Here is a 244,673-nt window from a genome sequence, read left to right as displayed (position 1 = left end):
AACGACCGAGTCTGACGCACGTGTGCACGTGTCTGCACACAGGCAAAATCGTCCTTGTCCTGCGAGCCCCGCACATCACCGACTCCAGCTCGCACAAATCTGGCCTCAGAAGGGGGCGTCCCTCTCATATTCTATCTCTACTTGCGTCGCTCCTTGCAACCTGAGCAGCTCAATTTCCTCCTGCCCCCTCTGCGTTGACCCTTGCCGAACCAAACTTGACCTGCTTCCTCTCCGAGAGAGCCTCCCTTCCCTCGCTCCTGTCCCCCCCTTCGCCCCAAGCCCGCACTCTCGGAATGACTTGAGCAACGAGCCGCACTGGGCCCCTCCTCCCTGGAGTCTTCCCCCTCTCGTTGCCTTCTCTCCGTGTTCCAAACTTTACCTTCCACGCTTCGCCACTTTCGCGGCCTCGCCTCTCTCTCTCCGTGCCTGGCGTAGAACGGCGGAGTAGGCGTCGCGCCCGCAAGGGCTCCACGCCGGGCTTCAGGCTGTCTGGCGGGGACACGAGAAACCTGGTTGATGCGCTCAGGGAGGATTTTCCAATCTCCCTCGCGCTCTAGCTCTCTTCACCTGTCTTCTGCGGAAGGGCATCCGAGCCCTCCGCTTCTCTTTTCGAGTCTGCCGCGGCCTCAGCGCCCTTGGCTTCGGTTCCTTTCGCCACAACGCCCCGTCGCGTCTTGTCGTCTCCTTTCCCGCGGCCTTCGGATCCCTTGTGGACTCGCGACCCATCCTTCGGTCCCGCCGCCGAGTCCGCTTTCTCTCTCTTCTCAGGAGAGGACGACGCCTCAGTCGCGGGCTGCTCACGCGGCGAAGGCGACTCCGCGGCAGCGTCTGGCTCGGTCTCCTCTGTCTCCTTCGGCGCGACCGCGCCGGCCTCCTCGCCCCCAGGGACAAGCAACGAGCCGAGGTGCCCCAGCGACGTACTTCCCGACGACGAAAACGCTTGCGAGGAGGTCGAGTAAAACGCCGCGAGGCGGTGCTGCCGCGTCTCAGGCTTCAAATCCACCAGAATCGCCGTCATGTTGTCGCACCCGTACTCGAAAACTGCCGGGTTCGGGGACAACAAACTGTCGAGAAGCTCCTGGAGAATCTGAGACAAATCCGCCGTATCCTGAAAAAAGTCGAAGCCGCAACGGGCGTCACAAAACTCGCAAAAGCGTCGTTGAGGTTTAGGGTAGAACGGTCGCTGGTTGGCATCCCGCACCATATGAAACACGCCAATAAAGATACATATATTGCGCATGACACCTACCGAGGGCAACTGTCGTCTCGTTCACAACACACGTAATTCAGAATGGGTCTCTGTTTTGATACTGCACCTACAGATAACTGCGGAAAACACGCGTGCATAGAGGCTGGCGCATCAGGAGCACGTGTTCACATGTTGCTGGCTGAACGTTGTCCTGCATAAATCCGAGACGAGTTGAAGTGTCGTACCTCAATGCGTTTCCGAATAAAATCAACGACCTCCTGAGACGACAGCAGCTCCCAGATGCCGTCGCAACCGATAATCTGAAAAAAAAGCGGAAAACAAAAGTTCGGCGACGCGATGGGAACCTCCCTGCATGCTGTTGAAAAAAGCTGTAGACAATGCGGTGCATATTTTCCTTCATACATCCATGCAAACCCACCAGGTGAGTGCACCGAAACAGCGAACCACATGGAGAGAGCACAAAGGAACACAAAGCAGCGTGCATATATTTGAGAAAACGTATTTTCGCGCACTCACGAGGGTGCACTCTCATGTGCCCTCATATATATATACATGCATGTACAAATACTTGTATTCTGTATATGAGATCTGTACGGGGTTTTTCCGCCTCGCCGTTTTGCTGCACATACGATAAATTCGTCTTTTTCCGGGTCGCGGTGGAGACTGACGATGTCGGGGACTGCCGAGACGATTTGTTTTTCCGCAGGAAGGGTGCTGTCCTGCTTATACACGAGGTCACCCAGCGCACGGCTGAGGTTGAGATTCCCGTTGACGCGTCCCATCTCCAAGTAGCCTCCTGCTGCGTAGATCCGAATCTGCAGGGACCAGCAGGCAGCAAGAATTGACAAGAAAAAATCAGAAGAGAAAGGCAAAACAGGCGAGGCGTGCGACGACAAAACTCCGAAGGTAAAGGAGAAAAGCCCGAGTGCGGCGACACTAAAATACCCACACAGACAGCGAGGAGAAACGCTGAGGGAAACGAAGTGGAGTAGCTATCAAGACCCACGGTCAAAAGAGAAGTCACCCGGTCGAGGAAGGCGATTTGATCGAAGCCAGCGGAGGCCCAAGCAAATCGGAATACATCGGAGTGGAACGCAGACGCGGCGGAAGCAGGCGCGAGTACGAATGAGAAAGGAAGGCGCAGAGAAGGGAAGAGTACAAACATCGCGAGCCACACCAAGAACGGGGAAAGTCTAACCTTACCCTTTCCTCAGGAAGCTGCGGTTTGTGGTCGCGCGACAACTCCACGGCCTCGTCGCCGCGACACATGACGCATCGCGAATCGCCGACGTTGCCTACAATGATCCACGACGGCTGCAGAAAGCAGAAAAAGACCCACACAACTGCTTCGTCCGCCCTGTTTTGCACCCAACCCTGTATATGTGCATGCGCGCATATATGACAGTCTCCACGGAAACGGAATCGACAACGCACGGCCGGTTCGCTGAATGACCCTGACGCGCACGTGTGTGAGTCACGTATTTCTGTGGATGCGTGACGCGCAGTCCGAGGCAGTCAGGCACCCGCGAGGCGACTGTGGCGGGCATCCAGCAGTACCAGCCAAACGAACGCACGTGTATGTATAAGAACTCATATGTGTCAACCGTTGCATCACGCCACAGGACTAGTCTCGCTACGTTTTTTCACGTACTGCGTCTGGGCACGCAGCCTTCCCCTTCTGCTCGTGACTTTCCCCCTTACCGTGACGAGGACGGTGATGGCGGTGCAGCCAGCGAGGCTGGCGAGGGACTTGAGCGCATTTGGCTGGCTGCCGCCTCCGACGGCCCGCGAGAAGAGTCTGCCCAGGTTCAGCGAGTTCCGGACCCCATCGACAAACCCCGACAGCGACGCGCGCAGACTCTTGCCTCTGCCCACGAGCAGCGACGGCACGTGGTGGCCGTGCGCATTGCCCCCGGCGGCGCCCTCCGCCTGTTGGCCCCACCCCCCGCCCGCAGTCGACGCGGCTCTTTCCGCCGGAGTGCCTTCTCGCGCCGCGACGAGACAGGCTGGAGGAAACAACGGGAGCTGCGGCAGGCCCCTCGAGTCCGCCTCAGCGAAGGCGGCACCCCCCCCGCGGCCTTCCTCGCCGTCGCTCGCGGCTGCGTCGCCTCGCGCCGCCTCTTTGCTCACGTAGGCGGGGGCGAGGCCAGACAGCCCGATTGCGCCCCCCGCGCCCTTGTCCGCTGCCCCTGTTCGCGGCGACACGCAGCCCGCGAGACGCGACGCCGTCGCCCCGGCCGGGTGGCGCCCCGGACTTTGGGCGTAGCCGGAGGAGACCGCGTGGTCGGAAGGAGACGGCGGCCGGCTTCGCGGTTTCGGCACGAAGCACTCGTCCGCGGACGATTCGGACGCAGGGGCACTGGGGCCGCGGCCTGTTCCATGAGGTGGTTGCGGAGGAATTTCACGTGAGGCGTCGCGGGGGATCGCCACACTGCCGGATTTTGGCCCCGCGACTTTCGCCTCCGGAGAGCCCTCCGCGAGCGAGGAGGGCAGGGCCGACGCGACCCCGTACCCGCGCTTGAGGCTGTGGCGTGAAGCCAACGAGACGTTGACAGGCGCGTCGTCCACACACTCTGCATCCGAGCTCGAGCCTGGCACCGAGCCGCCAGGCGCCGCCCGTCCGCGGGTCGCCGCCTCTGCCCCCCCGGCCTTCTCAACGTCCTTCTCGCCTGCAGTCTCTTCGCCCTCCTCGGAGATTCCCGCAAGAGCTCCTGCTGGAGCCTCCTCGTCGATCCGCCCCACCGGGCTGGGTTCCCCCAGAGGCCGCGCCGTCGCCCCGCCTGCGGGAGCCGCTTGTTTGCCCTCAAGGGAAGGGACGGCGGGCGCGCCAGACAGCGCCTTCGCATCGCCCCCCGTATGGAGGAAAGGAGACGTACAGGCCGCGAAAACCCTCCCTGTGCCCGTGCCGGCGCCGGAATGCCTAACGGAGCGACGCGAACACGCCGTGCCGGACGCGGGCCCTGACTGGGGGGCTCCTAAGACAACTGCATTCTGCTCCAGGCGCTGCATGTGCCCCGGGGGGTGGTGCGTCAAGAAACTCAGCTCGTCCTGCGAGGACTCCAGACGAAGTTCCTCGTCGACCTCAAGGTACGCGCCGCGCAGCGCAGCGCCGTACTGGCTCTGCCGAAAACCTTCCTGAGCCAGAAGAGCTTGTGGCAGGTGTTCCGCGGCGTACCTACAACAGCAAAAGTAAACACGCAACGCAGAGACAAACTCCCAAACTACACCGGCCACAAAGATGCAGTTCAAAAAAGCGTGGAGGGCAGGCGGGGCAGCTGAATATCTCGCACGCGAGAAAGTAAAGCTTTTTGTGTTACAATGTACTACTAGTCGACGGGCGGCAAAGTGCATGCGCTCATCGACAAATTACGAACGAGGACGCGCCCGCGCAGGAGGGGTGCGGAACGAAGAAACGGAAATGGGAGCACAGTAAAAAGATACCGACGCCGTGACTGATGGAGAACAGAGATGCCACACACACGGAAGAAAGAAACACGAAGCCTCCAGTTACCCTTATGGTTTTGACCTACCTCGCAACATGGGCGCCACCATGGCCATCAAAAACCGCAAAGAGAGCGAGCTTAACGTCCCCTGTTTCGACATCTTCAGGCGTAATTTCCTCTTCCTCTTCTTCCAGCGCCAGTAAGCCAGCTCCTGCGCCTCCTTTCTCTTCGTCCGGCGCGCCCGATGAAGAGCATCGCCGCCTCCTAAACGCCCGACGCGCCGCAGCGGTCGGCCGGAAGCTGCCTCCACTTTTGTTTCCTTTTTCTTCCTCATCTCCAGAGGCCTTCCTCCCCTTTTCTTCGTCCGCCTCTTTATCGAACTCGCCCTCCAAGAGCGACAGGTTGGCCTCGCCGCCGCATCGGGGCGCACCACAGGGCCCCGGAGACATGCCGGGGGCAAGAGCGCCCGGGCCGGCGGGTGACCCTGAACCTGTCCCCGAGCGTCGCTGAGTGCGGGGCGGGCGCTTCACCAGCGTCAGCTCCCCCCACTGGAAATAGACCTCCTCATCGGGCCCGGCGGCGAGCACGCCGGAACCCATGGCCATAGGGGGCACTCCCACAGAGGCGCCGGCCCCACTGCACTCCGCAGTCGAGCAGGCGACGCCCGGAGAACGCACGGTCGAGGGCGTGGCTTGAGGAGATGCGGCGTCCGCAGAGCCCGCCGGATCATCTGCGGGAGGCAGTCCGAGGCTTTTATCGCCCCCGGGCGCGGCCGACGCGACAGCACCTGCAGGAGGCACCTGCAGAGTCGCCCCTGCGGCCGAGGGAGACGAAGTAGGCAGGAGCGGAGCGGAAGAAGAACTCGGGGAAGCAGACGTGGAGTGCGAGAACGTTTTGGCGTAAAGCACGAGGTGAGAATCCTCCATGCTCACGCGCCATCCTTGCATGCTGCACGTACTCCATCGCAGATTCAGAGCTGTGCAAGCGCCGCTCGTCGTAACTTTTGACGAGTCAGGCGCTGACAAATAGGCTCCCATGTTGTGAAGGCATGCAATGGACGTACACCGGGGTGCGCCTGGAGTTCTCCAGAGACTAGAGATGCAGGTAGCGCACAGGAGCGAGAAAAATGAAAAACGAGTAGCAGAGGGGAGGTCACACGAGAGGAGAGGTCGAACGAGTCAGGAGGAGAGGGAAAGAAATGAAGAAGGAAGAAGGAGTGAGGGAGAGGACAAAATCCTCACTCGCTCTCCGTCATTCCAGCACCTCCCTCCGTCCTTCCGTCTCGCCGCTCCGGCGTCCTGCTCCCTGCCCCTCTTCGGCAAAGAGACCCTCCCGTTGCACACGAGAAAATACTGGGTGGCTGCCTAAATAAACGCCCAAGCCGCATACAGCATGGATCCCCACATGCAAATGTGTGGACGTATTACCAGAGGAAATATGCTTACAGGTACACACAAATGTATGGAAGGGTATCATCAGACGCAGCTAGAAGCAGTACACATGTTGCATGAGAGGGAACGTAAAGGGACAAATACACACATAAGCATTCACGATTCTTGGCATGCGCCGAGAAGGCGTGAAAAAGCGGAAAAAGTGAGACGAGTTCATAACAGGGCCTGGACGTGCCGTCGGAGCTGGCCGACCTTCCCAGTGGCCACCATCGAATGACGAAAAGTGGACGACCATCCGAAAGCACCCAGTAGGCGAGAAAAACGGAGGACAGACCGAAAGAAAGTAAGGGTAGAGAAGTGAGAGTAAAACCGGGAAAAGCACGGGAGGAGGCGGCGAATGGCGCGGGCTTCGCACGGGAGGGAGGCAAACGGATGTGTCGCTAAAGACGACGGCGAGGGAGGTCGATAGAGCAGCGGGAAATGGGCAAACACGGAAAAAGCCGACGGAAGAGCGGATGTGACATCAGAAAAAAAGGAGAGAAACGGACGAAATGTCCGCAAAAAAAAAGTGGATGGTCCGGACGCCAGACAAGGACAGGACCAAGCTGTGTTGCTAATTCTTTCTTCCAGTTTGCCGTCGGTTCGGATGGAAAGGTGAAGGCCCTCACGCGACACTTGATCGAAGAAAAGTGCTGGTTTACAAAAAAGCAAACGCGATTAACCATGCTACACGAGAAGTGCAGAGGGCCGCTTGCATGTTTCCTTCTTGGTGACCCTGTTTTTCGAAGGCAAAGTCAGTGACTGGGGCCGAGAGGAAAAAACGTAGATCAAGCTGTGCCTCGTATACTGAATCAAGAAGGGAAACGAACGGACACCATAGAAGACGGAAATACAGCTACGTAGCTGTAGTTTTTATCAGTAACGCAGAGGAAAGGGAGCAGCCACGCACGAGCGAGTGCGGTGTATCTACACCGCCACGACTGGAACGCGACGATCGCCTCCCCGTTTTCATGGTCTCTCGCAGGTCTCTGCGGTCCACAAGAGCAACACCATGTACTCGAGCAAGGATCATTCTTTTTTTGCTGTACAGTCATATTCCGAAACGCAGGTTCTTTCCTCACGTACTTACAGGAGTGAAAAAGCGACTAGCTTGAGGTATTCATAGGCAGGTAGTATCGAGTGATTGAACAGTCGCATGTCTAACTGCCGTCTGCACAAAGCGTTACAACGAACTTCGTGTAAAGTTGCATGTGTTTCCTTAATTCTCATACTTCTTCGTGGTGCGTTCATACCTCTGGTTGATCTCTTTTTGAGGCCGGTGTCGTTCTGGGGAAGGGAGAGGACAGTTCAAGAAGAGAAGGGAGCTCTCATGTCTCGATCGCGCTTATTGACAGGGTGCCCGTGCGCGGCGACGGACGCACATGCACCCGATATTGAAAAGCAAGATGCGGAGAGAGGATTCCATGAGCGTGAACATTGGATGTCACCATGGTGTAGTTGACTGCAGTACACCACCACCCCACTGGACTGCTATGCGGAAAAAGAAAGACAGCACGCACCCGCCTACGGCGGCCGCAGATTCACTGGAATAGAAAAAATCCGGCCATGGATCGATTCGCCCATGCTGTTGCGCTCATGTACGCAGAGCCTCCCTGTTTCCACTGTCACGTGAAAGGAACAACAGGGATGCAAAGAACTGTAGAGAAGCACCGTGTGCGCTTCTGCCTCTAACAGTCCATGTTCGAGCTTAGGGCGCCCACGCATTTCAGTAATAAAAAGGCAACGCGTGAAAAGGGAGGCAAGAATGCTGCTACGTCACGCGTAGCCCACCCTCACTCTCCTGTCATAACAGCTTCGTTTACCGTGCGAAGACTTGTCAGTCATTGCTCGGACTGCTAGAATATAAGTTTTATACGGGAGGGAATAACGAAGCATTCACGACGGTAGCCTGCGTGTATGTTTTGTTGGCTGAGCCCCCCGTCCACGTGTTGTGTCCCTCGGCAGACGAATGCACGAAAAGGTCGGCATCCGCCGTGAACTCGGCCCCCGATAACCAAATTGTAGATTGTTATATACTGGTATGCTACACACTGAATTTACGCGCGCGCCTCCACCAACCGGTATGCGTAGGCGCAGACACTGGTCACGGTACATGTCTGATGTGTTGCCCCAGGTTCGCTTGGATGGGAGACTGTATTTTCATCATTAAAATTTCTGCTAGTCACGCCATAAACCAGGTGAGATGCCTCGGGATGACAACGCACTCAGGATTAATGTCTGGCATCTGACGCTGGGCTTAACAGCCAGACCACGGCGAGCCACCGTCATTGGCATTTCTTTTTATTGTCTCATGGCGGTAGTGGGAGCCACTCAATCTTTCGGTTTCCACGTTCTACGACCAGGCGGCAACCTTGCAATACTCACAAAATATGGCACTCCTGTATTTCGCATTCTTGTTGACTCGTGTCGCCTGTTCAAAACGCTTGCAGAACCGCGCTGCGAACAAGAAAAAGCGGAGGCAGCACTCTCGTTGAACTACCGCTTGTGACCAAAACATATATAGCGGTAACCTAACACTGGTAGAGCGGAGTAACTCATGAGAGAGCACCCGCGACTAGTAGGCAACTTCTCATCCATGCATAGAACACGGGAACAATCCACGCCTGCGGGCTGCAGTACGCCCGCTTATGCCCACATCGCACCACTGAAAACAACCGTTATCTTAACAAACACTGCAAACAGAGACAACGACCTTGACAGACCCATCGGCAGTCCAGCGGACGCACTGGAAGGTCCAGTGCCCTCAATGACTACATCGACGCTGCATATGGTATTATCGGTTGCACGAGCCGTCTTGCTTTTGACCTCCGTGTTCTCGTCGGCCTTCTGGCAACCAAGAATTCTTTTCGCACTGTTCTCGGGGAATTTGGCTTCCGGTATCATGAGCTTGAATTAATTCGCTGAGTCCTCTTTCTGCCACCGCTTACCCTCGTAAGCGGGGAGAATACTGCGATAGTCACTGGAGCACTTAAGGCTTGCGTTTGTGTTTGGTTCTCCGCTGGGACAATAGGACGTTCCTTACAAAGTGGGCAGGACCTGTCCCTCTTTGCCACAGACCAGTGTAAACTGTTCGGCGACAGGTGGAGCGTGTTGCTCTCGGTGCCATAGGCACAAGCAACAATTTGCTTGGCTCTTAATGCGTGTCTTGCCTTTATGGTGACGGCGACTTGACTCGCTGTTTGACTTCCACCTGTGTTCAAGTTGCCAACAACGAGCCCCTTCTCTGTGTACGGGAAGTTCTGCTGTGAAAGACTAATAATTTCGGAATGAATATTTCCGTCTTGTTTACCCTGTTCTCACACTATGCCCGTAGTCTTCCACGACTACAACGTATTTAGTGATATCGATGGGTTATGTGTCCCCGCCTGTAGCCTTGCATTTGGTCAGGTCACCAGTTTTCTCAGAACAGACCTTTGCGTCCACCAACATGTCGGGAGCGTATTTCAGTTTTGATTTGCATAGCAGCTCGAACCGGTGCTTCTCAGCCGACGTGATAGCGGGGAGAGGTTCACTGTCATTTTTGACGTCGTCGGCACACTCGCATACGGGCCCGCTCGTACCCTCCGTACAACTAGACTTTTTCGTAGGTTCGATGACACCTACGTGGGGATGAGGCCCCGGGGAACACAGAGTCACCGTGCCTGCGGGTAACAACGCAAGTGGTGCTTTCATGAACGCAAGTGGCGCGTTCATTAGAGATCACGAGCGTAGCCAGCGCCACTGGCCTCTTCGCGCTTGGGTCGCAGCGGACGCCGCGGTGCAGCGTGGATGCGGAAAAGTGTTCTCGCCTTGTGCGTTACTAAAACGTTTTGAGACAAATGATAGAAGAAGCGGAAGTCGCAACCGTCCCCGCCTAAAAAGCGATCACTCCGCTGGCTACAATTAACGCGGAAACAGTGACACTCAGAGACGGAATTGCAGAGAAACTCGACGATTTGGTCCCCGCGATCGTCACATCGACGCTGCAGACGGTACCATCGGCGGCACGTGATGCGCCCCTATTTCCCTTCTCCTTGCTATCAACTGCCCGGCAGGCAACCATAATCTTGCCGCCGTGGTCACGCGGAATCTTGAGTGTAAACGAATTTGGCTTGGGCTCATCCCCTTGGCCCCACCATCCCTCTCAGTACACGGTAACAACACTGCTGTAGTTGCCCGGGCAGGCTTCTGTAGTGTGATTGCTGCCTTCGCTGGTACAGTATGTTTTCTGATACAGTGTTGGGAGGACTTCTCCGTCTTCTCCGCAGACGAGGGTGAAGCTGTTTTGTGAGGTCAGCTCGGTCGTTTCGTGTGACGGATCGCTGGTCTTACTGTAGGACCGTGTGACGGTTTGTCCGCTCGTCACTGTGGCTCTTGCTTCAATTGTTACAAACACTGTGCAGTGTGTTTTGGTAGGGTCTTGTCCATGCAGCCCACAACAAACTGCCTATCGATGTAACGAATGTTGTCTTTTGGGATAACCAGCGATCGTGGGTTGCTACTCTCCCGTGCATCAATTGCGGTCCGTGTGAGCTGGGACTCGCCGGGGAAAGAAGCGGCCGCACGTCAACAGGCGTCGTCACTTCTGCTGTCCGATAGGCCGCTCGTGGTTGAAGGGTACGCCTTAGACCCCCGCAAACCATCGGGTGCACATGTGAGTTTTTCAGGCTTGCCAAACATCTCAAGGGCCGTTTCTTGTCTGAAATAACTGGGAGAGCTCCTTCGGTGGAGGGGATTTTTCTGTGCACGTGCACCTCGATCCACCCTTTAATCGGTCACATTTGGATGTGGTTTCCGGAGGGGACCCTGTAGCTGTGCGGAAAGGTGCCCAGAGAGAAAGCAGCATACCGCTCACAAAGAGCGTCACGATAAGCGGCCTCATCGATGGGACAAGGTGAGCATTAAAGCTGTTGGTTGCAAACGGTCACTAATACCGAGAGAGCTTTGCCAAGGGGCACCAGGAACGACGCGCAAGAAGTTGGCCACACATTCTAGCGGGATGGCGTCGAATATGCTAGGTCAGCCCCTATCTTCAGCAATCCTTCTATGTTACTCCAACAGCAGTTACACGCTCAACGACTAAAAAGACAACGACGGCGTAGCGATTTCGAAAGAGGGGCCGCTATGCACAATTGCCACAGGGGGTGAGAATCTGACCCGCGACGACTATCGTCTGCGCTAAGCGTCGCGGGTTAAGTCTCAAGACTTGGTGTGCGGCAAGCAGCATTATCCGTTTTTTGTACACAACTAAATGAAAGACAAGCCTTACATGTACGGAGCTGCTTGAGAGTCGCCAATATTTGTTGAACCTCCGTTCGTCGCATGATTCCCGTGTAGCCTTCCAGCCACCATGCATGCTGGCATCACGTCGGCATGGCATGCGCCGTCCTGCCTAGACCGCACGAGGTCCAGAAGCGACGCGGGTCAGTGTGAGCCTGGCGCGGTGCGAGTCTGTCTTCACACACGCCCCGTGAGGGTGCTCGGGGCGGAGCTTGCGCAGAAGACCCAGTTAGAGCAGCTCTCTGCACACTAATTTCTTGGGATAGATTGTGTAAACCCTGTTAGCCGCATCCGAACAGAGGACATCTGCTGCCCTCGATGGGAGCAACGCCTGACTCATTGCCGAGCATTTGCCGATACTGATTAGAGGAAATTCTGCACTCAACATATCGACCTGCTGAGCCTACAACTGGTCGTTCCGTAATGCGCCGGCATTTTCAGAGCACCCGGCTCCCTAGACTCGCAGTGCCCTGTCTCGCTCTTGACTTGCTTCGAGCTCATGAAGAAGTTTGTTTCATCCGTTTCTGTAAACGGTGTCGTTAAGACCTGCTGTCCCCCTCGTTTCCGCTTGGCAAAACCACTCCTCACTCAGATTTGCAAACAGTGCTAATACAGTTCGTTCCCAGGGTGTCACAGTGGCGACAGCGCCATACATTTGCTCAAAAGCAGAGGTGTTCATGTTTAATGCGAGAGTATCCCTGTGACAGAGACGCGCGTGACAAACCACAGAGCGATGGGCGTGGCGGGGAGCGACTACCCTCGGTGGTTTCCGTATTATGTACTCTGGTGAGACAGCGGACAATGACTAAGCTGTTTCATGCTCTCACGATCCGAAGCAGGTGTCAATGTTCATCTCAGATCTTTGTTCAGCGTCCGAGTACGTACGCCTGGGTCGCGACACACAAAAACCTACAGCCCACAGGGGCTCCATCGAGAGCCAGCACGTTCGCTGTCCGCGCAACCGAGTGTGGCTTGTCTCCTACTGCATGAAGACTGCAAAAGCAAATTCCCGTCTAGACAATGTAAGACTTCGAGGAAATAGCGTTCGCTGCTCCTGCAACCAGGACGATGACGGCAAGGATCCCTGGTGATACCGTCGCAGATGAACTGGGCGCCCCAGAGCCCTCGATGGTCACCTCGACACTACAAACACTGGAGGTGGGACCGGGTGTCGGTTCTTTCTTCTCGGCCACCTTGTCCATTTTCTGGCATCCCACCATAATCTTCGCCTCGTTTTCCGGGAACTTATCGGACGGGATGGTAAGAACGAACGAGTTCTGGCTGTCCGTCTTCCACCAGCCCTCCGTATATGCGGGAAGAACAGATGTATAGCTTTCGCTGCATTCCGTTTTGGCATCTGCATTCTTGTCCAGAATAGGACAGAATGCTGTGCTGTAGTTCGTCGGCAGGACCTCGCCTTTGTCCCCGCACATTATGGTGAAGCTGTTTTGAGATGGGCTGAGTCTGATCTCGTGATGCTTGGCATTGCTGCCCGTTCCGTATGCACACTTGACTGTCCTGTCCTCTGTCACTGTAGCCCGTGCACTGATTGCCACATTCACGGTGCATTTGCTTTGCTCGCTTGCAACGCACCCGACAACGAACCCTTCATCGACGTATGGAAAGTTAATTTTCGGGATTGTCAAAACCTTTTGCGTGCATTGCTCATTAATCTTGCTCAAGTCCTCCCACTTAATGTTGCTAGCGTCTCCGGATAGCAGCGAACCGACAGGAATGCATTTGGTTGCATGGTCACCCTTGCACTCAGCAACGTCTGGAGTCCCCGATGGGCACACCATATTGTCTTTGAGATCCAGAGGCGCACACGTCGAGCCATCGTTGCAGACCAGCTGGAACTCGTTCTTCTCTTCTTAGATGGTCACATCCAGCTTCTGAGGAGAGCCCCCTTGCTTGCACGTGCACGTAGCCTTCTTGCCGTCTAATTCGCACGCCGGTTGAACAGGAGGTTCGGCAAGCGCTCCTGTTGTGGACAGCCCCCCAGATCCATAAAGCGCCAGAAACGATGCTGTTAGCAGCACTAAAAACTGGAATTTCATTGATTTTCGTGGAAGACTCCGCGCACGAGACTGTAACGCACCCTTGTGGCCGCCGTGACAGTCCGCGTACGACAGAGAAAGAAGATCCTGCATTGTGTGAAGCCGACGGAAGACGGAAACAAAGCTGGGGCTGTAATTCGACCAGATTTATCTCATTTGGAATGTTCGAAGTAAGCCAGGTGCGTGCTGCAATATCGACTCCCGCGGATATCCTTGCGGCTGGAGGGTGCAATCTTTCCACAGAGACACGGGACGCAGGCAAACGAAAGAGACACGCAGTATGAACACTGTGTCTACAAAGCGATGCTACTAATCCTCAACCACCATGCAGAAAAAACCCGAAGCTGGGAAGAGCCTGAAGCAGAATAAACCACCACAGCCGAGAGTTTGTCTGAATGCTCTGTCCCAACGGAGGTGTTCTTGCTTCGGCCACAAGCCACAGCGCTCCCGGTGACCAGACAGTGACTCCGGGCAAATGCGCGTCCGCGTGCAGATGTCTGCCAGGGCTGCTCGGCCTGTCGGGACCCTCTCACCGAGGGCGAGGGCTGCGACTGGACGAGGTCGGAAATCGCTGTGCTGACGGGAGAGTGACCTGAAAGAGCACTCCTTGCGGCGGTGTCTCGTATTTCCCGATAGGTGTCTAGAATAGCAGTATCATGGAGAGCAGATCGCTTTTCGATCTTCTGGTAACACCACTGGCTATTAAATCGCTCAGAAAGCGAAACTGTGAGGTATAAGACTTCTCGAGGGGCGCAGCTGTTGTGCGTGGCTACGAACCCCCACCCAGCCAGCACAGTGTGAAGCACCGACGACCAAGTCCCCGTTTGTGTGATGAGAGAGAAGTTTGTCGATAGGGCTGGGCAGAATCCACGTCGGAAGCCGGTCATTACACTACTGGCGCCAAGCACTGACAATAACAAATAGCACTGACAATGCTGAGATGTGCCGGTGTCCTGTACGTCTCTCCGGGCCAGACTGCATCCACGCCACAGCGTGTCCTCATGCCAACTTCCTGTTGAATCCGAAAACACCTGCCAACAGGGGCTTTCTAAGGCTGCTCCTGCCGCCTGTTCCACTGGTTCATTTCGAAAGTGTGCGCGGCTGCCGCGGGAGCAAAATACTCAATAGCAATTGAGGTTACTCACGCTAGCGATGAGCGTGAGAGCAGTAAAGCGCAACGAGCCCGGTTTCCCTTGTTTCCAGCTGCTGCTCGCCGGCACCGTTCGCCTGCGTAGCACACTGAGGAACAGGAATAAGATTTGCTATCTTCCACATGTGTTACGCTCGGCGTCGTATGGCTTCAAACTAGATATTCTCCCCTTTTTCTGTGACAAGCTAAACTCTCAAGGCCGTCATCAGCTACTGCTTTCACCACCGCGGCGACTTGCCAAGCACAGTGCAACTGCTCCGTTAGCACTTTCGTGGTTTCCAGGACTATTGTTCCGGTTCTTCTTCGCTTAGGTTTCGCCGCCATCCTCTCTCTCAAGCTATATTTCCCTATAATAGAGGCCTACGGCAGAGATTCCTGCCCACGTCTTCGGTGAGACACTGTTCCGCAACTGCCGTCCGAATGCCGATTCTCCCTGCCATGGCATAACAACACAGAGTCACCTGCATGCCCGTTCTACTCGTGACTTACGAAAAAATTCGTCTCCTTCCTGTTGTTGCCGCAGAGGACATAGCTGTCATATGTGCAATGGGACGTGGGGCCTCCGTTTCGCCCAAACAAACACGCCACACGTTGCGCACGAGCACACAGAGGCAATGACCGCAGCGAAGCTGCGAATGCTTGCCACAACATCTTTAAAACACACAGACTAAGCTAGGCATGTTACCGCGTTGGTGTCCAACTTGCGCTTAGCACAGGATGCCCGAGACCAGTGGCAGCATCTTAGAACTTGGTCGTCTTCTGTTTCATTGACTGTTATGAATCCACGGTCATGTGCGCGAGAGGGGCATCAAATAGAAATTTCCACGCTTGACGCATACGCACAAAATATGCACTTGTGCCTCATGGTTTCACACGATAAACCTAGGCAGCAACCACCCAGCCAGATGCACCCAGGGCCAACAGCGCAGAGAAACCCGTAGATAGTAGCGAAGAGGAACTGGCCGGTCCTGTTCCCTCAATTGTCACATCGACGCTGCACACACTCGCCCCAGCTGGAACAGGCGTGCCGCTCTTCTCCAGTGGTTTTTTCTCGGACTTCCGGCAGCCAACCATAATCTTGCCGTCGTTCTCGGGAAACTGGTCACGCGGAATCGTGAGTGTAAACGAATTTGGCTTGGGCTCATCCCCCTTGCTCCACCAACCCTCCTGGTATGTTGGAACAACAGTGCTGTAGTTTCCCGAACAAATGCCAGCAGCGTCCGCGCTGGCGTCGCCGGTACAGTACGTTTTCTGGTACAGTGTTGGGAGGACTTCTCCGTCCTCTCCACAGACGAGGGTGAAGCTGTTTTGTGAGGAAGTCAGCTTGATCGTTTGGTGTGATGGATTGCTGGTCTTACCGTAGGAGCATGTGACGGTTTGTCCGTTTGTTACTGTCGATCTGGCGTTGATGGTGACATCCACAATGCATTTTGTCTTCGTTTTGTCATTGTCCAGGCATCCAACAACGAAGTGCCTGTCACTAAACGGAAATGTGCCTTCTGGTATTGTCAGCATTCTTGGCTTTTCATCAGCAGATGCGTTACTCTCGGTCCATGAGACTTTAGTAGAGCTGGGGAACAGAAGCGATCCAACCTCAATACACTGTCTGGGGTCCTTGCAATCCGTCAACGTCGTCGTGTTTTCAGGACACACCTTGCCATCCTTCAAGCCATCAGGAGCGCATGTGAGCTTGTCGGGCTTACAGAGAATCTCGAGCGCAGGTTTCTGTTCTGAGATAACTGCGGAGAGTTTCGCCGCGACATCTCCCTGTTCCGTGCAGGTGCAGCTCATTCCACTGGCGATGCTATGACATGCATTGGCAGCTTGTCCCGTGTCCCCGGACGCTGTGTGGACAGGCACCCAGAGACACAGCACAACACCGCTCGTGAAGAGCGCCACGATAGGTAGCCTCATTGGAGAGAAAAGAATGCAATTTGAAGGCGTTCAAGTCCTTAGTCATGCAGCCTATGGCATGGGATTCTCGAACGATAGCAAATGGTGTGACATGACACCGGGAAACAAGTGCACAAAAGATGAAATTGATGCTATTTGAGACCTCAGTGACGCATAACTTTTGACAGCTGTGGCTCAGGCCGGAAGCGGGATTCCCAACTGTCCTATTGGAAAGCGGGAAAATAATGCAAAGACTCGTGAACTGGTGGCTGGCGGCCAGTCTCCTAGCAGTTCGTTCGAATAAGCTTAAAATAACGGTAATACAAGTGAGATAAGTTGATGAGATGCCTTCGAGGTAGAATTCCCCGGGCACAATTGGAACGAGGGACGCGTGCACAGATCGCTGCAGAGGTGAGGATCTTCCACCGAGTTTGTAGGGGGAATCACAATCTGCGCCGGCAGTTCCACCGATACATTGAACTCCCAAAAAGCAGAGAGATATTTTGCATCACCTACCAACGCGTTTTGCCTGCCTTGTCCGTCGTGATGCTCCCCTTGTCACTTCGCCTTCCCGTCGAGACAGCCGAACCATCCAGCCCCGGGGGCCGGCGTTGGTTGCGCGTAACAATTCACGACTTGCCCAGTCCGAGCAAGGGCTTGAATCAACACGACAACGAGGGTCCACCCTGGTCAGCTGCGAGGTGGCCTTCGCCTTGTATCTCGTGACATCGCCAGCGCGCGAATGCCAGGGAGACCTGATACGCGCTTCCCTGCCGTGTGTCAATGCGTGAGAGCCCCCCGGTATGTGCTGCCAAAGGCTTTTGGCATCCGTACGCGAGTTGAAGCTGCGTCCTCCTCCTCTCCTTCATATCATCTTCTATCGCTGTATTCGACGCTTCTCTCCGGGTACACACGACTTTCACTGCTCTGCAGGCAGCTGACTTCCTGGTTTCTGTTCCCTTCCAGTCTCAGCATTGCTTGCGCACCCGGTAGTCTTCGCACATTTTCCTGCTTTCGACAACACACGGAGGCCGTAGCGTTACACCGACACTGCGACAGATATACATAGCTTGGACAACAGTACATTGGGAGAAAAGTGTCACGAAATCGTGAGATTCGAGTGTGTTGGGTCTTGTCCCCGGTGGTGTAGCGAGAAACTACCTCTACTGAACCATACACGCTAGAAGAAGTTCATTGGCATACAGCCCTTTCTGTGGCAAGTCTGAACTCGTGCATGAAGTTTCACACGTCTGCTGGAGGCGCTAAACCGTGCGCCGTCGCTTCCACAGTAGCGCTGATTGTTTCCACCCCTACAGACTCAGCGAGAAGGAATTGTCACACCTCGTGGAAGCGTAGCGCCGACAGGTGACGCACGCATAGCAGTCCGCCTGGTCCTTCAATTTGCTTCCACCGTTAATGCAACCAACCACAGTAAATGCTTCCAGCCAGGACAGAAAGAATTCATATGCTCGGCTTCCCGGAACAGAGGCCATGACGCGTACCTTCGAACTGTCAGACGTTATGCGGTTATTGTGAAGATATCTCCGCATACTGTCTGAGTACAGTCCATGAGAAACCTACCACTGAACTGACTGCCGGGTGCTGCCTCCGGAGCTTGCTAGCCTTCCTAGAACCGGAGAATGAAACACCCTTTCATGTGATCGGATTTCGCAGCGGCCCCCGGTATTCCTCCGAGAGAACCGCCATACTACAGTGCCGCAGCACGATCTGCGCTCGGCCGCGTACGCCGCAGTTGACAGAAGACAATTCAAAAGAGCTCAGCCGTCCGCGATGGAGACGGGCCGGCGTATTCACGCATAGAACGCCTAAGCGGCAAGTCATCTTTCGGCCGGAGGCAGTGACGTGCAAAACTCGTCTACAACATGCTGGCCATCGATGTAGACATATTCGCAACTGCCGCACACAGAAAGGAGACGCCAGTCAGGCGTGGAGCCAACGACGCAGCGGAGCTGGACGATCCAATGCCCTCAACGGTCACCTCAACCTTTCTAATGCTGGAGGTGGCACCGGATGTTGATCCTTCCTTCTCGTCGGCTTTGGTGTCCCTTTTCTTGCATCCAACCATGACCTGTGCCTCCTTTTCTGGAAACTTGTCGGTCGGAATCGTAAGAACAAACGACTTCCGGTCGTCCGACTTAACCAATCCTCATTATATGCGGGAAGAACAGAGGTATAGTTTTCGCCGCATTCCGGTTTGACGTCCGTCTCCTTGGCGGTGATAGGACAGAACGCTTTCTTGTAGTCAGTTGGCATGACCTCGCGTTTGTCTCCGCACACCAGAGTGAAGGCGTTCTGCGAAGGGCTGAGTATGATCTGATGGTGCCACGTATTACTGCCAGATCCGTAGCCACACTTGACTGCCCTGTCCTCTGTAACCGTGGCTCGTGCTTTGATTGCCACGTTGACGATGCATTTGGCAGTACTGTTGTACATGCATCCGACGACGAACCACTCATCAGTGTTTGGAAAATTGTCCCTCGGAATCGTAAGTATTCTCGGAGTGCACTTCGATTTTCGCGCCCCCACTTCTTGCCGCGTAAAGCTTTCTGTGTTTCCAGAGATAGCAGGCATCCGCGCATCATATCCCCCCGGTCCTGATGGACGCGGGGCGGCAGATAGATCCGTTGCACGAACCGGCCGAAACGGATGTGCTGGCTGGAAAAATGGCATGTATAGCTCGACGTCCGGCGGCGCCTGGATGGTTTCCCAGTCGACGTCCGCTGTAGCAGGCATCGTGGATTGCGGGACCGTCCTTGACATGAGACAATCCCACGTATTCCATCTCTGACCGTGCATGAGCTGCGCAAGCAGATCCGTGCGAGGTACCTCACCATGAGCCACGTCTCGGGGTCAATGTCCCCTTTCACCTCTGCTGCGCCCGCAGTGTGAAGCACCGTGGAGCGTGCCCTGTGCAAGCAACTTTTGCTTTCTTATACACCTTAGCTGATTCATGCGTGGGGTATTAGTCTGTTGAAGACTGACACCCCAGCGCTCGAGGCCCTTGTGGCCGCCGGTGTTCTTCTCACATCTCCGGCAATCGCTGCATTTATTCGAAATACGCTCCCATCTCACGCTGACCGTCTGTTTAGTTTCACGCCATTTTTTCGCTTTACTTTGTTCTGGGCGTTGCCGCTCAAAGGCTTGCCCCCAATTAAGTGGGCATGGGCCAACCCTATCATGAAAGACCCTCAGGAGAGTGTCCAATTCGACGGCTCGTAGATGGACGCATCACTGCGTATCGCCAAGTCAATAATCTGATCCATTGTTCACGTTGTTTGGTGTCACTGCCGTCGCCTCATGTCTCTGGTCGAGTCGGTGAGGAAGCGCCTTACGTGACAACAAGAAATGGACGTTTTTGGCCAATGCATATATCATGGCGTGGTTGTATTCCCCTTGGCCTTCGCATCAGCACACTGCAATCCGCTTACATTAGTCTTGAGACGGGTGCTCCTTGGCATTTTTCTGTCGCGTTGTCGCTGTTATTTGATAGTTGCTCCTGCCGCATCTGCTCATGAGAGCCTCACCGCCATTGCTACATGGTGTCGATCTCCAGCTTTTTAGGTCGCTTCTCAACCGATTCCCATCCCTTTCTTCCCCGTCCACAGAGTGAAATGGAAATACCCTGTGCTAGTGCTCCGAGTGACGTTGAAGGCATTGCATCTGCCTCACACTGAGGAAATGCCTTGAGTCTATTCTTTCCACCGTAAATCATGTCTCGCTCTTTTGTTTTCGTCGCTTATGCTTGGGTGCATGGAGTGCTATGCAACGAATGTCCAAACTAAATCCTCTCAGAAATCATTTCTTTCACGATGCAGCCTCCCTCTGTCTGGGAAGCATATACTGCCGCTGTTGCATTCATCCTCGCTGCTCGATACAGACCGATCAGTCTAGAACAACTGTGCATAGAGGCGCAGCGACGTCAGACAAAGAGTAGAACAACGCTGGCGTTGCCGGTGTCGCAACCGGTGACGCACAGAGTTGCTTCGAACGCTGTAGTACGATGCTAAGGATGCCTCATTGTTGGATACCACCTCACTAGGATAATATCCCAGACATACGAGACGGCAAAAGCGTCGTTCGTGGCGAATGCGGCATATGGCTGTGAGGCATGTTTCCAGATGGTTGTACGTCAACATACCCTGCGTGTACTCAAAGGCGCAGTTAGCTACGGATATGGGCCTGTTCTTTCTGAGAGGTGAAAGCCGCTCGTACCCACACAATCTACAACTATCTGCACCCGAGTTAGAAACGACCCTGCCCACTAATATGAGGCTTGTGATGCGGGCGACGACTCACAGAGCGCCGGCAAATGCACTCCCCGCAATCAGAGAGGACATCGCAGCTACGCCCGTCTGGAATGACCCTCCAGAGCTTGCCATGCCAGTCCGTTCTATCGTGACGTCGACGTAGCAAACTGTGGCGTCTGAATCAGGTTCGTAGCCGGCTGTTGCGTATTTCGGATTACCGCTTTTTTTAAGCCCACAATAGTCTTGGCCTCGTTCTCTGGGAAGCTGTCCTGCGGAATCGAGGGAACAAAGGGATTCGGTTGTCCCCCTCTCTTCCATAAACCCTCTTTATATGCAAGGAGGACTGACGAGTATCTCTCAGCGCACGTTTTCGCGGCATCTGCGGTCTTTGGGCAATAGGGCAGTACGCTTTTGTGCATAGAGTTGACAGCACTTGGCCTTTATCCCCGCACACCAGGGTGAAGCTGTTTTGCCAGAGGCTGATTTTGATGTCCTGATGATTGATTGGCACTGCTGCCGGATCTGTAGGCACACGTAATTGTTCTGTCCTCTTTCACAGTGGCTCGCGCTTTGATTGCCACATGACGGTGCACTTGGCAGTATTCTCTGAAACGCAACCAACAACGTAGCTCTCATTGATGTATGGAAGAATGCCCTTCGGGACAGTCAAGGACGTCGGCTTGCCCTGTTCAGCAACCGCGGTACCTTGGATCCACTTCACACCTTCCTCACCGGGGAGGAGCGTGCGGACGTCGATGGATTTTGAGCCGCCATTATTATCTTTGCATTTGCACAAGTCGGCACCCGCAGGACATACCTTGCTATCTGTTAACCCATCGGGTGCGCAATTGAGGCCGTTTCACAGGCAAGACAAAACTGTTGTTCATCGATAGAAATCTCTGCCGTGAGGGACTACTCCTTGTGCTTGCTGTCTTTTTCGCAAGTGCGCGTGGTGCTGGTGCCCTCGGCACTCGCCACACATTTCGACTCCGCTGGAGTGGCAAGCTCGGCAACCGCTCATATTGTGAGGACATAACATGAGTCGAGAGACGAGACGGATGTGATGCAATAAAGCATCAACACTACTGCGACTATGAAACGCTTGGACTGGGATTTCCAAATCGCTGCATGCTGGTGCCGGTGAACACAGTCCGGTGTGAGCAGTGTGTCCCCTGAAGCAACGCCAAGCTGCGAACCTCGCAGGTAGGGGATGATGTCTAAGTGGAAGGGGAGGAGTGTGGACGTACAGGCGTTCCCGCTGCGCAGAGGCGAATTGTTTGGGAAAAATATAAAGCGGTCTCTTACAAGGAATATCTGCTGGTGGACTGGCCGGAGGTAATTTTTTTCCATCCTTTTCTAGAAAAAAGCAATCGCCTAAGTTTTAAAAATTATTAGTTTTGTAAGAAAATATTTATTGATAACATTTGCCTGAATTTGTGAAAAAAATTGAAAATGGTTCATGTCGTTTAATATAAGTTTGACCATAATATAAAGTAGATCTTAATATTTCAAAAGAAATAAAACAATTACGATATTTTTCAAGTAAATTACTTTTTTAAAATGAATTTCAAGAACTTCTTTAGTAGAAAGTTCTTTAACATGAATTTTTTCAAATAAAACATTTGGAATCGTCCCATCCTGTACAGAACCGCCCGTCACACGGTGCGCTTCAATTCCTGCGGCGAGGAAATGGGGACACGCCCGTTGGGCCAACGTTGTCCTGTCATACGTTTACCCTCGCGAATGTCTCATCTGTCCAATATTTCGACTCTTGCAGTTCAGACGCTGCTTTCTCAGCTTCCCAGCAGGCGACGAAACAGGTTCGCCCGAAAGCCGCATTACCATTCTCGTAGCATAGGGGTTTGCGCTGCGGAAATGTCGAACGCCGATTTTTTACAGGAATGAATTACTGGATAGCAAGCACTTGAGCGCATGCAGACGTGTCCCCACCTTACGATGCTTCATGTGGCCTCCTTCTAGGGACTGGGTCATATAGCTGTCGTTTTTAAACCTTCGCGGCCGAAAACCAGGAAAGTCGGTCGTGTTCCAGTGTTGCTAACCTCTGCGTATCCATTCCCGGACAGATAGTCAGGAGACGAACTCGTTGTGAACGCGTGCAACCGGTATTCCTGCTCCTGCCCGTGAATGACGGTAACAACTGGCTCAGCTTCCCTTGTAGCTGCACCACTGTTGTACACTCGCTAGTTCTGTGACCCCTCGCCTCCGAGGCCTTCTAGCATGTGAATGCGAGGCCATCCCACGCAGCAACACAGCGCTGAGCTCAACAGGCAGTGAAGTCGTTGAGGAAACGTGCAGCCGAGATACCAATCTCACAGAGTCATGTCCCTGGCTGTGGAAGGCGTCAGCAACTGATTCAGCACTCGTTATTGCTGCAAGCGTGTGTGGAACGCGTGGCGTGGTCGCTTTGACACCGTCCGTCATAGGTCTATACTGTGTCGCCGCATGTGAACGCGAGGCCATCCTACACAACAACGGCACATGCTCCCAGCAGCACTGAGAGGGCGCCTGCCACACCCGCGGAAAACGATGCGGATGAACTCGGCGGCCCAGTCCCCTCAATCGTCACATCAACGTTACAAACAGTCGTTTGCAGCTCTTCACCTTGGTCAGCTCCCTTCTGACCTTTGCGGCCAGTGTACTTGCACCCCACCAAGAGTCTCGTTGGGTTCTCAGGGAAATGGCCTTCGGGAACAGTGAGGACAAATGTCTCCGGGGTCTCTCCTGTTGACCACCAGTTGTCCTCGTACAGCGGAAGAACGCTTTTGTAGTCACCGGTACACTCGGCAGCCACGTCGCCCTGCTTTTCCTTCGGAGCGCAGTACTTCTGCTTGAAATTCGCTGGCTGGATTCCGCCCTTCTCCCCGCACACAAGCGTGAAGCTATTGAGACCAGGTTTCAGGGTGACAGCCTGGTGCTTTCCGTTGCTTGCTTCACCGTAGGAACAAGCGACGGTTTGTTCGTTTGTGGCAGATGCCCTCGCCGCCACAGTCACATCCACCGTACACACTGTCTGAGACGAGTTCTTCAGGCATCCGACGACAAATTTACCGTCGACATAAGGAAAGAGCGTTTTCGGGACATTTAACACTCTAGGCTCATTGGCTGTTTTTTTCTGCTTCTTCGTCCAGGACACTTGCTTAGTCGTGTCTGACAGCAGCGTGTTCAGATCAATGCATTTTTGGCCGTCTCCATCCCTGCAGTCGTTCAAGTCCTTGTTGTCAGCAGCACACACCTTCGACGATGTGAGAGCGTCGGGGGCGTAGCTCTGCTCATTTTTGCAGTCCAGATGTAGTTGGTTTGACGTCTCGGAGATAACCGCCTTCCGGGTGGCTGCATTCTCCTCCTGCGCACACGAGCAAAGTGTCTCGCCTTCTTTTTCCTCACATGATGCTACCGCATTCGGTTTTACGAGCGCGTGAGTTGAGCGGTGCAGAGACTGCATAAAGCAGGCCTCCTGTGCTGGCAAGCAAACCTGGCTTCTGCTGGTGATGCTGCTGAGCGCTGTAAGACTGCCCCCCTGCTGACGTGAAGCCGAGGCTGCACGGCTGGCAACGCCGTCGTCTCCCAAGTGACGCCCTACCATGCGTGTCTTGCGGGAGACACACTACAGGACTCTTTTTGCCAGGAGTACCTATATTGTTTGTGTCTGTTCCCCCTTTGTATCTACACGGGAATCTGGTAACTGTGCGAAGTGCCGCTTCTCCGCGTTGTTGCTACCGGTGTTGTGTTCAGGCGTGCATCCTGATAATTGGTAATGCGTGTCTCTTAGGGCGTGCGTCCCCATGGCAAGCCCCGGCGATAAGGGGGCCGAAGGGTCACCAGCCCAATTCCCACGAGTTCAGCCTCATCCCGCGTTTAGTCACTCAGGTAGTGTGACAGAAGTACCAGTCTGCTTTAATAGCCGCAGACTACTTTTTCTGTGACCTCACACATTGCTACACTAGGCTCTACGGAAGTACAAGGTCCCCCTGAGCACGAGAGTGCCGCGACCCGCGCTCGCTGGCCATTAGCTCTAACGACCAATTCATGTGCACAGGTGGCTCTGGTGAAAAGCTGCCATTCTCCGCGCCATGTGAACAGCGATATAAACCCCCCGGCATGACAAGCGGCATCCAGGTCTCGGTTCTGTGAAAGCCTAGGGAAGGCTAGTAATTGCACTGAGACGCTGATGCCACCGAGGTAGTGTCACAAAATGAATCATCACCGACCGAGCGTCTTATCGACGACATACAAACGCTGCAATCAGAAGCGCAAGGCGATCTTGACTTGACGAGGAAAGAAATTTGGAGCGCCACCATGAACTCCAATGACATGAGAAGAGGAACTCATGTGCGACCCTCGCGCACCCACGCTATCGAGCACGCGACCGCCTGCAGGATCATTCGGATCCACACGGCACGGCCACGTTGGAATGAAAGAGGCTCAAGTGACCAGGACCCACATGGCCAAACTGCCAGCAATACCCACAACGAAAACGGCGGACACTCCAGCCTCACCTTCGTAAAGAGACGTAGACGCGGTAGACTCTACCGTGCCCTCGACTGTCACATTAACGGTGCAAACACTCGGCTTTGGCACTTCATGCCTCGTTGTTTTCCCCTTCGCTGCGGGCGTTTTCTGGCAGCCAACCGTGAATTTTGCTTCGTTCTGAGGAAACTTCTCTTCTGGCACCGTCAGCGTAAATGACTTGCTCTGCTCGTGGCCCCAGGAGGATTCTATTTGCTTGTCTTTTGTCCGTGGCATAGGTTGGACTTGTCCCTCTCCTTTCCTCCGTCCCTTGGAAACTTCACGCCCATTGGGTAGCCTGCCTCCTCTCCTGACTGATGAGTCTCCTTCGAGCCACTGTTTTCGTAGGAATCACTGACCGACTGGATACAGCTGCCGGTCGATCCGAGGCAACACATTTACATCCCATCTTTCTTCCCTGCCTCACACGCGGTCGCCTTCTCCGGTCCATTCCACTGTCTCGCTGCGCCTTACCAGTACACCAGCACCTGGTGTCTGACGATTTGTATTCTACTTTTGGTTACCCATCCCGGCTAGGCACCGGCATGCTAGACCAGGCAGGAGTCGTAACAGAGACATGACACTACGCAGCATGCGTCCCGATAACACTGAACAGGGAGTGGCCATAAGAAGGTACACCTAGGTCGTTCGGCATCCTCCCTGCACAGTTTGATGATTTCCTCCTCGTCAGGTCTCTGGTTCTGAGACTTTTGATCAGCTGCCCCGCTTGCGCATACGAGTCGAGTTCGCATTCTACGTGAAAGGTGCGTCTCACGTTCACTGAACAAGAGGCTCCCAACTAATCACTGCTTTATCAGTTATCAGGCCACTGGACGAAAATTGAACTTCGACACTTCTAGCTGTCTTCGGCAATGGGGTGTGGCATAGTGCAATCGTAGAGAACTTGGGTCTCTGTATCTCTAATCTATTTTGGATGCTGTGGCCCTCGCGTGGACCAGCGCTATAATGCTGCCACTAGAAAGCATACTCATTGCATTTGAGATCAGCAGTATTGTTTGTATACACAAACCACCGTACGTGCCCTCTCTGCTGTGCTAATTATGATACAGCGGAGTCATGTATCGATTCCATTTCCCCTTGAAACTCGTGCGCGTTGTTCCTTTCTTTCCACCAGCTCCTCATTGAACCCCCCCTCAGGTTCAGAAGGCTGCAGGCCGCTAATGTTTTAATCCTTGGTGTGAGGACTCGTCTGTGTTCAGCGTCGGATGCCATTCATGTGACGCATTTCAGAAAACCTCGAAAACACAAAACAGTGGCTCAGCCGGATATGTCGCCCTCTTGCAGAGGGCAATTTTCAACTACAAAAGCATGCACACAATATAAACGTCCGTGACTATTCATTCCTTTTCAGACGTGCCAATCTCCTGTGATGATGATGCTCATATACCGGGAGACGGTTGAAAGGGAAGCGTGGTTGATGCAAGACGGTGTAACCATTCTCCGGTGACGAAATCGGGGGGTGCATGAAGCTATGTGATGAAGCCCTATGCTCCTCGCTATTTTCGCGGTTCCGCTTATTATCTGCGCCTGCCAATGTCAATGCCGCTCTCCCTAACTTTGGCTGTAGGACGCAGTGACTGACAGACAGTTGCGAATACGACAAATACGTATCTGGATCATTTGCGCTTTGGCTCATTCATTCACAATCCTCTGCCTTTCCCCGTTTGCTGAGCTCTTCCTGTCTTTTGAGCGCCCTTAACCAACGTCGCACCGTTGGGGAGGCGCGTCGCAGTGTAAGGGGAGCTAGTAGCAATTGTGTTGAGCTACCATGAAGATCTTCATTGATATGTATTTGGGTTGCTCCTGTGTTCGGCCTGCATTACCCGTCACTTCTTCATCTTGTCCCGAAAGAACATCAGATGGTTTCGTTTCCGTGCATCACAATGCGCTCGTTTCCTACCTGATGGTCAAGCAACAATGCGACAAATTACCCAATCTACGGCGAGTGCAGGATGAAATCTGCGGAGGGAGGGTATCGCAGGACACAGTGCCAGCAACCAAGAATCAATCCAGACGGACACTGTCTCTCCGTTCCGTGGCCCTTGGGTGTACGCACCTTTAACAACAAAACATGCTAAGGAAAGATATAACCGCCGCAGGTGTCGTCGTGCATGACGTGAACAGCAGGCAGCTTTTCGAAGAAGCGACATGCATTGAGAGACACTGGCAAGGGTTCAGTGCAGTAGTGTGCAATTTTTCCGTCGGCGCAATTTACTTTGAAACACTGACGTGAATTGCACCGTATTTTTTTTTGCAAGTATCTGCGAGAGTTAGAAGCGCAGAGAAGAATACTGGGTTTTTCCTTGGTCTGCTCCCGTCTCACCATCTCAACCGTCGTTTCTCGTCTCTTCCGCCAGGTTACGTCACTCGGCCGAGGAATTTACGCGTAAACCCTTTTCTTTTGTGTTGGATCGGCTCTACGCTCCATCTTTCTATTCTTCTTTAACTACAGTCCTCGTTCCCCACTTTTCCTCTCCCTCCAGTCCGTCTTTCAACGCGGCTCTGCCGTCTGTCTTCGTCAGAAGTCTCGTGTCTCCGCTTCCTCCTCCTCTCTCATAAGAAGCTTTCTGATAAAAAAAAGAAATGGAGGGATCTGACGCGTCTGTCTGTGTCGGAGGAGGTTCATCTCCTGGCGTTTTGCCGACACTAACAGTCACCTATCACCGTACAATGCATCTGCAGTCACTGCCGTCGCATAAGCGTTTCTCGTCCTCGTTTTCGGAATCTCCTTCCTGCGCTATTTCACGCCTCTTTTCGGATTTAGCGGTGCCAGCCCCAGCGGGTCCGAGTTCAACTCATTCGAGCTCCTCACGGGCTCCTTTTTCTTCCGTTTGTTCCGTTCTTTCGTCGTTGCTTCGTGCGCGTTCTTGCGTGGAACGCGAAGTTTTCCTCAACGTTGACGTTATTTTTCTTCGCGTTTACTCTCTGCTGACCAACCTCCGCATTTCTTTCAATCCCTCAACGTACCCGGCGGCTCAGGCTCTTGGAGATTTGCCGGCGGCGTTCTACAATGACGGAGTCCTTGATTCGCACCATCTTCAGCTTCTCTTCCAAGCAGAACGAGATCTTGACGCCCTCGGTTCATCCTCGGAGGCGCCTCTTTCTACTCGCCTCACCCGCCTGCAAGCTGATTCGGCTGCTCTGTCCGCATTTATTGACTTAAAGTTGTCGGAAGTCCTCGACTTCACCCTTTGGTGCAGTGAACCGTGCTACGCCAAGTTCACTTCGCAGGTGTACAGACACTCGCTGCCAAGCGTGTACGCGAGTCCTTATTTGTACAGGAGGCGGCGGAATGCCATGACGCGGTTCCAGGGTACTGACAACGTGCAGATTCTAAGGAATTTAGTCGAAATTTTGGAGCGCCTGGATCTGGACAGCGAGCCGGAGCAAGAAGATAGCTCTATTCCTCCCGGCGCTCCGGGCACAGCCCCGGCGGGAAGGGAGTCGGCAACACCTCCCGCTCCTCTTTTGCGTCCCCGCTTTCTTCTTTGTGATAGGCCTACCAAAGCGGACGTGAAGCTTTACGCCTACCTTTCTGTGCTCTTCCAGATACCGTCTGAATACACGCCCTGGTACGGCGCATCGGCCTGCGGGTTCATACCGAACGCCAAGCACAGCAAAACGGGGGCCGCCGCGCGTACAGGCTGCGGAAGTGGGAAAGGGTCCATTTCTTTTTTTCATCAAGCAGAGCCGAGCGACGAAAACGGAAACGTGTCGACGTCGCCGTCCTCTCCCGTCGATGAGCTGTCGTGTTTGGAGAAGGGAGTTGGGTGCTCCGAAGCAGCGAGTCCAGAGCCGCTCTTGAAGGATCTGACGCGCCCTTCCGCCTCGGAGTCGAAGGACGGGCAATCGAGGGCAAAGGCGTCGCTCGTGCTCCACGCTTCACTGACGACCCCTGTGGTTTCTCAGTCGCCCTTCCTGCGCGTTCTGCAGCACGAGCAAGAAATTCTTTCGCGTCTTGCCGTCCTCCTGCCCGCGGCACGTCGGTATCTTCGCATGTTTGACGATTTCCTCGCTGCGAAATCAGCGGCGGCATCGGGCGGGCAGGCGCGTGCTCCGCGTGCGGGCGCCCCTCGGGTTCCGGGACGGCAGAGCGGCTCGAGTGCTTCCGCGCCACAGGGGCCAGGCGCGGATTCATTCGCCTTGCCGCCGGCGAAAGCCGTCTACGCATGCCCAGCCGCCCGCAATCGTGAAATTTTGGAGGAAGGAGACAGTCTTGCTTTGTACGGAAAAGCCCACGACGAAAGAGAGCGCGCCGCGCTGAAGTGGAACACGTTTCCGACGCTCGTGGCCGCCGCGGCGACGGCCGGGCTCGTGTATCTTTGTACGCAGTCCAGGGCGTGAGAAGGCAAGGGGACGCCGAGCAGCAGACAGGCGCCAGAAGCTGGAAGCGACGACGAGATCAGACCACTCAAGAAGCTGAACCGGAGAAGACCAGTGAGCCTGCAGTCGCCACCTATTTGTGATGTGCCTATATGCTGGCATGTGTCACGGGCGCGCGGAGAACGCGAGCCGTGCGCTGCTGCTCCTCTCAGTTGCTTATTACTCTTTTCCTGCCCGTTATATGCTTTAGTCCGGTTTCCATTCCACGTCACTATCCTACACGTGCCTGTTAGAGACTGTCTCTAGGGACTTGCAATGTTGGTCGGGGATGGTGACCTTGGTTGTCACCGGCACCGGGCCTGCCACGGTTTTTCGAGTCTGAGGCTCACTCGTCTGACCGCGGGTACACGTTTTTCCGTTCGGGTTCTCCTGCGCAAACTTGTTGCCGCTCTGACTCCTCTCTCCTTTGGAGCATCCCCCTTTACGTGCGCAAACCGACACGATGTGCGGCGTGGCAGACCAAGAATTGGCGCTTCGTTCACAGATGAACTGATAGTCGTTGTAATCGAGACACTGCGAAGAGATGCTAACGACGGAGAAACGAGAGAAGACTGTGTTGTTCAGGTCAGGCGAGCTCTTTTGTGTCGTGAGGTCTACATGGTACACAAGTGCCCAGACCTTGTTTCATCCTCTGACATTTCACAGTGCGGAGTCCCTGCTATGTTTCTGTGTTAGTGGAAACACGGTGGACGAGCCGACTGCCTCTGTTCAGTCTCTTCCTGTTCACCAGATGAGACATCGGAGCAGCTCATGCATGGACACACTACGAGTATCAAAACGTTGTGAAGAGCGCCGTTATTCACACAACTGACTGTTGCCAATATCGCATCTGTCCTGGGACGAAGGAACTCCAAACCCGAAGCCGAACGGCTGCGGAAACCAGAACCGCGTCAGTGCTTGGAGATTGCCTTGCGGCACTGATGCTGATTCGGCAAATGGTTGCATAGGCGGTGTCATGGGGAAGAAGATAGCAAGGATTGCCATAATCAAGGGAACCCCTGGACAAACTAGTGTCGGACTCATTTGAAGTGCAGAACGGCCGACCCGGTGCCGTCGATTGTCACATCAGTGTAGCACGTTTTCGACTCTGTCGCGGGTTTCAGGTCGCTTTTTCCCGGTTTCTCCGTGACGCTTTTGCTTGCATCCCACCGTAATCTTCGCTCCCCCCGCAGGAAACTTATCTTCCGGAATCGTCACAGTATATGAGTTGCTCTGGCCGTTCGTCCACCTTTTATCTTGGTAGGCTGGCAAAATGGTCGTATAGTCACCCTTACACTCGGAAACTCCGAGGTGACCCGGCAGTTCACCTTCTGGAAGCTTGGCGGTAGAACTGCTCCTTTATTCCCAAACTCGAGGGTGAAACTGTTTTGCTAGGGACTCATTGTGACGGCCTGATGTGTTCCGTTGCTCCCCGCGCCGTATGCGCACGTGACTTTCCGCTTTCGGTAGTGGATTGTCTCACCATCACAATCACCGAGACTTTGCATTTGTCCGTGTTGGTATCTTCGGACACACAACCCACGACAAAGCTTCCGTCGACAAAGGGGAGGTTCTTCTCAGGTATTTCCAGGATTTTAGAGTTGCCTTCGCCATTTTTCGAAAGTTTTTTTTCCGTCCGTGCCGCTGTCACTCGCTCCTGTGCATTTTGACAAATCTGTTGTGTCAGACGGACAGGCCTTCGAGCCATTCAACTCATCTGGAGCACATTTCAGCTGAGTGTTGCACGTTAGCTGGAGCTTGGTTCTCTCGTGTGCGAGACAGTCCTCGCGCCACTGCGCAGTGGGCGCAGACTGTGGCAGGCCGCGGTCCTCGCATGTGCAAATGGTGATTCCGTTTTGTGTCTCGCAACTGGATTTCACTTCGGAGGCGAGAATGCCGATTGGAGGAAAAACAGAATCATGAGAAAGCAACAGCGCGCTCGCAAAGATCAAGGTTACCACTGGTCGAGCCTGGCAGGTCAACGAAGGCCTGCGGTCCCTGGCTCCCGCAATGCTTCTGTGACGAGTACTTGACAGCGGCGTCATTGTGTATGTAAACAAGGAGGCGTGGAAATAAGGGATGCACCCTGAAGAATTGCTTAACTGCCTGATTATTTCACCGGATTTGCGCATGATTTCAGTGAATACACCAGTCTTGTCAAGCTGCATTTGAAACTGCCACATTACAACGTTCTGAACGGGCACAGAGCGAGTCCAGCGAGCGGTTCTAGCCGGCGCAGCTCTGAGCCTACAGAGACGAAAACTATTAAACTGAGAAGGGAACCGCGTCTCAATTATATCTTTGCAAGGCCTAAGTCCAGGTTATCTGCTCTCTCTTGAGTGTGCAGCCTGCTTGGAAGGAATACAACCTTGTTGTCAGGGGAGGATCATTCAGGTTCAGGGGGCGCGGGGTTCCCTGCACGGGGTTGGTGTGCCAGGAGACACCTCATAGGGGGGACGGAGGGGTCGGCACCAAAGAGCGGTTTCACAGACTACTGCCCGACGAACTCAGTCAAGCGAGCACTGTTATCCGTACCTGCAAGATGGGCAAGCACGGAGACCTTTTATGGGTTTTTCTAATCCATGCTTCGAGCAGCGTCCCACGAGAAACGTGTTGGGCAAACACTACCCTTTCAAGACCAAGGTGCCGAAACCCGACGCTCACATCTGGGCAACGAAGAGAATTGCAATGAATCATCCGCTGCCCCGCCAATGGCTACGTATCCGAACTTCCGACTGGCACTTCTGCGGAGGAATGCGCCTTCTACTTCGAGCGGGTCGAAGGATTTGGTTCATACGCAGAAGTCGCTATATATATGCCACACTACCGCCAGTTGATACATACAACACACATTCGAGTTAGAAGCTGCAGGCATGCAGACAAGTCCTGCTCCTTGCTGGTATTTTCAGAGGCCTCGTCTGCAGTCTTGTCCAGAGGACACTCGTGCGAGACCGCGACGCAGCGGTGGTGTGAACACGCCGCCTGTGTGGCAGCGGTATGAATCGAGGGTGACGCAAAATGTTGCTGGCATCTCCAGTTGACGTGAGGGGCATAAACGGTTTGAAAACTTGAGCTGTGAAGAGCGTTGTTCCATACTGGTTGCGTCGTGGCTGAGTGACGACCTTCGTAGCTCTGTGCCTGATACTCGCGTTGCAGCGACGGACATTCTTGCTGTCCCCACCTCGCACAGTGTGGATATTCCATTCCCGTAGGTCTACGAGTAATGAAACGCATCTCCGCGGACGTACGCTATATTGGTTCCACACACGCCAGTGGTCATAAATGGGACCCGGAGTGAAAAGGAGGTTACTACGGCGCTGAGTTCGATCGAATAACTGAAACTGCATCGCACACTCTGCTCACCGATGCCCTCGGGTCTCGTCGAACGGGGTTGAGCATGCACATGCAATCCCTCCATACGCTGCAGATGGATGGAACCGAGAAGCACGCTGTACGCTGTCACGGAAGGGCCCCCGCAGCGGACGCTCTCGTTTCCGAAACAGTGGAGTGCATCTACGTCTGATGAGTCACAGCGGCAGCCGCAAAGCTGCTCCCTCGAGCAAGGGCAATAGATCGGCCTTAGCCATTGGCCAGTAGGGCGACGCCGAGCTTGGTTCCCCAGCGCCTGCAGTCGTCACGGCGACTCTGCAGACGCTCCCTGTTCGGTGGGTCGGTTCGTCCTAGGCTTTGCCGCTCGGCTTATCTTTCTTTTGGCAGTGGACCATAAGCCTGGCCCCGTTCTCAGGGAATTTATCTGCTGGGATGGTAAGTGTATGCGATGTGCTCTTGCCCGTCCACCAGCCGTCTTTGTAAGCCGGGAGCATAGCCTTGCACTCCCCACTGCATTCCGCGACGGGAGCATCAGACGCGCTCGCAGGGCAATAGTTTTCGGGTGGTCCAGCTGCGCAATGTGCCCCTTCCGCACACCAACGTGAATGAAGCTGTTCTGTGAAGGGCTGACCGTGAGGGACTGATGATTCTGGTTACTGTGTACGCCATACGCACAAGTTACGCTTTGTGCTTTGTGGTCGCTGCTCGCGCCGCAAGTGTCACGTCGACCTACAGTGTGTTGCTCGCGGCTGAGACTTGTCCACGCAGCCCACAGCGATCTGCGTGTCCGTGAGCGGAAGGTTGTCTTCCGGAATAACTAATGTTTTCCATGTGGACCGCGTAGGCATCTCGCACTGGCTGTGCTTCCACTTTACATTCGGGGTGGACCCGGCCAGTAACGAGTTGATGTTCAGCGAGGGCTTCTGGTCATCGGTTTTGCATGCACTCAAGTCCGTCGTGCCCAGCTAACACACCGTCGACCCGGACAGCTCCTTTGGCGCGTGCTGCTTGTTTGCTTCGTCGCATTGCCGCTCGATCTGGTTTTTCGCTGCGAAGAGACTTGCAGACATTTCGCGGCACTTTTGGGAGTGCCACTGCTGCAGGAGAAGCGGACAGTGGTCTTATCAGTATCGTCATATTTCGATGTTTGGCCTGCCGCTAGTGCTAACGTTGGGGTGGATGTGAATTGAGAGTGAGGCAGCAAAAGCAAGACCGCAACGACGATTGCTGCTGTTGGCCTCACACCCACGAGGGGCAGCCCAATTTGTGGCTGCAGGTTCCTCTTGTCCGGAAGATGCGCCACTGTCCGGAAAAAAACAGATTCATGCGATGAAGGCGAATATGGCGGGTCGCGGCGAAACCCTGAGCGCTACGACCGGCTTCAGGTTGCCCAGCCAAATGTCGCCTCTTCTGAGCGGCAGAGTGAAAAGAGAGAAGAGCCAGAGAAAGGGACCGGTAACTTTAGCCGGCAGTTATCTAATTACGAAGGGCACGCCTACGTCCCAACACGACGAGGGTACTACGGCGAAGGTGCGAAATAGTCCAAAATAAATGCAGCTGTCGATGCTACCTTACAACCCTGCAGCCGTGTGAATTCGTAAAAGGTCCAGAAGGAAGGAATCAAATGGGGCAGCATTCCAGCTGCAACGAAAAACATGGCGCACTCAATCGGTCATTGGTTTCTGCAGGGTTCCAGCGCCTCGCCCAGCTAGAGTGTTAGCCCGCCAGTGAACCCGCCAAAGGCGAGCGGGGAGACGGCGAGTGTTCCGACATCGAAGGCCACATGCGGCAATGACACTCCTATGCGTCTTGTGGTAGTACTGAAGCTGGCAATACTGGTCCGACAACCAGTCAGAGTTGCAAGCACAAAAAGAGAACCACGTGCAAGCTGTCTCGTGAAGGATGAATCTCTGTGTTTTTTTCCCTTTAAGCTGCCGCAGCTGGGCTCCGTCAGACGCGTGCCATCGGTGCCGTGGAGTCGCTCCGATGCCCCAGCACCGGCGTTACAAGTCGATGCGATGTGTGTCAGCCGAAGCTCAACCGTGGGAGAACAGCTCTAATATGGTCTGCTCTATCAACAGGCATAAAACCTCAGGCCGACTTCGGCAAGAGAGCCGGTATTATACTGCACTCCACAGCTTATCGTCATTGATTGTGCCGAATATTTGCTAGTGCCACCATGATACATTGAACTGTTAACAAAGGTTCTCTCCGACGGCTCTTGTCCCCGTGCTTCAACAGTGCTGTTCGGTGCGCGGCCCTTCGTCCATATGAAGTGAATTTCCACTCTTTTCTTTTCTCGTTTTCCCCGTCCCAGTTTTGCCTTATTCGTCGGCTCTCCACTCGCTATGTGCGGTGCAAGTAGGTAATCAGTGCACAAAAAGACCCCGGAGTGTGGCCGTGAGACCGCTCGTGGAGCACCATCTTCGCCTGCCACGTTAGAACCATACCCAAGCGCGTCTTCAGAACAGCCCTAATTGGGTGGTCCTCAAGTCTTCTCCCTGCTCTAAACTTTTCCACTGTTTCACTCTTTCTGGGGTGACTTCTGGTTCTCCTTCCTCCTGCGGTTATTCCTCGCGGTCCTGCTTTTTCGCTGTGCATTCCGGGATCAACATGTCTTAGCCCAGTGTTGTGCTTTAACGACGCCCAACAACGACGTCCAACTAGTGCCGAAATACCGGCAGCGTTTGATTTTGGGGCAGCTGCGGGACGCCTACTCGAACAAGGAGCGCTGAATGCCTTTCGAAGGCCAGCAGCTCTCGTTGTTATACTTGTTGTTGATACGTTGCACCCCGGAACCGGACACAGTATTCGATGTGAGAGTCATTCTCGCAGAAGAACTTGGTCCGCAAGCAGACATGCACAGCAGCTCAGAAAAATCCTCGCCGGAAACGTGGCTGTTGTCAAGAGAAAACTACCGCAAAACTCCCGGCTGGCTGACCTCTACCGAAACTTCTCTCAGGGTAGTACGCAGTGGCGGTGTCGATACGAAGCACGAGCAACTGACGTGTACAGTCGCATACCGCCTTGCATCTGTCCAGGGCGCTGCCTACATGGAGCCACCCCATCAGTGAGCGAAGATACCAGCTCCCACGAGAAGGAGCAACATGTCTGTGCCGTCCGTCGATTCAATAGCAGACGCCGAACTGGCGGGGCCCGCGCCCTGAATCGTAACGTCAACGCTGCACACAGTCGGACCCTCCAATGTTCCTGCGTCTCCCTTGGTCGCGATCGCTTCGGACGCGGCCTGACACTGGACCATCAACTTCGCCTCGTTCTCTGGGAATTTGTCCTCAGGAATCGTCAGCGTGAAAGTCTGTTTCTGGTCACTGGACTCTGCCCACCAGCCCCTCTCATAGGAGGGGAGAATCGCCTTGTAATCTCCAGTGCAGGCTGTGACAGCTTTTTTGTCCCCACTTACAGCGCAGAATCGTTCCTGGTAGTCCGTTTGGACGATCTCTCCCTTATCTCCGCAGGCGAGCGTGAAAGAGTTCTGTGAAGGACTGAGCGTGATGGATTGGTGATTCTTGTTGCTCTCTGCGCCGTACGCACACGTGACGTGCTGGTTCTCGGTCTTTGTAGGTCTTGCGGAGATCTTTACTGTCACGTGGCACGCGGTATTGGAACGTTCACGTTCACCGTTTAGGCAACCTACGATGAACTTCTCGTCAGTGAATGGGAAAGTGCCTTCCGGAATAGTTAGAATCTTTGGCTGTTCGGCACCTCTTTGGTCTGTGGTGGGCTTCCACCCCAGTTCTGGCGGGGCGTTTACCAGAAGACTTGCAATATCGATGGAGCTCTTGTCGCCGGCGATGCACGTTGTGAGGCTCTCTGCTTTTGCTGGACAAACCTTCGACCCTCTCAGCCCACTCGGCGCGTAAGTCTGGTTAGTGTCGCACGAAATCTGGAGAACGTTGGACTTCCCGGAAACTGTTGCAAGCAAACCTTCTGTGCTTCCGTTTTCTTTCACGCAGGCACATATTGTCCGATTCTCATCCGGAGTACATGCTGACTTCTTGGTCTCTGCCACTGGTGTTGCGAACGATGTATAGTGAGGCAGCACTGCCGCGCAGGCGAAAACCAACGTTGCCACGATGCCAACTGCCAAAGATGAGTAAATTTTCTGTTGTACCGATCTTTGGGACGCTCGAACCGATAGTCGCAATCGAGAGGTACGAGTTCGCGAGAATGGCTTCATGATGGCGCTGAGGAGGTTTTGATGAAGGACAAAAGTTGTTACTCTATCGCACAACGTGCCAACCAAACCGAATGCAAATAAAAGCAAGGAAGAAGGGCGCACCGCCGACATGCAGATGCATCAATGCATTTATTATCGGTGCAAGCCTGTGAGACACGCCGATTCACCAGCAGGGCGACAGTGGGGTGCAAGAACGAGAGGGAGGCAATACACGTAGGACGCAAATCTCTTTGAAGCACAACTTAGTGCCCCAACTGTAAGGGGATTGAAACGGTGAATACGAAAATCGACAGACAAGGCAAGGCTGCCTGATATTTTTTCCGTGGCGTCTCCGCACCGCTCGAGTGGAAAGCCGCCCCGCGCGTCGAGGAGAGGAACCCCCGGAGAAGGGAGTTACTACCACGGCATGCTGACTCCTAAACCCGTAGGCGCGATGCCCCTGGAGGGGATATCCAGATGGGTCGCTGCAAACAGCACATGGGTGGTTTTCTTTCCCGCCCAGCTGGGTCGCGATACAACTGGAAGCGCCGGTCGCCGGTCGCCGTGAATTACTTACTATATTGGTGTGCGGGGGGGGGGGTGAGAGGGTGGACTTCGGAAGATAGTAGTTTTATTCGGTGCGCGCGTCCTCTGTAAATCACGGGTAAGGACAATGTGAACATTCGCAGCCACCAGCACACATCATGTGCCGCCTGAGCTAGCGTTAACGTGAGACTGGACCTCTCACTGACGTCACACGGATCTGTGGACGCAGGGACGACCAGCAGGTCGTGTTACGGTACAAAAAACCCTGCCACATGATGACTTCCGTCCCCAATGCGCAGCAAAACGCCAACGGCGACCGTCTTAGCATTCTTCTGAACTGCTGCACCAGCCCGGCGTTCACCACATCCTTCCATGGTTGGGGGCATACGCCCCGAGCAGACAACTGGCGAACAGCCGCTTACTCACGCGATAACACCTGATAGAAAAGCAAGAGTAAGTGGAGCATGCCTGACACGGACGCCGACACAGCTGAACTGGGTGGCCCTCTGCCCTCAATCGTGACGTCAACGCTACACACACTCGGCCCTTTTGCAACTTCCGCCTTGGGTTTCTGCTGACTATCATCGGATTTTTTCTGACACTGAAACATCAGCTTCGCCCCGCTCTCAGGGAATTTGTCCTTGGGGATGGTAAATGAGAAGGAACCTTCCGGCTTGTCTGACCACCAGGCAGTCTCGTATCCCGCGAGAATAGTTTTGTAGTCTCCACCGCATGGGGTGGCAACAGTCGTGCTTCCCTCGCTAAGGGGGCAGAAGGCGTCCACGTAGTTCGCCGGTACAATTTCGCCCTTCTCGCCGCAGACCAGAGTAAAGCTGTTCTGCGACGGGCTGAGCGTGATGGCCTTGTGTTCGCCGTTGCTCTCCGCACCATAGGCGCATATAACTTTCCGATTGTCCATGACGGTTGCTCTGGCCTTCAGCGTCACCGTCACCTTACACTTCGTATCGGTGTTGAGTTGATCTACACATCCCACGACGAAGCCCTCGTCGACAAGGGCAAAACTATCCGTCGGAATGGTCAAGAGTTTGGGTTTCTCTTTAGAATTCTGAACCGAAACCGCCCTCCACGAAACAGCTCCTGCGTTCGCGGATAAGAGGTCTCCAATTTTGATGCACGTTGTTTCGTCCTCGCCGCGGCTTTTAGGTACATCATCGCATTTACATTTTTTGTTGGTGCTCGCAGGACACACTGCCTCCCCTTCCAGCTCCTTAGGCGAGCCCTTCAGCTCGCCTTTACACATAATTTGCAGCTTGTTTGCATCTTGCGAAAGATCTGCTTCCATGGTCTTGCCTGTCTCACCCTCTTCGCAGGTACACTCCGTGACACCGGCAGCCTTCACACAGGCAGAGGTCGCTTTCGCCGCGACAGCATCAATCGAGTCGGCTGGTGTGCTAGACGACAACGTGAAGAGACCAACCAGAAGAAGCATGCTTGTTAACAAAAACCGGCGCGATCCGCGAGACTTCTGTTCCTTCGTGTGCCGGTGCGCTGAGAAGAGCGCCGGGGATCGCCGGGTCGCCGGCGGCAGTTGCGCCATGACTTGTTAGAAGAAGCCTCAGTAGTTCAAAATCGATGCGGTTATTCAGGCTTCCCCTGTGGCGGGAATATGTCGTCGATGTAATGTCTGGATAGAAACGGTGCGACACTCACGACCATGCAGTTGAGAGCATCCCCGGGTGCTACCACAGAGGAGAGCGCAGCATTCAGGCATGCGGCACTAGTCTTGAAACAGGGAGAGCCGTGCCCGCATTGTGCCACATGCATTACGGGACGCAGGCGCGCACAAACAATATACCTGGAGGAGGGGAGGCGCTCTTTTGCGAAGACACGTCCTGTTCGATTCCGTTGTGTGGAGCACTTGCGTCCGGCGTCCGCGACCCCGGGCGGGACAACACGCGAATCGTCGGACAGAGATTGGGGACTCGAATCCCGCCAGAGCTGCGGGCGCCGCCAGAACCGCGCCAGCATGCGGGGGACGGGGCGGGGCCAGTCGCCGTCCTCCGCCTAGGAAGTATGGCATGGCACCATTGCACACACTCAGTCAACTGCTTAGCATATTCTGGGCAGAAAAGCGCAGATGACGTGCTCATCCATACAAAAAGGTGAAGCGTGTTGGCCAGCTTGCATCCAGTTGAGACAGTGGTTTTTCGCGGCCTGGCGAGCGATTTCTTGCGGCAGAGGTGGGAGATCACGGCTCCCTTCGCCTCTGTAAGATACACTCTTCTTTTGTATATGGAGTGCTTGCGTCACTTCCTAGCAATGCTGCTCTCGTAAGAGAGAACAAGCAAACAAATCACCACACCGTAGCATATCGTGTGTCCTCCGGGTTTCTTTTCGCTGACGTCCACCACCAGCGAGCCTGCAGGCTCGAGCACAGGCCGATGCGTACAAATGGGACAGGCTCGCGGGGTCCTGGGGCGCACAATGCGAGCATTAGAATTCCCAATATTATCTGACCGGTTATACGTGGGATAGAACTATCAAAAATGCATTGCAAAGCATATTTTCGCCGATGCGGAAGACACGCTTTGTTGTGTGCATAGCATTGTAGCGTTTTGGCTTTGCTGGAGCAATTGTGGTAGTTGGTTGATTCGCTTCAAGCCGAGGCTTTAACTATGTGTACGAATATATCGAAGGAGATATAATACACATGACAACGTCACGCATAACTGCGCCGTGTTCTTTACAGCCGGTGCAACTATGGCGTGGCCTTCTGTGTCGCCGTCCCCGCGCAGATACAAATATCCCTTCACGCTGCAGCTCGAACCGTCTCCGGGGGAAGTTAGGACGGCACTTTAGACCACGGGAATCGCTGAATACCTTGCATCCCCTAAACTCGCTCCCAGCCTCCCCGCCCACAAATATACGCCCAAGTGTATCCTGTTTCCTGTATTCTTACTATGACACATATCTAACCATTGGCGAAACCGGACCAGCTTGTCTCCCTCTGGATCGTTGTATCGGGGGAGGCTTTATGCTCCGCACTTTTGGCTGGGGTAAAAAAAGAGGCCGATGCCCCTCAACTCCTTGCAGCAAATCTCTATTTTGTTTAGGGTTTAGGGTGAAAGAGTGCGATTCTGATTTCATATACCGTACCACGTCGCCAGTCTGCTTTCAGGCTGCAAGAATAGCAAGTGAACTGAATACTCCCTTTCAACCGGAAGGCTGCTCTCAGGATACGCCAAACCACAGCTTCGACAGGCACAAGCACAGCATATGGTCATTTGAAGTGAGCTAGAGACACACAGAGAAAAGATTTCTATGTTGTCGTGCAACTGCCCTTCGGATCCGACTCTTTCGCACTGCATAGCGCGCACCAGGAGATTGCGGCGGATAAACACAACCTGTGCGTCCGGGGGCAGCTGGTCACGCGTTCAACGTCTTCCAAACGCCGTCCGTAGTGCTGTTCCACTGAGCGTGGCCTGGCGGGACACAACGGTGTCAGCTTTTCAAGCATAATGCACAGCAGGCGTCTGGAATTGTTTCGAATGCCGCCACCAGTTAAAGCAGAAAGGGAGTGCTAAATCGTACGCCCTCTGAATCGCACTACTCAGCCCGACCCATGGGCGTGAAGTGTCAGGACGCATCCTTTCCCTAGAGGGCATGCCCGAAAATCGCAAACTGCCTCCACCCTGCCATTCCAGACAACCGCACCACACGCAACACGCCTCCTCCAGTATCGATCACACGCTCAGGACAGAGCCCAATGCAGAAGCCACCAATCCTGCGCCTCCAATCAAGAGCAGAAGACGCGTGGATCCTGTGGAGGCAGAGGCAGGCGACAAGCTCTCCTCTCCAGTTCGTTCTACCGACAATTAAACACTGCGCACACTGGGCGCGTCCGCGTCTAGTGCAGCTTTCCTGATCGAATCCGATTCCTTACCCTTCTGACACTCAACCATGAAATTCGCCTCGTTCTGCGGAAAGTCGTCCTTCGGAACCGTGAACGTGAAACCCTTTTTCCGGTCACCAGTCCACCAGCCTCTTTTGTAGCCTGGGAGAGTAGTCGTGCAGTCGGTGTTGCAGTTTGTCCCTGTCCCCTTCGCATCGCTCACGGGGCAGAACGACTTCTGGTAGTTCGTCTGCACGATCTGGCCTTTGTCTCTACACAAGAGGGTAAAGCTGTTTTGGGAGGATGAGATCCTCATCAGCTGGTGAATGGGATTGCTCTGACTGCCGTACGCACAGATGACTTTCTGGCTCTTTGTTACTGTTTTTCTTGCCGCCACAGTACCTGTGAGCGCATTTCGTCTTGCCACTGGGTAGTGTATCGCCTTCCTTACAGCCGAGGACAAATTTTGCGACGACGAAAGGGAAGTTATCCTCCGCGATGCTCAGCGTTCTTGGTAGAGATTGGCCCCCCTTTCCTTTCTCTGCCCAGGTTACATTCCCACCGGCCGTGGCCAGCAAATTGTTGATGTAGAGTCCTGGTGTGCCCTTTTCCTCGCATTCATGAAGGTCGTCCGTATCCAGGGGGCACACCGATTTGCCTATCGGATTATTCCGAGAGGGCTTCATGTCATTTTGACATACCAGCTGCATGCCCTTTTTTTTCTCGGAAAGGGCTCGGTCTCTTCATCACTTTCTCATAGGTTATTTGGCGGAAACATGGATCCCCGTGTGCATTTTTTCACGTGGCAGAGAATCGTTGCGCTGCCTTTTCCGACCGAAGGAAATACAAATGAACACTGGGTGCGCATATGCGTGCCCCTTGACCGTGATATGCCCCTCCCCCTCCCCCCCATATCTTATAATAAAGGGGCACAGCATGGAATATCCCCGTGTTTTTCCGACGTTTCACGTGCCTGAATGTTTATGGCTCAGCGTACTGGTGGATCTCTGTGACTCTCGGCGCTTGGCATCCTACCATTCCTCCCTGGTGCAATTCGAGGGTGCCACTCTTGACACGTTTTGCTATTGCGTTGCCCTGCAAAATGGCGGTGTGCTACCCTGTTCCCGGTGTCTAAGACAGGCGCTTAGCAGGCGCAGCTCCTCGCCCGTCTTGCTATGCACTGCATATCCCTGCCTAGTTTCTAGTGAATCCCCCATATCACAGCACCTCAAGAAACGTAACGGTTCTCCAGCGCCTCCCTCCCGTGAGCGCGATGCCTCCGTTGTCAATGTGCTCTGTTTCAATTATTTAGTACAGACTGCGGTGACACGGGATCATCCTTCCAGATAGCGGCGTCAGTGACAACCCTGCCAAGAATACGCACTGCAGATGCGGTAGAATGAATAGCTTGCAACATCCATACCCGTTGAATGAATTGCATATTCAAGGTGACGTCCCCGCTCACACCGGCTGTTCAGTCGCTACACAGCGTGGGAGACGAGTCAGAAGAACAGAGCAGCATTGCCCTTTAACATGGAACGGGTCTCAGTGTGCAGCTGGATGCGACAACTTGATAGCCAAAATAACCGTGCGTGGCCAATATAGTCGAAGTACCTCCTTTCCTCGCGTCGCTCTTTCCATCAAGATATTTGCCCCGCACTCCCGTCTGGCACGCTCCTACGGTCAATGAACATTGACTCGGCTGTTGGCAATGCCTTCCGCTGGCACCTGCGACCTCTACGTCACAAGGCAAGCGTATGTACTTTTGTTAGATGTAGCCCGAACCTGCAGACGTAGCGCCTGCCAGCACGAGCAAAACGCATAGGCCAGTCGCGCCAAGAGACGCAGAAGGCGGTGAGGAGCTCGCTTTTCCAGTTCCCTCGATCGTGACATGCACGGTGCACACGCTCGGCTTGGAGGTCCCTGGTGTTCCGCTCTTCGAGCCGAGCTTGTCGGACTTTTTTTGGCATTGAATCATGAGCGTCGCCTCGTTCTCCGGAAATTTCTCTTTCGGAATCGTCAGCGTGAACGACTTGCCGTCGTCACCGCCCCACCATGCCTGTTCATACTCTGGAAGAATGGTCTTGTAGTCGCCTTTGCAAGTGGTAGCGGCCTCCATTCCATCGCCGACGGGGCAGTAAGAACTCTTGTAGTCCTTCTGCACAATTTCTCCCTTGTCTCCGCACACGAGAGCGAAGCTATTGTTTGCAGGACTGAGCGTGATTGATTGGTGTTTCTTGTTGCTCGCTTCGCCGTATGCGCAGAGGGCTTTGTGCCCTTCTGTAGCAGACTCTCTTGCTGCGAGTGCGACCGTAACTTGGCAGGTAGCCTTGTTATTGCTCGAGTCAAGGCATCCGACAACGAATTCCCCGTCGACATACGGGAATAACTGTTGAGGGATCGATAACGTCCTTGTGTTGTTTTCGCCTGCTTCTGGTGTCTCCCAGGATACTTTGGGATCGGCTTCGGAGAGGAAAGTTTGAATTTCAACCGGTTTTGTAGTACCGGCAGGGTCAACGGCGGCTCGACTATTGCCTTCGGTTTTGCACTCAAGGAGGCTCCTCGTCTCGGCGGGGCAGACAGTCGAACCCTCTAACTTATCCGGAGCATATTGCATGCTGCTTTCGCATAGCAGGTGGAAGACAGCTTTCTGCTGCGACATCGTTGTTCGAAGCGTTGCTGTCGTTTGATTTGCTTCGACCTGACAGCTGCACTTGGTCATGTTTGTCCCTTCCTCACAACGGGACCTCGTTTCCTTGAGTTCCGCTAAAGCTGGGAGTGTGTCGAGAAACACGGCATGGAAGAAAACAGAGAGGAGCACAGAGAGAGTCAACACGGATTGAGCCGCGTGCGCCCTTTGCCACATTTTTCGGTGTCCAGCGCGGCATACCTCCCTAGAAAAACCCGACGGGTTGCAGGCACACCAGCGCGCAGTTGGCAGGAGATTCATCTCGCGGCGCAGTGGTATCGACAGTAAGAACAAATGGACGAATCCTACTTAAGCGTGTGGCTCGTAGAGGGATGCTATTTATTCGGATGCATCACCATTCGGCCGAGGATACGGTCTGTGAGCCTATCACCACGTGTTCGTTAGAAGGGGATCGAGTCAGCGTTGCCAACGTTGCCAGTTGGTTTTGCTAGTGGACACAGACGAGAGAGATTTCAGCAGCCATACTCCTCTGAATGTCTCCCTCCTTTGGGAGATGCCAGAGCATGAACGGCGCCCAGCATGAGCACGCAATGCCAGCATGCACGCCAGTCCCGGAGACGGCGTGTCACCCCAATCGACCCTTGTCGGTGTCTCGATCCCTCGGGCTGAAACTGCCGCTTCAGATCCACAACTCCAGCGCACGGTCAGCTAACAGAGTGTCCGTGCCTTCCAGATACACGGGTGCATGCGCATGTGCTTGATCGACCGGCTAACCCACCTCTTGTTTCCGTCAGTGAAAATGGGACACACCTTGACAAGAAATTCTTCTAACCATTGCCTCCATATCGTAAAGCGGCGGTGATACCGTGTCAATGCGTGATCTAATGTGCAAGACGAGTGGAAACAGTTGAATGAGCTGGCCATTATACGTCGGCTCTTGATGAAGCCGCCTCCGTTGCCAGAAAACCGTTGTCGACTCCGGACTGGCAGGCGGTATAATTTCCGCTCCATGGCATACGCGGCGGACTGAAATTCCGGCAACGGTTCAGGGGGGCACGCAGGTGACCGGATCCCACTGGCCGGGGGATAGCACTGGAGCCGAAAAGTAGGGACACTTGACAGAAACGAGATAGTTTGTGCAGGCATACGACAAACGCCTTACGCAAGCATGACTGAGTGTTGCAAATGATTCAATAGAGGTATTTCTACACATGCATGCGAATCACGTTGCTATCTATTTATGTATCTATCTGTGTATCTATATATATACATATATCATGCTACCCACCGATTTACTACTCTCTGTCCGTCTACATGAATACCATATAGATTTACTTATATGTGTACACAGTTTTGAAAGCACAGATATTAGGCTTCTAAAGTGACAGCAGGCCGCACGCTGCAGCCCCCAAAACGATAGTGGCTCGATGCAAGCGCTCGCGTCCCCTCTACAAAAGGAACTTAACAGGCTCAGAAGATACCGGCGTAAGCGTTCTCGAGAACGGTTGATGGTGGATGTATTGGCAGACATGTTGAGGCAGTATGGATTTGCATTCAAATCCAAGCGCATCGTCGTTTCCAGTCCGCAGCAACGAGGCCGAGAGAAATTGAAGCCACACGTGGTGCAACGCAGAAGCGACTGCATACCAAGTGCGGACCGCGCTTGCATATCCAATGCAACTGAGGCAGAGCCAACCCCTTCTTGAGAGGCGTCATTCCGAGGCCCGGCTGGCTTCCACATTCTGGCTTATGGGGAAAGAAAGGGCTCATATGCCTGTCCTCAAACGTGATGGATGGCTGCGGTGAAATACCTTCAGGGGGGAGAAAAGGGGAACGGCGTGAATGTCGCATCCTCGCATGTCTGAGACAGTGTTAAAGGGAGCAACTCTGCGTTGAGAAGAGCATAATTCGGCTATCCGGCAGAAGTTTCCATTTGAGTCTGACGACCCGCACGATTCAACAAAACAACTAAACTTCTGTAGATTCCGATCTGTCAGCTTCTCGCCCCCCCCCCCCCGGTCGAAAAATTGTATTCCCTGCAGCGAATATTAGGATATGGCGTTGCTGCCGGCCGCGTAAGCCTGACCACGGTGCCTCCACTGTTAGAGAATGACAGCACAATGGCCGGCATCAGAATGAGTGGCTCCTGAATTGCAATTTGCTCCAGCAGGGGCAGCAAGCGCAAGCAACTCAGCCCCAATCACAAAAACCGACACCCCAGTTGCAACGGCTGGCGAAGGGAAAGATGAGCTTGGTTTTCCAACTCCTAAAATCCGCACATCCACGGTACACACACTCCCGTCCTGCAGAGCATTGGGCCTCTCCTTATCATCGCTGTTTTTTGCCTTCTGACACGGAACCATGAAGCTCCCGTCTTGCTCCGGGAATTTGTCTTCTGGAATCTTCATAGTGATCGACTTGTTATTCTCCTCAGTCCACCACCCTTCTTGGTAATCAGGGAGTATGGTCTTGTAGTCCTCCTTGCAGTTTTCGAGTGCCTCTTCCCCTTTTCCTACGGGGCAGTGGGCGACTTTGTAGCTCGCCTGGACAATCTCTCCCTTGTCTCCGCACACGAGAGTGAAGCTATTGCGGGCAGAGCTCAGCGTGACTTCCTGCTTCTTGGCGTTGCTCTCTCTACCGTAGGCGCAAATGGCCTTCTGTCCTTCTGTCGCAGAAGCCCTGGCGGCGACTTTCACATCAACCGTGCACTTTGTCTCGTTTGCACTCTGGTCCATGCATCCGACACGGAAGCTGCCGTCGACATAGGGCAGGTTTTCTTTCTTGATGGTTAAGGCCTTTGCCTGTTCACCATCGGCCTCTCTGTCTGCCCAACCCACAGTCGCGGATGACAGAACCAGGAGCGTGTTAACGTTCATACAGTCAGCGGTCTCCGTCGAAGTCTTGCACGCAGCAAGGTTGTCCGTGGTCGAAGGGCAGACAGTCGTGCCTTGCAGCTGGTTCGGCGCACATTTTAAAGGACTCTTGCAATGTATCTCCAGTTTAGTTATGGCTTCAGAGAGGGTCGCTGTCAACTTCTCCCTATTGTCAGCCGTAGCCGGGCACGTGCATACGGTCTGATTCCCTTGAAAACGCATGCAGATGCTTCTTCTGCGGTCACGAGGGATGAGTTGTCAAGCTCTGAGTTGCAAAGAATGGCCAGAGCAGTTCCTACGCACGCCACGATTTTAAACCCTATTCGATGAAGAAAACATGGTCTTCGCCGGCTTACCCTCTCATGAGCGAGTGCATAGCGTGTGTCGGCAGCTCTGCCATACAAACGGAGAGGAGGCGCCATCCTGAAGTCGGAGATACATAATTTCGTCGAAATGGATATGCCGTATGCCACAAAGCGTGGGCAGAAAGTTTCACCTCATGACACCGATAGAAAGCCCAGGAAATAACGCCCCGGATGCAAGAGACGGCGAAGATCTGGCGTATTCTATCTCGACGCATCAAAGCGGATATGACGTGGACGAGGCCGCGAGACAGCGAGCTTCACATGCGCGACGACGTTCGAGGGTTGGGACAAAAGACCACATCGCGACCATGTGAGTTTCATGGAATGGCTCCTTGCTCGGTTTTGAAAGCGGATGTGCGCCGTTTGCGCGAGAATTCAGCCGGGTCGGGTGAAGCGATTCAAATTAACAGCAAGGCCACGTCCGTCCGACGGGAGCGCTGCTCCGCTGACGGGTGCTCCAAACCCGCCACGGGTCGTGAACCCGTCTTGCCGCCTCCGGGGTCCCCTTTGCCAGTTAGTGCACACTCACCAGTGTTGCTGTGTCATCTGCCAGTCCGCCGCGGATGCATCGGTGATCGGTCTCAGACAGCGGAAACTCTGTGCTTCGGGAACGCAAAAGGAAGTGTCTAATTTTCATGGGAGAGTTTCTCCGACTCGAGCACCGAAGGGGCTCACCACACAGGTGTCTCTCGTTGGTCCTTGTTGTGCCCAGGAGCCAAAGCTGACTAATGTTCAACTTATCTTCCTTTCCGACTTAACTTTCGAGACTACCTGGACTGCGCATCCATTTTGTGTCCGCCTCGGCATCCAGAGGTGCGGCCGCTTCTCGTCTCTCAGTCGTCGCGCGGGTATTTAACAGCAGGCAACCACAACGCTTCTTTGTGTAAGTATTCCTCAGTTGTCGCCTGAGTTAGTGTGATTCTGCACGCTCATGATGGGGTCAGAGGTTCGCTGTAAGCGACTTCTGCACACATCACTCCCTGAGAAACCCGACGGAGCAGCACCGAGTCCGGGCCGTCTGAAACGTCAACAGCACCTCTCAGAGTGCTGTCCCTCTGTCGTTTTTCCACGACTGTAGCAACGTCACGTGGGCGGAAAAGACGACCAAACTTCGTGAGGTATCCCTTTGGGTTGGTGCAACTCCCACTCTGGTTTTCTTTCCTCCACGGTAAGAAGGGGAAGCGCTTTCAGCATCTCCGTGCACTCCTTTAGACAAGAGACGAATGCGAAGTTGAAATGCGACGGTGTGCACATGGGTGGAACAAAGTGTGACAAACACTGTGTTCCACCCATATGCACGCTGTAGCCGTGTGGAGAAGCAAGGAGATGCACGACGACGAAAATACGTCTCACGACCACTTCTCCCTCCCTCTGGGACTCTGGCCGGCAGTTAGCACGCGCCTCCCACATCGCATCTGCGCGAGCACACTGTGGTTCCTCGTATCGGGAGAAACTCTATAGAGGAACCCCGTCAATGGCCATGATACACATGGAACTGGGTCTCGCCCCTCTGAAAAGCCTGTATTAACGAGAAGGAGCCGAACGTCTGACAGCCCACGGGCAGCTGGACGGGACGAAATGGAAACTGCTCAAGCAAAACTGCAGCTTGGATGGTGTCGTTCCGTTTTGGCTCATACGGCAAATGCCCCAGCAGCCTGATGAGCAGCGGTCCCAGTCCGGCACTCAGAAAACTGTGCGATTCCCGCTGGCACTGCTTCTCTGCAGCCCTGCCATGAACAACCTTCTCAGCAGATGAACCTCAGGGCCAGAGGAAGAGCGACGCCCGCAACCAATGAGAGCCTGCCAGACGCAAACGTCAGCGCAGAGGCGCTAGCGGACGCTGTTCCCTCAACCGTCACAACAGCGCTGCACACACTCAGCTCTTCTGCGTCTTTGACGTTTGGCTTCGCCGGAGTTTCCTCAGTCTTCTTCTGACACTGCACCATGAGCTTCGCCCCGTTCTCAGGGAACTTGTCTTCAAGAATGGTGAGCGAGAACTCCCCTCTTCGTCTTGTCTGACCTCCACCCTTTCTCGTACCCGGGGAGAATATCTTTGTACTCTCCGCTGCATGGCGTGGCAACAGTCGTGCTTCCCTCGCTAAGGGGGCAGAAGGCGTCCACGTAGTTCGCCGGTACAATTTCGCCATTCTCCGTGCACACCAGAGTGAAGCTGTTCTGCGACGGGCTGAGCGTGATGGCCTTGTGTTCGCCGTCGCGCTCTGCTCCGGACGCACATGTGACTCTCTGAGTATCAACTGGCCTTTAGGGACACTTGCACTGTGCACTTCGTAGTGCTACTTCGTGCCTCTGCGCAGCCCACGACAAACGCCTCATCGACGAACGGCAGGTTCTCTTTCGGAGTAGCCAACAGCTTGAGGTTGTCGACAGTTGGATTCGGCGACTCCTCTTTCCAGCATGCAGTCTAAAGATTTCCCGAGAGAAGATCTCCAATTTTTATGCATGTGGCTTTGCTCCTAACTCCGAAACGTGATTCACCGTCGCATTCACATTAGTCGTCGGACTTGGCAGGACACACCTACGAACCCTTCAGCTCCTTAGGTGCGTATTTCAAATTTGTTTTGCACGTTAGTTTAAGCCCGCTCAAGGTCTCCGAATTGTCTGCCGTCAAGGATCGGCTTGCTGCCGTCCGTCGCTTCGCACGTACAGGTCGTGATACGCTGACCCTTCTCGAAGGTGGACGCTGCTGGCAACGAAGCAGAGCTGATCAATAAGGGAGATGTATTGGAAAAGTCAGCAGCGAGCCAGCAAGTAGGACGGCTATCCATACCGCGGGCGGGGAACTCGCACCATAGTTCCACCTGGTCCCCCCTGCCTGATCCGAGACGGTGTCAGAACATCGATGGCTCTCGTAGCACAAGCGCCTTGAGTGCTCTGGACCTCTCGGCGAAGCGCAGTCCGGTACAATGCGAGAAACGCGATCGCAGCTTGGAGGCTGCAGGAGCGTGAGGATAAAACCCTGTGGCACTTGGGACTCTCTATGTGGGAGCGCTACCGATACAAAAATCAAGCACTCTATGCCGCGGAGGTGCAGCACGCTTCACGCGGGGGGGGGGGGGGCGTCGCGTGACTACAGCCCGGGATATATCTCACTTTGGGAAACTAGCAAAAGAAAGACAAAGGTCAAAGAGCATTCACATCCACCAGTGTAGGAGTGTGTGCAGTTCAGCTCTGTGCCACGCTGGCGGGCAGGGTCGCCTCTCGCTCAGACAGCTCCCCCATTGTCGGGCGGGCAGAGACTAGATAGAGCCCTCTCGCGCCCAAATGCGGATTTTGAAAGCTGAGGGCGCTGGATCCAAAAGGACGACCACATCAGGACGATGCGACAGCGGTTGCCGCCGAGTCCAAACGAGGCTGGTGGTATCGTTGCGTGTGCCTCTTTCGCTGGCAGGGAGCATGCTGATAAAAACGATGCCCGCGGGCGGTATTAAGGCGGGGTCTCCACTCACGAAGAGAAGGGAGCGCTCCTTCTCCTACGTTTTCACCAAACCGGGATCTGCCATCGCTCCGACGGAAGGGCGCTGTCTTTTCAGAGCTGAGGACTTCGTCGAAGACCTCCTCGAGTCTTTGCTAGCATGCGCCTGAAAGACTTGTCTAGAGCGGCGAGGGGCTTTGAGGAAATCTGCTCTAGACAACGATAACAGTCTAAGGCATCGCCATTTCACAGTGCCGGAAGTAATTCCACGCTCACGCAGTGGATTCTGCCAGCTGACCCAGGTGAGTGAGCTGACAGAATCGTACACTCGCAACGGCTTCGGAACTACGATGTCCTCGAGGAGTCGTTGAGGAAACGCTGAGTAGAAGAACGACTGAAGAAGTGAATCGGCTGGTATCCTCGGCCTGCAGCGATAAGTCAATATCTCCTCATTACTTGATCTACATGGCGCGATAGCAGTCGAAGTCCTCTCCAGGGTCACGCGAGTGTCATGAACGATAGAGATTCAGCTGCTGCAGCAAAAATGCGCCTCTCCCATCAACCGTCTGCATGAGAGCTGAGCTTCTTACGCGCTACCTACAACCTCGAGGTAGGCAAGCGGACCCTATGCGGATCCCGCATCGGTGGCTCATATGCGTAGCGATTCAATCCAGTTTAGTTTGACCGCTGAGTGCGCGGGCGTCAAACACGCGTAGCGGACCCCGGAATAGCAACCGTAAGTACTGTACCTCCAATCAAGAGCAGCAGACCCGTGGAACCCACGGAGGAAGAGGCAGGCGATAAGCTCTCCTGTCCACTGCCTTCTACCGTCACGTCAACACTACACACACTGGGCGCCTCCGCGTCTGGTTCAGCTTTCCCGTTACCACGAGCATTACTGCTCTTCTGACATTGGATCATAAATTTCGCCTCGTTCCGCGGAAACTTGTCCTTCGGAACCGTGAACGTAAAACCCCTGGCATTGTCACCAGTCCACCAGCCTTCTTCGTATCCTGGAAGAACTGTCTTATAGTCTTCGCTGCAGTCGGTGACGGCACCCTTTGTGTCGCTTACGGGGCAGAACTTCAGCTTGTAGTTGGTCTGCACAATCTCGCCTTTGTCTCCACACAAGATGGTAAAGCTGTTGTTTGACGGGCTGAGGGCGGCGGCCTGATGTTTTGTATTACTCCCGGAGCCGTAGGCGCACGTGACTTTCTGATTTTCCGTGACTGTCGCTCTGGCGGCGACAGTCACCGTCACAGTACATTTCGTCTTCTTTTGGCGCTCGACGGCTTCTCCAGTGCAGCCAACAACGAATTTTTCGTCCACGTAAGGGAATCTCTCCTTCGGAATGCTCAAAGTCCGAGTGGTGGGTGGGTTGTTCTCGACCGCCTTCTCGTTCCAAGTTACCTTGGCAGCAGACGCAGCCAGCAAACTGTTAATATCAAGGGTTGCGGTGGGCTCGCTTGTCTCGCAGTCGAGAAGATCGGTGGTCGTTGCCGGGCAAACGAAGGTGCTTTTCAGCTCCCTTGGCGAATGCTGCAAGCTATCGTTGCAGATCAGCTCCATCTCACTCCTCTTGTCAGTAATGGTCGTAGACAGCGCCACCAGATCCTTTGACGGATCTTCCTTCGAGCAGCTGCACTGCACGCCCCCTTCGCTATCCGCGCATTTCGACTTCTGCACTTCTGCGGCAGCTGCTGCCTCAAAGGAAATCGAAGAAGGCTGGAGTAAGGTAGCACTGACTGCAACTAGCATTACTGTAACCGCTTTGAAAGAATAAGTTGACTGCCGTCGTTGGTACTGTCCTCCAGGCAAACTCTGGCACAGGCCCCGCAGCGGGGCGACTGAGCACTGCACATTCGAAGGAGACGCCATACTTCAGAAACGAAAAATCCAACGTGACCGAGAGATGAGAGTGCAGGCGGTCTGATATAAGGCCACCTGGGAAGTCTTAAGAGATGCACGCTGGGGAACTAAACCCCAGTACTGCGGGAGCGCTGCTGTTTGACCGCCGCAGCATGCAAATTCGCAGAATAGCGATCGACAAGATAACAAGGGGGCAGGCATTCAGATTTCAGGCTGGCATTAAACACAATGAAACGAAGCACCAATCTCAAGAAAACGCAGGGCGGCATTCAACTCCACACACAAAATGCACATGCGTCTGGCAAAAACGGGTTGACTCACGGAATGCTGTACTAAGCGCTGATCAAAACGAGTCTGCTCTTCCGAGGGTGTCACGCCGGTTGCTGTCGTACATGCTTGTACCTTTCCTGAAGCCAGATGACTTGAGGAGAGCTGCGGTGCGGTGTAAACGCAGCCAATTTCGTGGCAGCTGTCCACATTTGCCTGCTCCTTGACCGGGAAGCCGGCTAGGGCTTCGCGCAGCAGTGCAGCGGCCGCCCTTCACGCCAGCTCGTTTGTCTCCCTATGGGGGAGGCAGATCAAAGAGCAACATCAACGGCAGAGGTCATGTTTGTGCCTTGTGATAGTGGTGGAGCGCCTAAAATCTCTTGACGGACCCATTGATGAATGCGCCATGCAGTACAGAAATGAAGACCCCTTGTCTTGAAGTCTAACTGGAGCGTTCGCTATTGCGAGGACTGTAGTGGGGCGATACGGAGTTGCAGCCTCTGAGGCGGGATCATATATTCTGGCACAGGGCAGTCGAGCAGCTCCAGTCAGCGCAATTGGACGGTCCGCCTGGAAACATAAACTATGAACTCACGTGTATGAGACGCCAGCACAAGCTCCCCCGCCCAGAACGTGGAAACCTACTGTGCTGCATGGCGCGGCACCCGTAGTCGTGGGCTCGCCATTCCACCGACAGCGCAGTACGGGCGCGCCAAGATGCGCGCCCTGATTGTTCTTCGTTCTTCCCCCTCCTAAGCACCTGGGAGGAAGCAAATTTTAATCTGCGCCCTTTTGGTGCTGCCCTCAGCCTCCGCTCTTGAATGTTGCCTTAGTTTCCTAGCCCCTTCGTTCGTTAGACTTCAGGCAGGGACTGACCCGGCAAATCAGTCGCGCATGTAGAGGGGGAACACGCTCGTCTGCATAATCAAGAGCCGCAGTAACAGGCGTTGACAGGTCTCACTTCAATGCAGTCCGATCGGACGTGTCCCCTGCTTCATTCGCCCCCGCTGCCGCCCATCTCGCAATCCTCCCCCGCCTGCCAATGGTCTTTTTTTCTCGCGAACGTTCCGTCGGTTGTCGACGTTTGCTGCAGCACTAGACCAGGTAGCGAAAGGACTTACGCCGCACCCCAGATCCACAGGAGTCAACGGAGCATCACCCCATTCGATTCTCACAGCACGAAAAAATGGATAGGTATCCAATGATGGTGGCGACCACGCCGGGCACCCATGCATTATGTCAATGCAGCCTTCGGATAGGCCTGGAAGTGATTCGCCACACGAACCACTTTCAGCAGGACGGGAAAAAATCGCGGATCTTGTTGACTGTGGCGTTTTGTTATGATCCGCGTCCCGCAATAAGCTTCCTCCATCTCTTGCTACAAGAACCATCCATTTTCTTCCCTGTACACAACGCTTCTCTTAGTAGTGCCCCAGACGTGTACCTACGCGTCTATCCTTTTCCCGAACTGTCTGTTCAAGGCGCATCTCCCTGCGAACAGCTCTTGCGAAAAACGTCCCCTAGTGGGAACTCTTTTCAACCACGGCGACTCGGATATTTTCTGTCTCTGTTTCGCCATCCCTTTGTTCTGCGCCTCTGCCTGCTACGTCAGCGTGGAGTCTCTTTGGCGTCGCTTGACACCAGGTTGTCGTCGAGAGTTCCGCGCGGTGATACGACCCGCGATACATCACGCTCCCGTGTTGGCTCCTTTTTCGCTCGCTCTCAACTGTCTCGAAGGTTTTTCTTGCCCCAATTAGAGCTAACCGAAAGGCTCACATACCCTACAGCAGTGCAGGGCGGTACTGAGAATCTTCCGAACAGTGCCGAATAGAGTCAACACTTCGACCCCATTCTGTGAGCATCGGAGCTCACTGTCAAGGACCAAGGACGGTTTTGTTCGCCGCTGCTGCCGCGGCTGCCGGAGCATAGCGCGAGAAGTCGTAGAGTGTCGTGTCACCGCCATGTTTATGGCCCTGCTCGGAGACACCGGTGAACGACAGCGTCTCATTTTAACACACGCAAGACAGTTGTTAAGACAGGCGCAACACCGCGCCTGCCGGATCTAGTCTAGAACTCGTGGCGCAATATAGGGGGTATCCCTGTGACTCCCAACAACAAGGCGAACATACGCGTCTGAGTTGGCTGCCGGCCGGGGGTCGCTGAACTCGCTTGCTTGGAGCCTTCAATCACCACTTCAACACTACAGATACTCGCGTCTGTTGCTGCGTATTGGGGCCCTGCCTTAGCCGCTGGTGTCGCTCCCGACCGCTGGCACTGGACCATCATCGTCACCGCGTCTTCCGGAAACTTATCTTTCGGAATCGTAAGTGTGAATGACTTGGTCTTGTCCCCACTCCACCACCCATCATTGTATGCAGGAAGGATGTTGTAGTACTTTCCGGTGCAGGACGTGGCAGGAGTGTTCCCTTTGCTCACCGGACAATATGTTTGCAGAAAAGTCTTCTGCACTATCTCCCCTTTTTCTCCACACACTAGGGTGAAGCTGTTGAGAGCCGGGGTGATTGTGACAGCCTGATGCGTCGGGTTGCTCTGAGCGCCGTAAGCACATGTAACTGTCTGTGCCTCTGTCGTGCTAAGCTTGGCTGCAATCTTTACTGTCACTTGGCACTCCGTCTTGTCCCTGCCATCGTTGAGGCACCCCACAATAAACCTCTCGTCCACAAAGGGAAAATTGCCGTCGGGGATAGTTAGAGACTTGGGCGTGCCATTGGCGTTAGAGCCACCCTCCCATTGCACGACAGGGGGGGATCCGGAAAGGAGAGACTTCACCTCGATGGGAGCCTTAGGCGCATCCGTGCACTCTGTGAGCTCACTGGTGTTGTCCCGACAGACCTTGGAACTCGTCAGGTCGTCCGGAGCGTAGCGCAAAGGCTGTTGGCAGAGCAGCTGAAGCTTATTTGCATGCTGAGCGAGTGTTCTTTTAAGTGTCGGAGCGGGTGCGCTCCCTTCTGCTTGGCAGGTGCACGAGGTTCCGCTTGGGATATCAGTGCACTTGAACTTTTCCTCCTCAAGACTTGCCAGAGCTGGTGTCACGGAGGGGAGAGGCCCCTGCAGCAGCGTAACCACCGCTGCGAAGACAGTTATCCTCAACCGTCCCTTCGAAATGGAGATCGGCGCTCTTCGGTCAGAGTCTAGTTCCATAATGGCGCAGGATCTTGAGCGGACGGACCACTGCCACCCAAGCGCACTCACTACCCCTCTGTTACGCGACACGAGAAAGCGTGCTTTCACAACCGCATCTGAAAACGCTCGGGCACAGCGTGGTTTGACACCACAATCAGCTAAGCTTGCGAGGTAGCATCTTTACGGCAGAGAATCATGTGTGGTTGTTCCATGCATAGTGAGGAGGCGTACACCAGGTCCTCCTCTCTCGAAATGAGGACCCGCTAGATGGGGACCGGACAGATGTGAACTCACCAGGGGGTTGCGTACCCCGGGGGGTTACTCAAACGGGTGGGGTGACTGACCCCATCCAGACCCCTTCGGGACTGTGGGTAGTGATCATGCGGGCAGTCAGAGGGGAGGAGTGGGTACGAAGGGAGGGGAGTTGCAGGAGGGCGGCGTGATCCTTTAACATCGGTGTCCTTCCGGCTGGAAAACGGTTCGTTTATGGTGATGCAGAAAAGGGGCACAATTTGGTCCCTGGTCTTATGACGAGGCAGGTGCATCTTTCCGCCGAAAGCGTGTTTTACAAGGCACCCGCACACCGCACATCATTTCTCCGGAGAACCCCCACCCAGCCCACGCCACGGAGACTCCGTGAACTTCACGCTATCTGCAGGACCTGTCTCCAGGCACATTTGGCCAGGTTCTCTTTTCAAGACTGATGCATTTCGTCGCCTTGGTACCACTATGAGGGCAATAGGCTTCGTTCTGAAGTATAGAGAGTTAGCTGGTCCACGGAGTTTCGTCACCCGTAAAGGACGCGGAATCGTTTCAGGGGTCCCAAAATTAGCGACGGGCCGATCAGGCGATTGTGGAAAATGTCAAAACAGCCGATGAAGAGGGCTTATTCACACAGAAATGCTGCTGATTCTGGAGTTCGATCCGAATTTGATCGTGCATGTTGTGTGCGTCACTGAGAGGCGTCCTCAGGTGCACCAGGCACATGGCAGAGAGAGATGTTACTTATGGACTGTAGTCATAGGAGTAGTTCAGAATATCCGGCGTCATATTGACAGGGGAGATCCCTTTAAGGTTGCCAACTCCACCTATAAAGGGAGACACCAGCTTCGCTATACGGATGTCGTGCAATACAGGCTCCCACGCCGTAGCAGCTCCAGATCCCAGGGTCGCACGGTGGTATCGTGTGCGGAAGGTAAATCTTGTGGCAGGCGCTTCAAGAGCCGCTGCTGCGAAGCATGCAATCATTGATAACCTCGCTTGCCAGCTTGTGTGTGTCTGCGGCGAGCAAGAGTCAAGTTCCTGTGTGCATGCAAACGGTGACTTCGTGAGCCTAACCGGAAATGAAACGGGGTCCATACCGTCCCCGTTAATGAAGACGTGAGACACACATTGCCAGAAGAGGCATTGGTGCAACGGCCAAAAGTTTAGCTGCCTGTGGGTAGTCAGGACTTCGTGCAGATAGATGCAAATGCTCGCCATCCGACAGGGAATGCCGTACCAACTCGTTCACTTCGTCTACAACGGCGTCCGATCAACGGCAGGCGTGTTCCTGCGGAGCCCCGGGTTGCAGTGCGATGCGCATTGAAACAACAGCATGGCGTCTTCCAATCACCACGGCTGAATGAAGCATCTTTAGGTTCAACGCAACAATCAGGTTTATGCCAAACTGGAAAGATCCTGTACTGTAGCCAGTAGACCATTCACCCAAAGCACAAGCCGGTGACCAGCCGAGTATACGGAGAGAGAAGCAAACGACGAGCTTGGCGGTCCAGTGCCCTGGATCGTGACATGCACGCTGCACGCACTCAGCTTCCTGTTTTCTGATGTGATTTCCTTGGCCTCTGCTTTCTTGGATTTCTTTTGGCATTGAATCATGAACGTCGCCTCGCCCCTGGGGACCTTCTCTTTCGGCACCGTCAGTGTGAACGACTTGCCGTCGTCACCACTCCACCACGCCTGTTCGTATGACGGCAGAATTGTTTTATAGTCGCCTCCAAATTTTGTGACGGCCTCCTTTCCCTCACTTGGGGAGCAGTAGGACTCCTCGTAGTCTGTCTGCACAATTTGTCCCTTGTCTCCGCACACGAGGGTGAAGTTGTTGTCGACCTCGCTGACTGTCATGGATTGGACAGTGGGGTTGCTCGATTCGCCGTGGGCACAGAATACTTTTTTCCCCTCGACAAAGGTTGCCTTTGCTGCAAGTGTGAGTGTGACTTGGCAAGCAGCCGTGTTCGCACCTGAGTTCAGGCAGCCGACCACGAATTCCTCGTCAACATCCGGGAAAAACTGTTGGGGAATCGTTAAGGTCCTGCTGATGTTTTCATCTACCTTTTGTTTCTCCCAAACAATCTCGAGAGAGGTTCCGGAGAGAAGCGCCTCAATTTCCACCGGTTTTGGTGTGCCGGTAGTGTCAGCGCCTGCGGCCTTGCATTCCGCCAGGTTCTTTGTCTCTGCAGGGCAAACACTCGAACCCTGCAGACCGTCAGTTGCGTACAGGATGTTGAATCCACAGAGTAGCTGGAAGACAGATTTCTGCTGAGACATCTTTGTGCAGGCTTTTGCTACTGTTGCGGTGACTTTACTCTCACAACTGCACTTGATCTCGCCTGCAGTGTCGTCACACAGTAGTTCCACTTCATCGGATCCGCTAGGGCTGCTATTGTGGAGAGAGAAAAGAGTGAGAGATGACTGATATTAGCGCAATGAGGACCAATATAGATTGAGCCACTGACGTCCTCTGCCATAATTGCTGGGGCGCATTGTGTCGTCCTGCCCAGAAACGGTTCCGCGGGCTGAAGCCGCTCCAGCATATGGCTTGCCGAGATTTCATCGTGTGAAAAAATGGATTCGACAGTGGAAAAGCGAACCAAGACAACATTACGCAAGCGTATGCCCACAATGGCGGGGTTATTACTTCATATGGAACAGCAGATTCGATTCGGGAGTCTCGCTCTTGGCGCAGGTCACACCCTGAGGGTCGATCGGAAGACGCTCACTCAGCGTTACTACCTGGACGAGACGACGTGGATATTTCAGGCACTTAACGATCCTGGCTTGAGGCGGATTTAAGAGATGGGAGAACTCAAAAGACGCACAGTGTCTGTGACCGATTCCAGCATTCGCTCCCATCGCTGTGCCGCAATTCACCAGGACTCCAACCGCGTCGGGTTCCAACCCTCGCTCAAGAACAGCCAGCTCCGATTCTGGACCCCAGCCCGCAACTCCTCCACCACCTGATCCCTGGTTTTCCTCGTAGATGTGCACGACGTGTGAGCTGCCGATCAGCTGTGTATGAGGGCCTAACAAGATCTCTTCTATGGCACGCAAAAGGCACGAATATTCTTTTCGGTCATCCGTTGACAGTGTCTTCCACGGGGAATTAGGACACAATACTAAAAACAAACAGCACATATGTGCATCAAAGCTGGGACTCGATTATATATCTTAGATGCTATGGGCGTTGAAACTATCCCACAGTTGATCCCTGCATGAGAAATTCCAGTAGAGTCCGTCGTTTAGATAAATCGATTACTGCTAGTAAAGCTCCTTGGATGTAGTCAGCACGACCTCAGAGTACCAAAAGCCATGCGATCTATGTAGTGCCGGAGGGTGCTCCTTTCTTAGAGTGCAGCATCACGTGCGGGACGTCCTCGGACCACGCTCATGACAACAAATCTCCACCCTCACGCACCGCAGCCCCTCAAAGACAACCACGTATCTCGAATGATGTTTGTATTTGTGAGGGGTTACTAGGCAAGAGCCGGCGCTGGGACGTCCATGCAAAACGCCAGCAAACAGACATTGCTCAAAAACGCGCGCGGCGTCGAGGCGCTTGCCAGTCCGGTGCCCTCAATCGTCACGTCCACGCTACACACGCTTGACTCTGTCACAGCCTCTATAGAATTCAGACTGCCTCTCTTCTCGGAAGACTTCTGACACTGAGTCATTAGCTTGCCGTGGCTCTCGGGGAACTTGTCTTTCGGAATCGTAAGGGTGAAGGCGTCACTCCACCAGCGCTCTTTGTAACCTGGAAGAATAATAAGCACCCTGAAGTGTGCACCGGACGAGCTGCAAGACTCAAAGGTCTGCCCTGTAGGCACCAACGACGTTTGCACATGCAAGCCGACGCGCAACTACGCTGGATGTAGTGACGACCACCACTTGTCTCACACGAGGGTTAAAGAACGCCCTGTCGGGCCTGCTTCGGCTAGCGAACGCCACGAGGCACGAGGGTGGACGACGCTCAGCAGGCAGACGCGCCACTGTTGTCGATGCTTGATGAAATAACAGACACTGTTGCGACGCACATTTTAGTCTGGTATCCACCTCATCCTTCCGGACGAACCGTATTCGAGACACACTGTCACGCATTACGCGCCTATGGTGACGAGGTCGGCGTCTCGAGGAAGAAAAGAAAATGTTACACTAGCGTTAGAGGACTGGCCGCCAGCTCCGATGTGCCGAAGACTTAACGGGGTGGTGGTGTCCGGTCGTTTAACAACAGGGACACTGAATTGCAGGTTGTTGTAAAAGGAACTGGAATGAGATACTGGAATGAGTATTGCAGAATGCACTATTCATGTCCACATTCCTCACCGACAAGACATACCGTCTTTCTACTCGGCGCGCGATGTGTGCAGTTTCGCTCTGCAGCGCATGCGGAGAGGACGTTCCTGCTGTCTACGAAATGATCCGAGTGGGTTGGTACTTACGTTACCGGGAAAGTGCGTAGTCGAACAAACGCTGTTTCACTGCTTTGCGTTGCTCGGTGGTGTCCCGCGAGTCTCGCTGCATCGCTAGGGAGCCTTGTCACGTTTGCGCCGGTATTGTGAGCCGGAGTCCCGTTACTGCACCCGAGTTCTTGTGGACAACCTTCAGCTAAATGTGGCAGCGTCAAGCCACTCTTAAGTACCCAGAGAGCTATGCCAGTACTCCGGCATCAGCACGGCTTCTTTCCTGGCCTCAGTTTTTTCTATTCGATACCCTTGCTCCAGCGGTTACGTCAATCTGGATCACAGGCGCTCATGCGGAGAAAGAAAACGAATCGTCTCACAGAGCATGACACTGAGAAAGCCTGGGCCTAGGGTGACGAGCAAGTGGCGAGGTGGCAAAACTGCATCTCCACGACTGGCATCAACTCAAGCTGCTATCCCCCAGAGGGTAGTCATCAAACATGAGAATGGATATACAAGCATTGACGGCTAGAAATCTTCAGAGCAGCATTGCGGCCCTGCTGAACATCTAAACCATTTGGAATGGGTATCGTGAAGTGATGCTGCACGGCGTTACCCGCAGAGGCGCGTAGTTTCAGGGCCACCGGCGTTTTTCGTTTTACTCTTGTTAATTCATCCTGGGACGCTCACTGCCCCGCGTTCGTTAGGACAGATACTGACAGCAGTAGTTTTATTTGGCTACGCGCACCCCCGGACAACCAGGAAGACTAAAAGGAATGGTCATTCTACCAGAAAATGGCAGGGCAAAGGCCCCATCGCTTTCTGTGGCGGGAAGAAAGAGTTGAATGATCCCGCTTATCGGCGGGGCGGGGGGGGGGGGGGGGGGGTCGTGTAAGACACTAGAGTGTCCTGCAGATGCATGAAGCAAATCACTTGCCAAGAGGCAGCACGGCTATTTGGAGGCGCTGACCGGCTAAATCTGAAAAGCACCGCAAATAGCCAGTGGTACCTCAGCTGCGTCCGCACAGTGGGCGAACAGGGCAGATAGGAAAACAGTGCGCTCGCCTACACGGTTGCAAGGACATCTGCAGAAGAGAGAATTTCTCCTTATCTGATTGATCAAGGGATGCCTTCTCGTCGCTTGCTGCTGCATCGCGTCTGGTGTTATTTTTAGTTCGAACGTGACTACCATTCCAGCCAACTACAACCACTAGATCAACGATTTCCTGAGGAGCGTTCAGCGAATTGTCAGAGCAGGTAGAGCTCTGTTAGAGCAATGACGAACTCCATAGGGAGCCTCGCAAATCCCGGAAGGTGCGCTCGGTTAAGTGTTGTGACGCACAAGACCATTCAGCTGCCCAGTTTTTCGCGCCACATGTACTAGATTGAGGAGTGATTCACATCTGTCGGCTAAGCACAGATCCTTCAAATAAGGGAACCCAGCCACGGGAGTATCCCAGATCCCAGCAAAAAAGCACCCGTGGCAGCAGCGGCCACAGACGGGCGCACCGAGTTTGATTTCTCTCCGCGTTCGATCGTCACATCAACGCTGCAGACTCGGGACTGTGGTTCGTCCTTCGCGGCTTTCTCTGCCTCGGTTATCTGTGGTTTTTGCTGGCACTGGATCATAAGGCTCGTCTCATTCGCAGGGAACATGTCTTTCGGAATTGTGAGTGTGAAGGATCTGTCAGCCTCGCTGGTCCACCACCCTTGTTGATAACCAGGGAAAATAGTCTTGTACTTCTCACTGCACGATGGGACAGCAACGTTCTCTTTGCTCACGGGGCAATATGTCTCCTTGTAGTTCTTCTGCACCAGCGCTCCCTTCTCACCACAATCCAAGGTGAATGTGTTTTGTGAGGGGCTAAGTCTAATGATCTGACGCCTTTTGTTGCTGTCCTTGCCGTATGCGCAGGCGATCTTGTTGTTCGTTGTCGCGGTTGCTCGCGCTGCTACCGTGACAGCCACTTTGCATTGTGTCTCCTCACCAAGTGCGCATCCCACAGCGAAGGTTCCGTCAACGTACGGGAGAATTTCTGGAGGGACAATCAGGATCTTGGATGTAGCTGCGTCTTTGGTTTCTTTGTCATCCGTCCACTGGATCTTATGGTCTCCGTTGAGGAGCGTGTTGAGATCCATGTAGTGGTCCTTCTCAGCGCCGGCCTTGCACGACGAAATGTTTTCCACCGTCATTGGACAAACCGTCGAATTCTTCAGGCCGTTTGGAGCGAGTTGCATGCTGCTTTGGCAGTTCACCTGGAGTTCATTTGTCTCCGCGGAGATGGTGGCCATATGTGTTCCACTGGTTTTATTTTCACAAGAACATACAGTCCTGTTTCCATTCGGCTTACAGATGTTCAGCTGCTCTTCCCCGAATACTCCACTAACCGGAAAAGGCGAATAGAGGCACACCATGAGCACACTAGCAAAGAGCGCCACCACTGCGATTCCCGAACCAGAAGCACTAAAAGACTTCTGCTCTTGTCCTCGTTTCGGAATTCCCTGCTTGCTCGTCAGTGAGCGTCTGTATTGAAGAGGGCGGAGAGGTGCCATCTTGCAACTAAATGGGTTTTCCGAATAGATAATGTGCACAGCTGTCGGTAACACAGACGGAGTGAAGTGCGTCACAGACCCTTTGGGGCGGCTCAGGGCAGCGAAGCGAGCTGTACTTTTTGTGTAGAGGACAGGACGCATCAAGTACCCTTGGAGCGGCATAATGCGGCGGGGGCGAAGAGCCACGCGTCTTACGAAATGACCCTGGTTGTTGGAAGTCGCTCAACCTTGTATGGCTACACAACCCATGGACCAGAAAGCGGGAAGCGCGGCGACCGGATGCGCCCTTCCCTACGACGTGGGAATCCGTTCCCGCGCCAGAGGAAACTGCCTATCCAAGACAGCGCCCCTTGTGCAGCCGGCGGCAGGGGGGCGGCCTGGCATCGGGCTCACTCCTGCGGCGGTAAACCTCGCTTTGTGTCTTGTGCGCCGACAAAGGCGAGCTGACACCCCGGCCTGGAGCTGACCCTATGCTAGCCGTTGCTAGAGAAAGCGAACAGCATGGCTGGCTTTTCGCCGTAGATGTGAAGGCATAATGTATAGAATCCACATTGCACCCGAGTGCGATACACTAGGTGGCACGAGCTCGACTGCAAGGTCCATGTAGCAGGATTTCTTTGAAACGAGGTCGCATAGGCTTTGTCAGACTCCCCCTCATTCCACTGTAGAGCTCTAGCAGTTCAAATGTTGGTCATCAAATGTGCTATGCATCTGGCAGCCAAGCATGCAGACAACTCAATAGGTTGTTTGCCCATGACGTGCAAACTTTCCCCGTCTCGGGTGGGCACCAGAGACCTGGCACAACTGCACACTCTTTTCTACTAGCGACCTTGCTCATCATTTGACCAAAAGCAGACTTTTCTTACCACCGTCCCACACTGTTGTTCCTAGCGAGCTACTGAGGGGGGGGGGGCGCAGCCTTCCAGTGGCCGCTGAACGAGTAAATGTGGCATCAGCCGCTTCTTTGACCACTATAGTGGTACCGCTCTTTTTTGCGATTAAGACCAACGGCGGATAAACCCTCCAGCCGCGCTCTAAGAACCTCAGTGGCTCAGGCAACCAGGCGAGGAAGCCGTGTGCTTCAGTAGGGGACCACGTTCACTAGCACTACTCGCTCTTTCACCCCCCGAGTTCGTTAGTACGTCGTGGCTATCTAGTCTCCAGCCAGACAGTCTAGCTGGAAGCCGCTGCAGCCCTCCGGCATCCGGTGGGCGCCAGAACTGCAGGTCCGTCCCTCAAGTCGTGTTCGAGCTCGTCTGCGCCGCAGCCTGCCGGCTTATCTCTCTCCAACCAAGCTGTCTTGTAAGATAGCACTAACGGCCTGCGAAGCCGGCAGGCAGCTGAAGGCTTGGTGAAGTTCTACCTACAATACGAGGCACACTGCTCCAACGGCCATGGCAAAGAGAAGGCATAACACAATCGAAAAGGGGGTTCAGGCATGCAATACACATGCCACGCAAACCGGTGCATGAAATTTCCCTTCCACCCGAGTTTTTCTGTTGGGAAACCGTGACTTACTAAACTGCCGTAGGGGAAGAAGCCAATATGTGGAGGTGCAGTGCGCTGCGTCCCCTCTCCACACAGTCAACGACACACTGCTCGCAGCAAAGGAGTCAATAACACCCCTGTCCCGTCCCCCAAACACAGAAATGCCTCCAGGAGTCCTCAATGCATCGCAGGACGACTCCCCGTATCAGCTAACCCACGACGATTCGAGCGTCATCGAGGCAGTCTCCTTCTCGACTCCCTGATTGGACCTTCACACCAAATGACTGTCAATGTCTGCAGCATATCAACAGCCCCGCGTAACATACTCACAATCAAGGACGAGACAGTTCCCTACGCCCTGTTGGGTAGGTGTCCTATTCAACAAGCGATGACAAAATTGCCACAACCCCAGACACTCCCAGCCCGAACAGACCTGCGACATGCACAGGCGGAGAGAACGCACTGCTTGATCCAATTCCCTGAATCGTTACATCGACGCTGCAGACAGTCGGACTGGGTGCGGCTGGCGCGGCTTTCGCCGTTTCGCCGGCCTCTACCCTCTTCTGGCACTGGACCGTCATTTTTGCGTCGTTCTCCGGAAACGCATCCTTCGGAATTGTCAGCGTGAAGGATTGTTTCTCGTCGCCAGTCCACCAGTTATGCTCATAAGCAGGGAGTATTGGCTTGTAGCCTTTAGTGCATTCTGTCACAGCCTCTTTCCCTTCTGTCACGGGGCAGTAGGTTTCCTTGTAGTTCTTCTGCACAATCTCGCCTTTCTCACCACACACCAGCGTGAAGCTGTTCTCCGACGGGCTGAGCGTCATTGTCTGATGTTCCTGGTTGCTGTCCGTGCCGTACGCACATATCACTTTTCGATCCTGAGTCGTCGTTGCTCTCGCTTTGACAACCACATTCACCCGACATTTTTCCGTGTCGTTGCTTTCTATGCACCCGACCGAGAAGATACCGTCGACATAAGGGAAGTTTTCTTGTGGTACACCTAAGACTTTGGACTTATCTTGGGGTGGGCTGGCATTGCCAGTCTTCCACTGCACCGTTTCGGCGGCTCCTTCAAGCAGTTGTTTGACATCCAAGCAGGTATTCGTGCCCCTGGTGTCACCCTTGCAGGAGGAGAGGTTTCCAACGGCTGCCGGACAAACTGTCGATCCTTGTAGATCATTAGGCGCACATTTCATGTCACTCTTGCAGTACATTTCGAACTCGTTGTCAGTCTGAGAAAGCGATACGGTCTTCGGCTCTGTGTTTCCATCACCGGTCTCGCAGGTGCACTTTGTCCGATTCTCTGCCGTTTCGCAAGAGATGTTTACGCCTTCCTGAGCCATGGAGCCCACTCCCGAAAGCAGTGGATGGTATAACAGAAGAGCCACACTTACAAGCAACAGCGGTGCTGCTAGCGGTGTGCATGACGTAAGAAGGCATCTGCGATGATTTCCTCCCTGCGGAGCTCGGGCGAATTTCGGAGTTTGGATCTCCATTGCTACAAAAATGCAGCGGCTGCAGTCTACTGTGGATCGCGAGCAACACAGCGGTAATCACAGATGGCTGTCAAAAAAATGGTAGGTGTTACCTCCCTCATTAAGATGCAGTGCTTGAGCGCCCGCAAGATACACACGCCAACGCTGTTGGGAACGCCGTGGAACCCCCTTCAAAACCTTCGTTAGAAAAGATCAACTCATGACCTTGTCTTCGCCACCTCCGACCGGATTAAACGAAAGAAAGACTGTGGCACCTTCACGAGAAGGCAAAGTGGGCACGTGGTCTGGACTACTTTTTCTCGAGACCCGCCGTGGTGTTGCAAGAGGGTGCTCGCCGGCGGGTGGGGGAGGCAGACCCGTATCCAGCGAGGAGGGCGTCACTTGACCTCGCTCTACAGCTACAGCTAGTTCGATTCAATGTCTAGCATTGATACGCCAAAGGAACACCCTCCTGCGATGTTTTAGATGAGGGTCAGGTCTGTGGCTAATGTTGAGATGCAACTGCATCCTCACAAAAGCGATCGACAAATGCCTACCGAAGCCCCGCAGACACGACAATGAACGCCTATTGAGCCGTCACACATTCAGCAGGCAAGAAGTTCCTTGCGGGTACACTATGTTTGCTTCTGGCAGGGTTGCTCCACTGCGCATGCTGGAGTCCTTTGAGAGAGAAGGAATGAGGTCGTTTCGATCTCTGTTCCCGATGGACCTCTCGCGCGCTTTCCACAGTTTCTGCTCTGTCCATCACGCGATGCCTTTCACAGAGGGAACAGCCACACGCGCATCGTTCAATGCTGCTGTACTGTTGCGAAACACGTATTCGCATTAGCCAGCAGCGGCGCATCCTCCTGGCAACACATAGCCCGTGCAGATGCGAGCACGAGTCATCTAATCTTTTTTTACGGCACTTTGTGCGCGTCTCAGCAACACATGGTCATCCAAACTTCCTGTGTGTGGCCTGTGTAAAAAATCTCGATATCTCTTTCGTGCAGCAAAATACGCCGTGTCGTAGCACGGGGACGAATACTGTCCTGAGTACGTGTCGACTGGTATGTGCTGCGAGTCTCCGAACACCGTATACACAGCCCATTCACAATGCTGGCCAAGGCACACCTGTGGAAGCCAGACGACGTCTGGTTCCCGGACCGCCGTGGCACTCCGGCTCACCGCGTGAAATCGGACAAGTTGTTTCCTCCCTGCACGCAGAGGAGGCTGGCTACAACAGTGCTGTCAATGACTGTCTTGATGCCTTTGATTTCCAGAGATCGTGAACACCACACTGCCCATCCAGATGTCACGTACGGTAGAGGGCTCCTCGGACCAGATGGACCTCCTTTACTGTAAGAAGGAATGAATCGACGAAGCCATCACCCCAGAACTTGCCAAAACTAGCCTGTTGAGCAAACCGGAAACGACCGGCATAGATGCCGCACTCGCAGAGCCATCACCTTCGATGCTCACGTCCACGCTGCACACACTGGGTTCAGGTGCAGCAGGGGCGAGAGCTTTCACGTGCTTCTCCTCCGCTATCTGGCACTGAACCATCATCTTCGCTCTGGCCGTGGGAAACTTGTCCTCCGGAATCGTGAAAGTGAAGGACTTCTCTTCACCATCAGTCCACCATCCTTCCTCGTAACCCGGGAGAATGTCCCTGTATTTGCCATGGCAGTCCTTGACAGCCGCGTTCTCCTCACTCACATCGCAGTACGTTTTTTTGTAGTTCGTCTGCACAATCTCTCCTTTCTCACCGCATACAAGAGTGAAGCTGTTCTGTGAGGGACTCAGCGTGATGGTTTGGTGCTTCTTGTTACTGTCCTTGCCGTAGGAACAGGTCACCTGCTGATCCTTCGTCTCCGTAGCTCTGGCAGCGACCGTCACAGCTACTTTGCATTTCGTTGTGCTGCCGCTGTCGCTGCATCCGACGAGGAATTCGCCGTCGACATGCGGCAGCTTGTCTTTCGGGATGATAAGTGCTTTTGGCTTATCATTTGTCCTGCCCTCTGTGACTGGTTCCCATTTTGCCGGGGTCGAGGTTGCGAGGAGAAGGCTGTTAACGTCAATGCAGACAGACTTGTGTCCTGTTACCTGGCATGCGCAGACGGCGTCAGCATCCGCCGAACAGACATTTGAGCTCACCAGTCCATCAGGCGCATAATTTAGGCCACCCTTGCAGTGAATTTCCAACTCGTTTGTCTCTTCCGATATCGTTGCCTGGAGGTCTGGTGCTTTGGCGCTGCTCTCACACGTGCACTTCGTCCTAACTCCCTCCACGGGAGGGGTACAATTGGATTTCTCCTCGGTGGCAAGGGCCTCCAGCACTGCGAGAGGCAGATCCTTTGATAGCATTGCAACGCTCGAGAAAAGCAAGACAATCGTCAGGCATAATCGAGAAGAAGAAAATAGAGTCCGCTGCGCCTCCGCTCCAATGAGGAGTCGGCGGCTTGAGCACCGCAGGTTACAAATCGAAGCCATGTTGCATTCAGAGAGGAACCGGAACGAGGAACAAGCACGTGCTTTCTTCCAGATGCCAGAGTCTTCTAGGGCGTTTTACAGCCCGCCAGAGAATGCTGATCTCTCCACGATGCAGGTGACTCTTTAACGTAAAGCTCTCAACGTATCACGCTCAGCGTACACGCCGTTTGCGCTCCCAGAGTGGGTCGCGTACTCCGTGCAAGACAACCCGCGGTCCGCCCGACACCAAGAGAGGATGGCAAACCCAGGCAGCCCTCCGTGCTCGTGTCTTGTGGCAGGGGCCGAGCGAGGAAAGCCTCTCAGAGATGCCACGAGAGTCCGGGGCGTCAAACAGCTCATCAGAGACTTGTCTCGACGCGTTGTGCCCCCGAAATAGGATCATCGACAGCACCAATGCGCAGCATGCATGTATGCACGGGGATATCCCAGTAATTCACTTTAGCGGTAGAGAGGGACGGGATTTGCTTCACCGAGCGCTCGCAGTGATTTTGCATTGCCGTGTCGCTGCTTCAAAGCAAACATTTGTCAGTGCAGTAGTTCGTGCCCCGCCGGCTTGATGGGGCCGAAAGCGCTGGAAATGAGGGAAAGGCTGGCGACGAACGCACGGTGTTTCCGTAGAGCCTTTCCTCCTGCTTATCCAAAGAAAGCATTAGGAAACTCTTCTGCTCTCGTCAATATGTACGCCTGTACAACAAGAGAAACCACCATCAGGCATATGGCCCACAACGTGGCCACGCGGAGTACATACATCAGCAAGCGTCTAGCAGGCGCAATGACGATGCGCTAGGAGAGCGATCCCAAAACTTTGAGCGTGGTAGCATGTCTGCCGATGTTGCTCTTCTCTACGGCGGGAGGCAGCAGCGGCTCTCCAGAACTGCTACTGCAACCCTAAAGAGAATTCGCTACAGAGGTCTTCGAAAGCAATGGTTCTGTGGGCTCTGGTGCCACAGGGCATAACAATGGATGTCTTCTGAGGCACTTCTTCTTCGGCTAGTGGATTCCGCGTGGCTAGCACCACTGCTGGAAAAGCAACCCTTGAGACAAGAGGCCCTGCTTCTGACTCACTGCCGACGACAGCCTCATACCCCGACGGCGCTCAGCGCAGCAGCCGAAGCGCCGAAAGTGCATGAACCAGAACAAACTCGAAAGGTAAGAGCAGGGTAAAATAGAGTGTCCCCCTTCGGAGACCGATGTCCTCCAGCCCGCCCCTTGAGTGCGCTCACAGCGAGTCAGGCAGTGCATCCAGGCCTCCTGTGCTCTGGCGGATCGTGGTGTCATCAGTACTTCTCGTATTCATAACGATAAGCTGACATACGCGCGTTGCCTGTTGGTATGCTAGCGGTATCTCACTCCCATGTCTAACGTGAGCGACACGAAGCCAACCAACGCACGCTGCGCAAGTCCCTCACAGCAGCTGTTCGGCAAACAGGCCTTTTAAAACAACTCAGCACAGGTTTAGGTGCGCTTGTTGATAAGAAGAGCCTTCGAAAAAAACCTCAGGCCGCTCCGAACGTTCCGGTGTTCTAGTGGGGTGGTGAAGCGGTCACACGATGCAGCTCAGCTGCTCGCTTTACCTGCCAACGAACTGCCATCACCGGTATTCTACAGAACGACAAGCGATCCATACGCTCCGAAGGAAGAAACTCTCCATTCAGAGGAACGAATCGTACGACAGGGACAGCACAGAACCAAACAGAAATACTGCAGTAGACGCGGCAAGGTACACAGACGGAGGCACCGCTCTTGGCTGGCCTGCGCTTTCGATCGTGACGTCGACGCTGCAGACACTGTCCTGTAGTTTATCCCGTAGTGCATTCTTCGCCTCGGTGCCCTCTGTCGTCTGACACTGAATCATGAACCTTGCCTCGTTGTTAGGAAACTTGTCCTTGGGAATCGTTAGCGTCGCAGAGTTGCCGTTGTCGCCAGTCCACCATCCCTCCTCATAACCTGGAAGAATCGTTTTGTACTCTTCAGAGCACTCTGGCGCAGCATCTTGGCCCTCTGTCACCGGGCAGTACGCAATTTTGTAGTTCGTCTGGACAATCGTGCCTTTGTCGCCGCACGCCAGAGTAAATCTGTTCTGTGAGGGACTCAACTTGATGATTTGGTGTTGGTTGTTACTGTCTTTGCCATAAGCGCATGAGACCTGTTGGTCCTTCGTCACAGTTGCTCGCGCCGCTACCGTGACCCTCACCTTGCAACTCGCCTGGCTGTTGTTTACACATCCCACAGCAAACTCTCCGTCAACGAATGGGAGATTTTCAGGGGGAATGATGAGAACCTTTGACCGGTCTTCTTGTCTGACTTTGTTTTCTTCCATCCAACTTATCGTGGGATTTCCGTAGAGGAACGTATTGACGTTCACACAGTCAGCAGAGTCACCGTGGTCAGGCACTTGTCAAGGCTCTCATTCTTTCCTGGGCAAACTGACGAGTTTACCAGTTCCTTTGGCGCGCATTTTTGAGGGTATGTGCAATGCATTTCGAACTCATTTGCCTTCTCGGAGACTGTGGCTTGTAGCGAGTCACTGGCATCTTCACACGAACACTTCGTCCTCTTTCCCTCCGTCTTACAACGCTTTTTTGGCTCCTCGCCAAGTACCCGCGTTGCCGCATAAAGGGCATAGTGGAACATCAGTACGGCGCTCGCGAAGAGAACTAGTACTTTAACTCGTGAACGAGACGCAAGCTTCGACTTCTGTTGCACACCGTCGCCCCGAGCTCCTCGGGAGCCAGAGTAATGCGTCTCGTCGTAGAGAGGCACCATGCTGTGAAAATCGATTTGTACGGTCGCGTGTGGAGCGCAGAGTGGCCAGAATGGCATTTGCGTCGATTTTTGTGTGACTCACGTCTTTCGTAGCAGAGACAGTACAAGGTCGCTTACGCTCTCTCAGCAGACGACGCAGGACATGTCCGGACACGCAGGCGGTTCGAAGTGGAACTCGTACAGTAAACGCAAAATCATAAGCCCAGGAAGGAGAAAATTAGCTTTCTCGGAGAGTGTCAAGACCTGAGCTAGTCTGAGTGTTTGCTTGGCGGTGCCTCGTTTGTCTTCGCGGCTTGCATGCCTCCGGGCTCGGCGGCCGCAGGGTAGCTTCGAAACGGGGGGATGTCGAAGAGGCTCGCGTGTAAACGGAACTGCGTTAGGCTGACTTGCCCAGTTCCACTATGACCTTCGAGACAAATCGTCGGTGTCCTTAGCGCCTCGGGTGCCGAGGAACAGTCCGGAACGTGGTCTGTACACTCCGCGTCTAACCGACCGGAAAAAGCAGAAAACGCGGGTTACGACCTCGACTGGCAAAAATGCGCGCGGCACTGGCATGTGAAATGTCTCGTGTCTGTATCGAGTAAGCTCTTATCTACATTCTGGTCCTGGTTTCAGGCATGTAGCTTCTTTTTCGTTTGAACCACTCAGGAAAGCGCCCCGTCAGGTGCGCGCAGCCAGTTCAGTGTAATATATCTAGCAAGCACCGCTACGATGCTCCGTTTCAGATCCAATTTGAAGCGCTGGATGTATGTCACAAACAACCAGACTTCCACAATGAGCTACCACGGTCAGACTCTGACAAGGCAGTCCCGAACGCGTGTACTCAGTAGACAACGCCCACCATCTTGTCAGCAGTTGATGCCTCAGGTTGCGGTGTGGCGCTCCCCAGAGTCGCCTCACATGTGCATCAGGTCTCATGAAGCGCCGGCAGACATATGCATGAATACAGACGACCGGCTGTCCTTCGCTTTGCAGTGAGCGCAATGGGCGCAAGCTGCGGAACAAGAGTGCCCTGTGGCGTTGCGCGTGCAGACATTCGAGAGTTCTTCCTCAGCCCCTCAACTAGCGTTCGACACCCACGCGTGTTCAAGTTGGAATGCGCACAGTGGAAACGCGTGCTCTATTCATCATGCGCTGTGGTTGAAGGAGTGCTTAGAACAGAGACGGATGGGACCGAGCCTACGACAGTAGAGGTAGGCGAATGAACTCGTAGAAAGCGTGAGGAATGCGAAAAGGTCATGTGAGACTCGGGATCACTTCAGAAACGATGTCGCACCTCCGAAAAGTGCGGCATAGCTCTTGTAGCGAGGAAGCTAAGGGCATGCCTTACAAATCAAGACCTGCACGGCTTCGCCGACCAGCGGGACCTCCCTTATAGTCCGCGGAAATGAGGCGACATAGACAGCACCCCAGAAAACGCCAGCAATACAAAGTTGATCAGTTTGAAAACGAATGACGCAGACGCCGAGCTCGGGGAGCCACCGGTTTCAATTGTCACGTCAACGCTGCACACACTGTCTTGGGGTGGAGCAGGGGCAGGGACCTGGAGCTCCTTCTCCTGCGGCTTCTCCTCCACCACTTTCTGGCACTGAACCATCATCTTCGCTCCGACCTTGGGAAACTTGTCCTCCGGAATTGTGAAAGTGAAGGACTTCTCTTCTCCATCAGTCCACCATCCTTCCTCGTAACCCGGGAGAATGTCCCTGTATTTGCCATGGCAATCCTTGACAGCCGCGTTCTCCTCACTCACATCGCAGTACGTTTTTTTGTAGTTCGTCTGCACAATCTCTCCTTTCTCACCGCATACAAGAGTGAAGCTGTTCTGTGAGGGACTCAGCGTGATGGTTTGGTGCTTCTTGTTACTGTCCTTGCCGTAGGAACAGGTCACCTGCTGATCCTTCGTCTCCGTAGCTCTGGCAGCGACCGTCACAGCTACTTTGCATTTCGTTGTGCTGCTGTCGTCGCTGCATCCGACGAGGAATTGACCGTCGACGAACGGAAAATTGTCTTTCGGGATGCTCAGGACTTTTGTATTTTTCGACGGTTCACCTTCTTTGCCTTCCGTCCACTGCAGTGCCTTGGTTTCATCGTACAGAAGCGTTTTGACGTCAAGGCAGAGGGGAGGTTTCACGTCACCCTTGCAGTCGGTTAGTTTCTGCGTACCTGCTGGGCAGGCTATTGAGCCAGTCAGTTGAGCTGGAGCATATTGGAAGTTTGGCTTACAGTAAATCTCGAATTCATTGGTGTCCTCCGAGAGAGTGGCGCCTAGAGGATTCGCATCACCTGTCTGCTCTATTTCGCAAGAACACTTAGTCCTCACACCGCTGGTAGTGCATTTGTTCGTTTGTTGCGCGGCAAGCGCGAGAAATTCAGGAAAGAGCGGAGAATGAGACAGCACACCAGCTGTCGCAATGAGGACACCAACGAACAGACCGACCCGAAAGGTAGGTGTCCCCTGTGGTCTCGGCTGCAGTGCTGCAGTGCAACAGGTTCCATCGGGGAGGGACGCCATGGTGATAAATAGTGTCTTCGAGTTATCCAAGGGCAGGAGTTGCTGGGTGCCACAGCAAGAATGGAAAGAGCAGTCACCTGTCGAGGCTGCAAAAACTGCAATCTATGCGGCGCGCAGGGGGAACCGCGCAATGCACCGCCGAAGGGCTGAGTGTTGGGTCCCAAGACAGAGGAACGACGACAAAACATGGAAAGCGTGTTAGCCACCAAAAACGCTTTCGTTCCAAGAGCGAAGCGGTGGACGCTGAGGATGTCAGACGAGTGGGACTCTGAAGGTGAAAATGCTTCTCGAGGTCGACCACCAGGATTCGTGTTTCCGGTTACCCGCTCCCGTGTCCAGGGGAGGGGGGGGTCACCGCCCGCCTCGCAAGACTGCGCGCGCCCTCCACGGTGAGGCGAGCGACGCGGAAGAATCGAGATGGACGCTGCAGATGCTGTTCCACCTGTTTTCATCCAGCCTGTCTTAGGACGGACACCTGCGACTGCCGGTTTCCTCTGCCGCCGCGGTGAAGGTGTGTTTCGGCTTTCTCACTTCGTGTTAGCTTTCTGCACCAAATGACATCCGTCAAGAAGCGAGGGAACTGGGCTGCGTCTGCCAGCGGCAGAGCGGTCGCGGGACGGAGACCCGCATTCAGTTAATATTCGCATAGATTTTCAGCGGGTGCCTGTAAGCTGGTGAATGGTTCTGTAGATATCTTGAAACCGCATCGAGCTTCTGTTGAAGCCTGAATATCGTTTGCGGAGGCTGTACGGACTTCTAGTGTGACGCAATGCAGGCCTTACGGGTTGTGCGGCCCTCATTGCAGCTCCCTGGAGTTCGAGCTGCACTTTCGGTAATTCCTGGAGGCAAGACGCACAGTGGAAGTGTTGAAGAATTCGGAGCGACATGTGTTCCGCCAGCAGGCACCGGAGAATGCAAACTGTTGGCGGAATGCATGACTTAACAGGTGTGCAAAACCTCGCCATCCTGGGGCTCCACGGTGCTGTGCCGACGCACGGTAGCGCAGGGAACGGGATGCAGCTCTCCTACGTTCAACTGTCGACAGCACTAAGGGTCTGCCTCTCCACCATGTCCTGACTCCTTCTGTACCGAAAAGTGCCGGCGGACCTCTCTTGGAAAAAACTGGAGGAGGCTTTTCTGTCACAGCTGTAAGTTAGCACTAGGTGGCCTCCTACAGCTTCCGCAGAAGTCTGCAGTCCTTGTCCCGCGAAAAGGGGTCTATGCGCAGTGCGACGCAAGCTTCCACCATGCTTCGCGACAGACACGGGTGGATGCATACTGAGTGGGAAGTGGTCTGCGGTCACGCAGTACACGGGTCTCGGGAACCCGCCCACTGAACTCCGCTTCAACTCGAATTTGTGATCACACGATGCAGCACACTAGCTGGTAGGAGCGATAGCGTGTGGCTTGCAGAACCAGTAGAAAAGTCTGCACCACATAGAGGAAGCCCATGCGGGGTGGCACTGCACTCTGTTTCTCCCGTCTAGTCAGTCAGCATCGGACAAAGGCCGTAGTAGAAGCGGCTAATAGCACGAGAGTGACTTTGAGTGGTCCTGGTGTCGCCAGCTTGAGCTTTATCCGAGGAAGCAAACGACTGAAGACACTGCCTCTAGAGCCCGGTGTCAGTGACGGTCGGCTATCTGGGTTGCCGATGCGACGTCGCACCACTCTCCCGCTTCCCCCTCCCAACGCCGAGTTGCGTAGGTGTCCTATTCAACAAGCGATGACAAAATTGCCACAACCCCAGACACTCCCAGCCCGAACAGACCTGCGACATGCACAGGCGGAGAGAACGCACTGCTTGATCCAATTCCCTGAATCGTTACATCGACGCTGCAGACAGTCGGACTGGGTGCGGCTGGCGCGGCTTTCGCCGTTTCGCCGGCCTCTACCCTCTTCTGGCACTGGACCGTCATTTTTGCGTCGTTCTCCGGAAACGCATCCTTCGGAATTGTCAGCGTGAAGGATTGTTTCTCGTCGCCAGTCCACCAGTTATGCTCATAAGCAGGGAGTATTGGCTTGTAGCCTTTAGCGCATTCTGTCACAGCCTCTTTCCCTTCTGTCACGGGGCAGTAGGTTTCCTTGTAGTTCTTCTGCACAATCTCGCCTTTCTCACCACACACAAGCGTGAAGCTGTTCTCCGACGGGCTGAGCGTCATTGTCTGATGTTCCTGGTTGCTGTCCGTGCCGTACGCACATATCACTTTTCGATCCTGAGTCGTCGTTGCTCTCGCTTTGACAACCACATTCACCCGACATTTTTCCGTGTCGTTGCTTTCTATGCACCCGACCGAGAAGATACCGTCGACATAAGGGAAGTTTTCTTGTGGCACACCTAAGACTTTTGACGTATCTTGGGATGGAATGGCATTGCCATTCGTCCACTTTACCGAATCGGGCGCCCCCTCCAGTAGCTGTTTGACATCCATGCAGTTTTTCTTGTCCTCGGTGTCGTTCTCGCACTGGTTAAGACTTTCCACGGTTGCTAGGCACACCACTGAATCCTTTAGCCCGAGTGGTGCGCATGTAAGGTTATGCGTGCAGTACATCTCGAATTCGTTTTCAGTCTGAGAAAGAGATACGGCCTTCGTTTCTGTGGTTGCACCCCCGTTCACGCAGGTGCACTTTGTCCGTTTCGCAGACGTCTCGCATGATAGTTTTACGGTTTCATCAGCCAAGGAACCCACTCCGGAAAGCAGTGGACGGTACAACAGAAGAGTCACAGTTGCAAGTAGCAGCGGTGGCGTTAGTCTTGTGCGTGACGCAAGAAGAGACTTCCGCTGCGTGCCTCGCTGCGGAGCTCGGGCGGAGTTGGGAGTTTGAATCTCCATTGTTAAAATTGTGCGGCGGCCACCGTTGCTGTGGAGCGCTAGCAACACAGCGGTAATCCGAGACTGCTGTAAAGAAGAATAATAGATGCTATCACGTCGTGAAGGTGCAGGGCTTGGAGGCTCGCAATATCTATGCGCGAGTGCTTTTGGGAATACCCCGGTGCTCCAGACAAATCTGCGTGCCAAAAAATATCACTTAATGACCTCGGTTCCACCACCTCAGACCAGAAGGCACGAATGAGCGACTGCAGCTGTGCACAAGAAGGCAGTATGGACACATGCTCTGGACTGCTTTTCCGCGAGGCTCGCCGTGGCAGTGCAGGGATACTACATGTACTCATGGGGAGGGGGGGCGGGGGGCGGGAGACCCGTTAGCCAGCGAGGAGGCCGTCACTTCATCTCGCTCTACAGCTGCAATGTTGAATAAAGTGTCAAGCATCGAGAGGCGGAAGGAACACCCCTCTACACAGTTTTTAGAAGAGGGTCAGATCTGCTGCTAGCGTTGAGATGCTACAGCATCCTTGCACCTGCCAAGCACGAATGCCACGATAGGTCGAAAGATGGGGTAGAGTTGCTGTTGAGCCGCAGCAAATCAACCAGGCAAGAAGTTCGCTCCGGATACACTAAGTCTGCATCTAGGACGGTAACGCTGCTGCGGCGGCTGGGTCATTTCGAGAGCAGGAATGAAGTCGCGTTGAGGTCGGTTTTTCAGTCGAACCTTGGGTCCGTCCCAAAAGTGGTGCACCATTCTGATGGGTGAGTCACGCAGACAGCCGACAGATCAACCATGGATCACATGCTCTAGTCCTTCAAGTTGGCTAGCACAGTATTTGGTCACGTGTTTAAAGGAATATAACTGACAAAGCCGACGTCCGCCTCAGAGCGGGCACCACTGGCTTCTCGTTGGCGCGGTGCCTGCACGTGTGTGGTATCCATATTTGAGGAAGCGGAGCTCGTTTACACAGTTACCGTTCGGGTCGTTGCACTCTACCGTTCTGTAGCAGGAGAGCCCTCGCGCTCTTCAGTACTGATTGTGGCAATGCTACTGTACCGTGGCGAACCAAGTCTAAGGGTTAGTCAGCAGTGAAGTCGCATCGTGCCGACGCTGGTAATGCCCCGGCGCATGCAAGGCCACGCATCTATGCTTGTGACTCCTGGCAGCCGGTGCGCCGTCCAGCTGCGCACCGTCTTACAGCCTCACTGCGGGTGGCCTAGCGGTGAAAACTCACTATCACCTCCGTGCCGCAAAACAGACCGTGCCTGTGGCGCGGTAGCGTACGTGAGTTGAGTAGGTGCCTGCTGCTGTGTACTGTGAACCCCCGGACGTTCGCTGGACATTCCAGCTCACACTGCTAGCCACGGCACGCTTGTGGAAGCCACACGCTGCGGGGGTTCTCCGACCGCACAGCCGCTCTGCCTCCTCGCGAGGTCCCGGAGAATATGTGCCGACGCTCTATGCGGAGGAGAGGTGCTGTAACCGTGCTTCCTTTGGGATTAGGGTTTCGGGGATTCCCGTCTATCCTCATCAACACAATATCCATACACACCAGTGAAATGGCAACAGTCGCAAGCAGCCGCGCCGCTGGGTGTCAATTACAAACCGATCAAATGAGACGACCGCCATATCAGCTCAGAACATGCCAGCACTATCATGTTACACAGACCGGAAACAAATGGAACAGACGCCGAGCTCGGAACGCCAGCGCTTTCGATGATCACGTCCACGCTGCACACGCTGGGTTGAGGTGCAGGAGCGGTGGGATCTTTCACCTGCTTCTCCTCCGCTTTCTGGCACTGAACCATCATCTTCGCTCCGGCCATGGGAAACTTGTCCTCCGGAATCGTGAAAGTGAAGGACTTCTCTTCTCCATCAGTCCACCAAGCTTCTTCGTAACCCGGGAGAATGTCCTTGTATTTGCCATGGCAATCCTTGACTGCCGCGTTCTCCTCACTCACATCGCAGTACGTTTTTTTGTAGTTCGTCTGCACAATCTCTCCTTTCTCACCGCATACAAGAGTGAAGCTGTTCTGTGAGGGACTCAGCGTGATGGTTTGGTGCTTCTTGTTACTGTCCTTGCCGTAGGAACAGGTCACCTGCTGATCCTTAGTCTCCGTAGCTCTGGCAGCGACCGTCACAGCTACCTTGCATTTCGTTGTGCTGCCTTTGCTGTCGCTGCATCCGACGATGAATTGTCCATCGATATACGGAAGCTTTTCTTTTGGGACGCTGAGGACTTTTGGCTGATCGCCTCCGGGGACGTTCGTACTCGGTTGCCAATTTACCGGGGGCGAGGTTGAGAGCAGGAGTGTGTTGACGTCAATACAGCCAGACTTGTCACTCTTTAACTTGCACTGGGCGAGGTCGGCAAAGTTTGCTGAACAGACCTTCGAACCCTCTAGTCCTTCGGGTGAATAGCTTAGGTTGGCTTTGCAGTGGATTTCCAGCTCGTTCGTCCCTTCCGAAATCGTTGCCTCGAGATCTAGTGCGGCGGCGTTTGCATCGCACGCGCATTTGGTCCTCACGCTTTGCGCTGGGGGAGCACAGTTGGATTCTGTGGCACGGGCCTCGAGGACGGAAAGAGGGGTACCCTTAGGTAATGCTGCAGCGCTCACGAAAAACAGTAATGCCGTCCAATATAATAGACAGGAAGAAAACGGTGTCCGCTGCACTTGCGCTTCAATATGGATTCGGCGGCGGCGCGCGCACTGCATGTTCCAAATGGAAGCCATGGCACATCCGGAGAAAATCGGCCCATCAAAAGTGAGTTTTCGCCCAGTTGGCAGTGTTCTACAGAGTTTTTACCACCGACAAGTAATGCTGAGTGTCTCACGATGCGGATGAGAGGCTCTCTAGGGAGCTGTCTTACAGCGTGCAACAACGTCAATGCGCATGTAAAGCTGTGACACCCCGTACGCCGAGCGACGCCACACAACGACGTGGTTAGTACGTCGTGCCGCGAACCGAACTTGTGAAACAGTTTCATGTGCTTGAAAGGTTTCCTGCAGAAGAGGGAACTAGAATCGACCGTTTGCCGGAATGCTGTCGACGTACGGCGAATAACTTTGTGGCACGCTGCACTCCCGTTCGGGGTTTCCCGCCACCCGGCAAGACAACCTCCGGTCCAGCCCGACACTAGAGTAAAAGGGCAAACCCCACAGCTTTCCATGCTCGACTCGTGTGGAACGATCACGACAGGGGAGCCACTCCAGGAAGCAACGGGCATTCAGGGTGTCGGTAAACAGCTCATATGAGCCTTATCTCGACCCTAGATGTACTGGAGATAGGATGATCAACAGAGTGCGCAGTTTAGATGGATGCAGGTGCCGTAATTCACCGCCCAACTCCATGTGCGTGCCCAACCGGGGTCAGCAGCTGTCGACGAATGGCGGCGACGAGAGACGTGCGTGTGATCGGAACTGCATCGACCACACTTGTCGAGGTTCGTCCAGGCTTGATAGGTTTCGTCAATGGTGTTAACGTACGGCTCAGTCGTAGGGTGCTCGTCTACAACGTACCCTTGTCAACTAAGCGAGGCACTTGCCTCGCTTAGCGATACCCTGGAGCTCGTCCTCTCTCATTAACCTAGCTCTATTATATGAAATTCGAGCTTTGAATACCCGAATGTTGATACGACAACATTTTATGAGTCGAAATGTAGTCAGTGGATGGGTGGGCGGTATGGGCGGGTAGGTGTCTCTAGAATCTACCGGGGAGCAAGTACTCATCAACCTACTGATCTCCCCCGCAGCCTGCTCGTTCGCCTGAAACGCTCGTGAGAAAGCATTTTCTTTGAGCATAGAAACATGGCGAACTGCTTGCATGGTCTGTGGCACGCTTCCCATCGAGTGCCCAGCGTGTGATCAGCAGAGATGTGGACACCCGCCCCCCTCCTTCGATAAGCCATGAAGGCATGTCTTGTCGGATAGCAGCAGATTGGGACACTGAGCAACTTGTGTGGGGTTCTGTCTAGCATGTCCAATCCGTCTTCGAGAGAAACAAATCCCGCCATTCAGCTCGCTTCCAGCTGTCGGTGTCCCGACTTGGAGCTTTCCACTTTCATGTCCAGCGCACGTGTATCCGATTACCTGAGTCGCAACAGCGCTATGCAAGTGTAGAGACGACCGAGCGCGAATTGCTTTTCAGTCCGCGGATCGTGCGAAGCTGTTGGATGCCAGCGTGTCCTGCGGTGCAGGCTTCCGCCTGCCTTTCCACTTTTCTATGGATGCCATTGATTCGAAGAAGTGCTCCATGCGAAATTTAAAGACGTTGTCAAGTCACGCTAGATTAATAGTACACTACAATTGGGATTTCGCTTGCCTGGAGGCATACGGTCACATGTGCTACCCCGGCTGCCATGTTGTGTCTGAAGTCACGAACGCGAACCAATAGCAACGTGAGACGCATCATAGCAAAAGGTTATGAGGAACCCTGAGACACTACGGAAAGCAAGATGTCCTTTCGAAGTAATGTTTCCTTGCCTCTGGATAGAAGCTCATCGCACACGCCTCAAATCATGGAGTGCCGTCGCACACTGATCTGCGGGAGCTCAGTCACAGCCGCAGGAAATGAGGCGACATAGACAGCACTCCAGAAACCGCCAACAATACAAAGTTGCTCAGTTTGAAAACGAATGACGCAGACGCCGAGCTCGGGGAGCCACCGGTTTCAATTGTCACGTCAACGCTGCACACACTGTCTTGGGGTGGTGCTGGGGCAGGGACCTGGAGCTCCTTCTCCTGCGGCTTCTCCTCCACCACTTTCTGGCACTGAACCATCATCTTCGCTCCGACCTTGGGAAACTTGTCCTCCGGAATCGTGAAAGTGAAGGACTTCTCTTCACCATCAGTCCACCATCCTTCCTCGTAACCCGGGAGAATGTCCTTGTATTTGCCATGGCAATCCTTGACAGCCGCGTTCTCCTCACTCACATCGCAGTACGTTTTTTTGTAGTTCGTCTGCACAATCTCTCCTTTCTCACCGCATACAAGAGTGAAGCTGTTCTGTGAGGGACTCAGCGTGATGGTTTGGTGCTTCTTGTTACTGTCCTTGCCGTAGGAACAGGTCACCTGCTGATCCTTAGTCTCCGTAGCTCTGGCAGCGACCGTCACAGCGACTTTGCATTTCGTTGTGCTGCCTTTGCTGTCGCTGCATCCGACGATGAATTGTCCATCGATATACGGAAGCTTTTCTTTTGGGACGCTGAGGACTTTTGATTGATTATCTACAGAGCTGATGTTGCTTGGTTTCCATTCTACCGAGCCTGAGGTCGAGACCAGGAGTGTGTTAACGTCAATACAGCCAGACTTTTCTTCGTCTTCTGATGCCTTGCACTTGGCGACGTCGACAGCATCCGCCGAACAAACCGTCGACTCCTGCAGTCCGTCAGGCGCATACTTTAGGCTCATGCAGTGGATCTCCAGCTCGTTCGTCTTTTCCGAGATCTTTGCCTCCAGGCTCGGTATGGGGTCGGTTGTTTCTGTTTCGCACGTGCACTTGGTTCTAATATCATTCACGGCACATTTGGACGTCTGCTCCGCGGCACGGACCTCGAGTGCTGAAAGAGCGAACTCCTTGCATATTGTCTCAAAGCTCGCAATAAAAAGCAGTGTTATTGTCAAACACAGTCGAGAGGAACAAAATGGTTTCCGCTGCATTTGCGCTTCAGTGAGGGTTCGGCGGCGCGAGCACCGCACATTAAAAGGGGAAGCCATGGTGTATTCGGAGAGGAACTGGCTGGTCAAGGCTAGACTGCCGCTGGGGAGGCCGTTTCCCTGACACTGATTCAGGGAGCCTTTGACGACGCAGATGGTAGGCCTCGGGAGTTGTGCGGCCGACGGCGACGGCTTCGAAGCGCATGAAAAGGTGCGGCACCCAGCAAGCTGACCAACTCCACCCGACAACGCGATTGGCAAAACGCCCCATGAACAGAACTTGCGAAACAGTTCGGGGTGCACGAAAGGTTTGCTGCAGAGAAGTGGAACACTGAATGAACGGTTTGTGGAATCTTCCGAGCGTGTCGTTCTCAACTTGCTGGCGCCGTGCGGTCCCACCCTTGGCAGCCCGCCCCCCTGCAAGACAACCCCTGGCCAGTCCCCGACACAGGAGCGGATGCGCAAGCCGCCCGACACCCCCCCGTGCTCGTGTCTTGTGGCACGGATCGAGCAAGGAAAGCCACTCCAGGCTGCAACAGGCGGCCAGAACATCATTCACCGGCTCACCTGAGCCTTACCTCGACGCGGTGTGTACTACAGATAGGATCATCCGCAAGATGTGCAATTTGAGTGGAAGGAGTGGCCGTGACACGCCTTCTTAAGCTTTCCAATTCAAGGTGCCTGCCCGACGAGGGACAGAAGGCTGTCCTCGAATCGGGGCTGTGAGAGACGCGCATGTGATTGGAAATGCACTGGCCACGCTTCTCGAGGTCCTTCATGGTTTGGAAGACTTCGCCGACGCTGTTGGCATAGCCATGAGCTTGGCCAGCCTGGAACATGGTCGTACACTTGGAGACTAAAAGTATCGTTAACAGCAGCACGAGGCAACCGCGTGCCGGGCCCTCGGTACGCAAGACGCAGGAGCGAGGACGGTGTTGGCCGAATAGCCGGTTCTCTCTTCTGAGGCAGATCCTATCAACATGTGCCACTTCTGTCCTACCTCCGTAACCCGCGTGTCTGCCTGATCCGCTCGATGGAAAGTACATCGTTGACGGAATTCTGGTAATCAGCCTGATCCGCACCATGTAACCTATTGAATGTATACTTGTCCAGCCATCAGAAACGTGGTACCGCCTCCCCCCCTCTATAGTTCAAAGAATGGCCACATCATGTCTCAAGACAGCAGAAGGCCACAGTGTGATAGCAGAGTGAGGCTTTTTTTGGCCGGTCTCCGTTCTCGAGGGAAACCAAGAATGCATCTTAATCGACCCTTTTAACTGTCGGTCAACCGGTTTGGCGCTTTCCCCCGTCACTTCCAACAGATCAGCATAGAGTTAATGCTGGTACATACAAACCAGCACATGTGCAATCACTCATGCGCCCACACGAAAACCCGCTTGCTCTGAGCCGGCGCATCCGGCGACAGGGTAACGAAGGGAAGTTGTGTTGCATTGTGATTTTCGCAGTCGACAGTTCGCGAAAGCGCGGTATAAGTGTGAAAGTTAGGCACAATGTTAGCAGTTTCATGTGCACCGCGCCCGATTCTCGATAGCCTGCTGGGCACTGCGTGGCAGATGTCCAGAACTAGGCCGTTACACGTGGGGTAAACAACAGGGTCGCAGATAACAAAGCAAAAGCATGGTGTGCATTTGTCGTTGGTGAGGTCTGAGTCACTGCGGGTGTACACCTCCTCGGCAACATATTTGTACAGCAGGTTCAGTGTAAAAGCTGAGTTCGCACTCTCCCAATCCACAGCTGCTTGGAATCGCCGACCAACTGGCGCTCAATCACTGTCGTAGAAAGTCAGACGACACGACCATCAGTCCAGATCCCGCCAGCAACATGATAGTACTCAAACCCAAAATGAACGACGGAGGCGCCAAGCTCGCGGAGCCAGCGCTTTCAATTGTCACGTCCACGCTGCACACACTGGGTTTAAATGTGGCTTCAGCTTGAGGTGTGGCAGGCTCGCGTGTTTTGACCTCCTCCTTCTGACACTGTACCATCATCTTCGCTCTGGCCGTGGGAAACTTGTCCTCCGGAATCGTGAAAGTGAAGGACTTCTCTTTACCATCAGTCCACCATCTTTCCTCGTAACCAGGGAGAATATCCGTGTATTTGCCAGGGCAATCCCTGACAGGCGTGTCCTTCTCACTCACACCGCAGTACGCGCTTTTGTAGCTCTTCTGCACAATCTCTCCTTTCGCGCCACACACCAGTGTGAAGGTATTTTGTGAAGGGCTGAGTGTGATCATCTGATGCTTTTTGTTGCTATCGTGGCCATATGCGCATGTCACTGTTCGGTCCTTCGTCTTCGTTGTTCTTGCTGTGATCGTCACAGCTACTTTGCATTTCGTAGTGGAGTTGTTTTCGCTGCATCCGACGTGGAATTCTTCGTCGACATACGGGATCTTGTCTTTTGGGATGTTAAGGACCTTCGATTTATCTTGGTCGGTGATGCTTGTGCTTGGCTGCCATTCGACGGGGGTTGATGCTGCAACCAAGAGTGCGTTAACGTTGATACAGCCAGGCTTGCTCTCTTTTGCCTTGCATGTGGTGACGTCGTCAGCATCCGCCGAACAGACCTTTGAACCCAGCAGTCCTTCAGGCGCATAATTTAGGCCGCCCTTGCAGTAAATTTCCAACTCGTTTGTCTCTTCCGATATTGTTGCTTTGAGGTCTGGTGCAGTGGTTGGTTGTTTTTCGCACGTGCACTTTGTTCTAGCGCCCTCCACGACACAGTCGGATATCTGCTCGGCGGCAAGAACCCCGAGGACGGGAACAGGCGGATTTTCGTGAATCCTCGCGATGCCCACAAAAAATAGAGCTATGGTCATATATCCTCCAGCGCAAGAAAATGGAGTCCGCTGCTTCTGCGCTCTAAGACGTTGACAGCGCGACCACTGCACGGTAGAGATGGAAGCCATGGTGCATTCAGAGGCAAACTGGACGCGGAACAAGAATACGCAGTCGCCCCCAGATGGCAGCGTCCTCTGGAGTTGTTTTACGACCACTGTATAATGCCGCGCTTTTCACGGTGCTTAGGGCAGGCTCCCTGGGGTGTTGTATTGTCGGCGGTAGCAGTTCTCTCCAGAGAGTAGGAACAATGACTGGACGGTCGGACGGTATTTCCTCGACGTAGCTCTCTCAGCTTAGTGGCGTGGTGCGCTCCCACCCTTGGTAGACCGCCCCCCTAGAAGACAACTCCGACCGGCCGGACAGGCCACGTGCCGCCAGCCCGCTGTGCTCGTCTCTTACGGCAGGCATCGAGCGAGGAAGCGGCCAGGGCTGCAACTGGAGTTCGGGGCGTCTGTCACCGGCTCATCGGAGCCTATCTCGACGCGTCGTGTACCAGAGAGGTCTTCGGCAGGATGCGCAATTTAAATCGACAGGAATGCCATTTTAGGCCTCGCAACTCAACGTGTCGGCCGGACCAGGACTGGCTGCTGCCAGTAGTCGAATGAGGCTTGCGTGCGAACGGAACAGCATTGCACTCACTTCTCTAGATCCCTCTTCATCTGAAGGGCTCCGCTGAAGCTGTCAGCGTAGCCGTGTACTCGTGTGCCAAGAAACGGTCCGGCTTGCGGTCGTTACATTTTGCCGCTCAACGTATCCTCGACACCGTCAACGGAGCAGCGCTCAATACAAAATCGATTAAGACTACGCAGGAAGCGCGCAGTAGTGGATGCTAGGTCTCTTCTTTCTGCCGAGATAGTTCCTATCTACACACTCGACTGCTCTCCTGCCCCCGTAGCCGGCTCGTTCGCCTGAGCCGCTCGGTGGAACGCCTAAAGCTTTGAACCCTTATAAAAAGGATGCTCCGCGGTATGCAGCCTATCAAGTGTCCAACTATCTAGCCAGCAGAGACGTGTAGCCTCCTCCCCTCTTCTGTAGGCCAAAGAATGCCCACGGCATGTCTGGAAACTGCATACTGTCAAGATGAGATACTAGAGTGTGGCTCTGTCTGCACGTCCGGTCCGTCTTTGAGGGAAAGCCAGTACTCATCTTCTCCGACGTTTCCAGATGTCGATCTCCCAGCTTGATACTTTCCCGGTTCCACCTCAGACACATGTAATTACGTGAGGCACCAGCAACGATCTCCAAATATACAGACTACCAGCCGCCGTTTTCACGTATCAGCGCACCACACCGACCTGGCGGATACCTGAGAAGCCTGGAACGTCTAATTCGTCAAGCGGCAGCCTTCTGAAGCCTGTCATGAATGGTATTAATCCCCCAGTGCGCCCGCGTGACATTCAAGAACAGGGTCACGTCGTGCCTCGTTGTTAGTGCGCTACGATCGACGAACGGTTGCGAGGAATCGTATCTCGTACAGCCAGACGCAGCTACCATGTTGTGTGTGAGATCGCGCTGGCGAACCAGCAGAGAACGGGGGCGAATAAAATCAAAAAGTCATGGGGACCATTGCGGAACCGACTGTGTCTTTCCCAAGTAGTGTTGTCTTGCCCCTATAGATAAAAATCGGACCGTGCACTCTGCAAATCACGAAGTGCGTTGTTTTCCTGACGAGAGGGAGCTCAGTCACAGTCCAAGGAAAGCACACGACATAGCTACGCGCATGTCACCGTCTGGTCCTTCGTCACCGCAGCTCTCGCCGCCTCAGTGACTGCTACCCCACATTCTGTCGAACTGTCGGCGCCGCACCCAATCACGAATTATTCGTCCAGATACAGAAAATTTGCTCTCTGGATACTAAGAACCTTTGAGGGTCCTTCTTTCCCTTTAGCTTGACCGTCTGTCCGCTGCAGCGAATTGGGAGCCCCGTAGAGCAGCGTTTCGATATCCAAACAGTGAGGTTGGTCTGGCTTTTCGTCGCACTTGCATTCTTCAAGTTCCCCCGTACCTGCTGGGCACGCAAACGAGTTTTTCAGCCCGCGTGGCTCAAACTTCATTCCAGTGTTGCACTGCATTTCGAACTCATTTGCATCCTCTGAGATAGAGGTTGAGATTAGGTCAACGGGTTCCGCGTCCGATTCACATGTACACCGAGTCCTACCACCAGCCGTCGTACAGCCGCTTTTCTGTTGTGCCGCGAGAGCCAGAAACGCAGGGGACGACTGGTAGTGGGAGGACACAGCCGCAACGACAATCAGCGCCACAGTCAGCAGAATCGTTCGAATCGCCGAAGACGGTTTCCGCTGTATGTTGCGGTGCACAGCTGTGGCGGAGCCGTGGATCCTGTCAGTGCAACACACACCGTAGATAGCCGCCGTGGCTACACGCAAAGGCTCGTTTCACCGGAGAGCCTGATGGTTGCTGTCGCCAGTCAGCTGTACTGTCTCATCGGAAAGCCGACAGCTTGGGGGAGGGCACCAGGGTTCTACTGTATCAGAGCACGAAAAGAAGGCGGAAACCCAAGACACAATGTAAGACACGGGCCGGTGATGCAAATCTCTATGCCCCTGAAAGCACCTCTATGCCGTTGAAAGCCTACTTGAGTAAGAAGTCAAACCGCCGCGTACACGTCTGTGTCATCCGGTTTCGTGGTCTGAGGTTTGTCGGCTCGCAGCCAGGAGGGGGATCACCGCCCGCCTTGCAGAGGCCGCGGCGGAGCGCGGTACTGCGAGAGGCGCAGGATCCAAATGAATGACGCAAAGAGTTCTTGCTTCTTGGGTTACGAACCCATTCAGCTGATTTCTTTATCGATGGGGGTGGCGACCATGACTGGCCTGTATGTGGTCTCGTTTCTGCATGTCGTCGCGGTTTTAAATGGCTAGCTAATGTGTCGAGCAGACGACACATTGGAACGGGATTCGCGCGCTTAGTCAGGCACAGGGTGACCGCGTCCGAGGAAGGGAAGCAGCATTGGCGAGAGTCTCTTTGGCACCTCTGTCACGCTTCAGGGGTTCGCTTCTCAGGCTCCCTTGTGTCGAGTCGCATGTTGCAGAAGAAAAGCTGAGCTGACGATGCCACAGGCACTGTCGTGCATATTCCACGAAGTCAGGAGTAGGATGGAATGATATCCGAGCGCTCTCAGGTGTGCAGCCGCGGCCAACGGATCTAGCGGTGGACATCCACAGCTAGATGTTGTAAAGTGCTTCCCAGTGTGCAAGGTGACAAGGGGAAAATGCGCAGCTTCTGCGAATTCAGGGTAGATCGTGCCTCGCAGCGTTGGCGCCCTGTTTCCTTCGCTGGCCATCTGAGGCCAACCTACAAGAAGTGCTGACGTCAGCCACATACCGGAGGGTATACACGGTGAGTTCGTCTCTCAGCCCGCGGGGGCTGGCTTACACGCGACACAGTACCACGGTCGTGAAAAAGGTGACGGGGCGTATGCCTGGGACATCGAAATACTGCCAAGGGGAGGGCAACAACTGCCCCTCCAGTCCGTGGCTGAGGCGCTCCTCCAGAGGCTGCACCGCGGCTGCCCGTCCTACCAACGCGACAGCCGCTGAATCATAGTTCGATCGGTTTCCATACCAGCCCAGGGCTGAAGAAAACGATCGGAAATTAGTACTGCCCGGTACATCATTTCTACGTTCCACGGTGTTCCAGCGGAACTGCCTGAGGGCGCGGCCAAATTCGGAAGCGGACTTCCCCGAAGACGCCGAACAAGCTCAGGGGTTGCTTTCGGTCGCAGGTCTGACACCTGTGGTACGACATTTGCACTCCTTCTCTATCAGATGACGTCCACAGGAGCCCGCAGACAATGAAGAATAGAACAACACCCCAGACACCAAGGAACGACTCAGTGGAACTGACCGGTCCCGCCCCTTCGATCGTCACATCGACGCTACATACACTCGACTCAAGTGCATCTGATTTGACCTTCTTAGTCGTGTTGCCCTCCACCTTTCTCTGACACTGGAGCATCATCTTCGCGTCGTTTTCCGGGATCTTGTCCTGCGGAATCGTACACGTAAACGACTTTTCATCGGCAGCAGTCCCCCAGCTCTCGTCGTACGCAGGAAGAACACTGCTGTAGTTTTCAACACAGGTGGCCGCGCTTTTGTGTTGCTTGCCAGGCAGAAAGCCTCGGCATAGTCACTCGGCGAAATTTGTCCATGCTCTCCACACACCAGCGTGAAGCTGTTCTGTGAGCGGCTCAGTGTCATCGGCTGGTGCAGCGGGTTGCTGTCCTTGCCGTACGCACACATCACTTTTTGGTTATCTGTCGCGGAGTTCCGCGCCGCCACCCTGACAGTCACTTTGCACTTTGTCTCGCGGGCATCATCGTTCATGCAGCCGACAACAAATTGGCCGTCGATATGAGAAAGATTTCTCTCCAGGATCACCAAGACATTGGACATGGCGTTGTCCTGTTCGCCATCTTGCGACCGCAGTGCGTCGGTTTTCCCGTCGAGAAGAGTTTTTACATCCAGGCACTTCTCGTCAGCGTCGCTTTGGCATTCATAAAGCGCCTCTGTTCCCACTCGGCAGGCGTGAGCCTCGGGCAGTTCCCGCGGAACGGGCTTTAGTTCTTGTTGCAGTATATCTCGAACTCATTTTCCTTTTCTGAGATGGTGGCCAGTGCGTCGGGTGTTGTCGACTCACAGGTACAACTAGTTCTGTTGCCGGTCGTTTTGCAGCTGTTTGTTTCGTGCGCAGTGACGGATCTTAGAGCACAATCAAGTGGACAGTTCGCTTGGAGAAGGGCTGCTAACGCGACCAGCCCCTTTCGAAAAGGAAACACGATCTTCCGCTCCGCATTCAGCTTTGTGCCTCGAGAAGTGGGAGCCACTGGGGCGCGAACGTGGCGGAGGAGCTATAGCGTGGAAGTGCGTTCCACGGCAGCGACGTACCGCCATATTAGTAGCACAAATGGACTCGGCGGGAGCACCAGAGCAATAGGTTTGTTAAAAAGTATCCAACAGACCTCCGAATTTGAAAATGTTCCGGAAGAACCTGATCACAGTGACACCTGAGGATCGCGCGCCGCATCCGGGCTCGCCGGTGAATTCGCTTGCGGGGGGCGGCGAGCCAAAGACCCTCGGGAAGGCGTGTGCTCAGTCCAGCTATCCTTGTCGCATCGCCCTCGGACAAATGTGTGTGCTGTCTGTGTTGGTAGTACGTACTGGAGACAAGAAAAGCAGCAGCTATAGCTAAACTTGGCTTGCGGATCTAGCCAGAGGTTATGCGGCTGCGTTCCTTCCCGGTGGTTTGTCAACACCATGGCTCGTTGCTGCCGTCCAAGGCGAGGCGTGCCTCTCGCCCGTCGGCGATAGAGGTTCGAAACTGGATTACAGCTACGGAAAGGACTCTCAACCACCTGCACGCATCTGAAGAAGATTGACGCACCAGCGATACTCTCAAGTTGTATGTGCCCTGGTGCGGTTGGAATTGTTCAAAGCTCTTTCGACAGGGGCCGGTCCGCTGTCTTCCCGTTTCACTCGCTGCAACGCGCCGACCAGGCAAATCCCGTCCGCGAAGTGCCCATTTTAATCTGAATCGGCGGCACGTACGCCAATCAAGTGATGAGAAAGAGATTCAGGCTAAGCACTCCCTCGGGAAATGGCTTGTTTTCCTGCGATTCCCTCCCTCACGTCCCGTACCTCGTTTTATTGATCAGACTACCCGCCAATGTGCCTACTGCGACAGAGAGCTACGCCGCCTGGCTCACGATATTTTCCAACTGTAAGTGAATATTGAAGCCAACCAGATCACGGTCCCTCTCTCGTAGTGTGCTCGGGGCGCGTCCAAACCTGCTAGCCAGGCAAGGCTGCGTAGTTACCTGCCACGAGCAGATGAATTGTCTGTGCGACGTAAAGAACTCGCAAGTCTTAGACGTGTGTCTCACTGTAGAATCGCCAACCTACCATTATTCCGTTGTCTACCAGGCCCTGTTAAAATCAAACGCCCATTGAAAGTCATCTTTGTTGAACGGCGACGGCCTTTCGGGAAGCTTTTTTGAAGGCAACGCTTAACTCACAGGTGTCCGCAAGCAGCCGTGCACTTGCTTTCAGACCGTCTTCTGGCACAGCATTCAGTGCCTGCTCAGGCCTGGAAATCCGCTCGAGTGCTCATTCACTGCTCATTCGCGTAGGCGAAACGAATTCTGGTCTCCTTTATAGAACCCGTCACACGACCACGTTAGCTGCTGCGTGCCGGTATCTGTTCACCTCTCTCTCTCCAGTCAGTGTGTAGCTATTTATTGACTTTGTTTCTTCAAACAACGGCATCCTGGTTGGGGGAGCCCGACCCACGCATTCTTATAAGTGCTTCTGCCTTCGAGCGGGTTAGGATGCATTCGATCCAGGCACCTCGCTCATCCACGTACTTGGCAGAACGCAATATCTTGCTTTTCACACTCTGCTTCTCTCAGCAGACCTTGTTTTTCCGATATTCGCCTCATTATATCTGTGTTGTAGATCGGGTGTGCTTCATGGAGCCTTGCGTGTACGATCTAGACCGCCGGTACACTGTGTCAAGTAGAAGCATAGAGACTCCGCCAGTGTGCGCGAGAGTGAAGCAGAATCATGCAGCAAAGGTGCACGGTGAGACTAACGGAAAGAGATTCTTTTCAGGTGCGTTGCGAAAGCAAAGGAACGGACAAGAGCGTCCGCGTCTCGCCGCTCTCTCCGCCGCGCGCCTCGTGTCTTGGCGGTGCATGCGCAACCTCCTTTTTTCTGTGTTTGCGTACGAAAAGAAGCTCGTGCTTGGGTTTCCGCTCCGTCTTTCCTCCGGAAATTCGCCTACAAACCGCAGTTTCCCCCTATCTAATCAGGAGAAGAGAAAAGTTCGACGTGTGGCCTCAATCTCGTTGAGGCTTGAAACGAGATTCGCCTACAGGTGCATGTGAGGAGGCGACTCGTCGCGCCTCGTTTCCTCCGCTTGTCTGAGCGCTTTGGCGCAGATATCGTCAGTGCCCGCCTTCCTAACACCTTCGCACAGCACGCTCTCATCTTGTCTTTCCACTCACTTTTCCTCCCCCGTATTTCGTCCGTGGTTCTCTGTAGACAGTTGCGGTGTCTGTACTGATCCTCTGCACTCTTCTGCACGGCAGCGGTCTGCCGTTGGGAGTTCTTCGAGGCGTTTTTTGCCGTTCCTCGTCTCCTCGTGATCCCGAGCGCGCATTTGTTGCTCGCGTCCGCCTTCTTATCGTCCTACCTTTCGTTTGTGATTTTCCTCCGTCGGTGTTCCCTCTGTGCGCGCTTCTGTCCGCCTCGCTTCTCTGCGAGGTGTAGTGACACTTCGAGCGTGTTGGCAGCTGTCGGTTGGTATCTAAATCTTTCTCTTCTTCCCGATCAAAACAATGGGTAACGCCCAGCCTCGCGGGGGAGGCTTCCCTGGAGGGGCCGACGGTAAGAGAGCTGAAAGCTGCGCGTAACAGTGTTCGTACGCTCGCATCGGTTTTGCAAGGCTTTTTGGCTGCACGTGTACCCGCATGTGTTTTCGTACGTCAGTGATGTTTACGCTGGTGCCATAAGTATTTTTCATGTGTGAATACGTGCACGAATACAAGCGGCTCCGTCTTTGCTCGAGTGCAGATTTTCTGTGGCAGCTTGTTTCTCACACTCACTGACGGTTTGGCCGCTCTTCCTGTGGAGAAACGCCGGGCGGACGAGACAGCAGCTCGCTGTCTCTTTGGTAGGAGGGACACCCCAGCGGCTCCTCCGTCGGTCTTCCTGGCTCTCAAGTTCTCAGACAGCAGGTGCAGCCCGCCTCGACGAAGGTTGAGACTTGGAAAAGAAACCGCGTGCTTTTGCGTGGCCGCCTCGCTTTGCTGGACGTCCTCTCCGAGATTCTGCCCTACGGTTTTCAGTTTTTGTTTGTCCTGTTTGCTCGCGCAGAAGACAAGGAAAAGAAAAAGAAGGAGAGAAAGCGCTTGGAGGCTGCGCCTCCTGCGCACGTCGGCAAGAGAAAGAAACGCGGAAAGGGTCCAATCGGTCACAGCAAGCTCCCAACAGGTTCGTTGTCGTGTCTCTCTGTCTTCTTCTTTTCGCCTCTTCCCCTTTTCTTTGTGTCTATGGTACTCATGGGAATCTGTGTCGCGTGCCTGTAGTCTTCCTCGCGGTTGCTGTCGTCTCTGCTTTCCGTGCTTCTCGTGACTTGCAGTTTTTGCCTCTCTCGTTGAGGCCACGTTTCTTCGAGGTTTCAGTCATCTCAGCCTGGTCCGCCCCTTCCCTTTTCCCTCTTCTTGTGGTGCGGATCGTTTTCTTTCCGTGTGCCTCGTCCTTTTATTCTCATCCTCTGGGATGGCTGTTCGTCTTCTTTTGTCTTCACTGGTTTTTTCTTTTCCGCCCTGTTGTGCGGCTACCTCCCCTCTTCTGGCCTCCGTTCGTGCACGACGCATCTCTTTGTTTTGATGTTTTCAGTAACGCCGATCACTAAGTGCCGCCTTCGTCTTCTGCGCCTGGAGCGCATCAAGGACTACCTTCTCCTCGAGGAAGAGGTGCGCATCCCCTGTTGAGAAAACGTTTTTTAGATCTTTCCATAGCCGCGTGCTTAACGTATTGCCTTGCCATATTGTCTCTCAAGGTTTGCCGCCTCTTTCGTCAGCTGACTGAGTCGCGAATCGGTATGCGTCTCCTCTGTCGCGCTGCCGCTTTCTGTGACTCTCCTTCCAGCGTTCTCTTTTAAATAAAAGTCTTTCTCATCACGTGTCTTTCTGTCTTCGTTCTCTCTGTGCGTCCGGCCTGATATAGTTTTAAAATTTTTTTCTTACGAGTAGCAGTCCGGCGGCCTGTTTCATGTCTGTTTCGTCGCGGTTCGCTTCCTCTGCAGTACATCACCAACCAGGAGCAGCGCAAGCCTGCGGAGGAGAAGAATGAAGTGAGAAACTCACGAGGCACCTTTAAATAAATGGAAGCAAAGAGAAAGCCAGACACGAGGGTAAAAGAGGGGACGAGAAAGCGGACAGGTTCAGGCGAGTGAGGGAAAGAGAAAGAGGAGGAATCGCGGCTCCGGCGCGAGGAGGCTACATGCGTGAGCAGTTCTCTCGCTTGAACGTTTAGAGAAGACGGGGAGGGGACTTGCGGGTTTCTTGTGCGCTGTTTGAGTCCGTGCGAGCGCCGCACGCGGCAGGCGCAGACAAGTCTGCTTCTGCCTCTGCTTGTTGCCTGTCTTCTTTCTCGTCCTCACTGTGCAGCGCCTCTTTTTCGCGCTCGCTCCTCCCTCGCCTGCGCTGAGCGTTTTCGTGCGTCTGCGTCGCTTGCGTGCGGATGTGTTTCTCAGGAGGATGTGAGTCGCCTCGACGAGCTACGCGGCACGCCGCTGAGTGTCGGCAGCCTCGAGGAAATGATCGACGAGCAGCATGCAATTGTCTCCTCGTCCATCGGACCGGAGTATTACGTCAACATCCTCTCCTTCGTTGACAAAGACCTGCTCGAGCCCGGCTGCAGTGTCCTACTTCACAACAAGGTGCGTGGAAACCCTCGGTTCCCCGCGCGTACCGTTGCTCTCAAAAGATTACATGTTTTTCAGCTTCGCGAAGCGCGGCGACCGCGAGGTAGCGGGAAATGCAGGCGAAGAAGTCGACTAAAAGGCGAGGAAGATGCTGCAGAAGAGCGCGGGTTCTGCGTGGGGGCGGGGAGGTGCCGTGCAGGACTTTCTTTAGTCTACATACGTGAGAGAGGGAGACTTGCACACGCAGGCGTGGAAGATGAAGAGATGCAGAGGCAGCTGCAAGCTTTTGCAAACGGAGAACGCGGAAATTGCTGGGGTCTCTGCTACCACGGCACATACTGCAGGACGAGCAGGTAGCCAATCTCTTTTGGTTTTTTTTTCTGCAGACGAGCAGCATCGTGGGCATCCTGAACGACGAAGTCGATCCTCTCATCTCTGTCATGAAGGTCGAGAAGGCCCCGCTGGAGACCTACGCAGACATCGGCGGCCTCGAGAAGCAGATTCAGGTGCGCACACAGCCCACAGTGCAGACTAAAAAAGGGGAAAAATGGTTTCAAAAACTGGAAAATTGCCCAGGAAGTGCAGCCGATGTGGCTGGCACATACCGCTGAGAGGGGCATCCAGGCGGGAGATACGGAAGTTGAGCTCCAACAGAAGTGTTAGTGTCTTTGTTGCCCGTCCATTGTCCGTACAGGAAGTGAAGGAAGCCGTTGAATTTCCGCTGACGCATCCTGAGTTCTTCGATGACATCGGTATCAGTCCACCCAAGGGTGTCATTCTGTACGGGCCTCCGGGAACAGGTGAGCGTTGCCTTTTTTTGTTTTCTTTCGCTGTTCTCCGTTTTCTGTTCCTCATTTGAAATCCGCCGTGCCTCTCGGAGTCTTCTTTCTCTCTCCCCGTTTCCCTGTTTCGCGCCGCGTTCTATGTTTTTCCCTCCCCCCTACTTGCCGGCCTCTAAGTCCCGCTTCCAGGTTGTTTCTTTCGGTCAGTGTTGTGCGTTGTTTCCTTTTCGCGCGTCCATTTTTCCCCTCCTCGTAGCTGCTAATCTGTTCGCAACCTTCCTTGGCTCCCGCCGCGAGAAAAAACTAAACTTTATCTTCTCGTCGTGGCTGCCGCGTCTGACGTCTTGCGTGGCGTTTTTCGTTGCGTCCTTCAGGGAAGACGCTTCTGGCGAAGGCCGTCGCGAACGAGACGTCCGCCACGTTCCTGCGCGTTGTCGGCAGTGAGCTGATTCAGAAGTACCTCGGCGACGGCCCCAAGCTCGTCAGAGAGATGTTCAAGCTCGCCCACGAGCATGCGCCCAGCATCGTCTTCATCGACGAAATCGACGCTGTGGGGACGAAGAGGTAGGCGGCGCAGCAAGTTGTCTCTGCGGGAGCGACGCACGTCCGGCAATCACGGAGCCCAGCAGGAGAAGAGGAGCGGAGAGGAGGCGCGCGAGAGGCTGCAGAGGTCGGCGAGGGCCGGTCGAGCACCCCACGAGAAGAAGGCTGCGAGTGCAGCAAGCGCGGGTTTGCGAGAGTCGAGTCCCTCGACTTATTTGCCCTCCTTCTTCGTGCCGCGCGGGGGGCGGTGTCGGCCTGGGGAGCAGAGGAAACTTGGCGCTTTATGTGTTGTTGGTGAACAAACCCCGTCTTCCTCAGTTTCGACCCACGGGCTGCGCAGACCGCACTCACCGGTGCCTTGGTTTGAGTTTTGCGATTTTTTCCGCATTTTCCTCGATTTTTCCTCGCAGATACGACGCGACCAGCGGCGGCGAGAAAGAGATCCAGCGCACGATGCTTGAACTGCTGAATCAGCTGGACGGTTTCGAGAGCAAAGGCGACGTGAAGGTCATCATGGCGACCAACCGCATCGAGAGCCTCGATCCCGCGCTCATTCGCCCCGGCCGCATCGACAGGAAGATTCAGCTGCCGAATCCCGACACGAAGACGAAGCGGAAAATCTTCCAGGTAAAAAGAGAAGAAAGCGGAGAGACAGTGGCTCGCCGCGGGATAGAGCGCTTGCGACGGGGATTCTGTAGAGATCGTGAAAAACTCATCTTCAGACTTGCTCAGCTTGGGCTCGTAGGTAAGCATCCAAAGAACTGTAGGTGCTTTGAGGGAAAATTTTTCGCGCATGGGGCACGAAGAAGGAGGGCAAAGAAGTAGCCTCGCGCGAGAAAATTGCACGTTGACTAGACAAGGAAGGAGGCGGCAGTCGCGAGGTGAAAGGCGCAGCGAATCCTCAAGAAAAGGCTAAGGGGGGTGAAGCAGCGTCAGCGGGCTCAGCGGCAGGCACAGTCGAGAAAGCGCGAGAGAGGGCAGGGAAAGGACAGAAAGAAGAATACATCAATCCGACCGAGGAGCGACGGGCACCGCAGAGGAGTCTCTGTTTTGATATTTCGTCGTACAATGCATAAACATGTATCCAGTTAGAGCGTGAGATAGACAGGTGATAGTTAGATTTGGTAGATAGATATAGATAGATCTATGTAGATAACACATGGGCGTTGAGCAGGAGAGATCTGTAACGCGTTGTGGGTAGCTGCGTTCTCCTTTCTTGCTGCCATGGCCGCTGCGCGCTTTCTTGGCGTTGTCCTCTTTCTCCTGTTTGTGTGTGTTGGTCTTTGTTTCGCTGAATTTCTTTTGTTGGTGGCGCGTTACCCCTGTCGGATTCGCAGATCCACACCGCAAAGATGACAGTGGCTGATGACGTCGACCTGGAAGAATTCGTCATGGCCAAGGACGAGCTTTCTGGCGCAGACATCAAAGTAAGCTTCAGCCATAATTGTTCACCGATGTGATTTTCTTTTATTCGTCGCTTCCAATATGTGTATTTACTCTTGTCGCGCGGAAGGCAGGCGTCAGCGTTCGCGTACAGCAGTGACAGCTCCACGGGAACGTGCACGTATCGGCGAGAATGAGTCTTTCATTACTCGGACTCCGCATACATGCATATATATATATATATATATATATGTTTGTATATGTATATTCATGTGTGTGTTGGCTGGAGGATGTGGGGCTGCATGTGTTGAGGTCTGGAAAGAAAAGGCCGGCTATGTTTCTGGTTCTGTTTCTGCTTCTGGACTTCCTCCAGGCTACGTGCACGGAGGCGGGCCTGCTTGCCCTGCGTGAGAGGCGCATGAAGATCACGCAGGAGGATCTGAGGAAGGCGAAGGAGAAGGCGCTCTACCAGAAGAAGGGCAACATTCCCGAGAGTCTGTACCTGTAGAGAATTTGAGCAAGACGGAAAAACGGCGACGATGCAACTTCGCGCCGTCTCTTTGATGCGATCCTCCAAACAGCGTTGCATGGCTGTGTGCGCGAGCGGACCCCGGTGCAGGCGACGGTCGTCTACTGAAAGAAAACACGTTTTCTGGCTGTCTTTTGCGCTACAGAAGAGATACAAATGCAGCAGAGAACGAATCTCTGCCTCATACTATGCTCAGGCACCCTTGTGTGCTTCTCTAGGAAGCTGGGCAGCCACACTGGGCGAGTCGGCGGAGGCGCAGCGTGGCTTTCCTGTTTCTAAAGTATGTTTTTATCGTTCGTGTCGTTTTCCCCGTTTCGGAACACCATGTAAACAGGATAGTCTTCTGCGAAACTACATACCAAAGCCGAGTTTCTAGCTGTAGAAAGTGAACTGAGAACCTTAATACGCGGCCAAGAGCAGGCAGAGATTCCGCGTTTTCGGAGCGAAGTAGCGTGTGCGTAGCATTGAGTTATACCAGTACCACGATTTCTTTATTCACAGGAGCCTTTTGGTCGATGGCAAACATCGTCGCGAGAGGAATCGCATGGAACGTACTTCAGCGTTTGGCAATACAGAGACTCGTGCGTCACTTAACAGTTGCGAGAATGCTTCTTGTCGCCACGTCGGCGCGCAGAGTTTCGCTGCAATTCAAAACGGGGTACACTTCACTTCGTTTCCGTTGCGAGAGGGGGACCTTGTTTGAGCAGAAGCGAATCGCCTTGCTATGTTATGCGGGAGCATCTTGGGATCCTTACCGTGCTTGCGGAGTTCGACCTTCAGTATCGCTGACGCCATGAGGTTGCGGACTGTTTGCTGGGCATGTTCGCATGTCGCAAGAAGCTACTGCAGCGTACAGTGGAGTTGTGCCCGCCTCGACTGGATATGCAGTCTGAATTTCGCTCATTCCTGTGTCTGAGAGAGTGCGAGGGTGGCGAGTCAAGCGTGATGGAGAAATAGTAAACCGGCTACGCAGTGCGTGGGGTTCAGCCTCGAAGTCAGGTTCTTTTATGAAGCGGTAGTCTCGCATCTGACGATAGAACTGGTGGCTGACGGTGCTGAATCAATCGTTATGTCTTCCGTGTGACGCTGTGCCCCCCTGAGAAGTACGAGGCAACTCTGTGTGCGAAGAGTGGGCGGTTTAGTAGAGGTCACAAATTGTAACGGTAGGGCTGCCGGTGCAACACCGAAGCGTCGTAGAGTTCTCTCGAGTTTCCATGGTCACGGCTACAGCAAATCAGGCCACGAGTCGAAGCATTAAAAAAACAACGGAAAAAACACGCGATTTTGCGCATCGGCGCGAGAGCACCGTACAAACCGAAAAAAACATGGCCACCGGTACACTCATTCGCTTATTCAAAGTTCTGAGTCAAGTGGAACAATTTGTGTCACAACAGAAAACGAATGAGAATGCTTTGCCGCCTACATGGCAAGGGCGAGGTTGTGCCTTCGGTGCCTTGCTTTATTCCGTTCTGCGATTAGCTGTTCGAGAGCCAAGACGATCTCGCGTGTTCGCTACAGTTACGGAAGCCTCTGGTAGCGGCCGGGCAGAAGTGCGAAAATGCCGGCGGACATGAGGGCGCTGAGAATCGGGATTCCGAGGCACGCGATGGAATTCCACCAGTCCTCTCCGTATCCGTTAAGGAGGAGCTGCGAGATGATGATTCCAAAGGTTGTCTGCACATTCAGCGAGGCCGCCTTGACGAAGCACAAATGGAACGCCGCATAGACAGCGCCGATCACAGCGCCCGCTGGTCGTCCAAAGATGTCGCCGAACGTGAAGGTGTACGCCCCCATGAGCAGCATGCTGAAGACGAAGAGCACCAGCATATCGTACCCGTTGCTGCCTGACCTCAAAATGTTGAAGAGACTAAGTGGACCCATCGTGTAACGAGCCAAGATAGCTCCAAGAGCTCCTCCACCGCACTGGAAGAGGAGGTAGAAGAAGGTGTCTGGAACGTGCGTCTGGCCTGTGCCAAGGGTTGCGAGGGAGATCGCCGGGTTGATGGCGCCGCCAGATTTCCATCCGATGGTGTAGACCAGCGCCGCCGCAATGCATCCGATGCTCAGAGCTGTGTTCCACGTCTGTACGCCTCCCGCCATGGCGCAGCAGGAGCAATAGGTAAACGCCAGACTTCCAAACAGCTCGCTCATCAGGAGGTTGTCATACGCCAGTTTGTAGGCGCCCCAGCCAGCAGCTGCGGCCAAAAACGGGATGATCACGAAGGACGCAAACTGAGACGAGTTGACTGACGTTCCTTGCAGCGCATTGCCGATATTGGTTCCCAGCGCCACTGCCGGGTTCAGGTAGCCAGACAGCCCCATGGTCGCGGTGTACGCGGCGTAGGTGATGAGAGCCACGGCAATGCCGGGGAGCCGGCCGACGTCTGCAGAATTTTCGATGTGGGCGAAAGCCAACGTCGAACAGAACACCCCTTGAGCAAGGAGAATCTTTCCGCTGAGCGCTCCTTCGACTCCAGCGGGTAAAAAGCCAGATTCGCCACAGATCAACGCCGAAAGCGAGGCTCCCAAGGTTGCGCCGAGGAACTGCAGCGCAATGTTGATCGCGCCGTGTTGCGCTTTCACGCGACCAGCAAAGACCTCCGTAAGCGTAAGAATTGGGTTCAACTGGGCAATGCGGAACTGGTACAAGACGAAGGTGAGAACGGCATATGTCAGCGAGACTGCGAGCCCGTATGAGAAAATGTCCGACCTAAACATGCTCAGAAGCCCTGCTCCAAACAGGAGTGCAAAGCTCCCGAGGAACTCCGCGGCGATGCCCTTCTTGTCGAGGTCCATCTTGCAGAAGAGCTCACGATTTGCAGACCACAAAGGAATCTGTTCTGCACAGTCGCCTCAGATTCTGTCGGAGGACGTCAGGCCAAACAGGACACTGATTGTAACAAAGTCCAAACCTGTCGGTTGCAGATTTGACGAACAGTGTCCAGCGAGCGATCAAGGAAACGAAAAGGAAGTGTCGACACGCATCCACACTGAAGACAAGCTGTCCTGTCGAGCGTGCACGGGCTGCCTCGGCACCTCCTGCCGGTGAGAGGCCGCCAGACGCCGCTTGCTCGGCGCTCGGGCGGCCGCCTTTGAGCTTGCATCCCTCTGCGTTGACACCAGTGCTCGTGCTGAACTCACGAGTTGGGGAGTCGTCTTTCTAGCAACCTCTCGGTGCTCTCTCACCAGGCTGGGGGGCTGTCTGTCGTGGCGTGCTTAGGTCGCGCGCGTTGGCTGGCTGCTTTGCAGACTACTCTGCATCCGCCGAGGGCATCGTTGCAAGGGTGCAGTGTCGTCTTCGCTCTCCGCAAAGGGGGTGCACACGACGAGCGCACTGGGACTGCCACGTAGTGGTCCGCCACCCGTATGCGTGCTTCAGGGAAAATGTTTGGTTTTTATCCGCGTATGGACAGGCTAAAGCAGCGTTGTCGGTCAAACTGGGAAGCGGCTGCTCAATAGACGCGCGACTGGTCGGCCGTCCCAGATGCGCAAGGGACGTCTCCGAATATTAGCCGGCCGCGTTGAAAACTCACACAAGGGGGGGTTGCGTAGGCAGTGTTATTCTCAGTCAGCGGGCCCCTAGTACATGAAGGAACGCATGCTCCCCCTCATCATTTATCGGGGAGCATGGCAATTGCGAAAATTCGTGGAAAGGCCGCGCTTTGTACGTTTTGGGGTAGCAGGCGCTCGGGGGCGTTCGGACATCTTCTGTGGATTTGGTGTTTTCTTTGCCGGTGTCCTTGCTCGCGGATTTTCTGTGCCTCATCGTTCCGAAAATGCCGCTCTTCACCCGGTACTACCAGCCTGGTAGGCTCTGCGTCGTCCAGTACGGACCCGACGCTGGAAAGGTAGGCTCTCTACACGCTTTCAGACCCCTCGGGCTCATTCCATGAAGCGCATTGCGGATTCCCTTCGTTGGTCTTCGACCACTCCCTCTGTTCAAATCCGGGCCGCGATCCTTTGTGATGGAAGATATTCAAGTGATACACGTGTCGTGTGAGTCGTTTTCCCGCATGTAATTCCGAGTGTGGGGGCCCAGGAGGCCGACTGGCGACTGGCTTTGCATGCTCAAGACTACGTTGAGCACAAGCAGAACCAAGGGGATTTTTTGTCGTCGATTTTCCCCAAAATCCAAGATCTGACCTGTCCGAGAGGTTGTGCGCGCCGAGGAGCCGAAACCCACCCCAGACTCGCTCATGGCCAGGCTGGCTCTGAGGCCGCAGTCCCAGCGCGACGCGGCAGCGGATCTGATTCCCGCCTGTTGATGGGGAGGCTAGAAGTATTTCTGTGGCTGGTTTTCTTCCCTCTCTGGATCTCCTCTTTCCGTCCGGCGAGGCAGACAGAGTCGGAGAGGGGAGCTGTATTTCTTCACAGAGGGGGCACCGGCGCATGTGGCAGGAACGAGGGCTGCCGCGGTCGCTCATGTGTTTGTTAGCTCGACGATCAGTACCAAATACAGGTCGTGACGAGGGGCGGTGACTGAGGGACTCGAATCGTTTCCTTGGCCTGTTTTTGATCACACCCGGTTTCGGTCTGCGGGCGAGCGGGGCCGGGAATTCGGTTCAGCGCCCCGGACGTTCTGCATCTACGGTTAAAGGGCTGAACGGAACTTCCAACATGTCTTTTCGCCGCGTAGTCCTTTGGGCGGTGGGTCGCACATGAGCCCTCAACTGACATCTGTATCACTGCAAGAGCTCCTCGAGCGGCATTGTGGCAGTTCCCGTATGCGGGACCGCGTTTCTTCGTTCGTGACCATACGCTTGGTTTTGTGTGGTTCCTGTGCTTTTCTCAGCTCTGTTTCGTCGTTGACATCATCAACCAGACCCGCGTCCTCGTTGATGGCGCTGGTGTCACGGGGTACGTCGTTAATCAAGATGTAAAGGCTGGATGATATACCCTGGATTTCACACCTGCAGCGCCACTACGGCCGATAGTACAGGGCGCAAAGGGGGAGCGGAGTGGAGAGGGGAGGTTTGCGCCAGACTTCTGAGTCGTTGTATGCCACAGCCTTGTCGCACACGTAGCGGCGTTCAGAGTGCTTACATCTAGCATGCCATATGCGGGGGGTTTCATATCGACGCAGGAAAGGCAAGATGAGTGTTCACACTCAGTGCTGCGTGTGTTTGCTTTTCCTTGAAAAACGGTGTGTCTTTGATTGTGTCCTCGGTCGCAGGGTGGGCGGAGAGGGGGAGGGTGTGTCAGCAGATAGCCGAGCCATGCCTTCAGCGTCAGTTGAGCTGTTAACTGTGTCATTATGTTCCGCGGTGTTGCCTGTTTCGTCAGGGTGAAGCGTCAGTCGATGCCGGTTCGTCGCATTGCTCTGACTGACCAGTACCTGAAGATCCCCCGCAGCGTCCGGTCTGCGACCTTGAAGAAGGCCTTGGAGAAGGATGACGTCATCGCCAAGTTCAACCAGACCTCATGGGGCAAGAAGCGCCAAGTCAAGGAACAGCGCGCGAACATGACCGACTTTGACCGCTTCAAGCTCATGGTTGTCTTGAAGCAGAGAAGAAAGGTGATGCAGCAGAAGCTGAAGAGCCTGAAGAAATAAGTGTGTAGAGAAACGCTGTTCTGATGGAGACAAGGGAAGTCGTCCGTGGACAGCATGTGGGTAGGGGAAAGGACGCATGTGTCTCTAACAATGTTTCTCAAGGTTTGTATCTCGAACTCTCCACTCGCCTGTGTGTGTCCGGAAGACACACTTGCTCACCACAGGAAACCAACGCTTCTCGTTAGTTCTCTTTGGTCGTAAACAGGACGAGAAGAGTCTTCCGCAGGCCCCCGCACACCTCCAGCGAGTGGCGTAGACTGGACGTGCAGCCGAAACAACGTCGGGAGGATGACCCGGCGAGGGCAGGAACTCCCTCCCGAGTCGCCCGTTGGGGCTTCCTCTGCTGCACTCTAGGCCTCCGCTCACACCCTGTTCCACTGCGGTAGAAGCGGCTGGCGCTGGCCCGTTCGTTTGTGCGTCTGGTAGCTAGTTCTCACGAAGCTAGGGGCTCTGCTTCACGTAGCCAAGGATGCTTTGCCCTGGCTAGCGACGCCGGCACACACCTGCGTCCCGAGGTCCGCAGAACTTCCGGTAGACATCACCCGCGCGGCTTTCTGCGAGGAAGCTCTTGAGGTGTACGCTGGCACGTCATGGGTACGGCCGACTAGGAGACCGCCCTTACTCAGCGGAAAGAGTCAGCTTCATTCAAAGCTGAACAGAGAAAGTCGACCCTTTGGGAGCGCCCACAGCGGACTAGGACTCGAGGGGTCTATATGAGGTATCAGTGCTGTCGATGTGTTCTGTAAGCTCCTGACGGTCATGCGCAAAGACTACTTTTGGCTGGTTCTCAACCGCACGTTGTCATACTGTTCATCACGCGAGTCGTAGGGCCTGCCACTCGTGGTATACATGAACCTGTATGTCTCTTTTGCTTTGTATTCGTCTATAAGAGCACGAAGATGAGCTTATTCCAGCAGGTACGGAGGTACTTATATGCGGCGGGAAGTTGTAGGCATGCAGTAGGGGATTGTTACGAAGTCGCCCAGCGAACAAACAGTCGAGTGCCTGCGCTGTATCCTGGCGCCTGAGCCAACAGCGCGCGGGGGGACGAGCCATTTTCAGCTGCAGAAGCGAGTGACAGGCCAAATGAATAAACTGATTCATACTCCGAATGACGTGAGTCGCGTTCAAAAAAAGGGTGACTCGTCCGATAACGACGCAGTCACAGCTTTGGTGTGTGGGTCTGGCCTCCGCTGATGAAAAAGACCCGACACGGAGATAGCGCGCCTGTCTCCTCAGTGCGCATGTGTCTCCTGCTACCTGCCGTTTTGCGAGTCTGCCTTGAGTCTTCCTGCGGCCAAGAGGGGAAGCCTGTCCAAAGAGAAAATTCCAAATTGGTCATCCGCAACTCTGCGTCCATTTCGCATGCTTGGCGCGGCGATTTTAGTGCTCACAAGTCCGTGGAGCGTGACAGGCGTGCAGCGTCAGACCTGCCGGTGCCTCCTTTTGTACACACAGCGTGAACAACATGCCGCAGACGACCGCTCCTGACTGGCATTTTGCCAACGAGTGAGCCTAATTGCATGAGAGTTGGAAGGGATAGGCATTCTGTGGGATGTCGCACGGCGTCCGTGTTTTCCGGTGGCAGATACGTTAGTGTGCGTCCACTCACCGCGACTGGGTTCGCGGCGAATGTCAGGGAGGCTCTGCGGTGCTCGTTTTTCTTGTTATCCGGGGTGTTCAATCCTTTCCAGGGGTCTTCCTCAACAGAAGCCTTCTCCTCCCGTCCAAGAAGAGCACGGGGGGCTTCGCTACACTTTCTGTCGTCGTTCAAATGCTTCGTCCTATGCGGAGGTTCACGCGCTGGTGTCTCGAACATGGCAAAAACGGACTAGCAGTGCACAATCAGGGCTTGTGCTTCCCTCAAAATGGCGGTTCCGAAGCTCTCTCTAGCCCGAGTGTGTTTCACCTTTGAATGCACCTGCATGCGGTAGATACCGTGTTCGTGGGCTCGCTGCAACGGAGGACGAGGATTCTCCCCTGCACGGGGCAACGCCACAAGGGCCGTGTGCTAGTCGTTTCGTTTCTGCGTCTTCCCCGTGCGCGTTATCCGTCCAACAAGACGGTTGTATAGCACTGGCCTCCGACACCACAGGGGAAGTCTCATTTTCCTTGTGTGTGAGCCCATGAGTATACAGAACGCAAGTCTGTACACCGAGGAACACTCTAGCGGGAGTTTAATGTTGCAGTTCGTCTCTGTGTGCTGGTCTGCAGAAAAGGGAGGTTCCATGTGACTTCCTTTCAAGGTCACAAGCTGGCCTGCGTCGTCGATATCAAGTACCCCAGCTGCAACAAAGTCGCGATTCTCTGTCCCGGGTAAGCCGATCCAGCTCCAACATCTCCAGAAGGAATGCTGATTAAACAGCTCATGATGACTACCTTTTCTTTTAGGACTTAGTGATGCTGTTCTGGCGGCTCCACCGAGGTAGATTAACGGTTAGCGTGTACCACGTACGCGTGCGTTTTGACGCGGAGGCGTCCGGCGGAACGATTTCGGTGTACACCGCGTGTCTGTTCTGCCGTCTACACATACACACCCGGGAAAAATCGAGACATGAACCAGTTGTCGACAGATTCCTTTACTTATTCGGTTTATGCCGCGTCGTGCGGCGTCGTTCGACGTCGCCTGGCGGAGATTCAACGGCAGTTAGTCTCACATTTCCTCGTCAACTGCCCACAGGCAGCCCTTGAAACAGAGATGCAAATCATACTCCATGCACATTTCTGTTGCTATGACCGGCGTAGCTGTGTTCCAGCAGTTTGGCGTAAACGGTGCACTTTTTTTTTGGATGTGGCATTTACGCTGTCAGGACACACGTTGGCCTGTATACTGCTAGGCTCCAATGCAGTGCCAAGTTGCCGCTATTGCGCTGTCCTATAGTACGGCGTTCGTCCACGTAGACCGCTGTCGAACGCTGTTCTGTGCACTCACAGGCTGTACGCAAACAAGTGCCACGCGCTTTTGAGTACTATAGCAGAGGGGCTCCCCGTGAACTCGGTAAGCGTCCTGCATCACACAGTGTCGCCTCAGGCGGCATTAGCTTACCAGCGCGAGTGCTCAGCCGTTGTATCTTTCTTTCGTCGTTCACGACTGGTGTTACTTCGACGCAAAGACGCGGTCGCAGCAAAGCTTACGCTGAGTCATGCGATGTAGGAGAAGACAACCAAGCAGGGCTCAGTAATGAGCTTGCCGGCAGATAGTAGCGCATGCATGCATCTCTTTCTGAGAGGAGGATGGGCTCTAACTTTTGCTGTAATGAAGTAAGACAGGCGATTGCAGTGATAATATGCCACGTGGGCATTTTATCGCTTGTGGGCGCGGCTACTCCCCTCTCGGGAGATCTCCAAATCTTAACGTGAATTCAGTTTCAGGTTTCCGACCAGCATTCCCCGGTCGCCCCTCAAACCCCCCCCCCTCCGGAATGCACTCCTGTGTGTCCGGACTAACTCTGTTCAGATTCGGTTCGACTTCCACGGAAACGGCGAATCTGAGGGTGACAATGACTGGAGCTTTGGAGGCTACGTTGATGAGGCAAAGGACGACCTGCATGCCGTCGTAGAAGCATGCGCGTCGTACAATCTGGACGTTGTTTGTCTCATTGGTCACTCTCGATCAGCCACTACAGTGCTTCTCCACGCTGCGATTTTTGACGATGTGCCGCTCATAGTCAGTCTAGCTGGCAGATACGATATGCGCCAGGGCCTGGAAAAACACTTATCTGGTGAGAAATTCAGGGCATTTTCCGTGCTCACTGCCGGGACCGGGATGGGCAAGCACGCTGACGTGCTGACAGCAACTCTCGAAAACGACAAGGACGTTTTGAAGAAGCAAGGCTCGGAGGTTGACGAGGGAGTTGAGTTCGTTTCCCCAGATGGCCGCAAGCGCGTCATCACACGCAAGTGCGTGCTCAACCGCCTCACGCTAGATCTCCGAAAGTACTTCTCGCAAATCAAAAATACGAAGAAGATCCTCATTATTCATGGTTCTGAAGACCACACTGTGCCGTGTGAAGACGCCACTCAAATGGCTAATGCCCTTCCGCAGAAAAAAACGAATGTGGTGATTATCGAGAAAGCATCCCACTCACTCACTGATACTCAAGCCATCAAGGCACAGGTCGTGCAGCAGATTGAGAACTTCATTGCCGAAAACGGCTACAGTTGCAAGAAAGAGTAGAGATGCCGCCCCCCTCGGCATACGTTCGATATATATTTCTCTACTTGTATACAGATATCTGTGTGGATTCGCTAGTGTGACCTCCATTAGCGGTGAATGTCTGAGGAAGTTTGCGGTGGCCGTGCGGCAACGAACCAGCTCATTTGTGTTTCGAAATGCCGGAGTTATTGTGTCAGGATGCACTTGCCTTGCATGGCGCAGCTTCTTGTGTTCTTTTCAATGAGAAAATACATTTTCTCACACGGCGTAACGCTTCAGAACGCTCTTCTTGAGTGGCCAGAAGGCGAAGTCGCTGCCGGACTCGTTTCTTGTTTCTGAAGGCTGTAAGGAGGCATCTGGTTGCTAAGGAAAAGCAGCTCGAGAGTCTGGCGAGGGCAGCGGGCGAAGGTTGAAGGGGCATCATAGGATCAACAGGGTTTCGAACAAGAAATCTGCCGAGCGAGTGATAGATGGCGCAGACGAATGAGCACGCCCAGATGGCATAATGCCGATTAGGATGCGGTGCGAAACGCATCAGCCATATAGAGGAAGCGAGTTAGGGGCCTTGTGCGTCATACTAGTTTTATGCGCGACGCGGCACGCATTCCCGAGCATATCCACCTTTCAATTTCCACTCCGCGCAGAAGTGGTCCTACACGCAGAGGAGAGTTTTCAAGGGCTGTCCGGGTTGAACTGCCTCAAAGTCGCCTTGCTGGTCGCCCGTTGCCGACCGGTGTCGGAGGAGTTGTGTATCGTCGCCTCGGGACGGTACTCCGAGTTGCTCGTTGGCCAGCTAGACCAGAAAACTACCATCGCCGAGAAACAAGGCATTGCTTCGTGTTCGTGTCGAGCAGCCCCAACCCTCTGCGGCTTCCTAGAGATTGTGTCTCGCCACAATGCACTTCGGTAATACAGCTCCTGAACCGTGGCAGGATATCGCGGCAGGTTTCGGCCGCGCCAGGGAAAGCGTTGCTCAGCCTTACACACTACACAGGCGAACGACAAGGACTCGCATGTGCAAAGCCATACGTAGTTGTGTCTGGGTATCGATACTCGCGTTCCCCTGCGGTCGTCTGTTGACCGCAAGAACCTCTTGGATGTCCTAACACAAGAGGACAATGCTACCGTGGACGTCTGGATTGTGTAGAGCCGCGCTTTTGCTGGAAAGAGTTCGCACGGCACAGCTTGTCAGCCCTCCGACAACAGAGCGCATGCAGGAAGCCGTCCCTACAGAGAGCCTTCTCGGGAGGTCTCACGCAGGCATTTGCTGGAGGCAAGTCCAATACGATAGCTGAAAAGAACGCCGCTGCTAACCCCGTACGGAAGTCTCGCGCTACCGCGGCGTACCACGCGGGGACGCTTGCGCATGCGCAAGAACGCTCGCGCGGTGCGAATAGCTGTTTCGGGATGGCATACCTCCACACAGGCGGACGAATGCCTTCGCGCTGCTCAGCGGTTCCTTAGAGCTAACTGATACCGCATTATGTCCGAGAAAACGTTAGTAGGGCAGCATGCAGTCGCCGTCTAACCACCATGCTGGCATTCACTCCTATCACGCGCCAGCCTGTGGATCCAGTTCCACAGCCCTCGAAGCCGATTCGGGTCGCCGTCGTCGGCGACGTTGGCGTCGGCAAAACTACGCTTTTGCAGTGTTTTGTCAACGGAACGGATCCTACGCGCAGGGAAGGCCTGGGTGTCGAGGCGGGTCCCACGATCGGCGTAGACTATCTGAGGAAGACTATTCGAATAAAGTGCGTAACTGAAAAGACCAGCAGCGATAATGGTGTTTTGGAGCAGCGTGTGCCGCGAACATGTGCGTTTACATATGCGCAAGTACTTGGTACTGGCATGTAATTGTGCTGCCGTAAGCGCCGCTATGGCGCGGTTCCGAGAACCTCGTACTCGCTACGCGTGGTCTCCGAATGAAATTGTGACATCGGGAGAATTCCCCCTATTCAAACGAAGAACTCCTCTTTCAGAAATGCCACGCACCGACGCAGTTATGCTGCGAAAACTTGAGAAAAGCACCAAAGTTCGATTGAATCGCATGGCAACCATTCGCCTCACAGAGGAAGCGGCTGATATGCGCATATATAGATATGGAAAGATACGTATATAGTTATATATGCCTGCGTCCTCACGTAGCCATACGTTTTCCCCAGTCTCCGGTATAGCCTCCGAGCGACGAGGAGTTCAATTCGCAGGGGTGATCAACTCTGCGTCGGAGAGGACGTGGCCAATCTTTTTTATTGGATTTTCTCAGGAACGAGAATGTCTGTCTCCATTTCTGGAACCTCTCCGGCGACGCAGTTTTCGGTGAAATGAGAAAAGAATTCTACAAGGAGTCAGACGCAGTTGTGCTTGTCTTTGACGTCACTTCGCGAGCTTCGTACAAGAATCTCTCTTCATGGCTGTCAGTTCTTCAGCCGCTCCTCGACGACCATCGCTTCAGCCTTTTCCTGTGTGGGAACAAGGTGAGACCAACGAAGCCCACGGCCTGCTCGACAAGCGCTTCTCTACGTGTATGCGGTTTCGCGTCTCTCGGAAATATGTAACTACACAAATGTATGTTTTTGCATGCGTGCCTGAATGCGTATGTTTATCCAAATCTATATATAAGTTTTCCAAATGCATTGCCCTGGCGGAGAATCGGCTCTCAAACCGCTGCTGCAGAAGAGGATTAGTTTATTGTCTTCCAGTGAACGCTCGAGCCGGCACGAATAATTGGATCTCTGTGTAGATACACGTCCCCTCTCGGCCGCAGAGGGCATGCAGGAAAGATGCAATTCTGAGAAAGTGCGGGTATGTACCGCAGCGTTCATGACGTAATTTCGTCATCTACTTCCCTTTAGTTGCTTTAAAAGCCTTGTATCGGCGCCCCATAGACAGGTTGCGCATGTTCAGGCGGAGTCCGCAAGCCGCGTTGTAGAGGAAAGCGAAGGACGCCTCTGGGCGTTGAAGAACGGACTTCCGTATTTCGAGGTATCCAGCACGACAGGCCAGGGAGTCGACACTCTCTTCGAGAACCTCGTTCTCTCAATGCACCTGCTGTCTTCGTGAAAAAAAAGAACGGCGGCTCAGGTAGAGAACTACTACCACTCCGCTGTCTGTACACCCGTGCCTTGTTTCTGCGAAAAGACATTCTTTCCCGGCCCCCACAATACATCTGCCACCAGCCAGCCTGTGGATATTCTCTCGGAAAGCCCCATACTCTCGGTGCGTCGACTTCCTCTCCAAAAAGGGAAAAGTGAAAAGCGCTAGAACCCCGGTTGAGGAACTATGCACAGGGGCGCATACCTACCTATCTATACGTAAATATATATATATATATTGGTGAACAGACAGACGAATATGTCGTCTTATGGTTATGAGGGCGGTTGCGATCCTTCTGCGTGCGGCGGTACGTTGTAGAATCTCCGTTGAAATTGTCATCACGTGATCTCCGCAGCAGAGACAAATTAGCGATCCACTCAAGAAGAGGCGCCCTTCTGTCGACACACGCCGTTCCTATCTCGCCACCGACAGACTCGGCAGCAGGGAGGCTCGTAGTGACACCACTTCATTTATATATATATATATATATATACCCTCGTACGTAGAGGGAAATATGTCGTCATCACGCCCTTACTGGGTGAACGGGATTCCTTATGACAAAAGAGGCCTTCCTCGCTCGGGGTGACTAAAACTAAAGTGTTTTGTGCTGCTGTCCCACGAAACCATGTTAGCTTGGCACTGGAAAACGGATTTGTTGATAAGTGCCACGTAGGCCCGACAACGATGTCCCGCTCCGTATCTATGACTCCAAAAATACACATATTCCGATATTAATATGCATGCATATGCATGCCGCCGACCAGATATATATATATATATATATATATATATATATATATATGTAGTCAGATTCTCTACAGGTACAGCGCGAGCCTGCGGTGTTCCTCGCCTTTGTTCCCTCTTTCGTGTGCCTGATCGAATATTTCGGCTTGTGCACAGCTGTGTAAGAGCTCGTCTACTGACGCAGAGTCCAGCAATAGACTGCTCCTCTCGCTGGAGAGAAGTGTACATACAGTGCAGAAGCCGCGACACACAGGGAGAGACAAACCCAGCTGTCGCGGGAAGAAAGAAGTGACAGATTCGAAAAGCGAACAACGAGCGCCTCAGTGGGAAAGGCAGAGGAACTGGCGTCCCGCAGCCAAAAAAAGCGAACGCCAAATCAGCAAAAGAAAGTGGCGCGGGTGAAGACAAGTAAGGCCAGATACCTCTGTCGTTTCCAGAGTCCGCCTTCTTTACTTGCTTGCGCAGAGAGAACACAAAAACATCTCCTCCCTCTCCGCTGCCTGTAAGCAGGCGCTTGGAAGACTGTATCCTCATATCCACATATATACATTCTTCCTCTCTTTTCACGTGGACTGAGCGCCAGTGTGTAGCCGCGCATGCACGCACGCGGATTCGCATATATAAGGGCACATGAGAATCCAAGGAAACGGGTGAGCCAAAGGATTTCTGGCGGAGGTTGTCTGTCTAGATTTCGATTTTCTCTGGCGGCCAGCTCTCGAATTTCTGCCGCGCGTGCCGTTTGAAGCGGAGGTTTTTGTCTTCCTCGTACGCCGGTTTCTCGTCTTTGACGGCCTCGAGGACCGGCGGGAACTGCGCGAGCAACCGCGTCAGCTGGACGTCCTTCTGTTCCAGGCTCAGAAGTGACCAGAAACACCTAAATCACACACACAAAAACCGCATGCACTCACACGCATATCCCTCCATGTACCTTCGTGCATGAGCAAATGCAGGCATACGTAAACGCATGCGCACGCGCCTCCTAACACCGGCAAAATAAGTTAACCGTGACCCAAGCAAATGCAGCTGAGAAGAGACAGCTCAGCAAAATCTACATCCACAAGTACAACAAGAAGCCTGCATAAATACATATTCAAATATATATACTATTTTCAAGCGCACAGTGTATATCTGTATATCCATACATGCATGTTTATATATATACATATACGTAGATGGAGATGCCACGTGCAAATTAGATGCGTATCGACGGCGTGAGAGCGTTACGGGAGAAAAGGAGCGCAGCATAGAGAAAAGTGTACAAAGAGGCTGCCCAGAGTTCTCACCGATGAATCGTCGCGACGTTGAGGCCGAAGGCCTTGAAAATTCTGCGTTTGCACGCCAGCCAGCCTGACATCTTCGGTCTGCCAGGGCCTGAGAGAGACGAACACGCAGCACACAGCTAAGTCCTCGCCTTCCTCCGTGCTTGACATGCACACGCGTCGTCCCGTCTTCCAGTGCGACTTCCACCCCCCCCCCTTCTATCGGCTCTCCGCTGCACTGTGTTTATAGTCGTCCATCTATGTATAAAAATATATGTGTTTATTTGTACGTTTATCGCCCTGCGTGTGTCTTGCATGTATACATATATGAATAGACAGATACAGATACATAAGTTTCACTGCAGCTTCAACGAAAAGCTCAGAGTTTCTCGTCTTCTCCCTCTCGTTTTCTCCCTGTGACTTGAGCAGTCGAGACGCCTCTCCACCGACGGCGGCAGCCAGTTCGCCTCCATCCTCTGGCCTCTCGATATGGGGTGTGCACGCCCACACACACCGGCATGAAAACAAAAAAAAGGCGTCCAAAACAAATCTTGTACCACACCTACGAATACACGTTTTTGCGTCGCGTGCGTCCTCGATGTCTGTGGATTTTTCGTGATTGTCCGGAAATTCTCACCGAGCGGAAGCAGGTAGTCGTATTCGAGGGCGAGTTTTCTCGAGCGAATGAGGTGTCCAGCGAACCAGCAGTGCTGCTCATCCCAGGGACGGCCCGCGGAGCAGTTGATCAGCGCGTCAGAGACGAAGAGCCTCTTGAGGGCGGCGTCGACGTCCAGCTGGAGCATCTCGCTGCCCTGAACTCAAAGGCAATTTTCAGTACTCCGTTTAGACAAAAAACATCAAGAAGGCAGACGAGCGATAGAGGAAAGAAGGGCGCCTTTCCCGCGAAGAAGCGAACCCGAGGCGGAAGCAGAGTCGCAGAGCAGGAGGCCATGCGCAGAGCGCCGCCCGAACTCACCTGCGGCTGCGCGTTGATCAGAATTTTGTCAAGCCAAGAGAGATGAAGCTGCCGCTGGAAGGGGAAGGGGACTGCTTTCTTGATTTCGGTCTCCCTCGCGGGCCTCTCCACGTCGACGCAGTAGAGGACTTGGTAAAGGAAAAACTGAATCCAGCCGCTGCTCTCGAGTTGCTCCAAGGACAGCTGAGAAACAAGAAACGAAAGGCGACAAGAAGCGATAAGCAACAAAAAAACGGGGAGAGAAACGGCGAAAAAAACGCCGTCAAAGGGCGAGAAAAACGCGCTCTCAAAAGTGCTGCGACCTAAGCCTGGGATCGGTTCAACACAAGCCCACGAAGGCACACGCGTGCCAGGCGGACGCGAACAAACGCAGGAAAACATCTTCCGGTCTCGCTGGCAAACGTCTAAACTCCCAATTACGCATGCGGAGTACTTGGTTGAGTTCTGCGTACGCATTCACACATATATATTGACAAAACTGTATGCATAGATATATACACATTTGCATATATACATACATGATTTTTTTTATTTAAGTGTAAAGCAATGCATGCCAGAAGTTCCGTGTATACAAGCACCTGCCACTGCAGTGCATTCGCTCAAAAAGGGAAGGTGCAGATGAACGTGCTGCGACGCAGACTTGATCACCGGTTCGAACTCAAAGCAGGAGTCACACCCTGTGAAATACGCATTCAGGCGCCTGCTTCTGTCGATTTCTGTGACTTCCGCGTCGGCGGAAACGAGCCTAGCGACTCACAGGCTGGCATGCGCGTTGGAGGAAAAGCGCAAGCGAGGAAGAACTCGTCTCGTCTTGCGAAGGCAGGTGTCTGAAAAAAAAGTGAAAAAGTTCAAAACAAGATGCAGCCACCACGCCGCGAGTTGGAGGAGAAACGAAACCCTGTGTTGCTTGTTGAAACGCCTGTGCACCTCAGGCGAGTCTCGCCACGCGACGCAGACCAAAGTGCGGACGCTCGACCGTGTCCAGACCTTGACGTCGGCTCCCGCGAATGACTAGGCAAGTAAGAAACAAAAGAATTTTATACACCTTGAGCGTAGAAAGAAGAGCTCCAGCCCTACCACGGCACCTGCGTAGACCAGATAAAACCTGCCGCAGCAGAAAAGGCGCGCCGTGAGCGTGTCTCGCCGAGGGAGAGGACTCAGGGAGCAGGCGCATGCGTCGCAAACGAGCCTCAAGCCTCAACTTGCAAAGCGCGCTTTGTTTAGCCGCAAATACACAATCATCCAAGATGTATCTACCGCAGGTTGGTCTCATGTCCCGCTATTCTACTGTAAGATCACATTGCACCTGGTGCTTCGAGGTCGCTGTAACGGCGAGAAAAAAGTGTTTCAAAGGATGGGATGTTTAGCCGCCCCTTCCACGGCGCGCGATCTGCTGCGCGGGTCCTCTTATTTACTGCTATTTTGTAAAAACCACACTTTGCGTTAAAACTAGGTTATTGACGAAAACCTCAGGACCTTGACTTCTCTTCTCCGCCTCTAAATGCGTCTTACACGTCGTAGCTCCCCTGCAGCGTGAGCGCGAAGGCGAGACCCGCGTAGTCGAACGGCACGCAGCCGAAGGCGTCGTGCAGCGGACTCTTTCGCGGCTCTTCCAAGAACTCGCTCGCGGACGAAGGAGAAGAGGAATCCGCCTCCGAAACAGAGGCGAGGCGCCGATGCACCTCGAGAGCAATCTTCGAGACCAAGCCCGAGTAGTCGCGCGAGAGCAAGTCCGGCGGGCCGAACTGGTTGGTGTCTGAAAAAAGAAGAAATACGGAAAAAGTCAGAAAAAAGGGAAGAGACACGAGCTCGATTCCTCGCAAAGAGAATCTATTTCTCGCACCCTCGTGCAGGCTGCGCAGCGGCCCATACTGAGGGAACGACACACGCGCACCGCATCGCCGACTGCAACTACGTAGTTGCCTGTAACCCAGCAAGCACGCGCACCTCAATCTCCTTGTCCCCAGCACGCGTTTCCCCTCCTTGTCGTTTATCCGCTGGCAGCGTCTCCTGATTCTGGCCTTCGACTCTTCGCTTCGCAGCGAGAGAGCGACGGAGAAAGCGAGTTCAGGCCGCGCGTGCGCTCTGTCCGGTGTGCATGCGCGAGCAGCCGCAGAGACCTGCACCTTCTCTCTGCTAAGTCGTTCATTTTGCGTTGCACATCCGATTCCTATCGGACTCGCCTCGAGACCGACCTCATTCTCCTGCTCTCACCCGGCTTGTCGTCGCCGACACCCATCAGCGAGAGTGTAAGCGCCAAGTTCGCGAGGGTAGGCGTTCTCCACTTCTGCGGGACCACAGAGCGGCGGACGCGAAAAGAAAATCTGAAGGCACGGTCGAAAGTCTCTACCGCCCCCGATCTGCAGTGTTTCTTGCATTTTCTTTTCAGATTTCAAATAAATTTTTGAAAGTTTTCTCACCTGCAAGTTCGCCTCCACGTGCTCCAGCAGCGTGGGCAGCAGGTGCCAAGAGCGGTACTCCAGGCACGCCAGAGCATAGAGCAAGCGAGGAACTTGCTGCGGCTGGAAAGCGAAAAAAAAGGCAGGAAAAAGAGCGATGCAACGAGGCCACGCATCACGGCGCAGAGAAAAAAGACACGCAGAGGAGACCGCAGACATCGGATGCCGAACGGAGATGAAACGCTGCGCGCAGGATCGCCCTCCTACAGCAGTGCGACGAGACGGAAGATCCACATGAATACGCCGTTTTCCACATATGTGCGAGGACTACATATATATATAAATGTACCTATGTATAATATATATATATATGTTTAATAGGTATATTTGTGTTTGTATATGGTCACGTGCACGCATGCATGCATATTTTCGCAGCACCGCCAGAGCGAAAGAGCCAACAGAGGAGGGAGGAGGCGAGACATTTCGGTGTGGATTCACGTGGCGAGAGAAAGGCATTCATCGTCCACTCACCTGAATAAGGTGCTTCCGCTCGATCAAATCGTAGACGAGGAATTTGAAGCTCGGCAGTGCGTGGATCACCTGCTTGTCTTTCGTCGCCCTGCGAAGAAGAATAACGCACGGCCAGAGAGAAAAAGTCTCTCGAGTCGCCTCGAAAAACTGGAACTCAAATACACAAACAAATGTCTGGGTGATCGGAGAAACGGAAAAGAAGAGACCGCGGAGAAGGACCTACGGCGCTTCGCTTCGAGTCCTGACGCAGCAGAGGAGAAAGAAGTCAGCCGCTGGAAGGGACAAGAAAAAGACAGCGACGCCGGAGGTTGAAGACGGAGGTCTGAAAAGCTCGTTCCTGCGGCGAAAAGAACTTCGAAACGCCGCGAAGCTCGCCCCGCCGCAAAAAAACACGCTGCTCGGCCCCGCTAATTTTCCTCTTTTACCGAAAAACACGCACCAGAAAGAATTAAACCCGAAGGTGTTTCCAAGCTGACAGAAGCAGCGCACGAGCCAGTCGTAAGCAGGCTGGTCGTCCTTCCTCATGTATTGCCGATACAACCTAAAACAACAGAAAAAACGAAAAACAGAAGTAACAGATAAATGTAGAGACTTCCAGATCTTTGTGAGAATATGGCGTTAAAGTTGCAGCTGTTTGAGTCACAGAGGAGTGCGAAAAACTCTCTGACTTGTCCACCAGTTCAGCTCGATCCGCGTAAACGCGCCGAAGAGAGATCATCAGGCTTCTCTTGAAAGCCCGGCAGCGCCCCCCTCGCCCTGCAGCTCTGCGTGGTGGAGGGTCGTTTTCTGCCTCTGAGTAACACGCTGCGGCTGAGCACCCCTCCTCTTTTCATTTTCTCGTTCTTTGTTTCCTGTCATTTGCACGGACTTGAGGATAGAGCGCGGGTTGGAGTACGCGTGGTCAAGGCGCTTGTGGAAGTGCGCAGGGAGTTCACTCGGAGGAGGCGAACTGAAGACCTGAAAATCGGAAAAAACCCAGAAAAAAGAGAGGAAAAAGTGATAATTTGAGCGCCAAGAGAGAAAAACAACTCGACAAACGGTGCTGACGAGAGGAAAAAAACGAGAAATCATATCGCTTGTTCGCCCCTCTTCGGTGGCCTGCTTAAAAGTAAGAGACGAAGGATCCATCTCAAGACTCCTGCACGTTGCCTTGCCTCTTCAGAAGCAAGTTGCCGGGATGGTGTCTTCTCTATATTTTTGTCTCTTTCTCTCGCCATGTTTACCTTGATGCGCTTGAGGCGCCTTGGCAAGAAGGCCTCTTCGTACTCCCGCGTGGTCATTTGCCCTGACGACAGCGAAGCCATCACGCCAATGAAGCGCCGGACCTCCTTCCCTCCCGGAAGAGAAAAAGAAGAGAGAGAAGAAGGAGAAGAAAGCGAAGAGAAAGGAGAAGGGACAGAAGAAGCAGACAACGCGACGGACGAGGAGGGGGCGGAGAGACGCAGCAGAGGCCGAGCAGGTCGACCTCCATCTGCAGAAGAAGAAGAAGGGAGGGAAGGAGAGAGCGGAGACAGGAGAGAAGAAGAAGAAGAAGAGAGGAAGCCTCTCCTCGTCTTTGAAGGGGCGACGCTCTGCAGGCGCGCACGCCGCGGGACGTGAGTGACCAGCATTGTCTTGAGACAAAAAAAAGACAGAGAAGACGAAAAAAGAGGAAGACAGAGAAAAACCAGGAAGCAAGAGAAAAACAGGAAAACACGAGGAAGGGACGGGTCGAGACGACGAAGCTGACTCTAGACCTGAGGGACCAACAGGTCAGAAGAGAAGGAAAATCCTTCTTCTGAGGGCGTACTCATCGCCTCAAAAGCATGCATGTGCACACAGACCCATATAAATAGAATACATATGCGTTTACATAGATATACATATACTCATAAATACAAATATACTCAAAGAGATAGAATGGTGCGTGTCGGACGTGCGTCTTCGGTACGCGGGTGGACGCGGGGATGCCGAGGCGGAGTGAGGAGAGAAACAGCAACTAAAAACTGCAGAGTAACGTAACAGAGGAAAGCGAATTTACCTTTCGCCCGGGTCTGCTCGATTGTTCTCTCTCTATAATTCGCCCCGATGTGGAAAGCTTCACCCTCTGCCCTATCCTGCCGCGGCTTCTTCGTTCTCCGTCCAGCTCCTCGCCAAGCCCGCCAGACTATTCTCTCGTCGTTGGTCCAGCCAGCTGTTGGAGCTGGAGTGAAGAGAGAAGATGACAGAGACAGAGAAGATGAGAGAGAGAGAGAGGAGGACAGAAAAATGCTTTTTCACGAGCGGAAAGGCGCCCTCGGTCGCGCCTCCAGCACCGAGTTGCATGCATGCAGCTCGAGCCGCGAGGGAGATGAAGAAGCGAGGAGAAAATACAAGAGGGGAAAAACTAGCCTTTCAATGGCGTCTTTCTGCGTCGTCGATTGCCTTCTCTCTGAACCTGTTCTTCTCCTCTCGTTGCCTCTACTGGTGATACTCGCGCGTGCGCTGCGCGAAGTCGCGACAAACACAGGTGAGCGGCGCGACATGAGGGAAGGCATCGAGTCTTGCAGAGGTCCTTCCAATACCAAAAAAATTTTAAAATTTGCGTTAAAATGCTGCCATCAAAGCAAAAGTGTGAACAGACGGGAGGCGTCAAAAAATTCTAGACGGAAGACCTCGCAAAGACACACGCTGCGCCGCCAGGACGGGAGACAGCGTGGCGGAGCAACGAGAAGTCAGTGGAACGGTCTCTCGTGAAATCGGAAGAAGAGAAAACACGAGCCCACGAACTGAGGAGACGAGAAGAAAGAGAAGAGGCAGAAAAAAGAGGCGGCTCAAAGAGGCAACGGGAAGATATGTACAGCAGACAGAGTTTAGAGGCGCTCGTGTGCATTGAGTCCGCTGGTCACGCTGGCTGGCGGGTCGGTTGACTCGAGGAGCGCGAGATGAATCAACGCACACAGGCCTTTGCGAGTTTGAGAGAAACACTACGAACGTGAGAAAGCGTTTCTCTTTGTCTCTTCCTAGTGGAGTGGAATTCTCTCCTCTAAAGCGTTCGTGTGGCGTCCAGGCTCAAGTCTCCTCACCTTGCGTGTCTCGCTGGGCGCGCGAGGTCACGGCTCGTTGAGGTCCATCTTGCCTTGTTACTCTCCAGCTTTTTGTCTCCTCGAAGCGAGATTCCCCCTCCCCCCCCTAAGTCAGGTTAAGGATTGTCTGGAGTCTCGTAATTTGGATTTTTTTCTCCTTCCTTCGGCGGTTCTTTTCCGTGGCCTGGCGAAGCTCGCGCCCCTGACCGCGCCGTTGCCATGCGGTGTCTTCTGTGCGCCTCTGCGAGAGACATTTTCCCCTTTTCTCTCCTGTGTTCGCCGCAATGGATCATCGCGCCCTGCTCCTGCACAAGCTAGTGGCAAATTTCGCGCTGACTAGCAGCTCCGCTGTGTCGTCTTCTCAGCCTTTTCCTCTGCTGCGCTTCCTCGCCTTCTCGACTCGGCATCACCTTTTCCTCGAGAAGCGCTTCAACTTGGAAAAAAACTCTCTTCAGAGGCAATTTCGAGAGCGACGCCAGCTGCATGTTGCCTTCTAGCGGGACGCCTCCGTCTCGTTGCAGCGCGAGGCGACATGAGCCTGCTGCGGAACGGTCTTCTCCTTTTTCTTCTCCTCCTTTTTCTTCTCTCTCATTTTTCAGGCGTGCCCCCGTCCTTCGCGACGCCAGCTCCGCGCCGGTCGCCGCACGACGCCAGGCGCCTGGCCTATATTCGGAGCGAAGGCGTGTCGTTTCCTTTCTCCGAGGATGCAGCTGTTCGCCTGCTGCCTTCCGTCCTCGAGGCGCTCGCGCCGCGCGCCGCGCACCGCCCGCGGGCGGCGATGACGGCGAGAGAGAAAGCGATTCAGGAGCTTCAGCAGCGAAGACTGCAGGACGTGAACAACTGGAGGCGCCTGAGGCGGGGCGGACACGCGGCGCAGCAGCGGCGGCTTCAGCGCAGAAGCGAGATAGGGAAGAGGAAGCCGAAACGCGTGCTCCTCCTCTTTCGGTGCCTTCTTCTCTTCAGCTTCATCTGACTCTACATGCGCCGAGTTTGTGGCTCTGAGAGCCGCGATCGCCTCGCGGGCACGGGTTGTCGCTGAGGGAGAGCGCGAGCTGTCGCGAGGCGCGCTGCGCTTTCTTCGTTCTTCTTCTCGCGTGTCTTTCTCCTTTCCTTCACTCTCTTCGCCTCATCTCTCTCTCCCTACGACCCGAAGAACGGCGTCCCCTACGGGGACCAGCAAGACAACGCTCATGAGAAAACCGAAAAAGAAGAAAAAGAGAAAGGGGCAGAAAAGGAAGAAGAGGTAGAGGGATCACAGGAGGAAGAAGAAGCGGAGGAGGAAGCGGAGGAAGAAGCGGAAGCAGAGGTTGACGAGGCCAAAGAAGAAGACGACGGAAAGGAAGAAGGAGAGGCAGATAAAGAGGCAGAAGAAGAGAAGGAAGAAGAGAGAGGCGGGGAGCAGCTCGGCAGGCGTGGAGGCGCGCGGCTCATCAGCAGGGCGGCGCCCGATGAGCTCGGAGAAGCGCAGGAGAAGAAAGCAGCCGAAATGCTCGCTGAACCGCGCCTCACAACAGAGAGCGAAGAGATTCGCGCGACAGCGAGAGGCGCAGCCGACAGGCCGCCGCGAAGCGAGACAGGCGCTTGTCTCGTCTGCGGAGCGCATGAAGAAGGCAAAAAAGCGGAAACCGAAGCGAGGCGACGTGCATCGCTTCACGATTCGAAAGGAGGGCGAGCCGCAACGGCAGGAAACCGTCCGCCTCTCGAGGAGGAAAACGAAAGAGAGGGAGAAGCAGAGCGACCCAGAGAAGAGAGAGAAGAAGGAAGCGGGTGGGAAGGAGGTTCTAAAAGAGGATCAAGGCAGGCTTTGTGGCGGGAGTGCGACAGTGCCATCGAGAAAACTGCAAGCAGAGAGACAGAAACAGAAGATCGGGGCGCGGACGTCGCCGGAGATGCCGAGGATCGGATGCGTGTAAACGTCTCTGCGGTCGGCGTCGAAGAGGGAGAGCCTGGGCAGTAAGACGCCCTGCAAAAGAAGGAAGGAGCGATTCGTGTCGACTTGCGAAACGACAGAGCGCCAGGATTCGCAGCGGAGATCAACAGCCAGCCGCCTCCTTCGCGTCTAGTATCTCCTCGACATGCGACTCATGGAGGAGACTCTGCCGCGAACGATTTCAGTGGCGAGCGACACAGAGCGAGAGGCAGAAGCGAATCTGAGAACCGAGAAGGATGCAAATAGCGAAGAGGGAGAAAAGGAACGCGTTGTGTCTGCGTGGATATACACGAAGAGTCTCGCAGACGTCTACGACTCTCTTACGGCTGTGACGCTCATTTCTTCGGGCTACGACTTCCACGTAAGACTCGCACATCGCTCTGGCTTCAGGATGCAGCCGCGATCGCTTTCTGCGCAGCTCTCATCTTGGCCGTGTCGGGCTGGTGTCTCGCCTCCACAAAGTTTTTCGGTGTTTTCACGCATTTGGTTTTTTTTCAATTTCTCTGGTTTTTCCGTTGCCGCAGGCCGTCTGGGAGGTGATTGAGGAAGACGTCGCAAGCTGCGCCGCGTGCGTCAAGCGCCTCTTAGCTGCCGTCGGGCGCGCTTGACCAATCGCGGTTCGATGGAGCAAAGACACCGACAAATGGAAGAAAAGAATGTCATGCGCGGCGTATCGTGAGAGACTCAAGAGCTAACGGCGACAGAGAGCCGCGCGCGGCGGAGACTGCGCAGACGTCTCACCCTACGTGCATAACTCTCGAAAATCAGGGGAAGGGCTGCCTAGGTTGAGTGGAACTTGACGCACGCACTCGGTCATCAACGAATTCCGATACAAAATTCCTACACATATACATGCGTATATCTATCTCTACGTATTTGTATATAAGCATATGTATGCATACATGTATATGCATGCTGTATATATAGTTATATGCATGTGTATATATTTACAAGTGTATATGCATGGAAATCGAAGGCTGTTGAGGAACAGGGTGGGAAGGTTGGTAGGGAAGGTTTTTTCACTGCATGCGAAGAAGCGCCACGGTCACATAACGCAGACTTTGAAAAAGGAAAGGACGATTCTGCAGCGATTGAAATACATCAAGCCTCTGCGCACGACGCAGTTGCCGCGAAACGCGACTATTTGTCGCGGGCTGAGCGTGAGAAGAAGACACGTTAGGGAGCTGCGCGGCTTGAGGGTGGCGAACGGGCAGCGGGAGCGTTCAGATCGAGTAAATCTAAATTGGAGTCGCTGCGCGCCTCGGCTTGTTGCCATAAAATGGAAAAGAAACGAAAAGGCAGATGTGGGATGCAAGCTTCTCAGCACAAATTCAGCAAAGACGCGCCTCTGCTTCGCGGTCAGCCTGCTCAGCGCTCTCTGAACTCCAGAGGGTGCTTCACGCCATGGGCAGGAGTTAGCTCTCCGCAGTGAGCTGCGTATCAAACGCCTAACGCCCTTGCTTGCCACATTATATTTATTTATAGTCATGTGCATATATCTATTTTTCCTCTCGCAATGTCCTCATACCAACCATATGCATATATACATGTCCGTATTTATGCATATATATAAATATGTAAATATACATGTGTATGCACGGTTGTGTGTATTTATTTTTTTCATGGGCACATGCAACGGCGAGGCAAGATATGTGTCGAGCCACGAGAGTTCAATTCCGCGATGAGCTTCAGACACACTCTCGCGGTATAATCGGAGGAGCGGCGGCCCGCGGAGTTCACTCGCGCCCACAGTTGTCCATTTCGTTTCTTAAAAAGAGAGAAAAAACTCGGCAATTTTCGAGTATCCAAGCTCCGCGGGAGCGATGGCTACCCCCAAGAGGAGATGGAAACGAAAATTCCTTTGCATCTCTACGGAGGCGGCTCGCTGCAGTGCCCAGACGAAATATCTCCAACCTTCTCAAGAATCAAGGATGACTTCAGCACGCTGTAAATCGATCGGAATGTGTCTGTGAAACAAAATGAGATTGCGGTCTCGATACACACGTACATGTGCGTGGAACTATACTGACAGTGTGATACATGTGTACACAACTATATTTTTATATATTTATATATTTATATATCCATGGCGAGAGAAATAGTGTTGGGGTAGACAGCATCAGCATAGTGACGACTACATGAATGTGAATGCGAATCGGCGCTTTGAGGCATAGCGTGGAGAAACTTGGAGGGCTCACCAACACGTGAACCAGCATAACGCAATTCTGAAAGTTGTGTTTCTTTTATTCCCTAATGCGAGTGTGCTCGCGTATAAGCCTGGAGTACGAGGCTTAGATCCATCTCCGCAGGGCGAGCGAAGCGACGCTGAGGATGTTTGCTCTCAAGCTCGATGCTTCTGAAGAGGAAGGGAGATTCGCGCCGCCCTCGAGCAGCTGCAAGAGTGCGCAGATCCTCGATCGTCTCCATCGAGATCGACGGCAGAAAAGAAGTCTTCGTAATCGAATCGTCTCGCCGACGCCAATTCAAAAACTTGAGTAGAAGTCAGGCATGAAGAAAAGGGCGCTATTACGGAAACCAAGTTGCAAATTCAGACAAGCTCGCTGCACCGGCGGGTAAACGGTTCCTGGTCATCTGTAGCTGTTTTCCTTTAGTCTCTTGTAGTACTTGTTATGAATATCTTCATCTTTACTCATCCGTCGCATTCGGTGTGCTTCTTTTTATACTCGTTTTTCCTTCTTTCCTTTTCTCGCCGTCTTTGCGTGTGTGCATGCGCTCGGATGCTCGTGCTGTTTGCATGTCCGGAGAGACGGCGCTGTCTTTGTGTTTTTCCAATCTTTCTTCCTCTTTTCAATTTTTCTTCTTTTTTCTTCATCGTTTCTGTTGAAATTGTGTGCATGCTAGGCGGGAAGAGGCAGGTTCGTTTGGAGATCCGTTGATTCGTTCTTCATCCGGAGCTGCATTCGGTCGCCGTCAGCGAGAGGGCGCAAAGGTGTGTCGCGTGTCTTGGCTTTTTCTCTTCTTCTATGCTTTCCAGCCTTCCTCTGCTCATTCTCCTTCCGCTTTTCCTTTCTTCCTCCCGTAGCGGTGTGATGTGTTTTTGGCCTTGTCGCGCCTTCTCTCCTCTTGCTCTCGCTCACCGTGTTTGGGTCCCACGCGCAGCGTCGTTCGACGCTGCTGTCTATAGTGTTTTCCTCGCGCAAATTTGTTTGAAGACGCCTCGATTCTCCGTCTTCTTACAATTCGTTTGTAGCGAAAATATGCATAAAATCTTCGTGGCATAAGGAAGCGTGCTTTCAACAGGTCCCTGGTTTCCCGCGTGGAAACTATGGTGTTTTTTTTCTTTTTGGCTGCAGTTCTCCAACGCAGACCGGCGCCTCCAGCTGCGAAACGATTCTTCTCTCTACTCTTCCTTCTACTCTCCACCTCCGCCTTCTTGCTCGAGTTTCTTCCAGGTTCGACTCTGTGGAGGATCTGCAGAGGCGCGTACGCCGCCGCGCGAAGGTCCGCTGTGTCTGTGCCGCCTCTGGGGTCTCCCTTCTTCGCTTCTTACCCGGCTCGCCGCAGAGAACTGACTGTTTCCTCTGAATTTTCCCGATTTTCTGCAGAATCGTCTTCTCCTTTCTTCTCGTACGTGTCGCCAGCACCGAGTTTTTTCTTGATTCCGCTCCCTTCTTCTCACTCTTCTCCTTGCTGCCTCACGTCTCCTTTCTCGCGCTCTGCCCTCTCTCAGGCGAGGTCTCCTGGCGCCGCTACTGCGCCGTCGTGTCTGTATTCTTTTCTGCCCTCGTCTGTTTGTGTCTCGTCTGCCTGTGTCCTGCGCCGCCCACCTCGTTGTTCTTCACTCGCTTCCACATCGTCGCCTCTGTCCGCTGCATCGAACTGGTCGTCTTACCCCTTTCCTGCATTTTTTTCTCGTCGCGTCTTCAGGCTCTCTCCTTCTTTCCCTTCTCCTTCTTCCTCTCCTTCTCTTCCTTCTTCTCTTCTGTTCTCTTCTTCTCGCTCCGCGCTGGGCGCCAGCGCGAGCGAGCGGTCGCTGGAGGCTCTGATCGGCGAAGATTCCGTGCGTTATGAGCAGGAAGACGCAGCGCGAGGGCGGAAGCGCGCGGCGCCACCGCCTGTCGCGGAGGCCTCGGGCGAGGCCTATCACATTCTAATTGCGCCGGCGGAGTCGGCTGAGACAGCGGCGAGGAGGCGCGAACGCGCAGGAGCGGAGGAAAGGAACGCAGACGAAACGCAAAGTCAGCGAGGAGACGAAGAAGCAGAAGGTTTGAGCGCAGCGCATCGCGTTCGCGAAGCCCTGCAGGCGCTTCTGTGGGAGTCGAACATCCAGGGCGAGGTGACCCTTGACGTGTTTCCTTCCGAGGCCGCAGCGGAGGCGTTTCTTGCGCGTCTCCGCTCCGAATCGGCTGATCGCGGAGAGGAGAGAGAAGTACAAAACTCGGAGGAGGTGGCAGATCCGCATGTGGCAGACGCGTCGGCGCGCGACGAGGAAGAGCCGGTCCTTCACGGGGCCTTGAAGGAGACGTTGCCTGCCGCCCCGCCTGCGCTTTCTCCGCTCTTTTCTACATCGGCTTCATCAGCATTTTCGAGTTTGTCGCCTGCGGCTTCGCCTCAGTCAGGCTGGGCGCTGCCGCGGCCGGTTCGGGTGTACGTACACTCGAGTGCGCGGCCAACGGTCGTCTCGGAGGCGATTTCCGACTTTTCAAAGATCTCGCTTTTCGCCGACGCGGTTGTCCCGCGCGGCGCGCGGAAGGAGGCCTTCGGCGTCGCGCTGAAGATTCTCGAGCGCGGCATGCGGGAGGCTGAGGAGCGCGGAAAAAGCGCGACGGCGGCGGCGCTTCTCGAAGACGCGCGGCGCACGCTTCCGCTCCGCGGCGGCTTCCTCGTCTCAGACATCTTCAAGAAACAAACTGAAATGTTTCTCCGCGAGAAGAAGGGGCACGAAGCGGTCAACGCGGCGGTCCACGCGGTGGAGGTGAGAGAAAAGGAGGAAAGGGTCTCCGCCAGCACTCGGAGCAGCCGCCTGCGTTCGTCGCCGCAGTAGTCGAGTGGTCACAAGACTCCATCAACAATTTACATGTTTGCATGCTTTGTTTAAGGGAAACATTTGGGTCGCGGCCGCACGGCGTGCCTGACGAGAAAGAAGGAACCTGGTGGAAGCGCCGACAGGGGCAGCCGGGCTGTCGCGCGATCGGAATCGACCTCTTGTTCTCCTCTTTCTCTCGATGTCGCTGCTCACACCTCTGCGTACGTTTCGGTGCGGAGATCGGATTGCCGCCGAAGGTCTCCCGCGTCGCGTGGTGTCGCCTTTTTCGTGTCCAGAGGCAGTCTTTTCTGCTGCATGCGTGCGTCGAGTTTTTTCATCCCCCTGGCTTCGCTGGGTCGTCCGCCGAGCATCCGGTGCGCGCCTGTCTCTGTGTGCTTCTTCCGCTCCGCGGGCGGCCCGCTGTCGTCACCTCTGCGTTTTCGCTCTGTGTGGGTTTCTTTCACTCTTCGCGTGCCTGCAGGCGGCGCCGGAGTGCAGCGAGGCATGGGGCACGCTGGGTGACGCCTACCGGTCGCTGCGGCGATTCTGGGAAGCGCGGAGTGCCTACGACATCGCGGCACATCTGTCTCCCTCGAAGAACAGATTCGCGTTCCTGATTCTCGCGCTCGATCGCGCTCTCCAGGGCGCCGACCGCGACCCCGAACTCCTTCAGGCGAACCTCCCGACAGTCGAGTGAGTTTTCTTTCAGAGAGACTTTTGGTTGTTGGTCTGCAGGTCCATTCTGTTACACTGCGCATCTAAGGACTGCTCAAACGTGTATCTCAGATGCATATCCCCGCACCTTGCGATTTAAGAAACACAGACATGCATTTCGCGTTGCATATACATATTTATCCAAATATATGGGCTTTTTCAATTATTCATATTCATGTGTGATTTCCTCGGCGGCCTTCCTCTCGTCCTCAGCTCTTCTGAGTTTTCTTTTTGTTTTTTTCAGGCCGGCGACGTTGAAGATGCCGACCGGCTTGGCGATCGAGGCGAACGATTCGACGCTGGGAGGCTGCTACGTCGCGTACGTCGCGGAGGACAGCAAGGCAGACAAGGCGGGCGTCCGCCCAGGTGACGATCAAAAAGCTGGGAAAAAAGTCGACCAACTGCGCACATCCGAACCTCTGACGACCGAAATGCGGCGTACACCACCAGCTGGATACCGATATATAGATGCACATATATAGTCAGATAGATAGATAGACAGATAGACATGGGTATATAGATTGGATGGTGCTGAGCCTTAAAAGCGGGTGTTTCTCGGTTGGCACTAGGCTCGCCAGCAGCCCTCCAGTCTCTCAGGAAAGAGTGCGAAGTGGTGTTCAAACTCCCGTGCTTGTTCGCGCACGCATGTCTATATATATGAAAATACATATATATATATATATATATGTATGTTCATATATATGTTGTTCATGGATGAGTATGTAATGGCCCTCGAAATCGAGCCCAGAAGACGCGCCCGCTGCCAGGTTTGTCTTGTTTTGTTTTAGGTGCCCAGGTCGTGGCTGTCGGCGACCAGGTGTTGCTGGGTCGGCCTCTGTCAGCGTGTCTGGAGGCGCTGACGTTCCCGGCGCGCGCGTCGCGTGCGCAGGCGGTGCCTTCGCTGCGTTTTCTCTTCTTCCACGGCTGTCTGACGGATCTCTACGGCTTCCGCGCGTTTGCGCATCTGCAGGCCGCGGGGCGGCTCGAAGAGATCTTCGCATTGGTGCGACGGAGCGAAGATATCGTGCGGCTGATGCGCGCGCGCGAGAAGGAGGAGGCGCGCGAGTTCGGATTTGGGCAGACACACGTCGGCGCGCTGCAGGTTGACCGCGCCTACGGCCGCCACGCGGACTTAGATGACTACTTGAAGCGCAGACAGCTCATGTAGGCGAATCTGCGCTCGCGAGGGAGACGTCGCAGCGACGCGGGGGAGCGAGGCGCGGGAGGAAGACGAGCGCGAGGCGGCGAGACGGAGACCTCGCGGACGGCGGCGCCTTGGGGCGCTTGCCCGAAGGGTCGATGCGCAGATGTGTTTGGGTAGCAGTTATCGATTTAGAGAGGCGGTTCTGGGCATACAGATGAGCGTTGGTGACGCAAAATGACCGACATAGATACGTGGGTGCACACAAGACGTCTGTGGAAGTGTACGTGCATGTGTATGTGCCTGTACATGTGCGCGTGCCTCTGCTGCGTGCGTGGGTGAGGAGTGCGAGAGAAGGAACAAGGTCGGTCTCCTTGTCGTGGCTCGCATACACGCAAGATCAATTTTTTCACAGCGGCAGCTGACGCACTTTGCGGTTTGAGGGCGGAGGATGTATGGGACAGGAGGCGTCCCGAGGGAGCTGCAGCTGCCTGCGGGGGGAGTTTCGAGTTTCCGTCTGGCTCAGGTTGTATGGTTCAAAGCGCACGAGCGAGTCCAAATGTGCTGTCTAAGCTTCAATGTGCATGTTTTTACCTTGAATGGACTTTTCGGCGTCTTGTATGGGGGGGAGGACGGGACCTGCCTCAGGCGCCAAAGGCCTTCGATTCTCGACGCGGTGAAAGTTTTGTCTCACTTTGGAGGGGAGGGAGGTTGAGGCTCGGTGCGCCCATGAGTCGCTTCCCCGCTAGGGACTTCGGTTTTTTCCGTTTTTAATTCTGTCGAATGCGAATCCGCGGGTCGACCGTGCCTCAGGCGGGGCTTCAGGGACTCTGGAGCCTCTCTCAGGCGTTTTTAATCGGCTCTGTCTTTTTCGGAGAACGTGGAGACTCTTGCCTTTCACCGCTGCGAGCCCAGCTGCGGAGACGCATTGCGCGCTGTCTCTTCATTTGCGAGTTCGTCAGCCGACTTTCGCTTTTGAGTCTCCCGCGCAGGCACACAGAGACTCGAGCCTGCAGAGAACGCGCGCAGACGAAGCGCGGCGCTTTTCCGTAGAGGGAGAAGCTCCGCGTCTCGTCTTGACCCACTTGGGGGTTTAGGTTTCAGGTTTAAATAAATGTACAGGTATTCAATGTCGAGAACTCGTCCGCCTCTGCGCACGGAGGCCTTTTGCATCAGCCGGCAGCCCGGCGGCTCGCCGGCTCCTTCGCAGTCGTCGCAGGCGAAAGTCTGTCGCGAATGCGAAGTGGAGGCTGCCGCGCGACGCAGAGGACCTCAGGCAGGTTTCACATTCGAAAAAGAGTTCGAAGACATATATATATATATATATATATGTAGATAGGGAAATAGGTATGGACATCTTCGTATTCAAGTATGCACATCAGATAGGGAGAGCGAGCGACGCACATGCATAAATGTGCGTGTAGCGTTCAAGCCGTGCACGCTTGTAGAAGGCGTCTGGCGCTCGTGGGCATCTGCTGGGATCCGTGAGCAGTCTGCAGAATTGTCGTCTTAGGCGTGAGCGATGACTCTGCGCCCGTTAGCTCAGTCGGCTGTGCGTGTACAGACCGCGCGCGTCGCTCTGACAAGCCTCCAACGGTACGCGTCCTCTGGGTGGCAGTTTCCCCGATAGTCGTTTTCAGCAAATCTCTTGGCGTGGTGTAGGTGCTATACATGCACTGAGCCGTGCTGCGCCGCTGGGAGTGCGTACATACACTTCGCGTACACCGGGCGGCTTACGTCCTACAAAGTAGGAACCGCCAGACCTGTCTTGGAGTGCGTCCTGTGGCGATATCCAGGGGCAGAGCGCGCAGTGTAGAGGCGCAGAGAGTTCCTGATGACTCTGTGCGGGAAAATGCCACGCCAAATCGCCTAAAAATGGTGTAGCAAGTCTGCCAGTGGCGAGCCCGTAGCGTGTGTCGAGATGAGCGTACGCCTGATGCGGCCCCCGGGAGAAGGCGGAGACTCGGAATTTCGTGATGTATCCATTTCCTGCGTGATCGTGTTTTTTTTTGCAGACAGTGGGACGGAGGGAAGCGGAAAATGTGGGTTGGACCTATGTAAAACTGTGGAAACGCTGCTGGAAGAGGGCTAGCAGCCGCCTTCTCGGGTGTACCTACACCGAAGCGGCGCGCCGCCTTGGGAAGCCGCCGGCGTAGCGATTTTGTCGAGTTCCTTTCTCTGTGTGCAAATCCATCCAGTTGAAAAGATGGACGGCACGAGCAGCAGAAAAGGATTCAGCTCTGCTCGATGGAGAAGCTGCAGTTTAGTGGCCATCATCCCGAAGGGACACTGAGCAACCTCGAGGCAGGCAGCCCTCCTTCGCGCGAGTAGGATGTGCTCGCGTATGCGGCATGAAAAGGCGAAAAAAGCGTCGTCGGCGCGTTGTAGGCGCCTCTTCCTCTTCTTTTCTTCAGCTGCGGATCGGTGTCTGTTCTCCTTCTTTCGTCGCTAAAGTGTCTTTCTGGGTTTTTCTTCCCTTCCCTACGTGGCCGAAAGTGCGGCGTTTTTTGCTTCGGCGCGTGTATAGACACCCGAGAAGACCGGCGTTGGAGGCCCTATGGCATAGCACGGGAGAAAAGTAAGCTTGTTTCAGCTACGTCTTGCGTTTTCGCTTCTTTTTGCTCTTCGTTTCGCAAGTCACTTCCCGTCACTCTTTTCTTTCTACGTTTTTCCTTTTCGTCCTCTCGCCTGCGTTCGTCTCCTCTGTAGCCGGCAAGAGGGCTCGCTATCCTACTCGCTGTGGACTCGAGAGGTCTCTCTGCCGCGTTCTTACCTATTTTTATCTCTCTTTGCTTCTTTCCAGTCGCTTTGTTCTCCTCTAGACGCGTTTGCTTTCTCAGACGTTTCTGCACGTGCTTGGGAGTGCACTCGTGCGTGAGTTTTTTTCTGAGATGGCGTATGAGAGCGTCTGTCGCGATTAATGCATGTATTTCGGTACATGTGTGCTCTTGTGAATCTCTAACCGCGTCTCCTATTTCTTCGATGCGCGTTGTTTCTCTTTGCTTCATTCGTTATTCTTCACTCGTCTTGCGTCTTCGGCGGAAACGGATGCTTTTTTCGCTGTTCCTTGGGCACTAGCTTCCTCAGCGCGCCATTGTCCCGTTTCTTGCTGGCGATGCCGCGTATTGAAGAAAACTTCACGCGTGCAACTGACTCCTTCCACTTCCTTCTGCCTTGCTCGTTCGCGTGCCGACTCACGGTCTGGTTCCTCTTTTTTCCGCCGTTTCTTCGTGGAACCTCCTAGGGCGAATCGCGCCTTTCTTCAGTCTGCCTACATCGGCCGTCTCTCTGAAAGAAAAGATCCTCGCTGGGAACACCTGCGAAGGCAACGGGCCTAGACGCGCAGGCTGAGTTTCGCTCCCTCCTTCTCTCTGGTCGTGTCGGTTCCTTCTCTCCGCGACTCGTCGCGGCTCTGGTTCCATCTCTCCTTTCTGTTCGCCTGTATCACAGGGCCTGCGGCCGAGTGTCGTCTGCCCTCGAGTTCTGCGGACTTCCCCGAATTCTTCTCTGTCTCGTTTCCGCGCATTTCTGCTCCTTGCGGGAGGGAGAGGCTGCGGGTGGGCTGTCGACGGACGCGACAGAGTGGCGGTTTCCAATTTCGCGTTTTAGTCAAGATGGAGCTCGAGAGGAACTGCACGCTGTACATACACAACAGCCGCGGGGACCTGCCGTCGACGGCAGACCTGCAGAAGAAGATCGAGAGCCCAAATGAGGCGACGAAGGCCGAGGGCTTGCAGGATCTTATCGTCGGTAAGCAGCTTCAGTTTTGTATCTGATTGGCATGCATGCTCGGGGGCTTTGGGTATGATTCTTGTGAACGGGAGCACAGTTCCCTGGGTATTCAATCCAGCGCTCTGTCTCGGGAATCGAAACCAGCCCGCAGTTCAATCCTGTATTATAACTTCCAGCGTCCCCTGCGCCGCAACTAAATCCAGTTTTTCTAGCGCATCGGCAGATTGGCGCCCAGCTATAACGACAGAAGAGCGGAGGCGCCTGCCGCAGCAACGCAGGAGTTGCGTCCTGAATGGTACTTTTTAGCATATTATGCGGTGTTAAAAGTAATCCCATCCAAAACCGGTGGTTAATAGAGTTTCATAAACGAAAAGGACATCACTCTACTGGAATGTATGATACGTGGTGGGCGCACGGAACAGACGGGATGTTACATGAGGAGGCGCCGCGCAGCCACAGAGAAGGCGAAGGAGCAACAAGGAGGGCAGTCAGAGGGGAGTCGCAGGACGTGATCAGCGTGCAGCGAAAGGAAAGAAATGCAGAGAGACAGAGGGGCGGGTGCTGTGAAGCGAGTCGACAACGGCAGAGAGGATCGACGACGAAGGAACGAATAACTGTATATGGGGTGTGCTTGGCGGTGCGCGTCGGTTGCGTGCGTCGCCGCGCAGACGCTGAGAGCGAAGACGTGCGCGCTGTCTTTTGTATCTGCCGCTGTGCTTCGCGCTGCCGCACATTCGTTCTCTGTTTGTTTGCTCTTCTTGTTTCGCCGTTTTTCAGGGATGACGCAGGGCGAGGCGCACACGAGGCTGCTCATGACGGTCATTCGCTATGCGATGCCCAGCAACGACAAGCGCGTGAAGAAACTCACGCAGCTCTACCTGGAAATCGTCGGAAAGTGCAGACCCGACGGCTCCCTCAAAGAGGAAATGATTCTCGTCTGGTAGGCCCCGCGCGAACAGGAGCCGTGGAGTCCGAATTCGAGGTGTATGTATACTCGTCCGTGTATGCATATCCGTACGTTTACACTTTTTTCTGAGCCAGTCCATCCCATCAAGCGAGGTTTTCTGTCTTCCTTGAGTAGGGCCGGTGGGTTGTCGAGTCCGTATACTTTTTCTTTTTTGTGTCCTGCGATATTTTCCCTCCACTCGGCGTCGCCAGCGCAGGGGTGTGCCTGCGTGAATGAGGTCATGCATTTTTTTTCTCCTGCTGTGCAGCAACGCGCTGAGAAATGACTTGATGTCTCCGAACGAGTACGTGCGCGGGTCGACGCTGCGCCTGGTGTCGAAGATTCGTCAGTTTAAAGTTTTGGAGCCTCTCATCGAGGCCATTCTCCAGAACCTCGTAAGGAGACTCGGAAAAATTCTCAAAAATCGGGAAAAAAAATCTGCAGCTCGGTAAATCAAAGAACGCATGTGTAGTGAAGCAGAATCGCCGGAATGCGGAAGCTTCGATATTTCCTGATCGAGAGCCACTGCGCGTCCTCGTACCGAAGCGAGAGATTCACACGAGTCTGTTTTCTTGCTTCTTCGTTTTTTATAATTCTCCTTAATTTTTAACATGTGTCTTGATTTTCCGCTTTTTTTCCGCCCTTACAATTCGCTTTATTTTCAAACATGTTTTTCTTAAGTTTTCGCTTTTTTTTTATCATTTGCAATTCTCTTTATATTCCAACGTTTTTCTCACTTCCTCGCAGACCCACCGGCACAGCTACGTCCGGCGCAACGCCGTCATGTGCGTGTATGCGATCGTCAAGAATTTCGGCCTGGACGTCATTCCTACGGCAGTCGATCAAGTTGAGCAGCTTCTTCTCACGGTGAGGCCTTGCCTTTGCGCGCCTCTCCCCCCTCGCTGCTTTGCTTTCAAGCCTTCTGCAGGCCCGAAGGCCTCGCCTCGGGTTTCTAAACGCTTCTTTCCGTCAGTTTCGTCTCCTCATTCTCGTTTTCCTGCTGTTTGTCGGTTCGCTTTTTGGTTGGGGATACTGCGTCTCTTGGTCAGGGTGGCGGTGCGCCAGCCCGACGTCTTTTTCCTCCACGTTGACAGCGGAGTGACGTCAGCGAAAGGCTTCTGCGCAGTCTTCCTCTGCGGAGAGTTTCGAAGAAATTTCCGTCCTGAGTTCGCGGTGGATTTAGGGTTGTTGTGTGGTGTCTCGCTCAGGAGGGAGATCTAACGACGAAGCGCAACGCGTTTCTGATGTTGGTTCATTGCTCCAGCAAGCGCGCGATTCAGTTCGTTCTGCAGCAGCAGCGACCAGGCGACGGCGGCCTTGGCTGCCTTGCGGGCTCCGGCGACCTCTTCCAGCTTGCGCTGCTCGAGCTCTTGCGAAAAGTCTGCCGGCAAAAACAGCAACAGAAGGTAAATTCAACACGCAGCGATACCCCAGAACTCCAAACAGCCTCTTACAGATGCAGACCAATAGAGATATAAATGTAGATGTGTAGGCAGATAGATAGATAGATAGATAGATAGATAGATAGATAGATAGATAGATAGATAGATAGATAGATAGATAGATAGATAGATAGATAGATAGATAGATAGATAGATAGGCGGGGAGATAGAGATATGGACACAGACAGAAACGTAGACAGAGAGATAGATATGTATAGGCAGACAGGTAGGTATGAATATGCATGCTTCGGTGTAGGTGTATGTGGCGGGCTTCCATTGGCATTTCTTGAGAGTTTTCTATTGGATTTGAGTCGCGTTTGGTGCAGGGCGTTTGTGGCGTCGTTTTTCGTCTCGGCATCGGCAGTTTTCTCGGCGCCCCGCAGCCCTTGCATGCGTGTTCTCTTGTGCTGTTTTGCGTCTGACTGCAGGCGGGTCTACTGCGGTTGATCATTTCGATTTTGCCGAGTGCGCTGCCCTCTGTGGCTTACGAAGGCGCCTGTTCGCTGCTGACGCTCTCACGAGCGCCAGTCTCGCTGAAAGCCGCGGCGAGCGCCTTCGCGTCGCTGCTGTGCGGCAACAGCGACAACAACGTGAAGCTGATTGTTTTGGATCGCCTCCAAGAGTGCGTTCAGCGCACGAATCGCCGCACGATGGAAGACTTCGTTGTCGACCTCCTGCGAGGTCAGTCTCTTTCTGCCGAGGAAAAAAAGACGCGCAGAAGCGATGCCGCGCTCGCGCACGAGAGACGCGAAGCAGGGGGAAGGCTTAAGGAGGGGGACAGACGGAGGTCATCCAGCCTCCAGGCGGAGCACACCCTAGTTGCAGCAGCGACGCACAGATAGATATAGATAGATAGACATGCCGATAGATAGGTAGATAGACATGCAGATAGATAGGTCGATAGATCGACGTGCAGATAGGTAGGTTCATAGCTAGATATAGACATATAGTCTCTTTGAGCGGTTTTCGCGAGTCTCTTTTTTTTTCTTTCTGTTTTCTTTTCAGGGCTGCAGACGCCTTCGTTGGAGGTGCGCCGGAAGATTTTAGATTTGGTTTTGCAGGTCGCGGGCAGGAACTCGATCGAGCAGTTGGTCGGCGTCCTCAAGCGCGAGCTCCTCCGCACGGCTGAGCCTGAACAACTGACTGTCCCGGGCACGATGGAGTATCGCCGCCTCCTCATCAAAGCCGTCGTAAGTGTCGAGTGAAGAAGAACGGAAAACGCAGAACAGCTTCTTCAGCGGACCGCCGAAACCGCGCGCCTTCGCGGCACTGCGGGAGGGAGGGAAGGCCTCGAAGCCTCCGGCGCAGCGAGGGCGGGAGAGGAGGGGTCAATGGCAAACGAGGTCGAGTGATTCTCTGTTTTTTTCGGGCCTTTTTCTGTGTTTCTTAGCACTCGTGCTGCACTCGCTTCCCGGAGGCCGCTGCGTCGGTTGTGAACGTGTTGATCGACTTTTTGAGCGACAACGACGCAGTCACCGCGACGGAGGTGGCGATCGTCGTCCGTGAGTTGACCGCCACCTGCGTCGACCTCCGCGCGCGCATCATCTCGCGCGTGGTTGACGCCTTCCCGGACCTCGCGCATCCGCGGTAAGCTGCGAAATCCAAAATCAAAGAAAATTTCCGAAAATCCCCGAAAGTCCGAGAACTCTAGCAGAGAGATGCCGCTCAGGCGGGGCTGACCTGCCGTAGGGTTTTCTCAAAAGGAAAATCAAATTCAGGAGAAATTTGTTTAAATCAAATAGGAAAATGTTTGGTAAACAGTCGCTTGAACTTTTTAATCGCAGCCTTATAGGCATCCTTTATCCCTAAGTTATCGGACTCTTTTGCCGAGTTCCCCCCCCCCCCCTGCGCAGTCTTCCCGGACGCGCGCAACCGGCTTCCAGGGTCTAGACGACGCGGTGGCGAAGCAGGCGCGAAGGGAGCGTGTAGAAGGGGAGATGCCGAGTATCTTTTTCCTTTCTTCCCCTGTTTTTTGTTGCAGCGTGCTGCGCGTGTCGCTGTGGATCCTGGGCGAGTACTGCGAAGACTCCGAGCTGCTCGACGCCTTCCTCACCGCCGTCTACTCGGCGTGCGCGCCGCTCCCCTTCACGTCGGGTAGGCAGCATAAGGCGGGCGACAGCTCAGCGGCGAAAGAATCTCAGCACCGGCGCCGCGGGTCTCGAGAGCACCCACGCCTAGCAGGGACTGAGGGGTTCGGAGGCGCGCGCGCGGCGCCGCATCCACGCAAATTTGGAGAGAGAAAAAGCGGCTGCGTGTGTGCGGATGTGTGCAGGGCAAGACGCGGCGAGCGCGACGGGTGACGAGGCGAGCGCGCCGCCGAAGGTGAAGCTCTCGACGCGGACTGTCGTTCTGGAGGATGGCACTTACGGCACAGAGGACGTTTACGAGACGGTCGATGAGAAGGGCGAGAATCCGCAGCGAACCGGTGCGTTTCCAGATAAAAAAACTGGAAGAAATGCGGAAACTCGAGGGGAAGGGGGGGGGGGGGCGTCAGTGCGGAAGGCGCTGGCAGGGCGAGAGGTCAATCAAGAGAAAACGAGAAGAATAAACAAACATCAGCAGGGAGAGGGAGCTTGAAAGAGATAAGTGGAACTTGCGGAGACTGAAAGAAGGCAGGAGGATGCGTTTCGTTGCGTGTCGAGGAACTTCGAGGCCGACCTCGCGTCGAGGTTCAGTTGGTGTCTCAATTTGATTTCCTCGAAGAAAGTTTTCCTGAGTTCTAAGAGCAGCAAGCGCGAAGCAGCGAGTGGTGTGTGCGTTGTGTCTTTGTGGATTTCTTGTTCGTAGAAGGAAAAGGTGCGCTCCGCAAGTTCATTCTGGGCGGCGACTCGCTGCTGGCGTCGATGGTCGCGGTGGCGTGCACCAAGTTGATTTTGAAGACCAGCGACGCGGTCTACGTGCAGCTGCGGGAAGATTTCGAGCGCCGCAGAGAGGCACTGCTGCGGAGGAAAATGCAAAAAGCAGCGCAGAACGGCGACGCGCAGCAGCTCGACGGCCAGAGCGACCTGGCGATCTTCGAAGATGAGCAGACTCTGGAGGCAAGGACCGCGCCCGTCAAGCTCGAGGTTTCCATGTGAGGGATGAGAAGAAACGTGCACTTTTGCGAAAAAATACAGGAAATCGATTCGGGGAAGAAAGCGTGTCGCAGCGACCGCGACGTTGTCTTCGCTGAGTTGCGACAGTGAAAAGCTGCGGAGTTTCTTGCGCTACGGCTGCTTCTGACTCCGCTCAAAACGCGGGCAGATCAATGGAAGAAAGAGCGAAAGTTGCGTATCTATTACGAGGACGTTTGAAAGGGAGTAGAGATATGTGAGCGTGCCGCGGAAGGAACGTCATGGCGCTTTCTCCCCTCTGTTCTCTGTCTTTTTGCGTTTTAGTGTTGAAAGCCGACGCCCTTCAGTCTGCTCCTCCGTGTTGTCTGGATTTTTTCAGGGAACAGAAGACTCGCATTTTGTACCTGGTCGCCTCGCTGCTCAAGTTCCTTCGCCTCTCCGACTCTGGCGCGGGCCCTCACTCGGATGCAGCCATTCGCGTCGGGCAGAGTCTCCGCGCGCTCTGCGGTCTCTTGGTGAGGTTTTTGCGGCTTTCTGCAATTTTCTCTGCACTTGCATTCTGGACTTCGCTCTCGACTTTGATTCCGCCCGTGGGCACCTTGAGGCTCTTCTTCCTCGTGTGGAGTGGGGTTGCTTCTGTCTCCGCTGTGGGCGATCTCGGAGCGAGGCGATTCGCGGGTTTCCAGCGGCTGCGCAGGGACTCCAGATGATTTTCTCTTCGCAGAGACGACGAGGAGAATACACAGCGCGTCGTTTTTGTCTCTCTTCTTGCGCAGACTGGCGTTGAGAAGGAGAAGGCATTCGTGCTTCACTGGATTAACAACGGGCGATTCGCACTCGAGCACGTCCTCGCGCTGGGCCCCCAGAGCGACGACCCCTTCACCTGGAGTCTCCTCAAGGCAGCGGAAGGCAACGAACAGGTAAAGCGACACACCGCAGCGAGGAAGCAAAAAAACGGGACACGCAAAAAAGGCGAGGTGAATGTGCGCGCTTGGAGGAGCTGCGCAGCGACCTACCTATGTCGACGTTGCCTCGGTTTCTCCGCGGCGAGGGTCGACACTCTCAGGTTCGAGGGAGGGAAAGGGAAGACTCTCTACAGCAAAAATAATTCGCGCAGCATCTCTGAGGACGCTGCGACGAATATATAGTTGATTCCCTCGTCCGGATATGTGTGGGATTCTGGCCGCGCTTTGTATATTCTCTGCATACACAGCGCTTTGATTCCAGCGACGCATGCGGTGTGATGTCGCTTGAGTCCCTTGCCGCCTCGCATTTTGCTCGGGTATACGTACACCGCGTCCTGCGTGGTGCGTGTTTCTCGCGCGTGTTTCGCGCGTTCCGCCAACGTGTGTCGTCGCGGCGTTTGTCTGCTTTCGCGCGGCGCAGGTGGTGTCGGCTCCGGACGAGCTAGCCTTCTTCCGCCAGCTGCGGCGCGACAGGAAGTCTTTTCTGCTCGCGAGCTCCGCAGACGGCGCCGCGGCGCCTTCGCTGCTGGACGAAGGCGACAGTCTCGAGGAGGACGACGTCTACTACTACGCGTCGGGGGCGAAGGCGAGTCGCGCTGCGGAGGAAGACGTCGACGAAGCCGAGGCAGATATGCAGCTCGCGCTCGGAAGCGGCGGCAGCAAAGGCGGCCTCGCCTCCTCGCTGCTCGCAGGAGCCGGCAAAGACGAGGCGGCGCTCCTGCAGCAGCGCCTCGCGAAAGTCCAACCTATCACTGGTCAAGCGGTGAGGAGAAGAGAGAGATCCTTCTTCGCACATTCGTCGAGACGGATCAGACTCTGAAAGGGGGGGGACGATGGAGGAGTTTCATGGGCTGGCGTCCGCGCCCGCCGAAGCGCGACACGTTGGGGGCAAGGATATCGGCGTCTCGGGATGATCGGTTTCGCATGCGGCTGTGAGATTTGTTTCGTGTGTTTCTTCAGGATCCTGTCTACGTCGAGGCCTTCCTGCAGGTGAACCAGTTCGACCTGCTCGTCGAGATGCTTGTCGTGAACCGCACGCAGGAGACGCTTCAGAACGTCGCTGTCGAGCTTTCCACGCACGGTAAGCGGACGGGCCTTTCTCTCTGCTTTGTTCGGCTCGATGCGTCGTGCCCTCTGCCCTTTTTTTACTTTTTTTGAATTTTTTTCGGTTTTTCTCAGGCGACTTGAAGCTGGTCGACCGGCCGGCGCCGGTCTCGCTGTCCCCGGGGCAGCAGGCGGTGATGCACGCGTCGATTAAAGTGCGGAGTACGGAGGCGGGCGTCATCTTCGGCTACGTGACCTTTGGGCGCCGCGGCTGCGTGGAGAAGGAGTGCCTGGTGCTGAACGAGCTGCACATCGACTTGCTTGACTACATCGAGCGGCGCTGGGTCGGCGAGCTCGCCTTCCGCGCGATGTGGGCGGAGTTCGAGTGGGAAAACAAAATCCACATCAACACCTCCTTCACGTAAGCAAATATATACCGCCTTTCACGCCCAGAAAAAAGGCGTCTGCTCTACACATACACCTCTGCATGTGAAAAACTTTTGTTGGTGCGTACACGGTGGGGCATCGGCGGCGGGAAAAGAGCGCGCTGCAGGCGCTTCGTGGATGACCCTCAGGCGTGCTTCGGAGCAATGTAACCTGCCAGTTTTCTGCACATGTGCGAGTGTCTCCTTCTATGTCAATATTTAAATATTTATATATATTTATACATATGTGTATATGTATATTATTCGCGACAGCGCCAGCAGCGCCTGCCGGAGCGTGTGTATTTGAATATGCATGGCTGCCTATGTTGGTGGGAGGCTGTGAGGGAAGATGGGCCGCGCTCTTATGAGCGAAATGGGCGAGGAGGCGACGGCGCGTCGTGCCGCGCCGTCGCCTCCCCGTGCATCTGCGTCAGCATTTTCGGAAGCTTCAGTTGGTAGTTCTGGTTTCGCCGGTGGCTGTTTCAGAGACGTGTCTGACTTCCTCGAGCACTTGATGCGCATGACGAACCTGACCGTCGTGGGCTTCAAACCGCCTGCGAGCATTATGCGGCGCCTGAAGGGGACAGCCGCCGGGACCGCGTTGGGCGATGCAGACGCCGGGGCCTGTGGGGTCGGCGACTTGGGCGAGGACGAAGATGAGGACCGCTACTTGCAGTCAGTGCGGAGAATCCCGACGCTCCGGAAGCTGTCTGAAAGCTCCTCTTTCTTCGCAATCAACCTCTACTCAAGGAGCATCTTTGGTGAGGCAGCAGGCATAAATCAGGAAAGTCGCGCAAGACGCGAGAGGGGGCGGCAGCCAGAGATAAAGCGAAAGCGCGCATCGGGGAAAGCGGTTTGTCACTTCTCTGTGTATGCTCGTAGGACCGCCGACAGATTTCAGGGCTTCACGAGCCTGTATACGTCTGTATGAATTACTGAAGAGAAGAGGAAGTTCTTTTGTTTAGTTTGCCGCTCTTTTAAACAGTGGAAATATAGATCGGGGAGGGATTTACTCCAAAAATTGTTACCTTTTTGGGGGTTTTTCAGGTGAGGACGCTCTTGTCAACGTGAGCATCGAGAAGCTCGCCGGTGGCAAGCTCGCGGGCAGCATTCGCATCCGCAGCAGGACACAAGTAAGCGGTGCAGCGACATCTCCACAAACTCGGAATCTCAAACACCGCCGCATCTCTTCAATCTGACGCCACAGTGCCGTTCTTCTGCAGGTCTTTCGGCAATGTGCTTCGGGTCTCTCTCCTTCCAGTTGGTCTCATGTGAATTTGTCGGTGTCTCTCTACATACGTATTCATATCGATATATGTTTGCTAGTTATGTTCCTACGAATATGTATATATTTGAGTTTTTTCGCAGCTATGTAGCAGCGTCTCCGCCAGGTTTTGTGGCTCTCTGCTGCGGGAGCCGTTTACTCTCTTTCCGGCTTCCCTCTTGCTCCAATGCAAGCTGTGTGGGCCTTTTGGAGAATTTGGTGTTTTCTATTACTGTGTTTTTTATTAACAGTTTTCCTGCTGTTTGTCTCTGTCGCGCGTTTGCAGGGAATTGCTCTGAGTCTCGGCGACCGCATCACCGTCGTCCAGCGGGGCTTGGCTAAGTAAACCGTAACTGAGAACCTTGATCAACATCGTGCGTTTGCGGAGTTTCTAACGCATGCGCACGAATTTTTGCATGTGTATGCATCTGTGAACGTACAGATGAACGTTACGAATGAATATGTAGGAAGGGCAAGACGTTTGGATCAGTTTCGCATTCTTTTGTGAATGATGCCTGAGGAGAAAGGTTTTTTTTGGTGGAAGTCGGAGCGGAAAATTCGATTTATTCATCAGTTTACGCATGTTCTAGAGTCCAAGGAATTTTCACTGCAACCTGAAGTCGTGAAGCCTTTTTTCTGCGCGTGTGAGCCCACCCGCCCCGTTAGCCGGTGGAGGGGATACAGGCGAGACGTAGCTACAGCAGCGAAGCTAGATCCAGTCTTTGTTTATCCTTCCCTGGTGCGTCTTCTTATGGACGCGAGGCAGGGAGAGACTGGAAAGCTGTGCTCCTTTGAGGCTCCCAGCACGAGAAATAAGCGAAGGGAGTCAGGGAACGTATTCTGCACTTTTGCTAGCTGCAGCCATGATAAAGCTGCCAAAATCTTCGTTTTTAGCGGTCAGCATTCGGTGCAAAAAGCGAGAAAGCGCTCCGCTGAAAAGTAGATCAGCGACAACACACATCGGCAGTTGAGCAGTGCCTCCTTTAGGAAAGCTGGGGTCTCCCTTTGTACCTCTTCTCTGTGGCGTTTGCCCAAATTAAGCAAAGCGGCGGACGAACTGGGAGGCGGCATTTTTACCGCGGAGAATCCCGTGTGCCAGCTATTGTTTACGGATGCCAGGGGGAAGATGAGAGAACCTAAAAGTAGATGTGTGACGCGCGGCAACACTTGCCCGGTTTCTAGAGGGTGGTCGCGAGCAGAAACTGATCGTTTTTAAGTTAGGCACTCTTCCGCTTCGCCGGCTTGGCTTCTGCGTACGTACGCGTGAGAGTCCCGCTGCCAGCCGCGCGTGCACGTACAAATCCACTCAGCAAAACGGTCATGCATTTCTCAGTAGAAACGATGTCGGCGACGAAACGCACCCGTATGTAGTTTCCCTGTGTCGCTCGCTTGTAGTTTCAGAGAGTTTCATCGCTTTTAGAAAGACGGGCGCCACGCACCAGATAACGCTACCGCTGCAAAAACGTGCGTGAGCCGAGCGCGGCGGCGCGAGCTGCCGCTCGTGTGACCGTCAAGAACAGAAAATACTTGAATATCCTCCGAGCTTCGGAAGCTCCCGCAGCGGAACGGCCGTCTGCGAGACCCAACCGATGCGTGTTTATCCACTGGTTTCTGCTGTCATGTTCAATGCAAAACGCATCTATGCTTGACTCCCGGCGGCGCGGCGTCATTGCGTGCCAGCATCAACAAAAATGAAGCTTTCTCCGCAGCGAAGATGTCGGACTGTTGTTTCAAGATAGGCGGAGCTCTCTGTGTTCCATGAAATTGTCACCGGGGAGGGGAAAGTTATCACTGGCCCTCGAGTTCTCATCGACAGCCTGCTAGCTGCTGAAACTCTTCAGGGATGTGGCGCTGTTAACGCGCAGACACTGCATGGACTTCGTGCTCTCTGCATGGCCTCCAGATCTTTTGTCCTTTCTTCACTTACCCAGCAAGCAGAGTGACCCGCCTGCGCGTATGGCATGGGCTGACACGTTTATATAAGAAATGGGCGGAGTTTTTAGGGAGTCTGACGCACGAAAGCCCCCGCGCCGTGAAAACCCCAGCATCGCCTACCGCGACACCTCATCTAGTCGGCTCTTTCGCCTCCCCTCCTCGCCTCCCTTCCCGCCGCTGGTACATCTCTGTCTTCTCGAGACTCGCCACAGAGTCGTACCAGTTGTTTACCAGTCAGATGGGTCCTGGAGCTCGATGCTGAATGCAACTCGCCGGCAAGAAAGAGAACTGGGAAAATCGGGAGCTGCGAGGACGCGAGTCAACTGAAATGTCGCGAACCTAGTTGCGTAATTTCAATATCTTCGCCAGACCACGGCTAGCACACATCTGGCGCGGTTTCTTGTAGGCGTGCTGGTGGGCTACCGCGCATGCGATGCCACACGGGTCACCCGCTCGTCTTGCAAATCTCTAGCAGCGCTTCTCACTCAAAGCACATTTTCACCACACTGCAGACCTCCCACTCACAAGGCTTTTCCGCAAGTCCCCTCCGTTGCGTCTTTCATGTCGGAGAAACGTCCTATGTTCTGGCTCCTGAAAACGCGCAGTGTAACTTTTGTCGCATGTTGAATGCCGTCGGTAGCTAACTCTCTTGGTGGCGGCTGTCCCGGGCTCCGCCTTATATGCCACGGCGCCCGACGCTCTTATGATTTCCTGCTCGTCTGGTTCTTGAGACCCCACGTGCCCGCTTCAGTATTGCCGCCATCAAAGAGAAAAGCAACCTAGTAGAGTTCGTAGATTTGTCAAGACATCCGCGGTGTCGCGCTAGCCGGGCACTCGGGACTCAATTGAACTCAGCAGCACCAGCAGCGTCGCAGGTCTCCTGCGGATACTGATGGTGTCGAGGCGGGAGTATCTTTAACGGGAAGCTGTAGGTTGCCCAAGATGAAGATCGACGTACGAGTCATCGACCTTCGAGACGATAAGGAACACACGGCGATTGTCGAATCATGGGAAACAGTCAGAACGATAAAGAATCTGGTAAGAGTGAGAGGCTGGACTCGCCGCACATGCCCCAGGGACCGCAAAGGGTCAGCCTTGTTGCAAACACGTCAAATCTGCGGCCAAAGTAGCCAGAGACTAACGCCGCGTTAGTGCAGTATGTAGCTCGGCACGTTTATGAATGAGCGCCAGGATGCGCTTGATGTATATATGTCATGTACGCGAAAAAGAAATGTTTGGTTGCGCGAGGACCGAGCGGACGTCAATAATGCCGGCATGTTCGCAGATCGAAGACTCGACAGGAGTCCCCGCGGCAGAGCAGCACTACTATCTTGGAGATGAACTAATTGAAGATTCGATGCCGGCAGACCAGCTCCGCCTAGCAGCCAAAGCCGCGGGTCGTCTTCCTCCCGACGACAGTAAGAGCCTGCCTAGGACGCACGTACATTTTGTTGGTAACAAGTTGCGAATGGTGCGAACGGAACACAGGGTCACGAGGGGCAGCACTTCTTTGAATGTCATTGTGCCTCCAGGAGACAAAAGAAAAGTCGTCGAGGTCACGATGTTTGCCGGTAAAGGACCTGTAGATTTCGATGACATGGTTTACCAGGGTAGGCGTGACATCTGTCTGCGCTCAGACACCACAAAAGCGTACACCGTCTTATGCATATATATCACTGAACTACATATGCCCTATACGGGGTTTGTTGCCGCAGACGTCATCAAAAAACTGCGCACTCATGAGATTATTATGAAGCGTATTAATATCCGGTTACACAAGGACAATGACGACGAAAAATACATTTTCAATGTCGACGCTTCACTCCTAACTGTACGTGGATTCAGACTCCGTTTTATCCTTAGGTCTGCATCTGTCAAACGGCCCTGACGAACCTAGTAAGTTGCTTCCGAATGTGGCGAAACGTCTGCGCGTATCAGGTTGACAACCTCAAACGGGATTTGATCAAGTGCCTTGGTCCGTCATCCTTTACTGGTTTAACAACTGATAACATCTTGCTGTATGCTCGACAAGTACAGCCGGGGAAACCATTGGAGGTACGTTCTAGGAGGAGAATCACGTATTCCAAGTGGTCGGAAATACTTTACTTCTGTTGAAACAGTGGTATTGATGTTCTGGGTGCGTCAGCTCAATAAGCACGTCTTTGCACCTCCCTTATACCCCGCCAGGGACTAGAAATACAAGAATGTATCGGTCCTCGGCCAGCTCTCGACGTTGAGGTCTACCCAATGCACCCGGAAATGACTCTGCTGTGCAAAGTGAAGAAGTGTAAGCTCAAGCGGATCTTGCTGGTCGCAGAGGCACAGCTCCTCGAAGCTGCTGACTGCATACCTATGGTCTGCTCTGTTGTCTTTTTTTTTCTACGCTCTAGGGGGTTTGAGCACGAAAGAACAGTTTGAAGTCAAAGTGCAGGACCACCTTCTTCTCAAAGATTTGAAAAAACTGCTAGTGAACCGCCTTCAGAAGTCGGAAAACCCACAGGTCCAACAGAGGAACTATACAGTGGAGAACCTGAAGTTCAAGCTCAACGTAAGAGTCGCTGCATCTGGCCTCTGCTTATATCTGGGATGCACCCGTGAAGCTGCTGGTTTTAAGACAGCAACTCAGCTTCCCTATTTTCTTGCTCTTGCGTGCCAGGGTAAATCGATTAACCCAGCCCGCGAATCACGGCTAAGGCGACGATATGGAATTCCCACTGACGACCTGTGGCTCCGAGCTTTCAATATCAAAGAAGGCTCTCACATTGTCATTCCCTTGTAGTCTTTCGTGGCTTTGAGCTTTTGGTTTAACGTTTGTTATGAGACTACACAATAACTCAACGAATTTGTGCTGTTTCGAGTCCGCGGCAAACTGGCGCAGTTGTTTTGTAAGATCAGTCCTTCCTCTTGGCGCATCACTGCCACCAAGATAGGGGCAGATTACATACAGCTATACATCGCACGCGACGCCGTAAGCGAAAGCAAGAGGAAAAGGTGTGCTGCTAATACCGTGACTGGTGGTTGACGTGAGGGTTGTTGTATCGGGTCGCGATTCATGGAAGGGTATTCCCGTAGGATCTAGAGGCCGCTACTAATCTCCTCTCCGGAAAGACCGCCCCGTGTGTCATTGTTTCCACGACTTAATGATACAGAAGGCAGGTAACGTCGTTCACTCGCGCACTTCAAACTTCGGCACGACACTTCTGTTTCACGAGTGTGAACCCGCCAGCCAGCTGCTGAAGACGTACACTGAATACTCTTGCCATATTCTCGCGATCGTGTCATGAGGAATCTTGATGGCGCTAGTGCCCGAAAAGCACTGCGGAGTGTGACAGTCTGAAAGTCCGTCAGCTGCTCCCTGTTCCACGCAGAGTCGTAGGAAACATTTGCCCTTATTCACTCAGCAAGCTGACAAATCCAGCTTTCTTTCAGACCGAGTAGCGAAGTCTTTACACGAGGTACAAGATGGCTATGCAAACGGATACGCGTGCATTCAGTGTAGCCGTAACAATACTGCCGGATTGTGGGGGACACTTCGCGCAAGGTACACTATGTGGATGGCCCTGCGAAGGACATCTCACCGTGTGTTCTAAAGGGTCTAAGAGCCAAAGAGAAGGCACGTGCATTCAGATAAGGTGCCAGAGGGTCCATCAGGCAAACCAGCATCTTGCGTGTTCAGGTGGTGAGCACCTGGTGACCAGATGCCTTGGGGGTTGACCGGTTCCGCAGATCCGTGGTATCGGATTCTCTTTTACTCCGCATTCTCCACACGCGAATTACAGTGGAGGGTAATCGGTGTCTAAACGCGGTCGTGTGGACCGCGTCTCAACAGTGCGTTGCGTATAATAGTGAAACCTTACATGTTCCCTGCGAGGGCGCAGAGGGGACGATTAGGCAAGAATGGTATCTGCTGAAACGTGAGGCTGCAAATGCATTATTAGTACACGACAAAACCAACGGTATCAACCGTCACGCTGATGCAGGCGTAATCTTGATTCGTCTAGCGATGTAACGACGAGAGCTGCAGGGTCGCGACAGACCGCGTTGGTTGTCTTGTTCAGAAACGCCGTTGCTCGAATGCTACGAGTGAGACAGACTGTGTACCGCCTCCCAGCTGACAGTGCACCTCAACTAGTGAGGCACCGCAACTCAACTAACGAACTCTTGGGTTATTTTTAGATATAATACTCTCAGCAACACTCGTGGCCGTTCGGTCAGCCTCCGACACCTGTAGAATAGCTTGACATGTCACAGCCACAACGTGTGTCAGATCTCGTTAAAGGGCTCGCTCCGGAGAAGGTAGACTACTGTTTTTCGTTTCCCGATATCTGTGTGTCTCAGACGACAGTCTCACATGCAGCAGTCTGCGCTCAGTCAAGTCTTGCTGTGCATAGTGGTAGCCTTCACACAGCGTGACGAGTGCAGTTATCTCGTACTGCGCATAGCGCTACCGAGTGAAAAGTGGACTCTGCGCCGCGCAGGAAACCTGAGCCACAGCTTTTAAAGATTCCTCTTGAGCAGATACTCTACCATGGGGGCACATTCGTTTCTTCTCGGGGGCCCAGTGAGCTCTCCCGCTACGGATGACGCTCTGCGGCTGGATATACCGGACTGCAGCAGCCAGTGCTTGGTACCATTCATGTTTCCTCGGGCTTGCAGAGTGGAGAGGGCACTTTAGACGATTCGCTTCTCCACGCTACGGTGTATTTTCCACAGCTACGCGTTAACATTTCATGTAGCTCCAGATTGAGGCCGCGTTCAAATCGATGAACACTAATATACATCAACTGGAGTGCGAACAGCTTCCTTCAGCGCAGCCGGCCCCAGTCGATACAGACGCCGAATAACGTAGCTGACGTCGCACAGCTCCAGGTTCATTTTGCGCTTGCAAGGACTGTTTCGTGAAGACTGCCTCTGTGCATCGCAACATTCAACTGAGCGCACTCTTGCTTGCAGATGCGCCCAGGGCCAACGGCGGACATGAAGCGTCGCTTCTAGAGCGCGCACTGAGCAGCACATTCTCCAATCGGCCCCCCTGGCCGTGAAGTTGCATTCCAGACAGATCCGCGGAAATGCGCGCTCTTTCACTGGTGCTCTGGACTACACTGCTCAACGGATGCCGGCTACGGGTGGTCCACTGTCCAGCTGTAGCAACTTTACGACTGGGCAGACGCGGTGCAAACCGCTGCGAAACGGACTATCAGCACTAGAAACCCTAGTCGAGATGGCCGGCTGAGGTTGAAGCGGGAAACGCTCTTTGCACGGTGCGGGTATGCGCTATGACACGACACACGCGCACCTTACTCATTCTGATTTCCATATAAAGATACAGCGATATCTTACAGTTTATAAATAAGCGCGATTTGCGCTTTCGAAGCTCGGAAGAGGGGTCGCGTCGCGTCTCCAAATCCGAACTTTCAGTATATTCAAAAAGAAATAGTCAAAACTTTGGCAGTTTTGAGGGACACAAGCACTGGCAAAAAGAGATCCCGCAAGACGAAAAGAAATATTTTTTTTTCGTTTTTAAACAATGCGTTTCGAGCTTCAGGACTGACATAACTTGCCCGATCCCCAGAGAACACCGGTTGACACCACAGGACACTAGGGACGCGCCGAGACGTGTACCTACGCACCTTCCTCAGCGCCCATTTCGCCCTCTTCTTCCTCGAACTCGCCTTCCTCCTCCGCAGTGGCGTCCTGAACATCACACACACAGAAACTCCAACAAAAACAATGACTCCTTTGCTCGTGAAACAACAGAGAAGCAGCTACATACACACTACACACAGCTGGCCAGTTACTGAGATCGCATACCTGGTACTGCTGGTATTCGGACACCAAGTCGTTCATGTTGGACTCGGCCTCAGTGAACTCCATTTCGTCCATACCCTCGCCAGTGTACCTGAAGAAGACGCGCACGCACCGAACGGGAGACAGCCGATGAAAGACGAACCAGAGAAGTTGCAACGCACCATCGAAAACAACGTGGCCGTCAAAACGGAGACAAAACTTTGACTTACCAGTGCAAGAAAGCCTTGCGCCTGAACATGGCAGTGAACTGGTCGGAGACGCGCTTGAACATCTCCTGGATGGCGGTTGAGTTTCCGACGAAGGTGACAGACATCTTGAGTCCCTTGGGGGGGATATCGCAGACGCTGGACTTCATGTTGTTGGGGATCCACTCGACGAAGTAGGATGAGTTCTTGTTCTGGACGTTGAGCATCTGCTCGTCAACTTCCTTGGTGGACATGCGGCCGCGGAACATTGCGGAGGCGGTGAGGTAGCGACCGTGGCGGGGGTCGGAGGCACACATCATGTTCTTCGCGTCGAACATCTGCTGCGTGAGCTCCGGGACGCTGAGGGCGCGGTACTGCTGGCTGCCGCGACTGGTGAGAGGCGCGAAGCCAATGAGGAAGAAGTGCAGGCGAGGGAAGGGAATGAGGTTCACGGCCAACTTGCGCAGGTCGCTGTTGAGCTGACCCGGGAAGCGCAGGCAGCAGGTGACGCCCGACATCGCGGCACTGACAAGGTGGTTCAGGTCTCCGTACGTTGGCGTGGTGAGCTTCAGGGTGCGGAAGCAAATATCGTACAGTGCCTCGTTGTCGATGACCTGGACCTCGTCCGCGTTCTCCACGAGCTGGTGCACCGAGAGGGTGGCGTTGTAGGGCTCGACGACGGTGTCGGAGACCTTGGGGGAGGGGAAGACGGAGAAAGTCTCCATGATTCTGTCGGGGTACTCCTCGCGCACCTTGCTGATCAAGAGCGTACCCATGCCACTTCCGGTACCGCCACCGAGACTGTGGGTAATTTGGAATCCCTGCAGACAGTCACAGCCCTCCGCCTCCTTGCGAACGACGTCGAGGACGGAGTCAATCAGCTCCGCGCCCTCAGTGTAGTGCCCCTTCGCCCAGTTGTTGCCAGCGCCAGTCTGGCCAAAGACAAAGTTGTCGGGGCGGAAGAGCTGGCCAAAGGGGCCTGCGCGCACGCTGTCCATCGTGCCTGGCTCCAAGTCCATCAGGACGGCGCGAGGCACGAAGCGTCCGCCGGTAGCTTCATTGTAGAAGACGTTGATGCGCTCCAACTGGAGGTCGCTGTCTCCACAGTAGGTACCGGTCTGAAGAGGAAAAAGCACACAAACCGGACGCAAAATGACTCCGAGAAGACACCAAACGCACACGCCGGTCTCGGCAGCAGCGCTGCCGATGAGAAGCGGCGGGAGAGGACCACAGGACGGCGCCCTGAAGAGAGTGCATACGCGTCTGCAGACTTGCGACAGGAAAGCACGAGATTCAAGGAAAGCAGACAAGACAAAGGGAGGTAAAAGGTGCGAACACAAAAAGATAAGTCCACGAGAGAGTGCCGTGAAGAAGAACGCAGCCGGGCAGTGGAGCCTCTTTGTCCACGGCGTGTCTTTGGCGTCACTGCGGGCGTCAACGTAAGGTTGGTGGAGGGCTTTACTGATCGAGGAAACATGTCTTTCTGGCGGGACTTTTGTCGTCAGAGGCGTATCAAACGAGTCGCACGAAGCGGCAAAACGAATGGAAACTGAGAAGACACCGTCTGGTTTCCTTCACTCGAAGCCCACCTCCCTCACACTCACCGGATCAATGCCGTGCTCATCCGAGATGACTTCCCAGAATTTGGCACCGATTTGGTTGCCGCACTGGCCACCCTGGACGTGGACGATTTCTCTCATTTTCGAAAGTTGAACAAAAGAACCTGGACGCGTGGTGGAAGAAAAAAACTCGAAAAAATGGCGGTCCCTCGAGGGAGAAGCAGTCGAATCCAAACACGGGGGAAGCAGCTACCGGCAGGAGCACCTGGGGTTGTAGGTGAACACCACCACACCGAGCGTTGCGGCAACGCGTGGCTGCGGCGCGCGGGGACAGAAACGAGTTCGTAGGAGGACAGAGAATCCCTGTCTTTGTGTGTGTTGTGCGCTCAACAAGAGAGAAACACTTCTAAACTACCCTAGACGAGGACCGCAGACAAAGACGCGAACTATCCGAGAGAGAAAATGTGCGACGGAAGAGGAGAGGCAAGACTCAGGAGCGAAACGAACTGTGGAAAGGAAACAACCCAGTCTTCGCGGCTGCTCCCCCGGCCGCGCAACACCCTCTGTGCGCTCTACCTCCTGTCGACGAAGAGTTCCGTATACGCGCGCGCCTGCTGCTGCTGTGGAACGCAAACGCGTTTTTAAGCGGAGCGACCCTCTCGCATGTCTCAACGTCGTCAGCTGGCGTCAAGGCGGGGTTCACCACCCCCTCATAAACCTCCGCGCTGCCTGCTCGACGAGCTTGCGAGAGAGCGTGTCCTACACACCCGTCTTTGCGACTTGTTTCTCCGCGCAAACTCTCTCGCGTCTTCGGAAAATGCCACTACCGCACAATCTCCAGATCTGTTTCAACACGGTTTTCGCAGGACGCCTCTGAGCGCAGGTGTGTATGCTGGCGTCTTGTCGTGGACGCTGCGTCCCTCCGCAGAGTTCGGCGCCAAACAGAAGCAAACTGACGCAGAAACTCGCAATTTTTCGCATTTTCGCTCGCAGAACAGGACGGCAGCACACCAGAACCGGCCTACCCTTAGTGGCAGATGCGACTGTTTCGCCGCACCAACGGCACCGAAGCATCACTCTCGCTTCACAGCTGGGTTTCTCCGGTGCGCCTCCTGAGATAGAGCGCGAGCTTCAGAGGAATTGCCTGAACCAGCTGACACGCGACTGAGTGGAAAGCAATACACACAACCGCAAGAGGGGTTCCGCCCGCGCAGATGCGGGAAGACAGACATACACTAGCGGTTGCCCGTCCTGCGGACTCTGAATTCACGAGCTCGCAGATCCAAGTCTGTTTACTCAACTTCAGTCACAGTTTCAGCTTTCCCTACGTACCGAATGTGCTAGATGGGCTATACTCGCGTGTGTCGTCCTGCCAGTTCTACGTTAACTTACGATGCTGGCATGCCAGCTGCGTTACCCTTGAGTTTGCTATTCTCTGTAGAATCTTGCGCGACAGCGGCAGAAGGCTCCTTCTTGGTCTTTCGCGGCATCTGTACTAGTAGTAGTTGCAGTAACTGACTGTATTCTGCAGCATTCTGTCTACTATTGTGAGTGAGCGGACAAGCGGGGTGGCGGAAAGACCTGGGCGACAAAAACCCGCTAAGACATCTTTGCCAAAGAGAAATATAGATGAGCTGGAACCTGACAGTGCCTGTAGGTAAAGCGTTTCGTGCGAGCGGATCTGATCCGAGGGGCGCGCCCTCCAGGGCACTCACTCTCAGCTGCTCAGTAGGCTCGACAGGGCTGCAGCACGCGTAAGAACATTCGCGTCAGAAAGTGTAGAACTTATGCATGGCTGCGCCATGGAGAGGCCGGATCTAGAGTTACGAGCTGGAAATAAATTGCGGAGCAGCAAGACACGTAGACTTAAGTAAGTTGTTGAGGCACAAAGGGCTTCTCAAGAAAGCGTCGCGCACGGGCGAGACGCGCTCGGCTGTCCGTCCTCGCGTGTCATGCGCTTGCCAAAGCAGCATACGCGAACGCGAGCCTGAATCTCATACAGATCAAGTTGCTTCTCGGATATTCGTCCTGTGCTCTGGACAGGGAGCTTAATTTAAATGAGTCCGCTCGTCGGTTCCATTTTTCCAATTAAGGCGGATGGCGAAACAGGAAAGCAGGCTGTTTCGTGTTTTCTTTGCCGTCCTCAGTGCATGAGGGTGAAGCGCGCCCCTCGATGCATTTAGGGAGCATGCTCTTGACAGGGGAACATAGTCGTCACAGTTTTCTTTAGGTTTTTGACCTCCTCAGTCGCGCCGAGTTCTCAGGGTTTTTCCGTTCCTCCCCGGTTTATACCACGCAAAGAAATAGCCAGCCGCAGCGTGCGCTTACTAAACTTCTCAACGGTATGCAGCTCAGCGTAGTCCTGCAGCAGTTCAGTCGAGAACGGCGTTTCGCATTCCATTTTTTCGAGTCAGAATTCCACTCCGCCGCCTGTTTGTTTTTTTTCAGGTTTCTTTTTCTGTCCTCCGTTCCCTCTAGTCCTGCCATACGGTCTCGTGCATGTGCTCGCCTGGCAGACACTGTGGCTGGGTCGTCGTCCTACGCTTTTCGTATTCTTCTCTTCACGCCATAAACTCTCGCTTGTTCTTTCTCTTCTGACATTCTGCACTTCGCAAAACAATGTAGATGGCTCGCTCCTCGCTCTCGGCTTCCCGCTCAGGTCAACGCGTCAGCGTCGCGGCCATCAGCGGACGCCTTTCGGTTCATACACTCAGCACCGCTCTGGAGTTGGGGGCACAGCATGGTGCGTACGCCTCCGCATCTCGCCTCTCTAGCTCCTGATTGGTTTCGAAGAATCAGCTGGTCGCCTCTTAGCCGTCGACCTTGTCGGCCGCCGGCGCTTGACGCCTCGCGAAAGCCTTGCTGCTTGAGTGTTTTTGTCTGCTGCGGACGACGCGCATCTGTCCTGCTGTACGTACACCTCCCTTCGCTCTGCGTCTCACGCTTTCCGGAAACGCCTCTGGTGCAGAAGACAGCTTGTGGGAGCTCCGTGTCCTGCGTGCCTTTGATTTGTCAGGCGGTGCCTTCTTTCGAGATCCTCGCAAAATTCTTTTATTCAAATCCGCCGCTCGCGTCCACCGGTGCACTCTCCGCCGCACCCTTCGTTACCACCTCTGGCTTCCGTTCAGAGTCTTTCGCTCTTGGTCTGGAACTGCTGCGACTCCCTGGCTCCCTCGTGCGTAATTGAGGGGCCTCTTCAGGCTTTCAGAACGTCGCCTCGACGCACTCTCGCTGTCTGCTGTCTACCGTCCTTTTTCCGTTTCTTCCCCTACCCGAATGGCTTGCGCTTTGAATCTGCCCGCAGTCGCTGGAGGCCGCCTTGCTGCGTGGTTTCCGTTCCTCCGTTTTCTGTAAACGAGATGAGTTTCGGCGCGGCGCTCCCCTTGCGGAAACGGCGCATCTAAAGTCTACAGCAGCCTCAGGGAAGCTCGACAGCACGGAGGGGTCGCAGGGAAATCGTCTCGTTCAGGCAGCGTGCTCGCGCTGGCGGCTGAGCCTCGGCGTGACCCGCGTCGTCCTCCGCGTTTCCTTGAGCACAGCCTCTTCGTTGTCGTGTGCGGCCTTTTGCACCATCCCTCGCCTTGCAGCGCCTTTTCCTCCTGTCTGGCTTCTTTGTTTTTCTTTGTTGTCGTCTTGTCCATACGTTTCGTGAGCGAGAGCTGTGCGCCGGCCTTCACTTGGTGTCAGGTGATGGTGCTGTCGAGCGTCGAAGGGAGAGGCGCGCGGTTCGTCCTCCTGTTCACGTTTCTTCGAGCTCAGCAAGTTGATTTCTCCGCTCTTTCGGCTTTTTTTGGTGCGCTCTCTGAACTCTCCGCGCCGAGCGCCTTGCTGCGCGTTTGACAAGCTGATACAGGCAGCTTCTCTCTTCGCATCTCCACGAGCATGAGAGATGCAGCTGCGCGCGCAGCGTCTGTACAGCAGGATACTCGCGTTCGGCTGCATGAAAAATTCATCCTCCTCTTCCTATTCTCGATGTGAGCAACTTCCCGCTGCTGCGCCTCAATCTCTCTAGGGCTCTCTTCCTCCTTCGTCTCTCCTCTCTGCACGCCTGGCGAGCGTCGCCCCTTCCGTCGCCTCGCTTTTCCCGCGAGTTTTTCCGTCTTCTCACCTACGCGCGCATCACTAACATGCACGATGGGGTGTGCCGCCAGCGGACATCGGTGCTTCAGCGACGACTACGTCCTGGGTCGAAAGCTGGCCACCGGAGTAAGACAGGAAACAGTTCGCGCTCTGCAAAAATCTGCCTTTTCATGCTTTTTTGCGCACACAGAACCTCAGGTTCCGCGTTTCCTCGCTCACACCTATACGCATATATATCTTTGCCACTAACTGACGGTACACACCTAACTCTCTCGCGCTCGAGCCTCGCCGCTGCATCTGCGCCTTGGGCAGCCGAGGGGCGGAAGAGCTACTTGCTTCTCTTGAGTAAGCGAACGCCTCCTTCGTCTCGCACTCACGTCTCATTTTCTGTCGCCTTTTCATCTGCACCAGTTTCCTCTCTTCGCTCAGTTTCAAACCCGCCTCAACGCCCCTTTGTCGTAGTCGCTCTTCTCCAGCCTCCTCTCCTGTCACGCGTCTCGTTCTCTGCGTCGTGTCTGCCGCGCTGCGCTGCATCGTTGCGCCGCGTCTCGCTGCTTCGGCGGTTCGTCTTCGCCCGCTATTTGTCTGCCTGGACGCCTGGAAACCCCTGGCGTCCGCTGTCCTCTTATTCTGTCCCTCTGTTGGGCGTCTGCGTTCGCTCTGTGTGAGTCCTTCTGTGCGCGTTTCTGGCTGCGTGCACTCTGCAGACGTTCACGCAGACGCGCATGTGCACAGAGCGGCGAACCGGGGAGGAGCGCGCCGTGAAGATCCGCAGCCAGCCCTACTCCGAGGCGGACTGCCGCTTTGAAGTGGAGTTGCTGAGTGAGTTGAACTTTGCGGGGCGGGTGCCTCGCTTCGCGCGGTCGCAGACTGCCTCGCGATCCTTCAGGCCGCCCGACGGAGTCGACGCAGAGCAAAGCGTGCGCGGCATCGCGCACATCCTCCGCTTCTTCGGCGCCTACTGCGAAAAAGCTTTCTTCTGCGAAGTCTTCGAGCTATGCGAGTAAGCCAAAAACACGCAGCGGCGACGCGGCCGCAAGGCCTCTTCTTCTTCGCTCGCTTCGCAGGCGCGATCTCTCCCTCTACACACACTCTCCGTATTCTTTTCCTCACTTGGAACTGTGCACAAGTAGGCGGGGCGTGAGAGACTGCCTTCACGCGAAATGAAGAGTGGCTCTTCGCCTTCGCCTTGCCTGAGCTTCCACATAAATATATATATGCATATAAACGGCGGTTTAGGGTATATATTTACACACATGTGTGTATATATGCGTACCATTTGTTTTTATGAGTGTGCGTCTCCACCTCTGCCTCACCCTCGCTACCCGTTTTTCTTCGCGCCGGAGAGAGAAGAGCGAAACGAACGCGCGGCCGCCGGGCGGCGTTGCGTGGCGCCAGGAGTTTGCGTTCGAGTGCGTCTCGGACAGCAGCGGCGTTGGAGGTTGCCGAAAGCTGTGTTTGCGGCGCCGTGTTGGCTGTGCATGCGCCTTCTTTGTTCCTTGCGCGTCGGTCTTCTTTTCGCTGCAGAGGGGGCGAGCTGATGGCGCTAGATCCGACAGAGGAAGTGACTGAGGCCGTTGTCCGCCAGTGGATTCGTCAGCTGCTGCTGGCTGTCGAGGCGCTCCACGTCCGCTCCATCGTGCATCGGTGAGGAGTTCTGCGGCGGGGTGTAAAACACGATCTCCTCAATTCTTTTGGGGAGCGCTACTCATCGCAGTTCCACAGGCGACGTACATCTTACGCGGGAGACGAGCTGCTGTCGCACATCTCACCGCGGATGGGTTCTGGGCGTACACCAAGTCAGCAGGCGTAATGACTATACCTTCCAAGCAGACAGGATCCCGTAGCACTGAGATTCAACGCTTTCAGCTCTCCTAAGCAGTCCAGTGGGTGGCGGGAGGGACGGGGACGAGATGTCGGGTGACATACCGAGGGGAGCGAGGCAAGGCAGCACCGCGGAACGAGCTGTCAGTGAGTGGATCGGGAGAATGAAAAAACGCGACGTGTGGACTCTCTGTGTCTTTTCCGCAGGAACGTCAATCCGACGAGCGTGCTGCTGCGCGAGGAGAGCCGCAAAACAGTCAAGCTCGGAGGCTTTGGGTAGGACATCTGCGCGCCTCGCCGCAGACGCGAATATGGGGCAATTTCAAGTCTATACGTGATCCGTGCTTGCCGCAGTCAACTGAAACTGCATTCCGCTCGGAGTGCGCGTGCCGCCTCCCTCCTGCTAAACTTGAGTGTTTCCGCTGTATGGATGGAGACTCTCAGTCAGAGGTGCGACGGCGTCCGCGGTCTTGACAGAAAGCTTCAAAGCTCCACAGATCACTCGCATCTGGAGGGATTCTGTGTAGCGCTGAATGCAGCGTGCCAGCGAACGCGACTCTCGCTTTTTTTCTCGTTCCTCTGCGTTGTGGCCTCTCGCTTACTACCGCCTTGCCTCTTCGTGTTGCCTGCTTCTCTCGCGATGGCGAGTTTTCTCTTCGCGTTCGCGTCTCCTCGCTCGGCATGCGGTGCGTTGCTCTCCACGCGCCTCGTGCCGCCTCCTCAACTCTCTTCGGGGGCCTGCCAATTTTTTTCTTCTGAGGGCGCGCAGCTGTCTCTGTTTGTCTGCTGGGCGCGTGTTTAGACCTGGAGAACGGCTGTGAACGCCTGTTGTGCTCTTTTTCGTTTTTTTTCAGTTTGGCATGCCGGATTTCTCGCGGGGAGCTCTTGAAGGAGGCGTGCGGGTCGAGTTCCTACTTGGCGCCTGAGATGTTGATTGGCAACTACGGGCGGAAGGTGGACGTCTGGGCGGTCGGGGTGATTCTCTACGTGTTTCTCTTTGGGCGGCTGCCCTTCGTAGCCCGCGACACATTCCACCTCTTCAAGAGCATCATCGAGGACGAGCCTCGGTGGACGTACACCTCGACGCGTGAACTCCTCGCTTGCCACCGCTTCAGCAGCTGCGACTCGTTTTCCTCCGAGACGCTGCTTCGCGCGACCTCGGGAACCTTCCGCGGCTCCTGCAAGACCGACATCAGCGAAGGCGGCGAGGGCGGCGAGGGCGGCGCAGGCGGCGCAGGCGGCACAGGCGGCACAGGCGGCACAGGCGGCACAGGCGAGCAGCGCCGCGACAGCCACTTCCTGCGGCCGCCGGTGCCCAGTTTTGAGCACGCGCCGGTCTCCGCCACCGCGCCCTCGCAGCTCGCCCACGAGGCCCTCGAGGGCCGATCTCCGTCCAAGCGTGAGGAAGATGCAAAGGCTGAGGGCCTTAGTGACGGCAACGCAGAGAGCGCATGCGGCGACGCAGAGGCCGCGTCGCTCCAGCCAAACGAAGCAGCAGGGGGCGGAGGCGAAGGAGGTGCGGGAAGCGCGCCTCCCTCGCCGAAGGTCGGTGAAGCTCGCGAGCGCGACGGCGGGCGTGCAGGGAGCAGAGACGCGCCCGAGCCGCAGGCGAAGGCCCGCCAGGGCTGGTGGCAGGCGGGCGACGACGACGACGACGACTACGCGCCGAATCCTCTCGCCGTCGAGCTCTGCAAACTGCTGCTCACGAAGAACTTCCTCAGCCGCCCAACCGCCACCGAGGCCCTCACCCATCCCTGGCTCCGCGAAGGTGCGCGGGGATCTCTTGACGCGTTTCCTCGCAGAAAACTCGCCCTCTATCAGAGTCTGTTATTTGCTGTAGTAGATGGTGCGACGCCGCTGCGAAGCTTCGCTGTGCTGGGGGCTGGTGCGTCGTCCCGCCGGACGAGGACGCACACAGCCATAGGCACGCCCTTCCTCGCCGCAACCGATTCAAATTGTCTTCGTGTTTTTCTCCTTTTTTCTGCAGAGAACTGGGCGGACGGAAACCCGGGACGTACCCTCCCTAACAGCCTCTGCCGGTAGGCCGTGGGAGATTTTTTTCCCCACTATATATACCTATATTTAGATGCATCTATGCGGGGAGGACACATATATGTGTATATACTTAGATGCGTGTATGCGTCGAGGCCTGCGTATATATCGTTGAGAGCGAATTCTGCCGATTGCCGGCGGCGCTGCGTCGTGCGTTCGCCGTTTGGCGCTCGCTGCATGTGAGCACTGCGTCTCTGGCGGGAGCAGGACTTGCGTGCGTGTGCGCCGAATTATATCTCTTCTCAGACGCATCGCCATGTGCAACTCAGAGCAATACCTGCGCGAGGGGTCGATGCAGAGTTTCAACGTCGGCGCCGAGTCGATGGAGTCCACCTTCGGTGAGCACTCGCTCAGCACCGCGAGTCCCGACAAAAAATACACGTACACATATATACATACGTCTGTGTTCATGTATACATAAATATGTATGTTCATATATATATATATATATATATACATACATATACATACACATACACACACATCTAGATCTTCATGCATCTACATGTGTATATGTTCATATATATATATATATATATACATACGCATACATATATACATATATATATATTTGTATATATATATATATATATATATATATGGAGGCGCCTCGGAGCGTAGCTGCGGCCGTGTTTTGTCTCGTTCGGGCCTGCGGTTGTCGTCTCTGCCGACTTTCGTCACTCCGCGTTCGCCAGTCGGGACTCTCCGCGCCCGTGTTGCCTGCTCTCAGATGCAGAGTCCGTCTACCGGCGTCCCCCGGCTGGCTTCAGCCCGCCGGCGCCGAGCGTGCTGGGCGAGCGGATGCCGCTGACGGGGAAGCTCGCGATGTTTCAGTCGCCGGCAGATGGCGCGGCGGCGCGTCTCCGCGGGGCGTCTGCGGCCTCGTCGCGGCTGGAGCCTTCGGCGACGACGCAGACCTCGCTGGGTGGCGGCGCAGGGAGTGGGGAGACGTCCTACAAGGCGTACCTTGCGGCGGGCACGCTGCTGCAGAGTGCATCCTTCGCGGAGAAGGCCCGCGACCCTGGCGACGACTCCGACCCCGCCCTCGGCGTGGCCGCCCCCGGGGCGCGGGGGGAGACGGCGGAGGGCCGGGGGCTGGGAAGGGCGGAGCCCGCGGAGTTTTCGGGGGCGGCGAGGCCCTTGGGGTCGCCGGCGCGGCCGGCTCGGTTCACGCCGAAGCGCTCCAACCTGACTGACGCGGCGGCGAAGGCGTCGCCGAGCAGCGCGGGCAGACGCGACAACGAGAACGGGCGCCGCGCAGAGGGCGGAGGCGGAGGCGTTGGAGAGGAGGGGGATGATGAGGCTGCGCCCGCGGCGGGGGCGGCGGCGGGCGGGCTCCGGCGCAACCGGACGGGCGAGCCGAGGCGGACAGCGACGGGGAGGAGCTCTGCGGTGCGGTCTGCCGCGGTTGGAGACGGCGCGTTCGAGCCCGGCGGCAGAGGGAACACACTCGCTAGCGCCTTCATGCGGGCCAAAACGAAAACGCCCGCCCCCCGACAGCGCTTGCAGGAGAACGCGTACGGCGCCTACCAAGCAGACGTCGTCCGCGTTCGAATTTCTTAACCCACAGGCTCGCACACACGCAGGAAGAGACAGCCCCAGCCAAACCTACACTCTACACATGTTATACAAACACATATCTGTGAGGAAAGGCATTCCGGAATAGATTTTCGTCTTACACGCTGGCGCGAGGCCCGCCTCCAACGGCCACTTGTGTACGTATGCAGTGTATGGTTGGGCGCTGAGGGGGGGTGGAGGGCTCAGGTGTTTCGCAATCACAGGCATGTCGGTGTAGCGGTGGATCAACTCAGCCGTTCGACAGGGCGCCGCTCGCGGGCAGGGGCAGGTTTGTCATGCGCAAAAGTGCATTCCTGAAAATATCTCGTCCCACAGGCACACGTGGCGAGAGAGCTAGGCGCGATGCGTGTTGGGTTTTGCTTTGAAAGGGGGAGAGAGAGGGACACAGACGCGGGTTGGGGGGAGGAGGCGTAAGGGCTGTCGGGACTCTCTTCGGTAGGAGAAAGGAGTTGAAGAAGGGGGTTCTTGGAAGGGAGTCGAGGATAGTGCGGTAAGGGGAGAGGATGGACCAAGTTGAGAAGAAGAGCTTCAAGGCTTTCTGCCTGCTCTTGCGATTCTCGGGGATTCCTGAAGAGTGGGAGTTGTCGAGACTTTGTGCGGAAGAGTCTCGCGGGGATCGCTTCCACGATTTCCAACAAAAGCTCGCTGCCACACACGTTCGAAAGAAAGCTTCGCTCGAGCCGTTTACAAACTTTTTTTCGTCGATGCGGAGTATTTCACTGCCGGACCCTCTCCTCGTCGCCCCTCGGCGGCCCAGCCGGCCCTCGCACAGACGCGTTTCGGAGGATGAATTCGCGTTGGCGATAGCTAGGCGCCATTCCTTGCGATATTGGGGCTTCTGCTGGGCTCAGATTTGTGGGTTGCGGCGTCCTGTTTGCAGTGTACGTACACCTGAGGCGATTCTCGTCGCTGGAGGAGCTTACGAGAGAGGATTTCTCTCGCATTTTTGGCTGTATATTTGCCGTTGTATACCTCCGCGTATATGCACTTTCGGTGCGCACGCATGGATGGCACATCTCATGCGTGTGGACGGACGAGGCCTCCGGTTTTTGAAAACTTTTTAAGGCTTGTCGCCCCGAGCGGCAGGTTTGCCAGTGACGGCTGTGACGAATCTACTCGCAGACACGCTCGCAGCCGCTTTAAAGCACCCCCAAGTTTCGTCAGGACCCAGCCAGTTTTCCCTTTTTTTTTCGAGCATCGCTGGCTTCGCCGGAGCGGCTCCCTCACGCGCTCACTTTCGTCGCGGGAGCGACTTTCGCCTCCGCATGTGCACAGGCATCTGCTTATATATACACATGTATATACATATATGTATATCTACATATATATGTATATATTTTTATATCTATTACCTAACAGACGCCTACTTACAAAGATATATGCATATATATATATTTTTATCTATGGCCTCGTAGATATTTATGTATGCTGCTGCGCGTATCCGTCCGTGTTTGCCGACGAATGGTAGGCGCGAGGGTCGGATTTCTGCCTTGTTGAGAAGACAGTCAACTTCTGCTGGAGGCTTTGCGTCACGCGCACGTCGGTCTGCGGGATTTGCTGGCGTACGTACGCCGCCGTGCGCTTGCATGCTGGGCAACTTTCGGCGCTGCCACGTATGTGCGCGAAGCAGCTTCGATGCAATGAGGCTCTTTCTGAAAAGGCGACAGACGCGTAGCTCCCCAGTCGTGGCGCACCTGTGCTCACGTTAGCACCAGCAGTAGCAAGTTCTGTGTTTTTCACGTCAAATGAGGAAACCGAGCTGCGAATCAGTACAGAATCTGCCGCAGGAAACAGATGATGGGCGATTTAACTCCGAAGCACGTCGACCTACACCATTTACTCTAGCTCGGAGGCGCCTAGCGGCCAATCTTTCAATATGTTACGCCTTTTTTTCCGCGCGACAATGCGGGCGAACCCTTCGCCTTTCTGGTGCGGCGGGGTGCGGCAGGTCTACGGTATTCACTCCGACCGCCCCCCAACACCCGGCGACACATTTTCCAGTTTTTCTTTTTTAAAATTCGAAACTCTGCAACGAATCCGTCCCAGCCTCGAATGCGAACACAGAGCATCACGGGGCCCCCTTTAAACCCTCCACACGAACGGCAAGCGTGTCGTTCGAAGGCCTCTAGTTGTGCTGCGTAGACCGCCCTCGCGTCAGATTTGGGCGCGACGTCTGCCTCCGCGGAGCACAACGTCAGTCTGGCCTTTTGTTTTTTCATCTCGCACCTGTCTCCGTCTGTGCATCAGAAAAAGCTGCAGCGGGCTGCACATGCCGCCACCTACTTGAAGTGCGGAGTCGATGCCTGCAGGGTTACTGGAGCCATGTAGTCCTTTGTTTCAGCTTGTACCGTTACTTTCAGGAGCATAACGTTAAACGGACGCCTACAACAGAACCGATGTGGAATAATCGGAACGGAGCAGAATACTGAAATCCGACACTTTAGCTGTCTTCAGCAGACCAGTGCGGCGGTGGTGTACGGCAGTCATAGAGAACTTGGTTTTCTGTATCTCATAACCGGAGTTGTTTATTCGACTTGAGTCACACAGTTCTCGATTGTGGATCTTACTGCAATAGAAGATGAGAGAGGACATGAACACTAACCGTCCACCGATTTTGGATGGGATTACTCTTAACACCGTACTATACGCTAAAAAGTTTTTTTCTTGTACGATATGAAGCGGAGTTACGGACCGGTTCACTGGTAACCCTCTCTACATGAATGACAGTGCATTGGGCAATGGACTTTTTATCTTAACTAATAAATATTTCAGCCTTTTACTGTTGGAACCAGGGTTCGCCCCGCTGATTCGCGAATCAGATGGCCTTTCCTCACTTTCCTCTATTTTATTTATATGTTTTAGAAGAACTGTTCTTTATAAATACTCCTTATTGACATCAAAAAAGAAACACTACAAATCAAGAAGTCAATTTTTTCGAACGAAAAACTTATGTTAGAGGATTTTCTAAGAGAGAAATTTTTGAAATTTGCGTCTCAAAACGTTTCGCTTTTACTTGTTGAACCGCGCACACGCTAGAGAGCGGCGGACTCATCTACGTGGGATGCGACGGATGCGAAGTGCGGAGACGATCAAGTTTTACTTCGCCCGGCGCATGCCAACTGCACTCATCCCAGAAACGCCGCAATTGATTCGTTCTGCATGCGAAGTCGCATTTCGCGTGGCAATTCCGCCTTCGGTGCGTGAAGAAAAGAGAATGGAAGAAGCTCCCGTCAAAGGCTCGAGTTTGGGCTCGTACCACGTCGCGCGCGACAAGAAACGCTGAAAGCAGCCCATGCTAAACCTGTCGCTCGAGTCCACGACAGAGCTAGACTGCTCCTAAAAAGTTCCTTCTCCAGCAGAAACAAAACCGGCTCTCTCCTGACGGTGACGAACCTTCCCGCGCTGTCCCGACAAGAGTCACATGTGCACGGGATGCACGCACGCACGCGTAGTCTGCGAATTTACCACTACGCGTCCACTTTATATTCATATACGCATATGTGTGTAAATATATATATATATATATATATATATATATATTTGTATGCACATGTACCTATATATGTATATGAATGAAAATACATATATAGGTCTATATAAGTAAATATATACATATACATGTGTAGCTTGCTTCTCTTCCCGCGCGAACCGACGAACGTCAGTAGGCTGCTCTCGACGTTTGCGAGGGCCGCACATGATGCGGGTGTGCTTTCAGCAGAACGGTTCACCGTCGCGCCGCAGCGCATCTGATCATCCCTCTCCCTCCCTCGGCTCTACGTCTACAGAAGCCCATTCGCAGCCTACGCAGAGCGTCTTCATCCAACTTTAAAGCAGATCAGCGACCTCCTCGGCGTTGAGAATTTTGAGAATCTTCACTCCGGCAGCTCTCGCACCACGCTGCCCCCGACATCTCCAGACTCGATGCTCCAACGCAGTCTCTTCGCTGCAAGCTGCGCGGGGGGACGGGAGGGGGGGACGGGAGGGGCGGAACGCCTGCGTCGCAGAATCTCCTGCGATTCTGCTTGTCGCTTCTCCGCGTCCGTGCGCCTTTGCGTCACTCAGGTTTCTGCCGAGCCGCACCGCGCGCCGCCGCGCCGCCCAGCAGCTCTTCGGCGGAGACCTCCGGCGGCCGCGCCAGGTACGGGAAGAGGAAGAGAGGAAACTGCGAAGGCCCAAAGACTTCGCGCAAGTTCCTCCGCACGCCCCGGTGAAAGGGTAGCAGCGCCGAGGGCGACGCCGACCGCAGACAGAGGGAGAGAAAGCCAAGCAGCGAGAGGTCGCGCGCCGTCACAGAGCCGCGAAGCTCCGCGGCGTCTTCCCCGGATCGTGTCCCAGAGTCGCAAGCCGCAGCTCTACATACACCGCCCAGGACGTCAGAAGGCGCGGAGGAAGAGGCCGGCGCCGCAGGGGGGAGCGGCGAATCGCGGAGCCGCCGCCGCGTCGCGCAGTTAATCTGAAAAACACAACGCACACATGCGAGTGTCTTTCCGTTTAATACACGCCGCCACACCGCAGAGAAGGCGCGCACACGCGCCGCAAACAAACGCACATTCGACGCACGAACACGCATGTTGGATAAACTGCGCACCCGCGTCCAACTGCGCAGGGGAGAAGGCGTAGCGACTTGCGCCGCGCGCGGGTGCGTCAACGCCCGAGCGCCGCGGGAGCGACAGGCGAACGTCCACTTTATCATCTTCGCATACATCTGAATCTGTCTTATCGCGTGGGAGACGCTGCCGTGGAAGCACGCGCCTGCTTCGCTTCCTGTGCCCTCCGGATGAGACTCTCTGCTGCAAAAGCGGCCCGCTCGCCTTCTTCCTTCGCCGGCTCTCCCAGGCGGGCGCGACCTCAGCCTCGCATCCCTCCCAGACAGCTGCTCTGTGCCGCCCCTGCCTGCCTGTTTCCGACCCCCCCCCGACGAGAGGCCTCGCGGTTGGTCGGATCGAGGCGCTTGCGCGTGTGTTTGCGCGTGAAGGCTTACGTGCAGCTCGACAGTCGTCTGGTTGCCCAGGAGGAGGTAGATCTGCAGGGTGAGCAGCGCGGCGGTCGCGACGCCGACGTTGAGCGCGAGGATGCCCACAAAAAGCACTGCATGTCTGCACCAGACCTGCCAAGCCCAGGGCGCGTCGCCGCCGCGCCTCTCGCCGTCCGCCGCCTGCTGCTCGCAGCGCAGCAGCACCTCGACTGCGGCGAGCGTCGCGCGCGAGTACGGAGCAGGCCCCACTGTCTGCTCTGCGAACCGCCGCGCGAGCCGAAAAGCTTCCTGGGCTGCGTCGCGGACGGCTCGCTCAGGCGGCGGAGAAGTCGCCGGCGCGTCTTCTCCCCGCACTTCAGCGACCGCAGCAGAAACGAAGTCCCCGCTCTGCGCGCCGCTTCGCTCTGTCTCCCCGCCGTGTCTCTTTTCGAGGGTCGCGACAAGTGCGTCGACGAGCGCGCGGATGTCTCTTTCTTCTTCCGCGCTGAAGACGCGCCGCGAGAACGTGGGCGGAGCGCCGTCCTGCGCGCCTCGGGCTGGCGCGAACAGGACATTGACCAGCGCCAGCGGAAAAAAGAGCAGCCGCTGAAGCGAGAAGGAAAAGAGGAGACTGAGGAAGCCGCGGAGGTCTCGCGGGCCGTCGCCCAGGGGCAGCAGCTGTGCATCTTGCCCGGCGGAAACCAGCGGCTGGAGGAGGAGCTCCTGACCGTCCAGCGGCTCGTTGGCCGCCTGCGCCTCTTCTTCTTCCTTCTCCCACGGACTGAGTGTGCCTTCCAGCTCGCGCTGGATGAAGCGCATGCGCCGCATGACCGCGAGCTGCTCCAGCGCGACGCGGGCGTGGTGTGCGCGGCTCTCTGCGGCGATTTTTCGGAAGGCGAAGGCACCAAAGAGCGCGAAGCGCATGCTCCAGAGCGAGAAGATCATCAGGAGAAAGAGGAAAAAGAGAAACAGGACGAAGAAGCGGCGATTGTGGAGCCCTACGCACTGACCCAACCACGGGCAGTGATGGTCCTGCCGCAGCACGCAGCGACTGCAGACGCGACAGTGGTGCGTCCGCGGAGGCCTCACGGCGCCGCACTTCCCGCAGTGCGGAAGCAGCGACGACGTGGGCGCTGAAAGCCGCTGCGGAGAAGACGCCGCACACCCAACCGCGAGCGAAAGCGACGCCGCAGAAGAAGCCGCGGAAGCAGACAACAGATCCGCCGACAGACCGGCAGCTTCTTCCGCAGACGAGGAGCATACCGGCGCCGAGCGCGCTGGCGACGCCGAGCGCATCGAAGAGAGAGAAGAGGAAGATGGGCACGTAGACGCGGCGTTTCTGATCCGCTTCGCGAGCTCCGCAACCCCCGCGCCCGGCGCTGAGACGGCCGCCCGGGAGGCAGGCAGCGCGAAGCTCTCGGCGCAGGCGAGGAGACCGCTGTCTAGTGCGCGGCCTTCTGCCTCCCCCTCGCGTCGGCTTGCGGCGACCGCCGCGGCCGCGTCCTGCGCCGCGCGCGCGACGAGCTCAGTCGCCGCGACACCCGGCGACGACGCAGCCGTGGAGGGGGACGTGTCAAGCGAGAGTCCGCTCCTGCTGTCTCCTTTCTCTGTCTGCGTCTCCGCTTCTTCTCGCGCGGCTTCCGTCCGCCGCCGCCCTGCTTTGCGGCATTTGGAACTCTCCGCAGGCTCGCCGCCCGAGTGCGGCGGCAGGACAACGCTGCGCTCGCAGGCCGCCGGCCTCTCCCACAGCTCTGGCGCCGCGTCACTGCCCGCGGCGGCGGCGCGGAGAAGCGACACGGCCCTCTTCTCGCCTGCAGCTGTCGTGTAAACGAAGATTTCCTCGGCGAATCCTGTTTCCTCGTCACGCTTAACGGCCTCGAGCACCGGCGGCGCGCCGGCGTCGACCGCGCACGCGAAGTAAAAGTTGTAAAGAACGTTAAAAAGAAGAAACAGACCGAAATACGTGCAGAGCGGCACCGCGGCGAGGAGATGCCCAACCGCGAACAGCAGCCGCGCCGCGGCGCCGGGCGTCGGGGTCTCCCCCGCGCAGCTCTCCGCAGGACTCGCGTCCTCTTCTTCAGGCGTCAGCGGCGGATGAATCAGCTGCGGCAGGAGGAGCGGAAACGGGGTGCTACTGGCCTTCGAGGCCGCGAGCTGCATCGCGGGCTGCGCCACCGCGAAGTAGACTGCCGTCGCGAAGACGAGGAGAAGAAAGGCGAACGGCGGCAGCAGCCGACTCACCACGCGAAAACACGCGTTCACCAGGCCGCACAAGCGCAGAGACCCCAGGGAGAGCCGACCCGAGACGCGCACTCCGAAGAAGCAACGCGCCCCCCGTGGCCTGCCCGCGTGCGGTGTACGTACACCCGAAGCCGCCGCGCAGTGCGGGCAGCCCGACGCGCGCGCCGCAGCGGCCGCAGCCTGCCCCAGCGAGGCGGAGGCGCAGGGCGGACAGAGAGCGCCAGCGGTCTCTGCAGACTTGCAGGGTGGCTCGCCACCCCCCGCAGGCGCGCGCGACAGCTGCCTCAGAGGCCGCGCAGCCGGCGCTTCGCCGCCCTCCTGACCTGCGGCCTGCCGACAGAGTGAGCAGAGGGGAGAGTGACACGCAGACGGCCGCCGTTGCGCGAGAGAGGCTCGCGCGAGGGAAGCTATCCACCGACACAGCGGCAACTCCGCCGCGAAGACCGCCGCACTCCGCAGCTTCTTCTGCGCCGCCTTCACCACGCCGCGCGCGGAGAGCAGCGGCGCGGGTGCAGCAGCGGACGTGGCCATGGCGGGGAAGCGCGCAGACGCCGAGCCGAAGATGAAAGGCGGAAACAGAGGAAAGACCGCCTAGAAACGCGGGGGGATCCGCCCCGCGGATACGGGCGCAGAGAAGGAAAGACAGGAAGCAAACTGGGGAGAAAATTGGGAGAGGAGAGAGAGGAGGGCAAGGGAGGAAGATCGAGGAGAAAAGCCTCACAAGAGACGCCGACGAACTCCCTTCCTGCTGCAGATCCGCGCCGCGTCGGCGCCTCCTCGCACTCTTCTCCTTCAGAGCGCTCTTGCTTCACGGCTTGTCGCCGGCAGCAGCTGAGGAGTGCCGCCGCGAGGGGCTCGCGCGCCCCTGGCGCGGAGCAGGCGCGGACTGCTCTTCGGCTGGGTCCGGCGCGCCAGACAAGAAGTTTCCCTCCGCAAGGTCGCGCGCGAAGCGCGAATGAACACGCTTGCCTCGTTCGCGGCGACGCAAGGCAGCAGGAAACCCTGAAGGCGCTCAGGCTGCTCTTCACCGGTGGACACGCGCCTAGGCCGTCGCAGCCGCTGGGAAGCAGCGAAGAGCAGCTTAAACGCACCTTTCGGGCCTCGCGCGGACGCAGAGGCCGCGAAGAGACGCAGCGCCGCTGTCCGGCTCGTTCTCGGTCGAGGGAAGCGGTTGGAAGCGCGACTGCGGGGGGGTTTCTCGCGCAGAGCGAATCTGCGCGGAAGAGACAAGGAGGGGAAAAAACCGATTCGGCAGCTCCTGAGTCGCCGAGGAGGAAGGAGGATAACGTCGCAGAATCGAGAGAGGGAAAGAAGACGAGTTGCGCACGCAGGGTGCGATGCAGAGAAGTTGAAGGAGACACCTCTCTGCGAGGGAGGCGGGCGCGAGCGAGACACTGAGGCCAGCGGAGCGGCAGCCCTCAACGAGAGAGGAGGTGAAAAAAGAGAGAGGAGGAAGAATGCACTCTATGGTACCGTATTCCTCTCGAAAAGAAAGGGGAGTTCGGGGCGGAGGAGCGCTCGCGGCAGGACGAGGAAAGGCGGCACACGCCAAATTACGCTCGGGCGAAGCAACCGGACCGACTGTTGCAACCTGAGCATGAACTCGAGACTTTTACTGGGCAAGGGGAGAGCCTCTTTGCAGTTGTGGCGCGCCAAACTCACGCCGCAGAAAGCCGCTTAACGAAGCGTGCGGAAAAGTTCTGCACGTGTCGCGTGCGCTGCTTCTAACTCTGTTTCGAGTGTATCTGCAGGCGCCGACAGAGCGCGTCTTCTCTACAGAAAGCATGCTCGCTCGCGCACGTTTCCGCAATCGACGCAAGGCGTGTCTCTGCTGCATCTCTGAACCGACGACGAGACACTGGCCTCCTCAGGATTGCTTTTCGGGTGTCGTGTAGCTCTTTGAGACGAGGGCTAAAATAGCTGCGTTCCTGACAGTCTCTCCCGCCAGGAATGCTTGTTGGCGCATGCAGCGCCCCCGACAGGATTGAAACGCCGAAAAAGAAGCACCGCTTACTCTTCAGCTGTCGCGAGCTTCGAGCTTACACACCCTGATTGTGGTTTCGCGCTCTTCTGCGGCAAGAAGGCGAACGAAGGGCGCCTAGAACTGACACGCGGCGGGCTCCTCTCGCTTTTCCCGTACTCCCGCGCGTGAGGCAGTGTATCTCCACCTGCGCACACTTTTCACGATTCCCATTTCATTCTTTCTCAGTACAGCACGGCGAGAGTTTCTGCCTCTTCGCCATCGCAGTCTTCACTAGGCCTTTCCTTCGCCGAGTCCGCGTACCCTTCATGCGGAGTTCTTCTTGTCACGCGAGGCGCCGGTCGCTGCTTTTCGGCAAACTAGCCCCGTGTGTGCCCCTCTAAGGGCATACAAAGTCTTTTCCCCGATTTTTTTCGTTTTCCGTCGATCTCCGGTCGTGGAACTACCGTGCCTCTTGAGGCCTGACGAAACGACGCGAACAGGTCGCATTGGCGTCGGTCCCTCCTTCCCCTCTCTACGTTCTTCTCCCCTCCTCTCCTTCGAACTTTCGCGTCTTGCCTTCGCCTGGGCAGCCCGAAGCGTGTCTCTCGTATGCGACCGCGCGCCGCGAGTGCGCTTTTCCTTCAGAGCGGCTCTGCCCCGGTTCTTCCCCCAGGCGTCTACATGCAGCCTCCAGACGCCCCAGCCGATTCTTCTTCTCCCTCCTCTTCTCCCTCCTCTTCTGCTACCGCTTCTGCTCCCTCTTCTGCGCCTCCCCCTGCGTCGTCGTTGCCTGCCTCTTCCTCTTCTTCTTCCACCTCTCCGTCACGGGGGCCTGCCCCCTTCCGCGTGCGCGTGAAGCTCGAGCGCCCGCATTCGCCACCGTACGCCTCGACTTCCTCTCCGCCGCCTGCAGCCCCGCCTGCAGCACCCCCGTTACCTTCCCCTCCGTCTCTCCCCTCTCCGCCTTCTCGTCCGTCTCTTTCTTCTAGCGCCCCGTCCGCAGCGGTCGCGGAGGTGGCTGCGGCGCCTGGCGCGGCGCGAGGGAAGCGCGAGGAGGGCGGAGACAAGCCCGAGGAGGACGCCGAGAAGCGGGGCGGCGGCAGCGGCGATGGCGAGCGCGAGGCATCCGTCGCGGCGATGCGCTTCTCGACGTGCGGCGCCGCAGTAGTAGTTGTCGTCGACTTGAGCGCGAGTCTCTGGCGGAAGCGGCGCTTCTCGTTCCGCAGAGAAGCCGCGCCGAGGGAGAAAGACGCAGGACCGGCTGCGAAGAAGCACGTCACCAAGAAGCCGAAAGAAGAGCCGAACGCGCCGCCCCTCACCGCCTTTCTGCGCTTCCTCGACTGTAAGCGAGACTCACGCGAAGGGCTCCCGCGGCGCGGAAACGCTGCGCGGGCGCCGAGCGGACGCGCGCCAGAGCGAGACCTTCTGCGCCCGCGCGACGCGCCTCTGCATGCCTCCTGAACCTTTTTGGAGCCTGGAGCCTTGAGGCGAAAAATGATTGAAGACTGGCACGCGGCCGGCGCTACTCGCGTCGAGTTCGAGTGCCCGAAACGGCGCAGGAAGGCGCGCAGAGGAGCCTTCTTGCTTCGTGCACGGAATTTGGTTTTTCCAGCATACGCTGGATTCGACTACACGTGTTGCACTTAACGTGCTGGCGGTTAAAGCAAAGTGAATTTTCGTTAGCGAAAGCAGCGAATCGCCTCTCTGGGAGGAGAGACGCGCGACGAGGAGAGCGTTTCCAGTGTGAGGCCGCCGGGATCCCTCCTTGTCTGTCCCATCTAGGCAGGCTCTAGAACCGTTGCCTCGGCTCTTTAACCGGCGAGCTAGTGGATCCTCGTCTTCAGAGAAACGACCTCGCCCAGTCGCTGTCTTTCTCCTCTGTCTGTGCAACTCGCTCAGGCGTTCTGTGCGGCTTCGTCCGCACGCTGACGCTTCTCACGCCCAACAGCGAAGTGGCCGTGATCGGCATGAACGAGCGGACGAGGTGCGCGGTTTCAGGGTTTAGGGTTTTCAAGACTCTAGACTTTCAGAGAGAGGGAGAGAGAGAAGACGAGTCGAGCCCTCTACGCGTTGGCGCTCGGCTGTGTGACGTCGCCGCCGCTCCAGGGACGTGTAGCTGACCGGTGCAGCGGATCTCTCTGCGTATATCCACTCCTTTTCGCTCCCATCTGGCGGTGTTCGTTCCTTCGTTCCTCGCGTCTTCAGCGACCTGCGGTGCCGTGGCGCTATCCTCTGTCGAGCGCCACGCACTCGCATCTGTTCTTGTAGGCTCTTGTCTGTGTGTGTGCATTGCAGAATGGAAAGACTGCGTGTTTAGAGATCTATACATACATATATACATTTATTTTGTGTGCTTTTGCACACGCAGGGGCTCTCCCGTTTTGCAGGTCGCGCTCCTTTGCTTTTCGCGTGTTTCTCTTTCCGCTCGTTTCCTCCCGTTTGCGCCTGGCCGTGTGCAACTTGAGCTATGCCACTGTGAGCCGGTGCTTCGCGTCCGGAGTGGTGCTCCGTGGTCGCATAGGCGGGACCGGTTTTTTTCTTTTGCTTCAGCGCAGTGTTGGCGTCGGGGCGAGTGCCGAACATGCTGGCGGAGGCTGCGGGCCTCGGAGGTTTCTTCTCGGCGATGATGACCCGGGTGGCGCAGTTTGCCGTCGGCCTTCCTCTGGCGCCGGCCTTCGCGAGCGGCGTCAAGGCCGAGCGCAGCGCGGCACCTGAGGCCTCACGCGACGAGCCGCGCGCGGCAGGTCAGCAGAAAAGACGCGAGAGAGACACGCGCGGGCGCAGGGCCCGCCCTGGCGGAAGAAAGCGTGAAAGACACTTCGCAGTGTAGCACGCTCGCAGCGGAGCCCTAAGGCATAAAGCGCAGAACGACACGAGCACAGAAATGACGCATGTTCACACACATACATATAGATGCCATATATATGTATATTACATATATATGTATGTGTCTGTATATCTATATATGTATATATATGTATGTGTATCAAAAGATGGAGATGTTGGATGACATGTTCACTCAAATCAGACGGGCGTTCGCACGTGCACTCGCGCGGCAGATTCTGCGTGACTGTCATGCGCCGCCCCAGCGTCGGGTTTTGCGATTTGGCGCTGCTCGCGGTGGCTGACGAGGTTCCTTCTTTTTTCCTTCGTTTCCTTTGGCGACCGCGTTCGTGGAGCTTTCGCGCGTTTCGTGATAGCTGCAGACCCCGACGCATGCGTGAAGAGGATCAAAACTGAGAGAGGGAGCGCGCCGAGCGCGTGCGCAGAGACAGCCGCAGCGGCAGCGCCAAGCAGCGCGGAGAGGACTCCATCGGGGCGAACGTTCTGCGGCGAAGATCCGATGCTGGCGGGCGCCTTGTCCCTCGCCCTCTGCTGTGAGTTTTTTTTTTTTTTTGCGAGCGAGGCAGAAGACAGTTCACTTCGTTCTCTCTCTCTCTCTTTAGAGCCAGACGCTTCGATGCGGAGAGAGATGCATGGAGGCTAGCCTGTCTGTCGCACTCACTAGATCGGGGATGTTTGGTTGACTTGAACCACGTTTTCCAGTATAAACTACCTTTTTCTAGTATGGTGGATCTTTTTCTAGTATAAGCTTCTCTTTTCTGGGGTGTGTATACGACGAGTTGCTTCTTCCGTGTTCCCTCGCGGCGTCGCTTTGCCCGGCCTGTTGGTCTTGGCTGGGGTTAACCCCGCTCGTTTTGTCGACTCTGGCGCCCTTTCTTCATCGCTCCCATATACTCAAACTCTCCTCCCTCTCTGCATACATACACTTATACATATATGCATGCATGCATCTGTGAGTGTATTTACTTTCTGTTGCTTCGGAATTTCTCGACTTTCTGCTAGACGAGCACCGAGGCGGCGCGCGAGGCTCCAGCCCACAAAGCACTGGCGGTTCCTCTTGAGTCTGTCTCTTCGTGAGTTCTTCGCCAGGGACAAGTCTGCGACAGTGGTGCCTCAAACACTGTCGAGTCTATTTATTCTATCAAATTTGCAATCAGTGTTCATATACATATGTAGGCGTTTACATGCCTTTCTTTTCGGGAGTTTGCTCGGCTGTCGGAGGCGCGAAAGAGATGTTCTCCCGGGGTACTCTGTGCGTGCGACTCTCCGCAGATCTAAATAAAGTTTCGAAGCGAAGCGCGCGGACGCCTGAGCGGCGGATTCTCATCCTGGACGGCTCCGTTGGGCGATCTTACTCGTCGCAGTATATGCCCCTGATGAACCTCGCGTTCGCAGCGGCAAAAGGAGTACGTGGCTGCCGCGCCTTGCGCTTGGAGTTTCAACTTCCTTCTGGAGGGCGGGTGTTTTCTTCTGCTTCGCGTCCATGCGCAGATGCGTCGTCCGCGGTGTGTCCCGCGCCTGCGCGAGCGCAGGCAGGGCCGCATGCAGCGTGCGGAGGGACTTGGATGGCGACTTTTCCCACGGTCCGGTGTTCCGTTGCCCAGGAGCGCTGCAGGCGTCACACCACGTCCGTTTTGAGGCAGAGGTTCGCGGCGAAGCGACAGCCCCTGTGTGCTGCAGAAGAGTCCAGTGCGGAGGCGCACAGCTGCGTGTTGCGCTCTCGCATACGGGGAGCGGGGCAGCGCGAGGGGTGAAAGAGGCAGCTTGAGGCAAACGATTTTTTGCGCTTCTCATTGACGAGACCTCGCCTGCGTGTGTGGTGCACTACAGAACATTGTCATTGACTGCTGCGCGCTTTGCTCGAACCCCTCGGTAGGAATTCACGTTGTTACTTACCTCTGCCTCTGTCTGCGTCTAGGGTCGCTCGGTGTGTGCTGAGCTTTCTTCGCGTGACAGTTGCCTCTCTGTATCTCTCGTTTCCTCTGTCGGTTTCTGTCAGTGCGTTCGCCACTGGCCTCTCTGGGTGCGTACGCCTTCTGCGATCAGCTTGTGGAAAAGAAAAAGCGCAGAACCGCGCGAAAGAATCAGGCACCCCGACAGGTGCATTACTCAACAACATGAATGAAATAGATAAGTCGCATTTATATCTAGCGATCTATCTATCTCATTCTTTCTATCGATACCTATCTATCTATATCTATCTATATCTATATATATGTCTATATCTGTATTAATCTATCTATACCTACCTCTCTGTATCGGTCTACCTATGTATCTGTATTCATATATATATATATATATATCTATTTATATGTAACTATGTCCATCTGTCCGTCGGCCTCCGCTCTTGTTGTTGAGTAATGCATCTGTCGGGGTGCCTGATTCTTTCGCGCGGTTCTGCGTTTTTTCTCTTTCGACCCGAGCGGTCGCACGCATGCACATGCAGCGTTTCGATTCTCTCCAGCAAGAGAACCTGAGACGCCTCGCGCAACTCGACTTTCTTTCGGATGCGGTTTTTTCTGCAGACCATCCCCGAACAGCTGTGCGACATCTCCCGGGGAGTTCATCTCAAGTTTTCGCAGGCTGCGCCGCCTGCAGGTGCCAGCTCGAACCTGGATGACGGCTTGGCGCTTCTCCAGCTGCTGCTCTTTTGGATTTTTCCTTCTGCCGCGCTGCGGCCTGCGATCGCGGCCCTGTCTGTACACCGCAGACGGAGCAATACAGCCGTCTGCTTCTGCCACCACAGACCCGTGGAAGTCTGCTGCATTTGCTCCTGCTGCCTCGCAAGTAAGCCCCGCGAAACGCTGTTATTGCCTGTCCCCGCGAGCCGTGTCCTGATATACTCCGCGCAGTCCCCTGGATCAGCTTCAACGATTTAGGCGCGCGTTGTTCCGTCTGGCGGCACTGGCGAATCGGCGGTGTCGCAGTGAGGCGCGGCCAGGAGTCGACTTACCGCAGCTGGAGCTCTGTCTCACAAGCGTTTTTTGAGCAGAATGACCTCCAGAGAGTGCCTTCGCAGACCAGCAGTCGCTGAGTCTTACACACACCCTGTCTGAGATGCTTCGCGGCGGGAGTTGCGCTATCGTCTCTCCGATGAGCTGAGGAGACGCAGCGGGATGGAATTCCCTGTGTGCTCGCTGGCAGCGGCAGCCTTGACGGGGGTTCCGAGGCCGTTAAGACGCGCCTCATCACGCGACCTCTTTGCTGTCATTGGTGTTTCAGTTTATTGCTCGGAGAAGGACGCGCAAACGGGGAAGGAGAGGATCTCCTGCGACGTCTGCAAGTAAGTTCGAGCGTAGAGATCGCGCGGCTAAACAGCTGCACGTGTTGCGTAACTCCTGTGACGCGCGATGGCTAAGGCGCACACCTTTCTTGCTGAGAATCACGTCGAGCGTCCTATAGAGCACCTCATTGGGCTGCCTAAGACAGGTAAAAGTGTCGGATTCATTAGTTTACTGCATTCAGGTTACTCCTCATCGGCTGTTCTAGCTGTAATATATGCAGAACTGCTCAGAACGCTTGTCGCACAGTGCGGATAAGATAGTGTGCCGTCTTCGCTTGCACATGCCTTGTTTCTTGTGCGCCTTCCCTCATTTGCGCGTCAGATCCCGCTTTTCTCGCGGCTTGCTAAAAAACAAAATGGCCGGCGGCGTAGATCTCCCGAGTTACTGACAGCCTTCGTCGCAGTTGTTTACGCCGCGAGCGCCGCGCGCGGCTCGATAGAGTTCAGTCTCTGTCGGGTTGATTCGCAGTTTGAGGTTGTTTCTCCCGAGAAGCGAGCAGCTTTCAGTGACTGGCTGCTACACTGGCACGGCTGCTAGTGCACCACTCGCGTAGCACAGCAGAACGTAGAAAACAGGGACGCTCAACCGCATGCGCGGGCACGCTGGGTGGGCGCTGAACATTTCTCAGCGTGATCTGATGCCTTAGGGACTTTCGCGGCGCGCAATTTCTCGGCGAGGCGGGCCATTTGCCGCTCTCCTGGCCGCCTGCTGTTCGCTGAGACTTTGCGCCGATACGCTCTTTCGTCACAAGCGTCAGTCCCAACAGGGCTTTCTTCCGGTAGCCTGCCCGCTCTTCCACGTGCGGTCTCCCTCGCGAATGGCTGCGCGGTTGAGCCCCTGGTGTTTTGACAGTGCTGGCCGCAGCGCATCTGCGAATTGACCTAAGAACAAGTCTTCTGAATACCAATTCGGTTAACCGAAGGCCACTTTTGAAGCAGGTTTCGAGAGGTTTCCTTGAAAGTATCAACGAAATCGCGGCGCATGTCCAGGCCAGGGAGACCCGCGTGTCGGGTGCAGTGTGAGCTTCTTCAGGGTGGCACGCAACTAGCAAACAGTGTCGCCCGCCTCGGCGCATCCAGAAAGAGCCTTGCACAGTTGGTCATTTTCAAGTCGCCTTCGCTGTGGACCGCCCCATTCGCTACCGCAGGGACACGACTTTATTCGCAGTGCTGAGCTTTTCTCGTCACCCAAGAGATGCCAGAGCTGAAGAATGTAACGCAGTTACTGGCGCGTCAGCGTCCTTGCCGCTTCGCGGCCGTCGCCTCAGATGCTTATGTACTTTCTTCTGTGACTTCATCTTGAAATGAGCACATGTGTGCGAGTCTTAGTGCACTGCCTGTCACGAATCAAACTTTCAGTTCGATCGCAGAAGACGCATGTCGCCATCTGGTCTACGGGGAGGCGAAAATGTCATGCAGAGCCCCTGGCTAGTACATACTGTTCGCAGGAAACTTGCAGAACGCCTTCATGGACCGAGAAGACTAGATGAAACACGGGAGGTAGCAGAGTGCACTCGAGCAGGCGTAGCTGGCGACCTCAAGGCCAGCAGTCAAAATGCCGCGCTACAGGACGACACTGTTACACCAGCAGCCAGCGGAGGGCCGCCTGCACCGGTGCTGAACCGCTAAAAGCCCCATATTTCCGCCTGATTCGAAAATGGTAGCTACGGAGAACCACAATAATTCAAACGAGAAGAGGTGCTAGGGCACCGTCTCCTTGGGCCAGCAAGACACGAGTCTAGGATAGCCGCGGATCGTCGCGCCAGGACTCGAGACGCGTGACGAGGTGCTCGCGGATGTAGACACCGCATGCAACGCTGTGTGGTAGACAGTTTCCACGTTCGCTCAACTGAGAGTGACCTACAGCGGGAAGCAGAAGATGTAACATGCCAGACAACTCGATTTGAAGCCATCCGAGAGGCCGTCTGATGGTTCGGTCCAGAACTGGGCAGGCGAGGACCCAACGGAAGACTTACCGGTCACGGGTTCCGTGTTGCCAACTCAACGTGAGAGCAGTGTGTTCAACACGTATTCCAGATCGTCCTCTGCCACAATGGAAGACGATGTTTTACGAGCTGTAATACGTCATCCTTTATATCAGCGATCCTTGCTATGCGAGCGGAAATGATCTGCTCTTCGACGAATGCATAGATCGACGCCCGTGAGTGTTCACTATCTTTGTAGTTTACTGAGGACTCCAGTTTCTCGCGCGTGTCGCGAGTCTGGCAGTGGTTTTCCTTTAGGTCTACATCAAGAAGCACAGAATTGGTGGCGGCGGAGCTGCTGGAGCATGGTGCGGCACCTTCGTACAATGAGGGCGTACCGTTTTCCTCGTGGTTCTTCCGATACTGTGGAGCAGGGGGGGCATGAATCAGCCTTCAAGCCTGAACCTCCTGTGGCGTGCACGAGCTTCACTGGTGACTTCAGCCAACCCGCCAACCCGGATAGAAGATTGGGCTCCCCAGAAGGTGGGCAGCCGGAGGGCAGGACTCGTCGCTTTTTTCTGAGGCCTCACATCTGCATCAGACAGAGTCTGAGGCATGCGGCACGCGAGCTGCTCTGTGGAGAAACAGACTTCACAGAGATATACAGGAGAGCGGTGGCAGTTCCGGAGACCGACAACAAGCTTGCGAAATGGAGCTCTGCGAAGCTCAACGACCGTTGCCGGCGGATGACTTCTAGCGTCGGCGCCGACCCAACTTCTCCCTTGAACTTTTTCCTTCTTCGCTTTAAAGATCCCCAGACTGAGAAAGAATATGTCCTCGTTTGCAATCACCTCTGTATCGTCAGGTTTGTGTTTCAACTGCTCATTCATCATGCAGTTATTATGCCCATTCTCTACGTGGTCTTCTCTGCCACCGGAGCTCATAACGACTACCGCATCTACTTTCCGCCCCTCGAAATCTTTTATTCTGTCTACTTCTCGCTCGCTGTAGGCCTGGGCTTGATTTTGGCCGTTCTCCTCGCGTTCCCTGCCATTTCGGGGGCTGTTGGTGAGTGGGTGAGGCGTAGGGCCCTGACAACATCGTACGTCTACATTTTTCTGGTAAGCGTATACGTGGTGGGTGGGATGATTGCACTGTTAGGAAAACACCGTTACTGTATTCTGCGTGGGTCGAGTACTCCGTTCCGAGAGTGTGCCTTGGGGAATGCTGTCGAAGTCTTTTTTCATCCCCGCCTGTCTGCCGTTCTTCGTGCTTTCAGATGGTAACCGGCTACTGTATACCATTTGCCGCTCTGGAGCGGTCGTTTGAGACACCGAGGAAAGAGGCTGAATTCGTCGGCGGAGATTTTCCGGCTGAGTGGCAGCCGGGCAGCCTGGTCGATGCCGGTTTAATTAGGGCCCTGCTGGGGACCGAGCGCATCTTTGTGGACACGACGTTATTCTCCGTCTATCTTTTCGGCTCCTCGATCCTATGGCTGGATCTGCTGGCACCGTCTCTCGTTCGTCTCACAGCATTTCTCCACATATGGATTCCTTCTGCGTTTGCCTGCATATTCGTTATCGCGTACATATACTCACAATACGTCAACCCTGCTGCGTTGTAAGTTGGGTGGGTGCTTGCCACTGCTCCCCATACACAAACACGGTGACACTGGAGCCGGTGCCACATGAGCAGCTACCCGGTGGAAACAGAAGCGAGGCTGTCGCTGAGTTTACTTTTCCCACAGGTTCTGCCGACAGGCTATTATGTCTCACATGTTGCCACCGTTTTCATCCTGCAGGGCTACTGTCATATGCCTCTTCTACTCTTTATCTCTGTGGAGTTATGCTGGGCGTTACGCCACTGAGCTCCAACATCGAATCGTGTTCTTAAACTGGCGGGTAAGCGGCATTTCTGGCTGGATGGTAGTTCACGTGGAAACCGTTGAACACGCTGTGGTTCGAAAAGAGGCAATCCATCCCAAATAGAGCTTTTATAATGGTACGAAGGTTGGCTGCGGCGTGCGTGGCCGGTACGCAGGTGCGAGCATTCCCCTGTTTTCCTTGTGTGGTGATCCCATATACGAACAGAACTCCCGTGAAAGGCTGTTCAAGCTTGCCGAACAAAGTCAGCAGTCAACGAGTAACTTGACTGCAGTAGACGGAATGATGGCGCATCTGCATCAGGTAAGGGCTGGAGATGCTTCATCTAACTTAGTTGTTTTTTTTTGGTGTAACGATCCGTTGAAGGATGTGCTGATTTGGGTCGGTGCTGCGGTCCAGCATATCGAAGCCCACATTTGAGCTCACAATTGACGTGCAGATTTACTCAGCCATCAGAGATTCGGGTTTCAGGTGACGTCCCATACCTCCCACTTGCATGGTCAGGCAAGTCTAACATTGACCGCCTTTTTGTTCGTGACTGCACGGGTGATGGACCACTGATGGATCTCAGATGGATCGGATGATCAAACAGCTGATGCTGCTGAGAGGATCGGAGGGATCAGAAAGCCACCTCGAACAGATGGAAATTCTTGTGAAAGAGTAAGTGCGCTTTACTACGACGGAGTTGGAAAGATGACTCTGTAAGCGGAATATATGTCTACTTTCCTCACGAGACGGCAACGGCTGCATGTTATTGCTCCGCGTCTGTGAAATCAGACGCCAAGCTTGTGATGCGTTTGTCTGCATCTGAATCCTTTCCCCTAATGGGTATTGCGCCCCGGAGGCGTCGCGCTTCATCGTGCCCTCGTCTTCCGTTCTGGCGACGTTTGCAAGTCTCACTTCTGCAACGCATCATTTGTCCTTCCTCAGTATGCAATCTGCCGTGGTTCGGTGCGCTGTCGGGTTCTGTGCATGTACTGCTTTTCCGCGACATTCAAATTGAACTCCTTTGCTTTAGCTTTATTCCGACCCTGACTTCGGCGCCGCAGACTGGAAGATACGTTGAAGAACAGCGGCGACATTTACTCCTTACTGCTTCAGGAGGACGACGTAAGCTTGGTTCAGCATCTGCTTGTAGACCGCCATGATTTTCCATTAGCGGTGATCTACAGAACGGGTCAGGTGCCCTGGGCTGTTCTGCTATGCCTACTATAGCGGTCCTTATCTTTTCGCAGCCTTTCAGCCGTAATTTCATGGAACTCCATATGAGGTTGGCACCGCTTAGCGTAGAGCGGAAGAGCCTCGGGGGATCGAGCGGCCGCGAACAAAGCTTCGGCTCCTTTTGCCAAAAACGGACGTTCTTCAGCAAAGAAGGTAGGGAAGTTTGGGCGTTAATACTCTATAAATTGATCGTGGCTGTTTGCTCTACTGCGCTTTGACAGATGTGTATTGCTATGACGTGCCAAGAGACGGGCGGCTGGGTAAACCGCATGTCCATCTGCCCCCTCTCCTCCCCCATGTTGAACACTACCAGATGCGGCTTGAAGTCCATGTTTTGCCCTGGTGTTGCAGGCAGTAAAGCGGAACAGGCGCCGGCGAGTTTCGAGGAGTTTCATGCAAGAGTTTCCGCAGGGAACAGATCTTTCTCCAGCGTGGTACGAGCTCTATAAGCGCCGCCTGATACTCTTGAACGTCGGTTGGCGAGTGACATTCAAGCGTGATTATGGGGAGCATACCCCGCGAAACCGCCCACACAAGGATCACGGGATCGTCATCTCTCACATTCGCGCCCTGGTAACATACTCGCACGTAACTTTTTGAGTGACACTCCCTCGTGAGGTATTGTGTGCACGACTTATTCAGGTGTCTGAGACCTGGCAAGGACTGGCTGACCATGTCGGAGTAGACTGGGACTTCAACTTGATAGAGGTCGGTTTCTCCGAAGACGACACCGACGACATCTTGCCACACATTGGTGTGGATGAACTATTTCTAATTCAGTTTCAGCAGGTTACTGCTCTTCTCCAGTCAAAGTGTCCCTATTGGCTTCATCGTGGTGTGGGTAGAGAGCCGGTGCAGGCCTAATGCCTTCGCTGACACGTTTCAGGCTCCCATGCGAAGGCACTGGCGATTGCAAATAAAAGAAATCGGTTCCATAGTATGACTGAAATTTTCACAGAACAGAGCATCTCTGGAGCGCTGTGGCTGTGCAGGTTGAAGAGGAGACCGGGCACGTTTTGGTGTTGACTGGGCTTGTACTGTTGGATAACGTCGTCACCGATTGGGGCTGTCAGCCCAGCACACTAACAAACTTCTTGCTTTCGTGCGCAATGCAACACCAGCCTAATCCGTATCACAATCAGCGTCACGCGGCAATGGTGAGCATTCTTTTCCTGCTGTATTCCAGACACCGAAGCGGGTTGCTGGCCAGAGAGCATACCGTCGGCTGGCGTGTGGCAAGCTGTGCGACAAGAGACATGCTCTGTTTGTAATGTCTTAACCGAAAACCTTGTTTCTTCTGCACACTTGCCACGGTGCGGAGTGACCCCTATCATGAATGTGCTCTCTCTGACGATAATTATTCCTCTGCAGGTTGCTCATGCGACGTCATGGTTGGCAAATACAGCGGGTGTCCTGGCCGAGTGAGTGGTGCATCAGTCCTCGAATTCCCAATGTAACGCCTTGCCACATCATTTCGGAATATCAGAAAGGCTATCTGACGCCATCATTAGTCGTGTCGCAGCAAGAGTCGTTCGCAGTCTAGCTCTTTTCTGGCGCTTACCGCCGCCTGAGGTTTCGATTCAGAGAGGTTTCGATTCAGATGAAAACCGGAGCTGCTTTTGCGACTTCTCACTTTTCCGAAGGCTCTTGTCTGCGCTGACATCCATTGCTAACAGCCGCTCTGTGACGAGTCGTGATATGATCAGGTGCGATAGCGTGGAAAGGGCGACACTCTACGTCGCTGCCCTCTGCCATGATTTGGGACACCCAGGGAGGACGAATCAGTTCTTCGTCACATCCTGTGATCCGCTGGTGAGACAGCTATCTGGACCAGCCGATACCCACCGAAGGCAGCAAAATCGATCGATCTTTTAGGGAAACAGTCTCACAAAAATCCCACCCGTGCCGACATCGGCGACCCTTCGACAAAGCGCGTCTCTCTCTTTTGCTTGCAGGCTATTGTTTACAACGATATATCGTGCCTTGAAAATTTGCACTGCTGCCTTTGCTTCCGTACTCTAGAGAGGTAAAGTATGACACGAATCGATCAGGTGTTTTTCTTAGCTTCTTGGTGACGCTGCGTCGTAAACTCTGTGCTCCTGATATAATTCCGAGGAGTGACATTTTTGGCTTTTCAAAGTGGCATCGCTACACTTTTTGTGGTTTTTAATATACATTACACGGACGTGGTAGCAGTCATCTGACGGCGTGACGGTGAGCTTGCCGGCTTTATGCCCCTTCCCGCACTGGTTTCTTGTGGATGGTCGCAAGGGCGTCTGAACCCTCTCTACAACGCAGAGTGGCACATACACTGTTTCTTCCGGCCTTACAATATAGAGTTCCCCCGGGGCCGCCGATTCGAAGGCAAGGAGGATCACAGGGAAGACTTGAAATGTTGAGTTTCCAAGAGCTACTGGTTATCGTGTTGTGTTCCGCCGCTACACAGGGAAGAAAACAATGTTTTCTATCACCTTGACAACGAGCATTTTCGATTTGTCAGATCGAAGCTTATCGAGGTGATACTAGCGACCGATATGAAGCAGCACTTCGAGGCGATCAGCCGTTTTCGGCTTCGTAGATCGGCAGACGACTTTGACGTGGCAACTCGCGTTGAGGATCGGTGGGCAGTGCTGAAGATGTCTGTGAAAATGGCAGACATTAGCCATGTGGCACTTCCTTGGGACATGCATTTTCGCCTTTCTTGCGACATCGTGGAGGAGTTCTACCAGCAGGGAGATGAGGTGCGCATTCGCAGTCTCTTCTTGATTACGACCGTAGGCTGCCTTGTTTCAGGCCACTGATATTTGCGCAGTTCGCTTCGCTTTGATGCGATCGAAATGGAGGTTTTGTTTCAGATGTAGGAGCCAGCTTGTTCACCAAAACGCCTATGAATGATCGTATTTCGCTATGAACGTGTTCACTTGCAGGAGCTCCGAAGAGGAATGCCGGTATCGATGCTGTGCGACAGGTCCAAGCATAACGAGATGGCAAAAGCACAAGAGGGTTTTCTAGAGTACCTGGCAAAACCCTTGCTCGCTGTGCTACTTGAAGGCGATCCCACAGGTCGAATACAGTAAGCGATTCTGACACATGCGGTTGTATGCGTCTTAAGAGAGAGCGTTTCTGCACCGGAATTCGAACACTAGATGCGGTTTCTGCTCATTCCCTCAGGAGGGATGTCGCTGACCAGATGGAAAACAATCTGCAGCGGTGGAAGCAAATGGCGGCGGATCAGGTCGTTATCTCACTACAGCCTGTTGCGGCTCGCACGCAGACGCGAACGTTCACTGCAGCAGCAGTTCGGCGGGTTGCCGGACTGGAGTGCACCCAAGCTAGCCCATCTCCTTCTCACGTTGTGGCAAGAGGGACAGAGACAGAAGACAAACAAGGTGGAAACACGAGCTCTGAGGCCGGGGGATGCGTAAATCAGACACGACGAATTTCGCCGGCCAGTGGGGCGGAAATGGAATCCCCTCCACGCCGGAGACCATGGACTTTAGGATTTCTAGTAAAGAACACGATCTCCATGAGGAAGTCGGGGCGACATGCCTCCCTTGAGTGCCCCTCTACTCACGATCAGGAAGATGGCGATGGACAGCGAGAACCTTATCCGCAAGGTGAGCTTGTGCCAGTAATCGATTCACTGTGGAAATCGAGACATCTTTCATCACTTCCTGTTGACTATAGAACTTGTATGCTCTCGAGTGAACGCAGCGCACATGGTCTCTCGAAGAAGCCCATACACAATCTTGGGATAGACCTGACAATTTACAGTACAGCGACATCTTACATACCGGATTCTGGGATTGCGGCCGAAGAGCCTCATCGTCTGACTCTCTTTGCCTACAGTGCAGGATACCTTGAATTGGGGAGCATTGCCCTTTGAGGCGACAAACAAAGAAGCTGGGCCAATTCTCTTCACGCAGAATGTTGAAGTAAACGAAGCGTAGAATATAGTTTGGGCTTTCGATGTTGTAAATAAGATGGGAGTGCAAGGTACAGGGGAGGAAGTTCAAGTGAACAAGGACGAGCGACTCCAGCTCAGAGATACCGAGTGTGGTATCTTTCGCGTGGAAACACCATTCGCTCTCCTCTTTGAAGTGTAGTTGGCACTGTCCCCTTAAGCACACATTTCCTGTTCTCCGCTAGTGTGTGCCGATTTAGTTTTTCATGCGGGCCGCGCCGTGCGCCTGATCGCCGCCCCCCGAGAGATGGTGAGGCGACATACGAGTCATCGTTTGTCAGGACCGGCTGCGTGCCCCCCGTGCAACGAATCCGCATTACCGTTGTGCAGATCCACATGCTTGTTTGCTAGTGGAGTCACCCTAGATCCTCCAGCGTGTGCATCAGGTCGTTGGGCTTACGCGGCGATTTGACCTAAAGTCGCTACTGCATTGCGTGAGCGCGGCGCAGAGCAATGCACATGTTGCGTCTGTGGCTTCTTGCACGCGGTTAGTGAGCCTCTATCACCCAAAGCAGACCTATTCTTATTGCACGCACACACAGCGACGCATTCCAGTAACTCGAAGAACAGCGGACGGTTCTTTGCTTGCACAAACAATCGATGCACGATGCCCCTGGAGCGAAAATGCCCCACTTCAAAGCAATCACGGAGAGCTAACCGAAGATATTGTTCTCGACGATTGTTCTCACTGGCATTCTCTCTTCTGGATTCCATCTGAGCAGGCAGCACACAGCGTCGGCTAGCGGCTTCCCCCTGTGGACCGTCGCACATGCTTGTTATTAGTGAGTATGAGGCTGATGTGATCTCACTGAGGACCCGATACCGAAAGAAGCAAATCGTGCAGCGGAAGCGGTGCGAGACCGCCTATCTGTTCGAAGATGGACGCCGAGAGGCTCTGCAAACACAGCACCGGATGGGGGACACGGGAGATGAGCACTGCTATTCTGTTACCTTCGCTCGCTCTGGGCATCCCCTGCAGAGCGCCTCGGCATCAGCCCTGCATACCGTCCTTTTAGTTTGGAACAGCGTCGCAGTAAGTGCTTCGAACGTTTTAGTAACCTTGACGGTGCACCGAGGAGCTCGGCAACCTTGAGTATCTGAAACGGCTCTCCGAGGCACCGACTGTTCTTTTGTTCGTGAGCCTCCTCATTTTCTGGTTCGCATTCCAGCAGTGGCCTCAGCAAGATGAGCTCGGCAAGAACACAACCCAGGGCTAGAGTTACCGTAGATATTATAGGTAAACGGTAGATAGCACAGGGGTCTTACACCAGAGATCCACAGCGACCTGGGCGGCGGGGGTTATTACCAGTATGGTCGGCATCTTCTACGTGGCAAACGCCAGTCTTACCGTATAGCGAGTTGAGCCGACCAGCAACTCCGGTGCACGATACCTATATGTAAAGTGAGATCTGCGTCGGGCCGGGGCGACAGTTCTGCTGCTCACCACCGCGAGCAAATATAGGGCATCGAACTGAAACGATCGTCGATTAATGCCTTGCTAGAGCCTATTCACGCCCTTCATTGCTAGATCAAGCGTCGTTCGTGTATCGGTTTAGCATGCGCACCGAAATCACATATCTTTGCTAGCATTCCACTCCGAGTTTCTCTGACCTGTGGACAAAGTGCGTAGAGCCGCAATCGCTCTGGCGTACATCCCGGAGGAGGCTTACAAGTACATTCTCCGGCTTCAAATCTCTGTGAGCCACTCCTCGCCTATGGAGAGTGGCAAGCCCGTTACATATTTGTCTAGCAATGCTCATGGCCGTTGCGAGCTCGAGTTTATGAGTTGGATCACTTTTGCGAAGTGCAACCTGTGATGCTAGGTATCGGTGCAGAGTGTACCCAGCATTCTCCATTAAGATGTTCTGCACGACAAAACCCGAAGGGGTGTACGTATAGAAGACCTCCTCCGCGCTCACAAGATTTGGCGAGTCTTTGCCAATCTCGAGGCACAGAACCTCACGAGATTCCTTCTTTTTCCATTTCTGGGTTCTCTTGAGAGCTCTCAGTGCACCGGTGGTGGCATCGGAAACGAGATACACCTTGCCAAACGTCCCCTTGCCAAGTTGTCGAACGACAGAAAAGCGGTGCGACGATGAGTGGTTTGTCATTTGGAGGAGAGTATAGCTGCGGGAAAAGAAGGGGTTTCACGGGATGCGCGTTAGCCACGAGCATCGTATGCACAAGCATCCCGCAAGTAGTACACGGAAGTGCGCCAGGACGATACGACGCTGTATAGACACCGGGGGACCATCAGCTCCAAACGCCTTCACTGACATGCTCGTCGTTAGGACGGATGGGGGCTCCGGACACGCGCGACGCTAGCCACGGCGCATGCGGCAGACGGGAAAGAAAGCCGGGTCCTTCCGGCGTCTCTGATGATTCTGCCCGTCCCTCAGAGGGCGGCTACGCTGAAACGTGCGGAGAAGAAACACACGTGACGAACCGCGCCCTGAACAGAGTGGAACCTCCATAACACGGGCACCCATTTTCACGCAGCTAATGAGTTCTGGGGCGGCCGAATACTTCAGGATATTGCTCCGGGCTTCTTTGAGCGTTGACTGCGGATGGCCACCGAAGGGCCACTGTACCATTCCGTGGAGACTATGTGCCCGATGGAACGTTAACGGCTTTTCGTCATGCATCTCGTCTTGCCTGATTTGTTCCGCTTTCTAATAGTTGAGCGCTCTCAGTTATGCCTGTTCGCTTGCTCGACTGCGGTGCCATGTTGCCACCCATCTTCGATTTTCGTTTCCAGCCGGAGCGGTGTATGAAATGACCTCAATGTGTACCAGCGGTTTGGGAGCTGCAGATGAGTCATGCACTGTGTGGCGGTAAGGTATAAGGTACAGGTGCCTGGGAAATCTTGGCTGGTACTTGTCGTGCTGTTGGTAGCCTCCAGTATGGCGGAGGGACATGGTTCGTGTCCCGCGGCCTCTGCCGAAAGGCTGAGCATGACAGATAACAGCCGCTGGATGCTAACATCTACCGTTTCTCAGCCCAACGTTTTGAAGATGATAACTGCGGTTGCGGCTATACTCCACGATCAGATTTCTGTTGATACGGACAAGCGTTTCGTTGAGGAACGACCAGAATGGAGGGTCTTCAACGAGCAGCTGTACTGTGGAAGTAAGTTCTCAGGCTCATTATACTGCCAACGTGAACCTTTTGATAACCGTGCATGGGCTTTCATGTGTCCGAGCACACTGCAAAAGTCTCGCAATCAGTGATCCGAGTCAAGAACCCAATCCGTTTCACTTGTGGTTAATGCCTGCTGGTAGAGCTTTCCACCGAACACGCCTGCAACGGCACCGAGGAACCCGTTGAGGGAGGCTGCAGGATCACTAGACTTTTCGAGGATGCTGGTTTCCTTGCATTGTTCACTCCTTACAGGTAAAGCTGATGATACAGTGACCAACCCAACCCTTGGATCATGCACGGGCGAGCTGTATCCCACCGTTGAGGAAATCCGCGATTTTATTGGCGTGCTTTACGATGCGGCAGAGTATTCCCCCGAGTGTAATGTTCTCGCCCTCCTCTTCATAAATCGATTGATCGCTTTTTCTGGCATGCCGCTTCGCTCTTCGAACTGGAGGCCGCTTGTGTTCACGGCTGTAATCGTCGCTCAGGTGAGCTTTTAGAGTAGGTATGGAGCAAGCGTACCACAATCATTGCGGGACGGGCGAAGATTCTAGTGTTACTTTTTCGAAGACATGCGACTGTGGTGGTGTGTACAGAAAGTGTGGGACGACCAGGTGTTGACAAACGCGTCTTTCGCGTATCTTTATCCGTTTTTTACCGTCGAAGAGGTGAACAAGATGGAAGCAGCCTTTCTCTCGTTGCTGCACTTTGAGGTCGTCGTAAAACCATCGACATACGCGAAGTATTATTTTGAACTGCGCTCAATGCTACAGGTAAGACGACAAGATGCTGCTCGCTTTCCCACAATGACACCCCAGGCGGCGCAAAGCGTAGTCATGGAGTGGCTGATGGTGGGAATCGTGACCTTTATTTGCCATGTTAAGGTGGAGATCAGCGTCAACTCTTGTGTGGCGCATCCCGCCTCGCATATCTGAGACAGTGCTCCGCAGCTTTTTCGGGTGTCGTCCGTGTTCAGGATTCGTCCTCTCAGGAACCAGCTTTACCTCCCATATCCGCGTCTGTGAAGCAACAACTGGAAGCCAGATCCGCTCGTTTTCAGCGAGCCGCCTGCAGGAAGCTCGCAGACTGGAAAGCTCAGACAATGTCTTGACACGACTGTATACCGGTGATCTTAATCACACAGCACCCCTGTTCTAGTCAGGCATCCGCTTGTCCTGTGGCATGGCTGAATGACAGTGTGAAATGCTGCCGCGACCGACATAAGTGCCCCATATGGAGAGATAAACCGAACGGGAAGCGAAAGCGAAACTTTGTAGCCACATTTAGCTAGAGGAGGTTCAGGATACCCTTCAACGCAGTATGCACTCTCGCGCACTGCGACATCACTGGTTCAGAAGTGTACGAGTGGTGTTGGAGAGGACGCGAGACCGAAATCAAGCCGCGGAGCTTGTTGACGCGCCCTCCCCCAGCTACAGCTCGATTTTTATTCCTGTACACCCGAATTGTGTTGGAACAAAAGTCATTTGCCCGACAGCTTTCAACTGCGATTCAACAATGCGATGAGCACGACCGCCTCCCGAGCGCACTTTTTCAAGCTGACGTGCGTACAGCTGCTTTCTGAATAGACACCTACACACACCCGGCCAGGAGGTACGGCCTCAAATTCCTTGTCTGTTCTAATTCCTATCTCTCTGTGGGTTTATGCCGAATTTAGATTATAGAACATAAATCTGTTGCACCGACAGCGAACTACACTGACAGCCTATGCCCGTAGCTGCCGCGAGGGTGTTCTGCTGACACTTACGCTCACGTTTCTGGACGAGTTGCAGCGGTGGTCGTTTCGCCTTCCTCCGCTGCAATTGACAGTCTGGTACGTGCTGACGATCCACTGGGACAGACGCGCCTACTGCACGGCGTGAACACCGAGTAGGTAGTAGCATTCCGGCTGTACCGGATGAACCATCCGGGGCTGTATCGGAGGTAGGTGCACGCCTGGCCGGTGTGAGAACGCAGGATACGCGGCGCCGCCGGGGCACACGCCAGCAGCTGTAGTACTCCGATTAATGCCTTCTCGAAACATCGTTGAGAACAAGGCCGATTACAACCATTTGGCTGACACGGGCATGCTACAAGGTCACGAAAGCGGGAGTTTGGTTAGCCGATTCCGAGTGACTACAACACGCAAGGCACATGAAGGCGGCATGCGAACGCTACCTGCAGCTCCCTGCCTCGCTCGTGCGGGAGGTGCGGGGGCAGCGGCCGGCAAATGAAAACGACCTCAGTCAGTGATAGGCAGGAGGATGGTCGCCTGCGTACTACAAGAGTCCTCATTTCCAGGGTGTGGAGCCCGAACAGTCACCATGTTCCCCCCTGGATTTAACGTTTCCAGCGGGGAAAAAGACGGAGGCCCTGCTACCCTGTCGCACACTCAGACGCTGTTGAAGCTCCGACTGCGTTCCTCCGGTGACCGTCTGCGCACGAAGGGGAACAACTGACCGTGCAGAACTGATTCGACAACTGGGGCAAATGGAGATTGATTGAGACAGTGTCTCGCTCCTTGTAGGCGTTGTCAAGCTGCTCTACACATGCTGATGCAGTTGCCGTCTTTGCACCATCCAGGACTGGCACCCCCCCTCCCTCCCAAGTGACGCGACCCGGAAGTGCCGTCTCGCGCGTGCCATCCACGTACCGAACAAGACCTTCCAGCGGGGTCACTCAGAATCCGCCAGAAGCGATTTGATTTCAGGGCTGAGCTGCTTCGTTTCAAACCATTCCTGACGCACACGGTTTAAGAGGGGGCTAGCTGTAGCTTGTAGATCGGTCACATGCCGAGCTGAGACGTTTGCGACGAAGACAGCGGCAGTATCCCTGCGCCAGCAGGAAGATGAAGTTTATGTAAACAAGCCTGAGACACGTAGAAAAACTTGCCCATCGCTGACTAAACGGGTATTACCCTGTAGAAGCGTGGGTGTGATTTACTGACCACCGTCGATTCGGCTGACGGTTTTTTGTTTCCTGATACGTCTTCGTTCCGTTGCGACTTGCGGGAGAACTTACGATGCAAGCTTTTTTTGACTATATATTGGAGGATGTCACTCCAGCGGGGGCTGAGTATGACCCATCAATAGCTAGACCATATTGCAAGGTGTGCGGCAAAGATGCATGGCTGTCGTGGACGGGCAAGTACAGTGACTACTGCAGCGTTGACTGCTTGCACAGGGATGCAAGGGCAAATGTAACTACCGAGAGGAACAGAGATCTGCCACGCATTCGTGAATCGAGTCCGGAACCTGGCGAAGTGTTCCAGAGGGCCACGGCGGCAAAAAAAGTTGCGAAGGAGTTGAAAACCATGGCTCAGGCAAGGATGGCGAAAGCAGCGGCAGCCCGGGCCCATGAGAAACAGCTGCGGAACGAAGAAGACTTTTGTCGCCAGCGAAATAGGCTGAAGGAGATAGCTGCTCTTCTCGAAAGAGATCGCAGGTTTTCTGAAACCGAGAGAAGAGGCGTGAGAAGGGGAATGGAAGAAAAGCGTTCAAAATACGCAGAAGAGAGCCGGCTGTCTGATGCGGGGAATCAAGGGGAGAAGGCTGACGTGGTGTCCACTGGACGATCAGAAGAGCAGACATACAGTCGGGATAGCGAAGAAGGGGGACGCCGGGTCACCTCCGCAGGTGAAAGGAGCGATGGTGATCTGGAAGAGCTCCAGGACGCACCTGGGAAGACGAAAGAACAGACGGCTGAAGACGCTTCGAGGAGAGCGGTGGAAGACGACACGTCGCACACAGAAGAGCAGAAGACTCAACAGCGACAGCAGACACTCTCGCAGCCGGAAGTGGATACGAGAGAGAGGGAAAACCAATTGCGACAGCTCCAAGAGAACTGGAAAAAGTGCCAGGAAGCCATAGGGCACGAGTTAGCCAGGCAGCTACGGAAGGTCCGACAACATTCAGAAGAAATCAAGGAGGACGAGGCACGGAAACACCTTAACAGCATTCGACGAAAATGCCTCCGAATGAAGAAGGAGCATCACAAACATGATGAACGTGCCGAGGAGGTGAGCATTTCAGCGAGGAGGGGACGGCTGCAAACACACATCGACCCGGACCTGCAACAAATAGTGAAAACATCAGCGGCAGCAGAGAGATACCGCTGCAGGCAGGACCACGGATCGCGAAAGGGGAAACGCCAACAGTTTCGGCGAGGTAGCCTTCGTGAGGAAGATATGCTTTCACAGTTGGTATCAAGAACAATGAAGGGAGAACTAGACCAGGCGGTTTCAGAGCTACGCCAGAGCACACTAGCAACTCAGCGAAGTAGCCGAGTCATCGATCACGCCCCCAGTTCTCGCCCGAAGAAGAAGAAGCTACACATTACAACAGACGGGCTTGCAATGCTTCGAAGCGCTGCTGTTACCCAGGTGCAGCTAGATATGGATGAGGCATATGAGCGAGACGCGTTTCATCGTGGCTACATTGGCACTTTGTGGATATGGATTGATTTGGTCAAAGGCGTGAACCCCCTCCGTCTGTCTTTCGGAGACACGTTATTTGTTGTCGTCCGATGTCCTACCCAGGAGCATCAATGGCAAAAGTGGCAGTCTGGGTATACTGCGAACTTCGGCTGGGACGAGAGCTGCACCTTCCGTATTAGATACAAACGATACCCTAATGATCGGTTTCTGAGACTTGAACTCTGGAAGAAGGACTCCCGGCATCAAGGCAGGCGCTTCCTGGGCGAAGCACAGGTTCCATTTCCAGGTTTTGAGACTCGATGGGATGGTTACGTTCAGCTATGCTGGAATACCCTTCTTGGGGGAGACCGCATCGACTTGGATTGCGGCCAACTGCACTTGGGTTTAAAATTCTCCCTATCTGAGAGTCGACAAGGCAGACATCCACAGAGGACCGACCGTGGTATGCAGGAGCGAAAATCCGGCAGCCGACATGGCCGCAAACAGGTGGCCTCGAAGGGAGATATACCGAGAGCGGGAATTGCTGATGAGGCAGTGCAGGTGGACTGCGCAACGCTCGGCCTTGTAGAGCAGCCTGACGCACGGCCATCTGTGGTACCACCACGAGAAATGGCTGATGAATCTGTACAGGTGGACTATAAGTCCCTCATGATTTCCAGTGAACCTCTTAGAGAGCCGTCGTGCCCACCTGCAGTTCCCCTGGCAGACGACAGTGTACAAGTAGAGTCTCCGCATCTCGCTGAGGAGGTCCCTTCTTTATCACACGAGAAAGGTTCAAATAGGGGCACCTCGTGCACGTACAATGCGCCTTTCCCTATGATGACGGAGGAAGAGTTGGACGTAATGGTGCCGGCTGCGTTGGCGCAGATGGACGAGTATGCCAAGGGTACTGAGTGTCTGAGTTGGGAGATGGTCGTAGATGTGGACAACCGTGTTTTGGCAAGCAACATATGCTTTCAAGGCTGCCGCCTTACCTGTTCCAATAGATTATGCGGCCGAACGGTGAGGAACCAGGACTTACGGGATCTTTTTGAAGAAGAGGAATTTCGAGCGTGGGGTCTATGTTCAGTGTGCCAGCGTGCCATTTTCCATACTGTGTGCCCGTGCAAGCCACCGAAGACTGTTGTGATTGGGAAGGCACACGGGAAGCCGTACAGTGAGCTCAGATTGTACAGTTCCGTGCCTGTTGCTTTTCCGGACTTCACAGTCGTGTGGCCCTCCACAGGGCATCTCTTTATTGCCCAGGGGTTTAGCCGTTTCGAATTGCAAGAAAGGATTCGGAGATGCTCAACCGAAACTGAGCTCAAAGCCGTCTTGAACGCTCCTCTGCTCCGCTACTTTCTCAGAAACGACTGGAAATCGTTCATGAATCACGCACTACGGATGTGTTTGAATTTGAAGGTGGACCAGCACCCGCGGCTGCAGCTGCTATTATCTGCAACGGGGGAGAGTCCGATTTGTTGTTTCGATCATGCAGACGCCTTTGACATTGTCGCTGGTGAGATTTGCGGCCACGCGACCGCAGTCGGAGAGATTCTAATGGATAAACGCAGTGAGTTTCAATGATATTGTACAGTAATTTGGTGGCGTTACGCAGCGATTCATTCGTCCGCGCAGATTGCGTCGCCTCGAACGCTGGCCATATCCGTGTGAATTCTTTCACTTCTCGGACCTTCCGCGAGTCAATGTGTGGGCTCAGCGCAGAAAATGATTAGTTGTCACCTTGCTAATGAGGTGCACTGGAGAGCTGCCTTCAGTGGGCACGGCAACCATCGTTGTAAGATCCGGCTATTCGCGCGCGCCGCTTCTGGTGTGTCTCGCTGCATCGCTGACTGCTGCACCAGCGACAGCATCTGGAAATTCCACCTGTAGCAGCATCAACATCTGGATGCGTACGCAGGAAAGCTGCCCGCATCCGCCAAAAATCTTTCTGAAACTAGCCTGCCTGCCACCAATATATACGTGGTTCCCAGAAACGAGTGATCCCTGCCCAGGAGGGCACTTCGTGCGCGTCTCCGCCTAAATAGGGCGCTACATCAATATCCGCGTTGACGCCACCCTGCAGTTCAAACGCTATGGCCGCCCAAAGAGTCCTCTGTAGAGCCTTGGGCTCCTTCTAATTCGCACAGATAAGATAGAGTAGCGCGGCAGCCAGGAGGGGGCACTTAACTGCGACTCGTGCGACTCACCAACCGCATAGGGGAATGAGTCTAGTCGACACCCCGCTTTCCCCGTCTCCCGCATGCATCGGCCGCAGCTTCTATAGTTAGTTTAGCCGGCAAATCGATATTTGCAACCCCAGCTCTTTTTCTCCGTATTTTGTTTGTCTTTGAGTTAAGATTTCCGATACCACACACCAGGATCTGGTCGCCTGTCAGACCTGTGATGCACGCATGGCCGCTGCGTGTCTAGCGGGGCCTCGGCCGCGACTGTGCGAAATGGATATCGACAGATTCCACATGACAAATGGGAACTGCCATCAACTCCCGCGAGAGAGAGGGGCCAATCCTCTCGGTTGCCCCAATGCTTGCGGTGACAAATACGCACTTCAGGTACCAAATAGCGGAGGTTGATCGCCAGCGGTGGTCGAGTTCGTTCGCCCCATATTTCGTAGTCTCGCAGCGAGAGTTGTTTCCGTGCCTGGTTGAGTATCAGCTGTGTCTGGTCTCGCTTGACTTGTCTGCACAGAAGTTTTATGCGGTGCTTCACGAAGGAGGCACAGCTATGGACTGAAATGGTCACCGATGGTGCAATTTTGCACAACTTGGATGGGCTGCAACAGAATCTTGGTAAGGCAGATAGATGTTCAGCAGTGCTTCACAGAGAAATCATCGGCAGCCATTGCTTGCCCTTGCGAAAATGAACTGTGACACTCTTGCATTTGCTTTATACAGGTCTGCGAGATGTCGAGCATCCGATCGTCTGCCAACTGGGTAAGTTCGCTTAAAGATGATTCGCGCGTTTGAGCGTGGCGCCTGCGTACTGCCTGTGTATCATAGTAGTTACTGTCCTTAACCAGCAACCACGTGCAACACGAGAAGAGGATGCAAGGGGCCTTCTCCCATTTTTACTCAGGAGGTTCAGATCCACGCGCGTTGGCCGAAGCTGGAAGACATGTTGAGCAGCTAGGATTTGATGAAATTAACTTGAATGTTGGTTGCCCGAGCAACCGCGTTGTTAGTCAAGGTTAGTCTTCAGCGTTATTGCTAAAGGGAGCGACTGCTGCGTAGATGTGCGAGGACGGAGAGTGTGAGTTGCTCGACCGGTGCCCTCGGTGCTATGCACAGGCTGTTTCGGCGCTGCATTGATGAAAACGCCGGAGCTTGTTCGAGATATCGTTCACGAAATTGGAAGGCAAGTACAAATTCCCGTTACAGTGAAGACACGCATTGGGTACGACTCCTGTGACTCCCGTGATTTTCTGAGAAACTTCGTTGAGGTGAGCATACCCTGACAGGCTGTTCAGCGAATTGAGGGGAAGTCCGGTGGGGCGTGGATGCTTGCTTGCAATGGGACTTGCTCTCGAGCACGTGATACAATCCACTACATCGACACTTGCTTAAGTTTCGTGAGCACGGGTTAGACAAGGGCACTCGATTACTGCACACCCATGGAAGCCGCAGACCGCACACACACGAGCATGTTGCTATCGGCTGTACCCGAGCACACGCCATAGGTATGACGATTATTGCGTGCGGATCTGCTTTCTGCAGACAGTCGCTGCGGGCGGTTGCCGACATTTCGTTGTCCATGCTCGAAAAGCGTGGCTGAAGGTACTGGCAGGACCATATGACAGCAATTACAAGCTGCTCCTGCGGCGTTTCCGTGTGCACAGGCCGCCTCATATTCATTGCCCTTCGCCTTGCTTGTTAGAAGCATACATACCACCACCAACTGGGACGGGCACGGTCTGGTACGCTACTGAGAGTCTGATCGGAGGCTGGCTTTGGCAATCGACTCAATATTTGTCGCTGTTGTGGTCTGGATATCAGGGAGTTGATCCAAAAAAAAACCGCTCCGTTCCGCCGCTTCTTTACGGACGGTAGGGCCTTGCATGGCTGACTTGAAAAGGTTGGGTTCCTGGGGCATTGCCTACTCTTGCGGTTTGGGCGCCTGAAGCGCTACCTCACTGTGGCGACCCCAGGATCGCTGTTCCTAAATGCTGTCCGCATACAGGGTGTATGACCTTTGTGACCGCTTTCCGGAGTTGGATTTCTCCCTAAATGGGGGCGTCACATCAATTGAACAAGCTCTTGATCTTACAGCGGGGAGATGGTCGGACGGCACGGCCGAGATGGACGCGATTCTGCGGCGGATAACCAAGGACGGAGCGGTGAAGCCGCTGAAAGGGGTGATGATAGGGCGTGCTGCAAGCAATGACCCGTGCATCCTTGCGAGCGTCGACACGGATTTTTACGGTAAAAGGAACTGGCCGGGCGTAACTCCTGATGGTCCTCTTTGCTCCTTTAATGAGGCACAACGGGGCTCAGATTAATTTGATTGTCCCCGTTGCTGTTTGTCAGGTACCAATGTCAATCCGCCGACCACAGGCTGTCGTCGAGCAATTCTAGACGTACGCACCTGCTGCCATCCGTGATCTTCCTCACCCACGGATGGTATCGGGGCCGGCCCTCTCCCCTGCTGGCGAAGTCCGTAATGCATCACGCTCCGGCCAAATCCACTGTAGTGGTTTGTATTTTGTCACTCAGGCGTACAGAGAATACCTTATCCAATGCACCGACGATGGAGGTCATAGTCTGTTTTCTCTGCTGAAACCGGTGCTAGGCGTGCTAAATGGAATGCCTGGACACAGGCTGTTCCGGTTCACGTTAGGTAAGGTGCAACGGAATACTCTGCAGCCGGGCGCGGGCAGGCAATTATCCGGCACGAGGGGATGCACTAGGAACCATAATACCCCTTGCTGTTTCAAGCAGGGAGGTTTTGAACCATTACATATTAAGGAGCGAGACCTGGTGGGGTCAGGCTTCGAGGGAAGGGTGCACCAGGCAGTCACGCCTCATATCCCTTCAGTTACGGCATTACCGGCGGGGAAGTGCCGAAGACCCCCGACAGACGTGTGGACACCGTGCTCGTTCCTCCTTCAGATCATTTGATGAGAGACAAAACTCGCGAGTGGACTGCGGAAGAGGTCCTCTCGCATAGCATGACGGTGATCGAGGAAGCGTTCCCAGGCGTCCTCGAATATCCTCTTCGGCGCCCCAAACAATGCCGGTACGAGGAGATCGCGACCAAAAAAGCGGAGGTGACGGAGACGGCGGATCTTGACCATGCCACAAATTCTTCATCACCCCAAGGTGGTACAACCGTCGCCACATCGGTAATTGTGTGACGTCAATGTATGTACAGCTGATAGACGTTAAGAGGATAAATTGCGAACGCAAGGCGTCGACGTCAATTGCTGACCGGGCTGCGGACGTCCAGAATTTTATGCTACGACCAAGAATGGGGGATCTCAAGACAGCGGCGGACACCATGTCCTCCAAGATTTCTGATATAAACGCGTGGGCGACAAATTTCGCGAAGACACCGATCGGGATCGGCCATGGCCTACTTACAATTTATGCGATCGGCTACACGATACAGGTGCCTAGCTTTTTGTGTAACAGACGGGAAGTGTAGTGTACGCTCGTGTCTTTTCTAGATTGCTCTTCTGCCGCACGTGATTATGGAGCTCAAACAGCCGGTCCAGGTAAAACCAGTGCGTTCTGTTTTTCCGGAACTGCAATTCGTTACCTGCCTGCACGGTGATTAATCCACAGGTTAATGGCTTTATCTTAGGCAAGTTCGACCGGAAAAGACGTGCACAGTGTCAGAATGCATACTCTGTTCAGGAGCATTCGCGTTTTTCCAGCTGGTCGGAGCTCTTGTATTTGGCCGACTGGCGGACTTCATAGGACCAAGGAACGCGTGAGCCTTTTCGACAGTGACGGTCCTTTGTGAGTCACAATGGCTCTGTGAACCAGCTTTGTCTTGGCGCTCGGGTCATCCGCAACAATGTATATTTTGGTGAGCGACGAGGTTGTTTTGCATCACAACAGGCGTCAGTTGAGGTGGCAAATGGTATAGATGGCAATTGCCACCAACATGGCTCTGCTCTTCGTGAGCCAGGTCCCGGCAATATGCATGCATGGTTTCCAAGCTGCCGTTTTTCTGGTGTGCTTGGAGACAGATGAAAAACACCGAACACCTTCCATCGCTTATTTGAACCTATCGTATGGGGTCGGCATGATAGCTGGAGGTTTCGTGGGGGCTCTAGCGAGCGCCTTTCTGGGGGCACGCGGAACGCTTCTTGTTTCTGGAGTAATACAGTTATTCGGATGCTTTTTAGCCTTCGCTTTGGGTACGAGAGTCACTGAACTCATGATATCGATGCTTCAAGATTGTGAGCTTCAGACGATTTCCATGAGTTGCATGCGCCGGAAAGGTTGCCAACTCGGAATGGTGGGTGCTCAGATCCCGCAATTGTCGTACTGAGGATACTTCGGTCGCAGGCCTTCACCTGCTGAAAACTGAGTGGAGCAGAGTCGTCGAAATCGTCAGAAGAACGGGGTCTCTCTGCGTTTTGCTTCTTGTTGGACTTATGCCGTAAGACTTATGGTGCCATTGGCATTTTTCCGATTCAGAAGTTTTATCGGACAAAACCAGGATTCTTATGACACGATTTGCTTTCACAGCTGTTGCTGTCGACCAGTTCGGTGAGTTATTGAACGCAAACCAGCTTCGCGCGTAAAACATTTTACGGAGTCACAGGACTAACGGTAGAGAGACACCGCCACTCTGAATCGCACCCTGCTCAGACGCTGTGGTTCCACAGCCGTCTCAGACGAATTATCTAGTTGCGCTGATTGGCGTAGTCACTTTCGGTAGGATCCTGTTTTCTTTGTTCCCATATTTCTATGCATACTGCACATTCACAGCGGCTGAGGGTACAGCTCTCCACTGCACGAGTTCCCCGCGATTACCGAGTGTTGCATCTATCCAGGTCTTCTGGCCCCAGCCCTCGCAACAAAGTTCGGTAATCAACGGCCAACTTTTGTGAGCGCATGGATAATACTTGGAGCTCAATCGATCATCAGGTGATGTCTCATGTGAGAGATACTCGGTCCCGGTCGCTTTGGTTGGCTACCTGATGTCCGTCTGCTTTCTCCTCGTATCTACTAAGGTGCCTCACTGCACTGAAAACATTCAGGCTCCTTGGAATCGGACCGATATCCATAAGCATGATACTCCTTTGCCTACTGGCACCACGTAAGTCCTGCACGTCAGCGATGTTTGTCCGACGACACATGACTGATATGCGGGCAGTGTGCGCCGGTGCAGTCTTGTAAGGTCCGATCAGCGTCAGACGCCGTCCAAGTTTCTCACGCCTCTGTCAGGTATATCTGCGCTACATCACAGATGACAAAACGAGTCGAGGCATCTGAATTCGGCTCGACTTTGGGCCTGAACAGCGCCCTCTTCTTCGCTGTCGCGGGTCTCTCTCAGTTTGTTGGCCTTCCGTTGTACGCATACTACGGTATGCTTTTCTACTGTCCTAATGGGAATGCTTCTCTACATACTCTCGCGTGCAGGAATGCGAGCATATTGGGGTCTCTGTGTTGCCCTATCAGGTGCGCTCAGCTTTTATATCTTCGTCCTGGACGAGGAGACATTTAAAGCGTACCCGCCCGATGCCGCCTTGTCGGAGGGTCTCAGTGTGTTTCAGTGAAGCTTGCTCTTATTCTCCAAGTGTGTACTTGATTTTCTGTGACGAGGCAGCATGCCTTCGATGCTGTAAGTGTGAATTGGTCCCTAGTTCGATCTGTACAGTGCGTCGATTTGAACGCTTTTGATGGCACACGAGAAAGCTGGAGAAATCCGAGCTGTTCCCTTATTGCCGCCGTCCTCTCACACTAGTTATACGACATTGTAAAACCTTTTACAAACCATTTAAAAAAGGAATTTTCACACTTGCTTCATCTCCTTTGACGGTGCTTCCATAAGACGGAAAGTGGCAGGTACGGGAAAGGGAGCAGTTGAAGCAGAGCCTCGTAGAGCTTGCCACAGAGTCCACGCGTTGGTATGTTGCAAGTAGTTTTGCCCTGCAGTACGCATCCAAAGGCAACTGTCACTCCCACCTGGACGTGACTTATGTGCGACAGAGACACACATCTGGTGCAGTGACTTACCCGCTTGTAGCAGCTTCTGCGAACTGATCTGCTCGGCAAAAACCATAATATCAGCGATAGTGTGATGATCCATGCTTTGAATCAAAGCGTCCTGGCATAAATCTCCGAGGCCCTGTACAACCACAACCACGCATGGTCTTTGGCGAGCGTTTATATTATCCCTGCTCTTTGCACACTGCTACCACCAAATGAAGGGCAGTAAAAGCTAACGGACTGCACTCATACCTTTATATCGTACTTGTCCGCGGCAGCGAAAAGCAGCAAGATATCATTGATTTTTTTTATTTTGTTGACGTTCTTGCATGCTTTATTTGAACCTTCCAATAACGAGCAGCGATCGTAATGAATGAAATCAAGCATTTGCTTGGTGATATGCGGAGGCAGGTCTTCAAACTTGATCTCCGATTCTGTTGCCTCTTTGAATCTGCCTTCCAGCATCGCCTGGAGCACCTACGCATCAATGTACCGCACGACACGGGGGCATCGGCGGCTGAGTGACACACAAACTCCTCGTTTGAAAGGTGTCTTCTGATTGACCAAACGCGAAGGGGTCCTTACCTCTGACCGGGCGGCAAGCATGAAACGAGAGGCTCGATAAGCTTCCTTCCCACAGACAACGGAAATGTCTCGAGTTTGATCTCTCTCGCAGTACTTGACTATGTCTTGCTTGAAAGAACTGGATGCCGCCTTGCTGGCGTCTCTCAGGGGTCTTGCTGGTTACACATCACACGGACAAGGCTCACCACTAGAGCTCCTGGCTTCGTATGGCGAACGAACTTTCATCGTAACCTGCACGTGCATATCTTACATGATGTGAGTTCCATAGCAACGTGCATATCTTACAGGATGTGAGTTCCATAGCTATTTGTATCTCACACCTCACGCGGAGAGCACCATCAACTAGCCACTTCTGTATGCTTGCGTCGCTGGGGGAGTAGGAGAACCTGCGGCCGTCTCCACCTCTGAAATACTTTTTTAGGGGGTCGCCTAAGCGCGTCCGCGGAACTGGCAGGACAAAGGAGGAGATACATGCGAAACACCATTGACCGTTTGCTCTCAAAGCCAGTAGATTATCTCGGGGGCACAGGAAAACGGAGTACTTTTACTGCGTGCTCGATTTACCTGGCTGGTCTTCCTCATCAAGAAAACAGGCTGACCACTTCGCTACGACAAAATCCTTGGAACCTCGATACATAAGAGATATATCGATACTGTTAACGGAGCTATGCTGCTTCTGTCCGTTTGGAAAAAGCCATAACGCGAAGTCGTGAAATGTTGTGCTTTCCAGGCGGGTGCATCCGTCAGTTACTGCAAACAAACCATGCACACACGCGTGCCGTCATTCTCCTCGCGAGACGGGTCGATTTCGCCGCGGCAGTCGGCACTGCAGAGTGTTGTCAATCTCACGTTCGTTCTGGGCCATTTCTCGTAGGTCGAGGAAGTCTTTGACTTCCCAGGTGTAAGTCACTATCTCCCAGTGCATCTTTGTAGTCACCGCTTCCATTGTGCGAATTACAAAAAAAATATCAAGAGAATACTGCCTGCGAGACAAGCCTAGGTCGATACGATTTCAAGAATATCAGTGTGCGAGGCGTTTTTGCGTGCGATTGGCTGCAAAAACCTCTACACGGCCAAAGGAAAGCCAAACCAATGACTGCAAACTGACACACACAAATTGCCAAAGAACTGAAACGATATAATTGGCCAACACTAACAAATTACGCAGGGCTTCTCATGTTGGCATCGTCTTAAGTTGACACCAAGGCACTGCCGCATTAACACACAGCCAGTAGCAACACATAACAGGGAAAAGAGGAAAGAGGCACCCGAGCCGTCGAAACCGCCTTTAAAACAGTTCACAGACAAACACAGCGTGACTGACATGCAGAGCAACAAAAGAAGTGGCTCAAAAATTGAGCAGCGCTTGACCACAGCGATGCTGCACGTCGAGAGCCGTATTTTCCCTCTGAGAGTCCAACGGGAAGCCCTGAACCACCACCCAGAGGCAACAATGACAGTGAACTGCTGACCAATGCTAGAACACTGAATTCCACACTGCGGCCTTAGAGTACAATTTATGAAGCTCTGCAGGCTTGCACGGAGACAGTATCAGCACATGCTAGCGGAGCATCCCACATCCTGCCCATCTTACGTCACTGCTTGCACCGGCGGCACAAACAGATCCTGTTTCTCCATGCTTTAAATTGTAGGTTCATCCTTGCTGTGCTCAAGTGCGGTGCGCCCGCGGAATGGAATGTTGTGTACTAGCAACACATGCCCCTTCTTGCTAAAGTGTTGTCGGGACGAGTCTATGCTTGTGTTTATTCCTCTACTACGGAGAGGGGACGCGAGACGTCAGCATTTTGCTGAACCCGGCCACTGTAAAAGAGAGCTCGAGGGGATGCGGAGGAGCCGGGATGACGCGAAAAGGGCAGATCCAGGCTCTAAGCGGTCAGCTTGCGGCCTGGAGTACTATTCTGTTCTACAGTACGACGGAGCGACCCGCAAGAGGGGCCCTGAATAGTTCTGTGTGCACTATGCAGTAGACAGCGCAACAGCAGCCAACTGGTAACTCTCGGAGGGCCGCGCGTATCAGCGTCGTCTGCCTGATGCAAGAAACAAACGCTGCGGCCGGTAAATTCGGTATGACCCAAATATTTCACTGTAGGATGCCTTGAATTCTTCTTTGGAACTCCACTGCAGTTTTGCCTATTGAGGCTGAAGAGGACTCAAGACCTCTTTTCCGTGTGGACCCTGACATGTGCACCGATCAAACAGTCTGGCGCACTGAGCAAGCCGGGTGTCGCTTGGCACCCTTGGCTGCTCGCTTCAATGCAGTAGAGCGCCAGCAGCACTGGAGCTGCCTTTGGCTAGGCTATAACTTAAACTGCATGCTGGCAGGTCCTGGCAGAAAAACGACTTGTACGTGGTACTTCGTTCCACGACCAGCGTGCCTGAGGATGTATCATCAGCTATCCCGTGGAACGGTGTGCATGCACGCGGCCTGGGGCGGTACAACCCGCTCAAGCTGCATGGCCACCATTGCAACGAAAAGTGGAGGACACTATTGACGAAAAGGGGAGTCAAAATTCAAGTACCTTTTAGTTCTCGGCGCGCACGGGGTAGTCAATGGCTCTTGCGTGTTATGGAGGCGGGAGGACGAGCGCGCCACAACGACGAAAGAATAATGTTACATAACAGCGACTGCTTGTCGCATGAACACCTGTCTCCTGACCGACTCGTATTACCAACGGCATCGGCGGGAGCTCAGTTCTCGCGTTCTGTCCCCAATTTTTCAGGAGGATTGCCGGTGCACATTTTTGATTCGCCCACGCGAAAGGGGACAGCTCTTTTGAAGTTGAATGTACTTCTCTTGTACCGTTGATTCGGCCACCAGCGCACGCGTTCGACACAACCCCCTGACAGAGAGAATCCCGTCCACAGAAACTGGGATACCGTATTCTCTTTCTGCAGGTGCGCGCCACTTCCAAGCTACGCTAGTGTGCCTTCGAAGGACGCACGCAAATCTTGCTGCTTGATGCGTCCACGTCCATCAATTCCCGAATGCAACGGCCAGCCAAGGGGTCACTTTTCCTCAGCTCTGTTCCCGCAGCCTGACAAGTAGTAGGTCACGGTATCATCACGTACCTTGTTGCAGTGCTGGGTATTCCTTTCTACACAGTTGACATTGCGTCAGCAATCGTTCCTTCGTTGAGATGGCAGTCCGGATAGTTGGTGCGCTTTTGCGGACCACGCCGTCGTCGCTTCAGCCGAGGTCGCTATGCAGGTTTTCTCGTGAACAGCGAAAGAGGAATAGCTGGTTGCTCTCGCACTGTTGTCCGAGTCAACGCGGTGGACTTCGAGTTCTTTTGAATGATTGCGAGTCGACCTTTAGTTCCTCTCTCTGTTCTTGCCGGGCGCTGCTCCAAAGTTCGACGGCTTCTTCGGCCCACGGTACGCAAAGTCACTTCCGTCTTCAGGACACCTACAGCTACCGAGCGCAGCCGCGCCAAGCATGCGCACTGCCTGCCTTTTGGACTTTCTGCTGACTCGGGAATGCCGTTAGAAGAGAGGTTGACTGAGCGATCGTGTTCTGTTCTATTCTCAGGCGCACGCCTTCTCTCTACGGCGGCTAAGGACCACGTCACGCGGGAAGGCGCCACAGGAAAAAGAGCTCAAGATGACTCTACTTGCCGGCAGACAGACTTTGCCTTCTCATCTGCGTCAACTGTGAGCCCAAGTGAGGTTCGGCACTTCGACGACTTGAGTGGTGAATGGTGGGACCTTAATGGCCTGTTCGCTGCTCTGCACGACTACAATCCACACAGGGTGGGCTTCATCAAAGATAATCTTCAGAAGATCTGCCTTTTTCAAGAAATTCTGCGTCATCGAGGGGTGCAGAATGGAGAGAAAGAAGCCGCTTCTGCGCCACAAGCGAAGGACACTCATGGAGTGTTGAAGGGAATCAGAATCCTTGATGTCGGCTGTGGTGGAGGCATCTTGGCTGAGGTCATGGCGAGGGAAGGCGCTTTTGTTACAGGGGTTGATGCTTCACCAGACGCTGTCCGCGTTGCGGAATCCAGACGCACGAAAGGTAAGCCCAAAACAGATTCCGTTGAGCTGAGCGCGAGACGGGAGATGCCCAGTGCGTGCGTTTCCCTCGGGGTACGGTACCCACCCTATCTCGCCTCAAATTCTTGACAACACTCACCAGGGACTTCGTGGCCGCGTGCAAAGCAGCAGTGTCTACGAGTGTGCGTGCGAACGGGTGTATCTTTGAAGGATAGCTTTCGGAGGTTTATGACGAATCTTTGTACCGGCAACTGCTTTCGGAACGCCGCGTATCCCCCCTGACTATGGGCTTGTCTGGTTTCCTCTCGCTTGACCAGGCCCCTACGCCGCGGATGTCAGAGACAGGCAGCGGTACTTCCACGGTTCCCTCGAGGAGTTTTGCAGTGGCTCTGCAGCACAGGCGCCCACGTAAGTTTCTAGAATCTGCCGAGTGCCGCTGTACAAGGCGTGGGTAAAGCGTGCATTTGTGTGGATGTTAACGATGAATCGGGCACTTTCTTTCAAACTCCCAGGATCCCCTGGCCGTGCGAGCAGATTCAGAGCCCCTGTCTGTGTAAGCGGCGATTTTTCCAGAGCCGCAGGCCTCTTCCTGGCGCGGTGAGGTAAAATGGCGTCCGAAAGCGTGATTCATACCACTTAGACAGCACTGCCTCAGAAATCGCACTGCTGGGATGTCGGTACTCGACAACTCGAGGCGCTGCCTGCACACGCACATGTGGTCTACGCACTGTTAACTGAAGGGGGCCGACTGTTCATCCAGGGTAGCGGTGATTTCAAGCGAGGGTGAAGATGCCGCTTGAATTGGCAGTTGCCCCGGGCGACGTAACTAAGAACGAACGCAGACGCGGATCAAACAAAACCTGACTTTCCTAGACGTAGGCGCGGCTGCTTTGTACCCGTGTTGTGGCGTCTATGCAAGCCGTACGGGTTATTCTACGAACAACGCAGGGAAGACTGATTTCAGGGGGCAAATCAACTCGTGTGCATGGGCGCAGTATTGACTGGCTGGACCCAGCGTCTTTCGAGGCTGTGCGTTATTCTTTCGCAGGAGCCTCCCCGACAGCCGCTTTCCCAACCCGCCGCGAAGCCTCTTTGACGTCGTCGTCTGCTCTGAGATGCTTGAGCATGTTGAGGGTGGTTTGACTGGCGTTGAGAACGTTATTGCAACTGCGGCGCGAAAGGCGCTCGCTCCTGGAGGCATGTTCGTTCTGTCGACTCTGAACAGGACGCCAGAGAATTACCTAGCCTCCATCGTTACAGCGGAGCACATCTGCGGCCTTGTTCCAAAGGTGAGGATTGTTTACTCTCTCTTCGACGTGAGGGCCGGAAGTAGCCTCAAGTTGACGTGCCAACTTGCTGTAGGTTCCACAGAAGGCATCTGGGGGTGAAGAGAGAGACAAATCAGCTGTGTGTACAGCACGTTGTTTCGTCAGCTCGTCATCTCGAGCGTCTTCAGACACCCTCGTGATCGACGCGCAGATGCTTTCGGGCCAGAAATCAACTCATTGATCACCGAAGTCTTGTTTTACACCGAAGGCACACAGGAAAGGAGAACCGGCGAGAACCATGCCGATGGACGCCCACCTGGTTCAGTGCCCGCGAACTGACTGGACAGTGCTTGCGTCTGCTCTGCTGTCTTGGCTTGTGTACCGAAATGCAGGGGACACATGACTGGCAGAAATTTCTAAAACCTGAGGAGCTACAGGAGATTGGGGAAAGACACGGCCTGCGGCTGCTGGAGCAGCGCGGCTTCTTTTATTTTCCGGTGCTTCGGGCATTTGTGCGGGAGCCGTTGTGCAGGTTCATGTTTGCAATGGCATTCGAGAAAATCTGAGGGAGGATTGGTATCTGTCTCGTTCCCCCACTTGCAGTGTAACAAAACGAAATCGTTTGTCATGTGCTACTTCTACTTTTTTTTCCTGTCTTGCGTGGAGTGATTCGCTTCAGAATAGTTCCGCTGGGGATACCGCCCCAAACCGTACTTAGCATACACTGACTGTCAATAACGAACTAGACGCTCCGCAAAATGACCGGCTCGGCTAAAGGACTCCTTAGATGGCCGTCTCCCTCCGTGACTGAAACAGGAACGCGGCGCTCTGAACTATCCTGCTCTCCTGGGCATTTGTGTGCACCACCTGATCTCGCGTCGCTGCCCTTCTACATGTTTCCACGAGAGAAAGGAGTGCGCTATTTTGGTAGAGCTCACTAGTCACCAATCCCCTACGCGTGTACGCCCGCGCTGACGCTCCCACAGTGAGCAACAAGAATGAGAGACGAAGACTTCAGCTGAGAATCGAGTAGTCGTTCAGCACACAGAGAAGCGAACGTTTGGGGGATTTGAAACTGCTTTCTCTTGTGACCAACCGCTTTTCAAATGAGATAGCAGAACGAGAGGAGGCCCGTGGATCGGACTACGAAGACATTTTACACATGCACGCCCAGGCCCAACAGCCCGGGATCAACACTTCTTCTCGGAGATCTCTCCGGAATCACGCTTCCGCGAGGCAAACAGCCTTCACCTTTTGGACACACGCATACATTTTTATGTATGCATAGGCGTGCATTCAGCTGTGATGTTCCGACACTCTCCAGCCTCATTCCCGGCGGAGCTTAGCGTCGAATTTGGCTCGCTCGCGCAAGGGGAGCTCACCGTACCGCATGATTCGCATCTGCCTGAATACAGAAAACAGGAAGGGATCCTGCGTCTTTACCCAACTGGTGGTACCGAGGTGCAAGAACCGTGCCCAACATATTTGTGGAGTCCATCCGAAACGCAAGGTTTACACGGCTGGAACAAAGCTTCGTTACCTGGCGTAAAATCGCAGCCGTTCACTGCGGGCATTCTGCGTCGAAGACCGTGCACCAGACACTGTATCTCTACAATAGGCATCGAAAGCGCTGCACCAGAGGACTATTTTCCGGAAGCAGCCACGGCTACTCTTCGCGTAGCAACGCGCTGCTTCGCCTGGGCGCCCCACAACGTCTTGACAGTACAACAATCCTGTTTGACACGTTGAATGCAACCGCAGCAGACCGCGAGGCGGTCTCCGGCACTTCAACGCGGAAGACCTGATTCCGAGACTCACGGAAGAATCGGACAGACGTGCGCGTTTCTGGAGTAGCCTGAGATGAACCGCCAAGCCTTCTCGCACGCCGTCTCGAGCTTCTCGACACTCCCTCCTTGAACCTCTTTCTGAACGCATTCAGGTCCCAGGGATGCATACACATAGACACTATACCATATATATTCCTGGTATGAGGGGCCTGCCGCCCGCCCTCTACATGTGTCAGGGAAACCCGAATTACGGGTTGCTTATGCGTCTAGCTTTAAATAAATGCTGGCCCCTCCACCGGAGGCGTATCTGCAGAGGTGACTGTCCCCAGTTTTCACCGGAAATGGATACCTGTTCTGTTTTTGATGATTCTAACACCTCTGGCGCTAAAGGACAAAACTGCTGCTGCTCTATAATGCTAAGCAAATCTAAAGGTATGTTATGCGAGATCTTTACAGAACCATTCACTATTTTATATCTGTTTGATTGACATTTAGCCGCTAATATACAATCATCCAAGATATATTTATCTATCGCAGGTTCGGTCTAATGTACCGTTATACTATATAGATCACATGGCTTCTGGTACTTTGGCATACCAGCTTCACTGGCTCGTCCTGCGGACGCGGCGGGTTAAGTCACATCTTGGTTGCCGTGTCAAACAAATTTCTATCCCCGGATACCACTCCTTGCAAAACGACAAAGGTCTGTTCAGGCCCCGGCTGCCTAGCGTTGCTCCCTGACGGCCCGAGGCCAGTATGGGGATTGTGACAAACACACGAAAGCGCTGCGGTATCCGTGTAATGGGGCTTACAGTAGTAAAGCGTACATGCACTCCGTCTTGCCGCCTGTATCAACACCGGGGTGCCAAGCTGTGCAGCAGCTTGGCCAGATAGAATCTTACCTGACACAAGATGCACGTTCTGGCCTTCTTCCACATGACGACCTGCTGATGCTGTTTCAAGGTCAGCGACGAGGGCTCCCACTGTTCCGCTGCAGTCAAGGACTGAGGCGCGGCAGATCCAGTCCAGCCATTCGAAATGACAAGTCTCGCCTTGCACGCAGACTGTGGAGTCCCATCCAAATTCCCTGGGCCTTCTGACTGAATGTGTGACTTCTTTTTCCCAGCCTGCTTGGAGTCTTTCTTCTCGGGTGCCTCTGGAGCGCTCTTCTTGGGCGCCTTCATTCCGCCCTTCTTGGCATCGCTCGTAAAGAAACGTAGGGCAGGTGAGGCCGGGAAATGCAGCGTCCCAAGAAAGCCCCCAGGTCCGCCGGAAAGACAACCCCGTCTCCAAGGCAGTTGCCTACGCAGGATCTGAGAGGAAGAGCTGGACTGCGCCGCTTTCCGAGGCAACGCACGCGCAGGGGAACAGGGCTGCGAATGCCCTGCCTCACTGCCGGCAGAGCTGTGGTCCCCAAGGGCCATGAAGACACTGGTGTGCGAACTGGAAACTGGATGACGCGCGCGCGGCACTGAGCGGCGCAGAGCGCCGCTCAGTGCCGCGCGCGCGTCTGCCTGAGGCACATTCCCCCCCTGAGGCGGATGCCGCTCCCCAAGCCTGGCTTCCCTGCCAGCATCCTGCACACCCCTCGGTTCAGGCGCCACACTCGACCGCCGCATCAGCTGGTTAGAACTGCATGCCACAAATTCATCGGGCTGACGGACTGATGCGCAGCATGCGCGGAGGGAGCGGGTGGCTGTGCGCGGATGGGGCCACCGAGCAAGCGAGCGAAAAGTCTGGGAAACAGAGCCAGTGACAGACTCCTGGAGAAGGCGCGACACGCAGTGTGTCCCCGGCGCTGCGGAGCGAACGCAACTTGCCATCTTAGACGCGGGAAAGACGACAGGAGATGGTCCCGTGGCGCTTTGCCGCTTGAAACACAGCGGAGACGAGTCGGATCTGCTGCAGCCAGCACCGGAACTCTGGCCGTTGCCCACCACCACCGAGGGACACAGTCTGGAAAAAAAGAAATCCCCCCATGCAGGCAGAAACTCTTCGTCTCTTGGGACTGTGGAGCCAAACAGGGAAACAGGTAAACGACGACTGCAGAGAGACAGCAGATTACTATCGGACAGATTGTGAGGCAGGCCCCTGAAGACAGCGAACGCGATCGTAACGCCAAGGCAACACGCTACCAGGGGGTCCGAGATCGCCCCAGCTGTTAATCACCTCAGAAGGACAATGTCCTTCAGTAAAGTACGCACATCACTTTTCCACACACCAAGAGGGTCTCTGCAAGAAGGAACTCTTGCTCGACAGTGTCAACCGGTGACACGCGCATGCAAGGGTTTTCTCCAGGGAAGCGCATGCAACCATGCCAGCGGAATTCTGCCTTCGGCTGCTTCGAGGCGCCCTTGACGAGTAACTTATCGCGAACACTCTCGAAAGGCAGCAATAGTTCCCTAGGCACTCTGCACGCGGTAATAGTGACTGAGAGCAGTGGCCACTGCGAGCGCCTCACAGCCAAGAAAACTATGAGCTGTTGATACTCGTACCTTCAGCCTAACAGCAGACTACGTAAGCCTGTGTTCGTGTGTTTCCCTCCCTGCTGGCCTTAGCTGCTCGGTAGCACTAGAGCGTCTTTGGTGAACTCGTGGACTTGTCACTCTGTTCTCTGCGCAAACCAGAGCGGTGGGTAGACGCGCTCGTTTCAAAAGTGTGCCACAATAAGTAGAACAGCGTTCCGAGGACCGTGACCGCCGCGTGTCCCAAATTCAGACAGCGCATACAGAAGCTACCGAATGGGCATTTATTGGAGCACACACAAGGTGCAGGGAAACTGCTCACTCGGGGCTGCCAATACGGGAAGCAGGCGGCTTTGCCGACAATGGGAGTAGGCTTTTTACCAAGGGTGAATCCGACTCCTAACACACATACGTCCCGACACCACATTTCTACAACAAAGTCGCAGCCTGGGTCACTAGCGTTGAGTACGGGCCTGGTAAACGTTGGACGAGCTAACAGGAAGTTCTACTGGAAAGTAAGCTCAGGCGCTGTGCTGACGCCAGCACGCGTTCCGGTTTATCATGCGTCAGCAAAGGGCATGAACCCGTGACTTGCAGGAGCACATCCGAAGAGCGAATGAAATAATCGCGCTATTCCGGTCGCTCGACAGCTTTTTACGAGCTGCCCTACTTCAGCGTTTGTTTCTGCGTCTCCTGCTACTTTGTGTACCCGTAGGAAGATGCTAACAGGCTTCCCATTGACTCGCGCACAGCGTTCCTCAGATAAAAACTCCGGTGTTGTCGAAGCCACAGCTTAGGGCAGCAGGGGGGCATTTCCCTCCATTGACAGTTCACCGACGCGTCATGGCTTAGACTTCAAAACGACCTGCGTTTATCGAGCAAGGCACAAAAAACGGCATCCACGCTTTCAAAGATACTAGAAAACCTTTATTTAACAAGTGAACACTGGCAAGGGCACTTGCGTAGACACAATAAGCTGCATTGGGTGCCTCAGACAGTGCCGCTCCACTGACATGCATCGTATTCGTGCCAGCTGTGCGCTGAAACTCCCTGTCAAGCTGCACGGAGCAAACACTCTCAACGGACAACGCCGTCGCGGAATGACTAACATCCAACAACTAGGAATGACCAGTCCCGACAATGGAACTCCTCACTGACCTTCAACCGGAACCACTGCAAAAAAGAAACTGCTACTTGTGCGAGGATTCGCAGACGCCGCAGCGGGGCAACTGTCCAGAACACGCTTCAGGACGGCGCGCACGGGAGACGCGTTGACACAAAAATATGACCCTTTGGCGCTCGGCACATCAACGGCTGCCAACGAACGGTGGCAAACCAGCAGAAAACATCGAATATGGAGTCCGACGTGCCGCACCGCTCCCCTGGTCAATGGCTTCCTTGCGAAAACAATGCCCGGAAGGAATCGACCCGTTCACACACCGCGAGGGCTACGACCTCTGCGACGAACTCCATCGAGTGCAGTCAAGGGAAGGGCAACACGGCAAGAGGACTCGAGTGTCACGCGCTGTTTCAACACGGATGACTCCCTCGAAGGCCGCGAAGGTGTGCCGAGAGAACGTCCCGTGGGAGATTTTGCAGCTACGGTGACTCGCCCTGGTTGTGTTAATGCTTGTGTTCTCGAGTGCCGATCAGCCGCGTGAGAAAACGATTTGCGGCCCCATTTCACAGAAGAACCGCTATGCGGAACAATGATAACGGCATTCCGCAGGCGTGCAGCCCAACCCTTGTTCGCCACCCACAGAATAAACTAATCGCCCAATCGGAAGAGTGGCTGCCCTGCCTTCGCGAGCCAGCACACGCTTCACGGGAGGCTGCAGCAAATCTTCCCCCGTGGTCGCTGCGCAGGCGCCAGCGAAAAAAGTCCTGGGCCGCCGCAAAGAGAACCAGCTATCGGAGTGGAAGGCTTCTTGCCAAAACGAGATGCCTCCCCCCCCGTCCGCCCACCCCCCTCTTTCGCCCCTGTCGGATCAAGGATCGAGTTCGGGTGCTGATGCGGAAGCAGTCATGCGCCTTCAATCTCTAGCCACTGCTTCTCAACCCATCGTAGCCTGCACCAGACGCGCGGAAAACAAGAAAACAGACATAGTGAGCACCGGCAGAAACCCGAACAAGTATCCAAGCGGCGAAGCACGGACTGCAGCATGTGCCTTGATAAAGGCAACTACGTCTGAACTTGACGAAACGTCAAAGCTGCACGAGTGCCCGAAATCGACTTGACGGCGTATCTGCGCAAACGACAGCTGCCGGCGGATTTCCGCTGCGCACCGCTGCGACGCGCACTCGCTGTGCCTGCGGTGTGTCTTCTGATGAACGGTCGACGATACCCAATGCGACAAAATTGAATTCACGTTCCACTATGTGTGGCTGTTTTCAATCGACCTACCCTGCGAAGAAGCGGTCCTCATCGAAAGCGGTCCCGGCGGACGCCCGCCAGTTCTGCCTGCTCAAGAGTGCGACGCATCCCTCGAAGGAGCATCGTTTGAGGGCGTCGTCGTAGTAGTGCAGAATCGCAAGCGCAATCTGCGGCAAGAACAAGAAGAGACAGAAGAGAAGCTCTGCGCCGAAGGGGGACCTCTCGCTCGCTTTGTCGCATGCTGATCCACGGCCAGGACCCGAAGATAAAATCTACCATACACGGGAAGAAACGGCGCAGTGGCGACAACAAAAAACCGCACGCCTTCTGTAAACGCGCAGACGGCCGAGATACTGCATGCGCGACAGCCACCGAAACGCCAGAGAGACCAACGACCGTCTTCCCTTCCAACCGCGATGACGTTCGCTTACCTGGAACAGAGTGTCGCGTCCGCCTCCCGCGAGAATGAAACAGTCCCAGACGCGGACGACGATGTGAAGGGGGAGAGCCGAGGTGAAAAGAGAAAGCACCCACGGCAGCAAGTAGAAGGACGGAGACAAGTGGAGACTGGTGAAGTGTTCAGACAAGTCCGGGAGGAGGGCGGCCAAGAGGCGCTTGAACGCTGACAGATGGTGGCGAAGAGTTCTGCAGACCAAGAAAAAATAACACTTATGGATGGAATTCCTAGGTTTATATAAGCTACCTTTTTTTGAGGAGCGTATACTGCGAGTTGGACTACTGGATTCGATCCTGAAGATCCCTGTGTACCGGATCCAAGTTCTCCTGTGCTTTGCATGACCACCATGTTGAGTGCATTAGCCGAACATAGTGAAGATGATAACTATTGCGCATATCGGACCAACAGAGCACCATATATCAATACAACAAAAAAGTCACGGCAATCTGTGGGGCAGACGCCGCACGCGGCCGCGGCCTCAACCCGTGGGGGCCTCCACTGCGGCGCTAGACGGACACCTCCGCTTGTTGCAGGAAGCCTACACCCCGGGAGAAAGCAAACTGAGCAGGCCCTTGCAGCGCGAGACCAAGACCCCAACCAAAACAAACACAGCGCCATCTAGACTCCCAGGAACCTCCCCACAGACTTCGGACAACTGGCCAGGACTTGGCGGCCATTACGGCACCCTCCAGGTGGTGGCTTGCTACATCCTCACACCGCTTGGACACCTACATATCTTGAGATTAGACACATATACATACATACATATACATATATGTCCATCTGTCCATCTAAACGTCTATGTGAGCCTGTAGGTAGGCGCGGCACTCCTGATCAAACACTTGTCGCACGCCACCTGAAGCAGAGGTCACCGCCCCGCGGAGACGCGCGCCTTCCCGCCGGAGTCTGCGCCCGCCTTCGAACGCCCTTCCACCCCTGCGCTCACCTTTTTCCCAAGGAACTCATCATGAAGAAGTCTGGCAGCGGCTGCAGCTGAAGCATTTGCACCATTAGAACGAATGCCTGCGTACAAGAGACACACAAAGCAGCAGACAGACAACGCATTTCACGCGAAGCAAGGACAGACGAGTCTTCCGCCGCGATCCAGGCCCCACAGACGGAGGTCGCCCGCGTCTGGGCCGGCCCCCGAGTGCTCGACGGCCGAAGAGACAGGCAGTGGAGAGTCAGGAAAGTGATTCGGACCGAGGCACACGGCCTCCCGATCCTCCGTGCGAGACTGCCTCTGCTCCTATACAGGAGATGAAAAGACCCTCTGAAACCCAGGGGCGCCACAGAGCATGTGCGAGGCAGAGAGGCGACCGAGGACGACAGCGGGGCCGCCCTGCTGTGCTGTCCCTGTGGGCCTCGACGCATTCCGTGTGGCAAGCAGGCGAGCGAGAAGCAGAAAGTGATTCGCCTGGAGCGCTGCCCTGCACACACGGCAACTTGGCCGTGCGCGGGGCTTGCGCAGGACTCACCTTCTCGCGCTCCACGAAGAACAGAAGTACAGCAGCAACGGCTGCCATGCCTTGCACGTATCCGATCTGCAGCGCAGGAAGACACCACAGCAGACAACCGCAGTCATTAATATAGCTCCACCACCCCTTGGCAACTCTGCAGCCTTCGCTGAGCCCAGCTCTCCTCGATGCGACGATCGGTCCCTGCTGCCACTCAAGCCAGGCCGGCGCCACACACACAGGCACAACTGAGGAGGGACTAACGAGACACGGCGCACCGGAGCTGGCGTCGCGACGGCCGCCCATTCGCTCTGCACGTTTTCCAGTCCCCGCGACAGGCTCACAGCGCTCGCAGCGGCTCCTCAACGGCCGCATGAAAAAACGGACGTTGGGGCGAGGAGAGGACTCCCGCGGCCTTACCGTGGGCATATGCAGGACCACGCACTCGACGACTTCAGCCGCGCCTGCAGCAATCGAACACCTGGGGCAGAAGCACACGGTCTTCTCCGCCAACTTCCCTGAGCCGCTGCGGCGGGTGGAAATCGCCTCGCACGACGACCCCGCGGCTGTCGCCTCGAGGGGCTCGAGCGGCGGCAGGCCCTGGGTCGGTCTCGACGGCGCGCTGCGGCACCTCCCGGCCCCCTCGGTACCCTGTGCGCCCCGCGCCGCAGCGCTCAGCGGACTGCTCGGTTCAGATCCCGCGGCCTGCGTGACCCGCGGCTCGTCGTGGGGCGCCTGCACTTCAGGCGGCCGGCGGTTGCCTCGTGGCGGGGGCCACGGGGAGGCCGGCCTGCCCACGTCATTTTCAGCCGCGCCGAAGCCGCACGCCGCGCCCTCGTCATCCGACTCGTCCAGCGCAGCCATGACGCGGAAGGACGCCAGACTCAAGAAGTCCGCAGACGCGTCCCCGTCCTCGCGCTCTGTCTGTGTGGAGCCGGAGTCGAGACGCGCGCCTCCCGGGGAGCCGTGGCTGAGAGAGCCTTGGCGCCCAGAGGAGGAGGAAGCGCGGAGTGCGCCGTCCGACACGCCCTCAGCGGCCAACTGCGTCGCGTCCGCCGACTCACGCCAGTCGCTCTCGAGCGCTGCCCCTGCTCGCGCTTGCTTCGCGGTTTCTTCCGCGATCTGACAGCGCCGGCACTGGCAGCACGCCGTGCACAGCGGCGGACACGCATGCGGCTGGCCCCACGGAAACCCAACCCGCTGAGAGCTTGGTGCCCCACAGCCGCATGGGGCCCCCGGCGCCCCGCCCGCGCACGTTGCGCCGAAACCCGCGGCTCGAAGGAAGGCGCCGAAGCACGGGGCGAAGCCGTGCGACTCCGCACATGCTGGCGCAGCGCCCGAGCCGCTGCACGTGCAGACGCACTCTGCGACGGGCCCCTCCAGCGAAGCCAGAAGCTCCAGGGCTGCGCCAGCCGCGAGGACGGGCTCCGCGGTCGCCACGCCCTCAGGAAGGCGCAGCAGAAGCGGGTACGTGCCGGGGAGATCTCTCTGGAGGCGAGAGAAGTGCGCGCGAGCCGCCCCATCCGCCGCCGAGACTCGGCAGCGGCCGCGTGTCTCGCCACAGGATGCGACGCTCTTGGGGCCAGACAGAGGACACGACGCATCGGATCGCGTGTCGGCATGCGCGCTCGCGTCGAGGCGCCCCTTTGCGGCTCGAGTCTCCTGGGCTCCAGAGCCTTGGTCTGGGAGAGGGTTCGCCTTCTGGGTCGCAGGCGCGCTGTTCTCCTTCACATCGGACCCGCGCACTACTGCCGACTGTGTATTTTTTTCGCTCGCCACGTCCGGACTGCGTCCGCGGTCAGCGCCCGCGAAGGACCGCGTCTGCGATGAGGCCAGATGTGCGTGGGGGGGGCCTACGCCAGCCTCCAGCTGCTCCTGCGCGCCTCGGACGGGAAGGTTTACATCGGGCTGCGCACGCCTCGCCGATTGTGCGGCAGACCCGCTTGATGCAGAGCCAGCCGGAGCGTCGTCCGACACGTCGTGGTTGGGGTCGGCGCCCTCCTCGATACGGAAGTCCATACTCTGTCTTCCTCCGAGTCCAGCCCCCAAAGCCTGCGGCTTCCAGACCTGTATTTCTGGCGACCCGGGTCCCGAGGGGCGAACCCCCTCTCTCGCTTCCTCTGAGGCTCGTCCCGAGGTCCCCGCCGGAACCTGTGCGGCGGCGTCGAGCGAGTCAGCAGGTGGAGCAGACCCAGGCCGCGCGGCCGCGCCCGCCCGCGAGCTAAGTTTCAGATCAAGCAGGACTCGCGGCTGGACGCCGGCTTCCTCTGAAGGGATGTCTGCCGGCTGCGTGGAGCCGTCCGCTCCTGCGGACTCGGGTCGCTCCGCGGTCGACAGGTCTCCACCCCACGGCCCCCGTTCGCTGCGCGGTCCCCTGGGGTGAACGAGAGCCGCGGGGGTGTGCGCACTGAAGGCATCGTTCGAGGAGTGCCGGAGGTGAGACCCGACGGGCCCGCACCGGCGCTGCTGCAGCAGCGCGTGAAGCTGCTTGACTGCCTCTGCGCGCGCTCGCAGCTCCATGTAAATCTCCGCCCAGCTCGCCTCCTCTGCGTCAGAGCAGGCGAGAGGGAACCCTGAGGCCTCGAGGCCCGGCGGCGCCTCCTCGCCGTCGAGGCGCTCCGCAGCTTCGTCGATCCTCCAGATCTTTCGGCCGTGCTTCGCGAGCTCGGCAGTCCCCGGGGGAGGCTGTCGGGCGCGACTCGAACAGTCACCCCTGCCCCCACTCGCGCTGCTGGTGCTGCTCCCCACGCGGCTCACATCGGTTGTCGAGACCGACGCGAGCGACCGCTGCGCGATGCTGCCTCCTCGGCGGGCCGCGCACTCCCCTGCGCTGCCGCTGCTGCTCCAGGCGGCCGAGGGACAGCCTGCGCGCATGAACGGATTGCGACGCCAGGCGCACTTGTCAAGCGACGAGGCGCCTGGGAGAGCTAAAGACCAGAGAAAACCCCGCAGACTGGCTGGCAGACCCGCCTGCCATAGGAGAAGCTGCAAACAGCAAACAAAACAGAGCAGGGCAAAATGCTCACGTATGGATAATGATAATCCGAGAAGACGTAATCGCAAAAAAAAACATAAACCCCAAATGCGCACAGCACATAAACGCAATAGACCAACGTCGATCCTCCGTGAGCACATGTGCCCAGCCTGCCGGGGCCCTCGAGAGCAAAGCAAACATCCTCAGGAAGCCAGAATACAGCCCGCGGTAGGGTGTAGGATTCAGGGCTTGGCGCGGTCGCGCGTCCTGGGAACCCACACACTCGCGTCCAGCCCTAGTGGGGCGGCGGAGAAAGGTGGGTGTCTCTGTCTGGTCGTGGTGCGACTTACAAGCTGCGCGGACACGTGCAAGTCCTCGAGGCCGTCTGTGCGCACGGCGTGGTACGCGGCGTGGGCGCCAGTCTCCGCGCCGGCCTGTCTCGCTACCTCTTCGAAATCCGGGCTGGAAGCCTCGCCTGTGGCGTTGGCCCTTGACCGAGGCGAAAGGCCCGCCGCCTCGCCGTCGTCGTCTGAGCCACTAATTTGCGGCGCATGCCGCTTCCACGCTTGCTGCCACCTGAGGTCTTCGGCGGACATCCGCATGCTGCCCAGCTTTCCGCTCCCATACAGTCTGCCGCTATGGCGCCTGGCTGGCTGGCTGGCGCCGCTGCTCGATCGACTCTCCCTGAAACCTTGTGAGAAGCGTTTCACGACGTGTGCGTCCCTTTTCCCCTTTTCATTACCGCCGCCCTCCCTCCCCCCCTGAACTGCTCCTGGCTGTCCCTCGCCGGGGCCTGCTTCCCCGCGGGCGACTGGCCGCGGGCCGCGGCCCTGCCTGCGTTGGCGCGACGTTCGTCCTCTTCTCGTAGTCTCGACTCCGAAGTCCTTTCCACTGAGGAAGACGGAGTCACGACGGAGGCAGCAGCACTGCCGCGGTGTTCGAAAGAGGCTGCCTGCTCAGCGCAGGACACGCCATCGGACAGGCGCTTGTTTGCTAGAGTTGCGCGCTCGTCGCCGGCGCCCTGCGCCTCGTCGGGCGCATACGGCCAAAGCGCTTGGCTCCGCTGCTGGCGACGCACTAACAGAAGCGACTCGCCGAGCGCGCGTGCCCTGGAAGCGACTGCTTCTTCCTTCAGAAACGAGAGAGACGGCGTCAGCACCCAGTGGCGAAACAGGCGCGGCAAGATTTGTTCCTGCGCGAAAACACAGAGGAACCACACAAGACACCTCAAGGAACATGGGGCGCTGCGTGACAGCAGCCCAGCCTCCTCAGCGCCGCCGCTCAGGTGACGAGCCGAGAGGCGAACCAACCCTCTCCGTGTGGAGAAAAACGGCAGGGGCCCGCGAGCGCCGCACCGCCTGCTCCGGCGACAAAGGCAATGAATGAAAGCAGACGGGCTCGCTTGCGCTTGCAAAACGCTTTCCTCCGCGACGGGGCCCCCTGCACTTACCGCCCATTCGGTCTCTCTGCTGTCCTCCATCCGCTTCCTCAGCTCGCGCACCACGTGCGCCTCTCTCTGCGCCTTCAGCGCCTGGACGACTCTGTTGAACTCGAGCTGGTCTCGGAGGAACGAGAAAAGCAGTCGCCAGTCGAGGACGCTCGACGCATTCCAGCCCGCCGAGCCGCCGATGACGCTTCCGCCTCCCTCGCCCCCTTCCAGCGCCAGACCCTCTGCGCAGCCCCTCGAGGCGAGTGCCTGCCTGCGGCGCTCAGGGTCCTCTCGGACGGCTCCGCCTTCGTTCTGCTTCGCTGTTGGAACATCTTCGCATGCCGCCATGGCGTGCTGCTCATCCTGTCGCCGCGGAGACTGCGGCACCGGGACCTCCGCTGGCTGTGGCCTGGTCTCGGGAGGGCCGTGATGCTGGCGCGGCAGTTCTTGAAGCAGAGACTGCGCTGACTCTCCGCCATAGCCGCTGGAGCAGCCAGGCGGGGCGGCGCGACTCGGCTCGCGACTCGCGTCTGCGGACGCCAAGTCAGTCTTCGCCGGCCTCTCGCTCGGCGCGCCTGTCTCCGCAGCGCGAGCGGAGAGGGGCACCGAAGACGCGTCGCACGGCTGCTGTGCCAGAGGGTCGACAGCCCCGCCAGCCGCGGGCCACGAGGGCTCCCTGCCCCCGCAGCCGTCGCCGGTTTCTTCGCTCGATTCCCTCGGGGCCGCGCCCCCAGGGCCTGCGTCAGGTTGCCCTCCTCCGGGCGCGGTCGGCTCGTCTCCGCGACCGCCCTCGAGGGCCGCGCGGGCAGGCGGCCCGCCTGCACTCAGAAATGCCTGGAGGGCCTTCGAGCCCAGCCCCTTTCTGCCCCTGGCCGAGCCACCTTGCGCCGCAAGAGGAGAGAGGGGGCGCTGGGACTTCCCCCGCGCGTGGAACGAACTCGAGGGCTCCGCGACTTCGGCTCCCCCACGCGCGTCCAAGTCCCTTTCGTCTCCGCCGGGTTCGCCCAAGGTCTGCGCCGCACCTGAAGGACCCGCGAGCTGCTCGGGAGCGGGCGCGGGGCCGGTGGGGGGGTCGAGGTGGGCACGAGGAGGCGACCCGCCGCCTCGCGCGCGAAGCCCCTCTGCGTGGGGGTCGCCTTCGGCAGCAGGGGCGCTCGAAGGCTGTCTCTCCGAGGCCGCCGAGCAGGCGGACGAAGGAACCGAAGATTGGGCCGCGTGGGGGTTCCACGCGGCCTCGAAGGACGCAGAGCCCGCTGAAGGCTGGCGACAGACAACCGTGGGACAGAGCGGCAAATCAGCGGATGGCGGCGCGCTGGCAGACGAAACAGCGAAGATAGACTCGGCCGGAGCGAGGCGATAAGGCGAGAGACACGCGCAGGCACTCGCCGTCGAGCCCGCGGGGGGAAGCGCGGCGTCATCCGGGAGTCCGCCTGGCGCGTGGTAGGGGAGAACGAGAATCACGAGCTTCGTCTCGAAAGACAGTGTGAGGCACACAGCGCCGGGGCCGATGTCGGGGTGGCCGTGAGAGGCGCGAGGAAACGCGGGGTCCCCTCGGCCGAAAGGCATAAACGGCGTAGACCACGAAGGCATCCACGCGCCGGGGTCGCCCTTGCCCGGCATGAGAGGCGGCCACGAGGAAAGCCACCAGGCGGGCCCTTCCAGGAAGAAAGGCTGAGACAGCCCCCCGTCGCCGAAGAGGTCCGCGAATGGTACTGCGGCCTTCTCGATTCCTGCCGCAATCTCCGCAGGGGCGCCCTGAGAACAGGCAGACAGAACCACACACACACGCGAGAAATGGCCCATCTCACCCCTCGTCTCCGCAAGAAATGTGGCGGCGCTGGTGGTCTACAGACTGACAGGGGACGGCGGCGGCGGGGGTGGGTGGGAGGGTACGAGAGACCCGACGCGACAGCGGCTCCGCGCAGACAAAGGCAGCGATCGAAGCTGACGAACCAGACGCTCTAAACCCTAAGCAAAGAACGCGCACGACTTGGGAACTGGCATCACTGCCTCTCTTTGTGTGTCCAAGATCCCTTGTGCGTATCCGCCTCGAGGAAACTCCTTAGACAGTGGCGTGCCTTGCGCACGGAGAAGACAGACCAATCTGCAGTCTACGCGGGTTTGCATCCGTGACATATCCACTCCACCCCCCCACCCCCCAACCCCCGCCAAAAAGCGTCTTCCAGCTACGACCCATGCAATGCACGTAAAAACGAATTCTCTCGCTCAGCCCGGTTCTTTGGTCTTTCGACTGTGGGGATTTGCGCCTGCGGACGGAGAGCTCTATTGGGCGCGACGGGTTCGACAGTAGCAACTGCACGCTGCGAAGTGCCGAGGGAGTGTTACCAGACGCACCAGATAAACATCCGTGAGCTCGCTGAGAGGGTACCGGCGCACGGGCACCATGCCTAGAACAGGTTGTGCCATGCCTAGAACCGGTTGGGCCATATCGAGGACGGGCTGGAAGAGGCGCGCCAAGAAGCCGAGGTGAGCGCCTGGCTTCTTCTCTGCGCCAGCTCTGCTTCCCTCGGCTCGCGCCTCCGCCTTGCGGGTCGGCCCCGCCGCGGCGTCGGGCCCACGCAGCGAAGAAAGTCTCCGCCTCAAACGGAGCCCCGCGCTGCTGTGAGGAGAACGCACGCGGCCCTCGCTGTGGTTGCTACTCTCCCGGTTGCTGCTCGTCCTCGCTTTGGCGGGCTCGGACGCCCTCCCCTTCCCTGGGCGCGGGACCCCTGGCGCGTCCTGCGGTCGCGTGAAATCGCTCGTCTCCGCATGCGTGGAGCCTGCAGAACCTTCGCCGGCTCTCGGGGCTCCGTCGCGCTCTCGCAAACCAGCCGCAGACGTAGGCAAGTTCGATGATGCGCAACCCATGCGGGGAGAACTCCTGCCTGCCGCATGGAGCCCAGCCACCGCAATGCCGGTGGCAGGGACCCCCAGCGACGCCGCCGTGGGGCAGGCGGCCGCAGCCGCGGCCGTGCTCACGCCGTCGTTCGGAGACGTTTCGCTGGCTCCAGCTCCACGCGCGGCACCCACCGGCGTCAGCACGTCGCCCGACAGGCACCTGCGAAATCCGCGCCGAGCCGCGTCCCTATCCACTACCGCGACGGCCTCTGGGGCGTCGAGCCACGCGGTCCGGCGACCCGTGGCGGACCCCAGCCACGCCTGGCCGCTGTCGCCGCGTCCACGCAGGAACTTGAGGGCTCTACCCCCGCGTGAGACAAGCTTCGGCGGACTGAAGGCCGCCGGGAAGGGCTGCCTTTGCCGCGCCGCAGCGCGACGGCGTACGAAATGGATGTGTGGTGCCACATCTGGGCGACAGCTGCGAAGGTGTCTCGCTTCACTCCTGCTTCACCACGGCCAGGGACAGTGCCTCCTGAGGAAGGCCCCGGAGAAGCCTCCGCACCAAAGCCACGCACGCCCCCCAGAACATCCAACGGAGCCGCTGCGGGCGACAGGGCCGCGCCCAACGCGGTCGCGGCGTCTGTGAAGCCCGCGCAGCCCCCGCCCGGAGGCATCGGCGCCGCAGGCAACGCGCCGGCACGAGACTTCGGCCGGCCCTCGCTCGCGGCTTGAGGCGCAAGTAGAGGCGACCCCGCCCCCTGTGTGAGCGCGACGGACCCGACGGGGCTGCTGCCCGAGGCAGAGGAGGGAGCGGCCACCGCAGAGGGCGCCCCGCTCTCGGGGGGCAGACACTCGCCCGCGCCGTAAGTTTCCCCGCTGCCCGAAGGGGCTCCGCCGGGACTCGAACCCATACGCTCCGACGCAGCAGGCTGTGGAACTGCAGGCGAGCCCGCGCCAGATGCCGCCCCTTGGAGGGCCCTGTCCCCGTCCGCGCGGCCTCGCGAATCTCGCCCGCCGGCGTCGCGGAGTGCTTTGGGTGACGCGCCATCCATGCGCGACAGGTTGCTCGTGGGCTCGCCGGGAACGCCTCCGCCAGAGGCGCGGTCAGACGGCCGCAACGCAGGGGAACTGTGCGCCACGTTTCTCTTGAAGGGATTGGGCACAAATATGCGCGGAACTCGCAGCCCCTTCAACGCAATGCGACTCGTCCAGCCGGAGGGCCGTGCGGCGGAAGAGGCCTCAGCAGGCACGGCCAGTTCGGTGCCGCCGTCGTCATCTGACGCGTTGCTCTCGCCTTCGCCCGAGGTCTCTCCAATCTGCTCCAGTTGCCCTCGACTGCCTTCTTTCCGCGTCGCATCTGCGCCAAGCTGGCTGCTGACCGCCACGGAAGTAACCGCGCAGAGACCGGCCGGCTTGGGCGTCTGCATGTCCCCATTGTGTGAGCTCGCAGCCGCGGCGCGCCAGCTGGCACGCGAGCGGCCTTCGCCGCCGCCTCCCGGCGCCACGCGCCAGCGCGCGAGGCCTTCCCCCCCGTGCCCCTTCCGGCTGCGTGCCCTGTCACTCATGAGCGCAGACGCGAGCGGATCTCCAGGGCCGCTCGCCTGCTCACGGGCGCCGAGGTCACCACCTCTCGAGGGTACGAAAAACTCCTCGAGAGGTCGCTCTGCATCCGGCCGCTCGTCCCCTCCGGCCGCCGGGCTGGGCACCATGTCGAGAGCAGACAGCTGATGTCTGGAGGAGACTTCAGAGAAAAGCGAGTCCCGCTGCCTGCTTCCTGGCCACTTCCACACGGGCTTCGAGTCTCTGCGCGACAGGCCCAGGGGGCCGAGGAAGTGCCCGGCCGACTGAGGCGCCGCCCCCCCGCGGCGGTCGGCGGACGCCGACCCCAGCACAACTCCGCGTCTTCAATCCACACGTATCGCTTATGCAGCCGCAGCGACACGCCGGAAGCTTTGCGCCTGCCTTCCATCCCGTCGAAGCCCGCAACCTTGAGCGCCCAGCCGCCCAGACTGAGCGCCGGCGGCGCGACAGGAGGCTGCGGGACTTCCTCCACAGCAGGCGCAGACAGCCAGAACGAAGAGGTGACCAGCGAGGAGAGGTAGGCAGCCTGCGGCACAGCAGCTGTGCCTCCCGGGCCTGCGAAAACAGAAGCAGACAAAACCTGACTCTCCCTGCCAGACGCACCAACCTCCCTCGCCGGACTGGCGGAGGAGGGGCCCACTGACGGACAGGTCGCAGGCCTGATTGCCGAGGCGACGGCGTCGGCGCCAAATCCCCTTCGAGAAGGTGCGCCTGCCACCGACGACGCCGGTGCGCCGCGAACAAGCTGCAGCTCGTCCTTGGCCCCTGTGCCTCCTTGGGGGACGAGATAGCCAGTGGACGGCTCGACGCAGGCCTCGCCTATGCCTGAACGACCTTCGGCAGCATCGGCAAGCTGCCGCCCAGTGCGCGTTCCTTCCGGTGGTGCGCCGTTGTCGTGTCCACCTGGCAGACAGCTGTCTCCCCCTCGCTGAGACGCGAGGCTCTCGCCGGCCTCCGGCTTGGCTGCTTCAAACGCAGGCGTCGCGGAGGGAGCATTCCCGCTCTCGAGAGGCTGCGCGTCCCCGAGACGACGAGACGCCGACGCTCCTTGACAGGGAGAGGCGCTCCGATGCCCCGTCGCCGCGGCTTCAGAGCCTGCTGCGACGACTACCGAAGTCCACGTCGACGCCCCCCCGGGGATCCCCCCCCGCGAGCCGCCGGTCGTCTGCACACCTCCGAGGGGGCTGCCGCATTTGGCGCACTGCGAGCGGCAGGCGACACGGCCGGCCGCGCCGGCAGCTGAGACGGCGCCCGCCGCACTCATCGTGCCGAGATCTGGGCAAGTCCGAGGGTCTACAGACGAAGCCGACGCTCCGGCGTGCGCGAGCGGGAACGCGCAGCTGCGGCGAATGCCCTCCGGAAGCACCAAGGACTGGAGGGGGGCTTGAGAGACGGGCCGCGGCCCTCCCTGCGGATTCGGCGAACAGAAACGCCCTTGGCACGGACTGCCGAGCTGACCGGCACTCGGAGCTGGCACAGAGCGGTGGCACCTTGGAACCGATCCGTACGCGTCCCAAGTGCTGCCGCCGCGTGGACGGCGTAGGGCCGACGGCGGGCCCCCCTCGCCTGCGGGTTTCTCCGCCGAGAGACGCGCGTAGGTCTGCAGGCAACGTGGCGCATGCAGCAACCGCACAGGGGCACAACAACGCACTCCGCCATTCGACTAAGGCAAAAGTAGAAGAGCCGCAGCCCTCTATCGGAACTGTCTAAGAACGACGCGCGCGCACGCCCCTTCGCTCTCCTCCGTTGGGCCTGCCTGCGGCAGACAGTCAGCGGTCGCTCGACGCCCGCCACACGCTTTCTCACCCCGCAAGCCTCCCCGCCTGCTCGCTTGGATTTCCAGTCGTTCGCGTCCTTAACAAAAACATGCGCGACTACCGATCTCCACTGCGAACCACCTGGAGAGCAGCTCTAACTGTTCTACAAACAGCTTGAGCTCCTGGGCCGCCCGACGCTGGCGATCCCTCAGTCCCCCCCATTGAAGCAGCATGATTCACTAATAGAGAGCACGCTCTCGTCTCGTATCTCTGAAAAAGGGCATCCTGTTCTGCCTTCTCTCAGTCGCACGAGACTCCCGCCGGTTGGGCTCAGGTCGCGGGACGGGTCTAGAGAGCAGGTGCGCGTACCCTGCGCAAGGGAGAATACGGAGAATCTCCCTGTTCCCACAGAAGACTGTGGAGCACTGGCGCGGGTTCTATGCCATGTCGCAGACGACATTGGTGAAAAAGTTGCAAACTGCCGTCCCGCCCCACCGGTTCTCCTCTTTACGTTCTTTAACGCGGTTGACGCACCTTTTCAGATGCGGAGAAAGACGTCTTGAACTCCTGGAGCAGGATGCGAGAATACGTGTCTCCCAGCTCTTGTTCGGACAGCTCGACGCCTGCGCAGGTGACCTGGGATGCCACGCACGGACCCACACACCGAGGCTGCAAGGCTCCAAGCGCTTGCAAAGGCGCGGACGATCCCAGCGCCCGCGACACAGCGCACTGAACACAACCGGGCGCTCCACGGGGCGAGCAATTCCCAGGCATGATGCGATCGCCAACGAGCCCGCGTCAGAGCCGCGGCGAAAGATGTCCCATGCAGGCCCTCCACGATTTGCGCATGCCGATCCGTGGAGGCCTCAAAGAAGAAACAACACATCTCGCGCGGCGTCCGCGAGGCACGGGCCTGACACTGGACGAAGAGAAAGACTGTCTCATCTCTAGGACCAGAAGGCCGCCTACCATCTTCAAGAAGTCGGCGCGCGAGAGGAGGACCTTTCTGTCTTTCGACTGGAGCCGCGGATGATGGAGAGAGGTGTTCAAAATCAGAAGCGCGTAAGCCAAGACGTGCAGACTTTCCAGCGACAGAGGCGTCTCAGGGTTGTCTCTTGCGTATCTGTGCGCATCACGCGCAAGCGGCAATCGCCGCGGCATCAATGCATGCCCTAGCATCAAGGCCCGCGCAGCCACCTCAAGCGCCATCCCGCCGCGGCAGACTGGCATGCGCCACACCCTCCACTCACCCCCCGCGGGATTCCCCGGCTATCCAGGCGATCAGAAAGAGATCGCGCAGGCACCGCCACAGCAGCTCCGCTTCGAAGGAGCCTCGCGGGCCCCCGCGGGCCCTCGCAGGGCTCTGCCGTCCCAGCGGCCGGCGACGCTCAGACGGGGAGTTCACAGAATTTCTACCCCATGGATCGCCCGCCGAGTGCTCAGGACACCCGCGCCACCCAGAGGGGTCCTTCGCACGCCGAGAGCAGCAGGCGCCCAGTCTCAGGAGGCGCAGTTTCGCACTCGCCACAGCCGACCCTTCCCGCGAGCCGAGCGGTCATGTGAACTTGCAAATGTACTCGCGCCAGCGCCTGCCGCCGCCTGAGAGGCCCAGGACTGCGGCTCTACAGAGCCTGCCGCATTCGCGGAAAACCGAGGTGGGCTAGCGATCGAGCAGCGGATGGGAAACACGCGTGGTGCTGGCAGAAGACTTACGCAGCCGCGAAGCGATCCAGGATGCGGAAGATGACTTGCGCCTCGCCAGGCATGAAAAAGAACGTCAGGAAATGGCGCAGGGCTTCGTCCACCTGAGAAGACGCGAAAAGCCCAAAGACGAGCATGGTCAACCTCACGCCCAAGCGGCCGCTGACTCGCCAGCTTAATCCCCGATGTGCGAAAGGCAGCGGGGCCGCAGCCGAACACACAGCGTCTGGGCCAGTCGCCTCATGGCCCAAAGAAGCCCCACAGCAACACACTCTAAACACACAGACGCCCAGATAGATTTCGAGCGGAGAACTTCACGGCCCATGGCTGCGCCACGCGAGGCAAAAACCTCTGCATGAGCAAGCCATTTCCGGCTCACCCTGCACCGCCGAACTACCTGCGCAGCGACTTCCCAGAAACCTTAGCGCGCCTGTATCTGGGCTATGCAATACATGCGGCACCTTGTGATGCTGCACTCTGGGCGGGGGGTTAGGGGGGGGAGTGGGAGCGGAGTCTCCAGTCGGATTCGAGAAAGCTTGGTGGTTCCCCGCTGCTTCGTGCCCTGGATTTCACCGCCTTACCGGCATGTTCGCGAAGCTCATGAAGGTACAGAAGGCGTTCAAGAACGAGATCGACGCGGCGTCTGGGCCCCCAACCAGCTCGCCAATCATCCGCTTGTCCAGCCTGCGAAACAGAAAAGACCGGGCGCGCCGACGGAAATGAAACGCAGCTGCGGCGAGCAGTCGCCTCCCCCGTCCCGCCACCCCCCACTACGCCAACCGGGGCTGGCAAACCGAGTCATGCCGGAACGCCTTACACCGCCGAGGTGAACCGCTCTTTGGCACATCGCCCACAAGCCCTCTCAGAAAAAGGTGCTCCACGGGGAAAGAATTGCTGAGAACTGCCGAACCATGACCTTGATGAAAATGAGGAGGTCTCTCCCTGCGCAACCCCTGAAACGCTCTCCACGCCAGGCCCGTCGTACGCCGCGCTGCTCACCCGTCCGTAGCGAGGAGGAAGGCCGCGACCGAGAGACTGTTGTCATCAAGAATATTCTGCTGCTGCAGGAAGCGAATCCCAGCCATCGGCGAGCTGTTGAAAATCATCGTGCCCTACACGCAACACACAGATGCCAGCGGCGAGCCATAAACACGACGCAAGCCAAAAAGCCAGAGAGGCCTCTACGGGGAGGACTCGGATCCCGTAAACGTAACTGCGTTGGTCACTTGAGAGGCTCGCTGCTGCCTTTGCCCCGAGATCCAGCATGCCGCTGAGCCACCAGCTGCATGCATCGGAATACCCACGTGTCAAGCTTCTGACAGACGTCCTAATCCCCCCCCCCGAGCGGACCACAGCACTGCGAGAGTGGGAGCACTTGTTTTCAGGCACCTGCCTCATCTCCGGCTTCTAGGGAGCCCAATAACGTTGCGCAGACCCTTCCCCCGCACGCGTGGATCGCTGACGGGTGGATTCGGTCGTCTTTGGGTTGTCTGCCTCTCACATGCTCGACAATCTCTCGCATGTTGATGTAGCGTCCAAGCGCTTCAACATGGCGCTGGCAGTAGCCGCCTTCGTCCCAGTGCTGCGTCAGCAGACGGGACTCGGCTCGCCTCCTCGCAGCGCCAGCCCCGGCCGCGGCGGACACTCCCTCACTGCTGTCGTGTGCGCCCACAAGCGACTGTGACTCGCCGGGCCCTTGCGCGGGCCTCGCCCTCGCGGTGGCTGCCGCGTCCTCACTCTCTCCACCGCTCTCGCCCGATTCACTCGAGCTGCTCCACATCAGAGACGAAGTCGATGAAGGCGAGAAGGTTTGGCCCCGGAACGTGGGGGCGCGCTCTCTGTCGCGGGCCGCGCCGTCCCGCATGCGCCCTTCCTCACGCCTCCGGGTCTTCTCCCTCGTGAGCGCCCAAGCCTCGCCCGCAGGCTCCTGTCCCTCGGCTCCAGGCGACTCAGAAACCACCGTTACCTCCTCCTCGTGACACGCCGACAGTGGGGTCGTCACGCTGTGTGCATCACCCCGGCACTCCCCAAGTCGGCCTCCAGACGCGCGCCGCTGGCGGCGTCCTGAGTCGCTGTTTTGCGAACAGGACTTCCTCCGGGTGCTCTTGGCTAAGCTGACAGGCTCGCTCTCGTGCCCCTTGGCGCCCGAATGAAGCCGCTGAGGCGAGGACGCCTGCAAGTCCCCGCCCGCGCCTCCCGTGGAAGGCGACACGCTGGGGGAAGACGCACGGGGCGAGGAGTCCTCCGAAGCGCCCCCCTGTGGGAGCACACGCTCGCCGGCGGCCGGCTCACAGTCGAACGCGGGAGGCTCGTGCGTAGCCCGGGGAGACGCGTCGTCGCCATCTCGGCTTGCCTGGGGAGGAGACGACGCCCCGCGTGGCGGAGTCTCTGCGAGCACCTCGCGCCCGCCTTCTTCCTCAAAGCCCCTGGCTGAATGGGGACCCCCGCGGCGGCCAGGAGTCCTCCTGTCTCCAGACGTCCTTCTGCCGCGTTCCCCACGCCGCCGGGCTGCGATATCGGCGGTGGCGTTTCTGCGTGGAGCTGCGCGATCCGCATCGTGGCCCCCTGGGCGGGGCGGGAGACCCCCGGGGTTGCTGTCTCTGGCGTCGCGGGCTTCGAGCCGCTGCACGCCTTCCCCGCCAGCTGCGGCGTGCCGGACAACGTCTCGCCTTTTCCGCAGACGCTTCTGAATGTGCCGCTCGTAAAGCTTCGCGTAGAGGGAGCGCGGTCGGCTGGCGTCTGCCTGCGACGACGAAGATACCCCTTCGTCCGTTCTGGAGGCGCGGGCGCTGTCAGAGTCCCCCGCTTCGCCGCCGCCGCGCTCCCTTCCGACCGCTCGCCCCCCCCCTGCTGCTTCCTCTCGAGGAGCAGCGTCACGCAGCCGCGGCCTGCGAAAAGTCAACTGCCGCACCGACCTGCGGCTCTGCGGACTCTGCTCCAGCGCATGCACTCCCGCCCCCCTCCTCCCCTCCAAGCTGCCACGGTGACCTGAAGTGTCGGTATGCATCTGACCCCTTCTGTGTTGGACAGAAGCAAACAACCAAGGTGGCGTCCTCGCGATTCGCACTGCCAGCCACAGTCAAAAGCGATCCATGCGAATCGAGACAAATGCGGACTGAGGGAGGCCTTCCCCGTGGTGCTGGCAGCCGCACGTGGGGTATCCTGCTCAGCGATGGCAACGCTACGAGCCGTGAACCATCCGCAAAGCCTCGACGCATGAGGCCGAATCACACGCATGCCCTATATCGTCCACTGCGCGTCTGGCAGCCTACGAGGCGGCCATGGCGCACAAGGGCGAACACAGCAGCTGCAGAGGAAACGCCGAGCCGCGGGAGTGCGCGCGACAACTGCTCACAAAGCCTGCCTCTTTCTGCCCTAGCCAGCTCCTCGTGGGTGGGTGCGTGGGGAGAGCACAGCGGCCGCCGGCCCGTCCAAGGTCCACGGAAGGCAGGCAGGACCACAGCGGGGCTGCGGAGACGCTGGCGGATGACAGGGCGCCGGAGAAATCTGGACCGCCCGCAGCAGCGACGCCCGCGCGACAGAGCGTCACAGGGACAATCACGTTGTCCTAAGTCGTAGCGAGCTCTGCGAACTGTGCACCTGCTGGCGAGTTACAGCGTGTGGAGATGCCCGCTCCACGTTCTTTCTTTGAAGCTACGGCCGAGGGCGGCGCTGAGTCGTACCCGTACGAGAAGGCCGAAGGGAGAACCGGCACTGCACGTCTGTCCACCCACCAGGTCCTGCGCGTGGCGAAGCGAAGCTGTTGGCCTCCCGCGCCGGGGGGGTGCAGCTGTTGAAGTTGCGAGACTCAGTGGATAGCCTTTCTACGGGCAGCTCTTTGTATCGACTCATCCATGCCGCGAAGAGTCTGCGCGAGCCAAAACGACTCCGCAAACAGCGCCCTCGATGGACGTGACCTGAGGAGGTTCAGAGCCGAGAGACGGGCCTCTGATCCTCTGACTGTTCCGTTGTGCAGCGACAGTGCCGCAGAAACGGTGACCTTTGCGAAAACCTGCTTCCGCGAAGCCCGGCAAATCATGGCCGCTTCTCACGCCCGCCAGCCCCTGTCGGAGCAATACGTTTCCAGCCAGGGCCAGCAAGTCAAACAGAAGACGAGTTCTCCTTTACAGCGCGTCTGCAGAAGGTACTTCATTTCTTGTCGTTTCTCGTCTCAGCCGCGTGCGCTCTAAGCTGAGAGCGCCCGCGAAGCCGCAGTGCAAACCCGCTCCGCGAGTTGTCAGAAGGACGCTGACGTCGCCTGCTCGGAGGCACGTTTATGATTCCTCGAGGCTTGCGTCAAGGGACACTCTGGAGTAAAGAGCTACAAACGCGAAAGGAAAAAAATAGTAAATGCGGCGCGACACAGTCGTCACATCGCCATGGAGCACAGTTGTTCGAAGCGGAAGCTGCTGAAGCAGTTCGTCTGCTACTGGACTTGTGGCGAAAATATTGACCCCCCTGCATGGACGGGCTTTACGACGTGGTCAGCGAAGATTCATTTTCCGCACAAAAATCCACTGCTGCTCACTAGAAGCAATTCCACGGAAGACGACGAGCAAGGCGGGCGGGAGAGCGCGCCCGCGTCAAAAACACCCATGCGCCCATGCGACAGAAGGTGTTCGTCAAAAGATTGAACACATGCTTCAGAAGCACGACAAACTCGGGATCGAACTAGATTGTATTCCCGATCCTTTGCGCAATAACGGCTCCGCTATTCTATGCCTTCTCAGGCTGTTGTTCGCCTGCATAGTGTCTCTCTGCGCCGGCGCAGAACGACCGCAGAATGACCCAGTCAGCTGTCTCCTCTGGAGTAGGCTTGTGCGACCAGCTTCAGCACTTGAAACAGGCCAAGCGCAGGACAAGCGCTCGCTGCGACGCATGTTGTTGACACAGGCGGGCACTCGAACAGACCTGTAACTCAGGAGACAGAGCCTTGACTTGCTCCCACGAAGTTCTCAGTGACTCCGGAAAACTGAATCCAACGCGAGGGAGCCGGGGCCTGTCTCAGAAAAACTCTGCCACAGCGCCTGCAGCTAAATAACCCAGCATCGCTTTCGTTAAGACAGGGCGGCGGCAGGGGGTCGGACGCCCAAGTGAGTCTCGTCAGAAGAGAACCTCACGGTTGTCAGAGATTGGTGTATGATGGCTTCTTGACGCTGTTACACAGTTTTTTGACGCGCTGTTCGTGGGCTTTTGCGCGTCATTGTCAATCGGAAGCCGTGGAACTCGTCCACGCGGTCCGTGGATTCATGGCATGCAACGAGACGATTTTCACTTCGCTTCGCTGTGAGGAGTCCAGAATCGTTATTCCTTTTTGCTTACCCTTTCTCTGTAGAGAGTGATGCCCGCATTATGAAAGGGGATTTGCCTGTTCCCCGTGCGTACTTCGTTTGCGGAGACAGGACGCCACAGTTTTACACTGGCCGCTACCTCACTGGAAGAGGGCACGATTTCAATGTCTTTTTGCGTTGCACGTTACGTGATTCGTGTTCTTGGAGTGTTCCACGCGACAGTTTTTTGCCTTGTCGACCCGCGATTGGTTGGAATCACAATCCTGCCCTGCTCAGTATTGCCGCCTGGTCGCGAGAGGAACGAACGCACACGCGTGTCGAATCCCTTTGCGCGCCTCCTGCACTGCCATTCCATCGCCCTCGGCTCTGCCGAAGGCCTTCGCTTGATTTCATGCCCCCGTCTGGAGAAGCGTTTGCATAAATAATCGGCCAGAGCGGTGGGCAAGCGGGTTCCCGCCTCGGTTCTTGCCGCCGTTGCGTCTCAAAGGGACGGCGAATGCCTGCTGCGTCGTTTCTGGTTTTCACCAGCTGTCGCAAGGCGCAGTGATCGCTCCGTGCTTCTCCGGAGCAGATGCATACTCGCGGCGAAAAACGGGCTTTCCACATCAGTGAATCTGTACAACTTGGTCAGGGTTTCTGTCAGTCTCCCCTACAGAATGGTGACGAGGCTGGCGGCCGCTGCGAGGAGACCGGGGGCGGGCAGCGCTCCTGAGTCTGGGTCGCCGACATCCGCGCCTGCGGGCAGGTGTGTGACTCTGGGAATTGCTCGCATTCTTTCCTCGTCTCGAGCAGCGCTGACGTTTACGGTGCTCTGTCTCTTCTGCCTAACGCTCTCCGGAGTTCTGGCGGACTATGCCGGTGGGGGCGGCGGCAGGAGAGGCCGCGGCCAGCCTCACCCGCGGCACGGCCACCAGCGGACAACGCGCGCCACTCCGTTGTTCAGTTTCCTGGGCCAGAGTCTCTCGGCCGAGTCACTCACCACGGCGGCGCTTCTTCTGGGCGCTGCACTCGCTGCGCTGTTCCTCACGCTTCACCGCAGGCCGTCGCGAATCTCCGAAGCCGAGCCCGATGCCGCGGGCGCCACGGGGCGAAGCAAGGACGACGACACGTAAGCTCGACTGGAGGGGGAGGGGGAAGGGGAGGGGGGAAGGGCGAGGAGGCGTCTGTGGACGACGGCTGCAGATTTACCGTGCATGTGCATACCTGACCTCAAGCATGACCTACCTTTGGGGAAATCTGTTCTTTTTTAGATTGTCGATGCCGTCTCTCCACATTTGAGTACCGCGGTCGCCAGGTTTGCTAAAACAGCCAGAGGCATGGGCCTGGAAGCCAGTGCAAATTTAGAGTGTGCGCCATATGTACATGGGGGGAGGGGGACCGGAGGGGGGGGGGGGGGGGGGAAGAGGGGGGGGCTCGGAGGGGGAGGCGTCAAGACGGTGTTCGGTGCTCCGGGAGCCTCGTTGCCTTTCCAAATCGCAGCCGTGCGCTCGACCGATTGCGCGCAGTGAGCTTGAGTCTACCGCAGACGCACGAGGAGCGTTTTCGTCAAGTAACGTGCTCACGGTTGCGGCTTCTCACTCTGCGATCTCCGAGGTCTCGCCGTGGGGGACGGCACTTCCCCGCGTTGTGCGGCGTCCTCGAACCCAACACGACGGCCACTTCCGTGATGCGCGATCTGCCTTTGTTCACAGAACGTTCCGCCCGTGCGCCTCCATCTGCCTCAACGAAGTGAGTGGAACGCGTGAACTCAGCGCAGGCCTGACAAGCGCTTGCGCCTCCCATGTGGGCCTCTGCCTGCGTATCGACGAAACAGTGAACTAGCGAGCGAGGCAGGTGTGTCCGTCTATGCTGCGCACCGCTTGGATTCCGGGGTAAAGTCTGTATCGCTCCGGGCGCGGCGTATCTTCTTCGCGGATAAAACTGCCTCGCTTGAAGAGCACGTTTCAAGGCATCGTTTGGAATGGGGTTGTCCACCGAATCCAGGTCGGGAAGCATAGAGATAAAACGTAATGAGGATTAAATCCGCATTCGCCGCGCACTCTGATACCTTACATCCTTCACATACAGAAGGCCATGCTCTCAGGGACGCCCTCAGGAACCCGCCGCATCCGCGGCCAAGGCCTTCCGCGCGGAGAGGCAACTCGAGCAGCGTCTTTTTGATGCATGTTTTGCTTAGCGGCCGACTTCTGTAATGTCTGTGCGAGCCCTATACTATGGATAGTTAGTGCCGCCTAGTTTTCCATTCAGGGAGACATCGAGTCTTGGCAGGGATGACTTTTCGGCTCGCGGCTAACCCGTGTAGCTTCAAGAGGGACGACGCCTGCACTATTGTGTGCAGTTTGCTCTTTCTCCTCTCCAGATTCTGTTGAAAAGGACTTCGGACGGCCAGAAGTTCACAGTCGATGAAGCCGCAGTTGCTCCCTTTCTCGCGCTGTGCTCGTGGAGCAAGCTCTTCGTATTCACGCAGGTGCGTGTGTGGGAACAGACAATCAACATGACGAACGCTGCTGTCAGTCTCTTTCCGGGTTTTTCCGCACGCGGCTCGCAGCTGCGGGCGACTGCGCAGCGTTTACGCGTCTGGCTGCCGCGGTTGAGGCAATGTGCATGCGTCCCACAGCTTTGCGGCAGAGACCGGAGATTGTGAAGCGATATAAGGCAAGAAAAGACAGATCACGCTCGCAGAGTGTAGGCAACACACGTATTTCCATGGAACTGGAAGATTCGCAGGGCGAGCACGTCTGGCTCAAGCGGTTTCCCTTGCATGCCTTGTTTCAGGTGAAGAACGACGAAGATGAGCACCAAGTTTTCGACGAGTTGCAGCGCATCCGAGCTTTCCACCACGGTCTGCATCGCCACGTAAGCGTCGTTGGGATACTAAGCCTCGCGTCGTTTTGTTCTGCGGAGGAGCGCCTCTATGGGATGCGGCTGCACCCTGTAGGTGGTGGCCTCGGGAACGGGGAGCCCTGCCCATGCGGCGGGGACTAGATTTTTCCCTGCCTGCATCTGGCGCTTTTCGCAGTGGTGACTCTGCCGCGAGCCCGACCTGTAGCGGCTGCGAGCAGTGCTCCACTACTGGCTGTCTGACACATCGTCTTCCGGCGGTTTGACTCTTTGTTCGACACCCGTCTGCAAGCGCGAAAGATTGTATGCTTTCTTCAGCCTCCCGTGGCGATCGTTGCGTGCGTGCGCAGCCTTTCTAGATAGGCGCGGAGCTTTGCCGCGGCTGGAGTCCCTGAACCCTCTAGCGGGGCAGACAATGTAGATAAATATATCGTGGATGGTCGTATATTAGCGGCTAGATGTCGATCAAACATGCGAATCCTCTTCGTTGCATTGTGAGTTTGCTCTGATTCGGCAGCGGGTCATGTTCTCTTCGACGCGGAATGGCCGGGCCTCGATGGTCCGCCAGCTGCAGCCGCTCACACACATCGACGGTAAGGCAGGCAGACAGCGCATGCTGCCTATTTCATTCTGGTGTGGGGTTCAGGGTTTTCTCGTGCTACAGTTCTCCATTACGGGCCGTTTTGGCCGCCAATGTCTCACAACCAAGCGCTTGTTTCTTGTCAGGGAGTGTCTCGTAACTGTGGGTCGTGAGTGGCTCGCTGTTGCACGGGTGTTGTGATTTCGATGCCGATGTGGTGTGTCTGGGCAGCGGATGGCTTCATCGCCGCCACGCTGGACGGCAAGGTGCCGAACGTCGTCCACCTCCGGGAACCGCTGAAAGTGAGTCATGAGGCTGTGTGGCAACCGCGGGCGGATTTTCCCACCCGCTCCACTCATCGCGCATCTGCAGCCGAGATGAAGGGTCTGACAGTGCCTGAGGGTGTGTTCGCGACTCGGGAGTGCGTCGCTGTTATCTCTTATAGCGGGCCACGATGCTGGATCTCTCAATGAGCGATGTGTGTGTAGGCCTTCTGCTGTGAGCGTAGGGCTCACTGCCGATGGTGTGTTTTGCTTCTGCTGACTCTTTCATCGCTTCGTTTGATAATAAACACACGCATGGCTGGTCAACAGGAGCAAAGCATGTGGAGAGTCGTCAGTTCTAACTTGTCAGTTCTTTTTCCGGGGCGGAAGGGGAGGGGGTGTGGGCGTGTGCTTATGCGGGTGCCTCCGTGGTGGCTGTATACGGATCACTGAGCTTGCACTGAGTTTTCTTTGCGTGCAGGACTGCGTCGATGTGCTGCAAGCTGCGCTGCAAAAGCCCCTTGCAGCGTAATACAGCAAGCGTCGCATTCGCGGTCGGCATGACTCAAGCACTACCCAGGGAGGGCTCCCGCCGCTGACGGCTTCATTTTGGTCCGTTCCGTCGTTCGGACAGTTGCCGCGGTGGCTTGTCACTCCGTGGGTCACTCAGAGCGGCGCAAGATTGTGGGAGGGCTGTCGCAGACTTCCTTTGCCGAACGCGACGCCGCGCCTTTTTTTCGTGACATCTGTGGGTGTCCTGGGTCCCTCTCGTTGTTGGGGGCCTCGCAATGATGCTTTTTACCACCCGAGGAGAGACGGTTTTTTATGATCCAACATGAATGCATTCTCTGCTGAAACAGCGAGAGAACCCCGTGGCTCACACACGGCGTTCAGGGTGACTGAACGAGGCGGTCCGCTGAGGGGGGGGAAGGCAAGCCTGGCCGCACACACACAGGAACACACAGGCACAACCGCAGTGCTACAGCTGCGTGTCGATACCGCCTGTTGTGGTCGCCGGTGATTGCCGCCGGCGGCAGCTGTAGAAGAAATCAGAAGCTCTTCGCCCAGACACGTCGATCTCTTTTGTCGGGTGAAGTGTTGCAAGTGTGAAAGCTGCCCACCACACGGCGAACGAGGCCACATTTGATTCCCACGTAGCTCTCTCAAAAAGCGGACACTGAAGGTAACTTGTCGTCAGCAAAAACTGGTATGATGGAGGCGCCGTCAGTCTTAACAGCTTTCTCGTCGCACTGGGGGAGATAGCGCGCCGGCTAACCGGCTAGACATTTGGCATCATAACGCTGGAAATGTTGCGTAAAAAAACTCAGGTGCGTGATCTGTCGCTGATCCCAAGCGGTCACAGTCTCCCAGACTGAAGCGGGGCCCCGCCTGCTGGGTGGCGCTGGGTGGGCACGCGATCCGAAGATTTTCGGCGCTGTGCGCCTGCAAGTCTTGTTCGAGTTCTCGAAACTTACCACCTTGCTGAGGAACAGAAACAGGGCTCTTGGAGCATGGCCACCGAGAGTCAGCCTGAGTGGACATTTCACCAACAGGCGCTTTCTTGCTTGCTGGAGGCTCGCCCTCAGGGGGTCCTGTGCTGCCACGATGTACACTTGAGCATCGCCCATTGGCTACGCCGTCACTGGAATGCGGTATCCCCTGCCGCGTTCAAATTATGTGTACCGAGATGTCTCGGCGATCCAGGCCGGCCAATCCTGGGCGCATCGTGCAGCCTCGGATTTGAGCGGGTCCGCAAGCGCATGAGGCATACTGGTAGATTAGACAACAGCCAGTCTCCTCGAACCAGTCTCACACGAAACGCCGGCGCGTACTGCAGCCGCTGTCTTCGCGGGATGTTTCGTTAGAGGTGAGCATGCCAGGAGTGCTGGGGCGCGCTTGGCAGACTGGTGAGACTCGCGAGGACTTGTGCATGCGGACCTGTGTTGATCTGTGTGGTGCTTCCTTTGTTATCCATCCATGGACACACTCATCAGGGATGCAGAAGAGAGCAGTGTCAGGACCGGTCCCTCGTTCCTCTATCGTAGCGGCCTACACGTTCCTCCAGAAGAGTTTGCTAGTAATTTCTACAGGTCGCCAGTATGGAGGCGAAGCAAGGCTGGTGAGCGCCTGCCCCCCGCCCGCCCCCCGCCCAAATGCACGTTTTGCTGCCCGATACAGAGGTTTTCCGTGGCGCCGTTCATTTCATCCCGAACTAGGTACTGAGCCAAGCTACCCAACGGCATGGAAACGCCTGTGCAGCTGGCGTCTCTTCGCATGTGGCTGCCTGCCCCAGTGGAGTTCTTGCTCAGCACAATCATTGACGTGTGGTTCGGGCAACGACGGAATTACACCGGCAATGAAACAGAGAGCAAGCACGCGCTCACCCCGCGACCATATAAATTCTTCTTAGCGGGTCAATATCTTCCTTTTCAAAACAGCAGGTGCCCGCGCGTTGCACAGGCGCGGTACGCTCCTGAAACCGGTATTTGAGGGCATCCGCAGTCTCCACGTGTGCCGTGTCTCGTTATTCGCATGCGGTCGCCACTCAGTCGGTTTCCCCAAGGAGCGCACACCGTTTTCAAATCGTTACGCACGGTTTACGCGCGTATTCTCAAGCGTGTCCGTTGTTTTTGCTGTTTTTGACAGTAGTTCTATGCAACGGGAGACAAAAGAGGTTTGCTATTCGACTGTGGTGTGCCTCGACGGCGTTCAGTAACCGCGTGGACAATACCGATGTTCAGTCGCAACGATTCATGCGGAGAAATCCTCTTCATCATCTGGACGATTAGCGGCGTCCTCCTTTTTCGTTGTTTGTAACCTTTTCTCTGGTTCGGCCGCGTACGGAGTCATGCCTGAAGAGAGCCGTGCCGAATCCCGACCGTACGCGATCATTATTTGACGGCCTGCGACACACGTGGGCGTTCCAACTTGATATTTTCCCCTGCATTCTTTTCAGACAACCCTGGTGAATAGGGATGCACATCTTTCGCTGGATGTGACATGTGCTCGCTGCTCTGTCCGCCTTCTTCCCGTCGTCGTCTCCCGGGGTCGAACGCGGTCTGGCTTGTCGTCGGAGGCGTCACAGTTTTTATGCTTTCCTCCTCTTTGACCTATCCTCGCATCGTGCGTCCTTGCCTGCTTTTCTCAACGTAGAACAAGGCCGCAGGCTCTCTTTTCCGTAGGCGAAAAGGAACCCGACGGCACGAAGGAGTAGTATCAGTGGCGAGGGCACGTGCATTTTGTGCCTGTGTACTGCAAAGGTGGTGGCGTTATTTGACTCGTCAGACTTTCATTACCTAAATCGAGGAGGTCGAGCGCAACCGTAGGTACTTGCATCCTTTCACGCGCGCATAGTTTCGCTGTCTTCGGCGAAAAATTTTCCGATCCCTTGGGAGGAACGGCAGAAAATGCCCCCTTCCGTGACCGGATTTACCGCGGGACCGAATGTCATCCCAGAAGGCCGAGCCATGGTGAACTGCAGAGACTTGCACAAGGCGCGTGACGCCTATCAGTTGAGAGATATCGAGGCAACACGGTAAGTGGTGCCGGATGGCGTTTTTTCCATGCCTTTATGCCTGGCGAGCATCCGGTTCCGCTGTCTACCTATCAGCCTGAAGATGAAAAAGGCAAACAAGGGACAAAAGCGCTCCGGTGGTCTCAGGCAATATGTCGCCTCTTCACTGAGACCTCCGGGCTATATCCACGTGCACTGTAGCGCTGCATGTCGAGAGGCGTGCTTCCACGCTCAGTCCTTCCCTCCAGTGATAGTGGGAGGGAAGGACTGAGCGTGGAAGCACGAACGACAGGGGCGCGTAGTGAACAAGGAAAACTTTTCTTACGGCTTGTTTATCTTGGTGAGGGTGTGTCTGTTTCACTCGCAAACGACCCTGTTCGCAGAGCTTGAGACATCGGACGGATTGCGCTGGGAATGGCTGTGTCTTCTGTAGGCAGACTTGTTTTCAATATTTGCGCGTTTTTCCCGGCTTGGTATCTCGACTCATCAGAGCGGCGCATAGCTTGGATCTGTACCGTGAGCTGGCAGACGACCACAAAGAGAATCACACAAACACATCATCAGACTACGTGAAAGCCGTCGTCTTCGGTGGTCTCGATGGTAAGTGTCCTTCCCCACTTCAGTGAACTGTTTTGCCGAACTACCGCACGTTGCAGCCGGGGCTAGCGTGTCAGCCCCAGCCCCCGCACCCCTTTTCTGAGCATCCCCTCGTCCTCCTCCCCTCCCCTTTCTCGCCCCTCCGGAAGCCCTCGGGTCGTGGTTCTGATGTGCAAGCATGCGACACAGTGTTCAGGGAAGCGCGAAATCGTTTTGTGTAGGTCTAGGGCGATCGCTGAATATGTTGTGTTGTGGCGTGACGAACTGTGCTGGTTCGTCTTCTCCCGGCAGCGATGATGGTGGCACACTGTTGCGCGTTGATGCTCAGGCATCGTCACCATTTTCGCGATTGTCGCCGGGTGCGTCGGAGCCAATCTAAGCTGTTCTCAGGTCCTCATGGTTGGCCTCGGAAATCTTCTTGCCGACGCCATTTCTATGGGATTCGGGGAATATGTCAGTGCCGCAGCTGAAAAGGATTTCGTCGAGTCCGAGAAGCAAAGGGAGGAATGGTGAGTTCTCCGAGTTTATTTGTCGTAGCTTTCGCGTACTCAGAAACACCACCAACCTCCAGATGCCAGGTAGAGTCAGACTACAGAGAGATTTGAGATCAGTTGGGCGGCTTGGAAGCGCGGGGTTCGACCCCGGCCTTCATCCATTCGGACTCTTCTAGAGTCGCTCTGACTATGCGGTGCATCTCGAGTGGGGCAGGTATCTTCATGATAAACAAGTGCGTATAGATGCAGGGAAGCCTCGCGTCTCAGTGCGGCGGTTGGCTGCCGCAGTTCTGCTTCTGCACCGCAGGAGTACGGCGTCGAGGCGCAGACCCTCTTTTCACAATGGCAGCCTGCGCTGGGGACTCGCTGAGCCAACTCAGATCTGTGGCGAGTGCGCCGTTGTTCTGTCTTATGTTGCCGCTTTGTTGGTGTCTATATTCGCCACTACGGTCCTTCTTGCAGTCGCGTCCGCGTGCCCTGCTCCGCCCGTCGCTGCGTTCCACAAGCATGCAGAGGCAAGCAGAGTGCACTCACGATATGCAGTGGTGGTACCCTGTGCGGTTGGCTTCTGCAGGGAAGTGGAGAATTGCCCGGAGGAAGAGAAACGAGAAATGGTGGAGATTTATACGGAGAAATACGGCTTCTCAAGAGCGGACGCCCAGTCTATGGTCGACATAACATTCAAGTATAAAAAGTTCTTCGTGCAGCACATGATGGTGGAGGAGCTGGGCCTCATGTATGGGTACGAGGAACCTACACCGATCAAGCGAGGTATGCCAAAAAGCAGACTCGATGTATTCTCGTTTATATCACATTAGGTCATAGCGCCCGTCAGCCTCCTGGCGGTCGGCAACTTCGCTTAGCTTTCTGCCTTCGGGTGTACCCATTCCTCGTGGGGTAGCTCTACGTTCAGGCCTACGCAGCTTTGGGGGCGCGTACAGATCGTTTGGAGTCTGGAACATTAAGATCTTCTTCATAAGTGGAGGTAGCTGAGGCAGCGCCCAACCATAGAATGATACTCTGTCCCTCCATACGAAGACTCCATGTGTGGGCGAGATGGCTGAAACGCGCGTGCAGCGGTTCGAAGACTCTCCTCACGTAATATGTGACGGGAGCAGGCAGCAAAAAAGTGCCCGGAACCAGGCTGTTCTGGAAGCTGGCGTGTGACGCTCGGAAAGGAACTCAGCGCGTTTAGAGTATGTCAGGGCCTTTCTCGGTGGGTTGGATGCTGTCGTTGGTTCGCAGGTTTGGTCATGTTCACCGCCTTCTGCTTCTTTGGGCTTCTTCCCTTGGCGGGATTTATCGGCTGGGTTGCCGCGTTCGGACTGAGCGCTGACGCGGATATGGCCTTCGTTATGGCATGCGTGGTGTCCATCCTAACTCTGTTCGTACTCGGGTTTTCGAAGGTTCGTCCGCCGTTGAAAGCCTCCTGGTGCCCGCCGGGCGCTCTCCTCTGGCAGCCTTCGCAGCATCAGAGCGAGCGCGGCGCCTGGCTCTACGCTTCCAGAGATGGCCCTAAGAGACAGTCTCACGTGCGGAGGGGGAGCTGTCGTGCTGCCGGTGCTTAGTCAAGGCTGGAAAGCTCAGTGTGTCGTTCGCATCGGGTCCTGCACTTACTTTCCAGTACCATTTGTAAAATTTCCTTGCGAGTATCAGTAGTCGTTCACACACACATTGCAGTGGCATAGTCAGTCAGGATCGTGGTTTACGTATTGCAAAACGTCTTTCGGGCTCTTGTGTGGTTCGCCTGTGCTCTATATATTTCTCATGTGGCAGGACAGGCGCACGCACATGAGCGAAAACGAGTTCTGGTTTTAACTGAGGCCCAAACGCGAAAGCGTCGTTGTGTAGGGTGTTGCGCGTGTGCCCCGCTGTCGCTAGGCATCCGGTGCAACTCCATGGAACCACTCATAGTGCGTGTGTCTACTGGGTTCGTTTCAGGGAAAATTCGTGGGTCAAAGTCCAACAAAATCAGGATTTCTGATGGCAATGAACGGCAGCTGCGCTGGTGCAGTTGCCTACGGGGTCGGCAGTATCTTGCAGGTACGGGGAAGGACATTTCCTTTTCATGGAGGAGAGGAGGATGCGACGACACTCTACGTGGAAGCCGATTGTCTCTCGTTTTGAAGTCGGATGCGCTCGGCCGCGTCTCCCACAGATGCCTCTCCGCAGGGACGAGCACTGTTCGTCCCCGCTTCTCCCCTGTCTCATCCTTGTTTGTAGCTTGTGTGGTTAGTAGATAGCGTCTGATATCGGTTTTCCGTGACAAAATGCTTCAAGACGTGGCGTGTGCGCGTGTGGGGGTAGGCTCTTGTAAGCCGCTGCTTGGTGCCACTGAAGTATCTGGCTTGGAAGTAAGGCCTTCTCCTCTTTGCTCGTCGTCGCGTGTTTTGATGCGGTGGTCCATGCTGACCAGCGATGTGTTAACAATGGCACCTCACCCCGATGCCATGTCCTGACGCTCTTGCAGCTAGTCGTCGGGACAAGCATGTCTGCGAATTGAAGCTAAACAAGGGATCGCATGGCTGTAAGGCCGTGGCAGAACGTCTCGATATCCGTGGCGCTGAACGTCTGAAACTCTACGACGGCGTTAGCAGGCAGCATGCAGCTCTTCGCGTAGGTTCCTTCCTCGATTGCGCCGCGCCACCATGTTTGATTCACGGCACGTGGGAGTGATTCATACCGAATTCGGGCCAACACGGTTCCATCTCGTTTGTTGGATGGCAAGGAAGCAGCTAACTCGTGTACTTGCACTGCCGAATCCTTCCTTCGGGTCCTTGATGTATCTTTATATTTCGCCGATGCGCACCTGTCTTCCTGCAGTTTAGAGGTAAAAGTGGCTCAGCGGTCCTTGCGTAGTTGAGGACAGGTTTCTTTTGTACGGTCCGAGCGCCTCGGAGAGGGCAACCAGATTAGCCCGAATTTGTGTAATGCAGCAACGTGTGAACCAGCAAACCACTCGTGCGGGGTTTGCATTAGTCTTTTTATCCAGACTCAACTGTATTTTCTGGTGTCCACTCAAGATGTGTGCGAGTTATGGACGTATGATTGATGGGGGCTGTGCGGGTGGGGCGGAGAGGGGAGGGGGTTGTAGTGCCACTTCATAACTTTGTATGACTCAAGTATACACCACTCCAAATTCCATTTTTTGGGCCAAATGCTGGTGGTATGACCCTGTATATGTGGGATGCAGGGATGTTTGGGAGTCTCATCAAGAGAACACATTCTGCGGTTCCTTTGTGTCGGCGACCCGCGATATTCTGCTCCTTGTAGTGCTGGTTTTGTTGGGTATGTTCGTAAACCCGTGCTCTGCTTAGTCGTTCTAGAACAGTAAACCACCGAGTTTCCTGTTTCCTACTCTGTATTTCTCTTGATTCATCTTCTTCCATCCAGGGAGGCTCGGCCGGTTGCCCTGTCCGATGTGACGCCACGGGAGTTTTTTGGCTCTGCAACCACAGGAGGCGAGGATGGCCGTTTTGCCCGGTGGGGCACTGGCGCATCGCTTCAGCTCTCAGTTGTGGTCAGTCTGCAGAAGGGCAGAGCCGCGTTATTTCAGGCCAAGCATCCGTGGCGTCGATTTCCCTCTTTGGCACCGACATCGGTTCACAAGCGCTGCTGCTCCATAGTGTTCAGTCCAACAGCCTACGAATGAGCAGATGTTGTATCATAAGTATTCTGCTGAAAAGGGGCTACCCGGTCCATTGCCGCCTCTGCAGTAATGCCAGCTTTGCTCGCCGCATCCATACTTTCACAAACGGCTGACGCCACAGTGGGACCGTGGTAACAGTGTCCATCCAGAAGCCAGCTCCCATTCCGTTATCCAGGACGAGCTGCTAAAT

General features: G+C 55.5%; 52 protein-coding genes across 52 annotated transcripts; 20 read left to right on the top strand and 32 right to left on the bottom strand.

The window, feature by feature from the left end:
* Window positions 1-553: 553 nt before the first annotated feature.
* On the bottom strand, window positions 554-5,690 carry BESB_050180 (uncharacterized protein; the record flags this gene model as incomplete). The annotated part of the gene is made up of 6 exons (XM_029363469.1): window positions 554-1,108; window positions 1,435-1,509; window positions 1,840-2,025; window positions 2,414-2,524; window positions 2,912-4,385; window positions 4,741-5,690. The coding sequence occupies 6 exons, from the start codon at window positions 5,688-5,690 to the stop codon at window positions 554-556; spliced, it is 3,351 nt and encodes a 1,116-aa protein (XP_029220835.1).
* Window positions 5,691-12,376: 6,686 nt separating this feature from the next.
* On the bottom strand, window positions 12,377-13,162 carry BESB_050170 (SAG-related sequence; the record flags this gene model as incomplete). The annotated part of the gene is made up of 1 exon (XM_029363468.1): window positions 12,377-13,162. The coding sequence occupies one exon, from the start codon at window positions 13,160-13,162 to the stop codon at window positions 12,377-12,379; it is 786 nt and encodes a 261-aa protein (XP_029220834.1).
* Window positions 13,163-13,234: 72 nt separating this feature from the next.
* BESB_050160 (uncharacterized protein) lies at window positions 13,235-13,513 on the bottom strand (the record flags this gene model as incomplete). The annotated part of the gene is made up of 1 exon (XM_029363467.1): window positions 13,235-13,513. The coding sequence occupies one exon, from the start codon at window positions 13,511-13,513 to the stop codon at window positions 13,235-13,237; it is 279 nt and encodes a 92-aa protein (XP_029220833.1).
* A 1,939-nt stretch (window positions 13,514-15,452) lies between these two features.
* Window positions 15,453-16,484, bottom strand: BESB_050150 (SAG-related sequence; the record flags this gene model as incomplete). The annotated part of the gene is made up of 1 exon (XM_029363466.1): window positions 15,453-16,484. The coding sequence occupies one exon, from the start codon at window positions 16,482-16,484 to the stop codon at window positions 15,453-15,455; it is 1,032 nt and encodes a 343-aa protein (XP_029220832.1).
* Window positions 16,485-23,213: 6,729 nt separating this feature from the next.
* On the bottom strand, window positions 23,214-24,335 carry BESB_050140 (SAG-related sequence; the record flags this gene model as incomplete). Its single annotated transcript, XM_029363465.1, has 1 exon — window positions 23,214-24,335. The coding sequence occupies one exon, from the start codon at window positions 24,333-24,335 to the stop codon at window positions 23,214-23,216; it is 1,122 nt and encodes a 373-aa protein (XP_029220831.1).
* Window positions 24,336-27,862: 3,527 nt separating this feature from the next.
* On the top strand, window positions 27,863-29,623 carry BESB_050130 (uncharacterized protein; the record flags this gene model as incomplete). The annotated part of the gene is made up of 1 exon (XM_029363464.1): window positions 27,863-29,623. The coding sequence occupies one exon, from the start codon at window positions 27,863-27,865 to the stop codon at window positions 29,621-29,623; it is 1,761 nt and encodes a 586-aa protein (XP_029220830.1).
* A 6,415-nt stretch (window positions 29,624-36,038) lies between these two features.
* On the bottom strand, window positions 36,039-37,169 carry BESB_050120 (SAG-related sequence; the record flags this gene model as incomplete). The annotated part of the gene is made up of 1 exon (XM_029363463.1): window positions 36,039-37,169. One exon carries the CDS (start codon window positions 37,167-37,169, stop codon window positions 36,039-36,041), a length of 1,131 nt encoding a protein of 376 aa, XP_029220829.1.
* A 943-nt stretch (window positions 37,170-38,112) lies between these two features.
* BESB_050110 (SAG-related sequence) lies at window positions 38,113-39,252 on the bottom strand (the record flags this gene model as incomplete). Its single annotated transcript, XM_029363462.1, has 1 exon — window positions 38,113-39,252. The coding sequence occupies one exon, from the start codon at window positions 39,250-39,252 to the stop codon at window positions 38,113-38,115; it is 1,140 nt and encodes a 379-aa protein (XP_029220828.1).
* Window positions 39,253-41,398: 2,146 nt separating this feature from the next.
* BESB_050100 (SAG-related sequence) lies at window positions 41,399-41,863 on the bottom strand (the record flags this gene model as incomplete). Its single annotated transcript, XM_029363461.1, has 2 exons — window positions 41,399-41,475; window positions 41,599-41,863. 2 exons carry the CDS (start codon window positions 41,861-41,863, stop codon window positions 41,399-41,401), a joined length of 342 nt encoding a protein of 113 aa, XP_029220827.1.
* Window positions 41,864-43,315: 1,452 nt separating this feature from the next.
* BESB_050090 (SAG-related sequence) lies at window positions 43,316-44,497 on the bottom strand (the record flags this gene model as incomplete). Its single annotated transcript, XM_029363460.1, has 1 exon — window positions 43,316-44,497. One exon carries the CDS (start codon window positions 44,495-44,497, stop codon window positions 43,316-43,318), a length of 1,182 nt encoding a protein of 393 aa, XP_029220826.1.
* Window positions 44,498-46,299: 1,802 nt separating this feature from the next.
* On the bottom strand, window positions 46,300-47,073 carry BESB_050080 (SAG-related sequence; the record flags this gene model as incomplete). The annotated part of the gene is made up of 1 exon (XM_029363459.1): window positions 46,300-47,073. The coding sequence occupies one exon, from the start codon at window positions 47,071-47,073 to the stop codon at window positions 46,300-46,302; it is 774 nt and encodes a 257-aa protein (XP_029220825.1).
* A 2,107-nt stretch (window positions 47,074-49,180) lies between these two features.
* Window positions 49,181-49,582, bottom strand: BESB_050070 (SAG-related sequence; the record flags this gene model as incomplete). Its single annotated transcript, XM_029363458.1, has 1 exon — window positions 49,181-49,582. One exon carries the CDS (start codon window positions 49,580-49,582, stop codon window positions 49,181-49,183), a length of 402 nt encoding a protein of 133 aa, XP_029220824.1.
* Window positions 49,583-50,026: 444 nt separating this feature from the next.
* Window positions 50,027-52,746, bottom strand: BESB_050060 (SAG-related sequence; the record flags this gene model as incomplete). The annotated part of the gene is made up of 3 exons (XM_029363457.1): window positions 50,027-50,139; window positions 50,244-50,444; window positions 51,618-52,746. 3 exons carry the CDS (start codon window positions 52,744-52,746, stop codon window positions 50,027-50,029), a joined length of 1,443 nt encoding a protein of 480 aa, XP_029220823.1.
* Window positions 52,747-55,071: 2,325 nt separating this feature from the next.
* Window positions 55,072-56,166, bottom strand: BESB_050050 (SAG-related sequence; the record flags this gene model as incomplete). The annotated part of the gene is made up of 1 exon (XM_029363456.1): window positions 55,072-56,166. The coding sequence occupies one exon, from the start codon at window positions 56,164-56,166 to the stop codon at window positions 55,072-55,074; it is 1,095 nt and encodes a 364-aa protein (XP_029220822.1).
* A 1,641-nt stretch (window positions 56,167-57,807) lies between these two features.
* BESB_050040 (SAG-related sequence) lies at window positions 57,808-58,695 on the bottom strand (the record flags this gene model as incomplete). The annotated part of the gene is made up of 1 exon (XM_029363455.1): window positions 57,808-58,695. The coding sequence occupies one exon, from the start codon at window positions 58,693-58,695 to the stop codon at window positions 57,808-57,810; it is 888 nt and encodes a 295-aa protein (XP_029220821.1).
* A 3,554-nt stretch (window positions 58,696-62,249) lies between these two features.
* On the bottom strand, window positions 62,250-63,539 carry BESB_050030 (SAG-related sequence; the record flags this gene model as incomplete). The annotated part of the gene is made up of 1 exon (XM_029363454.1): window positions 62,250-63,539. The coding sequence occupies one exon, from the start codon at window positions 63,537-63,539 to the stop codon at window positions 62,250-62,252; it is 1,290 nt and encodes a 429-aa protein (XP_029220820.1).
* Window positions 63,540-65,239: 1,700 nt separating this feature from the next.
* Window positions 65,240-66,208, bottom strand: BESB_050020 (SAG-related sequence; the record flags this gene model as incomplete). The annotated part of the gene is made up of 1 exon (XM_029363453.1): window positions 65,240-66,208. The coding sequence occupies one exon, from the start codon at window positions 66,206-66,208 to the stop codon at window positions 65,240-65,242; it is 969 nt and encodes a 322-aa protein (XP_029220819.1).
* A 1,488-nt stretch (window positions 66,209-67,696) lies between these two features.
* On the bottom strand, window positions 67,697-68,833 carry BESB_050010 (SAG-related sequence; the record flags this gene model as incomplete). Its single annotated transcript, XM_029363452.1, has 1 exon — window positions 67,697-68,833. The coding sequence occupies one exon, from the start codon at window positions 68,831-68,833 to the stop codon at window positions 67,697-67,699; it is 1,137 nt and encodes a 378-aa protein (XP_029220818.1).
* Window positions 68,834-70,484: 1,651 nt separating this feature from the next.
* BESB_050000 (SAG-related sequence) lies at window positions 70,485-71,153 on the bottom strand (the record flags this gene model as incomplete). Its single annotated transcript, XM_029363451.1, has 1 exon — window positions 70,485-71,153. The coding sequence occupies one exon, from the start codon at window positions 71,151-71,153 to the stop codon at window positions 70,485-70,487; it is 669 nt and encodes a 222-aa protein (XP_029220817.1).
* A 1,818-nt stretch (window positions 71,154-72,971) lies between these two features.
* Window positions 72,972-74,111, bottom strand: BESB_049990 (SAG-related sequence; the record flags this gene model as incomplete). Its single annotated transcript, XM_029363450.1, has 1 exon — window positions 72,972-74,111. The coding sequence occupies one exon, from the start codon at window positions 74,109-74,111 to the stop codon at window positions 72,972-72,974; it is 1,140 nt and encodes a 379-aa protein (XP_029220816.1).
* Window positions 74,112-75,820: 1,709 nt separating this feature from the next.
* BESB_049980 (SAG-related sequence) lies at window positions 75,821-76,942 on the bottom strand (the record flags this gene model as incomplete). The annotated part of the gene is made up of 1 exon (XM_029363449.1): window positions 75,821-76,942. One exon carries the CDS (start codon window positions 76,940-76,942, stop codon window positions 75,821-75,823), a length of 1,122 nt encoding a protein of 373 aa, XP_029220815.1.
* Window positions 76,943-78,535: 1,593 nt separating this feature from the next.
* Window positions 78,536-79,672, bottom strand: BESB_049970 (SAG-related sequence; the record flags this gene model as incomplete). The annotated part of the gene is made up of 1 exon (XM_029363448.1): window positions 78,536-79,672. One exon carries the CDS (start codon window positions 79,670-79,672, stop codon window positions 78,536-78,538), a length of 1,137 nt encoding a protein of 378 aa, XP_029220814.1.
* Window positions 79,673-81,493: 1,821 nt separating this feature from the next.
* BESB_049960 (SAG-related sequence) lies at window positions 81,494-82,597 on the bottom strand (the record flags this gene model as incomplete). Its single annotated transcript, XM_029363447.1, has 1 exon — window positions 81,494-82,597. One exon carries the CDS (start codon window positions 82,595-82,597, stop codon window positions 81,494-81,496), a length of 1,104 nt encoding a protein of 367 aa, XP_029220813.1.
* A 1,784-nt stretch (window positions 82,598-84,381) lies between these two features.
* Window positions 84,382-85,431, bottom strand: BESB_049950 (SAG-related sequence; the record flags this gene model as incomplete). Its single annotated transcript, XM_029363446.1, has 1 exon — window positions 84,382-85,431. The coding sequence occupies one exon, from the start codon at window positions 85,429-85,431 to the stop codon at window positions 84,382-84,384; it is 1,050 nt and encodes a 349-aa protein (XP_029220812.1).
* A 1,839-nt stretch (window positions 85,432-87,270) lies between these two features.
* On the bottom strand, window positions 87,271-89,865 carry BESB_049940 (SAG-related sequence; the record flags this gene model as incomplete). The annotated part of the gene is made up of 4 exons (XM_029363445.1): window positions 87,271-87,793; window positions 88,993-89,045; window positions 89,318-89,458; window positions 89,635-89,865. The coding sequence occupies 4 exons, from the start codon at window positions 89,863-89,865 to the stop codon at window positions 87,271-87,273; spliced, it is 948 nt and encodes a 315-aa protein (XP_029220811.1).
* Window positions 89,866-92,807: 2,942 nt separating this feature from the next.
* On the top strand, window positions 92,808-98,116 carry BESB_049930 (putative 26S protease regulatory subunit 4; the record flags this gene model as incomplete). The annotated part of the gene is made up of 11 exons (XM_029363444.1): window positions 92,808-92,856; window positions 93,346-93,462; window positions 93,871-93,947; window positions 94,280-94,327; window positions 94,730-94,915; window positions 95,287-95,406; window positions 95,595-95,700; window positions 96,057-96,246; window positions 96,636-96,852; window positions 97,563-97,652; window positions 97,982-98,116. The coding sequence occupies 11 exons, from the start codon at window positions 92,808-92,810 to the stop codon at window positions 98,114-98,116; spliced, it is 1,335 nt and encodes a 444-aa protein (XP_029220810.1).
* A 1,539-nt stretch (window positions 98,117-99,655) lies between these two features.
* On the bottom strand, window positions 99,656-100,933 carry BESB_049920 (aquaporin 2; the record flags this gene model as incomplete). Its single annotated transcript, XM_029363443.1, has 1 exon — window positions 99,656-100,933. One exon carries the CDS (start codon window positions 100,931-100,933, stop codon window positions 99,656-99,658), a length of 1,278 nt encoding a protein of 425 aa, XP_029220809.1.
* A 980-nt stretch (window positions 100,934-101,913) lies between these two features.
* Window positions 101,914-103,688, top strand: BESB_049910 (ribosomal protein RPL14; the record flags this gene model as incomplete). Its single annotated transcript, XM_029363442.1, has 3 exons — window positions 101,914-101,985; window positions 102,930-102,994; window positions 103,421-103,688. The coding sequence occupies 3 exons, from the start codon at window positions 101,914-101,916 to the stop codon at window positions 103,686-103,688; spliced, it is 405 nt and encodes a 134-aa protein (XP_029220808.1).
* A 1,468-nt stretch (window positions 103,689-105,156) lies between these two features.
* BESB_049900 (hydrolase, alpha/beta fold family protein) lies at window positions 105,157-107,865 on the top strand (the record flags this gene model as incomplete). The annotated part of the gene is made up of 4 exons (XM_029363441.1): window positions 105,157-105,197; window positions 105,903-106,004; window positions 106,623-106,686; window positions 107,146-107,865. The coding sequence occupies 4 exons, from the start codon at window positions 105,157-105,159 to the stop codon at window positions 107,863-107,865; spliced, it is 927 nt and encodes a 308-aa protein (XP_029220807.1).
* Window positions 107,866-109,377: 1,512 nt separating this feature from the next.
* BESB_049890 (Ras family protein) lies at window positions 109,378-110,904 on the top strand (the record flags this gene model as incomplete). The annotated part of the gene is made up of 3 exons (XM_029363440.1): window positions 109,378-109,595; window positions 110,108-110,318; window positions 110,749-110,904. The coding sequence occupies 3 exons, from the start codon at window positions 109,378-109,380 to the stop codon at window positions 110,902-110,904; spliced, it is 585 nt and encodes a 194-aa protein (XP_029220806.1).
* A 1,461-nt stretch (window positions 110,905-112,365) lies between these two features.
* On the bottom strand, window positions 112,366-118,456 carry BESB_049880 (uncharacterized protein; the record flags this gene model as incomplete). Its single annotated transcript, XM_029363439.1, has 12 exons — window positions 112,366-112,555; window positions 112,965-113,052; window positions 113,578-113,752; window positions 113,917-114,099; window positions 114,674-114,743; window positions 115,429-115,672; window positions 116,131-116,203; window positions 116,337-116,438; window positions 116,847-116,934; window positions 117,286-117,387; window positions 117,715-117,803; window positions 118,070-118,456. The coding sequence occupies 12 exons, from the start codon at window positions 118,454-118,456 to the stop codon at window positions 112,366-112,368; spliced, it is 1,791 nt and encodes a 596-aa protein (XP_029220805.1).
* A 457-nt stretch (window positions 118,457-118,913) lies between these two features.
* Window positions 118,914-121,847, top strand: BESB_049870 (CW-type Zinc Finger protein; the record flags this gene model as incomplete). The annotated part of the gene is made up of 3 exons (XM_029363438.1): window positions 118,914-119,334; window positions 120,490-120,722; window positions 121,044-121,847. 3 exons carry the CDS (start codon window positions 118,914-118,916, stop codon window positions 121,845-121,847), a joined length of 1,458 nt encoding a protein of 485 aa, XP_029220804.1.
* Window positions 121,848-121,974: 127 nt separating this feature from the next.
* BESB_049860 (ribonuclease type III Dicer) lies at window positions 121,975-122,428 on the top strand (the record flags this gene model as incomplete). Its single annotated transcript, XM_029363437.1, has 2 exons — window positions 121,975-122,181; window positions 122,345-122,428. 2 exons carry the CDS (start codon window positions 121,975-121,977, stop codon window positions 122,426-122,428), a joined length of 291 nt encoding a protein of 96 aa, XP_029220803.1.
* A 2,678-nt stretch (window positions 122,429-125,106) lies between these two features.
* On the top strand, window positions 125,107-128,689 carry BESB_049850 (uncharacterized protein; the record flags this gene model as incomplete). Its single annotated transcript, XM_029363436.1, has 4 exons — window positions 125,107-126,756; window positions 127,289-127,500; window positions 127,766-127,887; window positions 128,310-128,689. 4 exons carry the CDS (start codon window positions 125,107-125,109, stop codon window positions 128,687-128,689), a joined length of 2,364 nt encoding a protein of 787 aa, XP_029220802.1.
* A 3,587-nt stretch (window positions 128,690-132,276) lies between these two features.
* BESB_049840 (beta-COP) lies at window positions 132,277-141,879 on the top strand (the record flags this gene model as incomplete). The annotated part of the gene is made up of 19 exons (XM_029363435.1): window positions 132,277-132,412; window positions 133,172-133,334; window positions 133,609-133,735; window positions 134,088-134,207; window positions 134,549-134,746; window positions 135,211-135,463; window positions 135,788-135,972; window positions 136,173-136,369; window positions 136,764-136,876; window positions 137,055-137,207; window positions 137,570-137,855; window positions 138,215-138,350; window positions 138,612-138,755; window positions 139,222-139,563; window positions 139,761-139,881; window positions 139,980-140,265; window positions 140,756-141,030; window positions 141,317-141,402; window positions 141,820-141,879. The coding sequence occupies 19 exons, from the start codon at window positions 132,277-132,279 to the stop codon at window positions 141,877-141,879; spliced, it is 3,381 nt and encodes a 1,126-aa protein (XP_029220801.1).
* A 2,531-nt stretch (window positions 141,880-144,410) lies between these two features.
* BESB_049830 (uncharacterized protein) lies at window positions 144,411-146,247 on the top strand (the record flags this gene model as incomplete). Its single annotated transcript, XM_029363434.1, has 8 exons — window positions 144,411-144,506; window positions 144,754-144,886; window positions 145,001-145,078; window positions 145,184-145,299; window positions 145,407-145,523; window positions 145,656-145,755; window positions 145,859-146,016; window positions 146,125-146,247. The coding sequence occupies 8 exons, from the start codon at window positions 144,411-144,413 to the stop codon at window positions 146,245-146,247; spliced, it is 921 nt and encodes a 306-aa protein (XP_029220800.1).
* A 2,843-nt stretch (window positions 146,248-149,090) lies between these two features.
* On the bottom strand, window positions 149,091-151,161 carry BESB_049820 (beta-tubulin; the record flags this gene model as incomplete). Its single annotated transcript, XM_029363433.1, has 4 exons — window positions 149,091-149,162; window positions 149,280-149,367; window positions 149,486-150,579; window positions 151,066-151,161. The coding sequence occupies 4 exons, from the start codon at window positions 151,159-151,161 to the stop codon at window positions 149,091-149,093; spliced, it is 1,350 nt and encodes a 449-aa protein (XP_029220799.1).
* A 3,324-nt stretch (window positions 151,162-154,485) lies between these two features.
* On the bottom strand, window positions 154,486-154,962 carry BESB_049810 (uncharacterized protein; the record flags this gene model as incomplete). Its single annotated transcript, XM_029363432.1, has 1 exon — window positions 154,486-154,962. The coding sequence occupies one exon, from the start codon at window positions 154,960-154,962 to the stop codon at window positions 154,486-154,488; it is 477 nt and encodes a 158-aa protein (XP_029220798.1).
* Window positions 154,963-155,154: 192 nt separating this feature from the next.
* On the top strand, window positions 155,155-160,539 carry BESB_049800 (uncharacterized protein; the record flags this gene model as incomplete). The annotated part of the gene is made up of 8 exons (XM_029363431.1): window positions 155,155-155,226; window positions 155,808-156,103; window positions 156,628-156,747; window positions 157,132-157,200; window positions 157,779-158,692; window positions 158,912-158,963; window positions 159,223-159,314; window positions 159,707-160,539. The coding sequence occupies 8 exons, from the start codon at window positions 155,155-155,157 to the stop codon at window positions 160,537-160,539; spliced, it is 2,448 nt and encodes an 815-aa protein (XP_029220797.1).
* A 4,069-nt stretch (window positions 160,540-164,608) lies between these two features.
* On the bottom strand, window positions 164,609-168,280 carry BESB_049790 (DHHC zinc finger domain-containing protein; the record flags this gene model as incomplete). The annotated part of the gene is made up of 2 exons (XM_029363430.1): window positions 164,609-165,007; window positions 165,536-168,280. The coding sequence occupies 2 exons, from the start codon at window positions 168,278-168,280 to the stop codon at window positions 164,609-164,611; spliced, it is 3,144 nt and encodes a 1,047-aa protein (XP_029220796.1).
* A 2,041-nt stretch (window positions 168,281-170,321) lies between these two features.
* Window positions 170,322-176,228, top strand: BESB_049780 (general transcription factor IIH polypeptide 3 GTF2H3; the record flags this gene model as incomplete). Its single annotated transcript, XM_029363429.1, has 9 exons — window positions 170,322-171,054; window positions 171,612-171,696; window positions 172,263-172,456; window positions 172,919-173,089; window positions 173,829-173,962; window positions 174,387-174,428; window positions 175,082-175,343; window positions 175,779-175,839; window positions 176,162-176,228. 9 exons carry the CDS (start codon window positions 170,322-170,324, stop codon window positions 176,226-176,228), a joined length of 1,749 nt encoding a protein of 582 aa, XP_029220795.1.
* Window positions 176,229-178,150: 1,922 nt separating this feature from the next.
* Window positions 178,151-184,818, top strand: BESB_049770 (3'5'-cyclic nucleotide phosphodiesterase domain-containing protein; the record flags this gene model as incomplete). Its single annotated transcript, XM_029363428.1, has 17 exons — window positions 178,151-178,885; window positions 179,044-179,384; window positions 179,566-179,665; window positions 179,855-179,950; window positions 180,219-180,307; window positions 180,697-180,757; window positions 180,883-181,021; window positions 181,220-181,302; window positions 181,511-181,576; window positions 181,861-182,025; window positions 182,240-182,289; window positions 182,575-182,680; window positions 182,824-182,894; window positions 183,315-183,609; window positions 183,796-183,941; window positions 184,040-184,485; window positions 184,718-184,818. 17 exons carry the CDS (start codon window positions 178,151-178,153, stop codon window positions 184,816-184,818), a joined length of 3,090 nt encoding a protein of 1,029 aa, XP_029220794.1.
* A 3,028-nt stretch (window positions 184,819-187,846) lies between these two features.
* On the top strand, window positions 187,847-189,084 carry BESB_049760 (cyclin, N-terminal domain-containing protein; the record flags this gene model as incomplete). The annotated part of the gene is made up of 4 exons (XM_029363427.1): window positions 187,847-187,961; window positions 188,226-188,461; window positions 188,570-188,746; window positions 188,950-189,084. 4 exons carry the CDS (start codon window positions 187,847-187,849, stop codon window positions 189,082-189,084), a joined length of 663 nt encoding a protein of 220 aa, XP_029220793.1.
* A 2,199-nt stretch (window positions 189,085-191,283) lies between these two features.
* BESB_049750 (uncharacterized protein) lies at window positions 191,284-193,971 on the top strand (the record flags this gene model as incomplete). Its single annotated transcript, XM_029363426.1, has 1 exon — window positions 191,284-193,971. The coding sequence occupies one exon, from the start codon at window positions 191,284-191,286 to the stop codon at window positions 193,969-193,971; it is 2,688 nt and encodes an 895-aa protein (XP_029220792.1).
* Window positions 193,972-194,871: 900 nt separating this feature from the next.
* On the top strand, window positions 194,872-197,755 carry BESB_049740 (putative dihydrouridine synthase; the record flags this gene model as incomplete). The annotated part of the gene is made up of 11 exons (XM_029363425.1): window positions 194,872-194,957; window positions 195,094-195,194; window positions 195,300-195,338; window positions 195,481-195,591; window positions 195,693-195,844; window positions 196,119-196,178; window positions 196,398-196,447; window positions 196,582-196,823; window positions 196,929-196,978; window positions 197,115-197,238; window positions 197,511-197,755. 11 exons carry the CDS (start codon window positions 194,872-194,874, stop codon window positions 197,753-197,755), a joined length of 1,260 nt encoding a protein of 419 aa, XP_029220791.1.
* A 113-nt stretch (window positions 197,756-197,868) lies between these two features.
* Window positions 197,869-200,134, top strand: BESB_049730 (transporter, major facilitator family protein; the record flags this gene model as incomplete). The annotated part of the gene is made up of 13 exons (XM_029363424.1): window positions 197,869-198,009; window positions 198,068-198,128; window positions 198,240-198,333; window positions 198,390-198,432; window positions 198,493-198,766; window positions 198,918-199,011; window positions 199,072-199,121; window positions 199,224-199,289; window positions 199,409-199,441; window positions 199,503-199,557; window positions 199,616-199,674; window positions 199,784-199,942; window positions 200,037-200,134. 13 exons carry the CDS (start codon window positions 197,869-197,871, stop codon window positions 200,132-200,134), a joined length of 1,227 nt encoding a protein of 408 aa, XP_029220790.1.
* A 236-nt stretch (window positions 200,135-200,370) lies between these two features.
* Window positions 200,371-202,098, bottom strand: BESB_049720 (BTB/POZ domain-containing protein; the record flags this gene model as incomplete). Its single annotated transcript, XM_029363423.1, has 7 exons — window positions 200,371-200,507; window positions 200,595-200,706; window positions 200,820-201,044; window positions 201,153-201,307; window positions 201,438-201,599; window positions 201,717-201,902; window positions 202,002-202,098. The coding sequence occupies 7 exons, from the start codon at window positions 202,096-202,098 to the stop codon at window positions 200,371-200,373; spliced, it is 1,074 nt and encodes a 357-aa protein (XP_029220789.1).
* Window positions 202,099-204,310: 2,212 nt separating this feature from the next.
* On the top strand, window positions 204,311-207,000 carry BESB_049710 (3-demethylubiquinone-9 3-O-methyltransferase; the record flags this gene model as incomplete). Its single annotated transcript, XM_029363422.1, has 5 exons — window positions 204,311-204,329; window positions 204,703-205,188; window positions 205,484-205,574; window positions 206,215-206,455; window positions 206,827-207,000. 5 exons carry the CDS (start codon window positions 204,311-204,313, stop codon window positions 206,998-207,000), a joined length of 1,011 nt encoding a protein of 336 aa, XP_029220788.1.
* A 760-nt stretch (window positions 207,001-207,760) lies between these two features.
* BESB_049700 (uncharacterized protein) lies at window positions 207,761-210,044 on the bottom strand (the record flags this gene model as incomplete). The annotated part of the gene is made up of 3 exons (XM_029363421.1): window positions 207,761-207,839; window positions 208,253-208,359; window positions 209,124-210,044. 3 exons carry the CDS (start codon window positions 210,042-210,044, stop codon window positions 207,761-207,763), a joined length of 1,107 nt encoding a protein of 368 aa, XP_029220787.1.
* Window positions 210,045-212,709: 2,665 nt separating this feature from the next.
* On the bottom strand, window positions 212,710-230,261 carry BESB_049690 (uncharacterized protein; the record flags this gene model as incomplete). The annotated part of the gene is made up of 18 exons (XM_029363420.1): window positions 212,710-212,755; window positions 213,091-213,227; window positions 213,492-213,705; window positions 214,464-214,540; window positions 214,996-215,061; window positions 215,395-217,959; window positions 218,299-218,632; window positions 218,716-219,140; window positions 219,399-221,132; window positions 221,733-222,435; window positions 222,660-223,913; window positions 224,006-225,396; window positions 226,088-226,189; window positions 226,523-226,676; window positions 227,267-227,358; window positions 227,836-227,938; window positions 228,254-228,366; window positions 228,756-230,261. 18 exons carry the CDS (start codon window positions 230,259-230,261, stop codon window positions 212,710-212,712), a joined length of 11,016 nt encoding a protein of 3,671 aa, XP_029220786.1.
* A 2,940-nt stretch (window positions 230,262-233,201) lies between these two features.
* On the top strand, window positions 233,202-236,761 carry BESB_049680 (uncharacterized protein; the record flags this gene model as incomplete). The annotated part of the gene is made up of 7 exons (XM_029363419.1): window positions 233,202-233,653; window positions 234,237-234,273; window positions 234,905-235,018; window positions 235,327-235,401; window positions 235,904-235,979; window positions 236,198-236,268; window positions 236,711-236,761. The coding sequence occupies 7 exons, from the start codon at window positions 233,202-233,204 to the stop codon at window positions 236,759-236,761; spliced, it is 876 nt and encodes a 291-aa protein (XP_029220785.1).
* Window positions 236,762-239,636: 2,875 nt separating this feature from the next.
* BESB_049670 (putative integral membrane protein) lies at window positions 239,637-242,961 on the top strand (the record flags this gene model as incomplete). The annotated part of the gene is made up of 6 exons (XM_029363418.1): window positions 239,637-239,764; window positions 240,234-240,343; window positions 240,669-240,849; window positions 241,409-241,605; window positions 242,080-242,240; window positions 242,776-242,961. The coding sequence occupies 6 exons, from the start codon at window positions 239,637-239,639 to the stop codon at window positions 242,959-242,961; spliced, it is 963 nt and encodes a 320-aa protein (XP_029220784.1).
* Between the last annotated feature and the right edge of the window lie 1,712 nt (window positions 242,962-244,673).

Source organism: Besnoitia besnoiti, chromosome III (assembly GCF_002563875.1).
Source record: "Besnoitia besnoiti strain Bb-Ger1 chromosome III, whole genome shotgun sequence".
NCBI classification, from domain to species: Eukaryota; Apicomplexa; class Conoidasida; order Eucoccidiorida; family Sarcocystidae; genus Besnoitia; species Besnoitia besnoiti.
This window is presented reverse-complemented; position numbering and strand designations above follow the sequence as displayed.